This window comes from Talpa occidentalis, unplaced genomic scaffold (assembly GCF_014898055.3).
Source record: "Talpa occidentalis isolate TD23 unplaced genomic scaffold, MPIMG_talOcc4v2.1 talOcc4.12, whole genome shotgun sequence".
In the NCBI taxonomy this organism is placed as follows: Eukaryota; Metazoa; Chordata; class Mammalia; order Eulipotyphla; family Talpidae; genus Talpa; species Talpa occidentalis.
Genome location: NW_023601212.1, coordinates 10,532,227 through 10,820,584, shown reverse-complemented (window position 1 = coordinate 10,820,584; position 288,358 = coordinate 10,532,227). Strand labels below are relative to the sequence as shown.

General features: G+C 40.0%; 1 protein-coding gene and 1 long non-coding RNA gene across 3 annotated transcripts; one reads left to right on the top strand and one right to left on the bottom strand.

Annotated features, from left to right (window-relative positions):
• Window positions 1-53,597: 53,597 nt before the first annotated feature.
• DDX10 (DEAD-box helicase 10) lies at window positions 53,598-272,858 on the bottom strand. Its single transcript, XM_037505225.2, has 18 exons — window positions 272,549-272,858; window positions 264,487-264,547; window positions 263,323-263,453; window positions 262,811-262,969; window positions 261,741-261,861; window positions 260,971-261,160; window positions 253,759-253,885; window positions 249,681-249,843; window positions 247,808-247,892; window positions 237,541-237,642; window positions 235,535-235,622; window positions 232,318-232,406; window positions 229,802-230,258; window positions 152,759-152,878; window positions 150,162-150,323; window positions 139,259-139,315; window positions 78,348-78,484; window positions 53,598-58,937 (listed from the first exon to the last, which is right to left on the bottom strand). Exons 1-18 carry the CDS (start codon window positions 272,732-272,734, stop codon window positions 58,760-58,762), a joined length of 2,613 nt encoding a protein of 870 aa, XP_037361122.1. The 5' UTR covers window positions 272,735-272,858; the 3' UTR covers window positions 53,598-58,759.
• LOC119240647 (uncharacterized) lies at window positions 167,045-205,218 on the top strand. 2 transcript variants are annotated; one of them, XR_008551013.1, is made up of 4 exons: window positions 167,045-167,171; window positions 193,360-193,417; window positions 202,422-202,542; window positions 204,451-205,218. It is a non-coding gene; the product is annotated as an uncharacterized LOC119240647 (long non-coding RNA). The 2 variants fall into 2 exon arrangements; XR_005124153.2 differs by lacking the exon at window positions 202,422-202,542.
• Window positions 272,859-288,358: the final 15,500 nt, after the last annotated feature.

Genomic DNA, 288,358 nt, shown 5'->3' with positions numbered 1-288,358 from the left:
GGTATGACTGAATAAATTAAGGTTCAGAGAGGCTATATAATGTACTGTTTATCTAGAAAGTGGCAGATTAAACAACAACAACAAAAAAAAACGTAAATTCACACCAGTCCTGAGTCTGACTCAAATGTCCACTCAGGCATGTGGTTGACCATTTTCTTTGGTAAAACAGTTTTCTTCTTTCCTGCCCATGGCATATTTAATATTGACTCTTCCACTAAAATAATAGTTCTGTTAGCTAGTTCAAGTTATTCCAGGAGTATAGAGTGCCCAGAACCAGCCAGCAGGTATGGGGAAATTCTCCTCCCCCTAAAGGTGCTGTGGTTTCCACTGAGAATCCAGAGGGGTCCCTGTACCCCCAATAGCCCCAAACACACCCGGCACTGTCCATTCCGCTGCCTCCCCTCTCCTCAGATCCCCGCTAGCTACTTCCCTCTGGATCCATCAGGGTGCAGAACAAATCCTGCCTCTTCTTAGAACTTCAGCTCTCACTGTTGACTCTGGACAACCTGTTCACAGTCACTCCTCTGACTCCCCAAACTAGAGAGCAAGCCTGCCTCACTGGACGTGGTGCCAACACAGAGAAAATGCACCATATGTCTAAAGTGGCTGGTTAAAGCTTTATTGAGCTTTATTAAGCTGTATAAAAGAATATATATAAATATCTTTCTTCTTGATGTAAGGCTTTCTGTTTATAACTTTATAGGTTGCCATTTCTCCCTTTTCCCTGAAAACTTTATGGCCACTGTGGTGTGGGAAGCAGTACAAAAGGAGTAGTCAGGCATTTGCCTAAGAATCCCAGGATCAAGTCCTTGGTCTTGGCTTTTGTTTTCATTCATTCACTTATCCATTTGTTCATTTGTTCCATATTATTGAGCATGTACTATGTGCCGAACCTTGAAGTGGACACCAGAGACATAGAGATGAACAAGATGGTCCTATTCTAGTGGAGAAGACACGAGAAAACAATCACATCACAAGCGAGGAGAGCGCTGGGAGCAGACTGAGCCCAGAGGAGACACACCAAACCCAAGCCAGGGCAAACAGACTATTTCCATGTGCCTCGCTTCTCTTCCACAGCAAAACAGAAACTGTTTACCCTCACCGGCCTTTGTGCAATCAAATGAAGCAAAGGCTTGGAGTTGCGAGCTATCTTTCTGGAAATGCTTGGTTTTGTTCTTCCACTGGTCTTGACAACCGTCATCAATCTTTGTAGTGCTTACCCTTGTTTGCCCAAAAACAGGGACTCAGAGCTACAGAACAATCAGAGATAAAATTAATGAGAATCCACATTTCTTAACTCTTCTTTTTCAGCAATTGCTCACTGTTTAACTGGAAAGATCACTTTAAGTAGGGATAAATGGAAGTGGAAACACTGGAAAAAGACTAAAAGCAGAGATGTAGGAAAGACCCCCACCATTTGAGACATTCGTCTGGGATAACAGCTCTCACACCGGGGGGGAATGCCCGCTGTAGGGTGACCTCACCACTGTTCGGATTTCTTACGGAGCTGAGGTCACGGTGGCCAGAGAGCCGAGAGAGCTGTGGTGCAGAAGGGTGAAGGATGACACCTTTGCTTTTCTCACCACCACAAGAGTGTAAGTGTAAGACTCTGGAGAGTTTTTTAGCAAAAACTGATTGATAGTCAGTGTTTCCTTTGCACTTATTAAGTGCCTCACAGTATTCTAAATGCTTTGCACATATTTTTATTTATTTTTTAAAGATTTATTTATTTATGCATACAAGAGCTGGGGTGCAGGCCAGAGGTGTGGGGGGTGAAAAGATTCAATAGAGACAGAGTCAGGAGCAGAACAGGCAGACTGGCTGAAATACACTGCTGAGGGGAGCAGCGGGCGAGTCAGGAGAGGTCTGCTGCACCATGTGAGTTGCTGGGGATCAAACTCATGCTGCAGAGGCCGTGGACCACTTCATTGTGCAGTGCTGAACCCCTTGCACGACCAGGGAGGCCCCCCATTCCCCTTTTTTTAAATCCTTTGTATAAATACTCCCACACTATGCCAAAGAAGCAGGACTGGGGTCTTTCAGACATAAGTCTGCTGCCGTCCTCAGTTTGTTGACAAATTAAACTACTTTCCTTCTCAAACTCAAACTCTGTTGAGGGAAACTGAGGCTGGTGTTCTGTATCCTGTCCACTGATCTTCTCCAAATGCAGAATAAGAAGGAAATGCAAAGGGCGATCTTGGCACCACCGGGAGCAAACATCCCTGGGGATGGAGGACCGAGTGAGACAGCAGATTTGACAGCCAAGCAGCAGCGCACACCCCAGAGAGACACCCCTGCCTCCTGCCATTCACCACTGACTCATGAAAAAAAAAAGCAAATGCAGAGCTGGAGGGTACCAATTATGTATTGTTGCGAACTGGAAACTAACAATGACATTCACTCAAAAATCCAAAGGGACTGTGAGTCAGTTCTGTGAGCATGACAAGTCCTGGCGAAGCACTTCAAGAAACTTTTTAATTTAAAAAAAATTATTATTTAAATCAAACCTGAGTATGGCTAATTGTTCTACAGTTCACTCAAAGAGTGCATTGAGCAAATTTTATTTTATTTTCCCCTTCAATAAACTAAGAATCTTGAGTGGAGCTTGTCACAGATAGAAGCATGATGGGGATGGAAAAAAATGAATAATGGAATAGTCAGAAGGGAGATGCCTTTGTCCTAAGCCTCCCTTCAGGGAGGAAAAGCCAAGAATTCAACAAAGCCATCAAGCTAATGGTCTGACCTGCTCTTTGCATATAAAAACAAGATGCAAAGCATTCCCCACAGGTACCTTTGAGGGCTATCAATTACTATTGGGGGGAGAGGAGGTAATAGCCAACTCCCCCACCTCCTGTTTGGACTGGACAGGTCACTGTGCATGGAGCCCTGCCCTCCCAAGAGATGCCAAGCCCCCTGCACAGTATGTACAAGGATGCAGCGGTCCCTCAGGGCCTCAAGCCTTGGAGGAGACAAAGGCATCTGGGCCTATTTCCTGGAAGAGAGGAGAAATTCTTTCAATCAACTGACGTTCCAGAACCCACACTTTGGACCAATTACTTTGAACTCAAAGACCATCTCTTTCCTCCAGGAATGTATGGGTTACTGAGACAGAATGAAGGAAATGAAACTATAATGAAATGTGATTACCACCATAGAGGCAGGCACGTGGAGCCAAAGGGTAACAAAGAAAGGGGGGACACCAACCAAGTTATGAGAATCAGGGACAGGGAATGAGCCAAGAAGACTTTTGTAACTAATGTGAATATTTGAACTGGGTTGTAAAGGATAAGCAGGAGTTTTCCTATATTCACAATCTCTACTCATCTATAAAATCTCTTAGGTAGGGGATGAGTGTTGTTCCCAGCTGTATTTCTAGCAACTGGCATTTTGCCTGAGATATTTACTGAGTTTAAGCAGAAAGGAGGGAGGAAAGGAGAGAGGGAGGGAGGTATTCTATTTCACAGGCATGAAGCAAGGATATAGCAGACATCCTTCTGTTAAAGGTGGTCCCCAGTAAAAGGGGGAGTTCCAGGTTCCCTTCCCCACCCAAAGGAGGGTGGAGCTAAAGAGAGAAAAGAAGGAGCTGGAGAAAGGACAGAGGATGAAAGGAAGCAGGATGGAGAGCCAGAAGGAGACCTGGAGGAGGCACATGGAGCAGAGAGACATGTGAAGAAACTGCACTTGTCTTTTGGTCGTGGACTGGTTGAAACAGACGTGGATAAGAGACCAGTGGGGTGACAATAATGGCAGCTTTTATATTGGTTTGATTTTGCTCTTTTCCTCCCAGACCTGTCTGGTTGTTTCTGATCCTTCTCTGTGAGTCCCCACTGAAAGGTGCTTTAGACCTGTGGCAGGTTTTCAGGCCTTGCTCTGGGCCAATCCCATTTGGGTGGACTTTTACCCATGAGGGGATGCGTAACTTTGGGTGCTTGATTTAGAAACTATAATCTTTGACTTTCCTATATTGTTTACTAATTATATTAAAGTTCCTTTTCATGAAAGTCTCATATGTTTTGTGTTGATGTAGCAGATGGCAAAACCTATTTAGAGCAGGCAGGTTTGCAGGGAATGGGGTGCCCCTCTCCCTGTCCTGTAACACTTCAACTTGCCCATACCTATTCGCTGGAATCTTCCCATTCTCCTCATAGACATGATATTGACAATATATTACAATGTACTGCTTGATCCTGGCCCCTAGACAGAGATGAGTGGACCATTGATACAAATGGGCCAATCAGAGTGTGTTCCTTGGAATTTGGGGTTGGGGCCCAGAAAGAAACTGAGTAACTGAGTCTATAGGTCATAAACTAGGGAGTTAGGGGAGGTCCTGTCTTCCAACATGTGAATAGGGAACGAAAGAAGCCAGTACACAAAGAACAAAGAATAAAGTGGGCATGCAAAGAAAAGCAGAGACGAGAAAAAGAGAAATATGAGACAGGAAACACCATCTGAATTTCTACTGCCTCCCAGGTCCTGGTCCCTGAGGCCCCACAGCGTTATTTCCTGTCAGTAAGTCCCACTATTCGTCTTCCTAGTAAATTTTCACATTTTTATTTCAGCCAGTTTTACTTGGTTTCTGATGTTTGGAACCAAAAGCATTTTATCCAATCACAGTGAGAGTTGGGTTGGGAGGATTCCAGACACAGGCTCAGCATGAACTAAAACACTAATGTCTGAAAGATTTAGTTATTTGAAGGAACTGATCCTCCATTAGTTGAGACTTGGGATGTTAGAAAATCCCAAAAGAAAAGGGACCAGGAATTTCCTCTGGAAGTTCCTACATTTGGAATGTGTCTAGCAATCATGGTCAAATGAGACAGGAGTTCATGTTACATCTAGGAAAAGAATAGCTCCCAGGGGCTTGGAATGCACAGGCTTTGGGGCCTAAGTAAGTCTGAAAATTTGGAAAGGGGACATCAACACAGAGAGTGGATAGCAGCACTGATATCAGTGGATAGCAGTGACTGATCAGCACCAAACTAAGACAACTTTTTGTTCATTTACAATAAAATTGGGTATTTGCACAAGACATTACTATCTGACTATAGTATCACAATGTTTGTATGCATACTGATTAGAATTTACTGATAGTCACCCCTCCCTGCACTAGAACTTCTAGAACTTCTAGAAGCTCTTCTAGAACTTCTCAACCACACTGAAAGTCATTAAAGTTGCACCTGATATTTTTTTTTAGTATTTTTTAAAAGATTTATTTATTTATGCAAATAAGAGTTGGGGTACAGGCCAGAGGTGCGGGGGAAGATTCACCAGAGACAGAATGGGGAACTGTTAGAACAGGCAGACTGACTGAAATACACTGCTGAGGGGAGCAGAAGGCAAGACAGGAGAGATCTGCTGTGCCATGTGGGTAGCTCGCTGGCCAGCTGGGGATCGAACTCGTGCTGCAGAGGCTGTGTGTTGCTTCACAGAGCTGTGCTTAACCCCTTGCACCACCAGGAAGGCCTGCTCCTGATACATTTTCAGCCCTTCTTCTACCATTAGGAAGAAAATCAAAGTGCACGCTATAGGAAGACAAATGTCCCAGTACCCTCCTACTTATTCATACTATGGGAGTACATCGTGCCCACATCTAGAAATGCCAGCTCAGTATTTCACACACTTAATATATATGTAAGGTAGAGTTTCTTAGCATTTCAAAATGGACGCTCCCTTTGCAAAGGATGGGCTGGAAGTTTCCTTCAACCAGCCTTCTTGTCCAGTGCAATGAAAACATGATGGGATTTTTCCCAAGTAACACTTATACCTACCCTCCCAGGAATGCAATTATTGTATGTCTTGGGCTTGACCTATATTGAACTTAAGATCTTTGATGAAAGCAATTCCAAATCACAGATCTAGGAAGATTTTCAAGGAAGTCAAAAGAATTGAGGTTGCTTTATTTTGCAGCATCAAACACAGGAAGAGATGTGGATCATGCAAACCTCTCTTGGTTTTAATAATTCACTGTACGGTGTTATCTATGCTCACATGCCCAAAAGCCTGGGTATTGAGCATATACTCAACAACATCCCAGGCACATAAATAAACCATCTTCTGCTCTCATCCTGGGAGGCAGTTATTGATCTGGGCTGTGATCTTTTCCTATCTGACTTTCTGAGAATTTCTAAAATAGCTCACCTTAAGGGAATTAGTCTCAAGTACTTTCTTTTGTCTTTTGGCCAATAAGAAAAATCATCAACACCTTGCAGAAAATGAATTCAGGAAGAAGAAACAACACATTGGTTGTGACATCTTTACAAGCAATCTAAGAGATGAGGAAAAGTTGAGAGTCTTTTTGTCACCAAGGCAACTTTGCTCCCTCAAGAATCAGACTCCAAATTACAGGTCTGTGGTCTTGATCAGCTAAAATCCATGTCTCTGTGGATCAGCTGGGAAAATGCCCTGGGACAGAAGTTCTTCCCCTCCACACATACAGTAAGTAATCCATTTTGGATAACTGACTGGAAATGTAGACTTTAGTCCTAGCTCCTATTGGCACTGTCTCCTCAGAGACAGTTCCTCAGGACCTCAGTATCTCCACTGGTCAATTCCAGACATTCCTAACCTCCTTCTTCCTGCTAGCCTCCAACTACAGAAGTTATCAATGCTGAACATGAACTCTGCTAGCCTTCCTTGCTGTCAGGGTTCTATGAAATATATGGGGAAGCCAGCTGGGAAATTCTGGTTAAGAGCTTCATCCTTGAAAAACCAAAAAAATCTGATACAGAAGTGTTATTCAAATATTCAAAGATCCCTTACAACTCAACCATAAGAAAACAATCTGATTAGAAAAACGGCCAAAAAACCTGAGCAGACTCCCAACAAAGAAGATACGGCAGATGCCAATGAACATGTGAAAAGATGAGCCACATCGTAGATCCCCAGGGAAATACAAATTAAACCAAGATATCACTCCACACCTTTAAGAATGGCCAAAGCTCCGGAATACTAACAATGCCAAATGCTGGCAAAGATGTGGAGCAACAGGAACTCTGATTCCTTGCTGGGGGGATGCAATACACTCCGCCACTTTGGAAGACTACTGGTGGTTTTGATGCAGTTACAAATGACCAGTCTCTTAGACAGGCATTAACAAGTTTGTCTTTTCCCCATTTCTTGCAATTTCTCCTTATTTAGCATAAACGAGATTAAGTTTGTCTTTCCCCCATTTGTTGCACCACCTTTCCCCCATTTGTCTTTCCACCTTGTTTGATAGGTTTATCTTCATGACCTGGTTTCCCAGATTGAAGAAAAACAAGCTGGCCTCCCGTGCGGACCCCTTCCCCTTCCCTTACGAAGAAAAACAAGCTGGCGCCCACCTGTCTCCACGCTGACCTCTTTCTACTCCCCTTCGCAGACGCCTGTCCATCTCCCTCTTGTATAAATACCCCTGCCCTCTGCCAAAGAGCAGGACGGCTGTCTTTCAGACCTGAGTCTGCTGTCCTCCTCATTTGTCCACAAATTAAACCACTTTCCTTTTCCTCAAACTCTGTTTCCTTTTATTGGCTGAGGGAAACTGAGGCCAGTGTTCGGTAACAGTTTCCAACAAAATTAAAAATACTCTTACCATATGACCCAGCAATCATTTTTCTTTTGTTTTGTTTTTTTTAAAATGTATTTGTTTATGGAAACAAGAACTGGAGTACAGGCCAGAGGTACGGGGGGTGGGGGCTGGTGAGAGGACTCACCAGAGACAGAGTGGGGAGCAGAACAGGCAGATCTACTGAAATACACTGCTGAGGGGAGCAGCAGGAGGGACAGGAGAGGTCTGCTGTGCCATGTGGGTAGCTCCCTGGCCAGCCGGGGATCGAACTCATGCTGCAGAGGCTGTGGCTAGCTTCACAGTGCTGCGCTTAACCCTTTGCGCCACCAGGGAGGCCCCCAAACAGGTCTATTTAGATGCCAGTGTTTTCTTTGTAAAGACCCCCTAGAGGGGCGAAGAGTTGGAGCTTACCCTTGCTTTGGACACACAATGACTTGTCTCATCTACTCTGCGCCACCCCTTCTGAAAGGAAATTTTCTACTGTCTGCACTAAAGACAAGGCCCCTGCTTACTGCTGAATCGACTTTGGTTTCCACAGATCCTACTAAGTTCTTCATGCCACCAGCTTGCGCTAGGTGTCTCCAGGTGCTGGTGATGGAAGACAAGAACAGAAAAATAACTAAAAAAGGAGGTGCCACAAGACCAGAAACCTGGCTCACACAAGGAGGTGGGGGCAGAAGAGATTAGTATAACCATCGACACAGTTGCAGAAACTAGTATCCCTAGGGAGGACACTAGTATCCTGAGGCGCAGGCTAAAGATTTGGAGATTGAGCCCAACAGAACCCCAGAAGTCTCTGCACAGGCTCAGGGCAGCACTCCCATTGCCTACCTGTGACTAGGCAGGTGCCTCTTTTTACCAACTCTCTCCCTCTGCAGGGCAGCAGCTTCCTGCCTGCCCGTGACCTGTCATGGCCACCTGCCTGCAACCACGCAGGCCTCTCTTAGCAAACCTGTCCCTTCTGGGGCAGCTCTACCTGCCCGCTTGTGTCTTTGCAAGTGTCTTTAACTGTTTTATCCCTTCCTTAATAAACCTGCCCTTTAAATATAACTAATGTCTCTGTCTCATGGAGAAACTCGCCGGGAAACACACCGCGTGTGGCTGAAACGGGAGCTCTGGTGAAACCTTTACCCAGAGTGAACCCAAGGGCCCAAGGGCCCTACATTTCAAACCCACAGACTCCAAAAACAACAACACTCACAATGCACAGGGTGTTGGGGGAGTGACCCAACATCACCCCCCAATTCTCTGAGTCCAAGAGACACACAATAGGGCAAAGGTTGCTCTAGTTCTGAAACAAGGAATCCTCGGACTAGGCCAAGACGAGGGCGAGACACCGAGGGTGCCAATTTAAGGAGGGGTCACTCTCGGATTCTCCGATGTGGCCTTGACAGCAGGGCCTCTTTCATTTTGAACCCTAGGCCGAGTTGGCCTGCCCCCTGCAGGCACCCTGCCTGTTGGAAGTCTCCCCACCCTCCTGCTATGTGGAGCTTTTCTGTAACCTAGCTCTAGAATCTTGTTTCTAATTCATTCACTCGACATAAATCTCCAGGCCTTTTCATGCCACCCGTGTTTGGTGTATTTTGACACAGTTTGCACCTGAGAATAGTTCTTAAAGTTTTGTTTAACCATCCATTTCTCAACCTCTCCATGTTTTAGTGAGAAAAAAACACTGAAATATTTATTTTTCAACTCAGAAAAGAGCAAACAAATCTAAACGCGAGGACTGTGTCTTACGCAGAGGTGTAGACAGGTTTCAACAAAGGGAGATGCCTGTGTTTGTGTGAACTTAAAGATGCTGAGGAAAAGCTCTCCCGAAAATAACCTGCCGGAGGCAGGATGAGCCGCGGTGAGCACTACAGGGCGAAGGCCTGCTCTGGGTTTCAGGTTCTGGTATTTGCTGCTTGACTTGAAAAATGAATAAGACACAATCCCCGCCATCAGGGCCAGACAGCTAATAGGGCCTTCCAGCCTTAGGGGCGCAGGGGTGGGGCTGGAGGGGAGGAAGGGCCTGGGAGACAGAAGGGAGGAGAGGCACTTGAGAGGAGTTTCCAGAGAAAAGCAGGAGGTCGCTGGCCGTAGGAAGAGGGAGAAGAGCAACCTAAGCAGGGGGTACCGCAGACCTGCTCCCGGGGCTCCTGAACCGCTGCAGGACTGCGACGGCCTCCGTTAATGGGAAATTAATAGAAAAATATGCAGGAAACATCTCTAGGGCGAGACAGCCTGACCTCGCTTGGAACATTCAAGGGTCAACCCACTTCTCAGCGCGCCTTTATCCTGCCTCGTCTTAGAAGGGGCGGCTCTGTCCTTTTCCTGATGCCCCACCACACGCCCCCTCCGCCGTCCCTTCCTGTTCCGCCTCCCTCCTCCTCCTCACACGGATAGTTAAAACACTTTTTCCTCAACGTCCCTTCCTTCTTCCTCTCTCCCCACCCCCATCTCCTGCCACTGCTCTTCCTTAGCCTCCTTCCCTCTGGTTTCTGTGTATTCTCTGCTCACTGCCGAGCTCTGCGCACCACCCTCTTGAGGATGCCCTCGCTCCCTGCTGCTGCACTGACTTCTGTCCCATGATCTCCAGCACCCAGAGGAGGCTGTCCAGCAGAGTTCTGACCCAGGCCGGCCTGAGGCCATGCGTCCTGTGGTGTCTGAGCGTCAGGGCCTGTCCTGCTCCTCGTACCCACATGCAGGGTGCCGGGGCCCCCAGCCCAAGGGCATACACCCACAGCAACAGCTGGGTTCAGAAGCTACTTCTCAGTGCCCGGAGCAAAGGCACTGAGGAAGAACAGCAGTTCTGCTTGGAATTGCCACCTGCTGGGCCACATTTTGGCAAGTGAAGCTGGAAGAAGGGAGTTTAAGGATGAGACTAGCCCCAGCCCTAGAGGGTTTGGGGTTCAGATTTAAGCTAGGGAGAGGACGACAGATCTCCATCTACAAACTCAGGCATGAATATCACATTTCTGCCTCCTCTTTGAGTCAACTCAAATCCAATGCTGAGGCCCCTTCAAAATGGTGGCATAAAACTCCATCTCAACTGAGGGGCTGTCCTTGGGGTGCACAAACAGCCCAAGGTCTTCTGTGGGACCAGTGCATCAAGGCTTTCCTCTTGGATCTGGTCATTCATTCACACAGGGAGCACCACAAGCACCCAGTGTTGGCCACAGCAAACCTCTACCTTTTCTTTTTTTCTTTTTTTTTTTTTACAAGAACTGGGGTGTAGGCCAGAAGTGCTGAGGGTGAGAGCATTCACCAGAGAAAGCACGGAGCACAGCAGGCAAATCTACTGAAATACACTGCTGAAGGGAGCAGCGTGCAAGACAGGAGAGGGCTGCTGCGCCATATGTGGGTCACCTACCTGGCCAGGTATCAAACTCAGGCTGTGGTGGTGATAGCACTGAGACTTAACCCCTAGGCAACCTGGGAGGCCTCCAAACCTCTACCTTCAGAGCTGAAGGCAGGCCTGATCCCTCATCAGCTAGTGACAGTGTCCAGCAAGGAGCCCAGCTCCCAAGCCCATGCCATTGGCCTACCGCTGCTCCCTCTCACACAGGCAGGCTCTGGACTTGCACAGTCACCTCTCCTCCTGGGGGCTGGCTCAGCGCCGCCCTGCCCACCTGTCACAGGGGACCTGTCTGTCCCGTTGGGGAGCTCCTTTATGAAACAGCCTGGCTAAATGTGATGAATCACGGGGTAATACATCTGAACGTGGTGGGCGGGTGGGGGCAAGAGCTGGTGCTGGGTGGTGGGGAGGTGATTTGAGCAAAGACAGAGCAAAGACATCAGTTTCCAAGGATGGCTACTGCCCTGGCTGAGAGCATCCATCACTGACAGGAGGTACAGAGCAGGGAGGGCCACTGGCAGGGGAGGCGTGAGGAGATGGGACGAGGCAGGAGTGTGTCTTTCAGGATTGATATGGCAGAAAAAGAAACAGCAATATTTCCACTTGAACTTTACACAGACAATCAGCTTTCGGGCTGGAATAGATGCAGGGAGAGCTGTGTGCTCAGAAGGCCTTCTTCCCTTAAGGAAGAGAGGATCATGCAGGGCCTCAGAGAAGAGCCTTGTGAAGCAGGACAGCCTCCTACAGCGCCAGGGGGATTAAAGCAATGAAGCTACTCTGCAGGATACCACAGTGGGGGTGCAGTCATTAGACATTTGTCCAGCCCCACAGGATGAGCAGCAACAAGAGTAAACCCCAACTGACCTGTGAAGCCTGGTGACAGTGACAGTGTAGGTGGACTGATTGAGTGAGACATATGTCAGCAGAGGCTGATACCAGGGAAGGGTGTGCATGAGCGGGGCGGCAGGGATCCGAGGAATCTCTGTGGCTTCCTCTCAATTTTGCTATGAACCTACAACTACCTAAGAATGGTATAAATGAATGAATGAATGTTCTTTGAAAAGGAGGCCAATGCTGGTGTCCCACACTCACTAGCAAGGCGCTCACTCTAGTGGATGCACTCACGTCTGACATGGCCCCATGTTCCTGACACCCCCATTCCAACACCGCACAGCACCTAACAGGCTAGGAGGCCTTCACACACCCCATCTTGCTGCCCAGGTTGGCTGGCTTCCTTGGCTGGTTCAGGGGGAAGGAGCAGGCGTCAGTCAGTCCCAGGACCTCCAGACCCAGACCCTGCTCCTTCCATGGTGCCAGGATTGCAGATGGCTCTGGAGTAGCTAACACCCACCCCAGCCTGGCATCCGCCACTGTGTCCCCCTTCCAGAGCACTGGGGTGTCCTGGTCCCCCCCCCTTTGGCTAAAGTTTCTCTGTCTCATCTCCCAAGCCCTGTGACTGGAAACTGCCACAGAGACCACACCTATCTCCCTCCTGGCCCCCCTCTCTGTGCTCACAGATTCACCAGTGGCTAATACCATTTTTCAAACATATTATTTCCTTTAGAAATCCTTATATACAAAGATTCTTCAATAGAGATGCTTAAACATTACTTATAATTGGGAATGGAAAAGTAGCTAATGGTACATCTTTATAAAGGAGCACAATGCAGCTACTCAGAATAATGCCATCGTATTAAAACCATTGATCCTATGTTGCAAAGGTGGAAAAGGTAGATCACCAGCAGGAAATACCAATTTTTAAAGAAAACCGAGCTAGAAGGGACTAGTTAAGTAGCCAAAAAGCAGGTAGATGGCCAGGTAGGTCATTATATATAGCTAGATATTTAGCTCCATAATTACTTAGACAGCTACATCTATATTTTTATTGACATTAAGAAAATGTTTAAAGTGGTTGCTTTTATATAATAACATTTCAGAGAATTTTTCCTTCTTTATACTTTTTTGTATATTTCCAATTTTCTGGGTTATTTCAGTTGTAATAAAAAAAAGTATGAATTTCTATAGATGGCTTTACAAAATAAACTAAAGAAGGTGTCTCAGGTGCTTATAAAAGTAATATTTCCACCTAAAGTTCACAGAACAAGGGCAGGGATGATAGTGGTAGAGCAGACAGAAGCCAAGATGAATGATTTGTACTTTCCATAGGCCAGTCACAGGAAAGATGAGTCCTTCCTCACAAACCCAGAGAGAAAATTCTCTACATTCTGTATCTCTTCTCACCAGGGTTATCTAGATTATTCTCTTTTGCCCTAAAATACTGAGTTTTCATTTGATGGCAAACCCTCATAGGCCCTCAACTCCAGTCCCCAAAGACCTCCTTGCCTGATGAGTGATTTGTCTTAGAATTCTTCATTTGTTGGTGACAGAAATCAAATGGAGACATGTAAGAAAAACACATTCACTAAAGAGACGAAAGGTGATTCTCACAAATGCAACAGCAAGAAGGGCTGCCAGCTTCTACTCAGGCCCCTGCTCCATTTTCCTGTGTCTCCACTGCCCAGCTCCCTGCATCTCTGCTCTCACCCACAGGAGACAGTGGCACCAGATGCCCAGCTCAGGATCAGTCCCACAGACTAGCTGGAGAAAAGCTAGTTGGCTCAGCTGGGCTCAGACATCCATCCTGGTCACAGTGGAGCCAACAGATGGGTTCCTGGGAGCACCTGTGGATGGAGGGGGTGCATCCCAGGATGGGGGAGCTGCCAAGAGCAGAGGGTCTACCCAGCCCACCGGGTTGCTGGCTGCCCAGCCTCTCACATGCAGTTAGGGACTCACAGGTGCACAGCCACGTCCTACATCTCAGGTCTGTGGGTGCCGTCAGCCAAACTCAGCTGCGAGCACAGGACCAGCCCCACCTCTTGCGGCTCTCCTAGCGCCCCCAATGCAGCACGTGGGAGGTTTTGCATCCTCATTGTCCGACTGCTTGACAGGATGCCAGCCATCATTAGCACTAGCTAATAATGTGGTGGATACACCCTAAAACTAGCTCTCAAGTGATGAAGCCAAATAATTCCGCTTTAGAATCAGAAACCAGGAGGAAAGATGGGTTTAAACTCTCTGTAGTTTAAGGAGCTATTTAAATGGAAGACAATTTAACTAAGGGGTGGAAAGGGCGTTTTCTCCTCTTTGGCCAGAGCGAAGAGAGGAGAGACAGGGAATCACCTCCATTTTAACAGCACGCAGTTTTCCATGCTGGAGGCCTATTAAAAAGATATTTCAGTCCGTGAAATAAAGCAGTGATGTTTGCCTAAGAATGCGAACAGAATAGAATTTAGATCCCATCTCCTCAGGCCTACCTCATACCATGCTCACACACATTAAGAGAATGCCATTTGGGATCTTGTTTAATTAGATTTTTCTAATCTTCCATATATTTTAATGAGCTCGGGGAAGAAAAATCTCCAGTATTTAGGATACAGCCTCTATCAAGATGATCCAAGAGCTTTCTTTCCATCAGGTTGCTCTGTTTTGAGGAACAAGGGTAAGGAGGCATTTAATGGGATTTCTGACAGGCTGTAGGGATTTCCCAGCCTTCTAGAGGTGCCTGTCCAAGGCCTAGTTTCAGCCTCAGGGGCCACGTGTTATGGAAGAAAGATGCAAAGCCCTTCAGCAACACTTCTGCCAGTAAGCCCATGCCATTTTGCCTGTTGAACGTGACTACGAACCAAAGATTGAAGAAGAATCTACAAATCCAACGTCAACCAGAGTCAGCAGGCTGCAGATTGAAGGGCAGAGGGTTCTGCTGACCGGGAGTCACTCAGCAAAGGACACATCACCCCAGGAGTCTCCCACCCTCTGCCCAGACAGAAGAACAGGGACACCAGCTCCTCAGCAACATGGCTAGAAAGCAAAGGTGGGCCAGGCCCATCACCTCCAACCACCTGTGTCAGCTTGCTGGGCCCCCACAGGAAACACCACACTGGGTGCTCAAATGACAAACATTTATTTTCTCCTAGTTCTTGATGTTCAAAACCAAGGCATCAGTGAGACTGGTTTCCTCAGAGGGCTCTCTCGCTGGCGAGTAGACAGATTTTCCCGCCCTCACATGGTCATCTCTCTGTACGTGCATCCAGGTGTCCCCACCTGACCTGGACATCAGTCACACTGGTTGAGGACCCCCACTAATGGCCTCATTTTAACTTAATTACATGCTTGAAGAACCTGTCTCCAAATGTGGTCACATTCTGAGGCACTACAGGCTAGGAGGCTAACCTATGAATTTCAGGGGACACAATCCAGCCCAAACACCTTCCAAGGAGCAACCTGAGAGTGTCTCTACTTCCTCCAACACCCTCTGATTCCATTTTGTTGTCAAAGCAGCACTGTTCTCACAGGCACAAACTCCAGACAGACGCCTGCTCCAGATGCAAGCAGGGAGACCTCAGGTAAGTTACTGGTGCTCTCTGGGCCAGTGTCTCACATACAAATTGAGGATGATTATCCTTTACCTGAGTCCTAAGTCTTTTTTTTTTAAGATTTATTTATTTAAATAAATAAATAAACAAATTTACCAGAGACAGAGTTGGGAGCAGAACAGGCAGATCGACTGAAAGACACTGCTGAGCGGAGCAGCAGGAGAGGTGGGCTGCGCCACGTGGGTAGCTCCCTGGCTGGGTATCAAACTCATGCTGCAGAGGCTGCAGACAGCTTCATAGTGCTGTAACTCCTTGCACCACCAGGGAGAACCCTTGAGTCCTAAGTCTTATACATAAGATTGCCAGGACAAATCAGTGGGTCCACATATGTAAAGGTCTCAGAACAACACCTGATGTTAATGTTAATGATGATTACTATTAGTTGAGTTCCTAGGCACCCTAGCTAATTGCTGGTCCAGACTGGAGGTGGGAGAGGATCCAACAGATCCTTGAAAGCATCCTTGAAGGTGCCCTCCCCACCAAACCCAAACACTAATGGAGGATATTTTTGACCTCATAGTGAGTGTGACTACAACGGTCAACCACAAATTTGGAAACAGGTACCCATCCACCGTCCAGAAGCCTCAGTCAGTTCACTCCTTTAACTTAGTCCCCTAAGTACTTAAGGCTTCTTTCTGAATTGAGAATTTGCATCCACTTATAAGTCCCTTTGTACAGGTTGAATTGACAGGCAATAAATTTTTTCCTTTTGTTTTTCTTGTTCTTGCCAAACAGTACAAAGAAAAGCTTAAACTAATCCCTGGAAGATAAAAAGTCTTCAAGTGACTCTTCTTTCCCAAGTCTATTTGGTCTTGCCTACGGCTAATCAGTTTGCTTGTCAAAGCTGCCCCTAGACCTGCTGGAAATACACAGCAAGGAGGCACAGGTGACGACAGAGCAACGCTTGCTGTGATATGCTGGTTGGGCTGGAGGGAGGCCCTCAGAGGGTGAGTAGACAGATAGCAAGTGGGATTAGGACCTCCACAGCAGAGTAGACAGGGTTAGTAAAAGGGTCAGGGGCATGAGGAGCTAGAGGTCATATTACTGGCAGCAGTGGAGGGAGCGGTGAGAGAAGAGATGGAATGAAACCCATCAATACCAGCTCTTTGGAATTCCTTCACTTGCAGAGACGGGCCTCTTGGAGCACGCCCATGGGGACCCACCTCGCTGCCCTTCCTTATTGAATACCGGTCCTGTCACCATTCCCATTTACTGCTTATTTCCCTAGTCTCTGCCCATAAGCGGGCTGTGGAACGCCTCCTAGAACATCTCAGTGACCGCAAGAAGTTCCACTGGACAGCACAGTCTTTTGAACTAGCTTCTGGACTGGTTTGGAACTAAGATACACCATAACCAGTGTTAAAGGAAATTAGAAATCTGAAATGAATTATTTGCTGTAAGGTCATTTTTGCCTTTGCCACCAAAGCACCAGAACATGCTGAGGGAGGACCTGACTTAGACCATGTTGTCAACATCTTCAGTCTCAAATATTTCTTCTGGGTTTCATGCAATTCTTGGTAACTATTATTTAGAGCTTAGCCCTCTCCATGTTGTTGATGTTTTGGTGCCCTCCTATAAGTACACCAGCCCATAAATATACGTTCGTTCCATCACTCACAAAGATTTTCAGTTCCTTGAATGCAGGGGTTGGGTCTTTTAACTTTTTTAAAAAAGATTTATTTTTTATTTATGCACATAAGAGCTGGGGTACAGGCCAGAGGTGGTGGGGGCGGGGTTGAAAGGATTCACCAGGGACAAAGCGGGAAGCAGAACAGGCAGATCTCCTGAAATATACTGCTGAGGGGAGCAGCGGGAGAGACAGGAGAGGTCTGCTGCACTGTGTGAGTCAGCTCTCTGGCCAGCTGGGGATTGAACTCGTGCTGCAGTGGCTGGCGATAGCTTCACAGTGCTGAGATTTAACCCTGTGCCACCAGGGTGGCCCTCCTGTGGGTTTTGCCGCCAGTCAGGGAGCGGAGCCACCTGGGCAGCCAGGGACACGACCTCCCCACCAGCTCCTGTCCGACTGCTTCCCACACCCTAGTCCTGCTGCAACTACATGTTAGCATGACTGAATTTTCATGTGTTTTTGGTATGATTTGGTAGGTTACTTTAGGGTCTGGGAACATTCATATTTTTTCCATATAGATTAATGGTAAGTACTTCCCTCCCTGTCACTTTGGCTTCCAGAAGTTTTCACAGGCGCCCTCTACTCTCAGATAGGGAAACCAGCATTTTTAATGCTCTAGTTTTACATCGGGTGGTGAATTCATGTTTTCAATTTAATCACATTTTTTAACATTCAAGTGTGACCTAAATTATGTGCCAAATATTGCAGAATATAATTAAAAATTCTGCAGAGGTTTTGGTCTTTCATGACAAGTTCATTTTAACTGTTTCATATTTTACTGCTGAATACATTTTACCTTTTCCTGCATTTCATAAACACTTCAACAACCACTCTTATTCTTTCAAGAAGAACACAGCGTAGGGCCTGGAAACATTATGGCGACATGCCTAGTCCTTTCCCACGGGTGAGAAAATGGGTGTCACACCCTTGCAGCATCCTGATGAGATTGCTTTTCCACTGCAGCAAAGATGGTCATGGTGACATGAGTACATAACACCAGTGCAAGCCCCAGGCCTGAAGGCACATATCCTAGTAGGTTGACAAGCTTGCAGAGGAACATGCTCCTTCCATGCTCTCCCCATGCTCCCTATTCTCTCCCCACTTCCCTCCCAGGCAGCAGTGCAAGCAGCCGGGGTGTACCCCGGAAATGGACTTTGAGGCTCCCTGACTTGATGACATCAATTTGGCGGCTCCTATGTGCCCAGGATTGTGATGGGAACTCTGGACGCAGTGAAACACTAGAAGACACCACAGATGGGCCTCCCTGGTAGTTCAAGGAGTTGAGTCTCAGCATTATGAAGCTGTCAGTAGCCACTACAGTATGAGTTCGATCCCCAGGCAGGGAGCTGACACATATGGTGCAGCAGACCTCTCCTATCTCTCCCACTGCTCCCCTCAGCAATGTATTTCAGTAGAATTGCCTATTCTACCCCCCCACTCTGTTTCTGGTGAATCCTTTCACCCTTACCCCTGCACCTTGGTCTACATCCCAGATCTTGTATGCATAAATAAATAAAATAAAATCTTAAAAAAAAAACAAAAAAACACCACAGCAGCTATCCAGGAGCTCACCTTCTCATGGGAGAGGCAGAGTCAAGGAATGGGCAACAATGTCAAAAAAAACACCACTAACTCAGATGTGGGAGAGTGAACTTTAATTGTGGAAGGACTGGAAGGAGCTCCTAAAGGTGGGGAGACAGCTATGAATCTGGTAGTACTGAATGGCATACTCAGTACATGCTTATAATTTCTGAACTGACCCCAAATTCCATTAAAACACAAGGGAATATATATTTATGTAATAAGGATAAAGGTATGTAGATATAGGGGTTATAGATACCCTATCTAGATAGATATGGAGACAAAGAGGTAGAGATAGATGATAGACAGACAGACAGACAGACAGACAGACCCATAACAGCATGGGACAGGAAGAGCACTGTCAATACGCCAGGAATTTTAAGAAGTGTGTGAATGCATCCACCCACCTTCACTGTGGGTGCCATACCCTTAGATCCAGGGATACACAGGCTATATAAAACATGATAAATTTTGCTCTGCAACATTTAATATATTTGACTTTGAGCAATACTAAATTAACTTTTTATCTTCTGAGCATTCTTCAAACTGAAGGGGGAAAAATCCTGACTCACAATCACCTGAGAGAAAAAGCAAACCACTCTGAAGATGGAAATCTTTTCAACCAAGGGATAACAAAAATCCAGGTCATCGGACACTCTGTGGGATTTCATGGTTAGCTTCCTCCACGGAAAGAGGTGGTTCTACAAGCACCTTCTGGGGCCTGCTTGTCCAGGCCTCATCCACAAACAGGATCAGTCCCCATTTCCATTAATCTCTTCAAAGAACTAGAGAGCTGTTCCTGCCAGGTAGAGGCACATGGTATTCCCTAGCAAGCTTGTCAGAGCAAGGCTTCTTGAATTACTCAAGGCAAGGAATGGGTGAGAGCTGCTGGTCTGAGTTCCCAGCCTGTCTAACAGCAGACAGTCAACTGCCAACACTTGGTTCCTCTCTCCAGGGTCTGATTCTTCTCTGGTTTCTTTTGATTCTCTACCATTTCCAACCCGGGAAGTAAGCGCTGCTGGCCGGGATGGTAATTAGGTGTGATTTAAATGCTGCATGATTTGTACAATGCTATAAACCAATGCAAAATCAAGGGCAGTTTGGTCAAGAGGAAAATTTATTTGGGAAAAGAAGAGGAGTGGGGAGAGGTGGCCCAAGGCCATCTGCTTCAGAGGGATCATTAGGATTCTGGTTTCCCTGGGAACATTTTTAGAAAAAGCATTTGGAAGGGTGACTGAAAAATAGCAGCAATTCTGAGAAAGAAGCAGGAAGAGAGTAAAGGCTGAGCAGGTCAAGCGCTCCAGATTAAACCAGTGCTAAGTCAACCCAGCAAATGAAAACTCTGCAAAAGATTCAACCGTCAGGAAATCCTGCAAGTAAAAAGTAGCCATCAAAGCAACAAGGATGACCCTGGCTCTAATAGAATGTCTCCTCTCCACTGATATTGCACAAAGCCTTTCATCAGCAGGGAGTAAATGACATTAGAGCAGTTGGAGAACAAGATGTTTGGGAAATGTGAAGATTTTTCTTAATCTCTGACCTCTGACTATATGGTCATTTCTTAGTGCCTCTATACCTGTAAAAATGAAGGGTTTGGGCATATAACTCCTTGGGTGTAAATATCCAGGGAGAAAGAGACAAGCTCTTAAAGGTCTCAAGGAAAGAAGAAAGTGTTACAGGGTAACCCTGATATAAAATGTGTTGCCTGACTGTGGGTTCTCACCTGCATGCTTAAAGGGGACTTAAACTGCAGGCACACACGAAAGGCTAATCAAAGGTTCATTTGCAAAGAAAGGGGAAATGAGGAAATGAACAACTCAGGGAGAGAAAGAGATAAATTCTTAAATGCGCCCTACCTGTTCCACTGACCTGGAATCCCAAAAGACCCACCAAGAACAAGCACTACATGGCCAAGAGAGGGAGACAAGCGAGTGAGTCCCACTCACATGGCTGGTTACAAACACAAGCAGAGAAAATGGCTGCTTAACTCCGCCCTTAGGTCCTCTCGACCTCCCGTTGGGGATCATGGGATTTGTAGTTCCCAGTGTCTTGATGGAGTGGGGGTGGAGTCCACAGAGCCTGTATGGAGTTTGCGCAGGACAGCCTTTCCCCTTAACAATTGGAGCAGGGGGAGGGAATAAGAAAGGAAGGAAGAAACAGAGGAAGAAAGGGAGGGGAGTGAAGGGGGGAGTGGAGGGGAGGGAAAGAAAGGGAAGAGAAAGGAAGAAACAAAGAAAGAAGGGCGGGAGGTAGGAAGGGAGGTGGAGAGAAGGTGACAGATTGAAAGAATATTTTAAAAAGTACAAAGAAGAGAATGTGGTTGGGCTCTGCTTTTCAGGTGGTATTGATTTGTGAACAAACATCATGAATGTGGGTCAATAAAGATAGGAGATGGTTTCTATAAAATTATCCATTCAAAGGTATTTGCGCCATGTGATTTTTAATAAATATGGCACATTTAAGATGTATACTTCAGCTTTAATAGCTTCTGTAATGCCAACTAAATTGGTCCATGCAGCCTCATCTTTACCACCATCTATTATAATCGCTGCAATCACCCTCCTCTGTTGGTTAAAGGACAATCTCTACTTCATGTCATTATCCTTACACTGAAAGAGCACAATGCAAATTGTGATTAGGAGTCACATATAGGCAATTCCAAGTTTCCTGCCAGAATTTGGGGTTCTCATTAAAAACTTCACTGACTGACCCCAAGTTTGGTTAGAAGAGTTTAAATTTAGTTCCTAATCTGGCACACAATGAAATGTAATGGATAAGATTAAGTAGACAAAAACACCATGAATTCACCCTCATTATTGTGGCTTTGCCATACCTATCTTTCTTACATCCATAAAAACATAGTTTGCTAACAAATGGTTATTATAAACTCAGTTATATCCAGAAGCAGCATCCTGACACTACTCCTTAAGTAAGGACGTAAGGACATAAAAATTTTGTATATGCTACTGTGGATTACACTCTGTCGCAAGTGTTCTGTTTGCCCTTTCCTGGAACTGAAAATCATTTTAGATCTACTCCCATCCAACAGAGCTGGAAGAAAAGGGCATACTAAAAGCTAAACACTTTTCCCTTCCCCTAGCTTGAAAATATTTTTCCTAAGAGGATATAGAGAAAGGGTTCATTCAATGAAAAAAGTATAGTGGTATCTTTGTATACGTAATAAAAATATCATCTGCTTTTTTACATATCAAGACATTTTATTTTTAACTTTCAAGACAGAGTCTTGCCAAATGTCAATATTTCTATAGCAGCCTTTAGCATGTATTGCCTTTTGGGAAAGGAATATATGCAAACATCCTTCTTTTTCCCCAACCTGGGATTCCCCAACATGTGTTGTTGGTGAGCTTGAAATCTACTTCTATCAAGGGCCTGATACACTGGTCTCTAGAAAATTGCTGAAATGTTTTTTTTAAATCCCCTGGAACTTGAAGCAGAAATGCCTCTGGTTTCTTCCCAATGCCACCTTCCCACGCCTCCCGGAGGAGTCTGCTAGATCTTCTTTCTGCCCTTTATGCACGAGAGCAATCAGTGTTTGCATTTCACCCCAGCACATCAGCACAAAATGTACAGAACCCTCCTGCAATCACCCTGGCTTATGCAACTGTAAATAACTCCAAGTTATCAAAATCTTAGCATCTGAAAGGATATCATCCAATTCAAAATTCTCATTTGATAACTGAGAGTAATGAGTCCTAGGGAAGTGAAAGGACTTGTCTAATATCATCTACCTTATTGATAATGTTGAAAAATGCAGAAATTGGGCCTCCCCTGGTTGAGCGTTGGGCTGCGAAGCTGCCCGCAGCCTCTGCAGCACCAGTTCGATCCCCGGCCGCCGGCGAGGGTCCCACATGGCATGACAGACCTCTTCTGCTGCGCCCGCTGCTTCCCTCAGCAGTGTTTTCAGTCCATCTGCCTGTTCTGCTCCCAGCTCTGGTTCTGGTGAATTCTCTCACCCTTCCGCGCTTTTGACTGTACCCAGTGCTTGTATAAATAAATAAATAAATCTTTAAAAAAAGAAAAATGCAGAAATTCACTAAGCAAAGTCATGGCCATTAGCCTCCTAGTTCTTGTCATATTAGAAAATAATAAAATCACATTATTTTATTCTAGTTTTGGCTTCACATTAATTCATGCGAACTTTCTCCTGAATTAATCTGTGAACCCATGAGTCTTTATTCTGTGAATGGTAACATTTTGCTAAGAAGGGAAATTCTGGATTATTTCTCCACATTTTGGCATGGCCACAGAGAAAAGATTTTGTGCTCATACTCTGGTCTTCTTTCCACCGATTCCTTAGCTTCTCCACAAGATTTCTGATTGCCCAGAGCCCAGTGTTCATTCCACCATGTTTTTGCAGAGGGTTGTGCTGTGCTTCAAACAGGAAGGACACTTTGCTTCCATCCCCCTCCTTTCTCACCCTGCGCTCACTTCCCTTCCTTTTCCTCACCTTCCCCTCCTTCCCTTCTTTTCCCTCCCTCCTCCCTCCTCCCTCCTCTCCCCTCCCTCAACATGAGCTGTAGGCTCAGTTCACTAAACTTTTCCGCTACTTAATGTCCATCAGTTAGAAAACGATGGCTTTATTTGCCCATCCATCCCCTCTCCCCTCCATTTCACCATCTGACTTGGGCACCAACCTGGCCCTAACCCAACAGCGTAAACCTACTAAGGGCTGCACCCTGGCAGCAAGCATACCCTAGCTAAATGTCTAGCTCTTTTTATGTATGTACCTGGCATCAGTCTGTCCTTGAAATAGAATTCAAAAATGCCCTCTTTATATTATGGGTGAGAGGTGAGAATCAGTAGAGATTCAGAGGGAAGGAAACAAAAGATGAATTTCAGCCTAAGTTGAAGCCATGTGATCACCCGACCCAGTTCTCCCAGAGAACCCTGCATGGGGGACAAGGTGGAGGGAGAAACACAGTGGCTAGTCATTGGCTTTTGCCCAAGTCCTGTTACTACCACTGATGTTACTAATGTGTTCCTCTTATGGTCCTTGCTCTTTGTATATGCAGATTTTCTGGAAGGAATATTAAAGGAAGAGAAGTGAGTGGTTGGATGGCTAAAGAACCAACTCCTACTCCAAACCCACCAAACTAGCTCACTCCATATCATCACAGAAGAAGCAAGATGCAGATCCTCTTAAGTGAGAAACCTAACCCAGCTCCTGAAGGAAGACATATGCAAGATGTCCCTGTTCCATGATCTCTGCTCATTGTTTCCTGAAGCCATCTAAGAAAGCATGGAGACAATCTCCCCATTTGGTTCATTTCTGGTCTTTGCTCCAATAGAAATACTCAAGTGGTTTGGACTCACTGGCCAATTGATTAGAAGAAATTTCCACTCACTCCTACCTTAGGCAAGACTGCCCTCACCCCACTCCAATGGAAAAGACGAACCATTTTCCTTGGGGTGAGACTTCTTTAGAAGGTGACCTAGATGATCCCTCAGGTCCTGCCAAGAGTAATCAGTCTTCTAGTTCTAGTTCTGTCTGTGCTGGTTTAACTGAAATTGATATATATATAAGTAATGAAATTGTTCTGGACAGAAAAACGTAAATGAAAGTGATACTTGCTATGTTTAAAATATGGTGTCCTTGGAAGATTGTACCACTAGGGCAAGGCACCCAAAACCATGGTCTTTAAGGTAAGAACTAGGATTGGCCAATGTGCTCTTCAGTGTAGTAAGGTGAAGTGGAAAAAGCAGCCCAGTCAGAACCCAGGCTAGTCCTGCTGACCTTTAACTCTGAGACCTGAGGCCAGTACAACCTCTCTGGATATTTTATATGTGCCTCCTCCTTATAATGAAAGAGATGAATAACATATCTCCTGGGGCCCTTTTAACTCTAGGACTCCATAATGTTAATGAGATGAGAGGATAGTGCTTATTTTTTCAACCTTGAGATATACACATAAAAGAGGCACAATTTATTGCCAGTTTTTGAAGGATCCACACTCAATAAAAAGTTTGTCAGATAATATTGAAATTCAATCCATTAAAATAATTGCTTCCCATATGCCAAATTCACACTAGAATGTCCCAGTCCATTATGAGTGATGTCGAAAAATCTTACATTAACAATGTAATGTTGGACCTTTTCCTGAAAAATCCTGGTGCCTCTCATTTCTGTTCCATAAGAGCAATTAACATTCCTCTCAGTGAAAACATGAACAACGACTCGGGGTCATAAGTAACCAAGAAGTCTATTTTCATTTCCAAGGATAGGAGAGACAGAAACCCAGGGGTTTGGGCAGAAGCTGGAAAATAACAGAGATGTTGATTGTGTTTTTAAAATTCCAATTTCATTTTCAAGCACAGACTGTGCCCAGAAGCAAGACTCAACAGCAATCGACAGCAAGTGTCCTTAATTACTTCTTTCCCAGGCTTCTCAAACATTAGCAGCCTGGAGAGTTGGTCCATAAAACTGGCCGGAAATCACTCTGAATCCTTTTCTAATCATTTACTTGAAAAGTAGGCATAGTTTCACTGAGATGTGATTCCCCTAAATAATTATTCAACAGAGTGAGGCTCCCATCTCTAAAATCCTCCCAGACCAGTGGGATCTCAGAGGCAGAAATGAAACTAAATTTTGTTTCCCTTGAGCTCTCAATGCTATGGTTCTCTCGGCTTCCCTTGCTCTATATGCCAAGATGGAGCACTTAATCCCTTGGAAGTTCTGGAACAGTCTAAACATAAAACAGTTTGTCTTATTGCCTCTACTACTAGAAACACATTGTCCCAATTCGTAAACTGAAAAGATGGTGTAGGGTAAGGAAAAATGCCAGGACTTTCTGCCCTCCCGCCATCAGGATAGAGGATGGATCCTTGCGGTCCCGAATGCATGCCTGATGGTAGGCACCTGGAGTAGGGTGTGGGCAGAGGTAGATGGGATTCACCTGGGCTGAGACTGGGCTTTTAAGGGCGGCGTCACGGGGATGCCAGCAGAAGCCAAAAGAGAAGCTGAGAGAGAAGGCCGGAGAGCCCAAAGTGAAGACCGGCTGGGAGCCCTGCCAGCCTCCCAGCCCCCCTGCCTGCCGTGTACCTGGTAATCCCAATAAAAACCTGCAAAAGCCACTGAGGACTCTGCCTCCTTTACCCGGTCTGCATGGGATCCTAGAAAACCTGCTCAGTGCCCATTCCTGACCCTACAGATGGATATCCTGAGGATTGGACGTGTCATAATCTGTCCTCTGTGGCTTCCTGTTGCCTTTTCTTGCTCTCACCCATTTTGTCTAGGCTAGTACCAACCCAGTAGTGTTGCTGTTTCTTCAAATATATTTACAATGCTCAATGTTGTCATTTGATTTTGGTCAAAGCATTCCTTCAATAGTAATCAGTAACACTTGAAAATATAGGAATTAATTTTGTCTCCAGGAATCAGTCCAAAAGGTCTATTACTGGCATAGACACTTTGATACTAAGTGGGTAGAGACTTGAATAAATGTCCTGACTAGCAATGTCAGATACTGTGGGGTAAGAGAAGAGGGAAGCTGGGGCCCAGGGTTGCGAGATGAAAGAGAGACAAAGAGAGAACAGAGTGATGAAATTTATTTGGACAGAAGGAATATTTTAAAGCCTGTTAAGCTGTCATAAGACATCATTTTAGGAAAACCACCTGTGGGGTAGGACACCCGAGCACGGTCTGTGCTCACATTGGACTTGGCAGAAGTCAAGCCAGAAATTCACCTTGAGGAGACCAAGTGTTCTCGGGCAGATAGGGCATGGCAAACACCTGCAGGAAGATGCCTGAGGGATGTCCGTACAGACAACTTCCTGCCACTACCTCCTCTGCATAGGACAAAGGGGCAATTCTGCAGCTGCAACATTCTCACCCCAAATCCATGCAAATAGTCCATTGCCCTCGAGAAGGCTGGGTCAGCCAGATGTGGCAGAAGCCACTTGACCTGGCTGCAAATCTGCAAATCTTCCCTCCTTCCCAGGAGTCCCCACCAACCAGCCCGTCCAGGTTATTTTGAGCTGTAATACAGAGTCCTCGAGGCTGCCAGGCTCTTTGCAAGATCAACCTCTTGCCAAATGTCACAGGATTCTGTGAGTTGTCCCCAAATTCTTGCCAAGCCTCTGTCTGGTTCTGACATCAAATTCCTACCAGAACAGCCCCCACCTATGAACCCACAACTCACTGCCTCCAGCTGCCACTGAGTGCTGGAGATGCAGATAAGATGGAGCTGGGAGAATTCTATTTCATCTGGAGGTGATGAAATTAACCTACTCACAGGTGAAAAGACTAGATCCTGAAAAATGTTCCTATTTCTCTCCCATGAGTGCCTGCTACACTAACCTGTTAGAAAAAAAGGGGCGATCTAATATCAGAAATAGTTAAAATGATATTTTTCTTCATTTCGGCAAGGGCTGCCTGGTTCTGCGGAGGCCTACAGCATGTGGGCCAAAGCGTACGTTCGCACGCTGCTCCAGCTGGAATGAAGGAGAACCTGCTGCATCTATTGCACCTTTGTGGCTTTGGGGTCCCAGGAACCTGGGCTGAGAAGGTAGATCTGAAGGGGCTGAGATGCTCCCTCTCCCCTCCCTTCCAGATCTCACTGCTCTTCGTTTCATTCCGCTCCCATGGCAAGAAAACGAAACATCACTGAGCAATAATCCCTGTGTGAGCACTAGGTTAGGAAATGAAGAAAAATATCACTGACTCAGGCCCTAATAAAGCCGAGCTATTGAGGAGGCTGGGAATTTATGGCAAATTCCCCTCCATGGAGCCTAATGACCATCCAGCTTCTCTGCTCCCTTTTAACCAATGATTGAAGTACGTGTTTGCAGCCTGAGGCTGCTCCGATCCCAAGCTCACTCACTTCCAGTCAAGCACAGGGGGGATCACAGGCTCCCAGGGTGAGAAGCATGGGTGGGCTGCAGCAACAGCGTGACATGCCAGTCCAGCTGGGCCCATGGGGAGGCAGGACAGGAGGAGAAAGCTCTTGGCTTGGGGCTGCCCAGGCCTCTGGAGGCATGGAGAGGCCTGAAGGCCAACCACAGGGCTCTGGAAAGGTAAAGACAAACTCCTCATAAAGAGCCATGCAAAGGCGCAGTGACAGAGCAGGGCCATTACCATAACTACCCCATGCGCATTTATGGACTTGGCTTTCCAGGTCCGTGCCTCCATTCTACCGAAATTCAGCAAATTCCAGAAAGCACAACTTCTCACACCTCCATCTATTTTTTATAATACACATTAGCAACAAGAAGCATTGGAGTGATTAAGCCAGTGTTACTATTAACAGTCTCTGAATGATTTATGACAACCCTAACAGAAGCTGCAGCTTATGGGCATGGCTAACTGGATACATTAAGCGTGCAATAAATGATATAATTTATAAGTATGGCATTTCGATGAATCCTGACTAAAAAAAAAAAAAAAAAAAAAAGACAAGACAAAAAGACCTTAACTGGTTCAAATATTTAAGAAAGCATCATTTTTTAAAAAAGATTCTTATTTATTTATGCATACAAGAGCTGGGGTACAGGCCAGAGGTGGGGGGTGTGTGTGAGAGGATTCACCAGAGACAGAGTGGGGAGCAGAACAGGCAGACTGCAATACACTGCTGAGGGGAGTAGCAGAGGAGACAGGAGAGGTCTGCTGTGCCATGTAGGTCAGCTCCCTGGTAGGGGATTGAACTCGGTTAGCCTCATAGTGCTGAAACTTAACCCCTTGTGCCACCAGGGAGGCCTAAAAGCATCATTTTTTTGTTTATTTTAATATCCTTTATAAGTTGGCAAACTAGGGTGGTGGTTTTGAGCTAGGTGTCCTTCCAAAGTCAGAGATGCTTGGCCTCCAAACTCAGTCCATGTGGTCACTTGAACTAGTTACCAAAATAATTTCTTCAACCTCTTTTTCCTTCAGTTGCCTCAACTTTAGAACAAGAGGATGCACTGTAAGTCATCAATGGGAACTGCATTAAGTAAAACCATTCTTGAAAAGTCCCTATTCCCGCAGACGGCAACAGCCAAGCACTCCATGATTTTAGTCTTTGCTAATAAAACACCTTTTGTTTTTATATTAAATACCTGCCTTTTCTTCAAAGAAAATAAAACGCTGTGGTAACCAGGGCCGAGCTCACATGGCAGCTGTGGCTCAGATGGTGATTTCCACACCTGGTTGCACATCAGAATTCTCTAATGGACCCACAAAGCAGATTTCTCTGTCAGAGAGGATCAGAAACTTCTGGAGGAGGGGTCATGGCCAGAAGCCATATCTATGAAAAGCTTCCCAGGTGATCTGGAGAGCAATTGTGGGGGGAGCCACTAGGTTAGACAACTAGGGCCCAAGAAAAGAGTCCCAGCAAATGCTAAAATACATTCATCTCAATTTTATCTCACGTTGTTATCTCCAAGTCCCTTAAAAAAAAACAAAAACAAGAACTATTTTAGAGAATGCCTTGGATATGTGTGTAAATGCAGTAAGATAAATACAAATATGCAAAGAAACAACAGTCACAGAAGGAAGACACCCCTGGCAGCCAGCGAAGTTATGCATCGCTATGAACAGGCTGCAGAAAACAGACATGTTGTGTGATGCAAGAGGAACCACGTCGTCCTTAGCTTTATGTTCTCTTTGGTTAAAATTCAGTGAAGGGGGGCCTCCCTGGTGGCGCAAGGGGTCAAGCACCGCACTATGAAGCAACCCGCAGCCACTGCAGCATGAGTTTGATCATCAGCCAGCCAGGGAGCAACCCACATAGCGCAGCAGACCTCTCCTGACATGCCCGCTGCTCTCCTCAGCAGTGTACTTTGGTCAATCTGCCTGTTCTGTTCCCCACTCTGTCTCTGGTGAATCCTCTCACCCTCCGCTTCTCTGGCCTGTACCCCAGGTCTTGTATGCATAAATAAATAAATCTTTAAAAAAATTCAGTGAAGGGCCCTGAGGGCAGCTGCATACTGTCTCCATCTTATGTGTCCCAGAAGCCTCTAGAAGTTGTGTAACATCTCAAAAAAGGGGGTGTATGTGGGAGATGCATATGGATCCGAGCTTCCTCCACAATTATCCCTTAATTCTGGTCCCTTTGTGCATACTCTGCCTGCCTCATCAGTGTGTGAGATGGAGGTGCCGTAAGGCAGGAACTGCGTGTGGTTTGGCGCTTTCTGCCTGGCACAGAGAGGAGAGCAGCAGCAGAGAATGAAGGAGACTGTGGCCATCCATGGGCAGACCTTGAAGGACCTGGTACGTTTATGTGGATTTGCTCCTGCAGGATATGGACATACAAAGCAGGGATGAGACTGTCTTTATTTAGCAGGTGAGCCTAGTCTGAATTTTCCTTTTTGAAAGATGACCATGACTACAATATGGAGAACAGACCAGAAGGGATAAAACAGGTGACCAGGAATAAGTTAGGAGGTGGTCCAGCAGGAATAGAAAAACAACACAAGATACCATCCGGCTCATCTACACAGCCAAGCCAGCATGAGGACACCCTTCCTGCAGCACGTCCACACAGTAAAACCTGAAATGAACGGTGCTCGGGCAGATGAAGCTGCTGCTGTAACAATGGCAACATCTCCGTGGCAGGGACCAACATCAGCCGCCTCTCCCTTACGTCATTTTGTGAGACAGGAACCTTGCAGGGACCCGACTCCTTCCATATGGTCCTCTCCAGTCACTGTGAACAGGGGAAGAAGGCCCACGGCAGGGCTAGAAGGGGTCCACGTGTGTCCACTCACACTCCATTGCCTTAAAGTCAATTACATGCCCCTCGCCAGCCCAGCCCTCACCCGAGAGCCACAGACGCTGGGAAATCAAGTCCCGTCAGGAAGACGAGAACACAAATCTAGGAGAGCTCATTAGTCTCTGGGGTCTTCCTAAATCAAATAACAAAATCAGGGAATTTACTCGCATTTTTCTAAAGACTCGGAAGCCTGTTAGGTTTTGTTTTTTCTCCTTTACTGATTTCAGGAGCCTTTGGCCAATCAAGTGTGCAAGTTAAGATCCAGGAAGCTCCTGGTCCCTCCTGCCCTGCCCTGAGTCCAGCTGCCTGTCAGAAGCCTCCCAGACCCATCAGGTGGGGCACAAGAGAACCAGGTCAAGACACTGAGTGAGCAGGTGCCCAGGCAGGGCCTGAGTCCAAAAGTTAGAGGTCTGAGGACAAAGAGGCAGAAATCTGTTGAAGGGTCCCAAGGGACAACCAAGCAGAGGTCTTTGCACTCCCCCAGAGAGCACCAGGGTCCCTCTGCCCCCGGCACATCTCCCAGCACACATCTCCTGGAAGAGCTCCTCAGGCCTGCAGGAAACAGCTCTGTCTTGCTCTTAGCTGATCACCAAGGCTGTGAGAACTCCCGATGTCATAGGTAAGAATAAAGATCACCGGGCCTCCCGGGTGGCGCAGCGGTTAAAATCTCAGCTCTCTCAAGCCACTGCAACACAAGTTCGATCCCCGGCCAGGGAGCTACCCGTATGGAGCAGCAGTCCTCTCCTGACTTGCCCACTGCTCTCCTCTGCAGTGCATTTCAGTAGATCTGCCTGTTCTGCTCCCCACTCTGTCTCTGGTGAGTCCTCTCACCCCCGCAGCTCTGGCTTACACCCCAGTTCTTGTATGCATAAATAATATATCATTTTTTAAAAAAAGAATAAAGATCACTGATTATTACCCTCTGATTTTGTTCTCAGGTCCTGGTTTCTTATGTGATTCTCGCAATAACCTTCTGAGGTACCTTCTACCCTGACTCCCCTTTTACAGATGAGGGAAGCGAGGCTAGTGGTTCAGTCCTCTGAGCAAACCCTCCCAGCCAATGAGGACCAGACTGGGGGTCAGTTAGGCCTGTGTCCTGAGAACAAAGCCCTGAAACCCCCTCACAAGTCCTCCGACAGGGCTTCTGGTCCTGCAGTTAGCAGTGGGGGGTCGACCTGAAGGACTACTCAAGGAGGATACAGTGGCTCCCCGTTTCCTGGGTGCTCACCCAGCAGAGGACGGGGTCAGACCAGTGCTGTCCCCGGATGCTGCGTCTGCCACCCGCTCACCGCAACCTCCTGATGCCTCCTGGCAGGTCCACAAAGGTCTCTTCCGTGGACATTCAGGTGATTCTTGCTCCCCAGCCCATGAACATCGAGGGGGTAAAGTAAGACCAGGTGGCTGTTCAAAACCCAGGGCCTGTGGTGGCCTGTGTGGTGGGGAGGCTTGTGCCTGCAGATCATCCACACTTGGGAAAGCAGGGCGGGCAGGGGCCCTGAGATCCTGCCTGTCCCACCGCAACACCCACGGGAGGCCTGTGCAGATATCCCACGATTCTAGAGTGAGCAGGACAGACGAGAGGACGCACAGCCAGCCAGGTCTTCACAAGTCCTAGAGCAGATGGCCCCAGAGACGCCCTGAGGACAGAGAGGGTGTGCGCGTGGAGGAGGTTGGGGACACAAGACCATCGCGGGGGGCGTGAGGTCGAGCAGCCTGTGAGCACAGGCCCAGCCCGCCAAGCAGACGCAGGGTCTGATGAGCGCTTTGGGGTCAGAAAGCACACATTTCTATTCCCCTTTTTCTTAACGAGTGGCTCCCGGAGGCAGGTCACAGTGTCCCCATCCACCCGGTCTGGACAGAGCCAAGCTCGTTAGAATCCCGATGGAACATGCTCCGTACACTTAGTACCTAATGCAGCGCTCAGCGCAGACAGATGCTCTGAAATTACTTTTAAATGAGCACTTTGCAGATGACCTCTCCTCCTTCCCTGCACGCCCAAGCTGAAATAAAGAAGCCAGCGGTGAGCGGAACACGCAGTAACCTTGTTACAGCACCATTTGATTTCCTGAAGCTCCGTCCGCATCCTGTCCAAAGGGACCTGCTAATGACAACACCTCACAGACGCATTATAAGGTTTAAGATGGGTTCGCCCAAAAGATACATCAGTGAAAAACAACAGCTAAATGTCCTGCTGTCCCTCTAACCCTCGAGGGCTAGGAAGGGGAGGCAGCAGGGTGGGCAGAGAAGGCCTCAGAGGTCAGGCTTTGTAGCCTCCCCCATTGACTTCACTGTGTAGGGAGGGACAGGAGAGAGCTGATTTCCCTCCCCTTCACTTAAGAGCTACCAGCACTACCTCAAGTCTCCAAACACCCAAAGGCAGTGGAGCTGTTGGGACTGGAAGCACATCCTCACACCCCTATATTCCTGCTGCATGAATTAATTGCTTTCAGGTACCAGGCCCCCTGCTACGCGACAGGGAGGAAACAAAGATTCCGCAGGAATCTTCCCTGTGGAGCTCCGGATCCAGGGGGTGGCAGACAAGCAGGAGTCACAGCAGCACCTGGGCAGGGGATCAGAGAAACTTGTGCCCCCACCTGGTCAGACGCAGAGGTCCCCCGCTTCTCTGTGGGGTGTGTGCCAAGAGTCCCAGTGGATGCTTGACACCACCGCACCGAACTCTATATACTGCTTTTCTCCTACACAGTTATACGTAGGATGAAGTTTATCAATTAGGCGCAGAAAGAGACTAACAACAACAACAATAAAACAGAACAACTTGGACAATATACTGTCATAAAAGTGATGAGAATGTCACAGCTCTCAAAATATCGTATCGTACATGATGTTTTTGAACCTCAGTTGACCAGGTTGCCAAACCACAGAAAGTGGATGGGGGGTGACTGTATGGCTTCATCTCATCCCATATGCTCTGAACCCAACTTTGACCCCCCCCAGCTTCCCACAGCTCAGCCCTGACAGCTGCTTGACCAGGCGCTCACTGTCCGTTCAGAGACCGTGGCTGTGTAGGGAGGGACAGGGGAGCCACTGTCTGGGGAAGAACAGAGTTTACGCTCCATGGGGTACAAACAACGGAGCTCAGGAGCCAGTGCTTCTCCCTTTGGCCCCCCAGGAAGACACCTGAGGTCGACTCTGCAGGGAGCTGGGGTGGAATTGTGTCCTCCAGAAAGATGTTGAAGCCCTAACCCGTCGCACCTATGAATGTGACCTGATTTGGAAACAAGGTCCTTGCAGGTGCCCACATCAAGATGATGGCATTAGGGTAGGTGCTAACCTTAGGCACCCACTGGTGTCCTTACAGAGCAGGGACATTCAGACACAGAGACAGACAAGGACACCCAGGGGCAACACCCAGGGACCGCGTGGGCAGAGCCCCGGGGATGCGTCCACAACCAAGGACACCTGCTAACGCCTAGGAACTGGGGAGAGGCCTGGACCAGACACCCCTCCCAGCCCTCAGAAGGAGCCAGCCCGGCAGACACTGTGATCCCAGACTCCCAGCCGAGAAGTGTGATGCCGAGTGTCTGTCTCTGCTGCCCCGTCTGCGGCGCTTTGCTCCAGCAGCCCCAGGAGAGACAGAGCTCCTCGAATGTGCCAGGGAGACGGCAGTTCCATTCTCACGGCGAGGACCAGCTGGGCAGCCACCCGAGCGCTGGCTGCACTTGGATCCCCGTTTCAGCTTCCCCTGCCACTTCTCTTAATCCCTTGGGTCCCCAAATTAAGTCCCCACATAAGGCACCCCACCAAGTCCTTGAGCGGGGCTCTGCTTTCTAACAGGAAAACCAGACTAAGACATCCGCCCTGCGGTCAGCCTCCAAGCTGGGTCCCTGACTGACCGACTGGGTGGAGGGCGGTGATCCTGGACTCTTCCATGAGTGAGAAATAAACTGGGCATTATAGCCACTTAGCGTCCCTGAGCCACACAGGGCAAGCCTCCTGGGGGGCTGAGGCTGCTCCACTCACCTCACCGATAAGTCAGGTCCCCTCAGCATAGAGGTGCCATCAAGTAGGAATGCCACGAGACTGGAGCAGAATTTCTCTGGTCACTCCCCACAGCGCTCACTTCCTCACAGACATTCCTCATCGCCATTACTTGACAGTAATCGGAGGAAATGTTCTTTCAGGCTCCCTTTCTTGCCTGCTAGGAAATCCAACCACCTGTACCTCATTTTCTTATCCTATCTGCCTGCCCCATCCATTCCTCCAAGAACAAGGGGCGATTGGATTAGTAGGGTACATTTGCATAACTGTTCCAGCTATTTTCCTCAGTTATTGTAGCATAACTAAGAGTTATTCTAGAAGAAATAAGAAAAACTCCTATATATGCTCAAAGCCTGCTAGCGCATAATATTATGCTATCATAATGTCTATGTTTACATCTTAAATCCTCGACTAGACAATAAACTCCTCCTTGTGAGGTGGCTCCAGTAGTCTGTGGCTAGCCAAGCCTTTCTTGCTTTGTTCAAAGCAGGAAGTGAATAAATATTTAAGAACTTATCCTTCTTGCATTTACCAAATCCTCTTTGCTTTCAAGTACTATCCCAAATACGGCACTGTTTCCTAAGATAATTGCTCCGCACACGCTCAAGTGTTGCTTGTAATGCTGCTGTGGGAGCCTGTGGCGGATGTGGGGGGCGTGGGGAGACCCTCAGCCTTGGCCTTGTCTCTCCGTGGGCGCAAGTGGAGTTCTGCGCTCCCCTCCCGGCCCACCCTGCGCACACATTCCAATAAAACAGCGCCCATCCATCTGGCACTCGAGGACTTGGGAAGGGAGACGGAAGAAAGGAAGACAATCTCTCTCCCACCTGCAGAAGAGCTGTGATAACAATCCTATTTTTAGCCTGGAATAGAATCACATCAGGTGCTAGGTATGCTGGGAAAGGGAAGCGGGGAGGGGGGCTGGAATGGACCAAAAGTTCTGTGCACACGCTCTCTCCACCTGGCTGTTGCAGGGACCCTCCCAAGCATGCTTGCTCGCTGGATGTACTTAAAATCTTGAAGTGGGTGAGAAGCTGGCAGCATAGAATTCTAAAACCTGCCAACAATTTAATTCGCTGGGTCAGTATTTATTCAGCATTGTGTGCCTGCAAATATTTGGGCAAGGTTTGAGTGGCATCGGCGTGGAGGGCTGGAGAAAGGCAAAGGTGACCAGGCTTACATTTCACTGCTGGGGCCCAGTGAGTGCTGTCAGCACTGTTTAGACATCGGCCACCGGGGGAACAGGTCTGCCCTAGTTTCTAACATCCTAGAAAGCTCTATGTCTCCCCAATGACACCAGGAAAGCAAACCAGGCAGATAAAGTGGTGATTCAGTGGCTGCTCTAACCCTGGGCAGCTCCCTCTGCATAGGAAGGGGGCCCAGAGTCCACTTGGCTGTAAGCAACTACAATAAACCAACCGTAGGTGTCACTGCTGACCCCTGTGTTTGCTGGTTTCCCCCTTCCAGTGCGGATCATGTGGAGAATGCTGGTCAGGGCTGCCTCCTCTGGATCCAGAGGCCAGAGGGTTTCAATTTAAAACACTTTTGGTAAATAGTTTCTGCTCTGAAGCTCTTGACAATTAAAAAAAAAAAATAGTTATCCCCCAAAGCGATCCAGTGGCTATTGTGAAATTTTAGACGGTATCACTTCGGTTGTAACATGCTAGCCACTGAAGGATGCTCTCAGCAAATCAGCACAGTAACATTGATCTGATGGCACTATGTGATCTGATCAATTTATTTCCCTGACAAACAGCTCAATACAGTGAATCTTATCGGCTCGCTAAGACTCTATACATTTAGTAAGAGGGTTTTCTCTCTCAGAACTGCCATGGCGATACTTTCTTTCTCTGCAGGTTTGACATTTTAACTCTCAGGCCTACTTGTGGCACGCAGTTGGAGGACCCTGGTAGGAAGCAACCCCGGTCCCAGCCATGAGGCACAAGATGCAAAGGCCCTTATTCTTCCAGGACTATGAAGATCTTGGGGGCACAGCTATAAAGGTGCTGGGACCAGAGGCAGAATGCATCCATCTGGACTCAGAGACAAAGCATGTGGTTGCCCACCTTCCCTGGCACTTTGGTCTCCTGGGGTCTCCCACTGTAAGGCCCTCTGAGTTGAGTAGGGCTGAGCTATGGGAGCCTCTGGGGGGCAGCGGTGGGGACACAGAGAACAGAGCACCTACCTGGGAGCCAGAGGCCCTGCCAGGCCAGGGAAAAGATTGTACCAGGGCCCTTCCACGAGCGCACTTGCTTAGAGGAAAAATAGGTAGGTGAAGAGGTCTGAGACAGCCTTAATAAAACAATGAACCCACAGATCCTGCAGCCCTGAATCAGCCCTATGGAAACAGCTCGGAGGGGAATGTTGAGCCTGTCACAGATGCCAGCGGGGGAGGAACCTGCTTCGTGTCAGGGTGTCAGGCAGCACTCACTCTGGATGCCACAGCCGACTCCAGGGACCAGGAGGCTTTGCATTGGTGCTGGTAAGAAAAGGCAACTCAAGGGGCCTCCCCTGGTGGCACAGCGGTTGAGTGCTGGGCTGCGAGGCTGCCCGTAGTCTCTGCAGCACCAGTTCATTCCCCGGCCACCGGCGAGGGTCCCACCAAAAAAAAAGAAGAGGCAACTCAAGGAAAGCCTATACAATCAGAGTATGGGACGGCACAGGACCCTTTGGGTGTCTACATTACTCTCCCCAAAGGGCCAATTTTGCCAGTGGAGAAGCACACAGGGCCTTCGTGGTGTGTGTGAGATATACACCTCATGCTTGCAGGGTGTGGGAATGATTTCCTGTCCTGCACTCAGGCCAGGGTATAAACAGGGACTCTACACAGGGGCGGCAGGGGGATGGTGGCAATAGCTGGCAGTCACCTAGTCTTGTCCTGAAATTTAACAACTCATCTTCCTTCTAGGCCCCACAGTCCACCAAAGGGCCTCGCCAGGTTGCTCAGATCCTGACACACAACCAGTGACACTGCTCCTCCATGCGCTGACCAGACAGCTGTGCAGGGACTTGCACCGCAGTCTACCCATACGCCGTTACCAGCTCTACGTGTCTAGTAGGTACAGAGCATGAGTGACCACTAGCAGTGACAGCCACAGTCCTCTACCTTAAATGTCCTATAGCCAATTGCTTCCTACAGCACACATTTGTTGACTTTCGCTAGTCTTCTAACTGATTGAGGAACTATTTGAGGCCCATCACCCCAAAATGGACAACATTCAGGCAAGGGAAAAGACAGGCAGAAATTTCAGGGTCACAGGAACTGGTGGGCCAAAAGCCATTTTGAAAATGGTCCTCGAAAGTGGCTCCCATCTCGGCAGCACTGCCCCTGCACATGTCTGTAAAACACGCACACACCCACATGCCCCCACACATACACACGTGTGTACACACATAAGCACACATGCCTGCTGTTCAGAACAGCCTCTCTTTTCTGTTCTCAAAGCTGCAAATTCCTAAACCATGATGTTGAACAGTGGAGTTGCGTTGTGACCCAGCACCTCCACTCCTAGGTACATCCTCGAAAGAAATGGAAACGCTTGTCTGCACAAAGAACATGTGGATGAATGTTGATAGTAGCCAAAAAGTGGAAACAATCCAAGGTGAATAGATAATAAAGCTTATTTGCAGAATAAACAAAATGTGGCCTATTCATAGAGTGGACTACTATTTTTTTTAAAAAAATTGATTTATGTATACAAGAAGTGGGGTATAGGCCAGAGGTGTGTGTGTGTGTGGGGGGGAAGAGGATTCACCAGAGACAGAGTGGGGAGCAGAACAGGTGGATCTACTGAAATACACTGCTGAAGGGAGCAGCAGGTGAGACAGGAGAGGTCTGCTGCACCATGTGGGTCAGCTCCCTGGTCGGGGATCGAACTCGTGTGGCAGAGGCTGCAGATAGTTTCATAGTACTGTGTCTTAACCCCTTGTGCCCTCAAGGAGGCCCCGAGTGCACCACTATTTGATAACGTAAGAATGCAGTACTGATGGAAGCCTGCTGGGAAACACCATGCCAAGTGGAAGAAGCCAGACACAAGGACCACACAATAAGCAGAACAGGCAAATGTAGAGATCTCTCCAGCAGGGAAGCTGGCTCTGAGGACTCTAGGAGGTAGGGTCCAAAAGGCCAGAAAAACAACAGATGGCAGCCAGCACATGCGCTACTATCAAAGACCCACCCAGATGTGAGACCGGTGACCCTATTCTCCAGAGGGAGGAAGGCAATCGACCTGGGTCTGGCTTATCTAACACACGGGCAGATCTGATGTTGAGGTGGGGAAGGGTCAAATGCCCCGTTTGACCTCAATCCACCTAGTCTTCTGGGGAGCCACTCCTTTGAGAGATAAACATGGCATGTAGACTGCTGCTTGCTCAGCTTTTTGGGTCTCTATTCTGTAAGCCAGAAGTCCGGAGAGCAGGAGGGATGACCGGTGCCACACACAAGGCAGGATTTAGGAGGAGCTAAGAGTCTTAGGAAACCAGAGCAGCCCACTAGGGTGGGAACCCCAGAGAGTACTTCATCTTCTTCCCAGCGCTACCCGCTGCCAGCATGGACTCGGAGCTGACGTGCTGAGCCGCAGCTCTCCTGTGACCTGCGGGAAGGCCTGGGTCTGGGAAAGACAAGATGATGCTTCTGGCCCTCTTCCCAGGCCCTCGCATTTGATATGGGCCTCGCAGGACCTGGAGGTGAGACGCCTGGGATCCAGCAGCTGTGGCTTCTCTGCATTGCTTGGCAACTTGCATCACATTTTCTGAAGAAACCACCACGTGGAGGCGGTGGCATCCAAACCACAGATGGCTCTCAGAAGCAGAACCTTATTCTGGCACATCTGGACCCAATCTGAGCCACACGTGAGGATGTTATCAGCTGCATCTTACTGGTAAGAATCTGAAATCGGAGGATCCTGGCAACAGAATAACTTGCTAAGGTCACTCAGTGAGTCAGTGTTAAAGAGGGACTCGAAACCTAGATGCACACCTTGAAGGGCTGTCAGCCTGGCGAGACTCGAGAGTGTGGCTGGTGCAGGAGTGTGGCTTCTGGTTTCTCCGGCTCTCTCTAGCTTCCCTAGGTCTGCTGTGACAATTGCCACACAGTGGTGGGTTTCCAAAATGTATCCTCTCACTGTTCTGGAGGCTGGAAGTCCAAAGTCAGGGTGCCAGCAGGTGGCCACGCTCCTTCTGCAGGCTGTGGGGTTGGAGGCCTCTTGCCTCTTTCAGTTTCTAGTGATCTCGGTCATCCTCAACATTCCTGGGCTGGTGGCTACATCAGTCCACCCTCCGTCCCCACCATGGCATGACCCAAGCCCTGTGTGGCTCCATGCCCGGTGCATGGGCCTGTGTCTTCTTTCCTTCTCTGACATGGCTACCGCTCATGCCGCAGCGGAGCCCCGTGACGCCAGAATGACCTCACCTGAACAAGTGACATCTGTGAGACATTATTTCCAAACACAGTCACACTCGAGCACTGGTTTTCAGGGGACACAAATGAGTGCATTTGGAAATAAAAATGAATCATTCTACTGCAAAGAGGCAAAGAAACATCTTGATTTGGACACCTCAACTCTGCTTTCTTTCCAGCAGACATGGCTCTGTCCCCTTCCACCAGGTTGCCTCTGCTGTAAACTCCATAAAGCTTTTTGTGTGATCCTCAGGCTCCCGAGTGTATGGAATGGCCGATGCTAAGCTGCAGAGTAAATGACCATGACTCAAAAGCCCAGCTCCACGGCTTCCCAGCTTTGCTCACTGGCCACGTGGACATGCACTGCCCGGCCCAGGAGTGCTGAGTGAATGTTGGCTGTCAACATTCCTCGCTGCTTCCAGTCTGGGTTCCTGAGGCACCTACTTTCTCACCATTGCCCAGATGCCCTGGGATTGTTTAAGCTCATGTCGGTCCCTTTTCTGGAGACCCCTTCCCCCTGTTTTGGCTGGAAAAAAATCCCATATTTTTTGAGGTCCTGCTCAAATTCACTCTCTCAGCGTCACCCTCCCCAATGGGGGGGGGTGTCTTCCTCCTCGGTGCATTCACAGACCTGGGGCTTTCAATCTAGGGCATCCTTACCCCATGCCCCTCCCATGGCCAGTGTCTGGACCAGCCGGGCAGATCAATGCGGTACCCGGGAGAGGAAGCAGGGGCTTGGTATAGGACAGGGGTACGCAAGGAGTGGAGACAAAGCCAGGATCATTGCCAGTCTCATCTATTCAGGAATGTGTACAATGTTATATAGGGTTCAGAGGAGGAGGTCTCTCGTTACCTCGAACAAGGAGAGACCACCAATACAAACAAGCCACAAGGAGCAAGCAGGGGGCAGGGTTCAGTCATCACAATAGGAAACTTGAAACCTTCCCTGGAGCTAACATTCAGTACCTGCTTCAGGCACGAACTGGGATGTTCAGGTCTGGGCCCCAGAAGTGGCTGAGCACAGTGCCCCGCACCAGCAGCGAGTCATCAGAAATGGACACAATCCTGAGCGACGGTGCTCCAACTCATTCCTTCCCTTCTCTCTGGCTCCCACAGACTCGCCATTGCCCTTCAGTCCCCTGACCTGCCCAGCGGCGCCCCTTCCTCCTTCTCCCCCACTAATTTATAAATAGGAAATGACAGCTGCACACAAATATATCCCAGAGGCCAGGGATGCTCTGAAGATAAGGTCAGACACATTTATTTTTTGCACCTTCTGACATATCTGAACCCTATTTCAGCTTCTTCAAGATGTAAAACTCTGGCTTCTTCCTCAAGGTCAGTGAAGGCTTTGCTCACCTTTTACTATTCTTTGTGGAAAGTTTCTCTTTAGGCTGACAGCCCTTCCCCAGAGAATGCACACCTAGCTGAAAAGCGCTTCATTTGAAACAATTGCACCATTCCAAAGAGGCCAAAGGCTTCCCGATTCATCCATATAATGCCAGGTCTGACAAGACACATATTTGGATCTTGTCCACAGAGGTCTCCATTGCCAAGTGAGGAAAACATCATTACATACGTGTGTTTATGGGTGTCGTGAGAGTGCGGGGCCAGGCGGGGGTGGCTAACTGGTTTGGGGAGGCAGACATGACCGTGTGAGGAAGTAATGTTCACTCAAAGATCTTGAAGGATGAGGAGGAGCTGTCCAGGAGAAGAGCATGAAGGACGGCTTGTGCAAAGGCCCTGCAGTAGGAGGGAAAGGTTATTGAGGCTCTGAGCCAATATAACTGGTGTGGCTGGAGAAGGCAAAGTGAAGGGCTGCTGATGGGCACATCCGCAGCACACCTGGGGCCATCTTCAGAGCACCTAGCAAATCAAGGGGAAGGTTTTAAATCTTATCCTGAGAACAGTGAAAAGCCTCCGAAGAGCTGTAAGTACAGAAAGTAGGTGCTTGTACGTGATTTCAGAAGGTCCTTCTGACTGTGGAGTGGATACTTGCTCTGGTGGTGGGGCACACAGAGGCTGCTGCAGGCACCCAGGCCGGAGCCCACGGAGGCGGCCTCCTCATCACGGCACAGTAAGTTGAGTTGAAAAACTCTTCCCCAAGCAGGACAGAAGGGAGTGGAGGTGGCGCATCAGGAATGACAAACAGCAGTACTTAGTGCACCTTATCTATACACTGAGAACCATCATGGGACCTTTCAACAGGAAACACTGGTTGAAAGATCCCAGCAGAGGTGATGCTTTCTATTCCCTCCACTTTCTCTCTCTGCTCTCCTTTCTTGCCTCACTGCTCACTGTGACCACCTCAGCTCCTAGACCACCAGCTTGGCAGCTTGTGGCTGGTCCCCCAAAATCCACTCTGCCGCTCTTCCACAGGAGCAAGAATGGAAGCCAGGAATGTGTCTGGGCACGAGGCTGTCCAGGCATACTACACTTGCCAGCATCTCTGACAGTGATGCGAGCTAACGGATGATGCCCTGATGCTCATCATGGGGTTGGTGACACAGCTACTTTCGGTGTGCAGCCTTCACGTTGTGGTGGCTGCTCCATCCTCTTGCCAGAGGTGACTGCGATTCAGCCTCACCCCTGCACGCAATGAACTGGTAGGTGCTGGAGAATGGCAGAGCCAGGGATGGATGGCACTGCCCACTGCCCTAAAATGCTCATCATGGACAGAAACAACCAATGCATTCATGTCCTTTATGTCACTGACTTGGGAGTCTTTTTGTAACAGCAGCTTAGGTTATGATCCTGCCTTTCTATGCCACTTTTCTAACTGAAAGGCCCTCATTTCTCCTTCTTCCTCTGCATGCATCCCACAGTCCCTACACACACACACACACACACACACACACACACACACACACACACACACACACACACACACACACACACCCCAAGAAGTATCACAGAGATTTTTGCTTTTTACAAGAATCAATAGGCAGTTTGGTTTCCTTTTCTTTCCTTTTTTAAAGGAAAACATTCCAAATGCCAGAGAAAATCATAAAATGCAGATAGGCAACGAGGAAAATGATGCATAATCTCACCAAAATATGCAATCACTTAGTGGCTCATTCTGTATTAGTCTGTTTGTGACCTTTCTAGGCAATGTGATGAATATCTTTTCATATCAAAGAATAAGTGTTACAACATGATTTTTTAACAGATGCATAGTATTTTATTGACTCTGCCCTAATTTACTCATTCACTCTTCAATTATTGGAAATGAATATTGTTTCCAGGTTGTTTTTTTTAAAATAATAAACTAGGCTGAAATGAAGAAAGTTCCACATCTTATATTACTTACTTGTCATAAATCTCTGAATACAGATTTTCTGGCAAAAGGGAACACAAAATTTACAGTTTTTATCTATATTATCAGCCTGTCTTCAAGAAATGGTTAAAAACAGGGGCGACGGGCTGATTTTATAATTACTGCTATACTCTCATGTACTGTGTCTTTAAAAAGATCCCCGCCCCCAGACCTCCTACCCTGGAGACCCCCGCTGCACTGGAGGCCCCAACATCTCTTGGCAGGCACCAGTCCTGCTTCATCCTGGGGCCTGGGTGTTAGCTTTGCTAATGCAGCTGGCTGTCCCCGGTACAGAATAAAGACTAGCATGGCAGGAAAATCCCACCATTCCTGTTATTTTTCACAGGCAACGTCTTGAGACTCTCTGAACAGGGCTATTTTCCATTTTCTGAGAACTCAATAACCCTCTCCCACATCGAGAAAAAAATCAGAATACAAACTTCTTTTTTTTTTAATATTTATTTATTGATTGATTGATACATACATACAAGCACTGGGTACAGTCAGAAGCGCAGGAGGGTAAGAGAATTCACCAGAGCCAGAGCGGGGAGCAGAGCAGGCAGAAGGACCGAAGTACACTGCTGAGGGGAGCAGCGGGCGCCAGGAGAGGTCTGTGCGCCATGCGGGACCCTCCTCAGGTGGCCGGGGAGCAGCCGGGGATCGAACCAGTGCTGCAGAGGCTGTGGGCAGCCTCGCAACCCAGCACTCAACCGCTGCGCCACCGGGGAGGCCCAGAATACAAACTTCTTAAGGGCTTCCTCTCAGATCTCTGCCAAGATGTAATGGCCAAGCACAAGCAAGGTCTGAAATGGTTCCTAGCAGGTGCTGACCAACCCAGCCGTGCCTCTCCCCCGCGGGGAGCAGCAAAGCGACTGTCCATCCAGGTAGACACAGGAGCACTCCAGGAGACCTGGTGCTGGCTGACTTATCTTTCCACAAAGCTGTCCACAAAGTTGGATAAAAAGGACTCTCTCCAATATGTGAATGGGTCTCCTGATGGAAGATGTCTTAGTGGGCGATTTTCTGTGTTTGCCCTTGCTCTTCAAACAGCCCAGGCACAATCATTCTGAAGCCTGGAGATCAGCTTTGAGTGTGAAGTTTTCTCTTGGAATCTTCTCATTCTTCCTTTTCTCAGCCCTCATTTAATGTTGGGCCACAGGTCCCAGTACTTCCTCCAAGTGCCTGTCTTCCCCAGAGCCATCCTCAAGTCTGCTGGTGGCTGTTGTCGGGAAGCTGTTCCAAGAGGGCCCATATACGCTGAAGGCATGGGACATACTCACCTCCTTGGCCTCACCTGTAAACTGCCCCCCCCGCACCCAACCCCAGGTATCACAGATGCCAGCACTGCAGCGGGTCTCCAGCATCTCTCCAAAGTTGCCTCAGTAGCCTAGAAATGCTCACTTTATTCACCTGGGGCAGATCTACAGAAGAGACGGATGGCAGCTAAGACCCGCGGATCGGCTAGGGCCTCAGGGGAACATGGATGCTCCTTTGGGGGGTAGCAATTCAAATATTTTTAGATGAGAAGGAAAAAACTGAAAGGGAAGTTTGATTGCTATAGTGTGGGCCTTCAGGAAAGATGCAACACCGTAGGGGTGAAACGTTCTCCGCTGTCTCTCCTCTCGATCTGCTGCTGGGCGCACTGTGGCTGCCCCAGGCCCGGCCTCTGTGCAGCCCGCTCAGGTCTCCGTGCCACACACTTGTGGCTGCAGCGGTCACTCCCAGCTCCGCCACGTTTCCAAGGTTCCTGATGTAAACTCCCTTGCAAAAGACTCTCACTGACCCAGGTAATTCTGTCCTCTCATGTCCGCAAAGTCAGACCCCACTTGGCTGAGGGTGGGCCTGCCCCTGTATGGTCAGCTGGGGCCATGCGGTCAGAGGGAGCAGAGATCTTTATCAGGCCAAGCCCTACCTGGGTCTCTATGTAGACATTTCTGTGAGGATGGTGTCTGTGTTGCCAGATATGTGAATCCTACATAAGGATTCACATTCTCACTGGGAGGAGAGGAAAGGAAATTTGAATAACCCAGAGAGCCCATGCTGAAGGCTGAGCCGCCCTAACACATTCTGCCTGTCAGGTGTAGGAGGCATAGAAAGCAGGAGGAGAAAAAGGATTTCAGGGAAACAAGAGCCGTTTCTTGGTAAGAAATTCTGACCTGAGATCTTTGAAATCTTCAAAGTGCCAGGAAGTGAGTTATCTATTGAATTATCCATTCAGGAAGTGAGTGCAGGTTCTCCCCTGGGAGCTTCCAGACACAAAGGGGAGCCTCCGCTCTCCTGTCTCCTGCGTTGTCTTCCAGGACATCTGGAGGTGTGTGCCTGGGAGGAGGGTGGAGCTGAGCATGACTCACCTGAGGAGCTGGTTGGCGAGGCTCCTGTGCAGGCGGCCAGCATCGGGGCTTTTGTCCTTGCAGGAGGACTCACCTGGAGGAGGCAAACTGAACACGGCTCCCCCTCCTCCTCGCCCTTGCCCCTCCCGTGCCTTCTGCGCAGAGGGGCAGCTTCCCCCGCCCTCCAGTGGTTGGGCTGGACCAGCCTGCCCTTGTCCATCCCAGGACTTGTGAGAGAAAAAGCTGACTGCAAAGCTAAGGCGAGTCAGAAGTCCTCGCTCAGAGTCCCTCCTGAGTAGCCAGGCCGACAGCTACATGTCCAGCACACTGTGAGAAAGGCCGGGCTGCAGACAGTTCTGAGGTTCAAGGACAGGGCCAGCTGGCTGTCCTTCAGGCCGTCCTCCTACCAAACCGGGGATGGTCTGTGTCCTCCTCCCAGGACCAGGGGCATTGACTCTCCACCATGACTATCTCAAAAATGAATTTCAGGGCCTCCCTGGTGGCGCACCGGTTGAGTGCTGGGTTGCAAAGCTGCCCGCAGCCTCTGCAGCGCCAGTTCGATGCCCGGCTGCTCCCTGGCCACTGGAGGAGGGTCCCACATGGTGCACAGACCTCTACTGCCGCCCGCTGCTCCCCTCAGCAGTGTACCTCGGTCCTTCTGCCTGCTCTGCTCCCCGCTCTGGCTCTGGTGAATTCTCTCACCACCCCCCCACCCCCGCGCTTCTGACTGTACCCAGTGCTTGTATAAATAAATAAATAAATAAATATTTTTAAAAAAATGAATTTCAGACCCCAATGCAGCCCACAGCTCGGCACCCAGTGTGGCAACTTTTCTACTCCTGATGTGGCTACACGGCTGAGCCCCATCCCCCACCAATATTCAGCTGAGGCCGTGCAGGGCAGGGGAAGAGGCCCAGCTTTGGAATTCGATGGACTGGTTCAAATTCTGCGTCTGTGTGATGTGGAAGTGAGTCACTTAATCTTTTAGTCTGTTTCCTTATCTGTCAAATGGGAAAAATAATCCTCTCCTCTCAAAACTGTTGCCTTGATTCAAAAAAGTACTGGCTGAAAGTGGCCGAGCCTGGTGCCAGACACAGAGTTCTGCCGAGCGAGCAACCCTCATTCATCACTCATCCTTCCAACACACACTCCTACCGCAGGCAAGTGAGAGGAGACAGGCACTGGGTTAGATGCTAAGATATTGGGAAGTCAGGCAGGGAGACCGTCGCGTCTACTATGGCACAGATAGCCACCGGTGTGAAAACAGAGAAGACTTGTAACTCAGGTCAGGAGAGGAAATCAAGGAAAGCTCCCCAGAGGAGGTGGCAGCAGTGAGCCAGGAAAAGATAAATAAGTTCTGATGGGGAAAAGGGTGCTCTTGGCCCAGAGGGAGCCGGTTAGTCAAAAGCCTTAGGTTGGGAGAGTCTGCTGTGTGGGACCCATGAGGCTGTGAGCTAAGAAACATCCTGCAGCCAGCTGCTTCACCCGCAAAGCAGAAGGCATCCATGTATCTGTGCTATGATGCAGGTATGAACACACATGAAAAGCTATGAGGGCACATGCTTCTTAGCTGCTGCCTCAGTATATGCTGACAGTGAAATCTGTGGCCTGGAGGAAGCCAGTGCCAGTGAATAGGAGGCGATCTCAAATTTAACAACATTTTTACTTACAAGTGGATGGATTTCTGGTAAGTCCAGGGGGTCTTTGAAGCCAGGCTGATTTATATAGAGCAGAGACATGCAGGCTTGTTTTCACTAGGAGCAGGAGATAATAAATAGCTGAGGATGAAAATTCTAATTGACAAAAGTGGTTCGACTAGAGGAGAAAATAAAAAACCCGGATGAATTACCAAGCTCAGTGGGCTCTTGGGCAATGTGTCCAGTGTCCAGGTGGAACACGCAGCCGATCGCTCAGGGTAACTGACAGGCTGGGGTTTCAATGACTCCTCTGTGCAAAGACAGGGTCAAGACTAGGGGTTAAGAGAATTCCGTAATTTAATAAACCCTCCGCAAGAAAAGCAAGGTTGTCAGTTTCTTGTCTTTGGCCTCCCTATACAAATACTTCTCCATTAAGGCCCAGCACATCTCTAATTAAATCTAAATTGCATTCTAGACATAGACATCCAAAGAATTCTGTTCCGCAAAGACCCAGACTGTTGAATTGTGAGTTAATATTTGAAAGCCCTTTAACTCTTCCTTCCCTGATGTCCCATCTTCCTGGTTCACCTGGGCGCCAGGAGCCCTGCAGAGAATATAACGAGCCTCATTTCTCCTCCTGGCAGAGAGAACAAATCACACTTCATAAAAAATGGTCAGAAATCTTCAAATGACTCATCCCATCAGCAGCATGACAAAAACTAGCGATGCACCGGATTTGGGGACACGGCTTTTCCGTGGCAGAGGACGGGGACATGGCGCCAGAGAGCAGGTCGCCAATTAAGGCACACACAGACTGCGAACTGCAGGGCTCCACCGTCCCCCAGGAAGCTCTCATCCTGGATGCCCATTAAAATCGCCTACAAAAGACGTAAGGACACTAAGGAGACAGAGCAAATAAAATGATCCAGAATGGCAACTGGTGAAATGTGAATGCGGTGTGTAGAGGAGGGACTGGCACTGGCTCAGTGTGACTCTCTGGGCGTTGGTAATTACGGTGTTATGTAAGATGGTAACATTTGGGGATGCTTGGGCAAAGGGGGGAGGATTTAAGGGACTATTTTGCATCATTTTGGTAAATCTGAAGTACTTTAAAAGGAAAAGTAAAAAAAAAGAAGAAAAAGAAAGGAGTCAAAGGGAAAGTCTCCCAGAAAACCTTTAAATACCAATGTTGGGGTCCCACCTCAGCTCCATTAAATCAAGCCTCTGGGTATGGAATATGTGTGTCAGTATTTTTAAAAGGCTCTCGGTGATTTTAATGTGCAGCTAGAGTGAGACCCACTGCTCAGGTGAGGTGAGGGTAGGTGAAATGAGGCTGATCCCTGTTTTACCACAGGCTCTGTGGCAGGTCGTTCTCTGCAAAATGGAGCTACTTGTCTCTACCTCAGGATACTGTCTCTACCTCAGGATACCCCTAGTGTGAAGGTGAAAGAGAATGTGGAGAGGAAAGCTTTATAGTTTCAGGAATTATGGAAGCTCAAGGTGCCTGAGCCATGGCTTCCTGAGGAGAAGCTTCAACACTTAGTGCTCTGGTGACCGCAGAGCACAATGACATACTGACAAGCCAGTAAGGGGCAGCTTCAAAACCGGAGCAGTGCCATTATAAGTAGGGTTCCTGTCTGACAGTCACCTCACCCCGACCTCCACCAGCACCTGCATCCATGGGCCGCACACATTTGGACCCCCATAGTCATTTCCTATCCTGATTTATGACGTAAGGGATACATGGTCTCTCCACTTATTAAAAGGAACTACCTTCCATTAGCCCTTGACCCCTCACCTACAACAAGGTGCTCAATCTGTGCATGAGAATCACTGGAAGGGCTTGTGAAAACACATTTTGCACTGGGACACTCACAGCAGCCCTAGTCACAACAGCCAAAAGGTGGAGATGACCTAAATGTCCAACAACTCAGGACCAGATATACAACACATGGTCTAGTCTAATATTAGTCAGCCATAAGGAGGACTAAGTACGGAAACATACTATAATACAGATGAAACATGATGCTGAGTAAAAGAAGCCCGACACAAAGGGACAGCTATTGTATGTTTTCATTTATCTGGACAGGTCTGTAGAGACAGGAAGGAGATTAGTGACTGCACAGACCTGAGGGACAGAAGTGAAAACTAAAGGGTGTAGGGTTTTCTTTGTGAGGTAGAAAAATGTCTTAAAATTGATTGTGGTGAGGGCTGCTATACCAAACACTACTGAACTGTATACTTTAAATGGGTGAATTGCATCTCAATTGTTTCAAATAATTTAAAATGTACAGACATCTGAAAAACAAAACACTCCAAGAATCCCATATATTGCTGATTCAGAGTTTCTGATTCAGTAGATCTTGTGGGGAGTGGGGGCTGAGTATTTGCATTTCTAACAAGTTTTGAGGTGATGCTGCCGGTTCTGGGGATCACACTTTGAGAACAAGTGATCGCTAATATTCTTGTTAGTCTGGTTGCTGATAAAATCCAAGAAGTTTCTATTCATGTCTTCTGGATCTCTAGAAAACTACATTTCTTTTTCTGCTTTAAACTTTTCATATGGGGCTGGTCAAACTTAGCTTGAGAAAATGAAGTCTTTTGACTGAGGTTGATACCTTAACAAGTTCATTTATTTGTTGTACAGGGTTCAGACCCCTAGTGCTAGACACAGCCTGGAACAACTAAGATGGACTCAGCTGCGCCTGGAACAACTAAGATGGCTTCTTTCATATGCCTGCTGCCTCAAATAGGATGGTTGGAATGGCCTGCAAGTGGCTGAGCTTCTCTCTCCATGATTCACTAGTTTAGCTGGATCTCAAGAGCAGTCTTTGATTTTACTAGTGATAACTTTTTCTTGTGCACTATGCCCCACGTATATTCAAATGAATCTTTGGATGATTTATTTAATCATCAAAAGGACTGTTGGAGGTGGCTATTAGTATTAGACTTTATAGTAGACTAGTATGAAGCTCAGAAAGGAAAATGTCATGTCCAAGTTCACCAGCTAAGTAACTGGCAGGAACCAGTTAACTAACCAGCAGAAGAGGGCGACTGGCAGTCCAGTGTAGACCTCTTCTGCTCCTAGGCCATTTAGGTCAGTGGCCTAGGGTAGCCCCGATTTGATTTACAAGGCAGGAGAGTGGCTTTTAGATCAAGTTGACAGGCAAGTATGTATCTTCACGCCCAGTACCCTCACGCCCAGGACCCAGTATATTCCCTAGACTAATTTCTTGCTCTATGGCTGTGTAAAGCACAGTAGGTGGGGCCATTCTCTGATCAGCTGAGGACTCTATCTCCAAACTCAATTTTTTTCTCCCAATGTAAATTCCCAACCTAGTTTGGTAGTGGGCAATGGGCTGTTAAGGGTGCGGTGTAGTGTAAATGTGACATCATTCTCAGTCCTGCCAGGTGCATAAGCCTTTCAAAACAAACCTCATTGACCTAAGTGAATTTTTAATTAGTAGGATGTTTCCATTCAATCACCAAGTGTTTGCTGAGTGTCTATGTGTCATTCACTGGTCTAGGAGCTGGGACTCAGCAACCAACAAAGAAGTCACTCTCCAGCCTCAAGGAACTTGCTTTGGTACTGGAGGAGGAGGAAGGGAACATAAAATGCACAAAACACGTATCAGGTGGTGGTAAATGCAAGGAAGGAAAGTAAAAGAAGAATGATTAGGTGATGAAAGGGTGCTATTTTCCACTGTGTAGTCAGAGAAAGCCTCTCAGAAGGTGATTCTTGAGACATGCAAGTACCCAAGAATCAAGAACTCTAGGCCAAAAGAACAGCAGGGCATCCAATTAAATGAAATGGAGGGAGTGAAGGGAAAGTTGTATACGAGGTCGACATAGAACTGAAAGGAGAGCCTGGAGGCCATGGAAAAGACACTAGGTTTTATCTGAAGTGAGAGGGGAAGCCATTAGAGTTCTGTGTGGTCACATGATCTGCTTTATGATTTTTAAAGGACTGTCTTGGCTGTTGTATGAGGAAAAGGGTAGAAGCAAGGAGACTGATTAATAAGTTATTGCAGTAATCCTGGGGATGATGGCTTGGAATAGAATGGAAACTGCAGTGGGAATGGTGATGAGAAGTTTGCTTTGGATGTATTTCACGAGAACTGACTGAATTTGCCAATGGATTGGATGTGGATGTGAGAGAGACAAGGCAAGAATGCCTCCAAGGTTTTTGGCATGAGAAGTCAGAACAACAGATATTTACTGAGGTAGAAAAGAAAAAGGAGAGGAAAATTTTGGGGAAAATTGATAGTTCATCTTGGGACGTATTAAGCTTGAGATGCTTATTAAACATTCAAGCAGGATGTTGAATACAGCTGGATGTGAGTCTGGAATACAAAGAAGTTGGGCTAGAGACATACATTGGAGAGTCATCAGTGTATAGATGGTATTTTTATACACAAAAATGGATGAGATCATTCAGGAAATGAATGTAGATTAGAAAAGTCCAAAGTTGAGAGCCCTCAAGGTCTCTACTACCCAGAAGTCAAGAGCATAAGTAACACTCAGAAAATGAGACTGAAAAGAAGTAAATTTTTTACTAAATGATATTGGATCAGTCGGACATCCATATGCAAAAAATGTTCTTCAAGCCGTATCTTGCATCATATAAAGGGTTAACTCAAAACGGAACATAAATCTGAATGGAAAGCCTAAAACCATAAAGCTTTCAGAGGAAAAAAAAATGATACAAATCTTTGTGACCTTAGAATGGACATTCTTAAATAGGATACCAATTACACAATCATTAAAGAAAAAATAAGTATCATCCAAATTAAAGCTCTCTTCTTCCAAAAACTATCAGGAGACAGTTTAAGGAAAAGACAAGCCACAAATTTTGCAAATCATGTATCTGGTAAAGGAACTGCATCCAGAATGTCAGAACAATTAGTAAATTTCAGTTAAGACAACAACCAATCTAGTGAAAAATGGGCAAAATATTTGAATATGCATTTTACCAAAGAAGATATATGGATTGCAAACAGGCACAAGAAAAGATGCTCAACATCTTTAATCACTGAGAAAATGCAAATTAAAATCAAAAGAAAGCACCACACACTCATTAAAGACGGCTACAATTTAAAAAATAGTTCAATGCATGACTATCATGTGAGGTGGTCATTCCAGTCCTAGGTATTTCTCCAAGAGGTCTAAAAACATGACCACACAAAGATTTGTATACAAAAACTCATGCTGGGCCTCTCTGGTGGTGCAAGGGGTTAAGACGCAACCTATGAAGCAATCTGCAGCCTCTGCAACACAAGTTCGATCCCTGGCCATGGAGCTACCCCTATGGTGCAGCAGACCTCTCTGTCTCGCCCGCTGCTCCCCTCAGCAGTGTGTTTCAGTCAGTGTATTTCAGTGTATTTCAGTCAGTCTCCTTGCTGTTCCCCGCTCTGTCTCTGTGAATCCTCACCCCACAAACCTCCGGCCTGTACCCCAGTTCTTGTATGCATAAATAAATAAATCTTTAAAAAAAACAAAACTCATGCCAACTTTATTTATAATTACCAAAACTTGGAAGTTTTTTTACCTATCCATGAATGGATAAACAAATTGTGGTATAAGCCATACAATGGATTAGTTTTCAACAATAAAAAGGAATGAACTACGATTGATACATACCACATGGGTGAACATCAAGATGATGCTGAGTGAAAGGAATCAAAAAATGAATACATCCTGTGTGATCCCATTTAGGTAACACTCTAGGAAATGTAAATTAATCTATAGAGACAGAAAACAAAATAGATCAGTGTTTGGGAAAGGTGGGAGGGACGGGCTGGCAGGGGGACTGGGAAACTGCATGAAATAGAAACATGAGGAAACTCTTAAGGGACATGGCTGTGTTCAACGTCTACTGTAGTGATGGTTTTAAGGACAGATGCACATTGTCAGCATTTACCAAGTTGCCTATTTTAAACCTATGCAGTTTATTTGCTATTAATTTTTTTAAAGATTTATTTATTTATGCATACAAGAGCTGGGGCACAGGCCAGAGGTGTGGGGGGGTGAGAGGATTCACCAGAGACAGAGTGGGGAGCATAACAGGCAGATTGATCAAAGTACACTGCTGAGGAGAGCAGCAGACGAGTCAGGAGAGGTCTGCTGCACCATGTGGGTAGCTCCCTGGCCGGCCAGGGATCGAACTTGTGCTGCAGAAGCCATGGATTGCTTCATAGTGTGGTGCTTAACCCCTTGCACCACCAGGGAGACCCTTCACAGGTTGCATCTTAACTGTTTGCGCTACCAGGGAGGCCTTATTCGATATCAAATATACCTCAATAAACAAAGGAAAAGACCGGGAAGGGAGAAAAGCATAGACAGGGAATACAGACAAGCTTTCTTTTTTTTTTTTTTTTTTTAGAGGCATGTTTTTTTTTTATTTATTTATTATATTTGTTTGTTTGTTTTGTTTATACATGCACTGGGTACAGTCAGAAGCGCGGGAGGGTGAGAGAATTCACCAGAGCCAGAGCGGGGAGCAGAGCAGGCAGAAGGACCGAAGTACACTGCTGAGGGGAGCAGCGGGCGGCAGGAGAGGTCTGCGCGCCATGTGGGATCCTCCTCCGGTGGCCGGGGAGCAGCCGGGGATCGAACCAGCGCCGCAGAGGCCGCGGGCAGCTTCGCAACCCAGCACTCAACCGCTGCGCCACCGGGGAGGCCCACAGACAAGCTTTCTTGAGGAGTTAGGCTGTAATGAGAAAAGGTGAAAGGGAACTGGGGCTGGAAAGGGATAGGAGGGGCAACTTATCTTCGCAAGATGGAAGACACTACCTCATGTTTGGTTACTGTGGGAATAACCAGTAGGGAGGGGATTTGATAATGTGGGACAGAGAGAGGTCCAGTGCAGACGTGAGGTCTTTGAGAGGATCAGAGGAGCTGGGATCCAGCATGTCCTTGAGCCAGAGTGGCAGGTACCTGGAGAGCATGTGCACGAGATGTAGGTGGAGGCTGGGGAAGGACTCTCTTAACTATGTCTTTTTTCCCAGTAAAATCAAAAGGAAGGTCATCAGCCAAGAGTGGAGAAGGGGAAGAGGTTTTGGAGGTTTAGGATTAGAGGGAAATTGTGAAAGAGTTGTCTTGGAGAGCAGGAGAGAGTAAAAGTAGGAAGCAGCACCCAAGTACCACTAGAGGCCGAGGTCATGACTTCTCTAGTGAGGTTCATCGCTAGGTTGGATGTTTTTCTTCCTGCACATCCTGCCGCTAAGGTGCTGCTAACCTGCCTGAAGAGTAGGCCCTGTTGTCAGACTTGGGGCCCTCCAGATGTCTTACTGGCCTTCATCAAAATCCTGTTTTTCTCCCCCTAACTCTCTCTCCTTGGTGCTTTTCCTTAACATTAATCCCTATGGAGGGGACTGCGGTGCTTGCTGTCTCTCTGCAGTATGTCTAGAACTTAGAGCAGAGCTGATACTGCAGGGGTTGCAGGGACAAAGTCCGCGAGGACCTCTCTTCACCTACCACATAACAGAACTGCACCTATCTACAACCTACATATCTGTGCCAGTTTCTTCTTTGCCCCCCTCCCCAGTGTCACAAGCAACATATGACACCTATGGGCACTTCACTCTCTGGCACTGGGTTTGGAGCCAGTGGGGACCACCAGGAGGGGTCCAGAGAGGTGGAGAGTGAGGTGGCAGAATTTATTATCCTGGCTGGTTGCATGTGTCAAATGAAGGTCAGAAACCTGCTGCATCCCCTTCCCTCCTCCCTTCAGGGTGAGGAGTAGGAACGCGTCCATTACCAAGCTCAGGCAAACCATCCCCTTGTGGTTTCCTTACACCCTATCCTGGCTATGCAGATCCCCCTCTCATTAAATCCCCCTAGATTATCCTCATTTGTGTGCACCATCTGTTTCCTGCTGGGATGCTGACAGAATCCCTCTCTGTGAATAATGGTTTTAATAACTCTCTGAATTCCATTAGAGCCTTGCTCCTCAAATGTGGCCAGGGGCCAGCACCTGGGAGTTGTCAGAGATGCAGAATCTCAGGTCTTACCCTAGACCGCTGAATCGCAACTGGCATGTCTAAAACATACTTAGTGCGACCCAGGCACACTGAAGTGTACGAAGCACTACGCTTGACTGTTCTGGAGTCTTACTGAAGTTCTTTAAGGTACCGAAAACCCCAAAGACAGACAGGCCCAGGCAATGGAGTCTCAAACTCAGGCAGTAAAGGAGACAGACTGCAGGAGAAATTTAAGAGGAGGATTTATGGGGAGAGGAAGTCTCAGGGAGAGGACCTAGAGGGTCAGGGAGCTCAACAGCCGGAGCCTGCAGGTCTTGGCCGCCCCAACTTGGCCAAGCTCCATGGATTTGTTTCACATTCCACGAGCAAGTGGGCCCTTCACCATTTACTCTTAACCTCTGCCCACAGTACTTGCTTCCTGGTCTGGCTCATAATCTTAGTTTGCTGATTACCTACAGTTTCCGAGCATGTTATTTGCCTGATTTGTCCCTGTTTGAGCAGAGCTTTCTGCACCAGCCTTTCTCTCAAAGACTAATGGCCAGGCTTTGTGTAGCGGCCAATTCCTGATTCAGCAGGCACAGGCACAGGGTTATATGGTATAAAACATGTCTGCCCTGGGCTGCCTGCTCAGCAGGGGCTGGGAAAGAAAATCACACTATGATTAGACGTCTAATTAAAATGATCTGGGAAGATAGGAAACTGTTTTCAAACCATGGTTACAAGTTCCTTTCCTTTTACCTCCACTAGCACTTCCCCAGGCTGCTTCCTCCCCATACTTCCCAGAACATCTGCATCCTCTGGCAGGCTCTGCCAGGCATGGAGATGACTTTCCATGCCCAGGGTAGTTCCAATGTTGTGTAACAAAATTAATTACATTTAATTAAACGTATCCATTTTTTATAGCCCCAAACAAATCTAAAATGCCATGTTAAGCTTATGAGATGGCAGTCCTCCAGCAGATCCTGCTGCTGTGTGACTCTGCTCTCAGAGACCTACGCAATTTTAGGGATCACTTTACACCAGTGAGTCTGACGAATGGCTTCTCGGCCATGGAGAAGCATCATGAAGAATGAGTCTTTGGGTCCAAGGCCAGCAACGCCCTATGTCCTGCCTCCTATCTGCTCGCCTGCAATAGCCTCTGCACTCAAGATGATAATCTTCCCCTTCTCATCTTTTTTCAAATTAACAATTTGCTTCTCTTTCCCTGACAATGGGGGCTACAGGGGAGGGAATTATTTGTATTTCTCACAAGTACCGAGCCCGGCATACGTAATTGCTGAATTTATCATTTATTGAATGAACAAACATTCTCGCTCATGGTTATGAGTTTCTCTCTTGTGTAGTCATCAGGAGACAACGGAGGTGGGGAGCTACAGAAATGGCTGCTAGAGGCCCCAGATCCACATCCCTGCTTCCTTCAGTCCCTGCGAGTAAAGAATTTCTTTCATCTTCTGTATATCACTCTGAGGAAAAAAGGTCTCACTGTCCCTTCCAGAGAATTAGGCCCACCATTAGGCGAATCTCTGTGTTTGTGGCTACTTTCACTGGCCCGAGTTGTTGTCCAGCCCTGATGTGAGAGGTGAAAGATCTAGGAAACATGGTCCCACACGCCACGGCAAAACACAATGGGTAGCCAAACCAGTAACTGATTTGGTCCATTTAAATATATATATTAGTTACTTGAGTTTTCTATCAACATTATTCTGATGTATTAGTTTTCAAAATAAACTAAAATTGTCAACAATATATACATTTGTCAAGAGCCACTCAGTTCCAGAGACAGAATACAGTTCAAACTAGCTTATGACCCAAAGGCATATTATTCAATGTTTACATATACAGGGTAATTCAACTGATGTAATTCCTTTCTTTGGTTAGGAAAAAACATCCGCAGCGGCCTAAGAACATTCAATGGTAAATCTTCTCACAGACGCCTATATCTTTCTGGCCTTTGAATACAAGGTCCAGAGACCCTTTACCAGAAACTTCCAAAATCTTCCCAGGTTGTAATGCTCTGAATTCCTTTCTTATTTTCCCTATTAGAGGCATTCTTCCCTTTACAGCCATTTCTTCTAGTTCTCAATTCCTTCACTTTATGTCCTTTCTACCAGAGATGATGTGACATATTGATAATATGAGGGACCTTTAAAAACTGTCTTGGTTTATTACTGTCCATTTACTCATTTAGTAAGTATTTACTTTTTTTTTTTTTTAATGCAAGAGCTGGGGTATAGGCCAGAGGCATGGGAGGGCGAGAGGACTCATAAGAGACAGAGCAGGGAACAGAACAGGCAGACTGACTGAAATACACAGCTGAGGGGAGCAGCGGGCGCGACAGGAGAGGTCTGCCATGTCATGTGGGTATCTCCCTGGCCGGCTTACTGGGAACCTATCACAGCACAAGTGCTATGTCTGGCTATGCGGATGCCCAAGATAGAAAACACAAGTCAGTTTGCTCCCAAGAAACGAGTCACATGTAAAGGGCTCATAAACAAGTGTTACATCTGCATGGTAAGCACTATAACAGGAATCACACAGGTCAGCCATGAAGACAATTCTAGAGAATTCCAGAGAAACGTGAACTGGAAGCACAGTGACGGTTAGATCACTGCAATAGTTACAGCAGGTGACGAGGGAGATCTGAATTCCACGACAACGGAAGAAACAATGGCTGAGGGAATCATCACAGAAGAGAAATCCAGAGGAGCAGTGAGTGAAGGGAGGGAAAGAGAAGGGCAGGGTTGCCACATTCTGGCTTTCATGACTGGTGGTGTCAGTGCTGCTCATAAGAAAATGGATGTAAAAGGAGAAACTTTCCAAAAAGGGGCTTGGGGCTGAGGTAGAAGTGTCTGTGAGAGGGGCGAGGCTAACCACCCCTTTCTTGGGTTCATGAGTGATCTGTACCTTTACTGAAAATGATTGTTTGTGCCTAGAGTGGGAAGTGGGAAAGGGAGAGAGTAGCGAGAGGGTGACAAATCCATGATAAAGTCAGTTATTTCACACCAAGGCCCAGCTTTTTTTCTTTATAAAGAACCTGACGTGTATTTGTAACCAAAGAGGTTTCTTTGTATTTGGCTTTTTGCTCGAGGAGCCTGTTCTGGGTGCCTGCTGATCAAGGCACTTGCAGAAGATCTACAGTCAGTGAGGGGCTTGCCAAGAGACTGGGTTTTAGGTCACAAAGTCTTCAGATTCAGGACTTCTATAGGTTTTATTCAAGGTTAGCAAAGCTGTTTAAGTTAGATGCTAACTGAAGAACTGGAAAAATTCACTTCTTAGGAATGGGCCAACTGTTTTAATGTTAAGAATCTTTCCTTAAGCGTGCTCTCATATCACTAGACACAATGAAACCATTAATATTTTATTTTATAGGAACTATGTTTATTAATGATCATCTCAATGAAAAAATACTCATTCTTCCTCAGGGTTGGTCCATCACCATCTGTCTCTTTAGAGATGTTAAACACATCCCAAGTGTGAGCAGTCTGGTTTAACAGCATATAGAAACCTCTGTATGGTACGCAAGACAGGAATTTCTAACAATGAAACAAGATCTTCAGAACTTCTCAGTAAAACAGAGGAAGCATTTCTGAAAATAAGATGTAGGAACTTGTGTATAAGATCTAACAGAGAACATGCCAGAAAATGGGGCTGGGAAATGTCAGAATCCACCCTCACCCTGAGTTCTCTCTGGGAAGGCACACGCATGTCCTGCAAGGGCTTCGAGAACCATTGCTTCTTTGGGGAGCGTGCGTTTAGGCCACGGGACTCAGGTTACCTGAGTGACCCAAAGCTACTGTTTCTTCACTTTTTTGTCCATATAATTTTCAATTTCTTATCCACGAGCAGAAGTTTCAAGGAGAAGAGCAGAAAGTATTTAACTTTGACTTTTGAGCAGATGTAACACCAGCTCTTCATCCTCAGCTAAAGACAGGCCCGTATCCAGAGGCTCTAGGTTTTCCCACTTGGTCTTCTTTCTATTACGGCTTGTGTGTCCCACGTCTTCCACGTCACTGTTGTGCCTTTTTCTCATTGCCTGCTTCTTCATGGTATCACTGGTGGGAACAAATCCAATGATTTACTTTATAAATAAATTGTTATGAAATCAAACACTTAAAATAAGACAAAAATACCAATAACAAATAGCTGGTAATGTTTTTATTCAAGGAAAGAAACTGCAACAAACATCAGGATGTCTGGGTCGCAAGCAAGCACCTTCCCATTAAAGAGGAGACACGGTTTGTTATGCACCATGCGCTGTGCACACACTGTCTCATCCAATCCGCACTCTCATTCCAGGAGGCTAGAGCCACATTATCTACCACTTAAAGGCACTGAGAAGCCTACAGTCCAGCTCCAGAGTGTCTCTAACCTCTGCCTGTCTTACCACTTCAAACCACCTCCATTTTAAAGCTGGTCTCTAGTAAGTAGCAGTCTGTGAACCAGCTGATACCAGGATGCCAGGAACTGATCCTACTATCTGTTGTACTGAGTTGTGATATAGAGATTACAAGTAAAACAGAACTTGAACAGTTCAATTACAAATTTTTTAAGATGTCAAATTATTCTCACTTAAAATCCGTATGTACGAAACATACAAAATATTAGTAAACTAAACATTATTGCAGGATTCTGCACACACCTGAGGCACAGACCATAAAAATAAAGTTTATTTCTGAAGGTGGCTTTTCTGAAGAAAAAGCCAAACATCCTCAAAGCCTTTTAAGATAGCATTATGTTCAAACATGACCCAATGACTGGGTCAAGACGCCAGATTCAAATGAAACCCGCCCAACAGCAATGCCACTGCAGCCATTTCCATGAGCTCCATCAGGGTCTGGCAGTGTCCTCAGGCTTCACACCAGGGACGTCAGTTATCTTGGTGAAAGCCCTGGATGTTAGGAGCATTAGCCTCATCTACCGTCAGGTTGAGAGAAGTCAAATGATTGGACCCAGATCACACACATGGGATTGGAATGATTCAGTTCCCAGTCAGGTCAGTGAAAGCAATCTTAGTTGACACACTTCAGTCAACAATTGGATGACAGTAACAAAAAGAGTCAGCTTCGAAAGAGCATTGACTTCAAGACAGTCAGACTTTGGCTGAGGAACATTTCTAAGCTTCAGTATCCTTCTCTGTAAAGATGGGATCTATGTCATTTATTTATTTAACAGAACAGCTCTAAGAATGAAATTATATAAATTTAGTTTCTTGTCTATAAATAATCCCCTTTAAAATAAATTCTTACATTGATATATAATAAGCAGCAAAAAAAAAAAAATCACAGAAATATTGCATTATATTCCAAACACATCATATCTTCCAAAGGACAATAAACTGGTCAAGTTCCAGCAGATCCTATTCCTCTGTGCACGAGAGCCTGGGTCACTAGGGCTGTGCCTGATCAGCACTTAGGATCTGCCTGAAGCAGCCTGTTAACAATTCTCTATCATGCTCCAGAAATGCCAGAGCTTGGCTTGGTACTAATTCTCTCTCATCACTGAAGGAAAGACAAACCAGACAATACTACGACATTAGTTAGCTACACAAATAACTGCATTTTAAGAGTGCCTGGAGAGAGAAACGTGAAAATTCCTGTGGAAAAGAGTCTTGAAAAAAGTAATGAGTCCTAACCTGTTCATGAATACGGTTGGTCTTGGTGTCAATTCTGCCGGGCTACAGTGAGTGCCATGATTTACTCAGTACAAGGTAACAGTGATTTCTGTCCCGCTGATACTTCAAGAGCACCTCAGAGCAGCTCATCAGAAAACATACTAATTAGTGGGCTTGACTAACATGTCCATTAACATGCTCCTGCACATTATTTTGCCTCCAGGAAATAACTTCTTCAGATAACAAGAGAGACGAGAAATTTATGTAGCCCCGAAAGTTTCTCACTAGCAGCCTGGCTTCTTTGTGGACAAGTTCAAATTCTAGAAAGGTATTTTACTCTATTTTTCCATAGTAAATAGTGGTAGTTCTATTTACTAGTGGTAATAAACTATTAAAAAATAGTATATACAGCCTATAGGTAGATCACCCAAAAGAGGAATAATGTAATGAATTTATAAAATAATTAGTAAGTAGAATATAAAATAGTCACAATTTGATCTCTTCAGAAAAGGCCTCATCTAAGTGGGTGGCATCAGACAGCAACATCTGCAATCTGGCTGAATGAGATGTCCCTCATCTTCTTAATGACACGTGGCTTCCACCCCATGGACAAAAGTGCCTTTGTGGGAGCTGTGATAACTAGCACCACATGCCAAACGACCAGGGTGGAGTCTCTTTCAACCAGGCATTGGGTAATGTAATTGGCACGAAGACCTCAGACCCAGTTTGAGTTCCCCTTGCCTGTGGGAGAATAATGTCTTACACAATCACCCACAAACGAGAGCAATTCCAGAAGTCCAGGTTTCCAGTGGTGAAGTTCCAGCATGCTGATAGAGCAGAAAAAAGCAAGTGCAAAAAAAAGGCATGGCGAAAGTCATACAAACACTTTTGACTTTGCTCACCTCTGCTGTCCCCCAAGGTGGCATAGCTCAGGGCCAAGAAAAAAGTTAGAGGTTGTGAGGACGTGTACAACTTGCCCAGCTGTGTGTAACATGACCAAGGAGGCCCATTTCTGTCTCATCCCATCCAGAGTGCGAAATTGTGAGCTGCATGCTGCATGACCAGGAGACAAGAAGAGACTGGGACAGTGGTAGATAGGGCTCTCAGAGGGCATTAAAAGGACCAAGTCTATTTACTGCATCATGGATTCCATCAAGATGCTTCCCTATAATGCACTGGGGATGCCTCATATGGCTGTCTCCAAATAGTCTACTGGGGCTCCTGGGCTGATTCTGTGGTCAGCTCCCTGTGTTTGTTCTGGATAGCAGTGGTGAGACTGTGTTTTGGCAGGTGGCTAGAGCACAAACTGAATCTGTGGTTCAGCAAAGACCCAAAACTTCACCTTTAGTGCCACCCTTGGGAAAGCAAAAGGGAGGTGGTCAGCATTCAAGGCATATAAACTTTCTGCCCTAAGAGACAGCAAGAAGCATGGAAAAGATGTATCCATAAATCCGCGAAAGCCTCAGAATGCCTAGCAGGGCTGACAGAAGGTATTTCACTCCCAAATAACATTAGCAAAAGCTGGAGGAAGTGACTGCTACTACAATGTGCTGACAGCAACACAAAACTTCAAGGAAGATGAAAATATCAAGCAAATAAGAGGCCAACAAAGGATCACAATAATCTTTTAGTAGCCAATCTCAGAGACATGAAGATCTTCAATTTAACATATTAAGAATCCAAAATAGTTATTTCAAGGTTCATAAAATACAAGAAAGCAAAGCAAAGGCAACAAAATCAGGAAAGCAATGTGTGAATAAAACAAGAAATTTAACCAAGAGAAATAATAAGAATCTAAAAATTCTGGAGATAATACAAAGAATGAGATGAAACACACAAGACAGGATAAAGAACAAAATGGAATGAGCTGAAGAAAGTACCTGTAAGTTAGAAAACAGGAATTCTGAATTTATCCACTAAAAGGAGAGCAAAGGAAAAAGAATGAAAAAGGATGAGAAAGTCTACCTGAACTATGACATCTATGAAAATGAAGGAACTTGCAAATTATTGGAATCACAGAAGAGAGGAAGGAGGAGGCAGAAAGCTTATCTACAGAAATCATATCTGAGACCTTCCCAAATCTGGGGACAGATTTATACATCCAAGTTCATGAAGCTTACAGGTCCCCAAACAAACTCAACTCTGTCAAAAATCAAAGACACAGACAAACAAAGAATGGAATGATATACCCAGGGAGGTGGGGGGGTGGGAACCTTGTTAACCAAGAATATTCTATACAGCAAAGTTATCCTTCAGAAATGGAGAGATAAAGGCTATTCCAGACAAAAGCTGAGTCAATCACTATCACACTAGCATTACAAAGAATCCAAGAAAGAATTCAAGTTGAAATGAAAGGCTGCAAATTAGTACAGGAAAATAACCAATACACTGGTATAGATAAGTACATAGTTGAATTCAGAATTTGCTAAATGTGTAACATGGTGGAGCGCTCACCACTTAACTTTATTAATGTTCATGGGGAGCTTACTGGATCCAATTAAGAACTGGGACTGCAATAATTCAGAGCTGCCAATCTTTTAATAATCCAAATAATGAAAGAGGTTTCTGGTGTTTTAAAGAATAAGTCATACAACAAAACACCAAGGAAAAATATCAGACTGTAATATGTAATCTGGACCAACAATAAGAGGAAAATCCTACTTGGTGACTTAAGTTTTGGTGAAAATGGCTCCATAAAAACTATGAAATATTTGATCCGATTTATTCATAGCCAATAATTAAAGAAAAAAGATCTAACATTGGAAGGTGAATTCAATTTTTACATCTTAATCGCTGAGATTTTTAAATGGAATGTAACTTTCCTACTTTATCAATTTTCTGAACCCACACCTCAAATTCTTCAGAAATTAGGCTGATTTTTTTTCTGATAGGTTTGATTTCCTGCTTTCAACGTTTTAATTTCTTCAGGTGCTTGTTACCTAGCCACCCAGAGTAAGAAAGTAGTCTGTTAGCTTAGGAGACACAGAAGCAGAGGAAGACCTGGTGTTCACACTCAAGGGTCAGCCTTCCTCTTGGCACTCCTTACATGTAGCCCGGCTCTGAGATCACACACACGGCCATGTGTTCGCATCTGGTTCCTCTGTGAATGTAGCACTTCTCCTGCCTTAAGACCCAGTTTCAATTCCTCCTCTTCCATGAACGGTACCCAAAAGGAAAGTGATCTCCCCACTCCCCCCAGTCCCTACAGCTCAAATTGTTTTTTAGTGATTTTTGCACCTAGCACTGCTACTTTCTAGTAACGAAGTAATTTTTCCCCCCACCTATAATATATGTTAGCCATGAGAATGTAAAGTCCTGGGTATGGGAAGGTAAATTACTACAATCACTGAGCATGATTTGAAAGCACTTCTCAAAAATCTTTCAAGTATGCATGCCCAGCAAATTCTCTTCTGGGAATTTAGCCCAAGGAAATTAGGGATATTTCAAGGATATTCAAGGCAGAGCTATTTGTACTTTCAAAACTTGGAAACTCAGACACCCAGTCATAAGGGATTAATTTGTTAAACAGTTTATAAAATTAGAAATGAGACACTATGCAGGTACTAAAACAACATTTCAGGAATTCACTGACACTGCAAACAGTTATAAAACTGATACAGAATCAGAGTCCATCTTGGCTTTAAAAAGGCTGCATGTATGTTCACACAGAAAAAGAGCTGGAAGATTTTTTTTAATGTTCTTTTTGTGATGTGTGTGTGTGTGTGTGTGTGTGTGTATCTTCTGATTTTTCTGCAGCAACCTTATAAAAAAAGAAATAAATTTAAAGGGAAAAGTAGTTCTAGGCAGCTAGCTATATCCATTATTCTTCATAATTCCACAGAGTTCAGAAGCATAGAGTTGGTGTGCTCACAGGCTTCCACCCAGGTGCTTGGATCCATGGAATGTGGGGAAATGAGAGACTTCTGAGGTCAGGACAAATGGGTCATGGGTTATGGTTAGTATTTAAAAATTATTGCAACTGTGTATCACAAACTACATTTTGTTATTTCTTGGCTTCTGACTAGAATAATATTAACTGAACTTTATAAACACTTGACACTTCAGAAGCTTGGTTTGACAAGAAATTATGTCTTTGTTAGGACTGAAGCAAAAGTTCTCTGCGATGCTGAAAAGGTCAAGACTCAAGAACTATACTCCATGGAGTCCATGCAGAAATTTTTGCAGTAGATTCAAGTAGTTCTACTTTTCAGTTCTAAATATTAAGCTTCTAAGGAAGTCATGCCCACTATCCTTCAGGAAAAAAAAATGAAAAAAGCTAAAAACCAGTCTTCTGAAATCAAGGTTCTTGCTGAAATATCACATATTAAATTTTAATGTAGCCCATATAACATTCCTCCCATTTCTGCCAACCCTATAATATGCTTAAAGGGGGATTTTTTTTTTTGGTAAAGTACACCTTGGCTCTTATAATTTTTCATAAAGATTTCAGGGACTGCCTTCTAGTACTACTTAGTATTATCTTTAAGGATGCTCACGAAGGCACAGGCCTGCCTCTGTAACCTATATGCCCCTTGTTCTCTGAGACTACTTTTTATTCTCTGAACATGCAGTAGGTTCTCAATTTCTTCTGCCTCCGTTTGGAATTTCCCCTCCCCCCCCCTTTTTTATAACAATTCTCACTCCTTACCCTCATCCAAAACCAGATCAAATGTCACCACCTCCTCAAAGATTCCACCCTGACTCCATTTTATGCCTAGTTTATGCCTTTCCCTCGGTGCTTATCCTGAATGATATTAAGTAGGGCTCTCTTCCTTGTGTCTATCAAGTTGTTAGCTTTTTGATGTCCAGAGCTTTTTGTCTTCATCTTTGAAGAAAACCTAAATAAATGTCCACTCATCTGAATGGTAAAAATCATGACCTTGGTGGGGCTGTTTGAAGTCCCGTGACTGTTGGGAACTATCACAAAGGAGGCAATGTTTCAGTGGATGCTGCTTCTAATTTGACTTCCAATAGAGTTGCAGCAAAAGGCATTACTCATGGAGTAATTATTCATGGAGTACCCCCAGAGGACTTGGGCCAGTCTGTGAGTACACAGGCTCCAGTCTGCTGACTGTCCTCTGGTTTTAATTACTCAAGTACCCGATGCTCTAAAATTTGGCTTTGCATTTGTTTTAATGGTATTATGGCTAAACTCAGCAACTCTTTTCAAAACTCCTGCCTTCTGCTGAGTGAATAATACTCTGTGGAAAGTTGAAATGTTACCATTCCTATACCTCTGCATGAGATGCAAAGGGCAATCATTCTAATTTTAAGTACTTAAAAGTTGACTACAATCTCCCCACTTGATCTCAGTTTTCTCTCCTTTTGTCCAATATTTAAATGTTGATGTTTGCAGCTTCCATCCGTGGCCCTCCTACTATTTCAATTTTACATAATTTTGAGTATTCTCAAGCAGTTCAACATTTCAACAATCTTCCACATAATGCTTGTGACTTTAAAACATTCAACTTTAGCCCAGAGTTCTTTCCTGACCAGATCAGCATATTCAGTCGGCTTCTGGGCATCTCTAGCTACATTTTTAAAGAAGGCACCTCAACCCCAACACATCCCTAACTATTATGTGTTTTCCCCAAACTTGTTCTTTCATCTATTATTTCCTTCTGAGTGAACTTCCTGCCTGCACTAAAAGGCAGGATGCCATCCTTGAGCAACATTCTTCTTCACAGAGACTGATCATTTCCTTACCAGTATCTTTCAAATTCATCTGAGTTATCCCAGTGCCTCTGCAGTATCTTACTTTAGGCCTTGTCATTAGTTCTCCTCTTTTACCTGATTCAGCTCTGAGAAACCTTTCTGGGCCATCCCATTCTGGACTGCGCCCTCCCAGGCGACCCCAGCACTATGCACATCTACATTACACCATGTGAAGCATCTGCTGGGACTATGTATTTACCCGTTCCCCTATATTTGCAACCACAATGCTGCGGTACTCAAGGGCTCAATAAACATTTAAGTGGTTAGTAAATCCACTGGACTGAGCTTTTATTTAAATGAAGTCGGCCATCACTGGTCTTATCTCAGAAGAGAAACCTCGCCCTTGAGAGGTTGGGAAGACAATTCCTCAAAGGGCAGCTCCACTCATAAAGACGAGCTCTGCTAATTCATGTTTGGTGGGACAGGATTTCACCCAGTATAAAACTAAAATGAAAAAATAAACCATTTTATTGTGTCTTCTCTGTTTTAAAAATTAAAAACACCTTTATATTATAAATATTCTTATAGAATAACTAAAATCTAAAACACTGAAAACACAAAATAATGGCAAGGATGTGGAGTAACAGGTACTCTCATTCACTGATGGGGAGAATGCAGAACGCAACAGCCACTTTGAAAGGCAGTTCAACAGTTTCTTTAAAACTAAACACATTCTTACCATGCCACTTACTATCATGCTTCTTAGTATTTACCAAAAGAAGTTGAAAACTCACATTCACCTGCACATAAATGTTTCTAACAGCTTTATTTGGAACAAACCAAGATGTCTCATTAGATGAATGGATCGACAAACTGCAACACCTCTAATACGATGGAGTATTATTTTTTCATATTTTATTTTTTACATCATTGTTCATTTTTAACAATATTTGCTTCCCCCCACCTCCTCAGGTGTAGTCCCTCACCAAAGTACCTGTGCACCATCACCACAGTTCCCTATGCTCCTCCCTCACCCCTCTGATTGCTCTCCCTCCTCCTTCCCTGCAGGATGTCTCTGATTTATAATTGTATGTTTTTGCTTTGTTGTGTTTTGTTCTGTTATTTTTTTTTTAACATTGATGCCTTATTTGGTTTCCCTATATTTCTGCTATAAGTGAAACCATTCACTATTTTTCTTTTTCCTTCTGGCTTATTTCATTGAGCATAATTCCTTCCACATTGCTGCAAATGGCATGAGTTTATCTTTTTTGATTGCTGAATAATATTCCATTGTGTATATATACACTACATCTTCCTGATCCAGTCATCTGTTTTTGGGCATTTGGGTTGTTTCCAGGTTTTGCCTATTGTAAATAGTGCTGCAATAAACATAGGGGTGGTCTTTTGGATCAATGTTTTTGTGTCCTTTGGGTAGATCCCTAGGAGTGGAATTGCTGGGTATACGGTAGCTCCATTTTTAGTAGACTGTGAAACCTCCAGACAGCTTTCCACTGGTCCAAACTGGTTGGACCAGTTTGCACTCCCACCAGCAATGTAGGAGAGTTCCTTTTTCACCACATCCTCGCCAACATTTGCTGTTGCTAGTTTGCCATGGTATCTATGTGTGGTTTTGATTTGCATTTCCCTGATTATAAGGGATGTTGAACATACAATAGTGTATTCAGTGATTAAAAAATGAATTATGAGAGCATGCAGAGAACAAGGAGAAACTTTGACAGCATATTGTTAAATGAAAAAAGCTAATTGGAAAAGGTTGCAAATTATATGATTTCAACTATATGACATTCTAGAGGAAGCAAAACTATGGCTCCATGGTACAAAGACCACTGCTTACCAGGTTGGCAGTGGAGAGGTGAGAGTGGGGAGGGAGAAGAGGGAAAAGGGAGAGAGGAGAGACAAAAGTAGAGCACAGGGGATTTTCAGAGCAGTGAAATTATTCCATGATACTATAATGGTTGACACATGACATCAAATATTTGTCAAAATCCAAAGAATGCACAACATAAAGAATGAACCTTACTGTAAATTACAGACTCTGGGTGGTAACAAATGTCAGTGTAGCTTCATCCATGGTAACAATTCTGTGGGCGGATGTCGACAATAGGAAAGACTATCTGTATGGGGATTTAGAGGGGCATGAGGGAAGTATATGGGGACCCCACTTTTCATTCAATTTTTTACTATAAAAACTAAAATTGCTAAACAAGTTTATTAATAAAAATTCACACAGTTCAAAAAAGTTGATACACCACCAACACATTATAACTAAAAAACAGAAAACACTTTAGTGTTTTCTCCACTATCCCTAAGAATGATAGGCTGCTGCTTTTAATTCATAACCTGAATTATGTCAGACCATCTCCACGTCACCTTCCTGTTCTCATGAGCCTCATGCTCCCACACTCCTTTCTGAGGAGTTACCACTTTGGGAGCTGGAATAACAGCTGTTTCTTAGCCTCATCACCTTCCATGAGGCCAAACAACATCTCAGGATGATACAGGGCTGAAGGATGATGGGATGAAAAGAAGCCAGAGAATCACCTCTGGCAGGAATATACATAATTGAATAGTCATGATTATGCTACTGAGGTAAATGTTTAAATTTTAATAAAGTGTCCAAGAGACTCATGGTTAGAAGCTTGGACTGAATTATTTTTACTTAAAGAGAAAGCTTTTAATAGCTGTTGAGGTCTCAGCTCACAGATTTATCTAAAATACCTCATCTATGGTGAAATGTCCCAATTCTTCTGTCACCATCCTGTAGTTACCAATTTTTTTGTTTACTTCCTCACAGTTTGTTTCCCTCACTGGAGCATAAGCTTTAAGAGGGCTGGGATCAGTCTCTTCTTTCCTGCTCTTATGCCAGCCACATAAAAAACTTTGTTCACTGAGTGTCTTAATACCGGAATGTTCCAGAAAGACAACAGACAGGAAAGGGGATTTCCCATGCTCATATTTGGTAATACAGACTCTCAATCTATATGTTGAATAGAATTTACTACAGGGCATTATTTTCACTAACTCACTCATCATTTCAACCTAATCCATACAAGATTCTTCAGACTGCTTTCTTTATAGGGGCTGCCACATTATATATCTGAGGCTTTACAAATTATTTTGATGAGGGTGAAAATGGAAAACATATCCCAGAGGATGTTAAACTCTATTCTTGTAAATATATATACATATATATGCACATTTTAAAAATTCCGTGGTTTTGCTTTTAGTAATTAAAGTGATTACTATATACTAATGACCGCATTATGTATCATACTCTATTTTTTTTAAATCTGCATTAGATTTTCATAATAACTGCACAGAGTAGGAATTATTTTCATTTGACTGATGAATAAAACTGAGGGTGAGAGAGATTGACTTACAAAGTCCACAACTTGTAAAAGAAAGATTTAAATTTGAATCGGTCTGACTCCAAAACCCAGTTTCCCCAGAGAACCAAGTACCTGCCTTTGTTCTAACATAGATTTAATTTCATAAAACTCCTACTTCTCCCCATGTTGCAGAGTTTATGGCAATAAAGCACACAGATCAACATTTCCAAAGTGCATGCAGTGGTGCATGTGGGCAAGATATTCAGTGTCTGTTCATCGAACTTGATGTGATTCATGCCTGCTACAGTATAAATCATACATTTCCACTTGCTAGAGTAACTGTCTTTGTAATACAGATGCTTCTCAAACCATCCTGCCTGTGGGTGACAGAGAAAGGCTGAAGGACAGAGACTGATTCACTAATACAATATTTTTCCTTATAGAGGAAACTAATAGGTCTTATTCCACTTGATATTTTTATTCCCTCTCTGGCGCTTAGGAAGCTTTAGCCAACAGACTTACAGAGGAGAGAAGGGGTAGAACCAAGGTCACATCTCAACAAGGAGGAGGCAATCGTTAGTACGTGCTGGGAATAGGAGGATCAGTCATGGTTATGCAGCATATTTTAAACAAATGACATGGGAATTAACTCCAATAAAAAAAAAACCGGAAACCTGGAAACTGCATCCCCTGTACCGCAAGGAGGCTGCAGTCAGCACTGCAATTCCAAGCCTCAAGAAAGCCCCACAATCCTGTCTCCTAGGACTGTGGTGAAGGCACCATAGAAGAGAAAGGTCAGAGGGGGGACCTGTCATCTTCTCTCCTGGTGTGTGCTCCACAGAAACAGCAAAGTGGAGTGAGCGATAAACTGCCAAGGACACTAGGACAAACAATTCCAATAATTAAGTTATAAAATTGAGAGAGAAATCATCAGGGATTCTGAAGCCTGACAAGGAAAAATAGACCCTGCAGCCAGAAAGTGTCAGGATGCTCATGTGCATGCGCCTGACTTCTGCAGCAGCTGCATGTACCCACATGCAATCTGGTGTGTCCTGGTGTGTGCCACACCAAGAAACAGAGGCTCTGCATCAGTGTACAAGAGGTTGCTTGGAGGTAGCACACCCCTTCATATTTAGGGTGTCGGTGTAGCTTTTCTGCCTCCCTGCTCTCTCTCTCCAAGGAAAGAAATGAGGTCGAACTGTGAACAGAACTAGCTACAAGCAAGCTGAGGACTGAGGTGAGAACAAGAATATTCCCTCACACAGAAACCCTCGGTGTCCTCTTGTCATGTGCTACAGGGAGTTCAGCCCCTGAGCACCCAGTGTGTGCCCCTTGATTGACAAAACTCTCCTTCTTGCATTCACATCAATATGTGTTGCTTGAACTTCTTCCTAAAGAATTTTCAACTATTAATAAGTGAAGTTGGGATCAGTAAGAAAATTCTCAGAAATCTTCATATCTATCCTTAAATACTGGCATCATGGCATCTGAATATATTGTGCCAGAGACTCTTCCCCTTCTCATAAATTTTCATTTACAAGGCTGAAGCAACAGTACTAGTGAAGATTAATTACCGCAGTGCCTTCCATAAAGTCTGCCCTGCTTCCTCTGGTGGTGAAAGCTACTGTGCAGACACAGGAGTGAAAATGTTCCACATCCTTAATGTCACTCTTCTAGCTGCCTGGTGCTAAAAAAAAAAACCCAGATTTGTGAAAACAATTTAGTCAAAAAAGATTGACTGGCTCAGAGTTCATTACAAATATAACTACAAGAGCAGGAGAAGCAATGTCCTCTTAGAATTCTAATAACCAGAAGGTCTGGGGCGATGAGCAAGAAGTGGGAAGCAAGAGACAACACATCACACGCCGATCCATGTGCATATGTCCTCCTAAAGACACACGTGTCATCTGGCACTGGGAAAAAGCTTTGGCTCCCCCATCGCTGTTTTTCTGGCTCAAAAACCCAACTTAAGAATAGGATGAGATACCATGATCCCCTCTTCACGATAAATGCATGACTGAGTCTATACTGCCCATGTGCCCACACCCTCGCCGTGTGGACATCCATCTCAGGATAAACAAGATGCCCCCCAAGCCCATTCAGAGCATACAGTTAATCCTTGCACTGCAGCAATTTAAGATATACACAATTATTTCTTATCTCCCAGATTTAAAAAAAAAAGTAGACACCCATAAAAGTTGGACTTCTTTGTTGCTATTACCCATTTTTCTTGATACTAATCAGTATGTAGAACATTGCGTGCTCCCCAGAAGCACATCAGCCTCTCTCCTCAAACTACTTTCACTGATTAGTTTTCAATATTCAAAGATCATCACCTCACTCAAGCATGTCTACAAGTTCCTGCTATCTGGCAAAATTAAGTTTTACAATTTAGTTTTACTCTTCATTAGTCCTGCCAATGATTTCAAGAAAGAAAATCCAATCTCCAACAAACTTGCCCATTAAAGAATCACTTAAGATGATAAAAATAAAAGGAAACAGAAGAACAAGAACCAAAAATTCTGAAAGGCACGTGGGATAAAGAAATTAATGTGCAAGTAAGTGATAGTGTGTTATCCATCATTCGGCATGAATGCATTCTAGATGACACGTCGATTGCAATGGAGGAAAGGGTGGGCCTAAGGCAGTGTCCTCAACTGCTGAAGTGACAGAAGAGTAGGAAGCACAGAGTGAGGACAGAGACGGCGAAGGTCAAGCAGGAGGCTCCCTAAACAAATTTCTCAACACATCTTTCCCACCCAGTCCTTACTCCAAAAATAATACTTTCCTTTCTCAATGGGTAGCAATCTTTTCCCTCCAAGTCCCAAGACAAATAACATTACCTTTCTCCCCCTCAGCCTCGCTATCCATTGCACAGAATACTGTTATTTTTTTGAGAGCAATGGCAGAATGGGGAAAACAAAAGCAACACATTTTTAAGAAAGTCAAATAAATTAATTCCTTGTGTCACCTACAATTCATGTTAAGTTCTGGGCAAAGCTCTATGAATTTTGATAGTTCATAGAACTATCAAACTGAGATTTTCTCTTGAAAGATGCTAGGCATACTGGAATTGGGGATTAATCTCTTGAAGATGGAGAAAAGAATGGCAGGCTCACAGTTAGGTCAATATATCATTAAGCTGAGCTGCTTCCTTTCTACTACTCTCACTCACAACTCCCTTCACCTACGAAAAGGAGCTCAAGCAAGTGGAAACTGTAGTCAACAGTATTTTTCTTTTAATGATCACCATACCATTAATACAGTCAGCACTAGTAAGTCCACTAAGACGTACATAAAGCATATAATGTGCCATATGCAGTCCCAACCAAAAGTATTTAAGGAGGAAATAAAAATGTTTCCTGGGAATTTTGTTTCTCCAGAAATTCATCTTTGACTCACACACTTTTCTTTTCCTACTGAAAAGCCTTCCACACAACACAAAGCTGACCATTAAGTCATGGAAGGGTAGTCCCTGGACAAAATTACCTGAAGAGATGTTAGGAACAATACCAGAAGAAACTAGAGATAACATAGTTAATTTTCTTCATACAAAAGGTAACTTCTGTATGCATGAAAAGGCAGTTCGCTCAAAAATAGCAAAATTAATATGGAACATATTTTTAAACATAACTCCAAACAAACAAAAATTTCCCAAAAAATAAACACACAAAAAAATTCTTGATCAGTCTTAATTCAGAGCTGTGCAAGATGAGGTAAAAAGAACATGTAATTCAATTAGATACAAAACAGTTTGCTCTGTAGAGGGTATCCATTCACATAGAAGGCACTGTGTCTGTAAGAATTACTGGTGTAATTGGTCTTATGCTACCTAGAATAATCTACCAAATATCCCACCACACAATTCTTTTATAAAGTAACCTGCCTTAGACACTGCATTCTGTGAAGAAAAGATTGATATGAGGCAATAACCACAACCTTTTCTGTTTTTGGTTTTTTTTTTGTTTGTTTGAAAAAGGCTAAGACTATAAATATTAAAAACTTAATTTGACTGGATAATGAATATCTGGAATATCCAGCTGCTTCTTTTTCATCGTATTTAATGCTTTGCAAATTTTCACATCATTAGCAATTCACATGAAAATGGCCATAAACCAAACATGATGAATGCTACCAGATACACAAAAATTAATCTCTTATTACATGCTCAGAATCAAATCTCTAAGCTTGTGAGGCATGGCTAAAAGGAACAACTTTATTGAAAGAAGCTCTTAATTGGAATATGGTTAAAAACACTCTTGTTTCACTTCAAAACCCACATTCTCTAGAAGCGCAAGTTACTCAAGTCCCTACTCAGTTAAGACTTCGGAATTAGCCTAGACACCGTTCCCTTCAGGAAGATCTGCCTGACTCATCAGGCCCTGGTTAGTTCATCACCAACATGCACTCCATGGTCACCCTCTACTCCCCTCCACTGCACCTCCCTCAGGGCACAAATCACCCCATGTGTCCATCACATTCTCTTGCAACTGTTTCTTAGCTATTCGTGAAGTCCACTGAATTAAAGCTTTGTGAAAACAGGAAGGAGGTACCAGCACTTACTAAACTAGGCACATGACAGGCACAAAACATTCTTCGTTGAAAGAATGGATAAAAGAAATATGACAACAAGCCAGAAATGAACAAGATCAAGTGGAGAGTTTTAACTCTTAAATAAATAAGTAAAATATAATTTAAATGATGCAGAAGGTTCTTATTCCACTTCTTGGCACTGCATACAGAAGCTTGTTGAAACATTTTATTGTGAAAGTGGTATAACTACCTTATATGAACTATTTGGAGATAAAGAAAAATCACTTATGAGCACACAGACAACTGTAGTTATTTGAGGTATTTTTCACCCTTAAAATGTATAAAAAGCTACCTCAAGTACTCACTGGAGACAAGAACACATGATTCCCAGGTAACCCATAAATTCTATATGTCACAGAGTCTACTACAAGGCTTCCTACCAAATCGTTCCACTTTAATAACAATAACTATGCTAATCCTGCAGATTCAAAGGAGGAATCACAACTGAAAGTCAGAGTAAAGCCCAGCTGGACCAACTGGTAAATGGATGAAGGTGCGAAAAGAAATCAGAAAGCATCAAAGCAAGCTCTCCTTGCTACACCTGTTTTCAAAAACAGTACACAAAAGCTTGAAGATTTCAGACATCTCCCCACACTGACCAAGTAGCTGACATCCTTCTGTTCTGCGGGTAGATGGCCCACTCCCCAATTTCACAGTTCTGACTCTGAAGATAAATGGAGCCATCCAAGCAGTATTCTTAAAAGCTTTTAAAAGGAACTCAAGGTCACATTATTTCTCATTGTCCCTGGAACGATGCAATAAACAAGACATCTCTTTCTGTGATGCTCCCTTAAAGGAGTTGGATGATGCACATCACAATCTCTTTGGAATGTCAGTGTTAGAGATGGCAATTCTGATATCCCACAGAGGGCTGAAAGCAGTTTAAATTCCACTGCAGCTGAGCTGAGGAGGCAGCGAAGTACAAACTGTTTAAAAGCCTAACAGACCTCCCTGAGGAGGAATTACTGACCTCAGATTCGGTCGTTGTCCACTACACCTGCCCCTCCTTGCCCCATTCATACTAACTAGCTTTCCCTGTGAAGAAACAGAAGTGTTACTCATGCTCAATATTTGTGGGTGTCACCTAAGTGAAGGAAAAAGAAGACCCAGAAGAAACTTTCAAAGAAAATTGCTTGTGGAGTTAGGTTGGAAGAGCCATTTTCTAACTGGTGTATCTGACTGGCATACCTGAAGATGCAAAGTTAATATCCAGAGAATAACCAACTGTCAGAGTACAGATGGCCAAGAGGCTGGAACACTGGGTGGGCCTACAATTATTAAGTCGAGGCTAGAAAAAGTGCAGCAAATAAAGCCCATGATTGTGCCAGCAGGACCCGCTGAACTGACCTCACAACATCTTACCAACTAGTCATGTTTACGTGAGGCAAAGAAAAAAAGATGCAGCCAAACTGGTGCTATTATTATGAAAAGAAATTACTACTCTCAAATTCTAGTGTATATGGATTTACTAGTGAATGCTTTTCCTTATCCAAAAGAATTTTGGTTTTTGTTTACATATATCTTTATTCACTGCCACTGCAGTAATTTTAAGAGAAGCAAAAAGGAAAAAAAACAGGAGGGAAAAAAAGAAACTGAGATTGCAACTAGAAATTTCACAGACAGACTTCCTATATAACTTATATCTATATCCTGCCTCCTAGTCTAAGAGTGGCAGACAAAGCCCAACCTGGATGAGAAGCAGGGGAAATTAAGCACCAGTAATATACACCTCCCAATCCTGGTTTCAGTCCAGGGGTTCTCAATTGTGGGACATTTGACACCTGGCAATTTCTGAAGATATTTCTGGTTGTCCCAGATGGGAAAGGGCTAGTGATTGAGGCTAAGGATGATAAAGAATAGTCTACAACCACCTCCAGATTCCTTAAACAATTATCTGGGCCACGTTGTCAGTAATGCTGAGGTTGGGAAACCATGGCCTCATCAAGTCTCTCCTATGTTTAGACTGTGGACCAAGATTTCAGGGGAATGACATTAAATGTGATTTCCCAGCAGTGTCCCTGAGCTACCTCTCCTAATGCTACAGTAATTCTACATAATTTGATTGCAGTATTAGGACTACAGAATCTGTCCCTGACTTGTACTGTGACCATAGACAATTTATTTTACCCTTTTGCCTCTTCAACTATAAGAAGAAGGAGGCTAGACTAGATAATCACTGTGTTGACAAACGAAAGACAAAACTGTCAGGAAAACCCTAAAATGTGCTGAAAGAATAAAGCCCTGTGGGTAGTCTCTTCCACAAAAGACATTTTTTTTCTTCAATATAAGATAAATTTACCAATTCATTTCAATCTCTGATAATTCAGAATTAACTAGTTGTACCTGAAAGTAAAGTATTTTAGTTTCCTTTAATGCTTAAATATTTTTCATCTGAACCTTTAAGATGTTTTGGCATCTCAAGGTACACCTACCTTCTTGTCTACCTCCGCTACAGTACCTGAGCTTGGCTTCTTCCAATTCTCCAACCATTATTTCAGAACCTTACTAATACCAATTACATTACCATATATAGACATATATGAGTTATATGAAATAATTTTATATATAAAATCAGTTTATAGTTCCACTTATTTTTTACTCTATAAACCTCTTTAATGAATCAATTCAATATTTCAAGGCCTTCTCTGCGTCTGTGACATTAATGTTGGGGGCAGGAGCAGGGATTAGAGCTTAAAGTGTTGTTATAAAGACAGTTTTTGGCTATCAAACAATTACAGGCTAATTAAGAGGATGAAATACGTGACACCGTGAGAGGACAAGTCATATAACTAAGTAGTTGCAGAAAATGTCACTGTGAAGGTTAGAAATGCCAGGAGAATGACATAGATTAACAATGACCCAGAAACTATCATTAAAAATGTTAGGAAAATATCTTTATGAATCAGATACAGAAGGAATGCTGACATCTTGCCCATGCTTTCAAAAGTTACTCTTTGTTATAAAGGTAATATTAGAAAGATGTGCAAAATATGACTGCCTAACAAACTGTGAGACCCGATTAATGCTCCCACCATAGAGTAAAATTACACAGAAACATTTGTTAGTTAATGGTATAAAGACTTCCATGTTAATTAGACCACAAATTCCAGGCCCCAACAGGTGCACCAAGGCATCTTCTGAAGCAAAGTATGCACCTTTACTCTTACAGGTCAATTTCTAGAGATTAGGAATATGCCCAGAACCTAAATTATGGAACCTCACTGCATACATACATTTGTGTGTTTTTCCAAATTCTTATCAAGTTATTTTCTTCTGCAGCGTCTTCTGTGGTGGTAAAACTACTGTCCACTCCCTAGTTGATCAAAGGCAAGCACCTCAAGTTTCTAAAGTCTTTTGGGAAGATGGTACCTTGGTTAAGTTAAATGCTATTCTATATATATATTACAAAATAATTCTCTATTTAAATGAGCACAAGATTAAATGAAGGGTAACTCGGAAATGGAAATGATCTCTACAGCATTCCCTCCTGCAGGGATAATCTTCTTAAGATCTTTTCATATTGTTGTTCTTACTTAAAATGGCAACACAGCTCTCAGAGGCCATTTCTCCAGTTTTACCCTCCCTGGGCTAGCAATGGAGGGGTTCAATCAAAGCCTTCTTCCCCTCTACCCTATGAACTTCATTTGCCATTAATAAGTCCCTTTCCCCTCATAAATTTAGACTAAGCTCATCTGTTTAGAATGTCCATAAAGTTCAATGTCCTGAACTTTTAAATTAATAGAGTCTCAGTGTAATCTAACACACAGCCCTGTGAAAACGAACGCTGACAAGTCACACTATTATTCATCATATTTCATTGTTTCTGGCATGGTAGCAAATAAGTCCACATTACAAATGAGCAGATTTTAAACAGAGAATGTGTCAAGTCCTGTTTATGTGTAAGTTTTCCATTACTCTGTGTGTGTGTGTGTATGCTACTGAATTTTATATCAAAGGATGTGAAGCTATAAACTGCCCTTATTTAAAATTCAGAGGATTTTTACCACCACTCTCAGAGTCCTGACAGAGAATCAAAATAATCCTGCCTCTGTTTGCATTAAATATACCCCAGTGCATGAAATACTTAATCATAATGGATTCAGAAAGAGACAAGAATAAGACCATAAAAAGAAAAAGCAACTCTCTGTTCATTCATACATCTGAGAAGAACATAACTCTTGTGACTCTAGACATCTTCTGAACTTTTTAAAAGGAGATGACCCGTGTACTTAATAACAATGATAAAAATGTACCTAATTTTATCTTCCATATCTTCACTATCTGATTCTTCAGAGCTTCTGTGCTTATCTGGATCCGGAAGTGTGCTTGGGTCAAATCCATCACCATCATCGTCACTCCAATCCAGAAAGGCTTCTTCTTCATCTTTGGTCTAAAAAAAACCACACACAAACAAGGAAAACTGATTTAAGAACACAGTTGAGAAATCATCAGGCCTTATTTCTGTAGCTAAATAAATATCCCTCTAGCTGAGAACCTCAAAGTAGAGCCCTCATACTCTGGTGAAAGCCTCTACGACTTTCATTTGCAAAGAGACATAATCATTTGCAAAGAGAAGGAAAATCCGTGTCATTTCAGAAAGTAAATCACTATTAAGTCCATTAAAGCCAATAAGAGGAAAAACTGTCAGATGTATTACTTCCATGTAACTCAGCTATCAGAGAAATAAAGTGCCACACACGTAAGTCTCAAAACTATTAGCTGAAAATATAAAAGTCTAGAAAAGAGTAGAGAAATATCTCTCTGATTATTGTACAACACTATCCTCAGTCTCAAAAATTACAATCAGATCTACAATAGTTCGTTAATAGTGAAAGGCCTTCAAAATTCAAGAATCAGTACCAAGTGCAACGAACAAAGTAAAAAGGGAAACTATGCAGTTTCATGCAAGTAGGTGGGAAAGTGGGTCTTTTTTCTTTTGCTATATGATGGTTTATTTTAACTAAAGAAAAAGTAATGCCAATAAACTAGATATTTATATGATAAACACCCCTTCTAACAAATTTATTTCCAGCAGAACAGTTTTGTCACCTAGTTGATAAGCAAGCACGGCCACATGCATGTAACAGGTTATAAGTAGGACTAAAAAAAAATAAAATCTGAATGACTTTGTTTGTTACCATCTTTTTTAATTCTTCACATCATCTGGGAAAAACTTCAGTGATCCTCTGATTTCAAATATTGTATGCTTTTTTCCTAAAAATTTAGTAACAACTTAGGATAACAAAGCAGGCCACTGTAGAAGATCCTAACACTCTGAACAGCTCTCTGGATAATGTCTAACCGTAACAAAAGGAAAAAAGAAGTAAAGAAAATAAGGACTAATCACTGAGGCACAAATCTCATCAATTCCCTGGTAAAGTTTCCTGCTTAAAAAAAAGCAATGTATGGAAACAAGTAACAAATGGGGAGAAAAAAAGGCTGCCATTCAAAATAGGAAGCAGCCTGCCTGACAGCATACACACAGTCTACTTGAAAATAATCAAGGGTATCAACCAAAACCAAATGTCATCATATACTCAAGAACACTAATCTCCTGGGCTACATTAGAGTTCTAATTTTCCATGCACTTAAAGGAATTTGCTGTCTATATGTGTCGAGCAGAGTCAAAACAATTCTCAAGTTTCTTGGTGTCAGGGCATCTTTACAATTAAAAAGTATGAAGGACCCCAGAGAGCCTCTGTTAATGTGGAGTCTATCTGCTGATATTTACTGTATTAGAAATTAAAAATAAGAATTTTAAAAATTAATTTAAAAGAAATAGTTATAGTCACTATATATCAAGAGCAGATTTTTATGAAAAAAATCTTTAAGTTCAAAACCAGAAGGATATTTTTGCAAGTTTATTTCATGTCTGGCTTTAAAAGATAGAGCCTCGAGGGGGCGGAGCAACATGGCGGCGAGGAGACGCTGCGAGTAAGATCTCCCATTAAAAAAAGTGAATAGGGAGGAAAAGCGGGAGGTCCCAGTGAGAACTGGGACACGGAAGATAAACAGGTGATGCCAGCGAACTGCCCGAAGAAGAACTGGCCATAAAAGAGGACTAGAAGGGAGGGAAGCGCAGAACCCTGCTCCCCTCCCCCGCCCACAGAAGGGGCACTCTCCGACCGGCAGAGAGGAGGAAACAACAAACCAAAACGGCCCACAAGAACAAACGACGCAGCAAGCAGGACTGTGAGTGGAAAGGAACTATTGCAGCCACCACACCCCGTGAACGGGAGCTGAGGCGAACCCTGCAGGATCCACCGCAGCGGTGAGCAAACGGCTCCGGGCGCCATTAGAGAAGAACAAAGACCCCGGGAGACTCGCACACAGCCCGGGCTGCCAGTAAGCCTGCGCAGAAACGCGGCGCGCTCGGCTCGCTTGAAAAGCAAGTGCAGACCAGGATCGCAGCTGCCCAGGTCCCCGCGCCTGCGACCTAGGCTTGCGGGGAGACGCGCGGAGGTCCTCACTGAGGTGAAGGTCCCTCCCTGAGCGAGCAGGAACAAGGCGCCCAGGCAGGGGAGCTGTGCAAAAGGCGCCATTCCCGCGCCACTGAACTGGGCTACAGCCCGCGTCCTGGAACTGAGGGCTTTGAACTGAGACCCGGGGCACGAAAATCGGGGCGTGGTTTCTCCACGACGGTGGGGCACAAGGCAGACACAGCACCCCAAAGCTGTTGAGGTGTACCCTACCATTCCCGCTCTGTTCTCTGTACCACGGGGTGGGGGGAGGCGAAAAACAGCCCCCCAAGGACAATAGGAGAGATCTCTGGCGCCACCTAGCGACCAGGAAAAAAAAAAGTCACTAATACCCTATAAAACAGGACATTTCTTAAGACTGCTTGAAAAGGGCAGAAGGTTTCTGGAGGACCCAGTGGCCAGCCGGGAAGTTATTCCACGCCAGGCCCTTCCGACCAGCAGTCTGAGCCCACAGAGGGAGCAGGCACCCACGTCCGGGGCAGACCGGGTGCGCAGAAGAGTGTGCCTGAAACCGGAGGCGCAGGAACTGCATCCCGCTTTGCCATTTGAGAACAGGGACATTTCTTCAGTAAAAACTGCCTAAAACCAGCAGAAAGCTCCCCCAGAAGACAGAGATGGCTCCTGGAAGAGCCAGAGGGGAGCGGAGAAGTTCACCCAAGATGTCAGTCAGTCCGAGCAACACAGTGTCCCAACGCATACGACAAATTAGAAAACAGACAGTAGGGAGTAGAAGAACCACACGCAACCTAAAAACTCCTCAGGAAAGAAGCACACCACAAAAAGAAAACCACTCCCCAGATTGCAACGACAGCAACTTGGAAGAACTTCTGAGCCTTCCAGAAAGAGAATTTAAAATTGCCATGATTAAAAAAGTGATAGATCAGAAGAAGGAAATTGAGTCCCTAAAGAGGGAAGTAAGAGAAATGCAGGAGATCAAAGAATTAATGGAGGAACTAAAGAACTCTGGGAAAAGCAATGAAAGCAGAATAGATGAAATGGAAGAACGAATAAGTAATCTTGAAGACACAGAAATAAAAAGAACCAAAACAGAAAAGGAAAGAGAAGTACGAAGGAAAAAGAATGAAGAAAGACTTCGGGAACTATCTGACTCCATGAGGAAAGGAAATATAAGAGTTATAGGAATCCCAGAAGGAGAGGAGAGAGATGTAGGAACAGAGAAAATATTCATGGATATAATGAAGAGAACTTCCCAAATGAGAAGAAGGAGCTGAAAATTGATATACAAGAAGCAAGAAGAACACCAAACTTCCACGACGAAAGGAAAAACACAGCAAGACACATAATAGTAAAGCTCCCAAGAATCCAGGACAAGGAAAAAATAATGAAGCTGACAAGAGGGAAGAAACAGATAACATTCAAAGGAAAGCCAATCAGGCTGACATCAGACTTCTCCGAAGAAACACTACGGGCAAGGAGAGAGTGGAGGGACATAGTCAACAGACTCCAAGAAAACAGATGCCAACCAAGAATACTCTATCCCGCAAAGCTCTCTTTCCTCCATGAAGAAAGAATATGGACCTTCCCAGACAAAGAGAAACTCCGGAATTTCATTGCGACTAAACCCCCACTCCAAAAAATACTACAAGGAATCCTAAAGCCAGAACCTCAGAGGGACGAATAACAACGAAAGAAGACCAAAAAAAAAAAAAAAAGTTATTAAAAGAATAAAAGAATAAATAAATAATAAATAAATAAAAGAATAAATAAATAAAATCAAAGGAAAGACAAACATAATGGCAAATACAGATGCTAACATATCAATATTAACTCTAAATGTAAATGGACTAAACTCTTCAATAAAAAGACACAGAGTTGCAGCCTGGATTAAGAAACAAAACCCAACCTTTTGCTGTCTCCAGGAAACACATTTAGCTACAAAAGATAAAATAGGCTCAAAGTCAAAGGATGGAAAACAATCCTACAAGCAAATGGGCCAAAAAAGAAAGCAGGAACAGCTATACTTATATCAGATAAAACAGACTTCAAACTCAAAAAAATAAAAAGAGACCCCAATGGTCACTACATTATGATTAGGGGACAATACTTCAAGAAGAAATAACACTCATTAACATATACTCACCAAACGAAAGAGCACCAAAATATATCAGACAACTGTTGTCCTCTCTGAAAACAGACATCAGAGAAAACACATATGTAGTGGGAGACTTCAACACACCACTATCAACAATGGATAGATCAACAAGACAAAAAATAAGTAAAGAAACTAAAGCTCTAAATAAGGACCGAGAGCATTTGGGCTTAACAGACATCTATAGAACACTAAACCCCAAAAAAACGGAGTACACATTTTTCTCAAGCTCACACGGATCATTCTCCAGGATCGATCACATACTGGGGCACAAGACAAACATCAACAGATACACCAAGATTGAAATCATACCAACCATCTTTTCTGACCACGAAGGCATCAAACTAGAAATAAATCATAAAAAGAAGGCAAGGAACTATCCTACCTCATGGAGATTAAAAGCCACACTACTGGAAGACCACTGGACTAACGAGGAGATCAAAGAAGAAATTAAAAAATTCTTTGAATTGAATGACAAGGAGGACACCAATATCCTAAATGTATGGGATGCAGCAAAAGCAGTAATAAGAGGAAAATATATAGCAATAGAAGCTCACATCAAAAAACAAGAAAGAACTCAAAGAAACAACCTAATCTCCAAGCTCAAAGATCTAGAAAAAGAACAAAAAAAAACCCCAGAACCAGTAGAAGAAAAGAAATAATAAAACCAAAGCAGAAATAAATGAAATTGAAACTAAAAAAACAATCCAAAAGATCAATGAAACCAAGAGCTGGTTCTTTGAAAAAATAAATAAAATAGACAAACCCCTAGCCAGGCTCACAAAGGAAAAAAGGGAGAGCACAAATACACAGAATCATAAATGAAAGAGGAAATCACAACGGACACAGCAGAAATCAAAAGAATAATCAGTAACTACTATGAACAGTTATATGGAAACAAGTTCAACAATCTAGAGGAGATGGACAAATTCCTACAACTCTACAATCACCCAAAGCTAGATAAAGAAGAAAGAGAACACCTAAACAGACCAATTACAAGCAGCGAAATTGAAATGGTAATTAAAAACCTCCCCAAAAACAAAAGCCCAGGACCTGATGGATTTACAAATGAATTCTACCAAACATTCAAAGATGAATTAGTGCCTATCCTTCACAAACTCTTCCAAAAAATTGAGAAGGAAGGGACAATACCAAACACGTTCTATGAAGCCAATATTACACTAATACCAAAACCGAATAAGGAACACACAAAAAGGAAAACTATAGGCCAATCTCCCTAATGAACACTGATGCAAAAATCCTCAATAAAATTTTAGCTATCAGAATCCAACAATGTATCCATAAGATAATTCACCACGACCAAGTTGGATTCATTCCAGGGGCACAAGGATGGTTTAACATCCGAAAATCAATCAACGTTATCCAACACATCAACAAAAAGAAATATAAAAACCATATGATAATATCAATAGATGCTGAGAAAGCTTTCGACAAAGTGCAACACCCATTCATGATAAAAGCCCTTGAAATTCTTGGGATACAAGGAACATACCTCAATATCATAAAGGCCATCTATGACAAGCCAACAGCCAGTATCATTCTCAATGGTGAAAAGCTGAAAGCAATTCCATTAAGATCTGGAACAAGACAAGGATGTCCACTCTCACCACTGCTTTTCAATATAATACTGGAAGTCCTAGCCAGAGCAATAAGACAAGAGAAAGACATCCAAGGAATCCAAATAGGAAAAGAAGAAGTCAAACTATCACTATTTGCAGATGATATGATAATATACATAGAGAACCCCAAAATCTCCACAGAAAAACTAATTCAACTCATCAATCAATTCAGTAAAGTGGCAGGATACAAAATCAACACGCAAAAGTCAGTAGCCTTCCTATACACAAACAATAAATCTGAAGAAGAAGAAATCAAAAAAACCACCCCTTTTATTATCGAAACAAAAAAAATCAAATATTTGGGAATAAATCTAACAAAAGAGGTAAAGGACCTATACAAAGAAAACTATAAAACACTGTTAAAAGAAATAGAAGAAGACACAAAGAAATGGAAAGACATCCCCTGCTCATGGATTGGAAGAATAAACATTATTAAAATGGCCATCCTACCAAAAGCAATATACAGATTCAATGCTATTCCAATCAAAATCTCAATGGCATTCTTCAAAGAAATAGAACAATTATTGATGAAATTCATATGGAATCACCAAAAACCCGAATAGCCAAAGCTCTACTGAAAAAAAAAAAGAAGGAAATGGAGGCATCACACTCCCAGACTTCAAACTATACTACAAAGCCATAATCATCAAAACTGCATGGTATTGGAACAAGAACAGACATACAGACCAATGGAATCGAATAGAAAATCCAGAAATAAACCCACAGATTTATGGTCAACTAATCTTTGACAAAGGAGCAAAGACTATGCATTGGAGCAAAGAAAGTTTGTTCAATAAATGGTGCTGGGAAAACTGGGTCGCTACATGCAAAAGAATGAAGCTTGACCACTACCTCACACCATACACAAAAATCAACTCAAAATGGATTAAAGAACTAGACATAAGACCTGAAACCATAAAATACATAGAAGGAAATATAGGCGAAACACTACGGGATTTGCACATCAAAGACATCTTTACAGACACATCACCCAAAGCAGTGATAGTGAAGACAAAGATAAACAGCTGGGACTACATCAAATTAAAGAGCTTCTGCACAGCAAAAGAGACAATAACAAAAACAAATAGAAACCCCACCAACTGGGAGAACATTTTTGCACCCAACACTAATGATAAAGGACTGATCACAAAAATCTGCAAAGAGCTGATGAGACTCAGCAACAACAAAGAAAATAATCCAGTCAAAAAATGGGCAGAAGAGCTAAAAAGAAACTTCTCTGAAGAGGAAATGCAAATGGCCAACAGACATATGAAAAAATGTTCAACATCACTTGTCATCAGGGAAATGCAAATCAAAACTACCATGAGATACCATCTCACACCAGTGAGAATGGCACATATTAAAAAAACTAGCAACAACAAATGTTGGCGAGGATGTGGAGAAAAAGGAACTCTTGTGCACTGTTGGTGGGAGTGCAAACTGGTCCAACCACTATGGAGAGCTGTGTGGAGATTTCTGGACCTACTAAACATAGAGCTTCCATATGATCCAGCAATTCCACTCCTAGGTATTTACCCAAAGGACACAGAAACATCAATTCCAAAGAGCACCTGCACTCCTATGTTTATAGCAGCACTGTTTACAATAGCTAAGCTTTGGAAACAACCCAAATGCCCAAAAATAGATGACTGGATCAAGAAGATGTGGTACATATATACCATGGAATATTACTCAGCATTCAAAAAAGATAAACACATGCAATTTGCAGCAACATGGATGGCACTGGAAGGGATCATGCTCAGCGAAATAAGCCAAAAAGAAAAATACCGGATGGTCTCACTCATAGCAGGAATCTAGAAAACTTAAATAAGGGACCAGGAAAATGAATATAAGAAAGTAAAGTGAAAATCAAAATCAACAAAAAACTATGAACCAGAGATACTTTTTGGGGGTGGGGGGCGGGAGGGGAAGGATTGGGGTCAGAATGGGGCGTCTGCAATTGTATGGGGGAATATAAAAATAAAATTTAATATTTAAAAAAAAAAAAAAAGATAGAGCCTCAAATCTGCTTCTGCTGTTGTTCTGAAGTATATGAAGAAAATCTAGTCTCTCACAGAGGGTAGTTACCAAAGAGGGGAGTAATTTAGTAGTCTTTTCAGATCACTGCAGTTACTTATCTTCAGTGTCACAAGAAACCTGGATGAGTGGTAGTTCCTTAAACTGCAGTTGCAATGTGGAATATGAAGTCTACCAGTGAACTCTATTATATAAGAATCCATTATCTACTTTGTGCTCTGAATGGGTATTTTACCAGTGAATAACTTCATAACATCACACATTGGCCATTTGAAAAATAATGATTCCAGAATTATGCAGATCTTCCTTATGTAGATCTTTAAACACAGACATACTTCATTATACAATATTTTTAAAAGCCACATTTTTTAATGTTCCCATCAATATCAGATGAAAAGCCTTTTAAAACATGGGACGCTATTGGTGGATACAAGTTTTCCCAAGTGACACATTAAGAAAGTATTGCTGAATATAAGCTTTCCAAAATTCTAATTCTTTCTAAGCTCATATTTTATCACCATAACAAATATTTTTCAGTTTTTTTCCCTTGAAGTATAAGCAAAAGGCGTTATATTCCTCTGGCTGCTTTCAAATTGTTCTCTATCATATTGCAATCTCCATCACACAGCACTTCTAGGAATGCTTTTCTTTGTGATCATCCTTCTCAAGGGTCTGCAAGCTTCTTGGATCTATCAATGTTTTTCATTAACTCTGAGAAGTTTTAGCCCATTATTTCTTCAAATATCTTTGAACTTCTCATCTCACTTTCTGTGGTTGTAAATACAGTGTATACCAGACTACTTTACAACACGAAGTAGTTAACACCTAAGTTCAGTAACAGCCAACTTCTCCTGGGGTACATTCATTTTTCTCCCTGGGTAGGGTCATTTCTACTGGGTGTTCAAACTTGTTATTTCTTTTCCCTGGTATTTCCAAACTGCTTTTGCGCTTATATAGCATTTTTTTTCTTTTTTAAGTAATTGTAGTCTTCAGCACAAAGACTTCCAGGTTTGTTTATGTTGTTTTGTTCTTAACATAGCTATTATTGCTCTGCTGAGATTACCTGTTTATTCATTTAAACCATATTTTCCTTTAATTCCTTGAACATACTTTCTTCTAATACTTTGTATTCAAAAGAGCTGCTCTGAAGTTTTTTCTAAATTAAAATCTGGGCTAAGAGTTTCTATTGACTGTGGCTTTTTTTGGGTGTGGGTCATAGTGTCCTGCTTAACTGTACACCTCGTAGTTTTGTTTTGTTTTTTTTTAAATAAGACTAGATAGCATAGACAACATAGTTTATAGAAACGCTGATTTCTCACTCAGATTTCACTAAGGATTATTGTATTTATATTCTAATAGGCAGCCTCCTTGCTTGGATTCAAGCTGCAAGCTCTCTCTTAACCCATGGTACTCAGCAGCTTATGTCTGTTTTATTCTTGTAACTCCCAACCGCTATTTTTTAGCATGTTTCCTATGGGTCTCCTTGAGCCTGTGAAATGTGACATTTAGTCAAAGATTTAGGAAGAATTGGGTTCACTCACCATGATTTCCTTGCTTCTAGGGATTTCTCTAATTTCCAGTTGCTGTGCTGGCTTTGAGATCTGTAACTCTAACACTTCAAGTGGAATAGTTTAACTGATTTTAAAACCAAATATTATTAAGTCCCTTTAACATTTATTTTAGAGCAAGTGACCTTCATAAGGTAACTAGAATAAGAGAAATAAATTATAAAGTGATACTTAGTCTAAATACCTTACTCAGCATTCTAGTGCACATGTTTATTTGAAGGAAAATATAATTCAGAATGATGAAAAGTTACCTGTCTTTTTGTCTGTGCGACATTACACACCTTAATTCATAACAAATGAATTTCAGTGGCCAATCATTTTTCAGAAACTTGATTTCAAGCTATTAAAAGTGTAGGGATGTTGGGAAAAAGACATTTTATGTTGATCATTTCATCTTATGATTCATTTTCTGAATGGTTAGAAACAGTGTAAAATGTAACATAACCATATTATGAAAAGTATGTAACTCATACCTTTAACTTAGTAAAAAGTAAACAAACTACTATTATCTACAACAAAACCGAAGCATAAATAAAAGTCATTAAGTGAAGAGGGCTTTACCATAATGAAAACATTCTGGAGAATGTTTGTCTTTCTGATAAGCTCTGTTTAGAAGTAAGCTCTTCCCAGCCAGCTACACAAGGTGGTAAAGAAAATGAATATCCTAGCTGTCCTCTCTCTGCCCTTGTGATTTCAGGAATCATTTAAAAGATAAGAAGGGTGGTACTATATTTATAAATTATCTTCTTCTGGACTCATTTTTATAAGAGACAGCACAAAAACTCTGATTTACCTTTCACCTCCCAACTGATTGTGACATATCAGGACACATAAACTGGAAAGTTACTGATGTAAGTAAAAGGGAACTTAGGGCAGTATTTTATTCAATTATCTCAAGCATCTTAGCAGGAAAGTGCTTACATTTGTAGCTTACATCTCACTGCATTGTGACAGCAATGGGAAGTGTGTGCACAATCTGAAGGCAGGTAACAATTTAATCCAGACGAGTGAAGGGAGTCAATGAAAGAGGTGGGCAGTGGAGATGGAGGTAGGAGACAGGTATGGGACATGTCAGAAAGGGACAACTAGACTCTGTGGACAAGGGTACATTACATATTTAAGAAACTCAGTATGCAGAGAAGCATAGTTTTATGTGGTAAATATGGTGGGATAAAACCAGCTTAGTAAATACTGTGAAGGTAACCTACAAAAACACCTTCACTCAATGGATCATTATTAAGGAGCTACTATAGGCACTAGACACACTACTAGGTTATGGGGGGCGGGGGTGCAGGGTAAGGGGTGTAATAGCAAACAAGTCAAAGGCCCTGGAAAAAAATGAACTGTTCTAGGATAGTGAGTTACCCATACAAGCGCTTAAATGAAAATCAGGTTCTGCTATTTCTGGGGGTGGCCTATCAAGGGTGAATGGGCCCCACTTGGCCCTGCATAACAGCTGGCAATACAGTCTTCAACTTATAGATCTCCCAAAGGTTTTAATTATGGATCCCAGCTGTCAACATGCTTCTTTTTCTTGTGCCACTGCCAGGTCAGAAGCTGCCAGCACTCCTCCTTCACTGACCAATCACTCCCCCGTCTTCCCAGCCTGCTTGAAACAAAGCAAGAACCTCAATGCCATACATACCCACATGCCTCTCTTAAGGCACAGAGAAAGAAAGTAGTTTACACACATAACAAAGAGACCAGAGTCACCTTTGTGAACTGGCTATTCCTGAAATATAGTTTTAGAACCTCTGAGGAAACAAGGTCACCTAAAATAGGTATGAATTCCTAAAATAGTTGCTTGGAACAGTCAATTATAAGTAGGGCAGATGAAAATATTCAAAAAAGAAATGTTACCCAGCCAGTTTTTGGGTTCGATTTTAATAATGGCAAGAAATGCAATATAAAGCGGTATTCTTCCACAATCAATTTGCAAAGTAGTCTAACTTGTATCTTGAAGATAATCTTAATTAATCTTCAAACCCTATGAAGCAGTAAGAAAAAGAATCATTCCCATTTTTAAAGTTAAGAAATGGTAATTCACAAGACTACCCTAACCAAGTTACAGAAACCTGGACATATTCTTGGTCTTCTCCTACATCACCTCGAATCTCAACTTCACCATTAAAGCTCTGGACTTGCTGTTGGTACAATATTTCTTCAGAATCAAGCATATTTTGAATGCCTCAGAGAACTGTCAGGGTGCTTTCTATGTCACTGTGTTTCTCCATCTCCACTTTCACTACCCTTGTCTCTTGTGCCTTTTTTTTTCTTTTGGTGAAATATTGCACAAGTTTTCTAATAAGTCTCCTTGCAACCACCCTCCCTCTCCTCTGATTACTCCCATCCTCAGGGTTGTAATTAGATTTTTTAATGTTTCAAATCCGATCATGTTTATCACCTGCTTATAATCTTTAAATGATATTTGCTTTCAGGTCCTGGAATAAGTCAAGTCACCTTTCTAACTCTAGAGTTTTCACACCTGTTATTTCTGTCCTGGAATGCTCTTCTATGCCTCTTGCTGCTGTGTGCTATTTCCTTACAACAAACATGGTCTGTTTTTGACATTAATTCTCCAACACCAAGTAACTGTCAGCCACAAATGGGATTCTTTAGCTACCTGTTTTTCTGCCTGGGCCACTGCAAATTCAGGGGTTCTCACAACCTTCTCAGGTTTGAGAATTCTCTAGACTGACACACAGAATTCAAAAGGTGTATTCTTTCTAATAAACTGCTGATCCTAAGTGAACAATTCAGAAACAGTGAAATAGAAAAGATGTCAGGGCAAGGTATGGGGTGGGAGTGAGTTCCATGGAGCGAGGCCTCACAGCCCTCACTCACAGCTAAAGTCAATTAAGCACAGAAGGAGTAAATTCTCTATAAATATTTGCTAAATGAATCAAATATTTTTAATTTTTCTGAATTCAAATACATTTAAGGTGAAAATATTAAAGTACTTATTATTAAATAATGAGTATATCAGTCATTACTGATAAAGGTTTATTTAACATTAAAGGTTTTAAGTTAAACCTGTAAGTTAAAAATCTCACCAATTTAGATCTTACTGTCAACCACTTAATTGTTTCAGATTTCTCAATTATAAAATGGAAATAGTTTATAGTATTTAGGCTTAAGGAAGTTGTAAAGATTTTAATTAATTGCAGATGCTGGAATATATGCAATCAATATCTTACTGGGAAAAATAAGTTGTCAGAAAAGAAAAATGTGTGATTATGCCTATAAAATAAATAACAAACAGTAAGTTCCATTTAAAATTCCCTCTAAACAGGCAAGAAAACTTTATGTGAGAGTCTATGCACATAGTAAAGCTAATAGACACTCAAAGAATTTAGTTATGTCTACACAAATGGACTTATGAATGATCGAATTCCTCTAGATAACTCTCAAGCCTTAAGCACTCCCTTCAGCTTGAATTTATAATCATTTCTTGAGTGGTTAGAATATTTAGTACATAATGGGTATGCAAAAATGAATGACTATGGGTTTTTATGAGAAATTTAAAGTTTTATAATAGGATACTGTATAAAATTCCTTTGGCAGAGCGAAAACAAAGAGCCATAACCTATCTAATTTTTAAATATACTTCTATGAGAGCATTTGCAATCATAGCAAAAGAAAAAACAAAACTGAAATCCTAATATTAAAATTGAGAGCATAAAGTGTCTCAATAAGAAATGTAATATTTTTGAAGCTTTTTAATAGAAAAAAGTTATATAATTGCAGAACACTGCAATTATATACATTGCAACATTGGAACATTTTTGAGAAATGAAGAGTTGATATGGGGGTACAGACAACTGATGATTTCCTTGTACTGTACAGAAAGTAAGGCATCATTAATTATCAGTTATAAATTTGATTAGGTCAAAGAGCTTAAATGTTTATAAAAGGGAATTTCAATCACTGCACTAATGAATGATAAAGGAGTGATAGGCAAGATTGCTGGTGAGTGAGAAGGAAGTCAACTCAAAGTCAAAACGAAGCCTTTGTTACTGTATTTCTGCATTCTATACCTCATTTATAAAAATAAAAGTAAGCTTTATGAATTGTATTTAAACGCTATTTAATTCCATTTAGCATTTTAAAAAAGATGTCAACTAATATGGTATAAATTAACAGCAGAATGTCAATACTGACATTTCAAAATTTCATGAGGAAAGGGAATTCCAAAGTTTATATAAACTGTTTCTGATCCTGATGTGAACAATTTAAAGAAAAGCTTAAAAATGAGGTATTCATAACACATTCTGTTCTCACTGATCAAACTTCAGAATGACTTTCTAAGAAAGTATTAAGATAATATTTCAGTTCGAATTTTCAAATAAAAATTCTGATTGCTGGAGACAGCCAATTGTCCTCAGCATTTAGAGAAATGGATTTTTTTGAAATTTACTGAAGGTATAAATCCCAGGTACAAAGTTATTTAGAGAAGAAATTATTGAAAAGTTTTGTTTCTGATTTATGAGTACAAAATGGTTAAAGATATTATTAAACGTGCCCATTGAGTGAGAGCATCTATTTACTAAGGCAAATATGCAAAAAATAAATACAGGAGCAGCTGCCAGGGCTGAGAAATTATTGTTCCTGCACTATAAAGTCAAATTTTAATACCCTGGCTCCTTTATTTTTTAATAATAATGACTTTTTTTTAAGATTTATTTTTATTTTGCATACAAGAACTGGGGTATAGGCCAGAGATATTGGTTGGGGGAGCAGATTCACCAGAGACAGAGTGGGGAGCAGAACAGGCAGATCTACTGAAATACACTGCAGAGGGGAGCAGCAGGCGAGACAGGAGCGGTCTGCTGTGCCATGTGGGTCAGCTCCCTGGCCAGGGATTAAACTTTCATGCTACAGTGGCTGCTGACAGCTTGATAGTGCTGACTTCAAACCCTGTACCACCCAATAATAATGGGAGGCCCAATAATAATGCCTAAATACCAATTAAAATACTTTCTAATATTTTCAGTTTATTTCTGTCTCTTGGAAATTTATCCCATAATGGTGGTATTCAGCTTCAGCCTAATAAGACTTATATTCTTGGTTCACTGGTATCTGACTTGTATTCATTGGTTCATTGGTTTATTTTGCAAACCTTTAATATACACCGGCTGAACTACACCTGCAAACACCAACTGTGATCAATGGCTCTGGACTCTTTTTATTAGGCTCCTGCACAGAAACATCTGTCCCTGCAACAGCCTACACTTAGCAAATAAGTATAGCCAATGTGAGGAAAGCTCTGGCCATCAAAAATCAAATCTGAGAAGACAGAGAGGGATGCTGGGGCTGATAAAAGCAATATCCAGGGGAACCAGAATTTGGGCAAAAGCCATCACTTATACACTCCCCGCACCACCCCTCTTTCTCTCATTGAGACAACACTGGTTTATAACACTGCAGGATTCAGAGGTATAGGACCACGCCTCTTCAGATGTAAGTCACCACACAACACCCACCACCAAGGCACCCATCCATAATCCTTTCACCACGACCAATGGGCCCCCTCCACACTTTTCTCTTAAATCAAGCAGTTTACCTGATTATATTCAGTACCTTCTTTATTATTTCCCAAGCATTAAGAAACAATAGGAATATGAGTGGAAGACTATGAAGGGGTGATATAAATAATACATGAAGTAGGCATACTTAAAGATGGCAGGCAAAGAGTTGGCACATAGATATTCAAAGCCTCAAAGAGCAAATACCAAATTGGGAAGGAGTTTCAGAATTTGGAATATTCATTCAGCAGCTGTTTAGTGCACACTAATTTTGTCTGCTATAAAATGATATAATCTGGCACACAGCATGCCAGAAGATATGAGTCAGCATTTAAACCTTAATAAGACTTTCAGCAATATGAAATTTCTTCTTAAACTGCCTTGCACAAAATTCATTATTCTTGCTAAAATGCTTACTCACTTGCATACTTAATAAATGAATATCTCAGAGTCCTAAGGGAAACTAACAATGCTACAATTTCATAGTACCCTAAGTAACAGTGCATCTGTTATGAATTATCTTTGTTTCTCATTTTCTTCTTTCCAGAGGAAAAAAATGCATTAAGATATTAAATATAGTACAAATTACAAGTCCAGTTTGCCATTCTTCTCACAATAATGGGTCACAAGACCCCAATGTGACCAGTGACTAGCTATGTCCCCTGAGGCAATTTATGAACTTAGGCAGTTTCTGTTTCCTTATCTGTATACTCCAAGCATGACCTCTATGATCAAGGTCACTGTGAGTATTCAAGGAAAAGCATGTGAGGTTTATAGAAACAATTATTATCATGATTAACAGAAATGTATAAAGTAGAAAAAGACAATCCAGTGGCCTGGTGGTCTGATCCTTCATAATACTTTTCTGCTTTCTCTGAACATAATTCCAACATGGGCAGAAATGTGAGCTAGACTTAAATCCTTAGGATGCCATGTATTCATATCATGAAAATACAAAAGGATTATAAACAAAAGAATATAATTGAAGCTATAAGGACGCTTAGTGTTCTGATGGGTAAAAGTATCCACTGAGGGAAGACAGTTTAAGCTTAAATAGAAGGACTGAATTGTAATCCAAGTAGTAAATATTTTGATAAATGGAATCTAACAATAAGCAAAAGAGTACAGACCCAACAGACTACACACTCAAATGACTGAATTTACAAAAAATTCTAGAAGAGAAAAAACATATACAAACAGAAAACAGACCAGTGATTGCCAGGAGCTGAAGCTGGGGAGAGCAGCAAGGAGGATATTTTGTGTAATATGGAATTATTCTGTATCTTCAATTGCGGCAAATGCATTACTCTCTGTACTTAACGAAACCCACGGAAGTGAATATGACTAATGGTAAATTAGTATATAAGAAATAAAGGACCCCAAAAAAGAATATTTTGATGATATTGAGAAGACTATTCACAATGCATTAGTACAGTTAAAAAAAGCCCCACTAATAAAAAAAATTATGTAGAGAGGAAACTTTGGCTGGTGGTACTGGATTGCAGGACACTGCCCCCCTTTATTGACCTAAAGAGTTTTACAATACTGTTCTTGAAAATCAAAAAGTTGTATTATTGTTTTTAGTAGATCCTAAAAGAAGTTGTATGGACTCTCTAATACAATAACAGGGAGGGCTTTAGATTAGAAGTTCTGAACACCTGGGGTTCCTGAAAGACCTAAAAAACTGAAACAGGGGGCCTCCCCGGTGGCGCAGCGGTTGAGCACTGGGTTGCGAAGCTGCCCACAGCCTCTGCAGCGTTGGTTCGATCCCCAGCTGCTCCCTGGCCACCGGAGGAGGGTCCCACATGGTGCGCAGACCTCTCCTGCCACCCACTGCTCCCCTCAGCAGTGTGCTTGTCTTTCTGCCTGCTCTGCTCCCCGCTCTGGCTCTGGTGAATTCGCTCACCCTCCCGCACTTCTGACTGTACCCAGTGCATGTATAAATAAATAAATAAATCTTAAAAAAAAAAAAAACAAAAAACTGAAACAATATGAAAAATATCCTTACTAGTTACATTCACGCATTCTGGAAGGGAGGAGAGCTATAACTTTCAATAATGCAAGAGCCACCACCCTACCTGTGCCTGGATCAAGAACTACTGCTTCTAAAGCTGCCTGCAGCCTCTGCAGCGCCGGTTTGATCCCCGGCCGCCGGCAAGGATCCCACATGGCACACAGACCTCTCCTGCCATTCCCGTTGCTCCCCTCAGCAGTGTATTTCTTCATCAGTCTGCCTGTTCTGCTCCCCGCTCTGGTGAATTCTCTCACCCTCCCATGCTTTAACTGTACCCAGTGCTTGTATAAATAAATAAATCTTTAAAAACAAACAAACAAAAAACAAAAAACAAAAAATGCTCTATCCATACAACAGAATAATACTCAGCCTTGAAAAGGAAGGGATTCTGAGACATGTTACAAATGGATGAACCTTGAGGACATTATGCTAAGTGTAATAAGGCAGTCTCAGAAAGAAAATGCTGTAAGGTCTAGTATCCAAGAAGCTGAAGGTCTAGTATCCAGGAGCTGAAGGAGTTTGCTGTTCATTGGAGACACTGTGTTTCAATTTTGGCAGATGAAAAAGTTTTAGGGAGCTGTTGCACAACAATATGCATATAGTTACCATTACTGCCTTGTGCCTTTAAAAATGGTTATGATGGTAACTTTTGTGATAAGGGTATTTTAACACAATTTATAGAAGAACTATTTGATGCTATCACTTTTTAGATTACAAGCAAACACAAGCATTGGCACCCATGAAGACATGTGAAATTTTTTAAATTTCCTAAGATTAAAAATTTTTAAATTTTCAAAAAGAAAAATTTCCTAAGATCATAGAACAAGTTGGTGACCAGAAGTAAGCCTAGATCTTTACTTTTTTAGTCCTTCAGTCAAGGCCAGACAATTGCCACTCCCTCTTGAGGGTTACAAAAAGTAGTATCTTTCCTTCCCACCACAAAGGCAGGACAGACTTATGACACTAAACTGAACTCGGGTATCAGCTGTAGAATTGGAGTGACTTCAAAATAGAATTGCATGAGAGCTGTGATAACGACTGGGTACAATAGTGCTTTAACAATGACTTGGTACCCATCAGGCAGCTTGCAACTCTAAAACAAGTACTGGTTAGCAGTTTAGGATAAAGGAGACGGGAGAGTAGACAGACCCTGATCCATGCTTTATCATCACGGTGACACACCGCAGGGAATGAGCCTAAAGTTTCCTAAATGGTGCTAACAGAAAGCAGGGTTAAATCATCACTGACAGGAAGAAAACATGGAAAGCATACTGCTCTCTAAATCACTATATCTAAAAACCATTAAGGCTGTGTGGCTATTTTTAATTCTGTTTGTTGATATCTTTTGCCTTTGCAATGAACAGGTGTGCAATTCAGAATGCATAAACAACTAGAAAGAGCTGCTCTACGACAGTTCTTAGCAGCTATTTTATTATGCCACGGTCTAAAATGGATAATATAATCACAACCAAATGGATCTTCTTTTCAATTAACCAGTTTCTTGAAGTTCTGGCTCACTTCTTCTGAATGATTAGATTTGGGTGGCAAGACGTATACAAACATTCCAGGATTGCTCAGTAAATGGAGAACTGCTCTGAAGAGGAAGTGGATATAACTTTCCCTTTGGCACAAATGGATTATTACACACCGCAAAGGAGGAAAACAACTTGGTATTCTGGGCAGAGGGCTGATAACTTCTGGTTTATCTGAAAACACTTTATTGAATTTTCGGAAAGCAAGACAGCTGGAATACAAGCATTGTGCAAGTTTCATATCTGAGTATTATTCTATTAAAATGGGACTTTGAGCTTTCCTTGACCTTATATTCAGAACTGTTGAGCTTTGGGTGAAAATTCTGATTTCTTGAAATATATTTGTTGATTATTATTAATGCCTAGTGCTATAACAATGTTATTCAGTAAACCTATATCAGTAGTAGTAGCAGAACCACTTACATCTTACCGATCTCAGTAAGGACAGTATTACAATTTTATAAAATGTGTGTTAAAAATCAAAACTGACTTATTGAAAGATAGAAATAGAATTCCTACAGAAAAGCTAAATTTAGGACCAACTGCTACATAACATGTAATAAAAAATAGTGAAACCTTTATATCCACTGCTAAGAAATAATATTCAGATAATGGGAAAAGATCACTTAACAAGAGACTAATAAAAAGTTTTCAGACCTCACTGAGTTTATATTCCAATAACATACAAGACTTGAATAGAATACAACACAACAGGACTACAACACAAGTCATGCCTTGTGCACCAAGCAAAAAATAAATTCTTTACTTCATGATGCAACACTTAACCATGTGGGAAAGTTTCCTGAAAAGACTATTACATAGACTTAAACGAGAAAATGGCTCTTTTAAAAAATCAGAGTAATATTTCAAACCTTGCTAAACTTTAATTACAAATTACCTAACATTTCATCTTTTATTTCAAAATTTCCTAGAATAATCATGCTCTGGGGAAAAAAAAAAAAAAAAGCCAGAGCATAAATGCCAACTACAAACTCAATATTCTAAAAATTTCTACACACACAGGGTGAAATATTTTCACTATTTTTTTAATAAAAGGAAGAAAGCAATTACTCAATACCCATACATAGCAGTAAATGGAGTCATTTCCTCATAAATGGAAATTATAAATTGATGAGTTCCTTTAAAATTTCACATTAACTATTTAATTACCAGGTCTCAGTTACATTTTCCTGTAAGTGTAACCAAATCCCCACCATGGCCAGAAGTCATAGGGTGAGGCAGCTTTGTTGCAGCTGAAAAACATGCCAGCCTCAGTCACTATCTATTTCCTACATCTTTTATATATATATATATATATATATATATATATAAATGTTAATTTTCTACATCTTTACCATGTTCACCTTAAAAATTAAGGTACTTCCAGTTCACTCACTACTTCCAAATTCTTACTCTTCCTGTTATCTCTAACACTTCTCAGCACCAACCAGGCACATCATGTTAAAACATGACAAGTACAATATAAGTGTATTATGGTATGCTCTCATAAGCTTTCCCTCTGTACCTCCAAATCAATTAGCTATAATTTTAATCCAAATTTGGTTTTCATGAAGTTCACTTGTGTGGTGAAAACATTCAAGGGCTAAATTTTCTCTCTCTACAGTTTGCAACATATTCATTTTATTAATGGGTTTGAATAGAGGTACAATTAAAATAATCAAGTTTCCATTCAGCAAGAAAAAGGTAAACAAAATGCTTTGTCTACACAGAGAAACATACTTTCTGGAGATGAATACCTGGAAATCATAGATAACTCATCCACTGCATACATTTGCATAAAATTTCTAATCGTATTACTTTCTCTAGTTACAAAAAAAAAAAAAAATAGCACATTCTGCATTTCAAAATTCTATTTAACAGCCAACACTTCTCTGGTAGGATCTGACAAAAAGCAATTTCTATAATATTATTCAGGTACTGGGCTGAGATTAAATCACTCATCCATACATAATTCTTTAGAGATAAAGAACTCAGACTACAATATCTAGAGATCATATATTTGAAAATAGTTTATTTTGTGTAGTTTTCCAAAAGAATACGGTTGGTAAATACACTACTAACAGGAAAATTATAAAATATTTTGGTGTATTTTTAAAAGGTTTAGGCAATATAAGTAGAAAGACCAAAATAATTATTTAATGGCTAAAAGTTTAAGATAAAAATGTCTAGAAAATAAATATTTGCTTAATGAATGAAAGCATGAAAGTATAATAGAATTTCACATAATTGAAATTTCATATATTTGGAGAATTTAAATAAAGTTAGTGGTAAAGCTAGAACACAATCTTTTATACAAATTAAGACAAAATTTTTTCCACAAAAGATAATTTAATCAATTTCTCACTTTCATCCATAATCTATACTACCAACTCAGTGATGTTAGTAATAACCTTCTTCAAGTCAATATAAATTCTTAACAGTCACTATGCCAAGAATCTACTATACAAATTTATGAACTTGCACATGTCTATTCCTTTCTCCTTTCTTCAGCATTTACTGACCATCCACATGCCAGTTTATTGGGTAACAGATTTCAGTAGAGAAAAGCACCTGGAAATAGTTAACTATATTAGTGTGAGCACACGAGCACACCCAAAGAAATCTAAGAGGACAATGAAGATATTCAAAGAAGAGAGCTGAACAATCTTAAAGATGAAATGGACCCTACAAGCTGAGGAAGATAACCTGGAAACATAAGATCCCGAGCTGTTAAAAAAAAGTATTATCTATAAGAATGTTGGTGTGTATGTTCAATACAGTTTACAAAGCAAGTATGGAGCACACATCTTAATTCTTAAACAAATCTGAGAGGCCTTTAGTTCTATTTTATAGACAAGGAGACTAAGACTGAGAGATCTACAGCAATGTTGGTAAAAGGCAGGGTCTATACTGGAATCAGGTCTTCTAGCTACAAATCCTATGTTCTTATGACTAAACCACAATATCTTGAGTTGCAGAAAGCTAGACTTCCAACTATAGTGATAACCCTCAAGAAAATCTACTAGTCAGGCTTCAGGTGTGGGGAGGTGTAGGTGGGGGTGAACAGATAAATCTTGTCAGAGATATCAAAATCTAAATCCCATTCCTACTCTACTACCATTTCAGTACATCCAACTTCCCTAGTAAAATGTTTTGGATAAGCGTCAAATTCCAAATTAAGAATAAAGGCACAGCTGTACAGTCTTTCAGTAATCTATGTACGCAAACCACAGCTTTGCAGAGTATTTACAGAAAAGTTCAAAACATGGTAATTTTTTTTTAGTTTTTTTTTTTAGATTTATTTATTTTTATACAAGAACCGGGGGTACAGGCTAGATACACGGGAGGGTGAGAGGATTCACCAGAGACAGAGCCGGGAACAGAACAGGCAGACTGACTGAAATAGACTGCTAAGAGGAACAGCAGGCAAGACAGGAGAGGTCTGTCGTGCCATGTGGGACCCTCGCCAGCCAGCTGGGATCGAACCCGCACTACAGAGGCTGCGGACAGCTTTACAGTGCGGCGCTCAACCGCCTGTGCCACCAGGGAGGCCCAAAACATGGTAATTTACAACCATGTTCAAATACAGGAAGTGAAATGGTGCACAAATTTTACAACTTAGAAAAACAGTATATTTTACTCACTTACACAATCACTGGGTATTGGGATGGTGACCTGTCTGGCAATACAACTTACACAGCTAAGAGAACAGAGACATAACAATTAATGTGTGTAAATATTTTAAGATAACCAAGGCCGTGAATGGGGTTTGCCACCACTATCAATATTCATGCTAGAATTTCAGAGTATTACTGTCAACCCTTAAAAATTTCATTTGAGGCTGACAAGGGGAAGAACAGGTAATCTATAAAGGAATCCCAATTAGACTATCATCAGACTTTTCTGAAGAAACTCTTACCAGCAAGAAGAGAATGGAGTGATGGATTCAAAATATTACAAGATAAAAACTGCCAGCCAAGAATACTCTATCCTGCAAACTCTCCTTCAAAGATAAGAGATAAATAAAGGCCTTCTCAAAGAGAAACTTAAGGAATTTGCCACCATGATTCTCCCCTCCTTAAGAAATATTAAAAGTAGTTTTAGTATCTAAACCAAAGAGAAAGAAGAACACAAAGAAGTTACAAGGAAAAAAACACAACCACAAATTTGTGAACAAAGTAACAGACTTTCAAATATCAATGATCACTCTACATTTCAATGGACTGAACTCACCAATGAAAAGACAGAGTATCTAGTTGGATTAGGAAACAGAATCCAACTTTCTGTTGGCTCCAGAAAATGTACCAAAGTTCCAAGGGAACTTAGACTAGAAATAAGGGGTTGGCAGATAATTCTACAAGTGAGTGGGACCTAAAGGAAGGCAGGGACAGATATCAGATAAGAGAGATTTCCAGCTAAAAGAAGTAATGAGGACAGGAAGGGACACTATACAGTGATTAAGTGAGCAATACACTGGAAAGACATAGGCCTCATTTCAGCAAAATATCTTAGGCAATTAACATGAACTCTGAAAACAGACATCAGAGAAAGTACTTAAATGGTTAGAGACGTCCAACACTCCCACTCTCACCAATGAACAGATCAAACAGACAGAGAATAATTAGGGACACAATTTTAAACAAAGAATTAGACCAATGAGTCTAATAGATATTTATAGGATAGTGTATCCCAAAATAGCTGAATACACTTTTTTTTTCGTGCACTTGGGTCATTCCCCAGGGTTGGTCACATACTGGGACATGAAAACTGAAATCATACTATACTTTGTGGTTATCTTCTCTGACCATAAAGGTATTTAACTGGAAATCAACTACAAAAAAAAAAGGCAAGGAAATCTGCTGACAGATGGAGACTGAACAACACACTGCTGAAAGACCACTGAATCAATGAGGAAATTAAAAAAGATATTGAAAAAAAACTTTGTATCAAATGATACTGGGACACAATCTTTCAGAACTTATGGGACACAGCAAAAGCAGGACTAAGAAGGAACTATATAGCAATACAGGCCTATATCAAAAAACAACCCAATAAAAAGCTTAGTTTCTCATCTCCTGGAACTAGAAAAAGAAAAAGAACCCCCAAAGCTAGTAGAAGGAAGAAAATAATAAAATTTAGAGTGAGGATAAATTAAACAGAAACAAAAGACTGTCTAAGAGAGCAATGAAACCAAAAGCTGGTTCTTTGGAAAAAAAGAAAAAGAAAAACAGACAAATTTCTAACTAGGCTTACAAAGGAAAAAAGGGACAAAACTTAAAGTAATTTACCACATCAATAAAAAGATAAAAACCATATAATCATATCACTAGATTCCCAGAAAGCATTTGGTAAAATCCAACATCCATTTATGATAAAAAGCCTTTGAAAAACTGGAGGTAGATGGACCATATCCATAATAAAACATAATAAAAGTCATACATAAACCCACAGCTAGCATGTTCCCAGTGGAGAGACACTGAAAGCCTTTCCATTAAGAGCCAGTGTAAGACAAGAGACAAGGATGTCCACTCTCACCACTACTATTCAACACAGTATTGAAAGTCCTAGCTAGAGCAATGACACCAGAGAAAGCAATAAAGGAATCCAAATTGGGAAGAAGATGGGCTTTCATTATTTGCAGATCATATGTTAATATATAGAGGAGCTTTTTAAAAAGTCCATAGGGGGAAAATATTGAAGCAATAAACCAGTTCAATAGAGTGGCAGGTTACAAAATCAATACACAAAAATTAGTTGCCTTCCTAGAGGAAAAAATTAAGAGAAGTTACAATCAAATCAAGAAAAATTAAATACTTAGAAGTAAACCTAACAGGGACCTCCCCTGGTGGCTCAGGCAGTTGAGCACCATGCTGTGAAACTGTCCGCAGCCTCTGCAATGCTGGTTCGATCCCAGCTGGCCAGCTGTTCCCCACTCTGTCTCTGGTGAATCCTCTCACCCTCCCGCGCATCTGGCCTGTACTCCAGTTCTTGTATAAATAATCTTTTTTTTTTTTTTAAAGAAGTAAACCTAACAAAGGAGGTGAAGGACTTACATAAGGAAAACTGTGAGACATATTAAAAGAATAGAAGATACCAAAAAAAGTAAAGATATTCCCTGTTTGTGGATTGGAAGAATCAACATTGTCAAAATGGCCATCCTACCCAAAGTAATTTATAGATTTAAAGCAATTCCAATAAAAAATGTCAATGGCATTCTTCAAAGAAATGGATGAAACATTACTAAAGTTCACATGGGACCACAAAAAACCACTAAGAGCTAAAGCACTCCTGATGGAAAGGGGGAAAATGGTGGCATTACACTTCCAAAATTCTAGCTATATTATAAAGACATAATTAAAATAGCATGTTACTGAAACAAAAACAGATACACAGAACAGTGGAATAGAATTGAGAACTCATAAATAAACCTACATATATGTGGTTGGCTAACTTACAACAAAGGAGCAAAGACTATACACTGGAACAAGGAAAATCTCTTTGATAAACAGCGTTGGGAAGACTGAACTGGCATATGCAGGAAATAAAAAAAAAAAAAAAAAAGAGGGCTCCCTGGTGGTGCAAGGGGTTAAGAACGCAGCACTATGAAGCAATTGGCAGCCACTGCAGCAGGAGTTTGATCCCTGGCTAGGAAGCTGACCCACATGGAGCAGCAGACCTCTCCTGTCTCACCCGCTGCTCCTCTCAGCAGTGTATTTCAGCAGAGCTGCTTGTTCTGCTCCCCACTCTGTCTCTGGTGAATCTGCTCACCCCCTGCACCTCTGGCCTACACCCCAATTCTTTTCTGCATAAATATTTTTTTAAATAAACTAACTCAACTATCTCACACCATATATAAAAATCAATTCAAAATGGATAAAATATTGGATAGAAGACCCAGAACTAAAAATACATAGAAGAAAACATGAAACACTGCATGACATAAGCTTCAGCAATCTTTGTGGATTTGCCCCCATTGGCAAGGAAAACAAGAGAGAATATAAATTATTGGGTCCACATCAAATTAAAAAGCTTCCACACAGTGAAAGAGACTGCAACTATAGAGACACCCATATGAATGAAAGAAAATATTTGCAGATCATACATCTGACAATCGACTAATACCAAAGATCTACAAAGAACTCCCACCACTCAATGAAAAGAAAACCAATGACCCAATCAAAACATGGGCAGAAGAGCCAAACAGACACTTCTCCAAAGACGACATACAGATGGCCCACGGGCACATGAAGAAATGTTCACTATCGGGCCTCCCTGGTGGCGCAAGGGGTTAAGACGCAACCTATAAGGCTGTCCGCAGTCACTGCAGCACCGGTTCGATTCCCAACCAGGGAGCTACCCACATGGTGCAGCAGACCTCTCCTGGCTCGGCCGCTGCTCCCCTCAGCAGTGTATTTCAGTCAATCTGCCGGTTCTGTTCCCTGCTCTGTCTCTGGTGAATCTTCTCACCCTCCATACCTCTTGCCTGTACCCCAGCTCTTGTATGCATAAATAAATAAATCTTTAAAAAGAAAAATAAATGTTCATTATCACTTATTACCATGAGACACCATTTCACACTTCTGAGAATGGCCCATATCAAAAAGGCCAGAAGCAACAAATGCTGGTGAGAATGTGGAGAAAAAAAGAATCCTCTTACTTCACTGGAAGGAATGTAGGTTGGGCTGACCCCTATGGAGAGCAGTATGGAGGTATCTCAAAAGATTAAAAATGGATCTGCTATATGAACTAGTAATTCCACCCCTAGGTATTTACCCACAAATATAAAAACACTAACTCAAAAGGAAACCTGCACTCATATGTTTATAGCAGCACTATTGATAATTGCGAAGATATGGAAACAACGTAAATGCCCAAAAACAGATGAATGTGTCAAGAAAACGCAGTACAAATACATAATGGAATATTATTCAGTTGTTTAAAAAGATAAACTCATGTCATTTGCAGCAACATAGATGGAGCTGAAAGGGATTATGCTCAGTGTAATAAGAGAAGTGCAAATACAGGACACTGTCATCCTGTGTTAAAGGTAGAATATAGAAACACAGAATACAGAAGAACCAAACAAAATGGTCAGACAAAAACAAACTTTAAAACCAATCCTTGAAAACACATCATAGATCTTTCAGAGAGGGAGTAAGGGAAGCCACAGTGGACTCTGGAGAAGGACTATGGGTTCTTTGGTAATGGGAGTGCTACAGTGACTACACCTGAGGGGAGAATCCTATACTGTCAAGACACTGGCGAGGATGTGGAACAATGGCACTTCAATAACAATAAATAAACAACAAAAACAAAAAAGAACCCAGGCTTATGGGTACAGGGCTTCATTTGATATTCCTTACAGACAGATGACCTTTACAGTCGAGGATCTATACTATTAATCGTTTCATATCTTTATTTTCATTCTAATCTTTATCCTTCTGTTGAGATTTGTTTGCGAAGTGACTGGCAGGGTTATTAAAATCCATGAGTCATCTAATCTTAAAAATAAGGTGTGGAAGTATTAATAGCACTATCTCAAACTAAGCAATATCCATTTCCTCTGATCAAAGAAGTTATAAAAAAACAATAGTAGCTTAGTAAATAAAAAGGAGAGAAAATTTGAATATATTCTAACCAGTGACTTTAGCAGCCTATGATTTTCAGGTTATTTCAAGTGTCAGTCTACATTCTGTATGGAGAGAACTCATGTCATCTGCTCAGGCTAACAAATTTGTTATCCCACAAACAGTATTTCTTAGGAATAATTCACTGACAAAACTGTAACAAAAATAAGACCCCTCCTTTCCCAACTAACAAATATGCTACATGGAGAGAAATATAAATAAAGGCAAAGACTTTAAGATTTTAAAAAATTCTTTGACATTTTCCTGTTTTGGAAATAATGTTACTTCATTCCGGAGAGTAATAAATTCTTGGGTGATTCATAGCCTTGACTTTTGTATTTAGAAAAGCAACATACTACATGATACCTGCATGGTCTGTAGACAGCAGTAAAGTATTCCTATTCAAAAGCTTTAAAATTATAGAAAAGAATGTAACTTCCCATTTATGAAAATTAAAAAACTGCTTATGGAAGTAACTAGTTCATTATTCCATTTTTAATGTTTCCATGTGTCATTTTCCAAGAGTTACCTATTCAATGGCAGAAGGAAGGGGGAAGGAGGGTAGCCCAGAAAACAAATTTGGAAATGTAGTAATGAAACAATAACCATCAAATGTCCAGTATATTTTTATCTATTGAAATGAGTTTTTTTGTGCTAATAATGTTTTCTGGTAAACAGTAACAATAACAACAAAAAATAAAATTCAGAGAATTATCTGCTAAATAACCTGGGAGTTAAACAACTGCAAAAAGGTTTAATCTGCTTGCGGAAACCTCTCTCTTAACTCTGCTCATGTGTTTTCTCTTTCATTCCAAATAAATAAAAGCTACTTTATTTCTGGTGACTGATAGCCTGATGTCACTGATATTTTTAGATATCAAAGGAGGCAAAGCAGTTCTATAAATAACATTCAAATAAGGATGGATTTTCATGGCAAAATTCTAGTCCTTTCAGAACAGCTCAGAGTTTAAGGGAGCTGAGGCTTTTTATTTCCTATCCACTCAAAACTTGGTAATAAAGAATGAAATTGTTTTCAAATTTTTCAAATACAATCTTACAGAGGCTTGAATCTCTGTAACTAAAAAACAGTTTTACAGAGGGCTCATCACGGTAACAGGAAAAAGAGAGAAGGGGGTGGGAACAGAGATGAAGAGGGCGGGGGAGAGAGAGAAAAGAGAAAGTGAGGGGTAAGAAAGGAAGAACTGTAAGTGGATTTGGGGAAAGAAGCATTCTCAGAAGAGGACCATCAAGGGTAACGGTGCAGAGGTACCAAAGAACTTGAGGTGTTCAAGTTTTGGCCTGGTAAACTTAGTGAGTGATGACAAGAAGACCTGGAGAGGTATTAACTTAGTAGAAATGGGCACAGACATCTATAAATGTAGAATTTGCTTAGCCATAATAAATCTGAAATGCCTAACAGTTACCTAAGGGAAAATATGACATAGGCAGTTAAATATATGAGTCAGGAGCTCAGGAGAGAGGTCCAGATTAAAGACAGAAATTTAGACTCATCAGTATTAGAATGGTAAGAGTGGAGAGAGAGAAGTGGTCCAAAGGCTGAGCTCAGATGCAACCCAACAACTAGAAGTCCAGGAGTGGGGGAGATTTTAGGAAGAGAGATGTTTCCAGGAAGAGAGGTTTCCGGGGCAAATTTGAGAATCTGGCATCCCAAATGTTTAGTGAACAATTGGGTTGAATGTTGAGAGGTTCAGGAAGATGAAGATTGGAAAGTGACCACTTGATAAGATGGAAATTATGGATATTTGTGAAAGAGTTTGGTAAAGTGTAAATATAACATCCTGAGTAAGAGGCCTAAAGAGATGAGGGATGAGGAAGTGCTAACAGAAGCACAGAAAATTCTGTGGAGTTTTATTATAAAGGGAAATGGATAAATATGATAAAACTAAGGTCAATAGAGGTTTTTCCCCCTTATGATGAGAGATACAATGTTTGTGCTAGTAAGAATGGTCACATAAAATGGAAGAAACAGATGCTACAGCAGAAACACGGCAGAATTCAAGAGCAAAGTTCCAAAGCATAAGGGAGGGAATGGGACCTAGAGGCAAAGTAGAAGACGGCCTTGGTGAAGTGGCGCTTGGGATCATTTACAGGCGGCAACAAATGGAAAAGCACTCACGCAGGAAGGACTGTGATACACAATAAGCTCCTGGACTAGCACTATTTTTTTTTTTGGTGGGACCCTCTCTGGTGGCCAGGGATCGAACCAGCGCTGCAGAGGCTGCGGGCAGCCTCTCAGCCCAGCGCTCAACTGCTGCGCCACCAGGGGAGGCCCTGGACTAGTACTATTTCTCAGCAGGAATCTGACAGATTCTTCCAGCAAACATTTTTTCCCACATTTTTAAAGCCAATCATTTTAGATATATGCACACTAAAAATGAGAACCTTCATGAAGTGGCTTCTAAGTCTACTTCTGTCAGTTCATCATCTAAACAACACAAATCTACTTTGTCTTCGGCTTTATAAAACCTCAGCTGCCTAATTTACTTAATAGAGTGCTATGAGTACTAGTACAAACTATTTTAAAATTATTTAGAAATAGCAGTAAGTATCACACAAATGCACAGCAATACAGCATGGACTGTAGAAAATTTACACAGGAATACTTAGCAACTGATACAAACAGTATCTCTTGAATTTCTGAATGCTTAAGGTAGCTATTTCTGTATTAGAAATTCATAGAATCATGGACTATTTAAGTTAAATGGCAGCGTCCCAATTTGAGAGGCAGAGGGGTGGGAGTAGGTAGGTATAGGTTGAGTACCAGTTCTCTCACACACTGGAAAGCTAATTATTTAATCCCCACTAGACCCCAGTTTCTTTATCTTTATATGGGGTGACGTCACAGCAGAACCTGCCTCATCAGGTTGCACATTTGCATAAGTGTTCAATAAATATCTGCCACTGTGATTGCTACTGTAGATAATTTAGTTTGACCTCCTCCTACTACAAAGGAGGTCACAAATTGGGAAGGCTGGGGGTCCCCTGCCGCGGACCAGCCTGCTACTCTCAAGTTGAGCAACATCCTAGGCTCATTTATTTTTTTCAGTGCTGTTACCATTTATAGTAAACAAGCTGCAATAAGGTTTGATTTGCATATATTACTACAGAGATTAAAAAACTACAAAATTATTTAAATCACATCACCTTCCAAATTTATGTTATCTCCTGAAAGTAAATAAGAAAATATCATATGGAATTTCATTCCATTATAGGTTGATCTAAAGGTAAAAAAATTTCCAATGAATCTCATAATTACTAATATCATATAGAAAATAAAGACTTGAACTATGATCATTGCTGTTATGAGTCATATAGGGAGTATGTAGGAGGGAAGGTATCTTCATTTTTCTTTGGTTTTCCAACCTAACTTAGCAACCTGCTGAGGTACAATGCAAGTTTTAATGGAAACCAGTACAAAGTATCCTTAAACAAAAGGCATGTCAGGAAGAAAAACAATATATTTTACTTGTACTCTTTTAAAATCAGTGTTGAAGGATTTTGATAATAATCATCATTTAAAAATGGTAGAAACAACAAAGGGGAATAAATGCAGAGGATGGCAATATTGAATGACATAACCTTAGATGTGAAAGCAACATTTCGAAAATAAATGAAGAAATGTTAAAGATCCAGAGATTTTAAATGATTTGATCAATCATTTGATCAATCATTTAAATGATTTTGATCTGACTTCCCGTCTATCAATGAAAACAACAAAATTTACCCTCTAACTGTATCGTGCTTTGAGAGCACGCTTCAAATTATCTTATTATCTACACACTTGAGGATTAACCGCTTGCATTATAGATGTCAGCATGCAATTACGGTGATATTTTAAAATGAGTTTCTTCACAATGCAGAGTCAAACACAAGTCCTCTTTTGGCAAATAGGTTGCTTTGCTCCCTATTCCACCCCCATGCCCACTGACCCTCGGTGTTTCTTTTTACTAACCACTATCTCCATTTTGGGGTGAGATTCAGAGTTAGAACATGAACAGAATACCCAGAAATCATGATGTTTGAGAACGGCCTTTTAGAATTAGCACAAAAATGAGTATGCTTCTGCCCGTTCCCAGACTTTTTAAAAAAGATGGGGCCGATTTTGACCAAACACTGCTTCCTGAAGGATTAATATAAAAGAGCAATGAAATGACTTCTGGGAATTTTTGAAAAATTGGACTATTTCATATAGTTTAGGGAGGCTGGGATGCTTTTAGTTTTCTTTCTCCTGCACAATTCATAATTACTTCATGGTTAAGCAACCTGCAAAATGCTCAGTCCTCCACCAGCAAGTAAACAGTTATATAAATCACTTAGTTTACATTTAAAAATTTGACTACTTGGTAGTCAACTCCTAGGGGTTTACTCTTGATATTCTACTCCAGGATAAAACAACATCTGGGAACACTGCAAAGATTTTATTTAGGATAGATATCCTTTAGTATCATAAAAGCACTAACATACATACATATACATAGATATAGATATATCACAGAATTTAAAGGGTTAGGATTATTCAAACTATAATTCTGTTGTGAGACAGAGGGAGGAAAGAAATGTTCCCATAGCTTAAATGAGAACAGAGAATGTTACCCAAGAGGGAAGAAGCCAGCCAGGAAGATGTTTATTTGGGAACTGCCCTACACCACATTTTGTCATATTCTAAAAAAATGTTACCAAAAATCTAACCTGACCCAATGCTAGATATTAATTAAAATAGTGAGGGCTAACTGATAAAGAGTTCTAGAATTAGGCAAACCCAAATTCAAATGCCAGCTATCAGATTTGTGTAACTTCAATTAAGTGGTTTTATCTCTCTGAAATTACTTCCTCTCCTGACACCTACGGTCACACATTTAGGTGAGAAGATTAAATGAGAACCTGGCCCACTGGCTCAAACAGCACGTACACAATAGATGTTAGCTTCTTTTCTCACTCCCTCCACTAACTATATTTTAAAAATGGGGAAGAGTATTTGTAAAGTCAAGTCTATATAGACCAGGCAGGTCTTTGGAAATGGAATACAGGATGTAAAATATTAAGAAACATGAGCAGCTCTCGTATTAAGAGGTAGAGGAAGGGAAACCACAAAACAAAGTGAAAATAATACATGAAGGATCTGGCTGGATTTCTAAACAGAAGTTTAGCTAGTAAGCAAAAGTGAAATGTGAAGTCTTAAACAACAGACTGACACAGTGACAGCAGCACTGGTCGGATTAATTTTACAAAACTATGCAAGACTGTGAAGGGGTGTCAGAAGGTTGCTAGGAGCTGCATTAATGCAAAAGACATCATTCACAATCTATAATGTGTGGACTGTGCTCCCAGAAAAACAATTCAAGGCATTCTGAGCCACTTAGAAAGCTTTTTTAGTAGTACTGTTGGATGCATCAGAAATCTCAAACTGTAGTAGACGGCAGTGAGCAAACGGAAGGGAAAGAAAACATTCAATGTACTTAAGGAAGCAAGTACTGGATTTTGACTAACTTCTTAAGATTAAACCTAATGATGTTGTGAGTGAAAAATTAATTTAAGTAATTCATAGCATCTCCCTGTTGAACAGGCAGGTGTTTAAAAAAAAAAATTCTGCTGGCCTGTTAGAAGAACAGTTCTAACCTGTTGTAATTAATGGTAAGAGAGACAACATTTAAGATAATCTTTGAAAAATGTCCCACCTAACAAAGAGAAATGAAAAGTTGACGCAAAGAACTAATTATTTATAGTTCTGCTCTCTAGCCAACAAAAATAATCCTCCCTCCTTTCCATCAAACACAGAAAGTTTTATTTAGAATATAAACTCTGTATCGGTTCTCAGCCTTTTGGGTAAGATCAAGTGTAGAATATAAACTTTGATTCTGCAATATCCACAGTATTTCTAAATATCACATAAGCATCGAATGTAAATGCTCTTAAGAAAGCATCTATTCAGGGCCTCCCGCATGGCACAAGGGGTTAAGCACAGCAAGGGGTTAAGCTATTCCGCAGCATCTGAGCTACCCATATGGCACAGCAGACCTCTACTGCCTCACCCACTGCTCCCCTCAGCAGTGTATTTCAGTCAGTCTGCCTGTTCTGTTCCCTACTCCGTCTCTGGTGAATCCTCTCACCCCACAACCCCGCACCTCTGGCCTGTACCCCAGTTCTTGTATGCATAAATAAATCTTACCAAAAAAAGGAAGGCGGTGGCATCTATTCAACCCTTTCCAAGAAGAGATGGTGGCTGTCTGCCTTCCCTTAAAATTTCCAGAGTCCACAGCTCTTGAGGAAACCATTTCAAGGTGTAGGACCTAATACTTCTTTCAGGCAACAGTTTAAAACCACTTAATTTTTGTCTTGTACTAAGGAAAATGGAATTTTATCATGATCCTATAAAAATATATTTAATATCTCTGTTTTATTTAAGTCTTTTCTCCTCTAAGCTAGGCACTGGTCAATCCTTCATCCTGGTTTTATGAGGTCTGTTTTCCCAGGTTCGTGCACCTCTCTTATCAGGCTCACCATTACAATCACACTGTGCTTATCTTGAATTCACATCTAAGGTCTCCACATCACAAGGCCACAAGTCAATCCTCCTGGGAAGCAGCTGTGCCACCCAACAGCGTCCCAACTATCAGAAGCGGGAGGAATTACCACAAAGCTGTCAGTTTGACTATCCAAAGACCTTTCCATGGAATAAAAATGGTGAGCTTTTTTAGTGCTGTAAGATTCTTGTGCTCACAATGCATGTGGTACACCGAGAAAGTGAGAGTTTAAAGAGCACTTCAAAAATGATTAAGAGGAAATTTAAAACACTCAATACATATGGCTTCCTTCAGCGAAAGCATAAAGGTGCATAAGTCTATAAATATATTGCTAGCGATAAAAATAAATTTTTTCAGGTCAAAGAAAACAATGTAAAAATGCTTTTAACTATATAAGGAAAATTTGGGGACAATATCAGAAAAGACTCCAAAACAGCAAAATGGAAGAAACCTATTTCCGGAGAGGTAGTTGTAAGTATCACATGGGAATAGCTTAGATTGAGGCTTGAAAATTTAGTGAGTTCCACATCTTTCTGGAGTCTGGTCAAAATCAGATATGTCACTTTCCTGGTTTAAACTCCTTGGGGTCCCCTATTAATTATGGCTCAATCCGAGAGCACAATGTTATTTTCATCACCCAGAAAGTCTACATTTTCCTTGTTTGGAGCAAAGCCTACCATTTTTTCATCATTCAGCTGAAGTGATACTCTCATTTGAGTGTAACTGTGATCATACAGTAAAGCTGTTTGTATTTTGGCTTTGGCACCACAGAGTGAGCCCTTTAAGATGAGTATGATGCCCAATTCCTTTTTCTGTCTCCTATTTCTAAGACAGTGTTGTTATGGACTAAATTGTGCCCCCATCATGTCTTAGAAGTCCTAACCCTTCATATTTGGAGAAAGAGCTTTGAAATGAGGCATTCATATTAAATGAGGTAGTAAGGGTGGGGCCCTAATCAAAAAAGGATTAATGTCTTTCTATGAGGTGAAAGGCACACCAAGCAGCTCTTCCCTTCCCCACCTGCCAAGCACATGTGCTGAAGACAGGCCATGTGAGGACATAGCATAAAGGCAGCAAGCTGTCTGTTTGCCTGAAAGAGGCTTCACCAGAACCCATCCTGATAGCACCTTGACTCTGGGCTTCAGTCTCTAGATTGAGAAAGTAAATTTCTGATGTTTAAGCAACCCTCTCTGTGGAGTTTCGTTATGGTAGACAAAGCTGACTAATGAAAATGCCAAGAAAGTATTCTGTGAAAGAGTTTCTCAAAGTGAGCCTTAAAAGATACACAAATTAGGGAATTCCCTTCCCTACCAGCACATATTTTTTAAACAACAAGTCTTAAAGTTGGAAAAGTATGCAATTATACCCATAAAATCTGGTCTTGAAATCGGGGTTGCAACTGTATGGGGAATATTAAAAAAAAAAAAAAATCTGGTCTTGATAAGTGTAAGAAGCTGCAAAATATTTTGACATGGTCACCTTGAAAAGGGATATCGTGACAAGGCTAACTGGATGAAGCCATATCAGATGACCCCCAATAGAAGGCAAAGTCATTTTTTTTTAAAATTAATGAGTATTATGTAAAAAGATAGAGCTCTTAATCTAGTTCTGGCTGTTACCTATCCAGAGCTGGTAAGAGTGGCCAGGCTGGGGGCAGGGATACCTATTTTATTGCCATAACTCAATAATACTACCAATGAAAGGATTTGTGTCTTTTTTTGTACTTCAGCATGTTTCTGTATCAAGTTAGCCCAGCCAAATGTTATGTAATGGTGTGTTACTGCTTCTAAAGCCTGCTGCAATTCTTATTCCAAGATCTTCCATCAGAGGAGCTGTGCAGGAGTTATTATTTCAGGAAGATTATATTACTATTTATGAATATGGTTCCTTCGCAGAAGTTTGACAAGGAATCTAAGCTAGAGTAAAAGCTAAATGTTCATATATATAGGACACTATCCCTTTATCTTGGGAAGAATATAGCAAATCAATTCAATGCAATGTTTATAAGATTTAGAAAATTCAAATAGGAAAACATTGCCCTAACCCTTATTCCAGTTAGTGCCAAAAATGGAGCTCTCTGGAAGCTGTACGAAAAGCAAAAGAGAGGCTCTCCTTACTTTGTTGCTCAATAAACTGAGATTTAAATAAGGTAAATAATCTGTCCAAGTTTACTGGCTTAGCAAGTGCCTGAACTAGACTGGGAAAAAGAAAAAAATAAAAAGGCAAATGAGTCTGTCAGCAATGCCCAAATTCTCTGGACTAAAACATGGTTTTGGAAATCAACTCATAAAGCAACTATCTACCCATAGTAGTTCATCCTGGGATAAACCCCAAAAGCCCTCAAGATAGAGAATTCCAACATAACAATATGTCAAATAAAGATCTTCCGAAAGAAGTCAAGTAAAATACCTCATAAAACTTGATGGGCTACTGTGGAAAAAAGGGAGAATGAGTTTCAAGTAATCATAATTTCATTCCAAAAGGGAATCTGGAATGTCACATTAGGGGAAGAAAGCAAGAAAAGAGAAACAGGTTTAAGACCATACTTCAGGGGAAAAACTGGAGCTTTCTTTCCCTAGCTAAGAGAAATGGGTAAAAAAAGAGATGAAAACTTTCTGCAGCAGTAATTTATACAGAACTTCTGACATGCAATCTAAAGTTCACTGAGACAACTTGTTCTTTAAAGAGAATGTTTCAGGGCATCTCAGCCTACTTGGCTGGCTTTTCTTCCAAGGAAAAACCAACAACAGTAACACACACACACACACACACACACACACACACAATTTCTATCCAATCCATTTCTTTTAAACTCTTCCACATTTGAGGATGAAGATGGATGTCATTATGCTACCCATATACAAATTCAAAATGCCTGGTTTTGAATAATGTGGGAGCTTTAAGACAGTTAAATCTGATATTTTATCTTGGGAATTATTTTCAAATTGTAAGTAGGGGGAAATAGCTTTCCTTTAAACACCTTCCTTCTTCTGAAATAAAGGAAGGGAGGAGAGGAAGGGTGGGTTGGAGGAAGATGTGAAAATGAAATCACCAAGACACAAACAGAAGCAAGAAAAGGACAAAGAAACAATAGCTAGCATCATCTGGCTGTGCCTTAATAAGCTTGCTGGATGTGAAATTTCTTTTCCCTGGGCTAGATTGTTTCACTTCAAAGGATCAGATGAGTTCTGCCAAATGTGGATAGCTACCACAAATGGCATATCAAATGCATTTTTCCACTTTTCAGTTATCAGGACAAAATTCTCTAGGCCAGGGAGTTGTGCAAGGGTCCAGAGGGCCCCTATGGTGAAGGCCATGTCTGCCCAGGGCCAAGTGTCTACATTCTCAAATGAACACTTTTCACAACAATGTGGACAATATAAATTTACCTTTAGAAGGCAGCCCCTCTTATCTGAAGTAAAAAATATGGTATAAACTACTTTCTGGATAAGATGTCAAATATTAACAGGTGCTTCACAAATGTTACTTTACTTATTCCTCTCTTGAACTTTAGGACTAGGAAACAATGACAGATATTGGACAGATGAAAAAAAATATTATAGACTCAGAGAATTTAAGAAACTTGCCTAAGTTGACACAGCTAGCGCATGAGGAGAAGGGTTTTCACCCAGGTCTTTAAGACTCAAAAAACAATGCTGTTTTCCATCACTTAGTATTTTTCTGTCAAGTGAAATATCTACAGTGCCCCTAAAACCGTTCCTCTGATCTCATGGCTCTACAGTCGCCTGGCCATTTTGTCCATGAATAGGGCATAGAGGGAAAAGAGATTTGAAGGATGAGGATTCCCCCAATATATAACCTGCACAACTTCAGACATCACTTAACCTCCTTTGATGAAAGAAAAACCCAGCTGTCAGGTAAAACTTGGTGACAACAGGGAGGTATCTCCCCACAAAAAACTAAAAATGAATGAAAACAAGGGTCTTCTAAGAATCAAAAGAAAATTCAATATAAAATCAGAACAGAGACACACAAATACATCATTTAACATCATTGCATACATTATTAGTTTAAGTCATGTGAAACTATTTCCGTCATAAAAAACCACCAGTATCAGTCATTTTAAAAGAGCCAACCTATACTTAACATCCCCACAGCTCATGTCCACACACATAACTGGACAGCAGCAGTGCTTGCAGCAAAGGTTTGTGGAGAACACTGTATGATCAAGGGCAGACACAGCTGGCACTTCAAGTCAGGTTCCCTGAATCTATGGGTCAGCTATATGAAAATAAACAGTGAAACTCATACATGCCTCTTGGAAATCAGTCATTTGCTTCTCCAAGCTCACTGTTAAGCTCCAGTTCTTACTAATACAACAGTAATCCCGATGTAGCTTACTGCGTAGGAGGTGTGCCACAGGGAACAGCTCCAGTCTGGTAAGCCAGGACAGACATGGACTCTTGGGGCATCGGAGACAGCTGGGAGGGCATTACCTAGGCCTCTGAGAAGACGTGGAGACCCTTTCTGTCTCTGAATGCTCTCCTGGACCCCTGTCCTATATTCTGTGCAAACACTGCAATATTACAGGCACTATTCTGCATCTGTGCACTCAGCACAGCAGCAGCTGCCACAGACTCTCTGATGTGAGCTTAAAAACTAGAACACCAAATCTCTGGCTGAGAGATCCTTCTGGGTTTACAAGTCCTGAAACTGCTCCTCTATAATGACAGAAAAAGAGGCCTAGGGAGTTCTGAAAGTGCGATCAGAAGCACCTGCAATTTTTTTAAAGCTTGTGACCCATCACTTCTCTGGTTTCCACTGGGACCTGCACTTTCAAGCCCTGACTCATTCGCTCTCAGCAGAGACAAAAGCCTTAAGATACAAGAAGTCTAGTTTGACAAAAACATACACTGAAACATTAGGCAAGATCTGTGTGTCAACAGACAACTAGCATAGATTGACTAAAACCAGCTAGTCTCTTCCTTTTAAATAGAATTAAAATGTTGTTCATAGTAACAAAGATTTCACAGATACTTTATGTCCCTTCCTGGGTGTTAGTCCTTGAAATACACCACACCATTTGCCCTAAAACTGCTTCCTGGCATAACCACCGCCCTTTAATGACTGTTTTACTTTAGTTGTGTTAACTTTATAAGCGTTACTTCATTTAAGCCCCCAAGCAGGACTGTCAAATAGGTACAATTTTAATCTTCATTTCAGAAATGGGGAAACTCTTCTAAGGGTTTTGATAAGTAGCCAAAGAATCCAACCGCAGACATCCTGATTCCAGCGCCGGCTCTCTACCAGCATACAGAAAGGAAGTAAACTGAAGTGCTATAACGTTTTATTAATCTGGGCCCCACCACTCTGATGTGAAGTTAAAAAACAAAAAAGGAGTCCCCTTGAAATTAAATGGTGAGGCATCAAGTGAGACCAAGTGTGTTAGGATGCTGGAAAGGTTTGTACCACCGAACAGAGGGAACTATCTTTAGATACCTTGAGGTATCTTGAGCTACTACCCAAGGCAACCAGCACGCCTGTGAAAGCTCTCAGCTGCAGAACACGTGCACCTTCTCTGAGACTCTCAATGACCAGAGCTGTGGCTTCTGAGTGTCCTGCTGGGCCTCAGAAACTGTCTCATCAGTCCGAGGGGAGGGCAGTGGCTCCTAGCCGCAGTGAAATGATGTCTGAAAGTACAACCCACACCGCTCTGGCCCTCATGAAAAGAGTCACTCCACCTCTCAACACTTCTAGTGGGTAGAAGTTCACCCACAAGGAAACTTTTTCTTCATCAAATATAGTGAGTTTTTGTTTTGTTTGTTTCTTTTTCAAATGCCATGCCATCTGGGGTTAATCATCTATTTTATTGTACTTCCCGTGGCTGTAAAACACTGGAATTTTTCCTGCTGCTGTGAAAGCATAACAGTTTAGGGGACTAAAGCAATGCTCAGCAATCCTACAGATTAAAAAGAATGTGTCCTTCTTCAGGGGATCGGGCAAGCACACCTACCGCAGATAGCTAAAACATCAAACAAAAATAGAACACTGAGCATTCTTTGAATGAAACCAAGCTCTAGCACTGTTTGATCCAACTTTGTCCAATACCTAGAAGATTATCAAATAAAGTAACTTATGTGGGATTGGTATTGGATAAACTGTTTTGATAAAACCATAATTGTATTTATGCTTTCTTATGAGGCAGGTTGTATCAGGGACAAAATATTTAACCAAGTCCTGGGTCAAAAAAAAACAAAAACAAAAACACACGGGCAGTGCAGACATCAGCAGGCATTCATTCTGAGTTCTCCTTTTTGGCCAGCCAATCATTTAACCTCTCTAGAAAAAGATAAGGAGTTCAAGGAGTTCAAGATTTTTATAAAGGAAAAAGAAAAGCAGACTCAGATCACAATAGAGTTTGTCCTGAAAAGGTGTTATCAGGTAAATTAAAGTGTTGTTGGTTGTAAGACAGAGAACATGTTGTAAGTAGAGGCAACCAGAAACCCGGAGAAAGAATAGTCCCATAATGGTTTACTCCTAGATAAAAGATATGCTCGATCAGACAGGAAGTTAAAGTTAAAGTTATCTCCCCCAACTGGAGCGCCAATACTGACAGTGAAGAGGAGGAAGGGAAAGAGACTAAGACTTCATGATGGGGAGCGAGATAAAGTGCCAAGTGCGCATACACGCAGACACACACTCCTGATATATATGGTGTTCACGGACAGACCATTAAGACATCCTCCAGACAGTTAACTTGACCTTCAGATATTTACAACATCCTTGTCTACCTACTTAGAAGGACAATAAGACACCAGGGCTCAATTTTCCAGCTGGGGGGGGGGGAAGAGCCACTTATTCAAACTTAAACACCCTAATAATTAGACTAACCCAAGATGACAATGTAAAATCTCATGGTGACCTTCCCCTGATTCCTAAGACAGTAACAAAGAGCGGTATAAACACTCAGGGTGATTCATCTGTAAATTATGCCCATGTTGTTTCCTCTACAAATATGTATCCATGGAATTCACTCCAGACCTCCTATCTCAAATTCAGCATAGGTTGTCTTCAATAAAGACAACTCCTAGTTTTAAGAAGCTTTATGGCATGGGGGCAAAAAGGATGAGAGGATGAGAAACTACATAGGAAGGAGTATGAAAGAGAAATCGAATTAAGAAAAGTAGGTGAGTGGGAGCGTTGATAGAAAAATTAGCATCTATACTTTTGAAATAACAACACAATTTGCACCTGAATATTGCAAGTATTTCCATTTTCAGACTTAAAAACACAAAGACACACAGACACACACACCAGACAGCACAGTATACAATGAATGTATAAATTTTTCTTAAAGAAACAAAATGGTAATAGTGCCAGAAATAATGGAAGTCAGCTGAGAAGCAAGCACACAAAACCAAAATGGACTCATGTTTTTGCTGTCAGAGTAAGTTTGTTTTACAAACCAAACCTGCCCAAATCTGGGGAGAATAGTAACTCAAAGGAACCCTGGTATTATGCAACTCAAATACTTTTTATTGGCTACACCCTTATTCTTCTATGCCTACACTAACTTATAGAATGTTAATGTTAAAGGAATGAAAAATGTTTTAGTATCCTATGCTTACACCAATTTGCTTTTCTATGAAAGAGCTGAACACAGTGAAGAAATTGCTTGTTTTACAGACACTAAAATATAACACAATGATCTTAAAGGATATTAAGTGCAAATAACCATTTAATGGAAAATCAATTATGTAAAATTAGTTGACTTTGATTGCAATTAGTCATCAATCTCTTTTATATACTTGTGGTTTATCTTGTTTATATAACATTATACCAGTGTTTGGTATTCACAGCAACATTTGACAAGATGAGTTTTCAAGAACATATTGTACAAAAGTAAGAATAAAGATAACTGCAAAATAGTTAACTCAGAGGGCAAATTCAGAATGTTGCAATGGATGTCATTTTAGTTAATCACTATTCTCAGAGCAATCATTTAACTTTTTAAATTTCTTAGTACCTCACTGAAACTTCTTTATACATAAACAAGAGGAAACTATTATGTATCACTGAAGCTCAACTTTTTGTTCTTAATTCTTGGTACTGGTAAGGAGTAAAGATGTGGGCTAGTGGCTGGATAGGGGAAGGAAAACTGAAACTTACTGTAAGCTCTAAAACAGTAGAGAGCAAAGATTTGTCCCCTCCCCCTTAGTGCTAGGGTGATTAGCAGAGCACGCTGGAAAGGAAAGGGGGTAGATGAGGAGTTACATTGCATCTCATATTCCTACCAGGAGAGTTTATTTCCAGGTTATTTCTCAGGGTACTGCCCGAATGTATTTAATGAGGGTAATGAGGGTGCCCGAATGGCCTAAATTTGTCCAAAACCAATTGTTCTGGTGACAACATTCATTGCACCCACCCATTTCAACGTGATATGGCCACCCTAAGTAACAATGGAAATCAAACACAATAAATAATAACTTTTCTATGGGAAAAAACATGCTCCAGCTTGTAACTGAACCTAGAGACATAACACGTATCATTAGAGACAGCCTGTATTTAATAATTCCCATGTAGGCCTGTGAACACTGCTTCCTAAAATCCCTCCCCTTTGTTTTGTTTCACTTTATTGTTCTTCCCCTGGAAGGATCCTGAAGTATCCTTAATATTAATGTGCCTTCCAATTAACAGCATTTTAAATTCTGCTGTATGACTGATTTGTAGGTGTCAGAGTAAAAACAGGTAAATGCATTAAAGAGTTACTACTTTATTCACTCACTCAAATACATAGTACTTACTACATGCTGGGTACTAGTCCAGGCTCCCCCTATGGAGCTCTCTTTCTAGTGGGGATAAGATAAGCAACAACAAATGGGCATATAATATATGTTGTCTAGTGAGGTATGTATTATGGAGAGAAGAGTGCAAGGTGGGAATATTGAAGGGAGTAAGGAAGCAAATCAGATAGCTGTCGAGAGGGCAAAAGAGTGGGCAGAATCAACTCAGTGTATCTGAGGACTTCTCAGGAAGGACTGATGTGAAGTGAGTTAATGGCAGTGGAGTGGGAGATAAGATCAGAGAGGGAGTTGGAAGCCAGATCACTGATACAGCCCTTTGTGGCTTTGTAAGATGGGGAAAATTTGAGGGCTAGGTTCTGGGCAGAGGAGTGATATAATATGACTGACTTTTAAAAGCTTGTTCTGGCTACTACATTAAGAATAAGCTGGCATGGAAAGAACAGGCAGGAAGGGAGACAAGTAAACTAGTTCAAAGGCTGTAACAATCAATTATCAAAGCTAGAGATGATTTTAACTTGGATCCAAGTGAATGAGAAGTGAAGGGTTTCTCTAAGATTTCACCTGAATAAATGGAAGGATGAAGCTATTTCCTGGGATTTGGGAGCCAAAACTTGGAAGTGGTAAGGAGAGTGTGACTGTGTTAAGTTTGAGATTCCTACTAAAAATCCAATTGGAGTTCTCCAACGGGCAGTTGGTTGTTATGAGCACAGATTTCAAAAAAGTGGTCTGAATGTATACTCTAGTTCAGGATTCTAAAAATTAGAACAGCAAGAATGTGAAGCTTAATTGCATATGAGTCTGGCAGAATCTAAAAATAACGCCCAGGTTTCCAGACAAGAGAAAACAGGTAAATGATGATAGAGATGTTTTTCAGCTTCAGTCTTCTCCTAATTAACATCCACATTTTACCCTAAATTTTCTAGAGTGAAGTTAAAATTTCAACAATCAAAATTTTAGTAATAACCCTTTAACACATTTTATAGAAATATATCTTTATAAAAAAACAACAACAGGATAGTTAGCAAACATATCAAACTTAACCTGGTAAAAGAAACAAAAATTCTTCTGGAAAAATTATAAGTGACCATAAAAGCACAAAACTGAGATTTTTAAAGTTGATTTGTACACAAATATGTTTAAACACTCGTTTCTTCACTTTAACATTTCAGACTAACACTGACCTATAGTCTGTTCAAAGTAAAATTTGGAGAAAGACTTACTATGCTTTTAAGACTTTCAGAAGGGTAAGAAATATATGTTAATGAAAGCTTATCAATGAACACACTGCATCATCATCATAACAGAGAGGAAGAACTCAGGCAGATCAGTAACAATTCACACTTGACAAAAGACCCGCTAACATGTCTTATTCTGAGTGATGTCTCTGAAGCTTAAATATCAGTATTTTCAAATCTGAGCGCTAAACAATGAAAAATACATTCTCAATTCAGTTCCTTCCAAAAGGAAAATGAGTGATGAAAGCTATCAAAGGTTATGACAGAGCATAATAGCAATTTTATATCCTGGCCTTGCTGGGTAAATGGACTGGAATTTTACAACACAACCAAAAAAGGTATCTTAGAGAGAATCCAACTTTACCGTGTATACAGCTTTCACATGAAAGTAAACTCCTGAAGCAATTATTTGGGTTTTCCTTTAATTCTCTGTCTGGTCTCTCCCTTCCATTTCCATCACTATCATTACCTCTTGCCCAGATTTCTGAAAAGGCCAGTTAACAAAACTCTTCCTCTATCACTCATGTAGCAGTTAGAAAAACTGAGCTTAATTCCTAACTGTGGGTTTAAGTCTGGGACAGGGATGCTGCCTCTTTAAACCTCAGTTTCTTATCTGGGTAAAAGCAGTAAATAGTTCCTCTTATCAACCCTTGGGCAACATGTTAACTAATGTAGGTGAAAGTTATTTACAAAATGCAAGGAGCTCTGTGAGGGTATTATTTACCATATTCCCAGGACAAAAATATCATGTTATCATGATAAATTCTTCAAGGACACTTCACTGTCTGTTAGAGCCAAGTTCCTGGGCCTACTGCTCGAGAGGGATCCAGAATATAACCACAACACACTCCTCTGGCTTTACCTCCCTATAAAATAACTCACCTTCAAGTCACATTTATACCAGTGTTTCAGACTGCACGTCTTCACTCATTAGTGAATCAGAAATCAGTGAAGTTAAAATTTCTACTTTCATAGTCATTTTTTTTAAAGAAAGAAAAGAGAATGGGGCCTCCCTGGTGGCACAAGGGGTTAAGCACTGCACTATGAAGCAATCCGCAGCCTCTGCAGCACGAGTTCAATCCCAGCTGGCCAGGGAGCAAGCCACATGGCGCAGCAGACCTCTCCTGTCTCGCTCGCTGCTCCCCTCAGCAGTGTATTTCAGTAGATCTGCCTGTTCTGTTCCCCATTCTTGTCTCTGGTGAATCCTTTCACTCCCCGCATCTCTGGCCTGTGCCCCAGCTCTTGTATGCATAAATAAATAAAATCTTTAAAAAAAAAAAAAAGAGAGAATGGAGCATTCTGAATATGTACACACACATATGAGAAACATTAATACGGACAGACTTTGTTTTGTGAAGTTTATCTTTCAGTGTTGTGTGTACATGTGACTGGAAAGAGATTTAAATTCTGCTTCCTACTCTAGGCCCAGATAAAGAGGGTGAGGAGCCCTAAACTGAACTACTGACGGCCTTCCTTCTATAAAATACCTTCAAAAACTTAGCTCCTTCCCCATACTAGTACTGCCCTTGCACCTAGACAGCCCTTCTCCCTTCATTTTCTAAGTTTCCTTTCCTTACCATAAACATGGAAGCATCACAGTCATCTCACAGAGCAGCTATGAAGAGTTCTACGTCCTGAAGTATTAAATGAGATAAGTGATTTTTCTCTCTGCTCTTTCTTCTTTCCTAACTACAAGCCCTTGATATATTAGGAAGGTCAGTAGGCTTAAGTCCAGAAAGAAAAATAAAGCCAGTAGAGAAAACAAGCTTTATTACCTATAAAATTAGAAGTTTCCAATTACGTTGGCTACTGAGCTACTACTATTCATATGAAAGAGGCATTTAAGTCAAACCAAGTAAGAGGGTTGCCTAAAGATATGATTTAACTTACTATTTCCTGATGCAGGAGGGCAAACATCACAACCATCAGTCCTATAGCAAAGTGGGCCCTCAGGGTCTGCTGAGATTGCCAGGCACAATCATGAAGTGCCTTTTCAATCATGAAGTCTGCTTCATTAATAGTTTCTCTATAGATTCTCCTTGTTGTTCCTTACATCTCACTCCTGATGGGGAGCTGGACTTTAACAAACTTCCTGTGTTATTTGTCAGGACTATGACTAAAATGCAAACCCATGTGTGCCTGATGCAGGCCTGAAGCACCAAGAACAGAGGTGTTCAGTGCCAAGGGTGGTGACCCTTACAATGACCACTCAGAGGGTTTTGGTTCATTTTCTGGTTCTTGACTACAATATTGAATTTTCAATTTTTAAAAACTAGTTATTTGCTTAAGTTAACTACCACTCAATGCTCCAACTTTCTAAAACATGAGCTGGATATATAACACACATCACTGCTTCCACTTCCCACTCTGCATGGCTCTCTACTGCCCACTAGATACAGCTCATTCTACTTAAAATATAAAAGGCTTCTATTCCAGCCTCAACTAGCACTGTTCTACTCTGAGAATCTCAATTCCCTAGGAAAAATTCTGTGGGTGATAATTTAATGCTCCTTTGCTTCTGTTTGACACTAACTTGATACAGTGAACCCCACTTATCATCAACATATCTATGGTCCACTACAATGTGAGAATTTTCAGGAACACTCATACTTCAAGGTCTGATTCAAATGGCTCCCCTTCGTGGAATGTTTTCTTTTTAGAATCCTACAAGTCAAAAAACTAACCTCTCCAACTTTCAAATTGTTTATACCTAGTATAGCACATGGGTAGTACTGCTGCTATAATTTTGTCAATTATTTTATCTCTTTTATTACCTCTGTCATTAGACAAGCCAAACCAAAGCTGGAAAAGGCTTTGCACCTCATGGTTGTAAACAAGTACAAAAGGGTATACTGGATTCAGGCCACTGGCTCTTCATGAAATGGTGCTAGTACCTTAATTGTACACATAAAGGCATATAAATAGGCCCCCCTCTTAGGGATTCTGAAGGGGGTGAGGATGGAGAGAAGTAGAGATACACATTCTGAGACATTCTGTAGTCAACACATTCCAGCCTTGACTGAACCACTACAAACCAGGTATTTCAGAACATGTCTACCTGAGAGAGCAGCACACAATGATGCTGATTACAAAGGTTCACGTTTTTAATAGTGATTCACAGCTCAATAGGCACTTCCACAATTATTCTCTTCACAAAAGCCCTGGAGGGGCCTCTCCTGGTGGCGCGGCGGTTAGGCACTAGGCTGCAAAGCTGCCCGCAGCCTCTGCAGTGCCGGTTCGATACCCAGCCACCTGCCACCGGTGAGGGTCCCACATGACACGCAGACCTCTCCTGCCACCCGCTGCTCCCCTCAGCAGTGTACTTCATCATTCTGCCTGCTCTGCTCTCCCCTCTGGCTCTGGTGAATTCTCTCACCCTCCCGCGCTTCTGACTATACCCAGTGCTTGTATAAATAAATAATCTTAAAAAAACAAAAAACAACAAAAGCCCTAGAAGATGCAACACAGGCAGTATCACAGAAGAGGAAACTGAGGCTCAAGGGAAAGACAACTGTGCTAGATCCCACAGCTTACCAGAAAGAATGAAACCTGAGTCTTACACTTCAAAACTCACGTTCTTTTGGGAGTGCTGGAACAACCTGCCGTCAGTGATTAAAAACTGACCTTAAACCCAAAATCTATGACGTAACATTACTCTTGAATTCACAATAGGGACTGTAATATCTGTCAATCTTAATTTTCTTTTATTTAAGAAGATTTAATATTTTTTCTTCTTTCTGTTGTCCTCAAAAAATGTCATGTTCTAGTTGTACTGAGAAGGGCAAAAACTTTAAGGCTGAATGGATGCCAAAAGGCGGCAATCAATAGTAGTCAGGTTTAGAATTTAGATGAGACTTATGTTAAAAACAGTTCAATAAGGCTAAAGCTCTATGACAATATACTTTCTAGTTACTAAAGAAAACTGCGTTAATACAAATAAATGGACATGCTTGAGAGTGTATATCATTCCCAACTGAAGGAAATGATATGACTTTACGAAGTAAAAATCAGATATGTCGGCAGTAAGTGGGAAAACTGATGTACAAGATGGGTAAAATAATACAATTGATCTTAATTCGAGTAGTGATCATCATGCAGTCTAAAGACATACAAGCAATATCATTCTTTATAAAGAAACTCTTGGATCATGTATACACTATTTCTTCAGCATTTTCTATGTTTAACAGTTGGTCTGGAAATGCGAAAGAGATTTACTTTTTTTTTTTTTAATTTTTTTTTAGATTTATTTATTTATTTATACAAGCACTGGGTACAGTCAGAAGCACAGGAGGGTGAGAGAATTCACCAGAGCCAGAGGGGAGAGCAGAGCAGGCAGACTGACGAAGTACACTGCTGAGGGGAGCAGCAGGCGGCAGGAGAGGTCTGCGCGCCATGTGGAACCCTTGCTGGTGGCCGGGAATCGAACCAGCACTGCAGAGGCTGCGGGCAGATTCGCAACCCAGTGCTCAACCACTGTGCCACTGGGGAGGCCCGAAAGATATTTACTCTTTCAAAGTAAAGGAAGCTACATTAACAACAACAAAAAAAGCCTATTTCCTCCTAAATAAGGCTATATACTCTACTGACTAACGTACTGGGTACATAACAGATGTACCCAGTCCATCAGTAGGTATCATGGAATTTTTCTGTATTTAGTAAAATAAGGGCCATAAACATATCACACAAAATATTCATGGAAAATAAGGATAACCAGAGCCTATGACAAGATTAACATAAGTAGATTGAAAGAAACCTACTTGTAGGAAGATAATCATATCTTTGTTCAGATGATGCTTCCAATAGAAATTATGGCCGGTTACTATGCATATATTTCAATACAGGAAGTTAAAATATGTAAAAGCCATGATATAAACATCCCTTCCATCACCCTCAAGCTCCCTTGCTCTAAACAAAGTTCAACTCAACAATTCTTAGTGTCCTCTAGAATCAAAAGAACATTCATTCTCCCATTTGGGAGAAAATTTTTTTAAGTTTTAGGAGGTAAAATATCATACGTCTTTAAAAAGAAATGTGTATTTGAACCAAATGAATTACTTTTTTCATAGTTTTCAAAAAACATGGATAACTCCAAACACTTCTAGAATTATCCATAATACCTTATATTATTCCTAGATCCACATATTAAAACACCTATGCTGGAAACACAGATATCCAGACTAACAATACCTTTTTAAAACAATCTTTTTAATTGAAATATGAAGTATATACTCAGGAACGTGCCCAAATCACAAGCATGTAGAGTTTAATGAATTTTCAGAGAGAACACCAAGTACCTACCATCCAAAATAAGAAATCAGAACACTCCCAGCACCCTAGAAGACCCTCCCAAACTCTCAGTACCAATCCTTTCTTTTCCCCAAAGGTAAGCCGCCAGCGTGACTAATCCCAAACATTAACTTTGCTTTTTTTTTAATGCATACAAGAACTGGGATACAGGCCAGAGGTGCAGCGGGTGAGAGGATTCACCAGAGATAGAATGGGGAACAGAACAGGCAGCTTGACTGAAATATACTGCTGAGGGGAGCAGCGGGCAACACAGGAGAGGTCTGCTGCGCCATGTGGGTTGCTCCCTGGCCAACTGGGGATGGAACTCGTGCTGCAGAGGCTGCGATTGCTTCATGGTGAGGTGCTTAACCCTTTGCACCACCAGGGAGGCCCAATATCTACAATTTATTTATACAATTTATCTACCCTACAATTTGGGTTATTTCCAATATGTGATCATTATAAACAGTGCTGCAATACGAAGATCTTCCAGTGAACATGTGCACATTTCTCTTGAGTATACACCTGGACAAGAGCGTGGTATTGTTCACCTGAGCAGATATTGCCACACATTTCCCCAAATAGTGGTACTGTTACAAGGAAAAGTGAAGCTTAGGGAATTAGTGATTTGGCACCTAAACATACAGTGATTTTGGAAAAGATCCAAAAATAAGTTCAAGATCTTATAATTTTTTTTTTAGTATTTTATTTTATATAATTCTTACATCATTTTTCATCTTTGCACAATGTATGCATTTTCATTTTGGTTATATTCCCCATACAACTACACCCCACCTTATTTTGACTCTAGTCCTTCCTCTTCCCACCACTCCCACCCCCACGTGTAGTGTGTCTCTGGTTTATAGCTGCTTGTTGATTTTGATTTTTACTTTGTATTGATTAGTCTTTTTCCTGGTCTCTTATTTAGGTTTTCTAAATTTCTGCGATGAGTGAGACCATCCGGTATTTTTCTCTTGGACTTATTTCGCTGAGCATGATCCCTTCTAGCTCCATCCATGTTCCTGCAAACTGCATGTCTTTATCTTTTTTGATTGCTGTGCATGCCTATGTTTATAGCAGCACTATTTACAATAGCTAAGCTATGGAAACAATCCAAATGCCCCAAAATAGATGACTGGATCAAGAAGATGTGGTACATATACACAATGGTCTTATAATTTAAAGCAACTTCCTACTGCGCATTCCAGATAATGCTCAACACAAATAGGGTGGAAAGAGTTACTAACCTAAAATCTGCAGGACAGACAACAGAACAACTCCTCCATACTGCCAGGAAACCTCTGCATATTGGGTCCTGAGACAAAAAACCCGCGGGATTTGTTCATCAACTAATTAGGTACATGACCTTAACCAAGTATTTTAACCAGCTTCTCTATAGGAAATCCTTTTCAAATGTCAGATGACTATAATGTGCTATTACAGGAAAATCTAAACCAACACAGCCTACAAATCTTGGAGCTCTCAAGTAAAGAAATAGTTGAAACTTGTAATACACCAATAATAAAGACTTAATAGGCAAAGGAAAAAAACATTCCCACATAAAACATTATGGATACCTGGCTACATCTTTCCTCAAAGTGAGAAAAAACAACAAACAGGAATCATTGATGTTGTTGACCACAATAACTGTAATAATAACAGCAATAAGATTAGCTAAATAAAGCGTTATAATTGCAAAATATTCCATAAGCAATTCCTTAGCTTTTTTTTAATGTGAGAAAAGTGAGTTCTTCTTAATGATATTTTTGATTGTTTTCAGCAACAAATTCTTCCAGCCACTAGCTTTTCTCTTTAAAACACTGGCTTAGGGTGCTCTCCAACAGAAATCTTTATGGTTCAAAGTCTGAACACTCTGTAGTCTATACACAACACAGCAAATCAAAGTTTACCCCTCCAAAAGATAAACTTAACAAAAAAAAAATCCTTATCTTAAAAATATATTTCACAAAGAAGTGATGCCATAAATAGTACATCAACTAGTATTGAAAAATATCAATCAACTTTATTCTACCTCCCGTCTCCAAAGCCAGGAATGGAATGACGGAATGGCCTTTAGGACTCAGAATAAAACATTCAGTCTCTTCTTTTCCATGTCTGTTTAGTTTCTGTTCTTTCCCTTTCCTATTGATTTCTTCTTTCTTTACAAGATTGAAGGGGGCCTCCCCGGTGGCACAGCGGATGAGCGCTGGGTTGCGAAGCTGCCCGCAGCCTCTGCAGCGCCAGTTCGATCCCCAGCCGCCGAGCGAGGGTCCCACATGGCGCGCAGACCTCTCCTGCCGCCCGCTGCTCCCCTCAGCAATGTACTTCGGTCCTTCTGCCTGCTCTGCTCCCTGCTCTGGCTCTGGTGAATTAATTCTCTCACCCTCCCGCGCTTCTGACTGTACCCAGCGCTTGCATAAATAAATAAATAAACAAATCTTTATAAATAAATAAAGATTGAAGATGTTTAAAAAAATGGCATGGGGACTATAACCAAGATGAAAATGCATGCATTGTGCAAAAATGAAATGATGCAAAAAATATATAAAATTTTAAAAATAATAAATTATATATATATATATAAAGTGGCAGCATACTCTTCCTCCCTGTTACTGTCTTGGACTTGACTAAGTATTAACAACTATGGCTGATTTCTGTTTACACACCATATGGCAGTCTCTTCTGGTAAAAGTAGACATTTAACACCAATCTATTTATAAGATGGCAATTCCACATTTAGTACATGTCATTTAAGAAAACAAATGACAAAAAGGTATCAAGATTTAAGCAATATAAACAAATTGGTATTTTCATCATCTTCATTGTATATATATTTTTTAAATTGATAATATATATGATGTAGTTTATTCTCTGTATAGATTGTGGGTGCTTATGAAAATTAATCTCTAATCATCATTTAGCAGATCCACAGAGATTCTTGTACCACACACTGAAAAATCATTATAATCAAGTTTTATGGTAATTCTATAGGCCTGTCTATTTCTTAGAATGAATGAAAGAAGCAAATTTGTGAAGCAAATCTGAAAGAGAAAAGAACCAACATGAACTTTTTCTCACTGTATTTGGGGTTTTTGTATACTGTGTTAGAAATTACAATAGCATAATAACCCATCAATCAGTAAAGTTTTAACAGCCAAAATTATCTCATCATGCAGACCACAAATGAAAGGTAATATATATATATATATATATATATATATATATATATATATATATATATGGGCCAATGATACTAGGACTCAGTCTCCATAATCATAGTGATCATACAGAGCACACAAGCTCACATACATGATTTCTACCACTCAGAGTATGGTTAGCCATCAGAATACACATACTCAACCAGACAATTATCAATAATCATGACTCAAAGTAAATTTGTTCTGTTAAAGATCTGCCTAAAAATTCATAATTCAAGCATACAAACGTCCACCCCCCTATAACTTGAGATACAGAATAAACCAAGACTGAGTGTAACAGGCATCGGAGGGACTGATTTATTCTGTCTTAGTCTAACCTGAAGTCAGTCTGAATGTACTCGAAATGGATTTAACTGCCCACCTAACTAAGCAAAGTTCACCAAACCAATTAATAAAACAACTACCATCTATAAAATATGAAGAGATAATACATATACAACAGTGTCAGAGCAAGAGCTTATACAAAAGCACCTTATTTTGGTACCTTACTCAAATGTGTTTTCAATCTATTTTCCCCTAATTTTATCTGGCTAGAACATTTTACACGTTTTAGAAAAGAAACAACATTCTTTAAGAAGTATTAGAGAAACATCTCCTGAAATAGTCATTAAAATTCCATCACAAATTACTCTGATAATGCATTTCAAGCTTAAAAACAACAAGTCTGACTTGTTTTTCTCAGAAGTTTTTTCTAATTCTAAGGATAAAAGATTTGCCCAGAACAGGTTTAGGATCACCCTTAATCTTCATATTGCACAGCCCTCGCTGGTGATGAGTCAGGAGGTAGAGAGAAACCTGGATCTCAGTGCTGACTCTCTCATGGTTGACTACATTTGAATAAACTTGCAATTATTCAGGCACCTTTAACAGCATCAAAGAGAATATTCACGAGGTTGCCAACAAAGAACTTTTAGTAGTATCCACTGTTTTGGTCAATCAACAAATGTTTATGAACAAGGTACCAGATGACATAGTGAAGTCACAAATTCATGGGGGTTAGGGTCCAAAAATCAAAAGGCCAAATGAAAATCAACAAGATCACATTATACTTTTATCACCGATAAAGTATGGGTATCACTCATAAAGTTATGATGCATAGTTTTTATATTTAGCTACACTAAAGCTTAAAGGCTTCGTATTAGGTAAAAGGAGAAAAGAAAAGGAAAACCAATATGCACATATTAGGACAGCTCAACCTTTAAATTCTTAGCAAATAGGGTATGGGTCATTCTAAAAGGATCCTGATTGCCTACAGAGTTTACCATATTAGAGATCTACAACCTTATATAAGTTGGATTAGTTGAAATGTGATGATTAAACAAGATGGGAGAGGAGAAGAGGAAGGACTTGGAGACCACTGGTGTGTTTACTACATGCAGAGTCTGGCAGATGTTTTAATGCATATGGGCAATTCCACTGTGTTCTGTGAGCTCCGTTGCTGGTTTTCAAAGATCCTGTAATTGAAATAGCACTAACAAATGTTGAATTAAGAATAAATATACCTACATTTTATTGATGCATTCAGTAAACATTTAAAAAACATTTGTTATGTGCCAGCTATGAAAAACGCTCAGATGCCTCTCTCAAGGACTTTATAGTCTAGTGATCGGAGAAACAATCACCAAATATCATGGCAGAATAATGTATAAAAGTATAGTGGACCCAGCCAAGCCATGCCTAGATTTATGGCCCATGGAAACTGTGAGATAATAAATGTGCAGTGTTAAGAAGAAAAAAAAGAAAGAAAAATGTGTATAGTGGAAATAAAAGGAAGAAATGTGTAAATCTGCCTGAAGAAAACAGGAAAGCCTTCACAAAGGAAATAGCACTAGTTGGAAGCAGCAATGAAGGAAGAACATCCTAGGCAGAGGAAAGCTTGTGTGGGAATAATGAAGCATAGGAGAACATGGCAGGCTAAACTGGTCTCTGTGGGCTGAAAATAATGGTAAACTGTTTCACATCTCACTCATAAGAAAAAAAAAATGACTATTTGAATTACAGGGAAGTTTTTTAGAAAGTAATAAAAAATTAACAATACTCTACCAATGATTATGCAACTAGCTATTTTCTATTTCTTAATATACTCACTATAAAAGGGAACTAATTGTGGTTAAGGAAAGTATTTCCTGGACAAAAAAAATGTTTAATTGCAATTTGCTTCAGATTTTAAGACTCAAATGTGAATATTTTCTACTGTCTTAGAAATGGGGCAACAAGATAGCCTAATGCGTAAGTGTCAGGGCTTTGGAGAATTGTAAAGTAGACGCAGGTCTCTGCCATATTCAAGCCACGTGATCTAAGCAAAGTTGCACAAACTTCCTAAGCTTCACTGTCCTCGCAGTAACCTCACAGTACTGTTTGTGAGGAATAAAGCAATAAAGCACATAAAGCCTTTAATCACAGTAATTGTAAGCTAGTATGCAGTCAGCGAATGACAGCTGCTACTAATCACTATTGGACTTCACATGGGTCTTGGAAGTTATCCTCCAAACTAACCTTGTGATTACAGCTGCTATTATTCCAGGCAGAAAAAGACCAAGACTCTTCACAAAATCTGTTGGTAAATTTCACATTGCTGATACCGAAACTTTAAATATTACTTAGGGTACAGTATTCAGTGAGTGATAAGGCTGTGACCAAAAGTAACTGCTTTATGTTATATTTTTATATGTGACACCTCAAATAAAGTTAATTAATCTCTAAGCTGTCTCAGTGTTCTTTGGTGTTTCCAACAACAAACAAAACCCCACAATACTAATCTGTAAACAAACCTAACCAATACTAGAATCACATTGCTAACTTAGGTAGAAATTAAAGCGGGGGAAAAAAATCAAGCCATCGCAAACTCAACGTTGTTTACTAGGAATAATGCTACCAAAGCACTGAAACAAGGTAGCCTTTGAGCAGTAACTGAGAGGACGCAGATGACTCACTCTGCATAAGGTTACCTAAGTGACTACGCCAGGCTAGGGCAGCTTTGGTGTGCCCTGCAGGAACTCTGTCCCTTCAGAGGAGGAATAATTCAGGGAGCATCTCTGTGCTCCCTAAGTAGGCACTAGAAAGAAATGAGGCTTCCATTAGCTAGTAGGCTTAAAATAAACTGATCCTCTAGATGCCCTGTACCATGGTAAGGACAAAGAGCGAGCCCAGCAAAATTTCAAAATTATAAAATGCCAAAAAGGAGGAGGAAAAAAAAGATGGGATTTGCTAAGGTTATATGAAACACATGGAATGAGAAATTTTTCCTCGAAATGAAAAAAATCGTAATTTCATGTTAGCCAAGCATTGTTAAAAAGGAAAAATGCAAAGGTTTAAGACTTTTAACGGTTGGGAATGGTCATTACCAACATTTATTAATGTCTGTGGTAGATCTCTAAGGAGAGCTAACCCTTTATTACAAGAAGGCCACAGTAGAATGTGGGGGAAATGGTAGTTACGTGTCCACAAACACTAAGGCACGGAGGACCTGTAACCACGAATTGTGTTGAGTACAGGTCAAGGCTCATTGTTATATATTTGCCTCAGGTCAAGAGTACACGGAGCCACAAACATGTAAACATGGTAAAAGTCACTCTGCTGTACCCGCCTTCATTTATACGTGGTGAGAAGAGGTTGAGGAAGGCAAGGGATACTGAGACGCAGTCTGCTTTTTAATCTCAGTCCTGAGTTCTCTCCTTACTCAAGGAATTTGTTATTAGTAATTTTCTATGAACAGCTGCTAGCCCATGCACCACAGGGCGGGTTTGTGTTAGGGGACAAAAACATAAAACGAAGGTAAAAAGTAACGTGCAGAAACAACATGGAACCACATGAAGAGAAGGAGGACTCAGGGGGCTGGGGCAATACCAGTTTTGCCACCAGTCATTGAAGATGGATAAGCTATTTACTAGCTTTTAGCCTTAGTATCTGGGTTCTTTCAAAAGAGTAGAAGTGTGTGCATGTGCGTGTATTTATTTAAAGTAGAAACACTATTTCAAACAAAAGTTTCCCTGGAAGCTCAGTACATACAGAAAAAAAATGGGACTTTTCTGATCAAAGCTTAGAGCTGCCCAGGGGACCCTCGCTTCTCCTGGGGGATGCAAAGTACCTCCACAGACTGTCAGGCTACTCAATGCACTATTCAAAGCTGCTGAAGGACAGCAGTAGAGATTATACCTTTAAATTTCAAGCACCAGAAAAAGTTCAGAAACTGTTTTGAAGGTCTGACACGGGGTTTCTACTTTCTCTAGTATAGGTGACATTTCAAATCACCATTAATATTACTTAAATGGAAAAACATTCAAGCACCTAAAGAAATACGTAATATCAAAAATCAATAAATTCAGCTTTGTTTTATGAAACTACTAGAAGCAAACTAGGGTTCCATTTGCTTCTTTTAAATCTATCAAAAGCTATTAGGTTTAGGGCCTCCCTGGTGGCTCAGGGGTTAAAGTCTCAGCGCTACCAAGCTATCGCCAGCCACTGCGGCATGAGTTTGATCCCCAGACAGGGAGCTGACCCACATGGCAAAGCAGACCTTGCCAGTGGCTCCCCTCAGCAGTGTATTTCAGTAGATACGTCTGTTCTGCTCCCCCATTCTGTCTCTGGTGAACCCTCTCACCCCACACCTCTGGCCTATACCCCAGTTCTTGTATGCACAAATAAATAAAAACTTTTTTTTAAAAAAAAAAGCTATTAGGTTTAAAATAAACTGATCCTCTAGTGCCCTTGACCAGAAAAAAAAGACATTCTAGACCAGTAGATTATGAAGCCATTCCAAACCAAATCTCATGTATGTTCATGTTCTAAAATCATACAGCTTTTAGTCCTTTGAATCTCCCATCCTGGAAGAACTAACTGAAACCACATTATATCTCAAAAAATCAACTTCCTAATACTACTATTTGTTAAGTACACAAATAACATGTCCCAAGGTCACTAAAGTAAAAGAGCAATAAAACCCAAAAAGAGATAAACAAGGTAAAGTTTACAATGACTATAGAACTTCAAACTCAATATGTATGACCTCATTTTAATTATTTTCATATTATTTTCCCCAAGCCTATAAAATACCTACTGTAATTATCACCTGTAACATATTCAAAGCAAGGTATAACTTTGCAGTGTTTACATCGCTCTGAGCTGTTTGTTCCTCTATACAAAGAGTTCAGTTTTATCAACCTTGTACTTTTGCCTAAAAAATTTTCTTTTCTTTTCAAAAGCAGAATAGCACAGATATTTCTGGAGATCTGTTTCCTCAAGTTTCAGCACTGCTGTATCTTCTCTTGGTAGCTCTGCAAAATCCTTCTAGTCACCAAAGATTGGTGTATTCACCTGTGCCTTGAGTACAGGAGGAAATGGAGTTGGATAATGAGGTGAAGCTGTATTTCCAGTATATGTAACCTCCCGGAGCCCAAAAAGCAATGTGGTGGATTGATCATTACTATGATTATTTTTTCAGATCTTGCTTAAAATTTCGAAGCAATGAGAACATGGAATATCCTGTTAGCTAAAGTAAAAGTAAGTCCACCGTGCAGTTCAAATATTCCTCTGCTAAAGGAAGTTTTCAGACCCAAAGACCTCTATCTCCCAAATCACTAAGCATCGGGTACCCAAAACATCTTTTAAGAGTTTCAACTTTATGTTTCTCTCCTGACACTAGACTTAACATATTCTAGGCAAATCTTAGATCTATCTGCCTTGTAATAAAAAGTTGCACCAGATTCCAAAAAAGGCTATCCAACTTTATCTTACCCAATTCATACTTTATTTTTTATATAAATTTAAAGAACAGGTTTATTAGGGAAAGGGACAAAAGAATAAAGGACACTTGTATAGACACAAGCGGACAGGAAGAGCTGCCCCGAAGGAACAGGTTTGCTAAGAGAGGTCTGCATGGTTGCAGGCGGGCGGCCTTGAGGAGAGTGGCCTCCACTGAGGGAGATCAGTGAAGAGAAGTCCTGGCATGGTACAGGTCACAGGCAGCAGAAAGCTGCTGCCCTGCAGAGGGAGAGAGCTGGTAAAAAGAAGCACCTGCATAGGCACAGGTGGGCAGATGGACTGCTGCCCCAATTCTTACTTTAAAACAATTTTTCTTAGGAATACTTTCATTATGTCAGGGAACAGATAACCACCAACCATCATTTAGACAATTGAAAACTCCATTACATGAAGTCTTCTCTTTTCTGGGAAATAAAAATAATTCCATTAGCTATATTCAAATAGCTTTTCCAATTCTTAAAAATATTTTGTATCCTCTACACTGCTCCTCATATAATAACAACTTTGCTGAGAAGCAGAAAACAAGGTCAGAAGAAAGTTATGTGAGTCTCCCCTTCTCACATTTTCAGTTCCTATGCACTAATTTCTTAAAATAGATATAGAGGGGATAAGACAATATGATATAGTAAGTCAGCAAATACCTTTTTCTTTCCCCACTAACAATCCTGTGGGGATCCTGCAGATTCAGTGACTGAAGGGATGATCTCAACTGAAGTTGACTAACGGGCCTTGGAAGGGAACCGCAATAATTAAGTAGTAAAGAGGGAACAAAGTTGACTCTACAACTGGCCACAGCCATTACTAGCAGCACAGACAATAAGGAAACCTGACTATTCACATGAGGGAACACAGAACTTTGAAGGACTCAGAACCTTCCTGAGTCCCTCCAGCCATCATTGTATAGGTCTGTTTACAATGCAGCACCTGAGAAGCCACAAGGGTCTTTATCTCTGTCACTTTCATTTGAAAGGTGACAAGGTGCAGAAAGGTTGGTCCAAACCAATTCCTTGGGCTCTGTCAATCAGCCTGACTCTGTCACGGATGTCAGTCCTTTGTGTCTTGAGGAATGTTTGCACTCTGGATACAAACCATCCACTCATTCCTCTGCTACCATCACTCGTACAAGAGGGCTGTCATCCTGCACCTGCAAAGAATGCCATGAAACGGGGGCAGCACAGCTCTTCAGGAGACTAGAATACAGCCTCTAGTATTGGCTGAGCAGCAAAGCCATACTGGCCTCTCTTCGACTTGTTCCCTGTACAGTCCCTCCACATTTACACAGAAATGAGGCCTCCTCTTGATAGGCAAGTTCCCTTCCTCTCCTGGGAGCCAAAAAACAGTGAACAGGGTAAACATGGGTAGCCATAGGGGCGGAGGCCTTAGCTAGAGGAGTTACCTTTAAGAGAACTACCACAAGGGAAAATCTAATTCTGCTGGCGTTCAGAGTTTATTGTTTATTTATTCCCCACCTGGCAAAGTATTAAAACCAAATACATACACCAACTTAGAAATAAAAGAAAAGGCAGGCTCAAGAGTGAGAGCTATTCCTTACCACTCAAACCACAAGGAAAGACATGCATAAAGTATTAACAGGTATAAAAATAAACAAATTGAGCAACATATACAAATATGCATGAAGACACACAAAGGAAATAGTAACAAGGCTTTTTCTCCACTCCAGACTGTATTTTTCATTTTTCCAATTTCATATGCAGAAATGAGCACTTCTTGGTCAAATAAAAATAGGTTTGTTTCTATCCTGAACATGTAGTAATATTCATAAATATTAAATGCAGTCATTAAATTTAAGATTTTCTCGTAAAATTTACATTTTTCCCAGTACAGACCTTAAGCTCTCATTTCTATGCCATGATAGTTCATGTCTGCACTCTGAAAACACATACAAAATGCACTCCGACTTAGCAGTCAGGCCGCACAAACAGTAGCCCTCGTTTTCAGGCACCTTTGAAGACATAGTGAGATTTAATACTGGATATAAGCAGTCTTTTCATCTTTAACTGCAGAGTAATTGCTCCCCACTTGAGAACTATGGCATGAGTTATCATCTCTGACTTGCTCTCTAAGTGCTATAGCCAGCATGGAAAAAATGACAAGGAACATTATGGACTTACTCAAGGGAGTCGGATCTTTGCTAACTGCCAGGAAAAAAATCATGGCTAGTCAGGCAGAGCACAATGAGATACAGCATGAGAAATGAGGGATGCTACTGGGCCCTGGCTCTAGAAAATCATTTCCACTAAATGTCCTCAGAGTAAAGAACATACTATACAGTGTCATACACGCAAGATAAAAATTATAGCTTCGTATGGATGATGTTTACAATTGTACATACATATGTGGGAGAAACTGTACATATGTATTTGCTGAAATTTTTTTCCTTATAGAATGTATTGAAGGTCAGAGAGTCCTTTCCCCTAAATTCTAGGGTTTGAACTGAAGCAACCAATGCTTTCAGAATTACCTATTATCAAGGTGGGTTCACACAGTTTTCTACCTAAAAGTTTGTAGCTTAAAATCTGATTAGACCTGGCCCACAGTCAGCCATATCCTATATTTAAGAAATTGTATATACAGAAACATAGTGGAAAGAGGTGATGGAGATACTAAAACAAAGGCCAATAAGCAAATTATTTTATGTTTTTTTCATCCTGTATCACAGAGGAAACAAATGAATATAGGAAAGTAAATGATAGGCAAGGATTTACAACTGAATGCTATGATGAATAAATAAACAGCATATGGAAAAGTACAGCACTTAAATTACATTTAAAGTTACTCTTGTCTCATTAAAATATAAATCCTTACCTTTGCTGATCTCTTGTTGGCTTCTCTCCTGGCTTCCCTTTCTTTCAATCTTTTCTCCTAGAGAAAAAGGGTTAAAATTAGCACCCATATAAATTTTTACTAGGTGTAAATCAGAATGCACATTCATAAATTTTCCTTTAAGTCAACTGATACGTGACATTCATTTTTTAATACATATTTACTGAGGGCCCATTATCAGAATGGCATAAGTATTCTCATCAAGTATTCCTCAAACAGATATGGAATCAAACCCGAGTACTACTTACTAGCACTGTAATTTTGGACTAGTTATTTATATTCACTCTCATTTTCTCATCTAAACTTGGTGAAAGTAAGACACATATATATAAAGTTGGTATAAGACCTATAGTTTGAAAATACATAATTGCTTAACACAATGTCTGATATGACTAGTGCATAATCCATATTGGTAATTAAAGAAAAAAATGCAATAATGACTATTTCCCTTTTCTTCTGTCTAAACGCAGAATTTAAAAAGTATATGAAATCCTGACCCCATGGGTCCATAGGAAAGTGACAATATTTTATCAACAAAAATAATGCAAGTTTATAGTTTATTTTTACAAAACAAGTTATTGTAGTAAATTGTTCTTTAATCTTGCTTCCCATTTTCCAAAGATGATAAAAATAGGTAGAAAATGTGAGGTCAAAACAGGGAAGAGAAGGGCCTGAGGCACAGTGGAGATGGATCACGGGTGTGATAGTGGCAGGAGAACCACTGGGACTACACCGGAGGGGAGAAATCAAATAGTATCCAAAATTAACAAAGATGTAGGGGGGAAATGTAGAAATTCAACAGCAAATTTGTCAAAATAATTGTATGTATAATACTGAAATTCTAAAGAACAAAATGACCCAGCTCACATTAGATTTTGTTTTATAAAACTCTTTTCTTTTTCAAAAACAAATTGTTAAAATAAAGATGCTTTCTCAATCCAAAATTCATAGCTAATAATTTATATTTTAAAAATGTAATAACGTACTAAGTCAATGGAAAAAATAAATGAAGAGTAAATCATTTTCTTTTCATGAAGTACTATGAAACGGCAACCATGATTTGCTACTATATTAAACAACCATTAACATGGGAATTAACAAGTTTTCCAAGTCTGGGTATTCTATCATAGCCCTTCTGTTCTCTTTATACATGGCTTTCTCAAAATTGAAAATCCAACTATAACAAATACTCTGGAGACAAACTTAACTGCTTACAGCATTCAGAAGGGTATACAGCTGCTCATCTAAATTTATAGGCCTTTGTATGATAAAGTGAAGCTCAAATGTTAACAGTCTTAAAGAGGGGAGTAATACTAAGTAATACTAAGTAATACAAAAGAGATTGGGGGGAGTCTAAAGGGCTCATACTGTTCTATTTCTATGGCTTTATACTGACCAAATAGTAATTTAAACTCAAAGTGAAACAAACAAAAAACCAAGTTCAAAGCGCAATTGCGAATTTGTCACATCCCTAAATAATGCATGAATGTTAAATTATTCTTTTTTGTCATTGTTACTCTTTTTCTACCACAGTTTTGGAGAACATGGATATTATTTTAACTTACAAACAAAACATATAACTAAGAGGATAGGTAAAATATAAGTAACGTGAAATCATTATACAGAGGAACATTTTAAAATTACTTGGAAGTTTCAGGACCAAGGTCAGAGGAAAAGGACCAATGCAGAAACAAAAACTTCACCTAGCTCTTTATCAAAAAGCTTAGTGACAGACAGAGACTGATCTCAAACTTGTGTCTTCATGAGCCACATCTACTGCTTTCCTCCAATACAATCAAAAATTAAAGTGTCAGGTTTGAGACTTTGCTAACGTGACTTTTAACAACGAAAAACACCTAGTACTATTTTAACAAGCAGTCAATTGATGAAATAATCATTATCAAACTGTTTCTCTAGTGAGCTTCTAAGAATGATTCTGTCATTAAAAACAAATAAAGTTTTCTCAAGTTGTGGGAGGGACAAAATGTTAATGGTGGTAGTTTCTGAACATTTGCATTGAGGTCTTCATAGAAGTCGGTAACAATTACTGATTACCTAAAAGCATTAGTAAATTGTAACGTAAAATCAGAGTAAGGAAATAGTAAACAAAAAATTTTTACAAAACCATCATTATTACGCTTAGTTTCATTTGGGTACTGGTTTTGGTTTGTGGAATCATGTATTTCTTATTTTGTCTCTTCTCTCATATACACACAATTTAGTTCTATTTTCTACAAAAAAGAAAACCTTCATGTACTGGAAAGTAAAATCAGCATTTTATATTATTCTACAAAGATCATTATGTATTCAAGTGCTCCTTAAACTAATTTAAAACTACAGCTATATAAAACATCAAATAACTACAGAGAGCAATAAAATTGTGCTTTTCTAAACAGTATCTGTCTATTAGCACACAGTAATAGCATTCTCATTACTATTATTATTGTCTTAGTAAAAGAAATAACTGAATTATTAAGTATAGCATATAATGTCTACACAGTTTTAAAGCTATATACAAAAAAATTATGAAATATCATTTTCCCCATTTTATAAATGAAAAAACTGAAGAGCAACATGACTTAGTCCGATCTAATGTCATACAAGCAGTAAGTGACAGACTTGTGAATAAAATTGGGTCTGTGGAGCTGGTACACCCCTCCATACCTCCCTGCACACACTCCACAGCCCTCTCTCCTGCATTAGAACATTTTCTCACTTTGCAGATTTATACATGGTTTTATCTAATCAATATGCTGTAGACCAATATTAATTTCCTTATAACAGTGGTCTGTTACTGTATGGGCCTTTCATCCCAATGAGTTTTTGTTTTGTCTTATGGCATTTTGTGGACACTAATTCATCAATTTTTGCCAGTTTCCTGTGCAAGATACAAACAGATAATTAGCCACATTTAACAGTCACAAATGTTTGCTGTAATTATTCAGTAACTGGCCTTCTCCCAACACATTAGAGTATCTGAAAATGGCACTTCAAAGTTACAAAGAATAACCTTGATATGCTCACTTCAGAAAAGCCCTTAATCCGCAAGTAAACAATCTCTATTCTCGGTTTTTTCAGTTAGCCATTTTAATTACAGCAAATATGTGTATGTGTTACAATTTTACACCATTACTGAATTCTAGAATTAATTCATTATACTCAAGGAAGGCTATTTTACATTTCAGGCTTAAGAATTCACATGTGCATGCAAATGGATAATTTTTCCTTTGAAGATTTCTTCCACAAGTCTCAGGTGGATGAGGGATAGCTAAATCCTTTAAAATATGAAGTAAACATGACTAGGACAAGAAACAAAGTGCAACAAAAAGAATTAACTTTTAATACTGGGTGGAACAAAAGGAAAATTGGAAAACTTCTTTCTTAAAAAGCTATTTTAGTATCTATCTGAAAAAAGGTGGCAGTAAGCAGATGAGAACAAGAAGTAGGAATAAGTTAATCAAAAAAATTGGGGAAATGGACATGGGAAGAAGAGTATTAATTATAGATACTACAAATGACAAAATAATGATACAAGATTGGAGTGCAATGACTTTAGGGGGAAAAAAAGTAACTGAATTTTATTAGATTCAGTGCCCCACTCTTTATGTGGTTTAAATGTCTTAAATCTTTTTATTTTCCTGCTATATTTTTGAGGATTGATAACAAAAGCTATTCTGTGTTACACAAAAAGACAAAATTTTATCTTTAGTTCTGCTATGCTACAAATGATTAAGTATGAAATTCAATAATAAAAATCAAATTCACAAGGGATAGGAAAACAGAAAAATCACATTACAAGGCAAAAAATACTCCCTTCATAGACTCAACAGTATTATATTTCTTTTGCTTCGCACATATGATTGGTCCTTAGCTCTAGAAAAAAAAATGCCATGAAATATGAATTTCACCAGCAGTCAGGACTACATATCCAAACCATTTCCATTCTATGTGATCTTGAAATTTACAGAGTTGGAAATGCAACTCATGTTTTATGAGATGTTAGAAGCATAACATCTGAAGAATCGGGTTTCCAGCCATCACACAGAGAAGACAGCTACCTCTTTTTCAAAACAGAAAACTGACTCAAAAAAAGTGAATAAAAGAATAGTTGCCTGGATTTTTAAATCTCAAGACAGCCCCCTTATTCTCCAAGAACAAATCCCAGTAAATCTCAGAGCACAGCAAGGTTCTTTATTACTTATTCTGCAGAGTTTCACCTAGATGACATATGAAAATCATCTCTCATATATAAATCTGTAACAAGCACAGCAAGGATATGAGGGCAGGGAAGAAAACTCCATGGAAACTAATTCCTAACTTCTTCAAATATTTACTAAGCTACTATGTATGGGCTCCATGGGGGGCTGCAGGTTACAGAGGAGCAGGGAAGGCAGGTGCAGTCAGGCCTCCTACTGTCTCTGTAGTCTAGGACACAACACTGTCAACCCCTAAGCTCTAACTCTGCCCCTGCTTCTCAACCCCAGTCAGCTGCTATTCACCATAGCTCTAACAAAACAAAGAACTCAACAAAACCAGAGATACTCTTTGGGGGGGGGGGAGGAGAAGGTGGGGAGGGATTAGGGTCAAAGTCGGGGTTGCAATTGTATGAGGAATATAAAATCTTAAAAAAAAGAATGTAAAATCTTAAAAAAAAAAAACAGAGATAGTAAACAGCTCAGAAACTTTCCATGCAGCTGATAAAATCTATGCCATTTTGAATATTTGTCTCATGTTAGGTGTTGGAAATGAAGAATGCAAGTAGCAAGATTTTGAACCCAGCATTATAAGATACTATGGACTCATGAGAATAAGAACAGAAATCTCCCAGGCAGACATTTCCAAACTATAGATAAAGGTTCACACCAACAAGCTGGTTCTTTTTTATAATAAACCTGCTTGTGATGGTGATAGGAAAGACTGAAACTGGCAGGGGACAGGATTGCATGGGAAGAGCATTGTTTTTCCTCTCATGTAAATAAGCTTTCTTCATAAAGTCCGTTTTAGAATTAAGTACCAGATGCTCTGTTCCTTGTCCTCACTTTGACATTAGCACAGTTTCTTAAGACCTCATGAGCCAGATCAGTCTCTGACACTGCCTTTGATTCTTCAGTGTTCACCATTACTGAAAACTGGGTTTTGGTACAACTGCACAGCTAGACAGTGAACATCTGGGGAAAGATTATATCTTAATTTGAGGTCCAAAATTATACTACTAACCACGGTGTTTATGTTATTAAATTTATTTGAGATGAATTACCATGGTCTTAAAAAATCTCCATTACCTGTCATTTTCCTTCGAAATCATCCATTCCTGTACCCTTTTGACTCACTGCTTCAGAATTCCCTGCTGTACAAGAATGCCTGATGGTTTGAGGCAGCAACACAGCTGAACTGTTAGAAATAAAGTGTGCAGAGAAATAAAGACCTTGGTGAAAGTCCCATGGTTGCTTCTGTAAGCTGTGGGTCCTTAACAAGTTATTTCACTCATCTAAGTCTCACTTTCATCATTTGGTAAGTGAGGCTAGCTCACTTACTTCAAAAGTTAATTGTTAACATACAGTATAGTAATCTGGAAAAATCACTTAGTGCAGAGTTAACTAAGTGCTGCTTGTTATTAACATTATTAGTATTCCTAAACGCCTGGGTATGGCTTCCCTTCTTGACTATGATGAAATTTTAAGTTTAAGATACCAACTCAATTCTGTGTAAACAGCAACAAAACAGAGTTTCTAAAATGTCCCTTTAATTCTTTCCTAACTTCTAATGTTCATGCTAGTAGTATGTGGAACCCAGAGCAATGCCGTGTTATTTGACGAGCAGTGCAGAGCCACATCTCCACACAGCCATGCTGTCTACTAACACAATGCAAAGTGGATGAAGCAATCCCAGCATATTTCAAAGGAATGAAAGAGAACTTCATAATGAATTGCTTCCCTCCACACTCAGCTGTTATAGCAGATATTATCACCCTAAATACAAGTAATCTTTCAGTGTTAAGAATGATGACATACCACATAGCAAATTTTCACTCCATTAAAGTAAAAACTGTTCAACGATGTGATCCATGGCCCATCTGTCATAGTTCAGATTGAATTATGGGAAAATACATTGTTTCCATTTGAATTAGTGCTTTTGGCTTTACAATTTACTAATGGTTTTATATGCAAAAATTATAGCTTTAGCTGTAATTTTACTTCTGATGAATGACTCAAGAGGTTCAGCAAACAGTAACAGGCCTACTTAAGTACCATTACTTATAAATTGCCAGGGAAGGCTGGAAGCCAGAATGACATCAGAAGAAAATGATGCCTACCAGTGAAGATCTACGAAAAGAAATCTGCTGAGTGACCCAAAACAGTTACACAAGGGCCCCCAAAGTCCACAGAGTGAGCTGATGAGTTCCAGCAAGTGGGCAGCTAAATTCTACTCCCACTGATGGCATCAACGGCACAGCCTTCCCATCCCCCTATAAACTAGTTAAAATACTTATAGTTTGGTTTTTAAATCTTTAGGACGAAGATATTTACTTGAGTCACAGGACACGACACAACGTTCAAAATTTGATAGATGACAATTATGTGTTAGGGACAGGTGGGGGGAAAATGACTACATGAGTCCCCAACGTCAGACTGGGACATATTCGAAACTGTGGTATGAGGTCACTCATTTTATTTTTTTAAAGATTTATTTTTTTTATTTATACAAGAGCCGGGGTACAGGCCAGATGTGCGGGAGGGTGAGAGGATTCACCAGAGCAGGGAACAGAACAGGCAGACGGACGAAATACACTGCTGAGGGGAGAAGCGGGCAAGACAGGAGACGTCTGCTCGCCATGTGGGTTGCTCCAAGGCCGGCGGGGATCAAACCGGCACGCAGAGGCTGCAGACAGCTGCACAGCTCTGCGCTCAACTGCCTGCGCCACCAGGGAGAACCCGAGGTCACTCATTTTAACAGCTGGAGCAAATAATACCTTCAAAGCTGTATTTACTGATCCTTTTTTATCCTGTATTTTTTACGTATCCTTTTAAACTATAATCATGAATAATGTTGAACATGCTAAAAGGACATTTCTATGCCTATGAAAGCTTCTAAAATATGACTCATTATTAAAAATATAAAAGATGTCAAAACCAGAATGTTTTAGATTTTATGAAGTTTTCTTTTTACATGAAAAGTCCTTTCAGGCACATCCCTCATTCATAAAACTGTATTAAAAGTTTCTTCAGTTTTTTCTATCTTCATCAACTAAAGCTTATTTCTAGACTCCAAAGTTAGTATTTCAAGTATTCTTAAAGGCCATACAATTCTCAGCATACTTTCACAGAAGTTACACAATTATAAGTGACAGTTTCAAGAGGAGACATAATTACATTTGCCCAAGGTGAAACGTTATGCTAAAAGAACTAAGAATTGTCATTTTCATAAGTAATATACTCAATCAAGAAAAAATACAATTTAAAAACCAATAGCGTATTCAGGTAAAGCAATTAAGACAAAATCTGTGCAGGATTAATAAAGTAAAATTTTAGTAGCACTGGAAAGTAACTGAACAAGAACAAAGTCTTAACATCAAGTAACAAATTCGATCTGTCATCAGGGAAAAGTGACAAATTCTATTTTTTGAAACAGGAAAGGATCAGTCTGTTCCCATGTCTGACCTACACAGAATCAGAGGGCATCTCCCATCACCTGGTAACTCCAGTTCCCATTCCTCATTTTTCAGACTAGCAAGCATAATCCAATTTGTTGACTATTGGTAAATCCCAATGAGATTAAGTACTGCCAGGTTTAGGATGCAAATTCAAATGTCCCACTATACAGCACAACACTCTTTCCTTCAAACATTATGCCAGAAATTAAAACTTGCCATTTAAGAAAATATTCCATATGTTTTATAGACAGAAATCCAGTCCATGGCAGCTTGGTAGATAACTGATGAGTGCACACACATAGTAACTCTAAGTGCTCACATACCTGAAATTGTCTCTAACATACAAATACTTGTATGCATGCAAATAATTTTGCTGATGAAAATACCAAGAAACTAATCACTGAAGTGCCAGGTGACAGTGATATTTAAGTTGAATAGAAAGTTATTTTCTTATACTCTTTATAGGGTATACAATATCTTCAACTTCGACACAGAAGACATGCCATGGGCCACCCTGTGCAGAAAACACCATTTTACACAGAGTAACAAATTTTGATTTGTTTTTAAAAAGACTTAATATCTATTTTATAAGTACTGACTTTAAAACCCGTATTATATAAAGTTGTTATGATTTTTTTTTTTTAAGATTTATTTATTTATTTATACAAGCACTGGGTACAGTCAGAAGCACAGGAGGGTGAGAGAATTCACCAGAGCCAGATCAGGGAACAGAACAGACAGATGGACGAAATACACTGCTAAGGGGAGCAGCGGGCACTGCAGGAGAGGTCTGTGCACCATGTGGGACCCTCACCAGTGGCCGGGGATCGAACCAGCGCTGCAGAGGCTGCGGGCAGCTCCTCAGTCCAGCGCTCAAGCGCTGCGCCACCAGGGGAGGCCCTAAAGTTGTTATGATTTTTCTCACTACTGTGTCAACCCCAAATTGTTTTGTTTAACTCTGCTGCAAGACAATTACAGTGATAGTTTAAAAACTATAAGCTGCATTTTAACAATGGGGCAAAGAAAGAAAATGAATTATTTAAAAGATCAAAAATAGCAAAAATGGAAAACTGTAGAACTACCTACATATAGTATACCAATTTTTATGTAAAAAAGTAAGAATAGGGGCCTCCCTGGTGGCGCAAGGGGTTAAGTGGCAACCTATGAAGCTATCTGCACATACTGCAGCATGAGTTTGATCCCTGGCCAGGGAGTAACTCACAAGGCGCAGCAGACCTCTCCTGTTTCACCCGCTGCTCCCTTCAGCAGTGTATTTCAATCAGTCTGCCTGGTCTGTTCCCCACTCTGTCTCTGGTGAATCCTCTCACCCCCCACACCTCTGGCCTGTACCCCAGTTCTTGTACGCATAAATAAAGCTTAAATAAATAAAAACTGAGGGATAGGATAGTTACCTTTAAGAGAAGGAGATTTAAGAAAGAATGAAAGGTTTTGGCAGAAGCAAGAGTTCTCAAGATTTAATCAACTTGATTTTGGACAGTGTGAATATATTATTCATTTCTAGTGTTTCTTTTTTTATTTTTTGTGGGACACTCGCCGGCGGCCGGGGAACGAACCGGCGCTGCAGAGGCTGTGGGCAGCCTCGCAGCCCAGCACTCAACTGCTGCGCCACCAGGGGAGGCCCATTTTTAGTGTTTTAATGTGAAAAAAAAAAAAAAGTTAAAAAAAATTTTTGTGCAGTTAACCAAATCCATAGCTAACTGATTTAATTTTAATTTTCCTGAGGACAGAAGAATCCATGTATTTTAAATATACTTGCTTTACAGCCTATGACAGAGATTAGCACACAGTGTATAATAAACTTCAAATTAGTAATTTGAAGTTAAGTGTCTACAGATTTCAGAAACAATATTCTACAACTGGGATAAAGTAGCAACTTCTACACATAAGGGGAAGGGAACAAATGGAAATGCAAAGTTTTCATAGTTCTGTAAATTCTTCATATTTCTGTCACTGCTGGCTACAATTTAAAATGAAATAATAAAATGCTCTTAGGCTCAATCTTTCCCTGGGTGAATATTCTAATTGGACTATTAATGAACTATGATAAGCTGCTGACATGTTTAATGATATTAAAGATTTTTAGTAAGAAATTATTGATGCCAAATTTTAATTTAAAGTACTGTACTAACAGAAACAACAGAGCAGGAAATTTTTAGTTCTCTTGATAACATAAATGCTCAACAACTGCAACCAGAACATTTAGGGTTCAGTGGTTCTCTCTATTTCTGTAATATTTTTCACAATATTCATTTTCAACCCTGAAGTGTCCGCAACATCTACTTTTTATCTTCCATCAAATGCTACTGAGAACCTGCATCTAATGTTAAAGAAATGACAACTGATGCTCTATTAAAATTATTGGTCCGTTAAATAGTGACAAGGTCAAATGGGTCAAAAATATGAGAATCCTCAGTGCAATTAATAATGTCCTCATTCAAGGCTTAAAGATATTATAATACAAAATTTACTGTAACAGTGATATAGAATTGAGTATTGGTGATATTGCATTAACCTGAAATTACTCACTGTCTCAAGGGCATGCTGTGGAAACTCCTTTAAAGGTGCAATTTTGTCTTTTTAATTAACTCTTATCTAGTGAAATGTCCTCTTTTGTGGAAATTAAGTATTCTGAAAGCACAGTAGTGTCATCAGTGACCAGAATGGAGTACTCCATTTCAATGGGTTCAGTGACTATTAATGTCACTCAAATAATTGAAAGATGAAAAAAAATAAATTGTGATTGTATCCAAATCATGAATTACTACACAGTAATAGGAAAACGCATATAAATACTGCAACTTAGATGAATCTACACAGAAGTATAACAAATACCAAAACACTACGTTGTTTCATTGATATAAAACATTCTAAAAATGGAATATACGGGCTCCCTATCTATTTTCTACATGTACAACTACAATTATCTCAAAATAAAAACTTTAATTTGGGGTGGGACTCTTTAATTTAAAAAGCTCACGAATATCATTTGGGTCATCTCCACTAAAAGCAGATTAGAAACCAGAGAGTATACAACAGATTCCACCAGCAGAAGAAAAGAACAAGTAGGTAACATAAAAATAACCAGTCACAGAAAATGTGTTGAGAAAACAATGTAGAAAATAACATGTTATTAATGAATATCTAATGTACATTCAGATATATTTAGGAACATATTAAATTTCACACAGTGTTAATTCAAGATGGAAAGCTTACCCGATGCTTTGCCTTAATTTTCTTCCTATATTCTTCTTTGTCAAATTTGTCCTCTTCTTGAAGCCTTTCTTTTGCTTTATCTAAGTTGATACCACCAGCGCTGTCCTCTTCCTCAGGATCGTTGGAGACGGATTTCTGCATTTGTGGCCACTGCTGAACTAACTGCAGACAGAAAAAGGTAAATGTAGGGCAGGAGGCAAGAAGCACCAGAAAACCATTTTTCTTTGTATAATGATTTTGAAATGGTGCACAGATTCACTTTTGGCCTCACAATCCATATTTCTTAAACTTTCTAACAAATGTTACAATTTTAGTGAACAAGCCACAGAAAAGACTGGAGTAATGCTGTCATAACCCAACAAGATCAGGACTGGAGAAGGCAGTAGCTTCAACATCTGTCTCCAACAGTGTTCCTAGTTGCTAGAGTCTGCAAACTCAGTTCCCATAAGGCACAGTCCGCCACAGACATGGCAGCTAGCGTGAGACCTCCAACCCCTGTGTTTTACTTTGCTGTTTCTCTAATTAAACATAATCTCCTTGAGGGTCGTTGTACATCTTGCCCATGTAGCCTCAGAACCCAACACAGTATCTGGCATATATTAGGTGCTCAAAATTGACGAAACACGCATTAGCTAATACTACACATGAGGACAGAAATAAGTATAAAAGATTTTCCAGGTCTGCTCAGTCTACTCATTTTTATACATAGTTTGTGGTTGGGAACAAGGCGACACAGAAGACAAGACACTTATACAGGAGTCAGGGTGTCCTGCCTTCTTCACAGTCTAATCCTGAATAAATTACTTACTCTCCAGGGTACCTGCATCCTTTCCCCAAAAATAAAAAGATGTGACTCAATAATCTTCCTGCCTAATGCTATAAAACTCTAGACAATTTAGACAAAAAGGACTCTCTTATTTTACCTAATAACTGGTTGCCAAGAGGAGAGAAGTAGCTGCCACTGTTTTTGAAAGACCACTAATGAAGCTGCAGACAATGGAGGATGTGGGCACACACATCACAGGCATCAACACTCCTCTCACCCTTGTCTCCGCCACAGCCATTTTTCAAGATGCGATTCCTACAAAGTCTTCACTTTTGAAAATGAATGAATGGAGTCACAAACACTGCTGTATGAGCAGCTGGGGCAACAGTGAAAGGGATCAACTATGACAGTAAGCACGCCATCCTGGGCTCTGACACTAAGGCCTGAGTAGCAGCATTTCTCTGTGTTCCCACAGTATGGCTCACGGCCGCACAGAGCTCCTATCAGCAGTAAGTGCACACTGAAACATTTTATATTAAGGATTTATACTCGTCTTGAAGCTAATTGGTATAATCTGCGCAGTTAAACTTAGTAGCACAGTAAGGAACCTCATTATGCTAACAGCACTAATCTTATTTGACAGTGAGCAACTGATGTAATACAACTCTATTACAATTCTGCCTGCTTCTGAGGTGCGGATCTCTTTTAGTAATTGCACAAAGATTCATTATTTATCAATTACATAGGCTTACACTGCAAGTTCCAACAACAGCTTTGAACTGCACTCTACTTTGTTAGTTTTCATAATTTATATACCATTTTAAGCCATTTATTAGTTCAAATCTGGGCTTCAGAAGCCAAGACTCCTTCCACAAAGTACCAACCAAATCTCTGTTAACTTTAAAATTAAAAAAGAACATACTCCACTGGCTATAGACTGGTTAGGGAGCATTTGTATTGATGGTGAAATATCTGATGTGACATAATACAGTTGGTATAAGAAATGATTATTTTTATTGCTATAGCAGACGGTTGGTAAAACTATTACTGTTTTGGTATAGCAATACTCTTCTAAGTGCTAGAGACAAAGGAGTGAGTAAAGGCAGGAAATATATAAAATCCTCCCTGATAGAGCTACCGTCATTTCACTGGAGTAGAAGAAATAGACAATAACCAAATAAATCTATACTACTAAGTTAGGTAATAAATGCCATGAAGAGAAGAAAGAAGACAGGGAAGGGGATGAGGTTATGGGGGGTGTGCAGGGCTGGGTGCTGCTTGAGGGCGAACAGGGACACTGAGACGCAGTATTTGGGAGACACTCCTATGATTGCTAAGTAGCCATTGCTCTTTAGGGTAAGTACTTGGCATTCTAGAGCCTTTTCCTCTTTAAAAATGGAGACAATACTATGTAAAAGAGTGATCTTTCATAAAAATCCATGAGTGATAACTTGTTCCCTACTCAATGGCTACATATTTACACAAAGACCAAGTTATGAGGAGATGAAAACCAAGTTCTTGTTCTATAGAACACACTGATGGAAAACATGGAACAAGAAAATCTTATCTGTAAGAACCAAATTTGAAAGGTTCAAAATCAACTTCGTGTTGTCATCACCAACTAGGATCTCAGCTTACTGTCAGTCAGTGAAGTTTTCTTTCTTAGCATGTACAGTGGGTGAAATGCCTACAGTAGTGGTGAAAGGAATTACCTAGAGTGCTTCAGAGAAACAATTTTTTCTTATCAATGAATGATTAAGTCAGAAGGAAAATCAAATTGTTTATGACACTTAGACTGTATCTCAGAAATGAAATAAGTACAGAATCTTACCTCCCCTTCGTCAGTAAATGTTATTTTCTTGTTCACTTTAAAGTTTCTCTTCATTACTTTTTTTGCTTCCGCGACCTTGGTCACCTTTTTCTTGAGACTGGACTTAGAAGTTTCTTTCTTCTGTGTGAGAATGTACAAAAGACATTATATTATGTACATGTTTACTTTGTTACATACTAATTTTACATAAATATTACCTATATATTATAAATGTGATATTGATGACATATTGACATATATATAACATCTATAATAGCATCTATTAATTTAACTATAGCAATACACTTTCCAAAACTTAGTGCATTGACTGAGAAACACCAGAAATACTGTCCAGAAATGAAATTACTAGGCTTATTAACCAATGATTCCCTACCACCACCCTCAGTGCTAAAAGATCATAAGTAGTGAATAATAATAAAATTTTCTCCTATGGCTAAAACCATGCTATCCTGATAATGCTGAAGCAGAAAGTACATGATGTGAATAATGAACATGTAAAGTAATATAGCCATCTTGCAGCTGAAAAATATAGCACATTTTTAAAAATTACTTTTGAATTGCAAACCTAAATTTCTAGACAATGAAAATGATAACTTAGAAAGAAAAAATGAGTACAAAACATTGTGAACAACTCAACATTTGTCTTCAAATTACAGAAATTTACTGTATGGATACTGTAAAACAATCTATGACAAGCTTTGTCCAAAGGTGAGATGAAGTAAGAGTACATCAAAGAATATACCAATCAGAACCCTGAGAAAGTCCTAAAACCATTATCCCAAGATAATAAAATCTCAAAGCCACTGTTACATGTGCTCAGTTACATGATGCGAGCTGCACAGGACATACCACTGGCTGCTTTGATGAATTTTAAAAATGTAACTTGCCTTTGAGAAGGATTTGAATCAATTTCCTCAAATTAGAGTGACTACTATCATTTGTGGAGCCCTGTCAACTAATCTAAGCCAGCTTCCATTAGATGAGCAGACAATGAGTGTAAGTCTTTAGTAGTTAACATGGATTCGAATTCAAGCTTTACCATGATAAACTATATATAACGACAATTTATTCAAGCTGTGCTTCAATTGTTAAATGAAGATAATATCTACCTCATAGGGGTGTTGGGAGGTTTTAATAATAAATGTAAAATACACATAATGTAAGTGTTCAAAAAAATCTATAAAAACACTACACATATCAATGTCATGTTACCTAAAGAGATTATGTCAACTGCACAGAAGCTTACTTTGCAAAATCCCAGACTTTGAGCATCCTGGTTGATATTTAACCCCATTCCACTCTATTCCACAAGGAGACACACAAGAAAAGCCAGAAAGGAGGGACTGATTAGGAAAGAGAAACTATTAAAAGTTTCAGGAAGATGTACATTAGTCACAACTGTTCTAGTAAGCATGTATAAAAAAGAATGATCCTTGAAAAAGTCAATATTTTTTACAATGATGAATACATAAGTGCTTAAGAACAACACTAAAATAGATATGAATCTATGTGCAGATAATGATTAAGGTTATCAAGCAAGTTAGCAAGTGCACCTGCAATAGTGTGAATTAGCTACCATGAGGCTGTTTTGATACTGATGGTTCTGCTAAGTGGGAATTACCAACAATCCTGCTGTTGAACTTCAGGTTCTCAGCACATAAAAGGTATAGCATCATACTTAAGAAGCTACCAGGATTTTCAATGTGTAAAATACTTAAGAAAGGATTAATCTCCTGTGAGTTTACTAACTTCCACTGCATCAGGCAGAGTCATCAATATGCTGTAATCAGTATACATATACTGCACAAGATGTCTATGAAGAGAGGTAGATTTCTTTAGATTTCTGCTTCCCATGAGACCCCCATCTCCTGCACCCTCTAAGGGGTCTGTGACGACATGAATGTCCCCATCTGGCATAACTCCAAAGTGCTGTGCCTGTCTCTCATAAGACTCCACCTCCTTCCAGGACCTCCTTCTCCTCCACCACCACCATCACCACCACTGTGTATGGAAGAAACATTACTACTGTTCTCCCTGGGTTAACATTACAATCCTTGTTTCCTTATCTTCCAAGAATAGTTAAGTAACTAAGCTGTGTCCTGGTAAAAATCCTCAATTGAGAGGGTTGCAGGCTAAGGGCAACCTAAATCCAAGTAAACTTACATAAGACACCTTGTGAGCAAGGGCATGCACAAGATCATCACTTTCTTACAGCATTACTCCTCTATCTCCTGTTCCCAAAAGCACTTATCAGAACACAACCACTAAGGTTGGCCAGATTCTAAGTCTTCTTAGTTTGATGCCCAGTTCATCTATTAAGGAGGCTGTGTTGGCTGATATTCTATTATGAGATCTCCTCTAATGATAAAACTGTGGTCCAACAGGATAAAGGAGATGATGTAAACAGAACAAGTCAAAAGAGTAATAATCACTTAAATAGAAAACACACTGGGAAGCGACAGGGAGCAAAGTTTCTAGGGGTGATGGTAATGTTCTAGATCTTGACTAACTTGCACAGGCTTACACATTTGACAAAACTCATTGAATGTTATACTTAAGATTTGGGCATTTCATTCTATATGAATTTCTACCTCAAAAGGGAGTCCTATAAACAAATACTGAACTCTAATTAATGCCATTAATTTCTTTGCTTCAGCCATGCCAGCTGTAGTAAATGGGGAAATGTGTAATGATGTTGGTAAATGACCTTGAAAAGCATTAAATAAAACAAGACGGAGAGGCGCAAAGTTATGTGATAAAGGAAATACAGTATGGTAAAAGGTTAACTGTGGAATGTGAGTAGTGAGTATTTCTGTCCAGGAGGATCCTTTTCTGAAATTTTCTTTATGATTGTATGTTTTCACAATCAAATATGAAGCCCAGTTGCAGGAAGAGGAGAAAAAGTCATAGAGAAAAACAAGAAAAAAAGATTAGATTAAAGGTCAGTTAGAAGAACAATGCTGCTGGGGCAGAGCCTTTTGAAGTGAGGAGGGTACACTGGAAGAACTTCAGGAAATCCATGAAAGCACTGAAATCATGTGACAAACCTTGAGGGTATTTACATCTTTGTATTTTTAAGGTTTTTACTGGTTAAAAGGCATTTATGACACACATGCCCTCACAAATAATAATGGATGAATTTCTGGTTTGTCTTAGGGAAGCCAGTGAAAGAAGGAACAGGAAATACACCATGGGTAAGAAGAATCATGTTTGTCATCTTTTCTTACTATGCTCTGAATGTTTACAACATATAAGGCATCCCAGTACACACTTGGGGACACTGTAGTGAAAGAGATAGGGAACTACCACCCCTTCCCTCCCCACCCTGGCCCTCCTGGGCCTAACTCTATCCCCTGAGGGGGAAAAAAAAACATTAAGCAACTAGTGGAAAATAGCATTATTTAATCATAAATACAGCAAGTGCTCAGAAAAAAATATGAATGAATGACTATGTAATAGGGTGCCCGTCCTCACTAGCGTAAAGTGAAGAGGGCAGGTCAAGGGAAACTTCATTGAGAGAGAAAAGTCTGAAGTGATCAGTACACCCCACTAATGTCCTACGAGGGCACACAAATATTCCCTGTTCACTGGTGGTGTGTTTCACCCATAACTTACAGGAATAATAGATTAATGATATTCTGGTGGTTATCCATTTTAGCAGGTCATCCATACATTCAGTTAAAAAGTTGCTTTTCATGCCTTCTTCAGTGACTTCCTAAGAGGTAAGCAGTATTCCTAGCTGCTTCTGTTCCCTCTCCGCAGATATCACCCACATTCAAGTGGACATATAAAGAATATCTGTTACTTAAAAGAGCTACCTGCGATGAACAGCCTTGAATACACAGCGTCCTTTCCTAGAACACTCATTTATGCGCCTACAATACATTTCTAAACATTACAGCTCTAGGCCAGAATAGTGCATTTTCATTTCCAAAGACATTTTCAAATACACTTCCAAAGAATTTATACAAATGTACAGTCCCACCAAATAATGTGAGAGCAAATGAGTCCCCATTTCTCATCAAAGTATATTATTAGTTTATATATTTGCTAGCCAAATAGGTGAAAAATAATATACTGGTGAGTCTTAATTTGCATTTGTATTATAAAGCATTACAGAACTTCTTTGCAAAGGTTTACTTCTGTGCACTGTACATATTCTTTCCCATTGTTTAATGAATTCCTGGCATTTTTATTAGTTAATTTGAAGAATCTCGTCATTTGTTAAAGATGCTTCAATATTTTACCCCCACTTTGTTTATGTTTAGACAAATGTCATGTAAAGTAATATTTTGTTGTTTTGCTTTGCTTTGGGATTTCTACCTAGCAGACAATTTTAATGGACTCAATTTTTTATCTTTTTATTTTTTTTTTAATTATTTTATTTATTTTTTTTTAATTTTCTAGAGGCATGTCTTATTTATTTATTTATTTATTATTTGTTTGTTTGTTTGATACATGCACTGGGTACAGTCAGAAGCGCGGGAGGGTGAGAGAATTCACCAGAGCCAGAGCGGGGAGCAGAGCAGGCAGAAGGACCGAAGTACACTGCTGAGGGGAGCAGCGGGCGGCAGGAGAGGTCTGCTCACCATGTGGGACCCTCCTCTGGTGGCCGGGGAGCAGCCGGGGATCGAACCGGCTGCAGAGGCTGCAGGCAGCTTCGCAACCCAGCGCTCAACCGCTGTGCCACCGGGGAGGCCCAATTTTTTATCTTTTTAAATAATGAAGCTTTGCTGGGTTTGGGCCATACTTAAAAATACTTTTCCAGGACACAGTGCACCATCAGAGGCCTCGCAAAGCCCAAAGATGCTGTCATGGCTTCCAGTGGGGCTGGCACAAATGCTGCTTGTGAGCAAAGGAAGCACCCAAAATTCTGGACCGTGTGGGAGAGGGGCTCTTCAAGTATAGGAATGACTTCTGAAAGAACCTGATTTTCAATCTGGTACTTTTTTGCTGTGGGGGTTTGACTGGTCTGGAATTTGAGTGGCACTGGCCTAGTGGAACCTCAGTCTGGACTGCAGTCAAATAGCCACATGGCTCTCCTGTGCTATATTCAAGCCTTTCAAAAATTAGTGACCATGACAAGCCCGCTTGGTGGCAAGTGAAGTCTGAGTCAGACGAGTACAGTCCCTGCCCTGCCCAATTTCCTCTCCTTTGCTGAGTGGGCCTGAAACTCCACTCTCTAGGCAGAGTCATGCTTCAGCTACTGTTGCCCTGTGTGCTGCAAAGTTCTGAGCTGTGTTCCTAAGTTTCTTTAGGGGGCACTCTTTTTTCTTGTTCAGAGGAATACTCCTAATGTTACTTAACAGATACTTGAAATAAAGATTGCGTGTACATATACACATACTCTAATATTCTTCCAACTGTAAGACTTTTAAAAAATATACTTGACTTCATAAAATATGGATTTTACTTAGAAATTCTGACATTGGCTCTTGAACAAGGGGATGAACTCTTCAAATTTCTATAAAGTAACAAAAAAAAAAAAAGTACACCTATTGCTAGGAAAGGGTTCTATTTTGACTATTAAACTATTGGTTCAGAAGGAAAGCAGTAGCCAGGAGGTATCATGAAGGATTTGCTGACAAGATGTAAAACATCAAAATGCAATTTTCATTTCTATTTGCACTTCTTCCACAATATGTGTGCTAGACTTTAAAATGAAATGCTAAAAGGAAAATAGCATAAAGAATCAAGTCATTCTCAAGAGTCCTGTAACAGCTGTAAGAGGTTGCTACAAATAACCTGGGAGATACAAGAACCATAAGAACCATATTGTTCACAAAAACAATAAAGATTCCTTATCAGAAGGATGTATGAGTTAACACTGGTTACAGGAACATTCAAAACATAATCAACAGAAAAAGAAAACAACTATCCTCAACAGAAATACTAGATATCCTAGAGGGTAACACAAAAATATTGTAAAAAATTGAAAAATAAAACCATAGGGAGATGAAAGTTAGAAGTAAGGCTACTCCAAGAATTGAATTTTTTTTTTTGTTTCCTTAAAGTTGCTCCAAGTGTCAATGAATAATTGATAGTTTATAAGAGAAACTGTATTTATAAATGAAGGAAACCAACAAAATAAATAACTATCACCACTGCTGGACATTTTACAGACTAAACCCTCAGGTTAAAGACAAGGGCATTTACAGCATTTATAAATATTGTTGCCCTAATGTCCAAATGTATTTAACTTTAGATATTTTCATTGCTGTAATAATCATTATCTTACAAGAACTTGCTTATAATTTAAAGAAAAAAATCTTCCTATGCAAGCTTACTATGCCTTAGTCATTCTAAATTTACCAAAGTATAGTAATTCACATATTATAATTTTATATAGTATACATTAAGGAATCACTAGTTGATTTGTAAAGTGTTCTATAAAATCTTTACTTAAGAAATAAACTTCCCTGATGACAGAGTACCTTCTCATGAACCTATTCATTGTTTTCATGTCTTTGGGGAAAAAAGTCTATAGATCTTTGGCCTATTTTTCATCAAATAATCTGTCAGTATGTTTGCTTTGTTTCTGTATAAATTCCTTATTTCAGATATTAATTTTATAATTAATATTATCTGATAATTATTATCAGACATAAGGGTTTTCAATGATTTTCTTCCATTTGTCCATTTTTAATTTATTTCCTTTGCTGTAAGAACCTATTTCGTCTGATGTAATCTCCCTGTTATCTCAGCTTTGGCTGCCTGTGCTTCTGGCATCTCATCCCAAAGATCACTGCATTGTACACTTCAAGTATATCCAGTTATATCTGTCAATAAAATTAGACATACACGATTATATTCCTCAATAAAACTGGAGTGGGGGAGAAAGAGAAAAGAAAACTTACTATCACCAATAAGCAGGAATGGTTTGTTTGTGAAGTCTCTCTCAAAACCATAGCTTCAAAATTAAGAGTCACCAAAAAAGTAAAGAGGTATCACTATGGAAGGTGAGGAGGGGCTGGAGACTGCCTGTGCCACAGTGTGAATGAAGCTAAATGTTGCACTTTGAAGAGGTTCAAGATGTAAAGTTATGTGTATTTCACCACAATTAAAAGTAAAATTAAGAGCTTCCCAGGATATACTGGACTTCAGTTGAAAATGTTGTTACAAAAACATAGTCTTTTTCAGAATTTCTACACAAATGTAAATCTAAGGCAAACTTTCATTCTCCAGCACACAGTTTCAGAAATGCACACGAATTGGAGCACGGGGACCAAGGTGGGCAAAGAAAGGGGGTGGTGACAGGCTTAAATGAGACGAAACAAGGGTACTTACAAATTATAAATTAAGGAAATAATCTTATAATTGAATACATTTTACAGTATTTTTCCTTTTAAAAATGCCCGTTTTTTAATGTCATTTTTAAAAATTTAACAGAAGGCAAACAATGACAAATCTTGGGAATATGCATAAATTTGGCCATATTCATAAAAATGGGCATAAAATAATCCAAGAGAACAACATAAGCCAAGTCTCAGTTACCAGTGAATCTGGCGTGGACTGATAAATACTGTTTGCCTCCAGATGGGAATCTGCATTTACTCTTGTCCTCATGAAGGTAAATCCTGGTAAGCAACTGTTTTCCTAATGGATTGTAATCACCATGAGGGTTAAGAATAACTGTATTATACTTGTATCCCCAGAACATCAAGAAAGGCTGGCATGTCAGAGTATGCAATGAGTAGTTCTAGAAAGAATTAGTGAATAACTATACAGGTGTTACTTCATTTACCTAACCACCATGGGTCAAATCTTGAGTACAGTAATTTTTTTAATTAGAAAATCAAAGCTTAAATAAATTCAGCAATATGTTCAAGTTCACCTAAATTAAATGAAAGGGCACAATTTTGCTTTGCACATTTACAATGATTTCTGAGCAAACTGTCTTAGGTTATGGCATCATAATTTGGCTCAGTGTTTGCCATTTAAATTTCTAGCAACTTTGAAAGAATTTTTGAAATGCTATTTTGAGAAACATAGATATTTTCAACTTTTTAATTCATGAAGCATTTTAAGGCTTTATCAGATTCCACTCTGATGCAATATTTGCATTCACTTTTTAAATCACTGTTTTTACATCCAAATATAAATTTGAAATACTGAGCATGTTGTTCCAAATTACCCTTTATTCTATCTCTCATTTTTCAGATTAAAGTCCTGACACCAAATCCTCAAAGAAACATCGATTTTTCCCTCAAAGTGTTTGCTTCCTTTCCCTTGTCAATTTCTTGTCAGGATTAATGTAAATTTACCCTTCATCCAAAAATCCCTTTTATAGCATATCAGTGTACATTTTTTTTTACATCTCTTTTATTGTCTCCAATTAGTCCAGTTAAGATTTATATTTCTTTTCATCACCCCAAACCATATTTTAGTTTGTTTACTTCCTTACTTGAAGTCTCAGCCCCAACTGAGTTTCATGGCTAGCCAAATCCAACATTGTCTTTGCCTCATTTATTATCATTCTACCTTTTCAAACACTTATGTTACTGGAACACATAAGGGCTAGTTTCATAGGCCTCTATTCACTACTTTAGGAATTTTCTTTCATTCACTGAAATCGTCTAGGCTGTTGACTGTTTTGCTAGTCAAGAAAAAAATTTTTGCTACACACCATGCCCCTCAAAAACAAACCAACAAACAAACAAAGCCAATACAGATGGGTAAAACCTCAGATACTTCCTGTTTTTTAACAAAATTATGGAACCAGTCATATTTTGCCTTAGGAATCCAATTTTTAACCTGCCATTTTTAATAAATATTTCTATATCAGGAACCAGGCAGCTGGAAGCAATTTAGAGAAATGGACCTTGATACATACTTTTTTGCAATTCTTTCTATAAAACTTAAAAAAAAAAATGACTGTATGGATTTCATTTCTAACATGTATCCAAATTGATTGTATCAATTCCTGTTGTCTCTTACAGCTTTTGGAAGCCCGCTAGAATTCAGAATTATTTTAAGTTAAATACCCTAAAACAATAACATGAAATGAAAAGGTGGTATGTGTCATGTGGCCATTTATTTAACTGGGCTAAAGGAGACTACATAAGGGAGTCCATGCCGTTGGTAATGAACTAAGTTAAAGGACAAATGGCAATATTCACCAAACTATCAAACAATGTGACACTGAAGTATGCTATTCTAGGGGGAGCACTTGAGCCATCTACACCCCTGCCACCTGTCCAAGCTATACCAGAGACTCAGCAATAATGCAGCAGTAGCTAATTTAATCAGAACTTGAACAAAATGAGATAACATCAAAATAATATTCAATGACATTTAATTATGATTTAGCTGCAAATTCCAAAACTTGCTACAGTACCTACCACAAAAACAAATTACCTGGCAGTCTGGTCTGTGTGATCTAAAGCAGAGTTCTTCAAAATTCATTCATCATGAAAGTCTAACAAACGACACTTAACACTTGTTACTCAGTGAACTGCCAATGTAAAAAAATTACACAAATGCACACATGCACATGCATCTACACTCTGAATTCTAGCAACAGAATCTCGAGACGATTACAGCTTCACAAAGCACTGTGATAACAACTAACATATGTACTAAACTCAAACTGGGCTTGCTACCTGGTTAGTCATTTTTGACAAGCTACTTTAAGACATTTAAAAGATACTGATGCCAACTTCCCAGGCTGCCAAGTCAAGGTCATTACTGCTACTGATTATCCATGATTCTGGTGTCTGGCAGTTGTCTAAGCTGACTGACATTAGTAAATCACAAGACATGCAATGCAGGGCAGTGTCTTCCAGGACGCATTCATAGCTACATGGATGGTATGGACAGTAGTTTCCCAGCTTTGCCCTCTATCATATACAAATATTAGCTAAAGAAAAAGTACCATATGAAAAGTCAAAGGCAAGCCAACTGTACCATGTTGGTACACCACTTAGGGACTCCCCTGGTGGCGCGGCGGTTGAGCACTGGGCTGCGAAGCTGCCCGCACCCTTTGCAGCACCGGTTCGATCCCCAGCCGCCAGCGAGAGTCCCACATGGCACAACAGACCTCTCCTGTCTCGCCCGCTGCTCCCCTCAGCAGTGTACTTCAGTCCTTCTGCCTGTTCTGCTCCCCGCTCTGGTGAATCCTCTCCCCCTCCCGCGCTTCTGACTGTACCCAGTGCTTGTATAAATAAATCTTAAAAAAAAAAAAAAACAAAAAAAAAAACTACCAGTTATAAAGTGGCTGGGAAAAGTTGGCATTATTAACTACAGAACAGGGGAGGAGAAAGGATTATGCAAGACTGCCTGGAGAAATACCACCTGGCATATCCAGAAGTTAAACGAACTTCAGCATCAGACAGCCCATGTGTTCCAGTGAGGCCTAGCACTCTAAATCGACCAAAGATATAGATATTACTCTAAATCTGACCTTTTATTTATTATCTCCAAAAAGAGAGCATCTATTAAGAATATTCTGTTCCTCAGTGCTCTACTGCTTTGTCCATTTTCTCCCTGATGAACTGCATGCTGAACATGCAGTGATTAATAAATACAATTTCCATCTGGCCCCCTTAGCTCATAAACATTTTTAAAAAGTTTGACAGCCTTTGAAATTTGTTGACAAAATCTTGCTGGTTTATTTTTTCCCACCTTAGGCTGAGTCCTTGCTATTTTATCAGTAAATTTATAATACTAAAATGTAATGTTTTAAGGAACTGCAATTCACTAAAAACTACTGTAAAGCCCGATTCCCAAACAAATAAAATATTTTTGCTAGTGTCCAAATTCCATGAGTCATACCCAAATGAAAAAAAAAAAAAAAAAAGACAATTCACTCTCCTTCCTCCTGTCTCCTGTCAATCTACAGACTAGAAAATATAGATGATATCATTATACTTAAAATTCTTCCCCAAAGGCTGCTTTGAGTGAAGTTGATTAAGATTCAACACTGGCTATCTTTTGAGACCTTTTCTCACTTTCAATCTTCAACCTTCCAGTGACATTTCTCATAGTATTTATTATACTCTACTTCTATTTTCAAGAGATTCTTTTACTTCTATTTTACCCACCTTAGACACTAAACTCCCTTGTGATACAGACTTTATCTTACTCACCTTTTAATTTCTAGAATAAAGCCTACACCATGCCCAAACAAAGCAATAATTATTTGTAAAATGGAGCTGAACCTGGGCCAGTGATGATCAATTTTCATTCAGAACAACATCCATTCAAAGATGCTGATATATATTGCTTTGTTACCTATTCTGGTATCTGCTTGCTTAAAAGCATAAAAATAATCTAACATACGTCTCACTTAACCTAACACTTATTTGTTGAGAAAACAGATTCACTGACCCTGGCAATAAAGTGTGATGTGAGAAAACAGAACTGTGTGAAGATGATGTCAAGAGCCACTCAGGGTACTTGGTGAGCTGCAATCTCCCACATCCTCCACCCAGCAGGAGAGGCTGTACTGTGCTCAGCGTAGGACAGGACTGTGGCTTCTTGTCTCAGCAAGACAGACCCAACTTCCCAGGGGCCCCAATCATCATATGCTAAACAGTGAATTTCCCAAATGACCACAGATATCCACAACTATGCTGTCTGGTGCCCTGTGGTTCATCTGCCTGTTCACTGAGAAGGCTGATATATCTCTTATTCTCTATTAAGGGAGAATAATAGGGGACAGGATATCTTCACTGGGATGAAAAATCTATGCTTCCTATTGAGCTAACTGCCCAAACACTGGCTTCCCTGAGTGGAAACAGGGGTAGACGCATGCCTTCCCACTTCCTGTAGATCCTGACTTCTGCTCACAAATGTCCCCTTTCCCCATTAAAACCTGTTTCTTCATTCGCACCTTGATATTGTAGAATCTGTCCTACACTCTGGTACATGACAAGTGCCACTCCTGATAAATTCACCTGCAAATCAAGAAGTTTCTAAACTTTTCTTCAGGAAGTTTTCTTTGCAGGAAGCATGCTAGATGTTTTACATTTCATGTTCTCACATGTGTCCCTCTGAGGTACTGCCTGCATCTTACAGATGAAACAAATAAGAAAGGTAGGGTCCAAACAGAGGTCCATCAAACTTCAAATTCTGTACCTCAAACTGTAAGGCCTGTCTTCTCAGGTGTCCACAAGGTCACCGATTACAATAAACTCTATTTGCCATTTACAGCAAAATGGAAGAAGTGTGATGGAATTATGTGTAATAAAGCCAGTCAGAATGACAAATACTGCACTTACTTGGTATATGAGTCAGCAAAGCAAAACACTTATTAAAAACCAACAGAACAAAACAAAGTGAGGTTTCTGAGGCTAAGAAGGGTGCAGAATGGAGACAGGGTCAAAGGGAAGGGTGTAAGGGATAGTGGGGAAATTTTATTTTTAATTTTTAAAAACTAAAGAAATAAAGAAGTGATCATGTTGTCCACTTAAAATCCTTCTGTAGCCTATTTAAATCCTCATGAAAAGGAGTCACTAGAAAGTATGATTATAGCAATTTTGGAAATACAGGGAATAACCTATAAATAAATAAAAAAACAACTCTAAAAGCATTCAATGTAAAGAAGTTTAGTCAAATCTCCAAATGCTGGAGTTCCTAAATTCCCTCAGAGATAGGCACACAGTTCGTATTTGACCAAATACTTTGACAGAAAATTCACTAAGAAAAAATGTTCCACTAGGGTACCTACTGCTCTTTCCATGTATGTTTCTTTTTTAATTACATCACATCAACAGTAAAAAATACATATAATTTCCAAATGAAGTATCAAATTAGGATTTGCCAAAATCCCAATCTAAATGCTTTTGTAAAGATCTCATGTTACCCTTTAAAAGTCTATGCTGGTACTAAAAAAACAGAGATAAATTGTAGTTTTCTTTTTTTCAAACTGATAAAATGTTGGCTGACAAAACAGTATAGCACTGTAGGAATACAAGGTCACACCTCTTCAAATGAATGTTGCCACTCCACACCCACCACCTAAAGACCAATAGGCCTCCACTCCATGTCCACTCGACCCTCCTCCCCCAATCCCACTCTCATTGCTAACCTCAGTTCTGCAGTCAGATTCTGAAACTGTTTTTGTTGGGTTGACAAATTGTATTTTCTTATGTCACTCTAGGAGAAAGACGATAGTAATTACAGACAGAGTTGAAGTAAAGTTGGGGGAAAGTTAGAAAGGTAATAAGACTTCTGTGACAAGCTTCAGCAAGGCTTCAGGACAAAAGAGACAGCATGTATAGAACAAAATAGACAGGGGAAAGGACAGCCCTATTGAGTAAGACAGTTACAGTAATAAAAGGAGACAATGTGAAAAACAAAATCACAAGGAAGGGACAGGGAGAGGGAAAGCTCTATGAACACAAATACATCTCACAAATAGGGATGTGTTGCAAAAACATTGCACCATACTGCAAAATTATTTTTTAACCTAATAGACACTCAACAAAGCTATCAACTCTCAATTGAAAAAAATAAAATGATTAAACCAACGGGAAACTTTGAGTTTCTTATACAGCTACTGACAAGATGTTTAATTGCCATCCATCCATCCATCCATCTCCCAAATATTTTCTCCATTATACTAAAAGAATGTCTGAGATATAAGACTAGAGGTGGTGAGTCCAAAAGAAAAGAGCATTATTGGTAAATGAAATGAGTCTTCGGGACTTGATGCTTTCATTTCCAAGTTAGTATGCTAGCAGTGACCAATACTATTTACAACATATTCTACGCTTTTCTTCTCCAAATACTTCAATTGTTTAAACTATATGGTAATTTGAAGGATTCAGTTGTATCATTAATAAAGTGATAACTTAAAGGTGGTCCTAATAAAAGATTTACCTTATCCTCAAACTAATCTTAAATACATTCAATTTTAATCTAATCTAATTTAATCTAATCAAGCAAACAGGTTGAACTGAGAGAATTTTTTTCTATTAAAGTGCAATTAATTCTCTAGTTGTATATTAAGATTTCTGGGGTTATATTTTATAAAATGCACCAATAACTTGCCTCATTAATTCTCAATGTAAGCTGCTAGATATGAAAAGTTCTTAATAGAGACCACAGACTATATCATACAGTAACTTGATCAAAACAGTACTATTCTCAACAATCTATTTGGACACTAATCAGAAGTCTTGTTCAACTAAAGTGGTACTGGTACTGTATGGCTAATTTTCAATTTGCTTTACAATGAGCTACCTGTTTCAGGAATGATAAGTAAATGCTTTCTCATTATTTTGTCATAAAAGAGCTATACCTTCACAATGAAGTAAAATAAGCTCTTACCTTACTCAGAGAAGTGTGCATGCATGGGGGGAGTGGATAGGGAGGAAATACTGATGTAAGTAAGCATCTTATCAGTGAGTTTCTAGAACTGCTTTCCATGAACTTCATCCCAGCATCACCTCCCCAGTTTACTTCAAGGGTAAGTATCAAAATTGGCCACACAAAATTACTTTGCTTTACAGGATAGTGGTTGTTTTGGTAGTCAAGAAGTCAGGACCAAATTGCTGATCCATTTTTAAGAACCATGAAAAATCTTGCATAACCTGAATATTCAACTTCCCATCAGTCATTCTTATTCTATCTGTATCTTACATGAATGATATTTTCTGTTAATTTAAAAGTATGTTTTAAGTTACTTCAAATTCCTTGTGGGATTAAGAAACATAAAATATTAAAAATAGGGGAGTCTGTCATTATTCAACACACACATACTGGACATCTACCACACCAGTACTGCCAGAGGTACCTAGGATACAGTGGAGGGGACAGAGGGCCTGAAGAGGTCTGACTCAGTGAAGAATACGGTAGAGTTAGAATATATTGCGAAGAAAAGAAAGACAAGAGTAAAAGGAAGGTGTGAGTGGTAAGAAGGGATTTAGGGATAACTCCTAAGTTCTTGGACTGAGTAACTGGGGTTAAACAACCAAGAGATATTAAATAGCCAGTTAAAAGGTAAGTAGAAGAGGTTCAAGACATATGTTTGGATTAATTTACAAATTCAATGTCACTTTGCCTGGGGAACATAAATAGACAGAAAAAGATGGAACCAGTTAGCCAAGAAAACCAAGAGGTAGGTAGGAGTCATGATAAGAGTAAAACCAGGAAACAAAAATGGAGAAGGTAATTCCAAAAAGAAATGCATCCAAACAGAAACCGTTGCTGATATTTTGATTGAGTCCTGCTTCTTAAATTTGTTAAATCACTACCCACCATAGCTAGAGAAGTTTCAATAGTATTCTAGGGACACAACTCTGACCAAAATAGGTTGAAGAGGAAATGTGAGATAAGGGAGTGACAAAAGATAACTGTCCATTTGCTCCTTTGAGGAATTCTCTTTCTCATTCCAACCCTTAAACAGGGAAGGTACAGAATTTAGTTTTTTTTGAACTAGAGTTCAACTACATAACAGCTTACTTTGTTAATGTGCTAGATTGAAATACCTAGTCATCAATTTTACATATTCCACAGAATTAAGGATAATAAATGAAGATTTTTCATGACATCGAAGTGTTTATTGGGAAGAAAATAAAATCACAAGAATCTACAAGCATTATAACAAGAGTCACACAGCTAATGTGTTTTATACCCTATTAAACAATGAGACATAATACAGCTATTAAATGATGCAACTACAAGGGTATATTTACTAACATGAAAATTCTCCCAATAATGTTGATTTTTTAAAAAAGGTTTAAAAATCAAGGCATAATGCCACCTCTGCTCTGCAATGCAAAACGTGTTAGGGAACAAAGAGTATGTCTATGTGCCTAAGAAAGAGAAAAAAAGCCCACAAATACACAAAAGGGTAGGCAACTGGCTATATCAAAACACTTGATGGGGGCCTCCCTGGTGGTTCAAGACACAGCACTATGAAGCTATCCCCAGCCAGCGAGCAACCCACATAGCGCGCAGACCTCTCCTGTCTCGCCCGCTGCTCACCTCAGCAGTGTATTTCAGTCAGTCTGCTTGTTCTGTTCCCCACTGTCTCTGGTGAATCCTCTCACCTCCCACACCTCTGGCCTGTACCCCAGCTCTTGTATGCATAAATAAATAAATCTTAAAAAAAAAAATACATGACAGGACTCTGGTTTTTTCATTATTTTCTTATTTACCGAATTTTCAGCAGAAGAGCAAATGATGAGCAAAAACTACAACATAATAAAGTTCATTTGCTGAGAAAATTGTTCAAATAATGATGAACAAAAGTGCCACTTCTCCTAGATGAGCTTTAATATCAATTACTGAAGGAAGTCTTTGATTCCCCTTTTCTTTCTCTTCCCTGCAGGCTGACTGAGGTGCCTGCACCACTCAACGTATCCAGCAACTATAACTGCCAGTTTGTCTGAATTTATATTCATCAGATTATTCAGATATAGTCAAACCAGTATATTGTGGGCATTCAGCAAACATCACTTGTTTTCATTTATTCAAATATCAAATTCATTGTTGTACTTCATTTTTCCTAATGATGAACTTACTTCTCTATTAACTTACTATGAAAATCATTCTTTAAATTGATGTTCTTTTAAATAGATGTTCTAAAGTAATTCAAAAATTTATGAGTTTTTTGTACTTTAGAATCTGGAGTTCAAGATTGTATAAATCAAAAACTCTCTGATGCTATATTAGTACTGTGCAAAGAATTTAACCTTTTGATTGTATTCAGTGTCCTACAGTAATATATGACGCACGCTGAGAAAGCACAGGCCACAGTGTGGTAATTTATCATCCTAAATTGCAGGAGATCCCTATAGCTGGGGCTAATTAAGTAGTAGGGATATAACAGTGACATTTTATTTAGAATCTTAAAAAAAACCAAACCAACATTTCATAAATGTGATTCATTAAAAGTGAACAAATGACCTACTTACAAATAGGGACTGATACTCAAAGTAAGGAAAATTGTGCCTTCAATATTTGCATTCAAAAAGCATATCTATAGGGCCTCCCCGGTGGCGCAGCGGTTGAGCGCTGGGTTGCGAAGCTGCCCGCAGCCTCTGCAGCGCCAGTTCGATCCCCAGCTGCCGGCGAGGGTCCCACATGGCGCGCAGACCCCTCCTGCCGCCCGCTGCTCCCCTCAGCAGTGTACTTCGGTCCTTCTGCCTGTTCTGCTCCCTGCTCTGGCTCTGGTGAATTCTCTCACCCTCCCGCGCTTCTGACTGTACCCAGTGCTTGTATAAATAAATAAATAAATCTTAAAAAAAAAAAAAAGTCTTCAAAAAGCATATCTATATAAAAAAAATTAAAAATTGGAAAAGGCCATGTTTCAATTACAACACAAAGTCCCCATTTCTTATTATATGTGTAACTCCCCTAAGTAGCTAGTATATATTTTCTGGTAATATGTTATTCTATAGTTCCTGACAAACCTTTTAGGAGAAGTTTTTATTAAATTTGTGTAAAATGATATAAAGACCAGAGGTAAATCATACCATTAAAGAACAGATCCCTAATTAACATGCTTTCAAAAGTAGAAATGTATTAAAAAGTTTTTTTAAGGCAAGTACTAAATTCTAAAATCTGCATTGTTGATGCATATTGCTATTTCATTTTTAACCCAGTCCATCTCTATGCAAATAAAACTCAATTTTTGAATTTTTAAGTAAAATATAACAAGCCTACTCCTTTTGACCTCACCTTCTTACTGTGATAGAGGGACTGACAAACCAGTTTACTATCATGTCTTCAAGTTAATAAAGGAAAGAAACAAATCTCATTATTTAAAAAGTCAAATTTGATTGATGATCCAATTTTACAACCATGAAAGCAATTAAGCCCATTTTACAGAAGGACATCAAGAAGTTTTGAACATCTTAAACATTAAATGTTCATTTCCAGGGAAGCTATTGGATCATTAATAGCATTCATTGATTTTTTTAATACATATTTTTTAATTTATTTTTTCATGCATACAAGAACTAGGGTAGAGGTCAGAGGTGGGGGGAGGGAGAGAGGATTCACCAGAGACAGAGTAGGGAGCAGAATAGGCAGACTGACTGAAATACACTGCTGAGGGGAGCAGCAGGCCAGACAGGAGAGGTCTGCCTCGCCATGTGGGTATCTCCCCAGCCAGCCCGGGAGTCAAACCTGCGCTGCAGACAGCCTCACAGTGCTGTGCTCAACTGCCTGCACCTCCAGAGAGGTCCAGCATTCACTGATTTTAAAAGATTTAACACATCCCAAAATGGTTAAGTTTTCATCCTGCTTACTTTTTGGCTATTTTAAGCTACCTCCCAGAATCATGCTAAGGGAAACACAGCTAAATCTATCTAATAATTAATCACAGAACTTCCTGATGTCCTAAATCGAAGAGGTTTGGCAGAGCATGGAAAGGTAACAATATAAGAATTCTGTTATTCAAGAGGCTAAACTGCTAGTTTTTTAAATTGCTATTAACATTGATATACTAAAAGTTAACGGGGAACATAATGCACACCTGAAGCCTATACAATGTTACAAACCCACTGTTATTTCAAAAAACAAAATCACTAACATAAAAAAAAAATCTCCAGCTAGATGAAGAAAACATTGGGCTACTAAGAGTATCTAATCAGGTACGGTTTGTTCATTTTTGATCAGTCCTCAGTATGGACAAGGGGTAAGACAGTAATAACTCCAGAAGACCTCTACCAAGACTTAATTATAAAAAGATATTGTGGAGCCCACCCAGACCCAGCCACTCAGCATTTGCATGAGTGTATGAACCATAGCAAATTTGCACTCAGTTAAGGCTAAGAAATTAACAAAAAGATGAAATTATTGAAAAAGGCTTCATGAGGTAGTATAAAAGAAATTCAGCATACAAGTTTTTGAACTACTTATTACCATCTCCAAATTCCAGCTCTGCCATGTAGTAGCTCAGTATTTGTTAACCTCCCAACGTTCAATTTTATCACCTTTAAAGCAGGAAAGATAGGAAAGATAATATATCTTCAACAGAGCTATCTGAAGAATTAGAAAATATGAAAGTCAGATAACACAAAACCAGTAACAAAACCTAGAAATCCGACTGTAAAGCTGAGGTTACCAGAGAAAGAGAGTAGAGAGGGAAGAGAGGAACTGGGTCAAGGGGGTATGGTGGAGGACTGTGGTGTGTTGGCAGCAGGTCTGATGCGTAGACATATACCTGAAGAGGTAGGATTCTATATTTCTGATTACACACAGTATTCTAAACCAATGCTACCTTAATAAAAATAAAGAAAATAAAAGGAATTACTTAGCAAACTGCTTATCACAATAAATGTTCTATCTTGTCACTACCAAGGCAATGAACAAAGCAGAATGTACTAGAGGTGTAAGAGATGAATGCCCAGGTCAGAGACCAGCAGAGAAAGGGAGTGGACCACAGGTGTTCTGTGTTTTCTCACTTATCTAACTTGAATGTCATCAACCTGTCCTGGTCCAGATATACCCTTTTACTTGGTCCTCCTCCCCCTTCTATAGCCTACTTCAAACTACATCCAGCATCATCTGACCACTGACCTCTCACTCCTCCTACCTCTACTTCACTTTGATGTGCTGCCACCTCTCACTCTTTCCCTCTCCCATACACTATTGGAATCTCGCCCCTCTGGCCCCAAATAAAATAGCTACCAGCTTAGGAAATAAACTTCGAATGACATTCATAACTAGTATTTAAGGAAACAAAATAATTTAGGACAAGTATTAACTGAGATAAACTGACAAGCATGTAGCCGTAGTTTTAACATTGGCTTGATCAGGATTTGTAGCCAAAAGATGAATAATAATATCAAAAGATCAGCTAAAAAATTGTTTAACCTTTCTACCCATTTTCTAATTGAGGCATTAAAGAAAATTATTAATCACTATTCATACACTACCAAGAAAGGAAAAAGAGTTTGAAATATTTGGAGACTTCAACTCTGGCAACATGATGGAAACTCTCCCACCACATGTATCTAGAAACACTGATAAAATATAATCAAAAAGCTTTACAGTAATTAAATATATTGCTAATTTTGCAAAAAAGAACCCGCTCCTACCCTGCCCAGAGTCAAGAAAGAAAAAGGAAATTGGGAAGGCCTAAGGGTTTTTTTCCCCCACACATAAACATACTATAACACTATTTGATTATTATTCTCACACCGACACAGAAGAGATGCAAGAAATTAGAACTATTAATCCTCTATGAAACACTTAAAAGGCTGTGCCCTCCATGAAAGGACCAGGAAAAAATATGCCTAGCAGTCCCAAAGCACACAAAACATTAGCTCAATTTGTGCTCTGAGCTTTGGATTAAAGAAAGAATATAAGCAGAGGGGATGAATTTTTAAAATACCAGAATAAAATAAAATAAAAACCCCAAGGTGGGGTGTCCAAACTTACACCACCAGCAATCTCCATATTAAAAAATAAACAAAAAGTTAAATGTTTATGTTGGGAATTTTGAAAAATTCTAAAGTGATAACTTACTCTATGAAATATTTTAACATAAAGAATCTATTTATTATATCTATATTTTATCAATGGAATGGATTGAATATCCAAAAAACAGACCCAACTTTGATCCATATTTCACACCTCACAAGGGAATAAACTCCAAGTGGATCACAATATATGCACAATATTAGACCAATAAAATACTAAAATAAACCCTGGGAAGACTAGTCACAAAAGACAAAATTGGCAAACTCAACTGAGGGGAGGTTCCAGGTTCCCTGACCCACCCAAGAGAGAGTAAAGCTGAGCAGGGAAGAGAATAAGCTGGAGAGGAGACTGGAGAGGAAGGAAGAAAGATGGAGAGAGCAAGAAGGAGGGAGACCTGGAGGCACATGGAGCAGAGAGACATGTGAAAAAGCTGCACTGGCTTCTTGGTCCTGGACAGGTTGAAACAGATGGGAGTGAGAGACCCGTGGGGAGGTTAACAATGACAGCTTTTATCTCTATTTAGATTTTGCTCTTTTCCTCCCAGAGTTGTCTGTTTCTGACTCTTTTCTGGGCCCCCACCAGAAGCTGCCTTAGACTTGTGGCAGGCTTTTGGGTCTTGCTTTGGGCCAATCCTGTTTGGCTGGACATTTATCCATGAGGGGATGGGAAACTTCGAGTGCCAGATTTACAAACTATATTCTTTGTCTTATCTGTACTGCACACTAACTTTCCATTAAAAGTCTTAGATGTTTTGTCATGATGCAGCTGATGACAGAACCTATTTAGAGCAGGTAGGTTTGGGGGTTGTGGGGTGTCCCCTCCCTGCCCTGTAACACAACTACTTAAAAATCTTAAAAATATGGCCCAAAGTCCGTTAAAAAAAAAAAAAAAAAAAGACATGGTGAAAACAAAATCAAACCAAGACCAAAGTAAGCAAACTAGTTATAATTCATCAAATAGGAAGCAAAGGTCAATATTTCCCAATATAAAGAGTTAAGAAAAAAGATCAAAAGCCCAACAGGGCAAAAGATATGGCTAGGCACCAGAATGGGCAATACAAATGGGTAACTCAAATATGAGAATGTGAATGAAAACTTCCTGTCTAACTGGAAGAGATACAATATTTGAAAAGATGCAAAAGATGCTGTGTTGGGAGAAAAAGTCATGCCATGAATTATTAATGAAATGTGAAAGAGCACAACTCACAATACCTATCATACTTCAAAATTTACATGCCCTGTGGGTCAGTGATTTCACTTCCAGAGTTTCTTTCATAGTTATTTCTTTTTCAATGATGAGAAATTCACATTCAAATAATTTCAAAATCAAAAGAAAATACATATGGCTTTGGCTGGTAGTCTGTTTTCAAAACCATGTATTATGAATTATATTATATCAATTTAAGTACAACTTGGGAAATTTGTTCATAAACAGAGTCAATATTTTTTCATGGCATTTTATGTCACTGCCTTTTTATTATTACAATTTCAGAACTCATTCATTGTATCTTAGTACATACATGCTACAATTCATTTAGTCAACATCAGTCACTGAAAAACATACAAACAGAAAGGTTGATAAAACCTAAGAATTAAAAAGTAATGCAACTCACTGTTGACTACTATAACAAATGTACTTATAAATCAATGTAACTAATGAGATGTCTGTTTCATTTGAAAAGATCCACCAAGTAGTAACATCCTCCTTGCTCAAATGCAGCTTTTGAGAAAAATAGCACTTCAGAAATGAGACAGTTTACCTTTGAAAGACAAATGTGAACTGAAAACAAAGGGGCTAATATGATGACAAACACAGCAAGACCTAATGATGACATTTAGCACAATATTTCAAAAGCACAGTATCAGAATATTAAAAGTTTACTTAACAAGTCCTAAAAGGTGACTGAATTTGTTTAAAGTGTTATCTATTCACTGTGTTGTCCATTCTACAAGCTGTGAGCATGTATTAGGCAAAGCCTCCTGCCACAGGGAAATTAATGAGCAGACTGGCGGTAAGCTAATAATGAGAATAGAGCAATACTTTTCCTAGATGATAAACAGAATCATAGTAATGTATTTACATCTAACTAGTATCACTATCAATTGTTAAGTCAATGTTGACAAAAAACACGAAAACCTTACAATATCACAAATATAGAAAAAATAAAGCAAAAATTCTGAGTCCAGTTATTCAGCTTTCCATACTTACAGCCAATTACTCTTCCTTATATGTTCCTTTTTAGAATTGCCTTTTACTCTATTTGTCCTAACCAACTAAAATTCAATAGATCATATCACTTCTAAGGCATAAAGGCACTGGGAAACTGGTGGACAGGTAGTAAAAATGTAACCGGGCACTAAATAGAGAAATACTGTTATCCAAAAGACAAGAAACAACAAATGTTGGAAAGGATGTGAAAAGAAGGGAAGCTTAACAATGCTGGTGGGCATATTAAATGGTACAGTCATTATGGAAAGCAGCACAGAGGTTCTCAAAAAATTTAAAAAATAGAGAGTCCATTCAATTCAGTTATCCCATTTACCAAAAAATAACAAAACAATAATTTGAAGAGATACATGCACCACCATGCTTACTGCAGCATTATTTACAACAGCCAAGAGCTGGAACTAACTGAGCACCATTCAACTGACAAATGAACAAAGAAGATGCTGTGCATATATACAATGGGATACTATACAACTACAAAAAAGATGAAATATTGCCATTTGCAGCAACATGAATAAGGGGTATTATGCTTAGTGAATAAGCCAGACAGAGAAAGACTAACACTTTTTGAGTTCTCTCATAGGTGGGACATATAGAAAACAAATGAAAATACAGCAAAAATAAACTTATGGATATGGCACCACATGGCGGTTACTACAAAAGAAGGGGGGATGGGTAGGTCACGTAAATCAGGACAAAGGGTCAATAGTTGGGAGAAGGAAAGAACTGGATGCTTAAGCAGTGGACTTTACCACAGTACATTATGTTGTAATGCAATGCTATTTCAATTTTTAAAAATTCACATTTTCAAATAGTTAATGAGACAGTAAAATCTTCAGAATATAGTTATCTATAACGATATGGGAAATATTTTTACAATGTAAAAATATATATCCATCTATTGAACTAAGACATACTGAGCACATAGTATGTACCAGGCAATGCACCAAACTCCTGGAATCTGTTTGAACCACACAGAAAAAGTATCCTCCTACTGGACCATCTCCTCCTAATGGATCACATAATCCAGGAAAGAATACAAAAGAACCTGTTCACAATAATGTAATAAAGCTCAATCCATGAAATGAAAATAAACAGAGCTATACTCACTTTTGAGAGTTCTTTTCTATTCAATGAAAGAGAAAATATATCGTCTGCCTGCATTCTAACAAGTATCACTAAGGTAATATGTACATTATGCCCCAGATGTTCTTTATTTTGAGGAAAAAATACACATATAGATACATTACAAAATAACTTTTTGATTAGCTGTCATATATGCCAGATGATAGAAGATGATGAATAACCTTTTAGCTTTGTTTCCTTTTTAAAAATAAGTCTTGAGAGAAGTTCAGAGAAGGTTCAGGAGGTAACATGAGGGCTCCTCTCCTCCTCCTCCTCCTCCTCCCCCACTCCGCCCCTTCAAAGTCCAGTTCAAGTTCCACCTATCCCCTGAAGCTGCTCTTTTTCAATCCAACATGCTGACCTTGGATCAACTCCTACCAAATAATTTAGCACTTAACTTTATACAATCTTACATCATTGCCTGATTTTTATAAATTCTATCTATCTCCATAATATCTATCTCCATAATATCTCTATCTATCTCCATAATGTTAAAGATGTGAGAGGTTGAAAGTGAAAAACCAACACCGCCACCACTATCAAGAACAGACACTGTAGTTAGGCACAGCACTTTGTACAGCTGAGTACAAACAGAATGACTGATATACACAAAGTGTGCATCAGCTTGCCAACTACTGATTAGCTGATTCAACAAAATCTAGTGATTTGCTGTAGGTGAACAAAACAGACAAAAATATCTTGAAGATTGCTTGTTCCCCTTTTTCTAGAAGGCAAATAAAAAAAACCACATTTTTCCTTAGATATCCAATGGCTCTCCATTCTGTTGCAGAGATGGAACAATGATTAGAGGGTTTAAGTGTGATGGGGGAAATATACAGTCATCTATAAATATAATTGGGTACAGCACTTCCCATCTGTTCTCCACACACGTTGTCGCCACTGCTCTCATGAAATATACTGTAAAATAAAATACCCAATTTTTTAAACCTGTGAGTTCAAAAGGAAAACTGAAAAGCAATCATCTCTATGATCCCTCTTTAGCCCAGACTTCAAGCTAGTGAGATTTGCAAACAGAAGAATTACAAGTAGAACAGATGTTTATCAACTAAGGAGGAAAACCATCTGTGTCATGATTAGCCATGCCATTCCCTGTGCCGATGATCACTTTGCTCAGACCCTATTTTAATGCTTGATATATTGTCCTATCTAGTTAAGATATCCATCTATTCAGAGAGACCTTGATCTTACTCAAACTCTTCTTCCCAGACATGTGCTCAGTGCAGGGAGAAAAGTCAATAAGCATTTATGAACGACTTAATGGGACAACACATTCAGGCTGCAAACACTTCTTAAACAGTAACCATTCTTATAAAAAAAAAAGAAAGGCTACCAATAGTATTGGTGATTTTAAATCTTTATTACTACCTTTCAAAAGTTCCATCATTTCATATTGTATGAACTAATTTTTCAGGTATTTGCTATGCCTAAGAGACAAGGCAATAGGGCCTCCCCTGGTGGCGCAGCGATTGAGTGCTGGACTGCAAAGCTGCCCACAGCCTCTGCAGTGCCGGTTCGATCCCCGGCCACCGGGTGAGGGTCCCACATGGTGTGCAGACCTCTCCTGCCGCCCGCTGCTCCCCTCAGCAGTGTACTTCGGTCCTTCTGCCTGTTCTGCTCCCCGCTCTGGCTCTGGTGAATTCTCTCACCTTCCTACGCTTCTAACTGTACCCAGTGCTTGTATAAATAAATAAATGAATCTTAAAAAAAAAAGAGAGAAAGAGAGAGAGACAAGGCAATATAACCCTGGAGATCAATTACCAAAAGAGTAGTATAAATGCAAAAGGAATTCATTACTTCATTTTTGAAGTGCCTAGTATGTCTGCCAAGCACCATGCCAGACTTTGCCACTCCATTAGCTACCATTACTATTAGCTCTGGCTAATAATGGGGAGTGTGAGCTCCAGGAGGCCAGGGAACAGAATGCATCTCTGTCTCTAGCCTTTACCGATCACCCTGGACACACAGATACTTCAATATTTATTAAATGAATCCAGCAAGCTGACAGACAGCTCCTCCATGTGCCTCCCATTCTTCATCCTGCTCCCACTTTTAATGGCATTCATCTCCTAGCCTTTCATTTTCTTCCTCTGGTTTGATTTTATGTTTGTTTCTCTGATGTACTTGAACTAACAATATACGATGCCCTCAATAAATGCTTATTGAATTATCTTAACTATAAGAGCCTTATCTTTCTGGCCCACGTATACTTCAATCCTAAGAAAACAAAACAGACCCCCCGCCAAAAATGTAAGAGTTGGAAATTGCCATGGAAAGCGTCCCATCAGCAGTGTGTAACTTTAAAAAGAGAAGTGACAGTACCTGGGAGTGAGAAAACATCAAAGGAATGTTTCACGTGGTTCTCACAGGTCAGCAAAAGGAAAACACAGTCCCGACACAAAGACCAAAAACTCATGGCCGGCACATGGGTATCTGCTTTACTTCTCATCTTCCCTCACCTAGAGATTTACTCTATAAACAACAAGTTATTAAACCCCAAAAATTTTCTGCTGAAATTAATAATCTGATGTTACTTTTTTAAAAACATGAAGAATGGGAATACAAAACTACATGTTAAGTATATTTTATATGAACTCAAAGGTAACTTCCATTTACATTACATGCCTCAGAAACAGAATAAGGAAAGTGAATGATAAAAAATAAGTTCTAAAATACTACTCCTAGGTAATATTAATTATCTGAGTGGAAAAGACCCTGAGTAACAAGGCAGGAAAACTTTCAACATTGAACCAAGGTGGACATACTGAAAGACAGCTGTGGGCAAAGAATCATTGTCTGACAGGGGGAAAAAAATGGAAATCAAGGAAATGGAAATAAGCAGTCAAGAAAAAGAAAAAGTTGCTAGAGATAACGTGTCTGTGCAGCGGTGAATTGGGTCTAGAGAATACATTCAAATCTGATTATAAATGCACAGTTCTCTGAACTATGTTTTGTCCTATTAACTACGTTGCATTTACAGAAATAAGTATAGACATTAACTTGATAGGTTGCCTCTGCTGGTAGAACTCAGTTGCATCTATATCTAAGTCTCAAGGATTGATAAAAATTTCAAGTCTCCAAAGATAAGTTCATGAGACAAATATTATTCACGTTAACATGAAAGGCAGGGAAGGATTTCTACTAACATGCACTTACCACAAGAAGTACATGTATGTATATTTCCATACAAATGTAAGTGATTCACAGTAGAAATCTTAATTTAAAAAGTAAAACAGAATAAAGTTTCAGAAAATAACAAAAGAAAAGCAGCTTATTTGAAGCATAACAGAGCCAGAGTGGAGAGAATGCTATATCCCCCGAAGGGAAATAATATGCTATCTTGCAACCATAAATTTTTTTTAAAAGATTTATTTATTTATTTATTTATTGATTTGCTTGTTTGTTTTTTATTTTATACAAGCACTGGGTACAGTCAGAAGCGCGGGAGGGTGAGAGAACTCACCAGAGCCAGAGCAGGGAGCAGAGCAGGCAGAAGGACCAAAGCACACCGAAGCACACTGCTGAGGGGAGCAGCGGGCGGCAGAAGAGCTCTGCCCGCCATGTGGGACCCTCTTCCTGTGGCCGGGGAGCAGCAGGGGATCGAACCGGCGCTGCAGAGGCTGCGGGCAGCCTCGCAAACCAGCGCCCAACCGCTGCACCACCGGGGAGGCCCGCAACCATAAATTTTGTAAAGAAATCAGATGTTTCATTTTTCTTATACATAATAGAGGACTAATTGAAATTTAAAAGACTGCCTTAAAGAAGGAACGAAAAGCAACTGGCACCTTATTACTGGGTTTATAAGTATACTTTAAATCACATAAGTACACTATTCTTTGCATGTCTCAGACCTAGGCACACACACACACATTTCTGAACTTGCTGAACAGGCTGTGATAAGCTCCACTTGGTCAGTCATAGTAAGCCACCCTGTACTTAACATACACTGATTTTCATTTCCAGGCTTCCCAAACTCCCCTTTAATTAATAAATTGGAATGACAAAATTCTTATAATTACCATTCTACTGTTATTAAATGCTAGCATCTAGATTGGATAATGGCACAGGGCAGGAGAAAAAAGGACTGGATCTGAATTCTAATTTTACTACTTACTAGTTGTACGCTTTTGTTTACCAGTGTGTGGAAAGAGTGTCTAGCACATAAAATAATACTCAGTTCTTTTTGTATGTGGAGAAGCAACTGCTGCTTTTAGGGACTGGTTGCTCTAAAAAGGGTAAGAAGAGCATAGGGAATATATTCAAGTAAAAGAAAATAGTAGCTGATTAATAACTAAGTCAATCAAACACAGAAGTTAATGCCACGTTACCATACAGCTATAAATATTTCTATTTGTGCCTGTATTTGATTTTCACAACAGGGTACAAGAGAAAACTAAGGCTGTAAGAGGTTAAAAAATGTGCCCAGGAACAGAAAACAGGACATAGTCAGGATTCTCAAGTTCTGACATCTAGTCCAGTTTTTCTATACTCACCAAGATACTTCTAATCCTGAAACTGTTCAACATTTCACAAGTTCAGACACTTTGAAAACATGTTTCTAAACACATTCAAAAAGCATAGTCATCTTAAGCTTTAAAGAAAAGAGAAAGACAAGGCAGCAGCACAGAGACCTACAGATGATCCTGTAGCAGTTCACAAAACAGTCTTATCTGTCCCTTTCCCTTCATATATTAGGCAGCAAAGGAGAGTCAGAAATAAATATTTATTTTCATACTGTTAGAACATTGTGGTCTAGCTAAATATTTTATTAACAAAATTAGAACAATCACACTCTGCATTCAAAGTACCCATTCTGACATTCCACAGCACTTAATCTAACAACTGCGGGGTCTTTTCTATGAAGAGCAGATGCACCATCAGCATCTTCCAGGCTCTGAGAAAGAAGAAATTACTACTTCAGTCAGGTCTGCAATTCTGAAAATGAAAGGATTAACTCTTTATGAACATAAGCCAATATTTGACAAAATGTCAAAAAACAACCAGGAATCATTTTCACCTCCACATAATAGATTGGCAGGCATGCAAAAAGAATGGGAAAATTCCATTCTCACCCTTGAGCAATCAACTTACAGAGTAAACTCTCAAAGAAGTATAAAATGTATGGTGAAAATGATCAACTGAGAAAATGGGAATAGGTCGCACACAAACTATAAATATTACAAAAGGAACATTCTTCAAATAAATGGTTCAATCACATATTGCTAAATAAAATTAGGCAAAAGCATCATTTGATAGCATTTCCCATATGACTGTCAAATTAATTTCTTTTTTTTTTTTTTTAATTTTCTAGAGGCATGTCTTATTTATTTATTTATTTATTTATTGTTTGTTTGTTTTGTTTTGATACATGCACTGGGTACAGTCAGAAGCGTGGGAGGGTGAGAGAATTCACCAGAGCCAGAGCGGGGAGCAGAGCAGGCAGAAGGACCGAAGTACACTGCTGAGGGGAGCAGCGGGCGGCAGGAGAGGTCTGCGCGCCATGTGGGACCCTCCTCTGGTGGCCGGGGAGCAGCCGGGGATCGAACCGGCTGCAGAGGCTGCAGGCAGCTTCGCAACCCAGCGCTCAACCGCTGCGCCACCGGGGAGGCCCAAGAAATTAATTTCTTATAAATTCAACTCTAGCAGTTGCAAAAATCCATACCAATAGATTCTCATTAGAAGCATTTAGCTCTATTCAGACAGACATAGTGTCCACGAGGAACAGGAAAACTGCTGATCTGTGGTAGATAGACAACTGGAGAATAGGGCAGTAAATATGAAAGTACTCATTTATAAAAAAAAAAAATGCAAAAATAAGTTAGAAAAGAGACTCAACAATGTGGACTAGAGCCATGCTAGAAAAAAACTGAAGGTGAACTGCTTTTAGGAGGTCAGTGTAATTCTCTTAGTGTCCATACCCATGTCCACCCCATCGACATTCTACTGCTGCTCACTGAATGTCAACTCTGCACCAGGCATGGTGCCAATCCTGGGGTATGAGAACAAAGTAAGACCACAACCTCCTGTTCTGTAGATGCCTAGACAAACGGAGAAGCTGAATTTAAAAACCAATTAATTGCAACATAACAAATGCCCCAGAAAGTGTGAAGTCTGTGCAAGGGCAACAGAAAGGAAACCAACTCAGACAGGCCCTTTCTTAATGAGGGGAGTGGGGAAGCCCCTGAAAGAGAAAAGTGATTCCTAAGGCCCTAAAGGATCCATTAAAGGTAGTTTCATACACATCTAAAATGGTAATATCCATGTACCATCTTGGGAAAAATGGAGAAACAGTCATTCAAATTATTGAGTTCTGAGTTCAGATAAGGAACCCTGGCAAAGGCTTTAACAAATAGTGAGATTTTTGTCAGATACAAAGAAACAAGATTAAGGTATCTCAGGCAGCGATGATCCTATTTGTGAAGCCAAGGAAAGGGATATGCCACTTGATGAATTCCCAGTAATTTGGTGGAGATGGAGGCAGGGTGGAAAGTGAATGGGAAAAGAATTAGAAGAGAGATGACGAGGACTGAGTTTTGCATCAAATACAAAGCACTTAGTATGACATGCTAAGGACTTTGGGAATCACAAACAGAAAAGGTCTGGGTCTACTCTACAGCTGTAAAAATTATCAGATTTGTACCAAAGAGCTTCTTAGGATGGTTCTGGTTCATGGAAGCCAATAACTAATCCTTTTAGGATACTATCATACTTGCCACACAGTCAACAGAAAACAAAGTTCTTGTCCAAATTGGAACCTAAATTTTCTACACTGAAAAAATACTCCATTATACAACAGAAAAGTAAGATTTGTCATTTACAGCCTTATTGATAATTTATTTCCGAAGAACTAACTTGTTTTCCAGGTCACCTAGGCTATCCTGAGTTCAAAACAATGTTTACATTATAGTTTCAACAGCTCTTTAACATACAAATTCATATATGGCAAAGCCTGGAAAGAAAGGGGAAGCCCTAAAATAGCAGATATATTTCTTGAATCAGCATGAAACAAATGGAGTCTAAGCAGGCAATTTGCATTAATAAGAAAAAAATTACAAAATTTTTTGATTAAAAAAAAAAAAAAAGCAAAACAGGGACTATGTAGTGGCAACTCAGCAAATGGGAATCCAGTATAGGGGAGGTGAAACTTCTTCCACCTTCCTAGTGTCTCCAGCTGGGCCTAAGAGTTAAACTAACAAGAGACAGATTCGTATCATAAGAACATACAAATTTTATTAATTTTTTATGTACATGGATACCATCATGAGGAAAATGACCCGAAGAAGCAGTTAGGTATGAAAGCTTGTACATTAGGCTGGACAAAGACTAGTCAATTGCGTGTAAGACATAATGTGATAAGACAAAGGGGGAATGGCTAGAACAACTGATAAAATGAGCAGGAAGAGAAAGGCTCATCAAACAAGGCTGGTTTGTACCGATTTTCCTCAGCCTCTCCTCACTCCTGGAGTAGGGAAGGTGCCTTTCACAAAGCTTTATTTCCTGCTTTCAGCAAGAAAAAGTAAACTCAGAATAGCCTTCTTGCATCTGCAGGTTTTTTAAATATGCTTTAACTCAAAATAATCCTCATGCCAGAGGAGCATATTTTGGGGTAGTATATTCTGCTACCCTGTACAACCAAAGTCAAATAAAGTCCCACAAGCTGGGGTGGTTTTCTTTTTCCATCCTACCTATAATCCACAGTAATTCCTCTCAGGTATCTAATATTCTAACATCCTTAATTTTCTTCTCATAAATAAATGCTATTCAATAAATGATATTCAGACTTTAAAAAAGATAATTGTGACAGTTCATAACAGAGATTAACCTTGAGGGCACTATGCTAAGTGAACAAAGTCAGTCTTAAAAATAGAAATACTTTATGGTTCCATTTGAGGTACCTAGAATACCCAATTTCATAGAAACAAAGCAGAAAGCAAGTTGCCAAGGATTGGAGGGAGGGAAAAACAGAGAATTATTTTTAGCAAGTACAGCGTTTCAGTTTTGCAAAATGCAAACTTTTTGCAGATTGGCTGCACAACAGTGTGAATACACTAAACTATTGATTGCAAACTTAAAAAGATGGGAAATTTTATGCTGTTTTTAAAGATCTATTAAAGTCACTGAGACCACAATGGTGAATAATTTAGGCTGAGTCCCTGTCCCAAAGAGACAAAAAGTTAAGAAATAAGAGATTCTGTGTGTGCGTGTGTGTGCATGCATGTGTGTGTGTGTATGAAGTGTATCCATATTCTATACCCACTGAATATTGGGAGGGCGAGCTAATGACATAATTGAAGTATTTTTAAACAAGATTAAATTAACATCCATATATAAGAATATAATCAATGAGAGCTGGAGGTATTGAAACAGCATTAGAAAAACAAAGAAAGAAAAGAATTCAAGGGATCCATTCGAAGACGAAGTTATTAAGGTTTCTAGCATGAGTTCTGCCCCTCTGTTTCTAGCATGAGTTCTGATCCCCTCGGGATCATTATTAAGGAGTGGCTGAGCAAGCAGATACAGGGCAGCAAAGTGCACATGATACAGAATAAGGTCCTTTCTATTGCTCCTCAAGCCTCCAGGCCATTTATCAAGAATCAAAGAATTGCTTTATTATTTATACCTTTCCCCATCTGAAAAGATCTAAAAAGGTCAGCAAATATCCACTGTCCTGTTACTAGCTGTTGGTCAAACACAAGGGGAGCATTTATACTCTGCAGAATTTGAGCTGCTGTGATAATGCCACAGTTCTCCTAACAAATCACATAATAGATGCAAATCTGAAAGATTTTATAAATGAGTTTGTGATAACTCCAGTCATATGTTAAATGTACTAGGCAAGCCCTTATTTACTCAACAGAGCACTATCTCCTAGAGTGGATCTCCTTGTAATAGAAATCATTTATCTATTTTGTTATATCCTAGTGTGGAATCCTTTGCATACATCCCTACTGCAGCAGGGGGAAAAGGCTTGGATTGAAGTTAAAAGAAAGACAAATTAGATAAAGTACTAAAAGAGATCTCCTGGGCCTCCCTGGTGGCACAGAGGTTGAGCGCTGGGCTGCAAAGCTGCTGGTTCGATCCCCGGCCGCCGGGCAAGGGTCCCATATGGCGCGTACAGACCTCTCCTGCCATACTCGCTGCTCCCCTCAGCACTGTACTTCGTCAGTCTGCCTGTTCTGTTCCCTGCTCTGGCTCTGGTGAATTCTCTCACCCTTCCGCACTTCTGACTGTATCCAGTGCTTGTATTAAAAACAAAAAAAAAATTATTTCTAGGGCCTCCCCGGTGGCGCAGCGGTTGAGCGCTGGGTTGTGAAGCTGCCCGCAGCCTCTGCCTGCAGCGCTGGTTCGATCCCCGGCTGTTCCCCGGCCACCGGAGGAGGGTCCCACATGGTGAGCAGACCTCTCCTGCCGCCTGCTGCTCCCCTCAGCAGTGTACTTCATCAGTCTGCCTGCTCTGCTCCCCGCTCTGGCTCTGGTGAATTCTCTCACCCTCTCACGCTTCTGACTGTACCCAGTGCTTGTATAAATTAATTAATTAATTAATTAATTAATTAATTTAAAAGAAAAGAGTATTTCTAAAAAAAAATAAAAGAGATCTCCTTCTAAATACCAAAAGAAATTGAGACTAGAATCATCTAAAGCATATTACAAGAATGGAAATAATAAGATTGAAATATTATAGAGTTTTTGATAAAAAATAGTTAATTATGCTATCTCAGGTTAGACCCCACTCTATGCCTTTACACTTTAACTTAGTATGAATACTACTGCATTCTATGAAACAGTTACCACAGTTACCAAAAGAACAAACTAACCTATGCCAATCTCCAAGACCCTTATCCATTACTGAGTCCAATTTGATTCAAGACTCCATGGTAAAGAGAAAGATGAATAACAATCAAGATCCCAAAAAGCAGACTGTCCAATGGGAGATGAAAGAGTGAAACACAAATATACATTCAATAAGAACACAAGAGACTTGACTACAAAGGTCAAGAGGAACAACGGAGTTCTGCCTTGCAGAACAAAACCATAAAAATGTTTTTTTAAAAAAAAGATTTATGTATTTATGCATACAAGAGCTGAGGTGTAGGCCAGAGGTAGGGGGCGGGGGGGACTAGGGGATGAGAGGATTCATCAGAGACAATGGGGAGCAGAACAGGCAGACTAACTGAAATACAATGCTGAGGGGAGCAGTGGGCGAGACAGGAGAGGTCTGCTGTGCCATGTGGGTCAGCTCCCTGGCCAGGGATCGAACTCATGCTGCAGTTGCTGTGGATAGCTTCATAGTGCTGAGACTTAACCCCTTGCACCACCAGAGAGGCCCTAAAAAATGTTATTATTGAAAAATAAATGATCCCAAACCTGGCTCTTTGAAAAGTCAGTAAAATTGGTAAGTCTCTTTTTCCCAAATACCAGGGAAAAAAGAGAGTAAACACAATTCACATATCAGGATGATTCTCAAATAAGAGAGATCATCACTAACAGTTCATACAGACATTAAAAGGCTAATAAAAGAATACCACTAACAACTTTATGTAAAAAAATCTAGTAACTTAAAAGGCACAGACAGATTTCTTGAAAGGTACAAACTACTGAAGTTCATTCAAGGAAAAAAAAGAGATAAGCTTGACTAACCCTATTTTATTAGAGAATAAGAATTTGTAGTTTAAAACCCTTTACACAAGAAAATTCCCATGGCTTCCTTTAGTTGTACCAAACATTTGAGAAAGAAAGAGTAATGTGATAATAACTCAAGCAAAATATTTAAGAGGAAACATTCTCCCAATCATTCTGAGTCAAGCATTATCCTGAGACCCAAATACATAAGCAAAAATCGTTAACAGTGTATTTGCAAACTGAACCAAATGATATATAAAAAGAACCATGGTCAAGAGAGATCTATTCCCAGAATGCAAAGCTAGTTTAACATTCAAAAATCAATATAGTTTAACATATTAACAGACTACTTTTCCCCCCAAAAGAAACCAAGTGATGTTTTAATGAAAACAGACAAAATCCAATACTCATGATAAAACCAGAAATAAAAGGAAAAGGAATTTCCTCAACTTAATGAAGCACATCCCTAAAAATCCTAATGGCAACATCCTACATAATGTGGAGACAGTGAATGTTTTATTTTTTAGAAAGGTTGTCTCCACATTGTCAACATTGTTCTAGAGTTCCTAGCATGATAAGGCAAGAGAAAATAATAAAAGACATACAGATAGTAAGACTAAAGAAAAACTATCCTTATTCAAAGACTGCATGATGGTCAATGTGAAAACATCTAAGAAATCTACCTGAAAAGCTACTAAAACTAGTGAGTTAGCAAAGTCACAGTATAAAATCTGGATAAACCTGAACCTTCTCGAAAATGGTGATGCCATTAAACAAGACAAAGTTTAGCAGGGGCAGTAAATTCTGTTTTTGCAGGTGTCAGTGAAAATAGAATGCATTTGAATATTAAAAAGGAGGAAGGGGAAGAAAGTCACAACAAAGAGCATAATTTATATTCATGAAAAAGACTAAATTATGATTCATCAAGAATTGGTTATAATCCTGAGACAAGGTATCACAGACTATATATATATATATATATATATATATATATATATATATATGCACTGTGTACAGTCAGAAGTGTGGGAGGTGAGAGAATTCACCAGAGCCAGAGGGGAGAGCGGAGCAAGCAGACTGATGAAGTACACTGCTGAAGGGAGCAGCGGGCGGCAGGAGAGGTCTGCGCGCCATGTGGGACCCTCCCCCAGCAGCCAGGGATCGAATCAGTGCTGCAGAGGCTACAGGCAGCTTCCCAAGCCAGCACTCAACTGCTGCGCCACCAGGGAGGCCCAAGGCATCATAGACTATATTTACCTAGAAGACAGATACTGGTTTGCACATAAGATGACTAAAAAGCGTGTTTTAATACCCCTGGCTTCCTTCCTAGCCAAAACATTCTCTTCATAGTTTCTTGGGTTAATAAAACTACGTATCTGGGCTAAGGTAAGGGGGAAGAACAATGTATGTAGCTCCTTCTAACTTGATCATTGTGCTCATGCAAGAATTCCAAGAATTTCCTTTCAATCATCTACAGCAGGGCAGACTCCATTGGTTGAATTTCTCTCCTGTATTCTTTACTAAAAGAATTCCAGCTTCTTCAATTACCAAATGGCCACATGCTTCAGGGGAGCTGAGTTTATAAATCCCAGGGTGAGTTTTACTTTGTGGAACTCAAGTGTTCTGAATGCTAGAGAGCCACACAACAGAATCATATGACAGCTTTTAAAGGACCAGTGTCTGGACTTCCCACTCCTATTCGACTTAACTGGTCCAGAGTTGGAGTGTCTTTTAATCACTAGGGGATAAATCTAAGGACAAAAGTCCACTCAGTAGGAACTAAGGTTGTCAGAGCAGAAAGATGGATAGCACTTTGATCTTCATGACATTGAATTAATCAGCACTAGAACTGTCTTTCATCCATGTTTCTCATTACATAAAAGTAATAAATTTCACTCATCTTTTAGCTACTTCTGATGGTTTTCTGTTACTGGCAGTAAAAGAAGTTTTCCAGGTGGCATCCCTAAAACAAAAGGTTTTGAAGATTATGCCTGTGATAAAGCTGACCCCTGTTGGCCTGTGGACCAGGTTACAACAAACATGTCGGTGTGGCTGGTATGTGCCCCCAAGGAGGTAACCACTACCATCCGGGGGGCATTACCCTTGCAAACTTCCCACAGATTCCATGTAACAAATCTACTGGGCAAAGAAGATCCCACACCATCGCTGGCAAGGTGACCAGTCACCATGGCTGTGTGCATTCCTGCCTCCAGGGGCACTGGTATCGCCCTCAGCCCCTCTGCCCAAGAAAGCTACTGCTGCCCGCCAGCTATATCAACAGCTATACGCCTTGGCCAGGGCAGCATCACCCGGGGAAATTTTGCTAAAACCAACTGTGATATCATCTTCAAGAACTTCAGCTTTTTCACCCCAGCCTCTGGAAAGAGACCAGTTTCACCCAATCTTCCTATCAGGAATTCACTGATCATCTCATAAACGCCCACACCAGAGTCTCCATGAAGTAGACCTGGTTCTAGCTGTGGCCACCACATAGTTTTCATAGTAGAAAAATTAAGTGAATAAAACCCATTAAAAACAATGAATTCAGGGCCTCCCCTGGTGGCGCAGGCAGTTGAGCGCTGTGCTGTGAAGCTGTCCGCAGCCTCTGCAGCACTGGTTTGATCCTGGCCAGCAACTGGCGCGGGTCCCCCATGGCGCGGCAGACCTCTCCTGTTGCGCCCGCTGCTCCCCTCAGCAGTGTATTTCATCAGTCTGCCTGTTCTGCTCCCCGCTCTTTCTCTGGTGGATCCTCTTACCCTCCCGCACACCTGGCCTGTACCCCAGTTCTTATATAAATAAATAATAAAATAAAAATGAATTCAGACTTCAGACCTTTCTGCTTTTTGAACTCAAAGGAATGTAGACGACTTGTCACTTTCAAGGCTCACCTCTCCCCAGTTCCTTGAACTTGATCCCTCCCCCTCTTGAACCTGCTCCTCTTCACTGTCCTCACTCTCTTCAAGGAGGTTCAGAGGCTCCTTCCCTTAGGCTTTTAATCATGTTCACATCTCCCAGCTCTCCTAGTGTAAGATTCTGTACCACACACTCCTGTCCTGCCAGCTGCAGCCTCCTCTCCCATCCCCTGACTTTTACCACTGATCAACCTCTTGAGGTGTGGCCCACTCATCCTTTCTCCTCACTCAGCAATTCGCTTCAATAGGGCTCCAGCTCCCAGCACTTGATCAAAGTCACTCTAGGAAAGGTCACCAATTATTGACTCATTGCTAATAGTAATGTTCTCTTTTCAGCTTTTTTTTCCCCCTTGATTACTTTTTAAGCTTCCATTAAAGCCAAACTGAGTACTAGGTGTCCTAAAATGATTAAAACAGTCCCTATTTGTAAAAGCTCACAGCCGAATGGAAGAAATAGTCACAGACACCATTCTATACTATGTAAGTTCACTGACAGAGGTCTACACATGCAAGGAAAATCACAGGGAATAGGAGACAGGTAGGGTTTCAAAGACACAATGAATAATGTCCAATTTAAACGGTGAGCAGGAATTTATAATGTTATAGACACTGGAAAAGAATAATCCAGACAGAGCATATGCATGTGAAGACTAACGACCTAAACTCAGACCAGAGCAGTGAGTAGAGAGGAGAAGATGGATTAGGGAGAATTGAATTAATTAACTTCTCAGGCAGAACTGGACCCCACTGACTATTTTTCCTTTCTTGGTACTCTCTCTGGCCGTCCTTCTATCTCTATCCCTTTCTTTCTGTTAGATTCTTTTTCTTTTTCCAGTAGCCGGTCCCATCCTCCTCACACTCCAAATCCTCTGAGGAAGACTTGACCCGATCTACTGTCACTGGCTGGTCGACATGCAAACTAGGTCACTGTAACAAAAAGTTTTCATTTATAATTTTAATGCTGGCACTAATAAGCAAAAGAATAGTCAGTTTTTTCTATAGGAGTAGCCAAAGTAACTGTTTTCATAAAAGTAATGTATAAACTAACATTAAAAAAATAGCAGTTATGAAGATAACATGGTACATGAAAAGTGGCCTAAGGTGTACTCCAACAGATTAATGAAATGTATTGGACAGAAATAAGCAGAAAGTGATCCTGAGGACATAAAACTGCAGAATCTAAACTGCTTAAGAAATAGTGTAACTAGAGGCCTCCCTGATGGCACAAGGGGTTAAGCCCTGGCCTGCCAGGGAGCAACCCACATGGCGCAGGAGACCTCTCCGGACTCGCCCGCTGCTCCCCTCAGCAGTGTACTTAGGTCAGTCTGCTGTTCTGCTCCCCACTCTGTCTCTGGTGAATCTTCTCACCCCCCCATCTCTGGCCTGTACCCCAGCTCTCGTATGCATAAATAAATAAATCTTTTTAAAAAATAGTTTAACTAGAATATATTTGAAAATGAGAAAAACTGATCAAATTAAATTTAAACATATCCAAAAGGTATTAAAAAATGATTGCAGAATGAATTGATGGGAGAAGAATTTTAGACTTAGACTTTCTCTGAAAAATGTGGAGTCCTCTACACCCAAATTCAAATCTGAAAATCTGCTGAATTACCTGTAGGAACCACAATTCTTAAGCAGAAATCTAAGAAAAAATGATGGTTTCTAAGGTAACCAAGGCTTATAACCAGACCACACATAACCTGATGTATCAAAGCAACACCTGAGTTGTCAGGAGATAATTGGAAGAGCTGATGTTTTATATCTGTGCCTTAAGGCTGCAAGTCTTTAAACAAATGAACTCCATGTTCTACATGAGCTGAATCTGCTGGATCTTTCTCAAGGAGAAAATGCACCTTTGTGGAGTCCAAAGAATACCTGAGAATAATCTCTTCTGATGTCTGTGTTCGTAATTCCCAATGGCCAATAAACTAAAAGTATAAAAAGTACTTCTAGACCAATTCAGACGTTCTCTATTCATACTCTTACTAATTGTATTGATATTTCTACCAGGAAAAAGAAGTCAGCAAATTGTTCATCCAAGAAAGGAAGCAAACAGTGGGGAAGGGGAGAATGAGTCTTTGACAACTTGAGTGGCACTTTTAGTACCTCTGATCTGCAACTCGGACTCTGTACTACCCTTTTAAAGGAAAGTCATTTCAAGTATAACTTAATAGAACCACTTTGGGAAAGCAAAACAAAACCTCTCCTTTCTCCTTTTACCCTCTGGAGTAAGGAGTAAGAAGTTGATAGGAATAGTGCTTATCTCTTCACACAGCTCAGTATTATGAAAACCATTTTGCATAGATCACAAACTATGCTATGAAACAAAGGTTTTTTCAATCCAATCAACTAAATGAGCTCATTTGTTAGTGGATCAACTGTCACCACATGGCAAACTATATTTAAAATTATTTCCCTTCCTCTTGAGAATTCCATTTAATAGGCTTATGTAAATTAAGTATCTTTATTTATTGCCCTATCTAAATAAAAAGTCAATAGCAGAAGCATGTTGCAACAATATAACCCCAGCATCTACATTAATAAAGTGTTTGAGTAGAATACTAAGACTGTATTATTTCAGTGTATTGTAATAAAATAGCATCCCCTGGGACCCAAAGACAACACAAATATATTTATGGAGGATGTGGTAAACTAGGAACTACAAATCCAATTAGCACTTGATAAAGACATCCAATTCAAAGCTTTTTACGTCTCTTGATGATTCTAATGGCAGCTCTATAGGAAACAAAACATGTAATATAGTTTGTTGCCTAAACAGATCAGAGCTAAACCCAAAAACAGGAAAAAGAATCCAGAAACACCCTTACTTCATTTCAAAAGAATTTCCTTTTGATGCACAAAGTCAGGAGAAAAGACCAATTATATCTTTTTGGAGACATGATTCAACATTAAATATATATACACAGTAGTATTTATTACAAAGTCTGTTCTGGGATCTTTTAATTTCAGCTACTCTGTTCTATGCTATGCTACTTTGTTTCATTAGCTACAAAAACCACCCATTAATAGAAAACATTCTAACTGTAAATAGGCATTTTTCTTCTTTCCCCCCCCCCCAAAGTGTCAATCCTTTTATTTTATATATTTTTATATCATTTTTCATTTTTGTACAATGTATGCATTTTCATCCTGGTTATAGTCCCCGTAAAGATGCCAAAAAACGAATCAATCGCTATGGTCATAATCTTCATCTGCTCACCAGCCATTAAGTGCCCATGCTTTTCCAATGTTTTCTATAAAACCATGTAATTTAACCATCAAACAACCATGAAGCATATTTTCTTCCCTTCTCAGATAAGCTGAAAGTGAGAGTCAACCGGGTGCGAACTTGCCACAATCTCACAGCTAGCTGGTAAGCAGCATATCAGCATGTAAACTGACATGACATCTCTCTCCAAAGGTTTTGCAATTTCCTCTACTCCTTTTAGGCCAGGAATTCTACTCCAAATTTATCGTAAGTAAATAAACCAAAGAAATCTATAGATAGACTCAAAGATATCTCTGCAGCTTTTTATAGCAAAAAAATCAGAAACAAACCAAATAGCTGCATTGGGAGAATGCTACATCAGCCCAATGAAACAGGGCAATTAACATAAAGACCATATAAATAAATTTTAAGTGAAAAGGAAATTGACAACTGATGAGAGAGTGAGTTGTAGCTCCAATAAGGGCAGAAGAGTTTCCACCAGACTAGCACCCCCACAACATATAATTATCCACCCCATGCAAAATACGTAAGACAACTCTCTGAAGACACTAGAGAGTAGCCACACTTAGGCTGACACAGATGGGATTTCTCATGAAGTAGGGAAGCACTCTGGGTAAAATTCCCATTGTAAGCATTCCAAAAATGTAAACTAAAATTTTTGCATTTCACTAAAACCAGTATGCATAATTACATTGACAAAATGACAAAAGAGCAAATAATTTTAAAATCATGTCAAATTTTTTGATGTCATAATCATGTACATAAGTTCAAAATAAAATCACAAAAATAGTAGTTGGGGAGGGAAGTATGACAAATCCAGCTGTTCTTGGGTCAGCCTGTTATGTGAGCAAATCATGCCCTGGGCTTTGGGATGTTGGACCTAACTGAGAGATGTTGTACAACACAGTCCAGATACCAAGGCTTCCCATACATTCCTCCTTTATAATCTTTCCAGTTAGCTAATCACCAGTTTCTGAACTAAACAGATGCTAGCTCCTCACTTATTTATTTGTTGATACATTCACTCAATTGTCAAATGAAATATGTGCTTCCTTCTGAGGATCAAACTCTCCACAGCATCCATCTGCCAGCATAACCTGACACACTTAAAAATGGGTGAGCAGAGCACAAGCAATTTAAGATTATTAACATTTTTCATTTCCATTTAATTTCCCATGACACTCACTTTCATATTCACCACGTTTCCTCTGTTTCACTAATGAGCTAGAAAGACAGCTTTCGCATTTCTTTCACTTCTTTCAGAACTGAACTTGTTTGGTGATACCAACCATCAAAATGAAACAAGTCCAATTCTGAATAGGTTGTGAAAATGTTTGTGCTCTCTGTCACTGGGCCTCCCCGGTGGTGCAGCAGTTGAGCGCTGGGTTGCGAAGCTGCCCGCAGCCTCTGTAGCACTGGTTCGATCCCCCTGCTGCCGGACGAGGGTCCCATATGGTGCGCAGACCTCTCCTGCCGCCCGCTGCTTGCTGCTCCCCACAGCAGTGTACTTCGTCAGTCTGCCTGATCTGTTCTCCGCTCTGGCTCTGGTGAATTCTCTCACCCTCCCGCGCTTCTGACTGTACCCACTGCTTGTATAAATAAATAAATAAATCTTTAGGGGGGGAAGAAAAAGCTACTGGCACTGAGTTCTTTCAGTAAGAGCAAACATGTAAGAAAAGTTAAGATGAATTACCAAAGGTCACTAGCTGTCAGCCATCCAGCCATATAAATTGATGTGTCTTCTGGCTCTAGTGAGCTAGATCACGAGAAGCGGGAGGAATCACCCCATAGTGAGCTGTGGGTGATTTTCACTGGAGAGGAGAGAGCTCTGATGCCCAAATCCCTCCTCAAAACATACCAGGAACAGTATGAAACAGCATATTTAATGTGCCTATATTTTTCTGTAATACAAACTATAAAAAGCTAAGCTCAAAAATCTTCCTGACTAGGGAAACAGAATGTAGTGTAAGAAAAAACACAGGGGAGAAAAAAAGAATGTAAAACAGTATTTTCTAATGTAATGATGTCCAGGTTTCAGGAACTGAAGTCCGAGTTAATGTCTGAGGTATAATTCAGGACTTGGTGGTCAAGGCAGAGATTTCCAGTTAAAGACCATGCTCCCTCCAGAAAGGAGTAAATTTAAAAACATCCAGTAAGTAAAAGCCACCAAACCTACAGGAACGGGAAAGCAACAGCAGAGACTAACAAAATTTTATAATATGTTATGTGGATAAAAGATAGCATAATAACCAGCAGGATGAAGAATAATGCAACCTAAGTGGCTGCACAGGGCAATGCCCACCATACCCCCGCCTGGTCAGAGAGAGGGGGCTCAGCTCCAGGCAAGAAAACCAAGGTGGGGGCCACTCCCATGCTACATACTAAATCATAACATCAGTTTAAATATGCCACATTTCCTACTAAACACAAAGATGACAACACCCTGACTTCTGTCTGGCTGTCTACTAGACCTAAGCCAATTAAAAAAACCAAAAGCCAATTTTGACTACGGGTCAGACTTTCCTCAGCTGCCTGGACAGTAGCAGCTTGTTTTCGTCGTGGTGGTTTTGTTCGCGAACACCTCTCCCCCATTCCTGCGCTGAGTTAGTTCACTTGTGCGGCCTCTGAAGCCTGCCCCAGCACAGTCTTCCCTTTGTCTCTGGGAGTCAACACTCTTGTCTACTCTAAGCAGACGGTCTTCTTTCATGTTTCTCAGGGCCGAATACTCATGCTCCCTCTCACAGTCCAGGTCTGGGGTTCCCTCCTTGGCACTATGACACATTCCAAAACAACTTAATAAGAATCTAGTTTTTATTTTTTTTTATTTTTTTTTTTTAATTTTTTTTTATTTTTTTTATTTTATTTTATTTTTTTATTATTTTATAGAGGCATGTTTATTTGTTTATTTGTTTGTTTGTTTGTTTGTTTTGTTTACACATGCACTGGGTACAGCCAGAAGCACGGGAGGGTGAGAGAATTCACCAGAGCCAGAGCGGGGAGCAGAGCAGGCAGAAGGACCGAAGTACACTGCTGAGGGGAGCAGCGGGCGGCAGGAGAGGTCTGCGCGCCATGTGGGACCCTCCTCCGGTGGCCGGGGAGCAGCCGGGGATCGAACTGGCGCTGCAGAGGCCGCGGGCAGGTTCGCAACCCAGCGCTCAACCGCTGCGCCACCGGGGAGGCCCAGAATCTAGTTTTTAAACATTAGTAAGCTTAAATGTATTTTTTATAGGCAACTCTAAGATATAAATGAATGACTCACTGTACTTTGTCCTTGGTTTGACTGTAAATAAATTGATGTCAAACCTTTACTACCTATAATAACCAGTATTTTTTAATTCTTCAATAACAGAACCATTTTCCAGGAAAAAGCTGAGGAAAATAAAAATGAGAAAACTCAATGAAAGGTGCATCTGAGTGTGTGTATGTGAGCACTCAGGTGCACACAGGTGAGGAAACAAAGGAAAGAGAAAAGGCTCAGATCCTCAAGAGTTTGGCAGAAGAACAGAGCTACAAACATATGTTTATATACCATAGTTTTCTCTTTTTGAACCATAAATAATGCAGGGAGTTGGAAGACCTCATCAAAAGATACCTATAGTAGTTGCCACCACCTTGCCAGTTAACTTCTGAGAGGAATAGTCAATTCTCTCGAGTGGGCAGAAGACAAAGTTCGGTTTACTTATGTAACTTAAGGTTTGCAACAGTAAACAAGCTGTAACTCAAGAGAACTATTATGTGTTAATACTCTATGCTACCCTTTATGTCTGAGTTAGCCCTGAAAGGGAATACAGTGACCACAATAACCTGTACCCCACAAAGAGAGTTTCAAAGAAGAAAGTTCTTTATATTCTGTGTTCTGTGACTGAGTCAGGTTTCCTTAACTCACTGGTTCCAGATGTTGTCCATAACCACCACCCCATACCCTTTCAGGAAGTCTACAAAATCAAACTTTTCATAATTAATACTAAGCTGTTTCACCAGACTGACATTTTCAGTTGATAAAAGCAACTGTGGATTAAACCGCTGATACACCCATCAGGGCTTTGGCAACAAACTGTACCAGCAGTCAATTACAGCTTCCACCTCCACACACTCCCTGTAATAGAAGATGTGAGTTTCACTTACAAATGCCCTCCATAAACCAGCAAACATTATTGATTTCATTAAATCTCAAACCTTAAGTACAAGTGTATTCATTCCCTGAGACTGCTATAACAAACAACCACAAACTCAGTGGCTTCAAAAAGATATTTATTCTCCCAGAGTTATGGAGACCAGATGTCCAGAAACAAGGTATCAGCAGGGACACAACCCCTCCAAAGACTCTAGGGGAAAATTCATTCCTTGCCTCTTCCAGTTTCTTCTGGCTCCCAGTATTCCTTGGCTTGTGGCCACTTCAGTCCAATCTCTGCCTTCATGATACATCACTTCCTCCTTCCTGTGTTTTCTATTCTGTATCTCTTCCCCACATGGACACTTGTCCTTGCATTGAGCACCCACTTAGATAACCTAAAATGATCTCATCTTGATAGTTAATTACATCCACAAAGACCCTAATTCCAATTAAGATAACCTCCACAGGTTACAGGACTTAGGGTGTGGACATATCTTCTGAGGGGCAATTATTCAAACCATGCAAGTGTTTTTAATATTCCCTGAGGCCAAATGAAGCATGTAGAAAGCACTGCTGCACAATGAAACAGAATGGTGATCTCAAGGAAAAGCACTGTGAGACTGTTTGAGCTGCAAATAGAAAAGATACTTTCTGTATGCACATAATTTGAAAAAAAATTGAAAAATTATCAGCAGTATTATCAGCTATGCCTTGCTGTTCCCATTATGCACTCTGACCCTGATGGATGAAGACAAAGCACAAACAAAAACATGAACACCATGCAAACCACATGATGAACAAACATCCACATTTCCTGCTAATAATAAGACTATCTTCCTGATAGTCAATCTTTTGTATCTGATTTCTCCCTCCTTAAATATGAAGTTTAAGGTACCCATTCATAAAATCATCACATTTCCCCCCACAGCATTAAACCCAAAGCAAATCCCCCCTTTTTAACCCTCTTTCAAATTATCTAACAAAAGTTCAAGTCCTTTAATAAATCCTTCCTGACAAACTGACTGAGCTGCCTCCTGGCTCTCTAGCTATCATCCTCCCTTGCCACCACCAATAATAAACTCGACTTCTTCAGCTACAGGTGAGTTCCTGGTCCTCTTTGGTTAGTGATCACTGACAATTTTTGAGCTTTTCCTCAAAAATGAACAAAGTGAGCCTGTATTTCAAGGAAAACAATTGACAGTACTAGATAAATGATACAATGGTAACAATTAAGTTTCCAAGAGAAAACTAGATTTTTTGGAAATTTTTAGGAAACTTCTATCTATAGTACATACTGGGTAGCTTCCAATACCCAAACACTTCTCTAATGAGAACAGAGCAGATATTAACAAATGGGGGGTTGGAGGGGAACAGGTTGAGAGTTTAAAATGAAATGGATTAACATTTGGAAGATCTGCATATCAGAGCAAATATTTTCCAAATAATCAAAGCATGTAACTAAAAAATAATGCACAAGTGGAAGGTATTTCAGAGTACAAAACAGACCAATGCATTTTATTATAACAAACAACAAAAGATTCACTTATCTGGTTTTATCATCTATATTACAATTAATCAAGGGTTGAATTCTAGTGTAGTATCCAGGAGGGCTATTACAACACTCCTCACTCTTCCATGTACTAATACCTGGATCAGATTTTCTTTATATACTTCAATGGAATATGCAAATAAATTAAACTTAGAAGCTGTTACTAGGATTCAGTTGTCTTTAATTCTATTCAGCCAAACTTTATAGAGATTAGCAAAAAAACAGTGCCACTTTCTCACTCTTTATTTTGAAAAGCAGCTGACTTTATGTAGAAGACTTACGTTAACATGTAAGTCTGTTATTATTTTAAATTAATAAAAAATTCTCAGTGGTAATTTTGAATACAGACATAAAAGGATGGAAAATATAAAAATGAAACTACAAGACAAAGAGAACAAAATGAAAACCTGTATTACATTTTCATCTCAAAGGAAAACCAAAGAGAATTTTCCAGTACCAGCAAAACAGACAAATCCTCAGATACAGGAAGTATGAATTCCATCGAAGTCACAAAGAAAAGACAAATTACTACAGAAGACTGACAATGGCACAATCTGTAGGACAGTGGATGATATCCTGACACTAACAAAAATGACCCTCATATTCAACCAAGCTAATATTTAAGTGAAATATTTTCAGACAAAAATAAAGTATTTGGTAATAACATATCCTCATGGAAAGAATGCTAAAAAGGGTATTTTGAAAAGAAAACGGATTAAAAAAAAAAAACAGCAGAAGGCAAGAAAGATTGAGTCAATAATAAGCAGGTACATTTTTTAAATAATAAGCATAGCTGCCCACCCAACTATTATTGCAGGCATAAAAACATGAAACTAAGATACTGAACATAATATCTAAGTGGAAAAGTCGTGTTTTGAAGATTTCATATTGTACAACAGGAGGGCAGAAAAATGGCTGACTTTTAAATCAAGCATGTCTTTATAACACCAATGGTCACCAAGATAACCCGGCACACAAAACATATACTATGGTGAGCTGAAAGCAAATAAACAGAGGTGGATGCTAACATAAGCCCTTCTGTGTCCCACAAATTCCCACTCTTCCAGAACAGTTCTCATACTGTCTGTAGAATGTGTCCATCCGAACTTAAGAGACAATGAGTATAGCACTGTCAACCCATGCAATATTAGAACGGCTGTTTTTGTTCTCTCAAGATAAATATATTAACAAATCTAATGTTCTCTTCTCGCATTCCAATGGATCATCCTGCTCTTCACTTTGCAAAGACAGAAAGAAACATGTCCAGGATCCTATACTAGGGGCAGCTTCCCCAGATAATATACTCCTTGACATAACTCTGAGTCACTAGGCAGAGAAAGAGAAGTGTTCTAAAGAGACTTAGGGCATGAAATGTGAAAGGTGTACAACAGCAAGGTCTGTGTAGGAAAACTAGCATCTTGAAATCTGTAGCTCTGAACTGCTAGGATACAAAGCTCAACTCCCTTGCTTTCACTCCTAACAACCAGGGGGTACTGCTGCTGGTCGAGCCCAATCTACTCTTTTCTACATTCCTCTCCACATTGTAATCAATGTTCCACACTCACCAAATGTTATCAAGTCTCAGATGTCTAAATTGGAAAATAAGACAGGGTTTTATTGTTTGGCCCCAGAGGAACATGAAATCTGAGTTCGGCTTTATTGGATAAAATGAATTTCCATTGCACAGATGCACTTTTACACTGCCTTTTCTCAGAATGCATCTCAGTATAAAACAAGCAATCACGATACTGACTTCCAATAACTAGACAATTCCACACATGAATTATTTATTGGCTGCTGAAAGCATATAGAGATGCCAAAGGCTACCAATGATGTAAGACCAGGGCCATACCACTTAGTGCCTGACATTGCTTTCTCCTTCACTCTCCAGTATGAGAGCTCAAACAGCTGGCACCAGTAAAGTGGAAATTCCCTTGTCCCATAACTTGGTGTCTAACAAGTAATCAGCATCCCTTAGTTATTAACCAGTGCTGAACTGTAATTAAGTTTTCCATGCCCTTGAAGTCAAACTGAAACCTTTAATCAACAAGCAAATCCAAATGATTACACACCAGCTTAACTAGTAAACTACTCTCTATCAATATTAACTGTATCAGTTGGTTTTTCATGTATTCATTCACAAATGTTCACTACTCATTTATTCTTGCATGCATTCAAGTGCTGAGAGTTAGCTATGTACCAGGTACTTGGTATCTTGTAATGAAAACAGACATTCCTGCCCAACATCACATTGCGCTTCCTCAGCCTACTAAGTTTAATCTTAACTTTCATTAAACTCAAATTTCCTTCAGATTGTTTTGCCTAAAATTCTTAGTAATAAATGAGAATCATATATAAGTTTGCTCCAAATCTAAACAACTGGGATGAGATAACACACAAACATCTTATACAGCAGATGCTTAATAAATATCTTTGAATAGCAATTACAATTTAAAAAAAAACAATCTAACCAACATAAAAATTAGCTTGCAATGATTTTAGCAAGAGTGCTCAAAGTCTCGTGTGGCCAAAAGCTACTTTTTAGATAATATATGTGACTGAAGTAAAAAAGTTTAAACCTGTATTACCTTTGTTTCTATTTTAACAGTCATCATGAAAATAAATTACAGATCAGACATTACAAAGAAAGAATTAAGAAATATGTTGAAGTAGATAAATGGCACAAAAATCAACTGTATAGCACAAAGTAGATAAATGGCACAAAAATCAACTGTATAGCACAAAGTAGATAAATGGCACAAAAATCAACTGTATATATTAATTTGCTTCTTTCTAAGGAGCTGTGCTGGGATCTATGAGGGATAAAAAGGGCAAACCCAGCAATTCTATATTCCCATGTTCATAATCTTGGAGGAAAAAGAGGGCAGAAGAGTAACAAAGGAAAATACAAACATAACTGTAAATGCAAAGGCCTGGGGATTATTATATTGAGGAAAAGATCCAATTCAAAATCATTTTTAAAAGTAATGTATCATCAATTTAAATTTAAATGAGGTTTTGTAGAAGTTACAACTATCACTGTGGTCAATACTGATCACTAATTTTGTAAACACCCGTGATTCAATGCTAATTTTTTAAAGAGACACTATTCAAATCTACTGAAAACATGGCCAAATCCTAGTTTAAGTGTCTGCACAGCACCACCTAACTCATTCTTCCACTCATTCCATACCTTCTCAGTGCACTAAATAACATGAAAAGCACACAATGGGCAATTCAACGGTGTTTAATTGCAGGGTTGACTTAACAGAAAATCTCATATTTAGATGTAGATCAAAAATCATTTTGTGATGCTCAGGTGAAAAATAAAATGCATGAACAAATGTCAAGCATCATGGTTAGTAATATATTTTGCCATGTAGAAGTAAACTGGCATGTATTAAATACAGAGAAACTCCTGAGTGTAATATGAGGTTGTCAAATATCTCAAACTGCAATCAAAATATTTTATTTCCTCTCGGCAGCTGAAGTGAGACTGTGGCTACAAATATTTTTCTGAGCCAAATTTAAAGACAGAGCACCTAATTTGCTTAAAAATTAATAGCACCTTGTCAACCAAGCCTAAGAAACATTTCTGAAAAAGCTGTAAGTAATTTTCTAAGACAACTACATACAAAACTCAAATGTTAGTATTTTTTCTGATCCTTATGCAAATACTGTAATTTTATAGGTTTAAGAATTCAATGAAGGGACACTATAAAGACAGCATACAATCCTGAAGGAGTCTACTTTTAAAATTCAGTCCACTACCGCTTTTTTGACACGTCTATTGATTTTAAGCAAGTAATAGATTGCTATTCATTGCCTCAGAGCCAAAATACAAACCCACTTTGGGGAAATGGCAGAGTATGATTAACTGTGGATTTCTCTAGTCTGGATTTCTCAGACTTATGTAGAAATTTTACCTTCTGAAGTATATTTATTATTTAATTTGAAGGTCAATTAAAATCTTGCATGAAAGTTAATATCTTAGTAAAAACAAAGAAATGAAAACAAATTTTAAATTGAAATCCATGTAGATTTACTTTCATTTGCTTTTTTTGTCTGCTATATGGACATGCTTTTTAAAGAACATGCTTTTTATTCCAAAGCTATTTGAATATAAAGTCTTAGTTGTGTGTTATAATTTATACTAGAATCACCACAACTATGACACTTCCAAAGTCATTTTACCCAGTTACTCGCTGTTTATGCTCAGTTTTCAAATCACTGTGGATTTTTAGACAACAAAGTCAAAGAAACTAACAAAGAGTGCATTCTGTGCCCCATCTCGTACTATCTCAAATGAGGCTTTTTATTATATTATATATTTTTATTATATTATTATATAATATCAAGTTAGCAATTTTTGGCTCTTAAACTTTAATTTTGTTGTTTTGATCTTTGAATGTCCTCCTAATTTATGATGTCTATGTACAAAGAGTGATATTGATCTGTGTTGTGGCAAAAAGACACCTTCAGGATGCTATTTCTCACTTCTGTCCTGTACCAAAATTAATTAACAACACCTGTAAACATCTCTCTCACTCTTCATCTTGTGTTCTACTTGGCTAACCCAAAAATGCCCTGCAAGGGATGATATTCCTTTGATACTGCATGTGATTATTTCAAAATTGTAAAAGGCAAACTTCATTTTGCTTCTTCTAACACAACATATATTGCCCTGCAAAAGCAGTTCTCAAAAACACATCTGGGCTTATAAAGATGCACTAAAATACAAAGGTCTTTCATTCAAAGCTACCAAAGATTTTAAATGATTTTTACCTTCAAAACAAAAGTGGTCCATTTCCACAATTCTCATAATTTCACTTTTCGCTTTTCATTTGACCAATGAAATAAAAGCTTCACATTTAGAATGGTTAACATTAATAAATTCTATTTTCTGCAAATTTAAAATCTACTAAAACACAGCATGTTTTCTTTAAATTATCAGCTGTTCTTTTACAAAATTTGTACCTCAACAGTTTAATGCAATATTATCAGGTAAAGAATATCTATTGGGAATAGAAAACCTTTGCTTCTTATCACACATTTTCAGTAAAATCAAATACTTTCTCTCCTCCTTATTCCTTTATTCCCAACATTAAAAGAGAACGTACTATCCAACAACTCAATTCAAAATCTCCATTTTCAAAAAATGTCCACATTTCTTTCACTAAATGACTCTGGACATATGAAAGCACAACTATGAAGCATTTCAAAAATAAAAACCTTTCTAACCCATTTAGAAAAGGGCTCCCAATAAACTCAAACCTGGGGAAAAAAAGGTGCCCATTGATCAAGAAAATCCTTAACAGTAGAAGCATCCAATTTACCACCCACATCTCAAAGATCTCTCACATGGTGATTTATATTAGTCTTACTTTTTACTAAAATATTGCTTCTGATAATACATATTCACTAAAATATTGCTTCTGGTAATACATAATAATCCATAATTGCTTTATGGATACCTTATTTTTGTATGTTTATGCTGTTATATATTCTCTTTAGACCAAGAGGAACGAGACTAAGTAAAAACAAGCCTAAGCAAGAGTGACCTATAGGAAGATCTATGAAATCAGACATCAGCGCCATCGTCTGCAGTTTACAGGCTAACAGCTTCACTCAGTGCCACTGCTACGGGACAATCTGGTCTGGAACTGAAACCAGAGAAAGACAGCTACACACCCTTCTCTGAATCTAATGACTAAGCACCCACTCAGCTTGGCATGGTGATTTATGCCAAGGCCACACAGCTCCCCCTCATCATCAAGGAATGCACTGTGGTGGAAGCCCAATAACAATGAGAACAGAAGCAAGACAGGAGAGAAAAGGATCTGTATATGCTGCAGTTGCACTATGACTAGAATTTATGTCTATAAAGCAAGATACAGAAATCTAAGGAATCAAATTATTTATATATAAGGAAGTCATCGGAGCCTATTTTCAACATTTTAAGGAATAACATTGTTCTAAAAGGGAGAAATGGAAAGGAACATTCATTGTTGGCCTGATAGTTTTCTTGTGTAGGGACGCAGAACAAAAATAATTAATATACGAAATGAGGGTAGAAATACACATAATTTTTATACATATACTAAAAAAAAAATCTGAGACCACTGATCTAGACATTACCTATCTTTCCTCTAACTTTAACCAGGATTGCTTACTTACCTCCAACAAAATCTGCTTCACCCACACAATAAAACCAGTATAAAGGTATCTTGAAAATCCATCTCATATGATCTTAGAAGAAAACCGCTAATTGACCAGTAGATTATATACTGCTTTCAGAAACTCCTTACTTTTTAATCTATGTTGCACATTTTTTAATACTGAGTTCCTCATCTACACTGATAATGCCCAATTTCCACCGTGACAGTGATGCTGGCAATGGAAAAGGCTGTATTTATTATACTATAATGCTTGGTTTATTTGTGTGCTTTCCAGTTTTCACATACACAATATAAATCAAGCACAGTTTGCCAAATAACACAACCCTGCTAAATGGGAAAGTTACTCCGGGAGGAATTCTGTTCTACCTATTCTGCTGAGCTTTGTTACCTTAATAGAGTCTGCTGAAAAATTTCTACCTCATTAGAACCTATCTGCTTTACATATTTGAGCATTTCATTCTGTAACAAAGGAACCAAACAGCCATTAGGAGTAAGAATGCCCCCAAGCCATCAGAAACTTAGTGTGAAGAAAGGGAGTTAAGAAGTTGTCTAATTCTACTTTCTCACATCTGCTATGAGAAAAACCAAAGAGTCAAGTTTAGAAAACTAAAGCGTAATTTATCAAGGTAAATAACAGTTTTTGGACTGAAACTGTTATAGAGATCATACTTCGTGTAGTTCTGCTTGAAATAAAATAGACACATCTTTGGAGATTCCTTGTTTCTTCATGGTGCTACCAAAAATGCTCTGAGAGTATCTGAAAAACAGAACACACTATACTCCTAAAAAAACTGCCTGTACTTATCAATCTAGCAATCCTGTTCAGAAAATGAAATAAGCTAGATTTAAAGTGAAAAATCCACACTGACTTTCAGGGTTCATTCCTTTCTATTCCCTGTGTTGCTCACGTTTATTTAGTACATTCTAGAGTTTTCAGCAAAGAACAAGGCTAGCATTGATCTTTGCCAATTTCCACGGTCAGAAACAACCTCAATTTTAACAAACAAAAATCTAATTGGTATATTCCATTCTTCCAACTTCTAGCATTTCTTTATAAATTTTGAAGGATTATTCAGTGCTCTATGAAGGATTTACAATTCTCTTTAAAAATGTCTAGGTCAGGGGCCTCCCCGGTAGTGCAGCGGGTTAAGTCCAGCACTGTCAAGCTGTCTGCAGCCTCTGCAGCGCAGGTTCGATTCCCGGCCAGCCAGGGAGATTTCCACATAGTGCGGCAGACCTCTCTTGTCTCACCCACTGCTCCCTTCAGCAGTGTACTTCAGTCAATCTGCCTGTTCTGTTCCCCGCTCTGTCTCGGGTGAGTCCTCTCACCCTCCCGCACCTCTGGCCCACACCTCTCACCCTCCCACACCCCAGTGCTTGTATAAATAAATAAATCTTAAAAATAAATGTCTAGGTCATTAAATATGCCTAATACTTAAAAATAAGGTCAAGCTGTTCACTCACTGACAGAGCCTTTACTATGCCCGCTATAAAGCAATGAATCTGATGATGCCAAAGCTATTCATTGTTTATTTTAGAGAACAGTGAAATGGGGGGCGTGCAACAGGGGGTATGCTGGAGATAAAAAGAAATCCATATATGATTTTTATCTAGAAACTAACATCAATGCAAATGCTTGAATATTAACTCTGGTTCAGTTGAAAATGGAGAGCTGGGCCTCCACAGTGGCGCAGCGGATTGAGCACAACACTGTGAAGCTGTCTGCAGCTTCTGCAGCACTGGTTCGATTCCAGCCAGCCAGGAGATTCCCACATGGTGTGGCTGACCTCTCCTGTCACGCCCACTGCTGCCCTCAGCAGTGTATTTCAGTCTGTCTGCCTGTTCTGCTCCCAGCTCTGTCTCTGGTGAGTCCTCTCACCCTCCCGTGCTTCTGGCCTGTACCCCAGCTCTTGTATAAACAAAAACAAATAAATCTTTAAAAAAAATTATGGCAAGCTTACAAACAAAGGGTCACTGTGACATCTGTGCCTTCTCAGTATTAAAGTGACTAGACTCATTGTCCATTGAATATCTTCTTGCAACTATTACTGAAGAATTAAATGCCTCCATACCTCATATCACTAACTGCAAAATGCCCTTTTGATTGCATTTTTAACTTATTAAGGTTTATTTTTATTATGTATTGGGTACAATAAAAGTCAACTGGGAAATATTTTTAAGTCTACAAAAATGTCCCTTTTTGCAACTTTGAATAAATATACTTAATAATTAAAAATAAGGTTAAGTTGTTCACTAACAGAGACTTTACTATGCCCACTGTAAAGTGATTTATGGCAAATCAGAAGTTTAGGACAGGGAGTTAACAAAAGGTTACCTTCGATTCACATCTGGTAGGCTGTAATATTAATGTTCTCAACATAAAGGGATTGGTTAAATGAGTCAGATTTAGTAAACGAGGCTTTACTCATGCACACTATTGGGACACCCAAAAGCACTGCCGGCTATAACTTGCTCGTAATTCACTTAAATATATGCAGACCTTTTAAAAAAATAATTACAGAAAATTAGTAACAGCAGGTTCAATCCAAAGGAAGGATTATTGTTCTAATTCAACTGCAAGAACAGAGCCTGAGCAGTACCGGTGAACAATAAGCATCGATCATCTCATTCTTAATGAGAGCAGTAAGTCAAACTTAGATTTTTCAAATTTCATTACTGTAGAAGATATTACATATATTTACTTAATGATTTATTACAAATTCTACCTTATGTTTCCATGTTAGTAAACCCACTATAGCGGTAATATATTGTGCTTCCATAAAATATATATTCAAATTTCCTGCAATATACAATTCTCCATGCTGTAAGTTTCACTTCTTACTACAAGATATTTCCTCTAATTTATGGTCCTGTCTTATTCTGTCCCCAAATAGAACAAGGTCAAAAGATAATGCAAGTTAAAGCAGAAGCATCACCACCACAGCTGCTGAAATGTTTTACAAAGAGAAAGATCTGGATTTATTACTTGACCCCTCCTCTACTCTCATCCCCCAGTACAGCAGTCCACACATGTTTTTTAACTCCACAATTAACAAAGAAATTATCACTGGTGATCTCTTGGTCACTGAGCACAGCACAGTGATACAGAATATAGACAGTGGTACTCGCTTATCCAAAGATGGATACCTTCCAAGACTTCCAGAGACAGTAATGAAATCTGTGAAGACTATGTTTTTTTCCCCATACACACATACCTATGATATAGCTGAATTTATAAATTAGGCACAGTAAGAGATTAACAGTAGCTAGTTTATTAGCTAGTAGCTAATAAAATTGATATGAATATATCTCTTTCTCTCTAAAAATATATTTTCAAATGCTGGTAAAAGCAGGGTAACTAAACTTTGAAGAAAAAAGAAACAAAAACCATGAATACATGGATAAAAGGGACTACTGTAGCAAGGTCACCAAGCTATAAGTAAAATCATTCTAAATCAAGGATATGTTCTACTAGTGGGGACTGGAAGTCCAAAATGTCTTCAAAAGTTAATGTGAAGAGTCACTGAGAAGGCCAGAATCAAGGAGAATCTTAAATATAACTTTTTTTTTAAAAGATTTATTTTATTTACACAAGAACTGGGATACAGGCCAGATGTGCAGGAGGGTGAGAGGATTCACGACAGACAGAGGAGGGAACAGAACAGGCAGATGAACCAAAGACACTGCTGAGGGGAGCAGCAGGTGAGACAGGAGAGAGCTGCCACGCCATGTTGGTTTCTCCCCAACCAGCCGGGAATCGAACCGGTGCTACAGAGGCTGCGGACAGCTTCACAGCATGGCATTCAACCTGCTGTGCCACTGGGGAGGCCCCATTATTGGTTTTAGATATGCCACACCGCGGGCAGAACTTCCTACGGCACCCAACGTAAAGTCTACAGAAAATGATTCACAACTAGATAATTATCTGCAGCCCTAACAGCACAACCATAAAGATGTTTCCCAAACAAAGCTACTAATTCAGCAGGAAACCAGAGACCATGTAAAGTCTACAATATCTTTAATCAACAGACAAATCCAACCACATGCAGCAAACTGAAAGCTAAATATAAATAGATGGTTCATTAAAGTGAGCAAATTAACCTGCATGAAAATACAGGGTCAATTTCAATTATTGCTGATCTATCCAGTGGCCTTATTCTCAATACAAGTATAAATTTGAACTTTATTATGCTTGCTGTCTGGGTAAAGCAAATGAAGTTTGACATTCCAGTGCAGGAAGTCTCACAGCACAGGTAAAGTCTTCAATGAAAACAATCACCCAGTCCCATGAACAATGGGTAATAGCCTTAGGTTGAATTTCACTAAATCAATGTTTGAAAAGTAAACGTAGGGCCTCCCCGGTGGCGCAGTGGTTGAGCGCTGGGTTGAGAAGCTGCCCGAAGCCTCTGCAGCGCTGGTTCAATCCCGGGCTGCTTCCCAGCCACCGGAGGAGGGTCCCGCATGGCGCGCAGACTTCTGCCACCTGCCACCCGCTGCTCCCCTCAGCAGTGTACTTCAGTCCTTCTGCCTGCTCTGCTCCCCGCTCTGGCTCTGGTGAATTCTCTCTCTCACCCTCCCGCGCTTCTGACTGTACCCAGTGCTTGTATAAATAAATAAATATTTTTTTTAAAAAGTAAATGTGAATAAACCTACAAAAATGGAATTCAATTAAGTTTACTGCAATCTAACCTTTCTGTGTTTGAACAATCATCTTTAAAGAAGAAACCATAGTAGCATTAGTGAAATCAGCACAGCTAGACGGTTGTGAGGGTGAGCATGAGGAAGGTGCAAACTTCCCACAGGATGCAAGATCTTGAAGTAGTTCCTCTTACATTTTCCTTTACTTCAAATTTCAAAGACAAAAAAAAAAATCAAGTGTAAACAGCTAACATTTATTTATTAAGCACCTGTCATACACTAGACGCTTCACTAATATTTAATATTAAAACCAAAGACAGCATGAAAAAAGAAAACTACAGGCCAATCTCCCTACTGAACACTGATGCAAAAATCCTCAACAAAATCCTTGCCAACAGAATTCAGCAATGCATCAAAGGGATAATACACCACGATCAAGTGGGATTCATCCCAGGGGCACAAGGATGGTTCAACATACGAAAACTGATCAGTGTAATCCAACACATCCACAAAAAGAAAAAGAAAAATCATATGATCATATCAATAGCTGCTGAGAAAGCATTCCACAAAGTCCAACATCCGTTTATGATGAAAACCCTTGAAATTCTCGGAATAGAAGGAACATACCTTAACATGATAAAAAGCCATATACGACAAACCCACTGCCAACATTATTGTCAATGGCGAAAAGCTGAAGGCCTTTCCTTTAAGATCAAGAACAAGATGATGTCCTCTCTCACCACTGCTCTTCAATATAATACTGGAGGTCCTAGCCATGGCAATAAGACAAGAGAAAGACATACAAGGAATCCAGATAGGGAAAGAAGTAAAACTATCATTATTTGCAGACGATATGATAATATAGAGAACCCTAAAAGCTCCACAGAAAAACTACTCAAAATAATCAACCAGGTCAGTAAAGTAGCAGGAAACAAAATCAACACACAAAAATCAGTAGCCTTCCTATACACAAACAATAAATCAAGAAAACCATCCCTTTTATAATTGAAACAATTAAAAAAAATCAAATACTTGGGAATAAACCTAACAAAAGAGGTGAAAGACCTATACAAAGAAAATTATGAAATACTGTTAAAAGAAATAGAAGATACAAAGAAATGGAAAGATATCCCCTGCTCATGGATTGGAAGAATTAACATTATTAAAATGTCTATTCTACCAAAAGCAATATACAGATTCAACACTATTCCAATAAAAATCTCAATGACGTTCTTCAAAGAAATAGAACAAATACTGATGAAATTCATATGGGCCACAAAAAAAAAAACATGAATAGCTAAAGCCTTACTGATGAAAACAATGGCAAAAGGCGGTATCACACTCTCAAACTTTAAGCTATACTACAAAACCTTAATAATTAAAACAGTTTGGTATTGGAACAAAAACAGACACACAGACCAATGGAACCGAATAGAGAGCCCAGAAATAAAACCACACTTATATGGACAACTGATCTTTGACAAAGGAGCAAAGAATATGCAATGGAACACGGACAGTTTGTTCAATAAATGATGCTGAGAAAACTGGACTTCCACATGCAAAAACTGAAACTAGACCACTACCCTTCACCATGCACAAAAATAAACTCAAAATGGGCCTCCCCAGTGGGGCAGCGGTTGAGCGCTGGGTTGCGAATCTGCCCGCAAGCCTCTGCAGTGCCGGTTTCGATCCCTGGCCGACGGGCGAGGGTCCCACATGGCTTGCAGACCCCCGCTGCTGCCCGCTGCTCCCCTCAGTAGTGTACTTCGTTGGTCTGGCTGTTCTGCTCTCCGCTCTGGCTCTGCTGGATTCTCTCACCCTCCCGCACCTCTGACTGTACCCAGTGCTTGTATAAATAAATGAATAAATCTTTAAAAAAAAAAATGGGTAAAAGAACTGGACATAAGACCTGAAACCATAAAATATATAGAAGAAAATATAGGTAAAACACTATAAGACATACACTGCAATAACATCTTTAAAGACTCATCACCCAAAGCTAAGTAAGTCAAGGAAAAGATAAACACCTGGGATTACATCAAACTGAAAAGCTTCTGCACAGCAAGAGACATTAACCAAAACAGACAGACACCCCACTGATTGGGAAAAAATCTTTGCACCCAGTCAACTGATAAGGGACTGATCACAAAGACATACAAAGAACTCATAAGGCTCAACAAAAACAAAACAAGCAATCCAGTCAAGAAATCCAAAACAAGCAATCCAGGCAGAAGAACTTAAAAGACATTTCTCCAAAGTGGAAATGCAAATGGCCAACAGGCATATGAAAAAATGTTCAACATCCCTTATAATCAGGGAAATGCAAATCAAAACCACAGTGAGATACCACCTTACACCAGTGAAAATGGCACATATCAAAAAAACAAGCAACAACAAATGCTGGCGAGGATGTGGTGAAAATGGAACTCTCCTACATTGCTGGTGGGAGTGCAAACTGGTCCAACCACTATGGAAAGCTGTCTGGAGGTTCCTCAGTCTACTAAAAATGGAGCTACCATACAACCCGGCAATTCCACTACTAGGGATCTACCCAAAGGACACAAAAACATTGATTCAAAAGAACCTGTACACCTATGTTTATTCCAGCACTATTTACAATAGGTAAATCCTGGAAACAACCCATTGCCCAAAAATAGATGACTGGATCAAGAAGATGTGGCATATATACACAATGGAATATTATTCAGCAATCAAAAAAGATAAACTCATGCCATTCGCAGCAATGTGGATGGAACTAGAAGGAATTATGCTCAGTGAAATATGCCAGAAGGAAAAAGAAAAATATCGGATGGTTTCACTTACAGCAGGAATATAGGGGAACCAAGTAAGACATCAGTGTAAAAAAAAAAAAAAAGTACAAAACACCACAAAGCAAAAACGGACAATTATAAGTCAGAGACATCCTGCAGGGGAGGAGGAGGGAGAGGGATCAGAGGGAGGGAGGGAGGAGCACAGGGGACTGAGGTGATGGTGCACAGGTGCATTGGTGAAGGAAACTCTATGGGGACTATACCTGAGGGGGTGGGGGGAAGCAAATATTGTTTAAAAATAAACAATGATGTAAAAATAAATAAATAAATAAATAAAACAGAATAAATAAATAAATAAATAAATAAAACAGAACAGGCAGACTGACCAAAGTACACTGCTGAGGGGAGCAGCGAGTCAGGAGAGGTCTCCTGCGCCATGTGGGTTGTTCTCTGGCCAGCCGGGGATCGAACTTGTGCTGCAGTGGCTGCAGACAGCTTCATAGGTTGCGTCTTAACCCCTTGCGCCACCAGGGAGGCCCGAAAGCAAACTTTTTCTATCAGGGAATTGATAATATAGATTTTACACTTCATGGGCACATGGGCTCTGTCACAGTTACCCTCTCTGCAGCTGTAGTCAGAGAGCAACTATGGTTGAATGACCATGGTTGTGTTCCAATAAAACTTTTAAGACTTTATTTACAACAGTAATAGACCAGGAGTATCCATAGGCCATTTTTTGCCAATCCTAGGGCTAGCTCATAAGGAGGAGATTTTAAGATTCAGTAACCAATAAAACTCACGACTCCTATATGAATCAATTAAAGAAAAATCTACACACAAGCAATTAGTAATGCAAATCTCAAAAAATAAAAATCCTCTCACCTCCTGCACCTCTGGCCTGTACCCCAGCTCTTGTATGCTTGTATGCATAAATAAATCTTTATTTTTTTAATGGTTTTCGGATTTTTATTATTTTTTTATTTTTTCTCAAGGGCAAATGCTTTTATTTGTAGAAAGATGTTTAAACTTTAAAATGCATTGTTTTAGTGTTGATAAAGAGCAGTTTTTTCTCTTTGCAGCCTCTCAGGGACATCTCTGGTTTTTCTAAATCCTCAGTGAAGGCACCACCTCCTGCTAAGAACAGGTTTTTCAAAACTACAGTGGTGTGCATCAAGGCTGCTGCAACAATAAAGTGATCGTTTTAATATATTTGTGAGAGTGATTCTACCTACATATATTAAAACACCTAGTTGAAACTCTGTACTTTTAAAATCATCAAACACTTAGTTTTTAGTGTGACTTCTTTTATGATAACTCAATTAGCAAAATTTACACAATGACTGTGATTTAGTTTATGTCTTCTATGTGCTGACATTCACAAGAAAAAATAACAGTAGTGATGCCTCCAAGACGCATGAAGGTAGAAAACCTAAGCATTGAAAGCATGGCATGTAGTAAAAAGACTCTATGGTTTCTCTCTTTCAAGTATAACAAGCTAATCAAGCAAAGTAAAAGTGAATCAGTTCTTTGATCTTTAAGCATCAAAAGGACTTGTAATTGTGACCTGATAAAAACTGCAGACTGTCAGAAAGTTAAACTTGAATAGTGAAATAAATACAGCAATAACCTCCAGTTTCTTGAGTAAGATTCTCATCAATAACTACATATACACCAATCTGGAAGAATTATTGTGCCCTGTAACAAATCTTTATTTCATAAATTGTGTACATGATGCATTCTATTTCCATCACCACTCTGACCTTCAAAAATACCTACACATGGTATCTCAATACAGCTCCAAAAATCCAGACGTGAACTTCAAGTGTTCCTATGCAACCCACTGCATTCCTCTATTTCTACTCCACGACAGAAAATTACTATTCATATCAACACTAGAGATGAGAAGCCTAAAGCAGGTAATCAACAAGGGCAGTCGCTCACTATCTTCTGGCCTTAATCTGATTTTGTTTCCCGGATTCGGACCTTACTAGATATCTTAGTGATTTCTGTTTGTTTCAATTCAGTAGTCATCAAAGTAGGTACTCTAAGAATTTAATCACATTTAAATATATTGAAACTTATTTATGGGTGAGCCTATGACACAATATGATTCTCTGGTTGTTGGAGGTGTTATTCTAAAGGTATTAATTAGGCCAAAGGGATTGATAGCATTTCCAGAGAGATCCTCAATGTACTCATACACCTATTGATCTTTTCCCACTCTAGTTGGCCTATCATTTCCTGATAAAGGAGAGTTAAATTCCCTTAAAACAATCCTGCTCTCCTTCTCCAGCTCTGTTCCAGGTCAGCCCTCACTCTGAGCTTTGACTGCCTTAGCGCTATCCCCTGTTCCCTGCCCAGAAAAGACTGTCTTTTCTATGAATTTTTCCCCCATTCATAACTATTGCCCATCCTTAGGAAAAACCTGCCTCAACAGTGCCAGTCCTCTCTTGCACATTTTGACTTCCTTCAAATTTGGTAGTTGTGTACACTCCCTAAAGTCCTTAAATTTTACATTTTGTCCAGAACTTATGATTCCTACTGCAGGAGGGTCCGTCTATCAGGCTACTACACCTACACCACAGAAGCCCTACGCAGACCTTTTCTCAATGTCATCAGGTCTATGTGTGTGTGTGTGTTTCTGCCTGAAGCCTAATTATGAACACAGTATACCCAACGGTTTCAGAAAGGCCAGTTTCTATGAAAAGTTTGGTAAACATGGTATTAACCAGAACAAATTCCATGACTCAATACTGGGGTTATATAATATGTTCAGCAAGAAGATTGTTAATAGCACTTTATTAGATGTGCATTTAATTAAGATAATTCTGATGGTTATGTTAGAAGATGGCTGTGAGGTAAGAGATCAGGGGGCCTAAATAACAAGATTAGGAGGAGGTAATAGTTTCAAAGGGGACTGGGCCTGACAAATGGGAAGTAAACAGCTAAGTAAATTCCTCAGATATCAAGTCACATCAGAAGAAAAATCGCACACTTTGCTCCTATGATCTGTAGCCTGAAAATATTAGATTAACTCTTCTCTTTCCCTCTTTCTCCATCTATGAAATTCAGCACCATCTTCAAGAGTAACCAAGCCTGACCTACTTCACAAAGCTCTCCAGGACTCTAACCCAAAGTTCAGAGTTCTAGCCTAAACTCAAAAGTATTTTATTACTCCAGGTAAATATTTTACATGGCCTCTCTTATACTTCTATCTTATGTAATTTCACTTAATGTTCCCACATAAATGTCTTATGTAATTTCATCTGATGCTTCCACATAAATATCCTCAACTGTGTAACCTTCCTGATAGCTGACAAGTCTAATGGATCATATTTGGAACAGTAAGTATCCATATTGAACGAGCAAAAGAAACATTTGACCAGCTACAGTGAGGAACATTTGGCAGAGGATATTTAAGTTTAACTAACACCCCAAATGCTCAGGCTAAACCACTTTGCCTAAAGTCTCAGTATTTTTCATTCTTTCAGATCAAAAAGTCTGGTCACTATGAATTGTTTCAGTGAAAGCAGTAATAAATGAGTCCTTGAAGTGTCTGTGAGTTTTTTCCGAGATCAACAGAATGAGAAAGAAGTTCATATTTTAAGCAGTCCAGCAGGGTCTTTCAACCTGAGAGGCCCAGAGATAAAATAGCCTCATTAAATAATCATCTGGACATCTGCCAAGGCTTAGCAATTCATACAATGTGTGCGACTCAATACTCAATGTTTTTGGAAAAATACTCAACTATAATGAAACTACTCTTTCCAACTTCCCACCTGAGAAATTCCTAGAAAACTACATAAAGCCATTCAAATTACGGTATTAACGAGAACACAATGTAAATCAGTTTTAGGTATGAATTCAATAAATCTTATGAATCATTTTTCTATGTGACACTACTAACTACACTTTTGGCAAGAATATATAAAACCCAACACAGATATGAACACAGACCTGCCAAAACAACTGTACTTTCAATTCTGGTTTATAGTAATTCGATAATTGTGACTGCCATGCTTATTCAATTGTTTCAAAAGAAATACGACAAGTATTGCCCAATAGTGTTTGGACAGCTCCTCAAATGTGGGGAACAATGGGACTCAAGTGGCTCAGCAAGTGGAGCAGCATGGGCACCTGCACTGAGAGAGAGGAGACTGCTTCCATTTGCCGAGGCTAAATCCAGTTCAAGTAGCAAAGGCAGGAGAGAGTGTCTCACAGTTTTCTGGCAACAGTGATTTATACATGTACCCTTTGTCCTAACTTTAAGCCATCGATGGGGTAGCATTAGTATCCACTGGCCTCTATAAATGAATGTACTATAAACCATAGTGACTGCTGTGGTAAGTTAGTTTTTCTAAAGAATTTTCTCAACATCCATAGAAGGTGGGTAGCCAAAACTATTTGCTTAAATTTTCATTTTTCTAGAGGACATTACAAAAACAGGGTTGCAGAGATCAAAGCAATCAGAATGAAAAGGATGGATGGTATAATTCAGGTTCAGGAACAATGTCACACAAAATATTCTTTATCTGATCCAGTTCTTCAAAACCAATACAAAGGTCCCCCCAAAACTGGATCCATTCAATCCATAAGTATAATCTGACCTTTTATGTTCCAGGTTCATTTTTCTATCAAATGGTAATGTCAACCTGGGGTAAGGAATATGAATAAACATAGATAAAAGATCAGCCAGATTTGAACTAAAGGTTCCACTCAATTATTTATTCATTCACTCATTTCATTCAACAAACAGCTACTGAGGACCCTACTATAAAGATGGGCAGCACTCTGCTCACTTCAGCAGCACATATACTAAAGATGGGCAACACTGACAGATATAAAAACACAAAAAGGAGTGTCTGTTCCCTGCCTCCATAAAGGTCCATGGTATAGTCAGGAAAGTAAGGATCTCACAGAGCAGTGCTGAGTGTGATGATAGTAACAGCAGAGGCTGCTCAGGAAACTCACTTTGGAACACTGACTTGTTCCTGGCAAAGCTACACACTATGCCAGGGCCTTATCAAACAAAAGCATCATTTTCACAGGGAAGACTGTGTCTGGAATTCATGTTGATAGTTTTTTGACCTTCCAATTCAGAAGAGGACCACAAACACAAAGGCAAATGGCAACAGTTTTGACTTTTTGCTGCTACTAAGCACTGGGAAGCACATAGGCCTCTGGTGTTTCTCCTTAACTTCTGTAAGTGCCCTTCCAGATTATCATTTCAAGGTGGTCTACACAGCGTACAGCATAAGAACACAAAGGACCTTCCTTGGGGGCAGAGAATAAGAGTTGATGCTGATGAGGTTTATAAAGATATTGTCTCCCTCTGGTGTGAAGGCTGGAAAGGCTCACCACCAGCCTCTTAGACTATAGTTTCTCATTTGGGGTACAAACCTCCTCTGCATGATCTACCCCAGGCACACCTCTGCATGGCCCCTGTGACTTTTAAGGCAGTAGAGTCAATACAAACTTGAAGTCCATCCAGCCCACTGTGCCACAAGTTGCCTGGCAATGTATATCCAAATGCGGCAGGCTAATCTCGCTAATCTGGAACCAGGGTAGAATCTCAGACACTTCATAGTCCTTTAATCTAGAAATAACATGCTTTTCTCTCTTCAGTAAGTAAGAAAAGCCAATGAATCTGCAACTTTCACCACAAAACACTAGAGTTGATGGGGGTCAGGAAAGGAACAGAAGAGTGACCCAGGGCACTGTGTCTAATTCTATAGTTACAACCATATGAAGTCTGATTAGCTAAGCTGGTATTACAGTCACACTGCAAATCAGACAGGCAGGCTCCAGGAATACAGCTAGTAGCATATTCTAGGGCAATAAAATACCTTCTCAGTTTTGTAGAGGGGACAGTTAAGAGTATTATATCTTAAAAAATAAAAAAAAAGCATTATATCTAAAAACACCCATTAAAAATCAATACTTTGCTCTGACTCAATAGCTATTAAAACACATATTACTAAATGTGCTTGAAATAGAATCAACCTAAAAATCCATAATAGAAACAGTAAAGACAAAGTAAGACAACCTAAAACCCATAATAGAAAATAGTAAAGAGGAAGTGAGATTTACTAAAAGCCAGCTTTTCAAATTCCTACAGGGAAAAAAAAGGATTCAGTCCCTGAAGATTTGGGTAGAGGGCAGAAATAGATTTTGTGATGACGGATACAGACAATCTAATAGAAATCTACCTAGCCTTTGTAAAGTTCTAATTTATGGAAATGACAGCAGGTAGGAACACATTCCAGGTAGATCAAAAGATGCAAAGAAAACCACACAATTAGGAACCAAACCACAGGAGGGGATATTATTTAGCAAACTCTCACTAAGTGTTTTTGGAATATACAACCATTTCCTACATCAAACATTCTGAAATCAGTGGACCTTCCAAAATTAGATACCAAAGCAAGGAGGTAAAGCACTCCCTCTGTTCTGCTTCCCATGACAAAAACCAGCAGATATGAAAATGTGTGCAGGTGGAAGAAGAATTAGTCTAATCATGATTATCCAAGATATGTAATAAGAAATAAGCCATTTTAATTTAGAAAACAAACCCAGATAAGCACTATTATTAGCAGGCATGCTCCATCATGATCACCACTGGAGAAACTGGCTGGTTGGTTTATTCCACCAATGTGAGGCATGGGAAGTACAGGCCAACAGAAAGGAAAATGGTACCAAGACAGATTATCCCTGAAAGTGAGCTTCATCCTTTATGTGCTCTCAGAAAAGATATAGTAAGTGACTTCTATCTCGTGCATACCTAATACTTAGGATTTTCTTCTTATATTCCAGGGACATATACACCATGCCCAGTATAATAAGGTACTTGTTTCTGGAGCTTAAAATTAATGTACTGTAACCACCACCACCACTGTGTTGGCTCCATGAGAACTCTAACAAAATATCACTCTGTTTTTAATCATTTATTATGCCAAATAAAAACCAGCAGACTTTCTGCCCAACAGTATATCAGGACCGTCTGTCACCTCCATTCTAACAGCCAGCAGGCAAGCTAAAAGAAGAAAGGAAAACAAACCAAAAACAGCAACAAGCTTCTGGTGGAAAATGTCCAGAGATTGATGATCTGCTACCTGCTTAATAAAGAGAAGCTTTTTCTCCTATGGCAAACACACCTAACTTGAAAAATAAATTTTGAAAAAAGTTCAGTTCATTAAAACTTCATCATAGATGTTTCTAACCATGACTAGTTTAAGAAGAGCTACATTTTATTGTTTTCTTTGACACTAGGGATAGAAAAGCTCTCGATGAATGCCACAGGAGAGGTTCATTTATAGAAAATGAGTTTCCACTACAAACAAGCATTAAGTGTCTACCTCGTGAAAGATGCCACAGGGAAGGCAAGAAACGTGACCTCAAGTTCATCTAACTATAAAGTTTCTTCATAAAGTTAGTGTGCCTACCAGACGCCTACTGACCAATCTTTCCTCTTCACCTGCCTCCCTTCCTTTGTTGCAGGGTCAGTGGTAACTTAAACAAGTACCCCTCATATCCCACTGTGGTGTAAGTCCTCCAAATGGATCCACTGAAAATAACCCCAAAGGCATGAAAAGGTTAATGAAAAATTGCACAATTTTCTAATTGATAAACAACATGCTCCAATCATTAAACATGACTGATTACACACACACACTCCACAATCCTGTATTCTATGCTGGACTTAGAAACAGAAGGAACAGGGAGAAAAGGATGCCAGTGGAAATTTTGCAATCACAAAGAAAAACAATCCAACCCAGGAGGACAAAGGTGGCAAGGGAAAAAAAAAAAAAAAAAAAAGGTAGAGAAAGAAAGAGACTTAGGGAAACAAAGTTGTTCATCTCACTTCAGTAATTTACCTTTAGTATGTTCTTACTACATTCTGTGAAGGATTGGAAATCAAAATATTAGCCCTTCATCAAAGGTAACTTGAGAAGCCTGCCCTGAAGACTTCAACGTTAAACAGTTGGTATGTTCACCGTATATTTATTTTACAAGTATAAGGTTTATACTTAGACTTTACTTTTATTGAGAGAAAAACAGGCCTTTAATATACAGGCACCGCTTTCCCACCAAACTGCATTCAAGTGCCACTCCTCAGACCAATTACCTTGCACACAGAGCAGTACCGCTGTGTTCCTTTGTACATTCCCCATACAGGGCCTAGCAACTGTGAGCAATTATAGCCAACCAGCATATCACATGCATGCTGAGGACACCAGCAAAGCGGAAGTGCTTTAAGAGAAAATGCTTTTAAAATAACTTTTTTTTTTTTTTTTGAGGTAACACTAGTTTGAGGAAATAATCCAACCAAATCAATGAAGCAGTCATCAAGGAAAAAAACATGAACCTGATAGTTTTCACTATTTTAATTTGTCTCAAATTACATATGGGTGAAGGAAGCACCATAATCTCAGTGCGGAGAGTTGTTAAAGGTCTTAACCCAGCCATGGCGCAAGAGTGCCTCACACACTCCCCTCTGGAAACTGCAGCCCTCATCCCTGCAATCTGGCTTGCTCTCGCCCTGCTCCATGTTCCCATAGCACAAGTATCTGTTTTTTGCCCATCTTTTCCCCTACACCTTAAACTCCATGAGGACAGGAAATACTGATATTCTCAATGCCTGGCACAGAGAGGTGTTCAGAGTATATTTGCTAAATGAGTAAATGTTTCTAAAAAAATCTCATGAAGCCTTCATTTAAATAAGCCTCTATTTCACAAAAAATGCAAACTTTCATGATAAGAACAAATCTTTACATCAAAGCAAAAATAATTCTAAGACTCTAAAAAATATACTGATTACCACAAGGGGTTGGGGGAGAAGCGGCATCCAGGGGAGGGAAGGGTCTAGAGCGTAGGCACTGGAGTTTCGGTGGACGGAGACTGAAGCGTGGGCACCTGAGATGTGTAGTCCTAAATCCACAGTTACACAAACAATTAGCGAGTCAATAAAATTTGAGGGGAAAAAATAAAAATAAAACTTTACTGAATACTGTTTAAAAAAAATGTGCTTTTACTGTCACCAACAGATGGCACTGCCTTCACCTGCTGCCTGGGACTTGGGTTCAGCATGTAGCTCTGAAGCTGTGTTTCAAAATATACGAAGAAGAGAACAAAGTCAAAACATAAATACATTTGGACAGATGTATTTGGAAAAGAATACATGGAAAGAAACATGCAGTATTAAATCCAGTGCCACCACAAAAACAGTCCTCATGTTAAAAGCTTTAGGTAAATACAGGTGTACTTACCGCTGAGACTTAAGAACAAAGGGTCTTATGAACAATATGTGCTAACTAAGCTGTTCATAAGCAGAGGATGAGCCACATCAGCCTACTTTCTCTAGTTATGTTTGTGCTCTCCACACACATACACCCCTACCTCTTGCCGACTATTTTGGAAATCCTATTTCTGATTATCCAAAGAGTCAAGTTCAAGGGCAACTTATGACACAAGAAAATGTCCTATTTCACATTTCTTTCATTACCTGCACTTTACCTTAAAATGAAAAAAAAAAAAAAAAACCCTGAGAAACATCATTGATGAAACTAAACTACAGAAGGTGATTAGAAAATTTAGTTGTTGGGGCCTCCCTGGTGGCGCAAGGGGTTAAGACACAACCTATGAAGCAATCTGCAGCCACTGCAGCACGAGTTTGATCCCCAGCCAGGGAGGTGACCCAAATGGCACAGCAGACCTCTCCTGTCTCACCCGCTGCTTGCCTCAGGAGTGTGTTTCAGTCAATCTGCCGGTTCTGTTCCCAGCTCTGTGTCAGGTGAATCCTCTCACCCCCCACCCCCACCAACATCTCTGGCCTGTGCCCCAGCTCTTGTATGCATAAATAAATAAATCTCTTAAAAAAACAAAAAAAGAAAATTTAGTTGTTAGCAGGAACTTAAGTATTGAATACTGCATAAAAGTAATAATGAAGAGAAACAAGTCAAAATATGTTTTATACAATAAAGATCCATCACATGAAAGAAAAAATATCAAGCCAAAACCTTTCAGCTTTACTATTGTGGATTTACACCCTTGGGAAATCATTTGCATACAAAACCCAAACAGGGAAGGAAATATATATATTCATATAGCAACTCAGTATATACATCTAAGTTTTAAGTCAAACAGTAGCTATTCCACTTGAATTGGAATGAAGCTTAAATTACAACTCAAGAATGACGCACAGGATGCAATAGAAAAGGTCCTTGTAAGAATGCCAAAGCACATTATACCAACCTCACTTGAATTACTCAACATTTAAGAGCATCCCACAATTGTCCCACTCCATCGTACCCAAAACTGATGGGACAGTAATCTGACTCCTAGGTTTTATTTTAAAGAGTTTTCTTTTATGTTTAATTCAACTGAGCATTATATAGAAAGCCTTGCACACAAATGTCATGATAATCTCAGCAATCACCAAGTACAAAAGAAACAGAAATTAAAACATTCATGTAGGTACATAATGACATGCCAACAACAAAAAATGCTAGCGAAACACAACTGGAATCCAGAGGACAGTGGGATGAAGCAAAGGCTGCATACAGACAAAACAAGGACTGACTCTTACAGAATCAATGCAAAGTGCTAGAGTGGTGGGAATCCCACAGGAAGACTCCCCTTCAGCTTTAAGTGGAAACTCACAGTGGGGGTAATGGGGAGGTAATGAGACAGGGGACAGGGGAGGAGCTAACTTACAAGGCCAAATTAAGTGGATGAACAAAATGAAGCACAGAAGGTCACATAAAAAAAAAATACTAATTTGACAGAGGTTCACAGGAAGATGACTAAAATGAACAGTGGGGCCCAACTATGAGGTAGATTATCCCATAAGCCAATTCTGAAGGTGACAAGGGTTTGGGACAGAACAGCAGCAGCACTGGTGGGAAGTGATAAAAGAACACTAATGAAACTGCTAAATGTAGAAGTGACAGCAATCAAAAAAGGGCACTACCCTATGGAGGTTCAAGTCAAAAAGGTCAAATTCCATTTCTGCCACTTCACTAACTGTGGAACATTAACAAGCAAACGAGCCTTTCAAAGCCTGTTTCCAAACCCACCAAATAGGGGGTAATACTACACAGGGTGCAGGGAAAGTTTAAGTAAATGAGATGTGATATTTAAGTTGCATGGCAGATTATAGCAAACCAATAAATGTTCATCACTTTCTGAAACTTCTACAAAAACACTGTTGTCGGCAAGAAATTTTTGGAAATTAGCTAGCAAGGTTTAATTCTCATTTTTAAATCAAGCAATTATGGGGAATTAAACAAACAGCTAAATAAACCAATACTCTTCTAGCAATTCATCAGCCGACTCATCATTCCACAAACAAGGGCATTACTTTTTCCATTGTCCATTTAAACCAAAAGTCTTACAAATATAAACTATCCATAACCTAACAGCTTCTGTGTAATATCTCTGAGAAACAGACGGCATAATATGAAAACAAACAAAAACATCACCAGTTACCTACACAGAGATCTCCACCCAGAAAGATCACTTTAACACTGACTCCCATCTAAAGACTCCACGTGAAATAAGTATCTATTGTTAATAGCACTTTTAGTTATATTTGTAAACAACCAATTCATTTCTACTTGGCACTATACCATCAAATTATTGATTCTATCTTGACATCAGTGCAGGACCCAGAATAAGAAAGTGCTCTATCAACGATGCCATATCATATCTTAATATAAACTTGTTTCCTGAGTGCGACCTTACCTGAAATTAATGAAACACCTCAATTTTTCTTTCTAAATGGGTCCAGATTCAGAAAAAGGTTTCATTTTTAGTAACTACCTGACAGTGCCTGGTCATGGCAAAGCTTTAACCTGACCTTCCTCTTATGTTTCACCAAGTGGAAACAGTAACAGTTAAGTAACACACACAAAAAAAGTTGTGCTCCCTCTTTTCTACTTCTACTAACCACAATAACTGTCAGTAGACATTGCTACTGGCCCTCTTTTTAGAGGTGGACACGAAGGCTCAGGCTACCTATTGATCAGAATAGAAACAGCTCCCACACTAAAAACATCCCTTTCTGTGGCCATGGTTTTGCTCCTTCTGTGCTCTCTGTGTAAAGTCCTCTGTTTTCCCTTGTTATTAACTCATCCATCCTTTATGGCACAGCTTCCCAGAAACATCTTCTCTGTGATGGTGCTAATATTAGAGCTTTAAAACATTTGGCTGTGTGAACAAGTAAATGAACAGAAAGCCAGGATTCTGTGCTGAAATAAGCTCAAGTATAAGCCTCCGAAACTCACTCAGTAGCACATTCCCTCACACCCCACAGGGACTCAATAATTCCTTCCACTCAAAAAAAAAAAAAAAAAGAGAGAGAAAGGGGCAGAGAAGGAAAAGGGTAAGAGAGAGGAGGTACGGAAATCCCATTTCCCGTGTATATGAATATTGATTTGGAACTCAGAAATTTTTATGATACTTATATTGAAATTACCTCACCTATGCTTTACCACCGATGGTAATTTCTTGCAACACTACGAATTTTTGTTAAAAAATGTAAGACTCAAGATAATCAATTCTAAGGTACAAAGAACAATCTGAGTATCATTCCAATACAGATTAAAACTGAGCTATGTTTACTGTTAAAAAAGTTTTTAAAAGGATACTTGGTAAACTAAAATTAAACCCACCTTTCAATTTCATTTCTAAACAGGGAAAGACAAAAGTATATACTTAAATTTCTCCTATTTAAGAAAATGTTTTTAGTGTTTGCTTCGGCAGCACATATACTAAAGAAAATGTTTTTAAATTCTTTTCAATATAATCATTTCAATTATATTCAGGCTCTTTGCTAACACTATTTCCCTAGAGGCCAAACTTCCTAGACACCCAAAAGCCAACAGAGGGCCCAAACAAAAATCTCTTCCCTGTGCCCAATCACTCCAGCCATGCTCTCTCTCACCCGTCTCTTTCTGCTCCATCCCTCAGGATTTCCATCCCAGTGCTAAGGAAGTCTATTTTTGGCAATGTCTGGATCCTGTCAAATAGAAAAGAACTGTGACAAGGCAGACTTCCAGATGACATTGCTTGCACCTAGCACAAACTACCTTTCTTCTCCATTCATACCCAGGTCTAAAAAAGAATACAAAATTGGTTAAGTTTTCCAAGTGTCTGAACACAATGGGTAGAACACAATGACTTACAGTGTTGTCAATGACACTGATATTACCTATTTACAGACAGTAAATCGCACAGAAATGCTGTTAGACAGCCCAAAAAAAAAAAAGCATAAAGAAGGTGATTTGGCATCAGAGGTAAGTACTAAGTACAGAGGTTTGAGTACTAAGTCCAATCCTGAGACCCTAGACAAGTCATTTAAAAGCCTCTACACATTTTTTTAAAAAACATCATCTGTCTTCCCTGAGGTAAGGATAAAATGCAACTTACAAGGAAAGCATTTGTTATATGGTAACACACCAAATGTCTTATCAATGTTAATGATTACTGAACAAATCTCATGTAATCGACATTCCAATGTGCTCCCACTAGCTTCAAGTCTCAACTGAGTTCTACAAATCTTTTCCAAGGGGGCAAGAAAGGAAGAAAAAGATAATCAAGCCAGAACAGTCTATGATGTAAGTAAAGAAACCTGCGCCTTGTGTATCTAATATGTTGTCCCTAAAGACCATTCTAAAACAGGAGCACCGAAAATATTTGCACAAAAGCAGCAGTGCCTGAAAAAGCACATAGTCTCCCAAGGGGAAGATGTTCACTGATATGTGTAAGAATAGTATTACTTCCTATTTGGAATGCGGTTTGTTTGGTTTTCTTTATCAGGTCTGTCCTTAAAAACAGATGATAAAGGAAAACAGCAGCCTCCAGTGATGGCTGCAATACAGTACTAAAATATAAACTGCAAGAACAAAGGCTAAAATAGGAAGTCGATGGAGACTGTGGATACAAAAAGCACACTCAAAACCAAATGCTTTGAAAACATGAAGAATCTATAATTTGAGTGTAAATAAGTACCGATTTTTAGATAATTCAAAGGGAGATGACTGGTAATGTTGGCAAGACTAGATAAAGCAAAAAAGTAAGTCAGTAATAAGCCTTTCTATTTCAGCTAAAGGAAGATTAAATGTAACTCTCTTTACAATACTAGGGAACACAAACACAGAAAAAAACAAAAACATTTTTATTAGTACCTCCAAATCCTACAAACTGCCCCAAATGCTCCTCACATGACACATGCTAGAATAGTTCCAACTCATTATAGGAAAAAAATATCATGTATGTACTTTAAAGACAAAAGTTTTAATAGTATACTATGCAAATGTATTCTTAGTTAACAGATTTTTACATCATTACTTAGATACTTTCATTTGCTATCTAAGCTATAAAGCTTGGCCTGCACAGGTTTATCATTTAGAGTCAAGTAAGTTCTTTGTGCTCATACTTACAGAAAGTTCAACAATACCTTTTAAGTCAATCAGGTAAATCTTACATAGCTTCAAAATACAGCTTTTTAGGAGTAAACCCTATATATATACCCTGTATGATTCAGAGCAAACAAAACCCTTAAAGTGAAAGGCTATATAAGAAATTCTGTAATTCACTCACTCTTAAAATATTTGTGAATTCTGCATTAGGAGCTAGACACTGAACAAAGACTGGTAGACAATTTCAAGAAATTCAGAATCTACTAGGGAAGGCAGACAATTTTGTATAACCAGGGCTATAAAAAACACATTACAGGCCAAGACAGTAACAAAATTATAAATTAACAGGGAAGAAATCAAAATCTTCACAAGAAAAAGAAGAAGAGGGGTGGGGGTGCAGGCGGGCACTGTGGAAGGTGATGGAGGACTGTGGACACTTTGGTGGCAGGAAAACTATGGTGACCATACCTTAGGGAGAAAATCCTATATAGTGAAAAAAAAAAATAGACAAGAATGTTTAAAAAAAAATAAACACCTCTGACCCTTACTTCACACCATAGACAATGAAAGTTACATTGAAATGAATATGACCCCTAAATGTTAAAACTATAAAACCTGTAGAAGAAAACATAACAGAAAATCTTTGTGACTTCAGATTTATCAAAGATTTAACACAAAACATATATTAATTATAAAAGAAAAAGTGAAATTTAAAATTCAGAATTTAAAATCTTTGCTTTCTGGAATATTTTTAAGAACATAAAATCATAAGCTGCAGATTCACAGGAAATAATTACAAATCTGTAGCTGATAAAGGATGTGTATACAGACAGAATATATAAAAAATTCTTACAACTCTGTACGATGGCAAGTAACACAATTAAGGGGGCACAGAATGGAGGCTAGTGGCAAATGATGTGAACAGACATTTCACCAAAAAAGTCATATGGATAGCAAATCAGCATGTAAAGAAATGCTTATCACCACTACCACTAGGGAAATAAATATTAAAACTAAAGTGAGATACCTCTATCTATCCACTAGAATGGCTAAAATTTAAAAGACTGACAATAACAAGTGCAGCAAGAAACAAATGAACTCCGATGTACTGCCTAAAGAAACAAAAAATGAAACTTACAATTTGGAAAACTGGGTAGTTTCTTGTAAACTTAAATACACACTTACCAGCAACCCCAATCTTAGATAATCACTCCAGAGAAACAGAAAAAGTATGCACACAAAATCCCATATGTGAATGTTTATAATGGCTTTTGTCATAACTACGGAAAAAAGGAAATAACCCAAAGCCTATTTTTAAGCTCTATGGTGTATGTATATAATGAAATACTTCTCAGTAATGAAAAGAAACAAACTACTGCTACATCCAATAACATTATGCTAAGTAAAAGAACCAAACTAAAGGCTACATATTTATGTCTCCATCTGTTATCCTGAAAAATGCAAAACTATCAGGATGTGAGAAATCAGATAGCCTATTGCCAGGAGAAATAATTGACTGCAAAAGGGCACAAGAGACTGTTACGGGGTGATGGAACCCTTCACTCTCGACTGTGATGGTGATTACACAACATACATTTGTCAAAACTCAAGTTGAATGTTTCCAAAATGTTAATTTTACTGTACATCAGTATATCTCAACCTGACTTTAGCAAGCTTAAAAAAAAAAGCTTTACTACATATTTTCATATGCAACCTGAGCCATTAACACAAGACATAAGCCCTATTTTTGTGAACAAATCATGAGCTATTACAAAATTATAAAATCATTCCTTTATAATCTTAACTCTAATTACATTTACATGTTCAAAAAAAAGGGTACACAAGATAATTTCTTTCTAATGAACTAATCATTTCTTGTCCTTATTTCACTTGATAAAAATTGAGACTTAAATGCAGACTGAAAATAGCTCAATCTGAAGCACAATGGGAGAATACAGGATTCTTGGTCAAGAACATGAATACTAATATCAAGATGTCAAGATTCAAATTCCAACCTTGCCAGTAATTGCTATGCACAGAGTTATTGAAGAACTGAATGAGATAATATTTTATAAAATGTCTAATACATATTAAGTATGTCTGCTATCTTTTTAACACTTCTTATTGGTTTACTTAAAGAAACACCTTTCCAAGTTTCATCTTTCAATATTTCCTACCGTGAGTCTTAGAATTTTATTTTGCATTTTATAAAAAGGGCTCAACTTCATTTTTTCATTCAAGTCTCTGTCACAATCATCGAGAATATAGGCATACAAAATAGAAAGGGGAATATAGGGGAAGGAAAACTATTTAGTGTGCACCTTCAAATACCCCAGCCAACAGGTGCTTTATCTGCATTGTCTTTTGTTCCTCCTACGGGGAACATACAGAGAAACAAAAGACCTACATGAAACTTTCCACAGGTGGCCTTCTTTTTAGGATACTGGATTGGTGCCCAAAAGCAAATGTCTCATTAAAATAAAATTCATGTTTAGAGAGATGAAACTGTTGTAAGGAACATTTGTAACAAGTCAGAAAGTAGTATGTTAAGAATCACAATAAAGGATCCTCACACCAGAAAACTTGGAAATCTCCCCATCTTCCTTTAGGTTAAAATCATGACTTTGGTTACTTCTAAAACCATCAAAAAAACAGTAAATGACAAGATCACAGTGGGGTTAGAATTCTTGGGCACCTACTCCATGTTTAACTACGGGGAAGAGGGAAGAGTTCATGGCAAAGAGAGCTATTCTACAAATTTCTTATAGTTCCTAATTCCTCACAGATCCTCCAAGGCAACACGCAGTCAAAGAAGTGGTGAGAAGTAACAAGAGAACTGCATCAGGAGTAAACTTACCTGCATCGCTTTATTCTCTTTAAGGTCCAACCCAAACACATTGTGTCGCTTCACCTTAAAGAAATCGGCATCAAGTCCATCTTCCTCCTCTTCATCTCTGTCCAAGAATTGCACAGGAACTTCCTTGAGCTTCTGTGCTTCCTTAGTGTTAGGAACAGGCTGAGGTTGCACGCCTAGTTTCTCTTTCATTTTTCCTTCTACATCTTCATCCTCTTCTTCCTCTTCATCACTGACATCACTAGTTGGTCTGTACTCAGGCCCTTCTGGTCGTTTGCCACCTTTCTGAAAGATAGACATCTTCTCATTGAAGTAGGCTCTAAATTCTTCCACTTCGTCACTGGTGAGGGAGGGAGCCCTTGGCTCAGTTACTTCATTATGTTGGTTAACTACCTTGATGGGTTGTTTTTGCATTTTCTGAAGAAACCTTACCCGTGGTGCCACAGCAAGACCAAGAGACCTTAAAATGGGAAAATGGAAATAATTATCACAATACTCTGATTGTTTATGGGCATCATGAAACAGTTACTCAAGAGCTGAGATCTATTCCTGGAGCTATTCTGTAAAGAAAATGTTCCTCAGAGATACAACTCAATCTTGATAGGCTGGATGATCCAAAAGGCAATCCAAAAAACACTGAACACCTTTTTCTGCCTTCCCAGAACTTCACAAATAAAAAGCAAAGGTCTTGAACAGTAAACAAGTAAGACTGAAATTTTTGGCAACAAAATGCCCCTACCGATGATGATAACCTGTGCCTCTCCTGTATGGTAATACAGGATAGAACTTCACGTGGAACACAAAAATCAGTGAAGAACCTCAATCTTGAATTGTATTCAGAAGTGGAAACATTAGAGACTGTAACATAAACAGACAAGCACCGAAAATGTATTATCCAAGGTATGTGGTTTTCTATCTATTATCTCAACAGACGGTGGTCTTACTCTTTCATCTAACAATTTAAAGAGTTCTAAATGTTACAACTGATAAACCACCTGTAATACTAAACTCACAAATCAACACAAAGAATAGAAAACAGCAGCTCACCCAGATACATGTTATTACACTCAATTGAAATAAAGATAAAAGTGCTCAAATTCCTGGAGAGCAAACCAAAGACCTTGCTTTGAAAACACATATTTCATCACAGATTAGGAAATTTCATGCCAACACTTTAAGTATGATTAACATCAAGAATGCTTTTATAGGATTTTGTCAATACTTGTCCAACAGGTAGGACCCAGAGATACTCCTCCAATGGTATATCAAAAAGACAAGAAACACGGTGTTGGCAGAGAGTGTGGAAAAAAGGAAAGCCTTGTACATTGCTGGGGAGGATGTAGCCTGCCATAGTCACTACTGAAAACAGTATGCAGCATCCTCAAGATGAAAATGCAGTATAACCAACGATCCTATTTCTGGGTATATACCTAAGGAATACAAAAACATTAATTCAAAGAGGTATATGTACCTTTATATTCAATAAAGCACTATTTTCAATAGTCAAGATATGAAAACAACCTTAGTGCCCAATGACAGATGAGCAGATAAAGATGTGAAATAAGCCAAAAGGAAAAAAATATATAGGATGGTTTCACTTATAAGGAGGAATGTAGGGGAACCAAATAAGGGACCAGGAAAAAAAATAATTATAATAAATTATAATCAAAATTAACACTTAACTATTAATGAGAGATACTTTGCAGGGGAGGGGTAAGGAGAGGGATCAAAACAGGGGAGGGAATGTGTTCTTACACAAGGAACTATGGTGATGGTGCATGGGAGAAGTGATGGTGGGAATTTTACAGGTACTATATCTAAGTGAGAGGACAAAGCATGCATTGTACAAAAAGGAAGAACGATGTAAAATACATATAAAATAAAAAGATTATTTAAAAAATTTTAAATGAAAATTTAAAGAAAAAAATTTAATGGGCACTCCTACTTTATAGCTGAAAAGGTTATAAAAAAAAAATCCTAAAATTACTAAGTTAACACAAGAGCAAGAGTTCCATTTTCATGTAATAGTAACCTAGTTACCAAACAGGGACATTTTGCCATGGAAAATGTGAGTACCTGCAAAAAAACACCAAGAAGACACAAAGAACAACAGGCAGTAAGCAGTATGGGAACCAATCTAAAATAAGGGAAGAACTGACAAAAGAAACTAGCATTCAAAGCATAAAAAGACTTGTCTGTGGTAACTGGCCAACATTTCAGAGAGCAAGAGGAATACAGACTATTTAAAAGATTTCAAAGAATGCTTATCAACTCTTCTCCATTTCCTTTAAAGCCAAATTACTGCCAGTGAAACTTTAAGGAATGTGTGTAAGAAACTTCTTCCTGACAACAAAAACTAAACACACTCAACTAGTTCTTTATACTTTATAAAATCATTTTATCTGCAGGCCTTTAAAGACAGAATGGCTTAAAGTAGGGCTCTCAGACCCAGATTTGAGATAAATTCCCTCTTGAAGATTCACAAATTACACAAATCCAACCACAATATCAATACTTACTGAGCATATTCAGGCATAGATAACTTGCTCACATTAAATACTTCTTTATCCTTCATCAGATACACAGAACGTATGTAGGAAACAAAGCACTGTAAAAATAAAAGGTTTAAATATATGACATAGGTAGTCAGAAATGGAAAGTGAATTTAAACATACATAAAAGAAAATTAATCAAAATGGATTCAGCAGTAGTGAAAAACCTCAAGATAGCTGAGCAAATCTCTTCCACAAAAAGAAAAAAAAGAGCCTACATTTTTACAATTATAATATCAGAAACTTTAAATTTGGTTTCCAATTCATCACAGAATATCACCTTCTTAAAATAGCTATTCTAGAAGTTAATACCATTTAGTTGTAACACAGTACAATGGGAAAACATGGGGTTTAGAATAATGCAGATGATAATGTGAGTACGTATTTTACTAGCTGAGCAAGTTACTTGCTTCTCTATTGAACGGAGATAGTAACAATTTCTACTAAGTGTTATGAGAATTAAATGATATAATGCATGTAGAATACCTGGCATATCTTCTGGAATACAGTAAATTCCAATAAAAACTAGACATTAAAAATTATCATTTTAGTAGTCAAATGATAAGTTTTCTAATAATATAAAGTCTTACTGTATTTAATTAAACGAACCTTAAAATCACATCAAGAAAAGTTTACACTTAAAGCTTTTCCTTTTCTATTATAATCTGAAGTAATTCATCATTATAATTTCAACTAAATGTCATCAACTTTTTTTTTTTTTTTTTTTTTTTTTTTTTTTTTATAGAGGCATGTTTTATTTTTATTTGTTTGTTTGTTTGTTTGTTTATTTATACATGCACTGGGTACAGTCAGAAGCGCGGGAGGGTGAGAGAATTCACCAGAGCCAGAGCGGGGAGAGAACAGGCAGAAGGACCGAAGTACACTGCTGAGGGGAGCAGCGGGCGGCAGGAGAGGTCTGCGCGCCATGTGGGACCCTCCTCCAGTGGCCGGGGAGCAGCCGGGGATCGAACCAGCGCAGCAGAGGCGGCGGGCAGCTTCGCAACCCAGCGCTCAACCGCTGCGCCACCGGGGAGGCCCAATGTCATCAACTTTTAATATATTTGTTCTGTTTGTATTTAAAAAAAAAAAAAAAAAAAACCTACCTTTATGCCAAGAATGATACGAACCAAAATTGAAACATGGTCCTAATTCTTGGTCAGTTTATAAAATAATATCAGACAACAAAAATGATGAAGCACATAGAAGCAAATGTTTAATTATACTTTGTAGTGTATATTTAGTTCTTATTTCCCATATTTCCTAAACTTCACACACGTTCTCTAATTTTAACTAATACTTTCTTCACTCCTTTCCCCATCTCCAGAGGTATCAAAAACAATGCATGGCTCCATCTCAAAAGTAATTTTTTCCCCTTCAAAGGTCCACAAGAAATCACCTCAGTTGCTTATCATTTTGTTCTATCCAGATTATAATCAAAAACTAGAAAATCACTTTTATGAAACTAGATAGCTTGCTGCTGCTGGCAACACAGCTAGCTAGCCATTCTGCTAAACCATGCGTGACACCCAATAAATCACATCATTTATTTCAATGTGCTGTCCTATAATCTTTGTTCCGGGAGACTCATTTGATGTATTCAAAGGGCCAGCATAACAACATTCTTTCAATATTTCATCTTTCCTGATTAATGATTGCATGACCTCCCAGCTATACAGTAAGTCACAACATATCAGAATTCAAGTCGATTTTTAAAGGTACATACTATTTCCAAAGCTTCTAAGAGATTCAACTCCTAACTTGAAGTGTATCTGCTAGACACAACATACATGCAAATGTTTGCATGCCCAAATACATGCTGAAAAAATTCTAAAAGAAAAAAAAAATTATCAATTTGTTTAAAGTTCCTTTTCTTTAGATTTCAGGTGAAGTGAACTTATACAAGTCCAATTTTGTAATTTTGCATAGTTCACTAATTAGTCATCTTCTATTTTGAATTTAATTTCTATTGATCTAACATGACAGTTCTGAAAAATCAGACCTGGATATGAATCTCAAGTCTGCTGCTTAATGGTCATGCGACCCGGACAACTGTAAACTTTCTTAAGCTACTACATACTCATCTATAATATAAAGTAATGATCACCTACCTCATGGGTTGAAGAAGATTAAATAACATGACTCATATCAAACTGTCATGGACTAAAGGCACATCATGGGCTAAATGCCAAGTACGAATAGTAAGCACTCAAATTTTCGTTTTCATTCTTAATGTTATTTTAAGCACAGAAATGATAATTTGATATAACTGAAGTTTTATTTAAATAAACCTTTGCTGAGGATATCCACTTCAAAATCACAACATAAATGCATAAGTACTGACTCTTTCTGCTCTGGCGCCTCTGTCTATTCAGGAAGCCCTCTCTCTAGCTCCTCTCTGTTCTTCTTCCTAGTCCTTCCATCTAGTGAAATGCAATCTATTCTCTAAGCCACCCCCCCCAAGTCACTGCTGATGCACTATGGGAGACACAATGTAGACAGATGTGTTTTGTTGAACTTGTAACCACAATATAAATAAAAGACTGATGAAAATAAAGCGCTTCATGACATGCATGCAAATATTTCTCAAGTCAAAAATTGGATAGTTCTAAACACAATCCAAAAAAATTCCACATCTTCCTTCTCAAAAGAACCTACCAAGAACTGAAATGGTAAGTTTACCCAAAAGTAACATGTCTTCGTGTATTTGCTAATCAAGAGAGTTTCCAAGTCCAGGAAAGTAATTGGGAAATATTAAGTCATATTTATAGATCAAAATTTCATCCCTAAAGACAATTTACAAAAGGTTCTATGCTTTCTAGAAATTTAACCTAAAAGAAGATCTAAGAGTAAAATAAAGTGGAGTTACAGACTTTATTGAAGCAATCAAAAGTTAATAACTTTATCAAGTATAGTAGAAAACAGATCACTGTGCACTTAATATTTGAAAGGACTTTTCCATATGTCTGACACTATGGACAACAGATATCTTTTCAATGTTTCCAATTATATATGTCATAATGCTATGTAACTTTTTTAAATGTATGTAAAATAAACTTATCTGAAAATTATACTATTTGAATATTTGAAGCATAACCATGGCATTGAGAAGTAACAGACAATGATAAAATTTAAGTTTATTACATGCTGCATTCCAATAAAGGCATCCAATTGAAAAATGACTTACCCTTTGAGCTCGTTCTTTTAAATCTTGATCTTGAGCTAAAAATGATTCCAATTTTTTCTGGACGTCTATAAGTTTTTCTGGATTGATTCTTTATAACAAGAAGATAAAGGTTAAAACTAAGACATCTCAGTTTTAGACACTGAAAATAGTATACAGCATTCTATTTTCTCAGTATTATTTTTAAATCTATTACATCATTTATCATCTATGAGCCAAATTAGACTGAAATCACACAAGACATAAATTTGACTCTCTTGCGTATGAATAATGCAGGGAAAGAAATGAAAGATCAGACATTTTCTCTAAACACTGCATGCTGAGTGAGTGAAAGATATTTAGGTTAACATGACAATTAGCATTGGTTTCTGCCCAAGTCTAAAAACGTAGAAAGTAGCCCTCCTGGGAGATGGATCATAATGAAACTTAATGTCATTTTTAAAGGAATTTTCATTTGCAGTTAAATATCATAAAACCATTTCAAATAATAGACAAATAGCCAAGGGACATATATATTACTTTCTTTATCTAAAAAATAAGCATAACAGAATTACTACTTAACTCTGCCCAGGTAGGCTGTAAGCAAGAATGAAATTCTTACAAGGCCCTAGGTTTCACAAAAGAAATCCCATTTGTTCCCCTGCTTTCAGACTCAACCTTCTGTTCCTGCAAAGCTAGAGTAGTGATAGGTGGTGGTGGGTGGGATATTTATTTTTGTTTTTCAGCTACAGAAAACTTCAAAAGATACTAACGTATCTTTTTGTAGCCTCACCTACAGTCAATTAATGGCCAAACTTTTTTCATTTAAACCCTTACCCACTCTTCCCAATTATCTTCAGGAAAATCAAGTCGGGGTATTTCAAGGGTTCCAATACAAGAGAGACCCTCATCAATTCTGCTAACACTCAACCTTAATATTCTCAATGGCAGGAGAGCTTAATTCTCAAATGGACAGGCAACCCTAAAAATAGTTTCATTCAAGAGGCTTAATCTTTTCACCCATCAATGCTTCCTGAAGCTAACAAGCTCTCGTTTTCATCTTACTTTCTCTGCTAGAAGTCTTCTGGTAAAGTTAGGAAAGTTTAAAAAAATAAGTCACAAACCACACAGCTGAACAGATCAGAGGAAGTAGGGATTTAGAGGTACATAAACAAGCATAATGTCATGGTTTGAACAATTCATATACCTTAAAAAAATAACAACCTAATTTAAAAATGGGCAGAGAATGTAAATAGAGATTTCATAATTCAAAAGAGACTTAGGCAGAAAACTCAGTATATAGACAGAATATCTAGACATACAGATGGCCAACAGACACAAGATGTTCACCATCACTTACCATCCGGGAAATGCAAATCAAAACAATGAGGTATCACCTTACACCTGTGAGAATGGCTATTTTCTAAAAGACTACAAAAAACAAGTATTGGTGAGATGTGGTGCCTCCTTGTACACTGTTGGTGGGAATGTAAATTGTTGCAACCACTATGGAAAACAGGTCATTTCTCAAAAAATGTAGAAATACCACATGATCCAGCTATTCCACTTCTGGGATTTAGCTAGAGAATATAATAACACTCATTTGAAAATATCTGCCTGACAATATGAATGGAATTTGAGAGATTAAGCTAATGAACTAAGTCAAGTAGAGAAAGTCAAATACTGTTTGACTTTTGTCATCTGTGGACAAAAACAAAAGGTAAATTTTTAAAAATGCGTAAATTTAAAAAAAAGCTTAGACTCTAACAATAATCAGTGATAACTAAAGCAGCAGGGGGAACAGAGAGTGGGCGAAAGGGGTAACAATCTTCAACTACATGGCAGCGGACAGAAACTAGATTGTAGCGGTGATCACACTGCAACACATACAAATGTCAAAGAGCTGTGCACCTGAGCCTGAAACAATATGCAACTGTGATTGGAAAAAAATAAAAAACAGAAAATTATATATTTTTAATGATGTCATGCCCTCTTTTTCCTAACAAAAACCAATACCAAGTAGTTCTTACTTGATTTCCTTCACAGGTACTTTCTTCTGGAGAAGCTGCTGCACCATCCCTTTTTCTTCTGAAGGAAGCAAAATTAATAAAGCTTCACCACCCTCTTTATACCTAAATAAAACAAAACAAAAAATATCAAGACCTCAGCAACCCAATATGCAGTTTACATTTTCACAGAAACAAGCTCACCGATTAAGTAAATATTAAGAATAGCTTTTTGTTTCTGTGACAAAAGAAAACTAGGGTTCTGAACACCATATATCAAATTTTTATCACTAATATTAATTCCTAGTAACTTGTAGGCTAAACCACAGTAGAAAACCTAGAGCCTAAGACACAAGCCAATTAAAAGTAATTTCTTAAACAGCTCTATACCTTCAGCAGAAACAGTTTTCCATTCAAGCCACTGAGGCATTGTAATAAAATCAGTCATTTAATAAACATGGCACCCAATACAATAAGGAAATCAAGTCATTCAGTTATAGGAAATGAATCTCCACTCTGGTTAAAAGCTTGCCTCCAATCCATGTACTTCTGTCTCCTTTCCTCATCTAGTAAAATCTTATTTCACACTACCCCATTAGAAGTTGGTACCTAAGAGAACCGCCACACACCCACAATTACTCAGACTTCTTGTGCTACCTGGCACAGACTTCCCTGACACCTCAAGGTCAGCTATTATAGGCAAAGAGTAAGAGAAACCAGAACTGGCTACTTGTGGAAATTTTTTTAAGGAATACAGAGAAAAGTGTTCTAAAAAAGCACTCACTTCAGTGCTATAAAACACGAGGGGCAAAATTTTGATGGGTAACCAAATAAACTACTTACTAAGAAATTCTGTCCACACACTGGGAAGACTACAAGGAAGTACAAGATGCATGCCCCGTCCTCAGTGACCTAACAATCCAGCTGACTAGAGAAGACAAACACACCCAAGAACAAGCAATTCAAGAGAACAGCCCCAAAATGGTAGGTTAGTACATGTCAAAGGCCAACAACCACAGCAATTAATGCCATAGACCAAGAGGTGAGAGACAGCTGAGGGTCAGCCAGAGAGAAACAAATATAAATATGTGATAGCAGATGGAATTTGAGATGGGCCTTGAAAATGGTTAGAAAGGAAAAGCTAAGTGCTCCCAAGGGGGAGAGACTGCAGGAATAAAGGAATGGAAACCAGAAAATATAAGGTAAACTTGAGAGAGCACACGAAAGAGAGGAGTAACTCCAAGGAAGTCAGCACACGAGAGGAAACATCAGGAAAGATTACTGGACAGGTCTGCCAGGAGGATCTAGGATGCCTATGTGTAGAGATTCAATACCACTTCTGCAGGCAGAATTAAATCACTAAACATTGGAAGGAAAGACTGCCTTTGCTGACTTACTGTACTAAACCATGAAGACAGAAGGACAATTTCTAACCACTTGTTAATGTCAAACCCCCATCCCTACACATCATGTGACCTTCTAATGTAATGCCTTTACACAAGTGTTTATGTGTACACAGACCCACAGCAAAGTATGAAATAAAATATCCAAAGTGTTAAAAGATCTCTTTAAATAAATTTAAGAAAATGTGAGAGGTTGCCAGATGCCAGACACTAAAACAGAGTGATAAAACATACGTGCTTCTGGCTGTCACAGAGCTGACTCACTCTTAGGTCAGATGTTGAAACCAGCACTACCCAAGTGATAATGTAGACATATTGTTATAGGGCAGCCCCGATATTGAAAGGGTTGCCTGGCTGTGGGTCCTCACCCGCGCGCTTAAAAGGGACTTATCAATACTCCACTACAGGCATACACAGAAGGTTAATAAAAGGTTTATTTACAAGGGAAAAGGAAATAAGGAAAATGTACAACTCAGGGAGAAAATAGGGAAATAAAGTCTTTAATGCATCCTACCCGATCCGCCGACCTGGAAACCCAAAAAGCACTCTCAGAGCTGGCCAGACGCTGCGAGCTGGCAGAGAGCCAAAATGGGGGACCCCCTCCAAAGCCCACGTGTCTGGCTTTATACCAACCTGGCTGCTTAACCCCACCCTCAGGTCCCAGCCATCTTCCCTTTGGTGGTGATGGGATTTGGAGTTCCCAGTGTCTTTGGCTTTGGCCTAGGGTGGGGGTGGAGTCCACAAAGCCTGTATAAAATTAGCTTTAAGACATCCTTTTCCCCCTAACAATATAAGGAGCTAAAAGAACATACAGGGCACACTGCTAAATGTAGTTCAAGAATCAAAAAGCTACCCAAGAAAATGACATTTAGGAGCTAAGACCTAAAGAATAAAAAGGAATGAGTTCAACACAAAGGGAAAAAACCAAGTTTCCCAGGATAAGAGGCACCAATTGAGAGTGTTCAGGGTAATGCTGTCTTCACATGTTTACTCTCTCTTTCTAGGTTTTTTAAAGGCAGAGGTGTTAGACAACAGAAAAAAGTAAAGCTGAACACACATTTGCTATTAAGTATCTGTTGCGTAACTAAATGACAATACCAAGTACCTTTCTCGCTGCATTTTAACAGAGTAACAAAACTCCAAAAGGTTCATCTTCATTTATCAAGAAGAAATAATTTAAAGTATTCCCCCTAAAGCGGTGTTGGGCTAAACCATCTGTAAAAACAGAAATTATCAGTATATGAAATCTTGAGGTGACACCTTGAGCAAACACCACAACTGCGAGACATCACACCTTCTGAAGCTCTGCGATCATACCAAACACAGGTTAAGGGTAAAGAGACAGAGACCAGTTAGTACTGACCACGAGGCAGTGCACCTATCAAAGAGCACCCAAAGCAGCCAGATTTAAAGTCAGTTATCTTCAGAAGTAAAAAGGCTTATTTCAAGTGATCCAAAAAGGAACAATGAGGAAGAAGAAATTGGTAGATGAAAGATAACTAATGTTTTTAAGATTCTATTTCCAAATTCAAAGCTGGAGAGATTAAATAAACAGGGTCCCAATTGTGACAAAGGGGTCAGAACACTCCTGAGGATATTTTAAAGAGCATCCTCTGAAGGACCTGAGTTTCAGACAGACGTGTGGACAGCAGTGTAGCTACCTATATCTACCTATATCTGGGTGCCATTCATGCACCCAGAGAGAACTGGGGCAAAAAGGTGATGACGAAAGTCATACAGGGTCATACTGAAACCTTAAAAAAAGAAAACCTATAGCTAACAGAATGTAAATGTAAGGCTACACAAGGTTATGACAGAATGCAACAGTGGAATTTAGAAGCAATTCCCAGAGGAAAATAGAAAAAAAGGTCCAAAGTCAAATCCCTTAAGGGCAGCATCTATTAAAAAGCCATTCTACCTATTTCACGTCACACACATCTTTTTCCCAGAAATAACGTAAAGCACAAATTATCTCCCACATACCAACCCTCAAAAATTTCCAGTAAGCTTTTCTTCTAAAAAGAAGACATGCACATTTTACTTCTTTTTAATGCTTACAAGAATAGTCTATTTATCCATGCATTAGTTTTTAGATTTCAAAAGCAATATTCAAGGTCCAAGGCTAAGTATATGTATGAAGAGAAATAAATGTTCTTCATAAAAACTAAATTTTAAAGCTCCATATATTTAGACAGATTATTTTAAGAGACATTCTAGGCACCATATAAAAAGCCCTGCAATTGAAACACAACAAAAATCTCATTTTCACCATCAGTATAAATACCACATTACATTATGTAACTCTTCAAAATTCATAAAGAGCTTCATTTTACATTAATTAGCCAACTGTAAAAGCAAGGAAGCAAATAAAAAGTAAAGTTTCTGAAAGGCCAAGATGTTGGCCTTAAAAAAAAAAAGTTAATTGCTACGTATCAGACTTTAAACTTCCAATTCATTATTGTTATTTTTTCAACACCAGGGTTCCCTCCAAAAAGAGGATCTGAGCTCAAACTGATCATGACTATCTCATGCCATGTGGACCCTCGCCTCTATATCCTCTAGCTCATTAGTATTCCTCAGTGAAACAGGAGTGCCACATATTGGCTTTTGGATCCCACAGGTAATTCTCCCATTAAAATATCCTTGAAACAAAACATGGTTGAGAGGAAGAGAAAAAAATGTCCAGTCATTCTGGCAATTTGCCATCCACTCAAGAGCCATTAATCCTCAACCATTCAAATTCAGATTCCCTAACTCAAGTCCCTTTCTACTTAAGTCTTTAGTCCCTTGACTTTTGCTCACTCATCCCCAAGGACTGCTAGAGCCTGATCTGGAAGTGTTTACAGCTATCTGCCTTCCCTAGTTCTCCCAGTCTGGTTTTCCAGGTTAAGTCATGTTATAAAAGAATAGAATAGAATAATTCCATTTAGAATTACTCTTTTTTTTTTTTGCATTTAAAAAAATTACACATATAAATAGGCATAAGAAATGTTTCTAGGTGATGGGATTTGGGTAGTTTGTTTTGTCACTTTTTTAGAATATTGAAACCTTAAAAAAAAAACCTATAGCTAAAAGTAATGAATAAGCATTACTTTTGTAATAAAAACAAGTGATAAAAAGAGCAAAAAAATCTGCTTTCTGAATCTAAATCTTTTGAGTCACTTATTTAACAACATCTTAGTGCTACCAATGTTCGTGTACCTCCTTGACTACCACATTTGAGGACATTGTGAATTTACCTTTGATAACACACAAAATTTCTACCTAAGCATTTGGTGAGTGAATGAACCACTGGAAGTTGTATAACCAATAAAACACTGGATCTGGAGTCAAAAGAAAGGATCTCACATTCCCACTGTACCATTCACTAGGTTTATAACCTCAAATAAAGAGCAACTTTATTACTACATACTGCATTCTTATCAATTAGACAATCTAAGTGAAAAAAAAATCTACCTATTGGGGTTGCCCTGTAACACTATGATTCTAACAGTTTTTCACAATCCAAGTATAGTCAAGAGGTGGAGAGATGGAGAAATTGTGGGCCACACTCTTGCTATCCTACAGTGCTACTGTCTTTTTCCCCTCCCCTCTGTGTCTCCTCCTATTCTCCCTGGCTTACCTGTGGGAGCCAGCCCCAACAGTCCCTGCCACTGTGGAGAACAGCAGTCAGCTATGCAGGGGCAGCCAGAGAGCCACAGGAACAAGAGTCCACCTGTTTGGCTGCTCTTGCACAACACGAAACAAATGAGAGTGTATTCCAGAAAAAAGGGCATCTTTAGACCCATAGCAATGTGAGATAGATGGTTCATTTAAATGCTTTAAGCCACTAGGTTAAATAGTAACTCGTTGCACAGCAATAGATGTAGGATTTCTGATTTACGAGTCTAAGTGAGGATCTGTGAGATCGCAAATGTCCATCCCGTACCAGCCCTGGTCTGAGCACTTGGTGTATCAATTAGGTAGGCAAAGTTCCTTGCCTTTACAGAGCTTTCATTTCAGTGAACAGAATAAGAACCGTTATTACATAAGTAAGGCTCTGGGGCCTCCCCTGGTGGCGCAGGCGGTTGAGCACCACGATGTGAAGCTGTCCGCAGAATCTGCAGTGCCGGTTCGATCCCGGCCGGCCGGCGAGGGTCCCACATGGTGCAGCAGACCTCTCCTGTCTCACCTGCTGCTACCTTCAGCAGTGTACCTTCAGACACAAAGTCAGTCTGCCTGTTGTGTTCTCCACTCTGTCTCTGGTAAACCCTCTCACCCTCCCGCACATCTGGCCTGTACCCCGGTTCTTGTATAAATAAAATGAAAAAAAATAAATAAATAAGGCTCTGATGTATTTTTTTTTAAAAGATTTATTTATTTATTTATTTTAAATTTATTTATTTATACAAGCACTAGCTACAGTCAGAAGCACGGGAGGGTGAGAGAATTCACCAGAGACTCTGATGTATTTAAAGGTGTTAAGCACTATGGAAAAAAAGAAAATGGGAGCAAGGTAAAGAGGAGTGGTTGGGGGAGGTTAAGAAAAATAACCACGTGGATACTTGAGGAAAAAGCATGCCAGCAGAAGAAACAGGTAATTTGAAGACCCTAAGGCAAAAACACACCAGGCACATAGGAGAAACAGTAGACCATGTAGAGCACAAGGAACAAGGTGGCATAATATGAAACAGGGTTGTGGCAGGGGGTGCTGAGTAGTACAGGCCCAACAGGTCATTGGTTTTCACTCTGTGAAGTGGGAAGCCATCAGAGGAATAACAGGACCTGACTTGTGTTTTAAAAGGATCTTTCTGCCTGCTGTGCTGAGAACAGACAGCAGGAGAGCTAGGGATAAATGCCTGAGAAATATGTCAGAAATATCAGCTCCCTGTCTACCTCTCGTCCATACTAACCAGACTCTGCCCAAGCTCCTTGGTGTTTCTTGATGCAAAACAATGTATTAATTCTGCTTTTATTAAAGCTTTAAGTTCTGTATACCAACAAAGGCAAAGGGCCTCTGTAAGGAAGGCCATATAAGGTAGCACCAGCCTCGATCTAGCTAAAGACAGAATTATCTTAGCTCTAAGCTAAAGAAATGACAATTTTCACTAGCAAATATCGTTCATATCATATATCTAAGGTATACACAGTAAGCTTCAATAAATTAATGTTCATGGAAATTGTCTATTTCAATTTACAACCAAATTAAAGACACAATTAAAATATCCTCTTCATTATCTATTGCATAAAGCAACAATATTTTCCACAAACCAACCATGAACTCTTCACAAGTTATCACATTAGAAATTTTAACTACTTTCCATTTTCATATTTGTTGTTGATCTCAATTGCTGCCAATGAATCTGCAGGATAAAGGACTGGCCTATGGTGCCCCCTCGTGGCATCACACTCTGCTACCTAAATTTTCCCAAAGAAAATACAAGGGCCACAAAATAGAATAAAGCAAATAAGGCTCAGTTGAAATACGGTTGAAATTATTTACCAGCACTCTGTAGAAAACTACACAAATACATTCCCATCATATGTTATTCCCATCTTTTATATATCTTTATATATACATACAAACATGAATAAACAGTAGGAAAATATGTACGTATATGAGATGGAAATGAAGTTATAAACTCTCATCTCCCACCTGAAGACTCTCACTCCCCAAATAAAAGCACTTAAAAATTAAGAGTATCTCTTGTATACCTATTTTCCATTACCAAGTCATATATAAGAAGTGGGCATTAAAAGAGTTTGGTTTTGAGTACCAAAAACTGCAAGCCCTAAAGACAATCATTTTAAGTGGTATCATTATCACAGGATAAAGCCACATTCACATCCCTTGCCTCCTGTGTACCTAAAGGAGATCATTTTGTTAAAAGGGGTATGGATGGTTCAAGGAAATTATTCTCAATTGTTGAGGATCAAAAGAATTTTACACGAGTAAGTACCTCGAGCCAACAAGTACCTGAATCACCCCTTTCTTGTCATTTAGTTAAAACACAGAATGGGGGGAAAAAACAGATTCCCCAAATTGTAGTTATTTTGCCACAAAGCACTAAATTCATTTCTCCAAATTCATACATTATACTTCAGTTCTAAAAGCAAATATTATCTGGCAACCTGATTTTAATTACAGCATACACACAGGATTTTAATTAGTTTCAAATTTTAATTTAGCTTTTATTCAATTCAATTATCTATCCCATGGCCCACAAAACTTTGTAATTATCCCTAAGCCCATTAATGACAACTTTTAAAGTGCAATTTGGTCATTTTTTATTGAACTGCTGAAGAAAAATTAGCACTACATATCCTAAACCTTTTCACTGACTATACTTCTAAAATAGCAATTCAAAATATTTTTAATTGGTTATGGAGGGTCAAACACGATTGTACTTTTAAAATTAATGACCACATTAGAAACTGAATTACAAGTGTTTTTAAAATTAGTATTCTCTCTTCAAACACAATCGTGATGTTGTTCTACCTCCTCTTCATCTCCACAGTCATTAAGACCAATTTAATATACATCATGATGTGTTCAACTACATAACTTTTTTAACAACTTGTCCAGGAACCAAGAACCCTGAAATATTTTCCATTCATGGACCTTTTCCTGATGTGCTGATGTCTAATAATTATCATATAGGAGACATTAATTTTAAAATACTATTAAATGTATTCTACAAAGGAATCAGGTTGCACTTACCATGCCAACACCATTCACACCATTGGCACATCTGATAAATCTATTAACCCCTGTATCCTACCTTACACATCCAGGGGCCACAGGTTTACAAAATACAAATGTTTGCATGGCTACAGGTACAAATTCATACGTACTACACATTTAGTGAGGAGAACTACAGAGTGGAGAAAATTATATCAACCACTACTAATAGTTGCTATGAATATCTCACAATAAAAGCAATCTAAACATCTACCCAAAACAAAGACCACTGACATACTACACACTGCATCTCTTATGAACTGGAAAATGAGGCTGCTGTTCTTTCCATGTCCCTTGTACTTAGATACCATCAGAAATCAAAAGGTACCAACCATTCTCATTTGTCTGAGTGCATAATGATGCCGTGCACAAAACCCAACTCTAACTCTACTGCTTGTTCAAATCAGGTAATTAATTGCCACACTTACTTTTGATTTTTCTGGGACATATACCCTATTTTTAAAAGTCTTACCTCAATGATTATGCTATTCTCTCTCTTCCTTCATGTTGATCAAACAAATGTATTTAATTTAAGTTGGTACCTCTCATTATAGCCCATATTTAATGGCCTGCAGGATAAATGGGTCAACTGAAAAATGATGAAACATTCAAACATTTTATCAAATAGGGAGAAAGCGCTCCACTTGTTAGGCTGTAGAAGGACATGAAAAACCTTCATTTTGGCTGAAACAACAATTCACCACATGAACACAAACATTTTTCTTTAAAACCATCTGAGAACTATAACTAGAGAAAAATTTAAAAGAACTAAATTCCCAAGGGACTTCCTAAATAAGCCAGGAATTGAGGACACTTTCATATTCAGGGCAATTAGCAGAAAGGGATGCAGAGGCAAGTGAAAGACCAAACCTTTGCTTGAATGAGGGTGTAATGAGGCTGCCATCCCTGGAAAGTCATTCAACAAAAGGTGATGGCAAAAAATCATCAGTAATTGTTGGTCCAATTAGACCAACAGCTGGCATCTCTTCCATCATTAAAGTGTCTCTTCATCATTAATGGGAGACATCCATATTATACTCACTCACTATCCAGTTTTGATGAGAAAGAATGTAAATGCAAGAAATAATCCACCTGTGGCTAACCATCATTAATCATAACCCTACTGTGATCATTTTACATGCTGCCTCAAATTCTTTTTTTTTTTTAAAGATTTATTTATTTATGCATACAAAGAGCAGGGATTCAGGCCAAAGGTGTGGGGGGTGAGAGGATTCACTAGAGACAGAGTGGGGAACAGAACAGGCAGATCGACTGAAATACACCGCTGAGGGGAGCAGCAGGCTAGTCAGGAGAGGTCTGCTGCACCATGTGGATTGCTCCCTGGCCGGCTGGGGGATAGAACTCATGCTACAGTGGCTGCGGATAGCATCATAGGTTGCATCTTAACCTCTTGTGCCACCAGGGAGGCCCACGTTGCCTCAAATTCTTAACCATTACAAATATCAGTAAAACAAGTCTCTTTACTGAAACTTTATCTAACTCTTACTTTTTAACATCAATTTCTGCATATGGAATCACTGAGGTGAAAGGATAAAACTCCAGAAAAATGCTAATTTAACCTTTTACAATTCTATGTGCAGCATCTCCCAACTTCCCTGCAATCTCCACATCAATGACAGCAGTGATCCTTTTCATTATCTTTCCAAGTCATTTATTCCTAAAGGCTAATCACTTTGCTATATTCTTTTCCAAATAATTCTTACACAGCTCATTAGCAAATATAAGGCACAAATAAGGTGCCTCTTACTAGTTCCTCAGAAGGAGAAGGTACAGAGCTGGACCAGAGGACTGAGACTATGGGGTTCAAATGCCAGTTCTGTGGATCTCTGAGCAAATGTGTAACTGCCCGGAGACTGTTTCCTCATCTAAAAATTGGACTGAAAGACAGCCCTATGCCTTACTGAGGAGGTCAGTAAGATTCAGTGAGAGAAGGTTTAATGAGCAATTTTGGTGAAAAGTTTAGAAAGGGAAGAAAGTTAGACCAATAAAAGTGAAGTACGATTTTAATCAATTTTTCTCAGCATGATGATCAAGTCTTGGCCATAATGATTTACAACATCTGACCAGCTGTTATCAACCTACACTGCAAAACTGCTTTCATATTAAGATTGCACTAAAAGGCAAATAAATGAGCCAGCACACCTACCTGGCAGTTCTACCTGCTCTGTGAATGTATGTGTTGGCATCCTCTGGACAATCAAACTGAAGAACCCAATTCACAGCCGGGAAATCTATACAGAAAGCAAGTCAAGTTAGGAAATCAATTTTGAGATCTGCCCTGCCACACCACTTTCATTTTACAAAATTACTACCCACAACTTTCTATCACAAAATGATATCATCTCTGAACTCTATTAAAAATAAAGTTAACTGTGTGAACCAAGAGATAACAAGCATGTCTCTTCTTTCACAAAGTGAACTAAAATTAGTGATGAAGAGACAGATTTATGTCAGACAAATAATGAAATACCCCGAAATTTAGTAACCCTGAAAGACACAATTCTCATGGGCTCCCAGGAACTGCAAAACTGGTTTTTAGGTTTAAATAGAGGTCTACTTTTCCTTCCACTCCCATCTACCTTTGAGTTAATGATGTCTTTCTAAATCCCTCTTCCTATTTCCCAGCAATAATTACTCCTCCCTGTCTGTATTTCTGGCTATTGAAGTTTCCACTAACTTCTTCACTAGTCTTCGTTCCAGTCATTAGATAACAAGCACCAATCATGCACAAATCTCTTCATATAAGCTTTTGGTGCCTCATTGTTAAATATAAAAGACCATCCAATTGAAGTCCACAGGGAAAAGCCTCAAAAATGAAAGACAATCCCGAAGAGTAAAGATGAAACTCCAGAGAAACAAACTGTGGAGAGAACTTTTAAAAATTTAATGTCTTCAGAGAGATAAGACACTGCATCCATTAACCAAGAACGAGGCTATTTTAAAAAGGCACTCTTAGCTTCATTATAATTTTAACAATGAAGTTGAATATAAAGCCAAGAAATCTTCTGTGAAGAACAAGAAAAGACAATGAAATGGACAGTAAAAGCAGCAGAAACATTAGGAAATCAAAAAAGTCAAATATCCTTCCAGAAAGAGAAAATAGGGGCAGTAGAAAAAGAAAATGTCATTTAAAAGACATGAAGAAGAAAACCATGTAAATACACAAATTGCCTCAGCAGCAAAAATTACAACATCAAAAGAATGTAAATACTGAGATTTATTTACTCAAACACCAAGTAATAATTCAAAGGTAAGTTTGCTGAAATTCAAATATATCAGACTCTATTCCATACTGCTCAACACCATAGCTATTTCTCTTGAAATTGAAAGTATATTAATAGAAAATAAATAAAATTAAGTAAGATTAAAAACCCACTCCTTCTTCATTTGCACTGGCCAGATTTCAAGTGACCATGATCATCCAAAGATCATTACTAAAGCTGGGCCATGAATGTAGGAGGGTAGGCAAGACCTATTCTTTTTGTGTATGTTTAAAGTTTCCCATAATCAAAAAAATTCAATGAATTCACATCACCACTTATGTATTCTCAGCCTTTGCTCTTACCTCTTAACTAATTTTCCTCACATCACAAACCCATTTGTTTAGTATCATCACAGTGGCTTCTTGAAAATATGAACACATTAAATATTAATTATTTTAAATAAAAATTAGCTGGAGAAAGAATGGATTTCATTGTCGTTATTAGTGATATCTATCAAGGTTCCAATTTCGAACGAAACATTCTATCTTTAAACCTTTAACCCTCCTGATTTTGTATGCTGCTCAGGATTCAGTGATGTAATTATCATGACGCAACAAAACACAGAAGATGAAAACCTGGGAATTTTGACTATGTAGCTGAGATAATTAACATTAATAGGCTATCGATTACTTATTTTTCTTACAGGACCAATTCAATTCTCCCAGTCAAACTAGTTGAAGTCCCGAAACATACCCATATATAAGAAATTTGTATTCCCATGATCACAAATTATCTCCTTTTAAAACACATTCTTACCCAGACCCCTGGCTGCAATATCAGTAGCAAAAAGCACTGCAGCTCTCTTGCGGACAAATTCATTATAGACTTCCATCCTTCTCATCTGCTGCTGTCGACCGTGCAGGGCCAGGATAGAAACACCAGGTCGGAGCCTGCAGAACACTCGGTACAGATATTGAACCTAGATGGCAACAGAAAAGGGAGTCTGGGACTTCTGGATAGCAGGATTAAGTAAGCCTCCAACATGAACACCATCAACGCTAAAGATGCCTTAAGGAAGTTAAGATTCCACGGTTGGGAAAATAGAGCACAGAAGGGAAAATGGAGCCTGGAACTGTGGTCTTAAATACTTTTTGTTCACATTGTTTTTTAGAAGAATTTTGGGGGAAAATGTGGTCCTTTTACATTTTTCACTTGATATCTGACATTTTTCAAAATGTAAGCAATTGCAAAGAAAGTAATTTCTGGAAAAATGTCAACATTGATGTTTTAAAATGCTTACTGTATCTTAGAAATGTATCTAGTAGATTCTAAATAGCAGAGCAATTTGATACCCACTGCCAACTGCTTAAGAATATGAAGAAATAACGAGAGGCTACTTACGCATGTGGGATGGGAACCCTCAATTGTGAAGAATTTTGTTAGGGGAGGCCCCTAACAAAATGTGAAGAAATTCTCCTTTGAGAAGAAATCTTACATCATTTCTTTCCCTCCTTAAACTCATTTCCTCACCCCAAAGAATTCTGTCTTCATAGCTTCATGCTTTGGGCCTCCCTGGTGGTGCAAGGGGTTAGGATGCAACCTATGAAGCTATCCACAGCCGCGGCAGCACAAGGTCGATCCCCGGCCAGGGAGCTAGCCACATGGCGCAGCAAACCTCTCCTGACTCGCCCGCTGCTCCCCTCAGCAGTGTGTTTCAGTCGATCTGCCTGCTCTGTTACCTACTATCTCTGGTGAATCCTCTCACCCTCGCACACCTCTGGCCTATACCCCAGTTCTTGTATGCAAAAATAAATAAATCTTTAAAAAAAAATAGTTTCATGCTTTATAGCCTCTTATGGATCATTTTATCACAAATCATGATTTTCTACAACAAACTATATGAACATCAATTTTTAACTTCTTTTAAATTTTCTGTGCTCTAAGGTTGCATTAAAAGGTCTCTTCTCAGACTGAGCTATTATGATTATTAGTATAGAACTGACCAAAACAAGATTAGAATTTGATAGAACATTAGACATAAAAAACCAACTTTATTTTAAATATATCTCGATATGAGACTAGATAGAACAAATATTTTTATTTCTCTTTAGTTTATGCATTTAGAAATGAATAATACTGACTAGCAGACCTAGGTAGACTACAGAAGCATTTATCCCTATTTTCTCTTAAAAGTTGAAAAAATTTCTTCATGAAAATAGAATATGGACTAGAAGGAATCTTAACTCTTTGAGCCCCTGTAAACTATATCAAAACCACGGATGAACAGATTATTCCAAGTAATTTTATCAGCTAAAAACGCCATTAAATCTGTTCAAATTTCACTGAAAAAAAAAAATAGGAAAACCACTTGAATTGCAAAATGTCTTGCTACCCAATCATTAATCACTCACTTGCTCAACAGCAGTATTGCTGCTAGGAAAGTTTCCTGACCCCCAAGACTATGCACCAAGATGATCAGTGATAAATGGACGCAAGTCTTCTTTTGCCAAGTTTTTAAAAGGGCCACCAAGACAGGGGAGATGGGAAAGGAGAACCTGCAGACCTAAGATTCCTCTCAAGCAAACCAAACTCAGAAAAGCACATATGGGAAGACATGTAAAGTGAGCCCATGAAAACTTTCTGCAATGTGCATTTTTGGAATCAGCGCTGAACTTTAATTCCTGGCACCTGAACAAACCAGCTGAGTTAGAGAACTATACAGAAAAATTCATGTCAATTCTAAGTAAGGAGTTTAATTCTAACGTACAGAAACAAAAGTCACTGCAGGAATTAAGCTGCAACAATTGCAGTTTCCACTTTCCAAAGATCACTCTGGCTACATGGAAGAATAGTAAGAAAGGAAGTGACGGAATGGAAAGGCCAACCAGCAGGTTAAGCAGAGTTAATAAGCATTTTCTGTATTTTCACACTGCTCTGTAGTATGGGAGGTGGTAAGAAATGGTAGCACCGATGAGAATTGTCACTGAATATAGGACGCAGACAAGAATTAAGGATTCAATCCTTTACTAAAATGGGGAGCATAGGAGGAAGTATACCTTAGGGATAGGAATCTTAAATTGTTTCTTACATTAAATTTGAAATGCCCAGAATAATTTGAGATGACACACAACTGGAAATATTCAGTACTCCAACAGATATTCATGTCTGGAGCGCAGAAAGAGGTCAGAGCTTAAGATGTGGATTTGGCAGTTGCCAGAATTAGCTGGAAATGAAAGCTACAGAACTGAAGAGGTCACCAAGAAAGAGAATTGCTATGAAGGTTTGAGGCACTCCAAACTGTAGGCAGCGGAGAACCCAGCAAAACAGACTAACAGAGCAATCAGAAAGCAAAGGGAGATAATGGATTAGTGAGTGAAGTCACAGAAATCTAAAGAAGCCTTTCAAGAGGGAGGGCATAGTCTCTGTGTTCATGCTTCTGAACAGTCAAGAAAGATGAGGGCTAGTAAGTGACCACTGACTCTGGCAAGATGTATCTAGTAAGGTCTGACTCAGAAAAGGGCTAAAGACATGAGGCAGTGATGAAGCTAACAGAGCCAAGTCTTTAAAAGGATCTGAAAAACAGAAAAGAGGCAGGAAATGAGACATTTGTTTTTTATTCTTGAGAGAAACAACATCAAAAAATGATGGAAGGAAATGAAGAGAAAGGGTATCTGCATCAACAGTGACCTGGCACAGGTGAGAGGATGGTGTCTGGAGTACATGTAGAGGGCAGGTTCTAGGCAGATGCAAGGACACTTCATTCACCACAAGAGGGAAGGCAGAGCATTAGGGAATAGAAATTTCAAACAAAAAAATTCTAAAATTTCCTTATATGCAGATACCAGAACAACTCTGCTTTAAAAGATGTCAAGTTCTAGAACTCTAAAACATATACTTCAGAAAGTAAAATCTGAAGTCATTCTTTACAAAGTAAAAGAACGAAATAATGAGTTCTGCACTTCCCCAACGAGATACCACCACTTATCTTCCCCATAGCTGAAGGGAAACTCACCTACATATTTATCATGCTAAACTACTTCAGAAGCAATAAATCTAGAATCAACCTTCTACACGCCAACTGCATGTCATCAGAGACTACAAAATATAGTAGAGGAAAAGTGATATACACATCAAGCACAGTCCCTTCTCTTTGAGATAACAGATCATTTTGTTTGTTTGGGGGGTGGGGGAGACTGTTCTCAATCACCAGTAACCATTCCTCAGATAAAACTCATTGGCTATGATACTGCCACTACCCAATTTGCCGAGTTTTCTTATACATCCCTGGACCCTTTCTTCATAACACATGGCTAGCATTGAAAAATATTTGGAAGCTGAATGAACATATAAATACTAACAAAGATGAGGAGGAAATGGTTGAGAGTAACAAGGGGATTCAAGAGTGTCAAAATGACCTCTAAGTGTAATATTTGAGCTTGGATTCAAAAGACGTTAAAGTATCCCCCAGCATTAGGGTGAAGGCATGGATACAGGGAGACCAATCCAGAGATCAGTAAGAATAAAGACATGGAAGCTTGGAGACACATACTTAGTTCAGTACTCATAGAGGGCTGGTGTGTATCAGATGGTAAAGTCTCTAGTGAGCCCAGCCATTCAACTGTTCTAGCAATATTTAGTGAGGGCTACTATATTCTAAGGGTTGTGCTAGGTGCTAACAATCTTAAAATTAAAGGCACTTTTTGCCCTTATTGATTTTGATGTCTCATCCACTTATTCCTTTAAAACTAAGATAAAAGCTTCTCATTATCTAACAGATCCCTCAGTAGATCCAGCACTATATAACAGAATAGGAAAGAGAAAGTGTTACTTGTTGACTGAAATTTTAGAAGGGATGATTTGACATGAGTAACATTAGAAAATAAACCCAATATACCTCTTTACAACTGGAGAAAAATACAATACTTTTCTTCTTCAGGTGGCTTCTCAAAAAGGAATATAGCACACTTATTTTTTGCTGCAGCTCACAAACGATGTAGTTCTGTTCCAGAGTGGCAGGGGTGCTTATGGGAAAAAAAAGAGGGAAAACATTAAAAACAGGCCATGATGGATAACCATGAATATCAAATCAAAAAAAAAAGGAAAAAATAATTTTTACAATGGCATGCCACTCAAATTTCTCACATACACATTTATATATTTATACCCCAGAAGAGAATTTCTCAGTTGTCCCTAAGAAAATGAACTCAACACATGACTAAAATACATTCAAAATCCCTTATCCATATCAATAATACACATGCAAATAGTGGTCACCTCTGAAAGGGTCGGGTCCAGATCATCAGAAGGTAAAATGAACTGCCTAAGCCAATGATAAAGCACACTGTAACAGAGGCGTGGATTTCAGAGATATGCACACTTATCAAAATTCAGCAAATGTACTCTTGATTTGTTCATTTCTTTGTATGTAAATCTTATATCAAGTAAAATCCCTATACCACTGAATTTTACTGAAATGTGTACTGAAGCACCTACAGAAATTGTGCACAGATATCTGCAGTTCACTTTGAAATGCAAAAAAAAAAAAGACGTGTTGATGTACAGCTAGAGGGACGGTTAAATGAATAATTAATGGTACTAAGTGGCACATATAAAGTGTTCTATGTGAAATTCTTTCAGTTGTGCTGCATATTTGGAATGTCTCGTAAGATGTTAAGATAGCTATACACAAGCATTTACTCTTTGAACTAATAAACCTCCTTCTAGGATTCTGTCCTGAAAACTGACAAAAAGATGTTATTCTTGTTTGAATCCTGAGTCAAAAATTATTTTTGAAGACACTTTAGACACAAGCAAACAAAATGTAACAAAACCACTTTTGACATTAAGGGATTAAAAAAAGATGGTACTTATAAAGCAAAATAGATCAAAGTCGACCCATATGTCCATCAGTGGGGAACTATTATCCATCCACACAATCAAGTATCATATAACTGTAAGAAAGGAAAATGGGGGATGTATCCTCATGTCATTGTAAACTCTAGGATGCATGGTTAAGAGAAAGAAGCAAAGAGCAAAAGACTACATAAAATTTGCTAGCCATTTATCAGAATGGAGTATATTTATATACACATACATTCATAAATAGGCATTCCTGTGTATATCTGTTTATATTTTTTAAAAAAAGGGTAGACAACCCAAAAACTAAAAGTTGAATATTCAAAAAAGGGAATATTCAAAAAAGAATGAATTGAATTTTTTAAAAAAGCAAAATGAAACAAATGAGCCTCTCCTGATAGATATCAAGTTAATAGCTTAATGACAAAAAAAGTCTTTCAAAGGAATTTGATTGTTACATCTTACTGGGATATATGAAGGAAAAAAATGCAAAGAAATCTAAAATTCATAAATAATTGCACTGTTTACAATAATACTGGCATTATCCTTAAACTATATGATATACTGATAAATGAAGCAAATACATTAAAGATATTAAGAATGAAGACATTTGGCATTATACATACATACATGTGCATATATATGTCTGTATATACATATGTATAGAGCAATATATGTGTGTGGAAAAGAATCCATATGTATAAATCAAAGAGGCTGAGTAAAAGGCCATTATCTTAAATTTAATTTTTAAGTATCAACGTGAACTTATGTGTTTTTTTTAAAAAAAAAAAAAAAAGTAAAGAAAATAGTTGCCTACTGAGAAACTTGAACAAAGTGCTAACCTACTGGCACCTAGACTATGATGTCTAAATACATTATCTTGCTGAAAAGATTCTACATGAGACAGAAATGTGTAAGTCACAGAAATGTGACTACTTTGCCAGAAAGCAAGGAAGCCAAAGATTGCTGAACTGTGCGTAAAGGATCCAGGTGACAACTTGAACCTCCTACTAGTCAAGATTGGAATGATGAAAGACAATTTGAATATTCATAATACAGTAATAATTTCTATTCACTGAAGGCCAAAAAAGAAGTATGTTTAAATCTGTTGCTTAATATCTTTAAATTCTCAATTTATCATTAAGTATCATGAAGTCTATGAGCTCATCTTAATAAAGAAAAAAAAAAAGCTCACCCTTGGAAAATGCTAGAGAACTCAGTCAAAAAATGGTAAACAAAGGATGCATTCTGGTATCCTGGTTGTGTAAGAACCATACCTTAGATAATCAAGTAGGTGGTATGGTAAAGCTTGTTCATATAAAAGTATTGTAGTCAGCGCCTTCCTGGTGGCACAAGGGGTAAAGACACAACCTATGAAGCTCTCTGCAGCCACAGCAGCACGAGTACGATCCCTGGCCAGGGAGCTACCCACATGGCACAGCAGACCTCTCCTGACTCGCCTACTGCTCCCCTCAGTAGTGTATTTCAGTCGATCTGCCTGTTCTGTTCCCCACTCTGTCTCTGGTGAATTCTCTCACCCCCCACCCCTCTGGCCTGTAGCCCAGTTCTTGTATGCATAAATAAATAAATCTTTAAAAAAAAAGTATTGTAGTCTATGGTTGCTTAATCAGAACATCACAATTTTTCATATTCTATTGAAATAATGAATCTAGACATTCATCATCATTGACTTAAAATTTAAGGTTAAAAAGTTATCATCCCTGCATAAAGGGGCTTGTTTGTATCACATGTTTTGGCTGAGAGCACTATAAAAACTTGATTGATATAAAATAAAACAAAAAAAACCCTGAAGACAATAGACCACAACCAAGACAGCTAGGACTTGAGGTGCTGAAGGAAAAAATGGAAAGAAACAACATGGCAAGTCTCATATTAACCTTCACTTTTCCCTCAAAGCATCAGCTTATTTGCAAGACAGATGAGAGATGAAGTAGCAGCCTGAGGCCTACATATATGAGTCCAAGACCCTAGAGAGAAGAAAACCAAGAGAAACTAAATCTGAAATTCTTCAATTTCCCTGTGAGGAGTATGCCAAGCTAAATACAGCACACACGGGCAAAATGAGTGGAAACAAGCAAAAAGCGTAAGCAGGAAGCTCAGAGCAAAGTAAATCCCAGTAGTGTCTCAGTGCTCTGAAACTCAGAGCGAGTTTTTTTGGTTGAAGGGGCAGAGACCCAACTGTCTTTTAGCCGAGACCCCCAGGGGGACTATACTGTCAATCAGTGCATACCCCAGGACTCAAGGTAAGACAGATATGGAATATCCTAAAGTCTAAAAGGCAGAGAAGCCGAAGTCAAGGTAATCTGTCCTGACACCACTCGTGGTTTTGCTAAAGCCCAAAGATAATAAAATATTTTTTAAGTCCAACATATGTTCTTTTTTTTTGAATTATTGTTATTTTCATCCTTGTTAAGGAAAATCTTTAAAAACATACATTACCTTTAAATAACAAAAGAACGGTCACCGATGCCAACAGAAATAATAGAAACTAGAGTATAAAAGATATCTTTGAAGTGAAGAGGAAAAAAACTATCAAATTTTCATTTCAAAAAAGATAAAATAGAAGCTTTTTAAAATCAAAACAGAACTTTTCACTAGAAATCTGAACTAAAAAGTAAATATTTGAGCCCTAGAAAATTCAAGAAATAAAAACATAAGAAGTATAAGTAAGTCTAAATATTGATGTTTCAAAAATGCATGGAATTAAAATACTTCATGAAGTAGTATTTGGGGGAACAGAGAAGAAACAAAGAGTAAGTTAAATATCAATGACTTAAATGTTCCAGTTAAAAACAATCACCATACCAATAAATAATAGAACCATAAGTGGCTTACAAAGACAAATCTAACATACACAATTGAGAAAGTATAAGAGCGAAAAATTTACTGTGCAAACACAATGACCAAAATAAAGTTGCTACAGATAGACTAATATCAAACTGAATTTTAAAGCAAGAGTATTAAGTACTTATGTATGTATGCATGCATGTATTATGAAATGCATAATTTCATAATGATGATTCAAATTAACAGGAAATAAATTTGTTTGCACCTAATAACAAACTCAGAGACCCAGCAAGCCCATTCTTGGGCCTACATCCAAATAATATGAATTCAATAACACAAAACTCCCTATGTTCTTCAAAGTTCACAGCATCATTATTTACAATAGCTAAGGCACTGTCAGACAAGTGGATCAAGAAAATCTGGTGTGTATGTCCACACTATGAAGTACTACTCAGTCATAAGAAAGGATGAAATGCAGCCATTTTCATCAAAATGGGGTGGAGGGGAAGCGGGGAGCATGAGAGAATTATGTGTTGTAAAGGAAGTCAGAACAATAAAAACAAAATACTGGATATTTACATAGCAGACAATTGAATAACGTAAAACACTTTCAAAAACCTGTGGACATCAATAAATATTATGAGCACTCTGAGGCTAAAAGGGAAGGGGGAGGGAAAATGAAAGATTAAAAAATACATATATGTATATTAATATGCTATCTTTTACATCTTAAATACTGTAATAAAAATTAGTATTTGTGTAAAAATTCTATAACATAAGCTCAGAATATCCATCTTAAATTTGAAATACTTCATAATTCATCAGAATTCAACTTAAATTCAATGTGAAATACAGCAAATCAGTCTGGTCCAAAGGCAACTATTTTCTCTTAAAAAGATATTATCACCCTTCTGCTAATGTAGCAATAAAAAAACACACACTGGCATAGTTTTTCTATGTACTATGATATTCAATTTCAGAAAGATCTAAATTTTATTTTTTGGATCCTTCACAATTTGAGAATAGATATTATACAATGCCTTAAAATATTGACTACTGTCTCTCATGGAGTATTAACCAAATTGATAAGTTGCTAAAGGGGAAAATTCAATAATCACAAAATTCATAGCAGCATCTGCTTTTTATAGTGCTCCAGGTCAATCTGAAATTACAGAGTACTGCAGTCATTATTTTCTAACTACAGTTCTGTAAAGGATGTCACTAAGATCTGCCTTCTTAAATGTTCTCCAAAAGTCTCATTTTCTACAGATGATGGAAATGTATTCTGAAAATCATTTATGAAATAAACAGTCCTTGCATTCATTTTTTTCCAACAAACCATGATCCACAGATAACAACCAACTTATTATCTACAGAGACTGGCAAAAGGAATAATATGTACAATTAACTGATAAGCTATAAAAGGTTTAGAAACTTTCCAATGATTATCAGTATCTGGCCAAAAAAATAAACACTAACGAGTTTTGGAAAAAAAGCAGAAAACAAACAGCATAAAGAACTAAGAAAAAATAATCAACAGATATAGTCTTTAGGTTATCAAATTAGTCGTATCAAGAACTTTAGTAAGCTCTCTCAACACAACTTTACAAAGACCAATGTCTACCCAATATTAAGCTTTAGCTCAAGTAACTCTTGCTATTCCATTCATGAACTCTCAATATTCAGTTACCAGTACTCAGATTCTCCAAACTTTATCCATTAGGATCACCAGGTAGTGGAAAGTCCGGCATCTTATCGCATTTTAAGCCTAAATATCTATTGGTTGAACAGGTCAAAGTGGGCCTGAATGCCCATATTTCCTGTATTTGAAGGCTTTCCAGGAGGATAACCCAATTCATTTTCCCCATCTATTTCTTTTTAGACTAACATTTCATAGCAAGAAATGAAAGCTTTAAGACAAAAATAACAGTAGAGTTGAATCCATACAGATTCAAATTTACAAATTGAATTACTGGAAAACACTTCTGGAAGCAGCGTATTTCCATGTCGGCAACAATGATCATGTGAAACACAGACACACGCTTCCAGTTATATCAGAATACACTTTAAAACCTATTTCCCACCTATGAGAATGGCCCATACCAAAAAAACCACAAACAACACATGTTAGCAAGGATGTGGAAAAAAAGGAACACTCGTACACTGTTGGTGGGAATGTAGACTAATCTAGCTCCTATGGAAAACAGTACCGAGGTTTCTCACAATATTAAAAATAGATCTGCCATGTGATCCAGCAATTCAACTGCAAAGCATCTACCTGAAGAATGCAAAAACACTAATTTGAAAGGTATATGCAATCCTCTGTGCATTGCAGCACTATTTATAATAGCCAAAGTATGAAAAGCAAGCCCAAGGACAGGAATTAATTACAAAAACACAGTATACATACACAGTGGAACACTACTCAGCTATTAAAAAGGATGACCTCTTGCCATGAGGACAGCATGGAGGGGATTAGGCTAAGTAAGATAAGTCAGAAAGAGAAAGCAAGTAATACATGGTTTCACTTACATGTGGAATAAAGAGAAACAAAAGGTCAGATAAAATCAAACCATCAACAAACCCCAGAAATCTGACTGTAGAACTGAGGTTACTGGAAGGAGAAGAGACAAGTGAGGAGCGGGAACAGTGGCCTGTGGTGAAGGACTGCGGGTGCCCTGTTGGACAGTGTGGTGCGCTAACAACACCTGAAGGGTGTGATCCCATACTTCTAAATCATACACAGAGCTATAAACCAATATGACCTTAACACAATTTTTTAAATGAAATTTTCAAAAAACCTAATTCCACCAATACATTTACAGATCACAAACACCCCTACACTTCTATAGCCGCAAACACATGCACCTTATTCTTCCGTTTTTAGTGAGGTCAAAACAGCTGCTTGAACATTTTAAACAGAAAGGTATTTTGCTAGAAATTAATCCATTTGATAAAAATGTGTTCCAGAGCATATTAGTCCTACATAATGAAGACCTAGATCTAAAGAATGATTCTGCAGCGATATGATTCTGATAAGTGAAAGAGGTAATATTCCTCTCCCATGCTTTAGAGAATCACAATGCATATGAAAATATTAAATTTCTCAGAAGTCTTAAAGTGAATTGTTTTACTCAACATTTGTTATTTATCTATCCAGGAATACATTTCCTCCCACACACACCAACTCACTCCCATTTTATGATGGATAGTGAATACCTGTTCACATCTTATGAAAAATTATTTGTTCCCCAGAATACTGCATCAGAGAATTCTCAAAGTTAAAGGTGCAAAAAATTTTAATTTTTACTAATATATTTATTATTCTTTCCGTATCTAATACAAAAGACCTCTCCTAGAAAAGTAGCATTAATTTGAAATATCAAATTCTTACTGAACATTGATTTTGACAGAATTAAATATGGTTTCAAATAGCACATACCTGTATTTTGCTTTTTCATGAACCCAGACATACTCAGGGTTTTTCAAACTCAATCGTGCCAGATCCTTCACAGATTTGGTTTGTGTAGCCGAGAAAAGTAAAGTCTGACGTTTCTTGGGAAGATTTTCAATAATAGCATTCATGGTATCAGCAAAGCCCATGTCCAAGATTCTATCTGCTTCATCAAGGACTAAAAAAGGGAAAAGAACTTTATCAAGTGAAACTACAACATTTAAGCTACATATTAGGCTAAATGTGGTACCTGGATGGGATCCTAGAAAATAAAAAAGATGGAATCTAGAATCTGGAATTTATAGAATGTATCAATATTAATGTCTCACTTTTGACACAGTTATGTAAGATGCCACTCTAGAGGAAACTGGGGGACCAGTACACAGCATCTCTGAGATATCGCTGCAAATTTTCTATAACTCTACAATTATTCCAAAATAAAAAGCTGACTTAAATACACTCTAGGCAATGTCATCAGATATAGATGAATATAAGTTAAAACTCTTAGCAACGTCAAATACTGAAGTGCTTAATTTCACGTAAGAGACATTAAGTATACAAGTATATAAAAAGAATATAATTCTATCTTGATTTTAAAGCAAAAAAGTCTAGTTGCAATCTCTGAATTTAGAACCCATCTGCCAAAAGTTGTTTGTCTTTAATCATAATATTTTTACAATACAATATTTCTAACGTTACAATATATGAGGGTTTCCCTAAATCTGAGATTTTCTTCCTTAGAAATTCATTAGACTCACCTAACATTTGAAGATTGGTAGCATGAAAGCATATTGTTTCATCCATGTGTTGGAGAAGCCGGCCTGGCGTACAAACAAGTATGTTTATGTTATTGATCCTCTCAGCTTCATGTTTCAGATCCTGAAAAACAGTTGTTTCCTTTGATTACACAGACACATCACTGAGCAGCCTGTGTATCCAGACTATAAAAGCCATCTGTATGTGGCATTCATCACAGCAATGTAGCTTCTCTAGACACAAACATAATTTCTCCCTTCTATTTCTGCAGCACATCCAAATTTCTGGGCCAAATAAAAATTCTTAGTGAAAACCTCAAGAGCTCAAAATTCCTTAATCACACCCAGGATTTCAAGGCCAAGGATGCTATCACAGGAATGCCCCCAGTCTTCATTTCTGCTCAGGCCTGCCAACAGTGCCCAAACACTCGTGAGCTGCAGTGATTCCCCTCCCTGAAGTCGGGCCCCGGGGACAATGAACACATACACTGCACCTCCTGAACTGAAAAGCAAGCTGAGCACTCTACTTTCTAGAGGCTCTATCCTGGAAACAGGAACCACAGAATATTCTTTTTAAAGCAGGGGTTGGCTACTTTAAGATGTGAGGATTTGTGATATTATTTGTCTATGTTTACACACAAATTCAAGAATCCAAGTATTTATCTCACAACAGATATGGGCCTTCCAGATACATCCTTAAGGACCTAGATCTAAAATAAGCATCTCTCAAAACTATCTCCTATCTTTCTTTCTTTTGTTGCTGACCCAGGAAAGCTCTGATGCTGTACTATACTGAAATGTCATCTCTCCCAACTTACAGTGGTATGTTTGCAGAGCTATTAGAATATTAGTCTCAGAATCCAAGCCACTCAAATAGTTGACAAAATGGGTTTTCTGACCCTGCAAAGTTGACAGCCAGACTCTAAATGACAGTGAACAAATCAGGGTACTACACCCCACAAGGAACTGTCTAGGGGGCTACCTTGTGTGTCTACATGAGATCTCCACCTCTTCCCTGTCAAATGCCACAAGTTTCCAACAAAAGTGATAGAAGGAAGGACAAAAGGACAAACCTTTCCACCAATGATGAGACCAGCTGAAAAGTCATGATTCTTTCCTACTTTTCGGAGAACCTCAAAGGTCTGATAGGCCAGTTCTCTCGTAGGTGAGATTATCAGAACCCCCAGCCCATCTGTTGAGGTCCACTGCAGACGATATAAGGCTTCCAGCACCTTGATAGAAACAGCAAACATATGTTCAGCAATTCCTTGGAGAGTGGCTTTTTGATCCCAAGTCTCCACCTGGCCCCTGCACATCAGAGACATCTTCTTCTTGTTAAAAATAAGCTAGGGATAACAGCTGAGGGACAATAAGACACAATGCTCCATCTCTGAGTCCAGAGTTACAGGATTTATACTGCCCAACCTGATCAAAAACATGACTTTAGGATTTCCCAAAAGGCTTTAGTGTCTCCAGACATCAAGGAAAAACAAGAAACAACTCTTCTGATCATTATTTCTATCTAGACAGGACATGCTTTAAAATCACAACAGAGGATCCGGTCCAGGATGAATGAACCACTCACGGGGACAAGGAAAGCCAAAGTCTTGCCAGATCCAGTTTTGGCAGCTCCCAGCACGTCTTTGCCTTGCAAGGCCAACCCAATGGTCTGCTTCTGGATCTCGGTTACCAGGCGGTATTGGGCTTCTTGCAAACCTGGCAGCAAGGAGCGAGGAGAGTGACACTTTAGAATATCCCGAAAGAAGAGTTTTATGGGCTAAACTGCATTCCCTCAAACCCATATGCTGAAGTCCCAACCTAGAGACCCTTGGAATATGACTGTTCAGAGAGACCTTGAAAGATGTGGTAAGTTCAAACAAGCCCATGATAGTATAAGGCTCCAATCCAACTAATGTTCTTCTAAGAAGGGCAATTTGGACACCTGGAAGACACCAGGGATGCCATGCACAGAGGGACAATAATGTGATGGCAGCAAGAAAGCTTCTGTAAGCCAAGAAAAGACTGGACAGATTCTTCCAGCATGGCCTCTGAGGAAACCTGTCCTGTCCAGCCCTTCATCTTTCAACTCCCAGCCTCCCTTCTGTAATCTAAGCCACAGTCAGTTGTATCTTCTGATGGGAATCCTGGCAAACTAATACAAAATGTGTCACTTTTATGTTTGTTCTCTTGCTTACTTTAATAAAATTAGGCTTTGTTTTAAATATTCAGAGGCCCCGGCATCTTGTTGGTTTGTATTACTGTTCTTTACCCAGTCTAGAAAGGCTGCGGAGAATGGCACCTTCATAAAACTCAAATGAATTCATAATGTTTCATGTTACAGGTTTTCACGATAGCAAAATTATTGGCCAAAATAAGATTTCAGGTCAAACTCCAGAAACCTGGGCCTCCCTGGTGGCATAGGGGCTAAAGTCTCAGTGCTATCAAGCTGTCACCAGCCACTGCAGCATGGGTTCCATCCCTGGCCAGTGAGTTAACCCCCATGGTACAGCAGACCTCTCCTGTCTGGCCTGCTGCTCCACTCAGTAGTGTCTTTCAGACGATCCACCTGTTCTGCTCCCTACTCTGCCTCTGGTGAATCTTCTCACCCCGCTCACCTCTGGCCTACGTTCCAGTTCTTGTATGTGTAAATAAAAATAAATTTTTTAAATAAACTCCAGAAACTTTTCAACATTTATAAAGCACCCAGTAGATCAAACAAAAGATCCCAAAAAGCACAATACATACCTACCTTTCAATGTTTTTTTGGATAAAGGGAAATCTGAAAATCTTGTAATTTCATTTACATTTATCTGAGGGGGGAAAAAAAAAGAACCAAGTCAGATGAGTTCATTGTGTAATATATGCTTATTTTTTGTAAACATTTTGCTGCCCAGCTCATCCTTGGTACTAGAGTACTGAACTCAATCATCCCTTCTAATTAAAAAGCATCATCTCCTCTGAAAGGAAATATGCCTTTAAGAAGCTATTATGTTATTCCTCAAAAATATAACTCTGTAACCATTTCAACTGATTTTTTTTTTTAAATCCTGATTCATTAAAAACATATTCTCCTTACTACCTTGTACATCCCACATCTCTAAAACTGTTAAACCTCACATTCATTTAAGGAACAAAATTTACTTTCAGTCCATCCTTCAAGGAATCAGTTTAATAAGAGGCAAATTTACTGTAAACCACAGACCACAAAGAGAATGGTTCAATTGATACATTTTGGAGAACAGATTAAAGTTATTTGGAGAAATGTCTCATTAGCACAAACCTTTCAAAGTTTTAACCATAAATCAAAGGCATGGGAAATCTAAGCAGACAACAACCACTCACTTGGGGGGCTACTGAAAGGTAGTTACTTCACAATAACCAGAAGTAATCTCTGTGATGCTCTGATGCCACAATAAGTAATATTTTGCCCTTTAACTTTACATTATCTTAATGTTCATTACCGATGTTATACATTAGCATAAACCCAATTTTCGGAATTTCATTTCAGATGCTCTGGAGAATTATTTTATCACAGATACTGAACACAGGAACTACTTTTCAGATCTCAGAATATGCTGCCAAATTATTCATGATTCACAAAAGGGAAAGTTGTATTTGTAAGGTTCATTTATTTAAATTAGACTCCAGGCTATAAAGGGATGACAACTTGTATTTCATTCTACAGTTGATGCCTCAGCTTTTCCAAGATTCTTATCATAGCCCAGGCAGGGTTACTCTGTGGTCTCAAATGCTGAAAACACAAATATTAAAATGCTGCCTTAATCTCTACAAATCACTTTAGAAAACACTGGAGAGAAGGAATCAGTGTACAAGCATTAGAGGAAGTCAAGTTTATTCAAATAATATCCCATCCCATCAAGGAACCTCAATTAGAAGGTAATCCCTCAAACAGGACATTAAAATTAGGTGGGTCCACCCTGGCACCTGTGGTATTATCAGTTAAAAAGCCATTTTCCCAGCAAATGGAAAGCTTATCGGCATCTCACTCTTCAGTCCCGGTGCCCCCACCAGAGAGGCGCGGAGGAGCAGTGCACTGCTCAGAGGAAATACTGCACATCTTTCTCAAGTCTGTTACGCTCCTAGAAGGGAGCAGAGCGTGAGGCATGAAAACTGTTCTGGCACTCATCGGGCATTACAAGGGAACACCACGTTCCTAGAAGTCACTCAAAGAGAAAAGCAAATTTTTATTCCACTGATGCTGTAGACAGGGGTCAGCAAATGATAGCCCAAAGGCCCAACCCAATGTGCTACCCCTTTTTGTAAATAACGTTTTATTGGAACACAGCTACAACCATCCTTTATACACTGTCTATGCTATGACAGCACGCACGGCCCACAAAGCCAAATGCTGACTAACTGGCCTTTTACAGAAGGAGTCTGCTGAACCTGTTCTAGAAGACTCTCAATTATATTCCAAGGAATATTTACAACCACAGCAGAAAATGTGTGTGATTCCTACAAAAGAAATATAAGGATTCTTTCCCTCATTCCCTGTCTGTTCTTAGAACAATCGCGCCTGCCTTGCAATATTCACACCTCCTCTAACATCCAAGAACAGATGTTTCAGTGACAGTCCTTATTTAAGAATTCCCAACACTGCCAGAAAAGATAAAGGGGCCAAAGAGGAGGACAGGATGGATATCCCTTAGACCCTCCTGTACATCCTACAACACTCATTTCTCACTAAAGCAGGGGAAAAGTATAAAAACTTGCTAGAAGGTTCAACCTAATGCAATCAAAGGAAGAAAAGCAATCTGCCTCAGTTTGCTTAATCAGAACCCAGTTCTGATTAAGAGAAAAAACAAAATTGGGATTAGAATGCAGCTTCTATGTAGTGCAAATGAATAAAAGTCTAAACGAATCCCAGGTGCAGACTTTTGAGTCATTAGCAATGGCAAAAACAGTTGCTGAACCACAACAAATAATGTCTTCTCCATCAGCTTTAATCCCCCACTTTCCATCAGCCCCTCCAACATGCACCCCATGAAACGGAGGTAAGTTTGGGGAAATTGCAGTCTGTGGGTTCTCACCCTTGTGCTCACAATTACAAGACAGCTCAATCTCAGGGTGCAACAACAACAGGGTTTACTTACAAAGAGGTGACTGAGATAAGGAGAGTTTCTAAGGCCACAAATGGCCAACTGTCCTACCCGAGAGTGTCCAGTAGTCAAAACCAAAAGCTGCTGGAGCAAGACAGAGTTGTCCCGCTGATAAGAGCCTGGAATTATTAGCACACTGGTAAGCAGAGGATCCGGACCCAACTAATTTGTGGAAGCCAGGGGCAGTCAGAGATGGCGCTACTGCAGCATCACCATGGCAGCAACCCCAAGACCTGCTTTTCGGTGCCAGATACCAGACTGGACAGCTCTCAGAGGCAGTGCCAGAGGACCACAGCACCAGTGTTTATGGCTCTTCAGAGATGCCATGCATAGGCCAGTGGTACTCCCAATAAATGCAGCTGACGCAAAGGTCTGCAAGGTCTGAAAGGTCTGTGTCTAAGTGAAACTGGAGACTGTGCCAAAGCACTGCTTATAGGCAGTTCAAGTGGCAGTGGGTGGCAGGCATTTTACTGCTACCAATCAATGGCCCCACTGGGGCTCAGGCTGCTGGCAGAAGCCAGCAGTAGTGGTGAACATCAGTGGTTCTCCTATCCTCCCACGCCAGGGTACACAGCCCCTGGAGCCCCATGGGGTTGCTCCAATACGGTGGCTCCCTCCGGCTGCAGACAGAGAGGACCGTGTATTCAGTGCCAGGACCGTGGAATGGACCGATTAGCGCAAGCTATACGAGCTGATTCATAGATGAGCTGATCAGCCACAGTACTGAAACCAGTTCCATCAGACTAGGAGGCGGGGACCTGAAGGGGGATAGAGAGATGGCAGGATCCAGTTTGGGACTTGCTTGAACAGGACTTGCTTGGAACTCTTGCGCTCCCATGCTGGCTGGACTCTCACTTGCTCTGACTCTCGCACACTCGGAGCGGGCTCGCTGCTCCCTAGACTCATAGGCCTGCTCTGCCATGGCACTCCTGCACTGAGACTTGCTCAGATGGGACTCAATTGGACTCACTTGGGATGCTCTGGACTGGACACTTGCTTGCTCAGACAGGATGCTCTCAGACGCATCCAGCAGCTGACCTCCTGTAGGGTAAATGACTATCAGGCTTTTCTGCTCTCCCACCATTAGGACAGATGATAGATCCCTGCAGTCCTGAACACATGCCTGATGGCGGGCACCTGGAGGAAGGTGTGGGCATACGTAGGTGGGTACACCTGGGCTGAGACTGGGCCTGTAAAGGCGGCATCACCGGGACGCCAAGAGAACAAGCAAGAGAGCAGAACAGAGCTATAAGAGCAGAGAACAAGAGTGAAAGAAGACACGAGATGACACCGGAGAGAGCCCAGTAAAGAGTGAAGATTCGCCGGGGGCTGGGAGGCCTGCCAGCCTCCCGCCGCCCTGCACCACTCCCCGTATCCCCTGCCTGCTATGTACCTGGTAAAATCCCAAATAAAGCCTGACAAGCCACCGAGGGCTCCAGGACTCCTCTCCTCACCCGTGAGCTCGGATCATAGAATCTCACTCTATGCCTTCCTGCCACTACACCGTCAAAGGAAGAGGAGAAGCTGGAAAAAGGTCACAGAAAAGCCAGAGCTTTGCAGAGGCCGGAGGCTGCTGCCTGCCTCCAGCCTGTCTCTGACATCCCCTGGAAGAAGCACAAGGCCTTGGCCCTGGTGTCTTATAGGAGCTATTTGTGGTTGATGTGAGCCAACAACTCACAAAGAGCAGTAACGCTAGTGACCGGGTGACCAGCACTACTGGCCAGTGCTACCCAGCCCTGCTGACAGGAAACGGGCACAGTGTCTGGGTCACAGCTATTAATCACCTGGTGGCACCACCTCCCAGTGCTGCTGCCTCCATTGCTGTCTGGTCCAGCGTCCAGTGCTGTCCATTCCAACCTTCAGACTGTGGCTGTGACCGCTGCAGCCTCATCTCAGCGGCCCCACCCGTCAGCACGTTGTAGTGCCAGGAAGGCACAGAGCAGGTTCTCTATGATCGGACAGACAGGTAAAGGAGTCCTGGAGCCCTCGGTGGCTTTTCAGGCTTTTACTGCGCTTTTTACATCATATGTAGTGCGCACCCAGGTACAGAGAGGCAGTGGGGCCAGGAGGCTGGTGGCCTCCCAGCCCCCAACAAATCTTCACTCTTTCTGGGCTCTCCAGCATTCTCGTGGTCTCTGCTTCTCCTTTACCGCTCTGCTGGTTCTGCTATTCGGCTGGCATCCCCGTGACACCACCCTTATAAGCCCAGTCTCTCAGCCCAGGTGTGCCCACTTATGCATGCCCACACCCTACTCCAGGTGTCCACCATCAGGCACGCATGTAGGACAGCAGGGATCCATCATTAATGCTAATGGTGGGAGGGCAGAAAAGCCTGATAATTTTCACTTGCCCTACAATGTCCAGCTGTGTTGAGTTGGATCCTGGCCCATGGCTTGCCGGTGTGCCCCAAGCTCCAGGCCCTTGACAGGATAGCACCATCTTGGAGGAGCGGCCTTTTGTTTAGAACTTTTGGACACCGTGGACACTGAGGTGAGACAGCCAGCCACTCGTGGCCTTGAGAACTCCTTATTTCCCGCTGGTTAAATAAATCCCACTGTTGTTGTTACCTGAGGGGTCTTGCAATTGTCTGCACAGATGAAGAAACCACAGTGACCAGTCCTCTATTGGGCACTGTCCTTTGGAGGCTATAGCCCACCTTAGCCCCATTTCAGATCTTTTTAGGAGAGTCAAGCCGAGTCTCCTCCTGAAGCCAAAGTCTCTCTCCTGAAGCCTCTTTCCTTCCAGATAATGTCTCTGAGCTTGGCCTCTAGGTAAGTTTCCTACTATTTAAAAATCACCACAAACATGGTGGCACAGGGTTTAAATCTCAGCACTATGAAGCTAACAGCAGCCATTGCAGCATCAGTTCGATCCCCAGCCAGGGAGCTACCCACATGGTGCAGCAGACCTCTCCTGACTCACCCGCTGCTCCCCTCAGCAGTGTATTTCAGTCAATTCATCTATTCTGCTCCCCAATCTGTCTCTGGTGAATCCTCCCTCCCTCTCCCATCTCTGGCCTACATTCAAGCTTTTGTATGCATAAATAAATAAAATCTTAGAAAAATAAAAATTACCACAAACAATGGCTTAAACCAACATCACTTAATTTACAGTTCTACCAGTCATAAATCCAAACTGGGTCTCACTTAGCTAAAAGTAAAAATCAAAGTGTAGGTAGAGATGGATCCTTTCTAGTGATTGGAGGAATCCATTTCCTTGCCTCCTCAAACTTCTTGAGGTTACCCACATTCCATAGCCAATACCTCTTCCTCTTCAGAGTCCCAGCAAGGAGAGCACATCTTTCCAGCATGGATTCTTCTGCTTCCCTCCTCCACACTTATGTACCCTGTGTGATGAGCCCATCAAAACATCTATAGCTGACTAGAGACCTTAACTACCCTTTGCCATGTACCTTAATGTAGAGATAGGGTCGTAGAAATATTTAGGAAGCCTTCACAGGTTTCCCCTGCCACCAGAAAATAGGCCATTCCTATTTAGTTTGATCTGGAAGAGTATTCTGGGGGGTCTAAGAAGGCTCAAAAATCACCTTCCAAACCATACCAAATAGGAACATTCTACTTACATACAGTAGGGGGAACTTGTATTCTGACTCCTCCTGCCTCCAAAGTCCCTCAGTCCACCTTCAACACTCTTCTCCAACCTCACCTGAAGCCAATTCAGGGAGATGAGCCACGTTCCAAGGAAGAACACCACGTACCCTCATAGCTTTTTGATTTTTTCTTTCATGTTGCTTCTTTCATGTCACTTCCTCCACCTCCAATGTCCTTGCCAAGCTTCTCTATCTAGAGAACACATCATTCCAGAACAAGCTCCAATAGGCTGGGCAGTTCGTGCACTATACAGAAGCAGCTGTGGGAGTAAAACCCACCCACAGCTAATTCCCAGACCAAGTTTGGCCTATAAGCTCCTGGCCAGGTAGGAGCTACACAGGACAACTCAACCTTTGCTCCCCTAAAGCAGCACCCCCTACCTCTACAGAACTCTAAGTGCTTACCACTATAACATCAGTGAAAATGTATCAACACCTACCCCCCACCTCCATCACAGTTCCTGAGGGACAAAGACATGTATTTTTTTCCATCTATTTTTACTTAGGCCCCAGCAAGTACCTGTCCAACTGTTTCAAAATGTTTGAGTCAAGTCATTTAGTATTTCTCCAGTGAGACTACTGAGCACCACTTGTGTGCTGGGGGCCACAGTAAATTTCTGCACAAGCACTAACATCTAAAGTGCCCTACAGTGTTCCTACAGAGAGGATCTGCACCTTAGTAACCTACAGAACAAATCTGCAAGGATCTAACACTGCTACTCATAACAGCTGATTTCACACTTCATTTATATTTCTTGACAAGAATCTTAAATATTTTTAAGATTATGAAACAATAAGGGGAAAGGGGAGCTGCTCTTTGAACTTAGTGAAAACACTGTTTTTTAAACATTTGTGCAGCAATGCAATAAATGGAAATAGTTTGGCGTTCTGGTGTCAGACCTAAGCTGAATTAAGAACCTCACTTACTAGCTGTTTAACTGTGCTGTGCCTCAAAAGTTTCCTCACTTGTATATCGGCTTCCCCCACATCCCCAGCATCTGTAAATAGTGTTCAGATTTGGTATGATTTGACAGATGATTTTGTGGATCTGGAAATGCTCTAAAATTATTCCATATAAAGTAAAGGTAATGTTGTTTCCGGCCCTCAAAAGTAACCTACCAAGTAGAAACCTACCACGGGGAAACCTGCAATGAGAACAAACCTCACAGTTTATTGTGAGAAGATGGCAAGTCAACCTGTATAATGTTGATCTTAGGATCGCTCTAAAGAAAGCTGAATGACACAGGTACATTCCAGAAACACCCCACATGTTAAATCCCCATTGACGGCACTAGAAGGCGGCAACTCTTCTAAATCCCATGTCAGTTACTGACATTGACATGGAATTTAAGGTAGCGTCAATTTCAAAAAGCATGAAGTGAAAGTGTCAAGGGATGAAAATGATCCCTGGAGGGGAACTCAGCTACAATGTGGGGATAAAACAGACCCAGAGTCCAGATTTTCGATGCCAGTTCTCAGGAGGGGACAAGCATCTAAGTGGAGAAAATAAAACGGGCACAGGAATAGAAGATGGAAATTGTCGAGGGACACAAGTCTGGCCTAAAGGCGAAAAGCAAAGACTGGGGAATCCGAAAAACATAGGTCACGACTCCAATTCCACAGCAGCCACAAAGTGGGAGGCTCAGGACAAGTTTCTTACACTCACGGTGCCTCCATATCCTCATCTATAAACTTACACCCGGGGAAACCATTACCATAAAGCTCGCAGTGAGTGCTTCAAAATACAGAAATCTTTATCCCGTCGGCTGTCCTGGGTTCTGCGAGTATCACCGCCACTTCACACACCGATGCCTCCTAAGCACGCTGCCCTGCGCGAGAGGCGGCCAGCACGGGCAGGAGGCCTGGGTTTAGCCCCGAGAGGACACCTGTGGCGCCTCCACCGGCCCCCAGCGGCCCCTCTCGCCCACGCCCTCCTCCCGCCCCGGGCCCAACGACGTGCTGCCCGGGCAGGGCCCCCGGAGACAGGCCCACCCCTCCCGCCACAGCCCCTGGCCGCAGCCACGCGTGCCCGCGCCCGCCCGCCGGCCCGAGCCCGCTCCCGCTCCCGGCGCGCGCCTCACCGCCTGGTAGTTCTGCATGAGGCGGCTGATGACCTCGCGCTCCACCTGCCACTCGGGCTTCTTGAGCTGCTTCCTCAGCTGCTTCTTCTGGCTCTGCTTATGGCTGTGCTTCTTCTTCCATCGATTGAAGCTCCGCACCGGGTCGGGCCGGCCACCGGGACCCCTGGAGTCGGCAGTTTTGCCCATGGCGACGGGGTGGACAGCCCAGAAGCCCCCCGCGCCGCACCCCCTCACACACACTCAAATACGAGGCGCTACGGGCAGGTGGAGGCAGGGCTCGGAGGGGACGCGGAACCAGCGTGCGCCAGGAGGCCCACGGCGCGTGCGCGAGCCGGGAGCCCGCCCCCGGACTTTTGAAACCGGGGCACGCGCCAATGACGACAAGGAAATAGCGGGCGTTGATTGGTTACTTGGATCCTTCGGGGCGGAGCAGAACAATCCCGGGAAACGAAGGCGGGGCCGTCTGAGGAAGAGGGCGGGGCGGAGTGACTCCCAGAGCTCGCCGGCGCTTTAAATGAGCGCATGCGCGCTGGCTGCCGTTAGTATGATGACGTATATACTAGAGAATTCACGCTTGGGCGCTTTAAGTGGGCGCATGCGCGCTGGCTGCATTTCCTATGATGACGTAATATACTAGAGAATTCAGACTCTGGGGGTGGCCTCACCTAGGCTGAACCTGAGTGAGCGCCGGTGCACGGCCACGCACACGCACTAAATCAATCCTTGATTTACAATTGTGATCGTCATTTTGTATATTTCCAGTCCAGAAACCAGAAAGATTTCCCCCAAATCTGCTGCTCTGATTTCCATCCGCTGTAGTGAACCTCCCTAGAAAACAATTAATAGTCTATGTTCTTTTATTTATATTCCTCTGGGTTTTTCCTTTCCTCTCCTCAGGTCTCTCATACTTTAACTGCAGCTCAAGGAACTGGAGCTGAGCCCAATTCAATTTGCTGAAAGATGCTATTACAAAGACAAGATGATAATAAAAATTTTGTAATGTTATATGCAAATCGGACATTTAGGTGAATTGGATTCTGAGGAATTGGGTCTTGGGCACATTTACCCAGAGGAGCCACACCGGTGTCCCCGGGAGTCAGGTGGGGGAGTTGTGACAATGCAGTGGGTTCCAAGTTCACAATTGTAGTGCCAGGAAGGGCACAGAGCAGGTTTTCTATGTTTGGACCAGACGGGTAAAGGAGGGTCCTGGAGCCCTCGATGGCTTTCTTAGGCTTTTATCGAGCTTTTACATGTAGCGCCGCAGCCAGGTACACAGCAGGCAGGGGTGGCTGGCCTCCAAGTCCCCAGCAAGTCTTCACTCTGGGCTTCTCTGGCATTCTCTCTCTGTCTCCTGCCTCTGCTTCTCTTGGCAAATATCTCAATACTACAGTCATGCCCACAGAAGTGAACAACACAGTTTACAACAATGTAACAACTGCAGATGCCCCATCAGGCAGGGCAATCCTATTGGCAGGAGGGCAGAAAAGCTTGAAAAACGTTTACCCTACAGCAATGCGGAGTGTCTGGCCCCTCAAATCCTCCTGTAATCCCACATAGGTAGATAACGGCCCTACCCCCAACCACATGACCATCTTCCAAAGGGCAGTGGCTGGAGGTGAATTTGAGAATCTCCGCACATCCTGGTCACCATATATGATATACATTAAAATTCAATAAATAGATGTGTGTATACACATATATGTAGTCATAGAAAATTAAAATCAAAACTATTGTACAATACAACAACTCCATTTCTGGGTGTATACCCAAAAGAACTAAGAGAAGTGTCACAAAGAGATGTTCACACACCCATGTTCATACCAGCCCTTGCCACAGTAGTCAAGGGTGGAACCAACCCAAGTGTCAATCCACAAATGATAAAATGTAATAAATGCATACAATGGAATATTATTCAGCTTTAAAAAGGAAGGTAATTGGACAGTGCTGCAATGTGGCTGAACCTTGAGGACATTATGCTAAATGAAGCCAGTCACTAAACAACAAATACCACACTGATACCACTGATGTGAGATGGTTAGAGACCTCACTGAGAGAGAATAGAATGGGGTTACCAGGAGCTGGGGGAATGGGAAAATGTGGATTCCTGGGCCTCCCCAGTGTTGCAGTGGTTGAGCGCTGGGTTGCAAAGCTGCCGGTTCGATCCCCGGCCACCGGGCGAGGGTCCCACATGGCACGCAGACCTCTCCTGCCGCCACTGCTCCCCTCAACAGTGTACTTTGTCAGTCTGCCTGCTCTGCTCTGCTCTCCGCTCTGCCTCTGGCGAATTCTCTCGCCCTCCCTCACTTCTGACTGTACCCAGTGCTTGTATAAATAAATAAAATAAAATCCTTTTTAAAAAAAGTCTGAAAATTATTCCACATTTAAAAAAAATGTGGAGTCCTTGTTTAACGAGTATAAAGTTACATTTTGTAAGATGAAGAGTTCAGATTAGTGGTACAATGATGTGAATGTGCTTAATGCAATGTACTTAACACCACTGAGCAATACACTTAACAATGTTTAAAAAGACAGGTTTTATGTTGTGTGTATTTTTAATATCTTATTTTATATAATTCTTACATCATTTTTCATTTTTGCACGATGTATGCATTTTAATTTTGGTTATAGTCCCCATACAATTGCATCCCCCCTTATTTTGACCCTAATCCTTCCTCTCCCCGCCCCTTCCCCCAATGTTGTGTGTATTTTACCACAATTTTATTTTTTATAATATTCAAAGCATATCTACAGAACAATGAAGGCTTCAGCGCTCTCATTTTTCTCATCAAACTGAAGCTGCCAAGCATGACTCAAGTGTTTGGCAAGATTGAGACCAAGATTCAGACTGACCCAAAAGACAGAGATGGATATGATGACATTTAGGCAGCTGCCCCCCAAAAATGACACCTGCTAACCTCCCCCTGCCTCTTCAGTAAAAGTACAGGTAATAGCCCTTTTGTGCACTTATTTCTAATCAGCCTTACTCAAATGATAGAATAACCAAAAACCTCCAAATATTTGAGGAAATTCTGCAACTTGAATGTTGGAAGTCAAGACTATGAAACCAATGCAGAGAGTAAGAAAAAAAATCTTCCAAAAAAATCATTAGTATTTTTAGAAAACACAGTATTATATACATGAATAAGAATAGAGACTGAAGTAAACTCTTACTAGTAGTCATTTTGTTATATAAATGAAAATGTTCACATAAAATAATAAAAAGTTTAAATTTCAACCATAAGAAAGAACTCGATATCACACTCCAAAGTCATTAGGATTTAATAAATTCTTATAAAGAGTTCACATCTTGGTTGCATAAAATGACAAATTTATTATGGTGTCAAAGTTTATGTGTTCCAATGCCTTGTTTCCTGTGGAAAGAACCCCTAGACAGACATTCAGTTGTGACGTTGATGACATCGAATTGTTTTTCACACATTTTAATGTGAGACTCTAAGTTCTTCACCGCCAGCCAATATTTACAAAGCTCCCAACAGGCTAAAAAAGGATTTGGAAATGTGTCAGGTAGGTACTACTACAAATGCCAGTAAGTTTCAGTTGGGGGGAGAGGTTATACCAAAGTTTAGGGGGGTGGTGTAATATTAACTCCTCACACATCAATGTTCCATTTGATATCATGTAGTTTCTATTGTGGATTGTAGTTATGGTTGTTGTCATCATGTTTCAAATTACATATGTCTCTATAACCTTGAAGAGGCATTTATATTCTTTTAGTACTTTAAAACCTTTTTTAGAACATTGTCTCAAAAAAGCACAGAAGCAAATAGTGATGAGTGCATCTGTTACCCAGACCTCAGTTTGTAAATACCACTCTTCTATCAATAGATAAATGAACCAGGGCTCTTTGGAGAATTAGTGGATTCTGGAGTGGAAAAAATATAGGTTGAGCCTGAAATATCTTGAGATAGAGAAAATAAAGGCTCCAATCATGGAATAAAGGACACAGTTTTATCTTGACTTAGGTGGTAGCCATAAGAATGTTTGCCTAAAAATACTTAGGTTATATACTTACTTTACGTAGTTTCCTATAGATATATTCTTCAATAAAAGTTGTATAAAACATAAAACATCCACACTAAGACATGCCACATTAGTTCTGAGAATAACATTTTAACGTAAGTGTTTTCAAAAGTAAACCTTTTTTTAGCATTTTTTTAAAGATTTTTTTTATTTATTTATGCATACAAGAACTGGGGTACAGGCCAGAGGTGGGGGGGGGTGAGAGGATTCACCAGAGATAGAGTGGGGAGCAGAACAGGCAGACTCACTGAAATATACGGCTGAGGGGTGCAGCGGGAAAAACAGGAGAGGTCTGCTGCACCATGTGGGTAGCTCCCTGGCTGGCCAGGGATCGAACTCGTGCTGCAGTGGCTGCGTATTGCTTCAGAGGTTGTGTCTTAACCCCTTGTACCACCAGGGAGGCCCTTATTTAGCATTCTTACTTTTATCTAGATAATTTTTCTTTAAAAATATTGGTAATTTGTAAGAAGAGTAAATTGCTGTCTCAAAGTATTAGTGACAGGATAGCTTTACCTAGACCTGCACATCAGATTTTTTAAATGATTTCAAATTTAAGTTAATATCTCACTACTTTCATGTTTCAATGAACTAAAAGGTAAATTACAGTTCTTGAATCATATAAACATTTTAATAGTGTCCAAATTTTTTGCTGTTATAATTTTCACCATTAAGTTTTTAAAAAGTACAAGAAGATATACGGAAGGTTCTAGAATAGGTTTTGAGAATTTTCTAATATGCCCTACATTTTCTCAAGAAAAGTATTCCATTATCCATATTCTATTTCATTTCGATATATAGCTATGTCCTATTTTTTGTGTTCTGATTCTATTAATTTCTAAAATTCTTCTTCTGGGCCTCCCCTGGTGGTGCAGCGGTTGAGCACTGGGCTGCGAAGCTGCCTGCAGCCTCTGCAGCGCCGGTTCAATCCCCGGCCACCAGCGACGGTCCCACATGGCATGACAGACCTCTCCTGCCGCCCACTGCTCCCCTCAGCAGTCTACTTCGGTCCTTCTGCCTGCTCTGCTCCCCGCTCTGGCTCTGGTGAATTCTCTCACCCTCCCGTGCTTCTGACTGTACCCAGTGCTTGTATAAATAAATAATCTTAAAAAAAAAATTCTTCTTCTGATGTTTAGTAAGGAATTACATAAAAGTTTGAAGGGTATATTTTTAAAAACCGTTAAATTTCAGTATTCATTAATTTGCCTTAATGACATCATGTAAGAACAAGCAAGAACACTCTTTTATAATTTCATATTGATTACCTAGGAATTGCAAACTTAACTTGATATAATATATACTTTTAGCACCTTATTTGTTTTGACTGGAGAAACAAAGTCATTTTTCCTTATTTTTTAACGCATCTAATAATTTCACTGAGTTATATTTCACGGTTAACTATTGTCAATTTTTTTCCAGACACACAAATTTTTTCCCAGACTCTTCAATGTTAGTTTTTTAAGTTTTGCTGCTCTACACTGTAACTGCCTCAGTTTGTTACTAAAATTAAACATGGCTTAACTTTAAGAGAGTCCCACAAGATGGGTGTAACTTGATGCCACCCTTATAAACCCACTCTCTCAGCCCAGGTGTGCCCACTATGCATGCCCACACCCTACTCCAGGTGCCCGCTATTAGGCATGCATGTAGGACTGCGAGGGTCTATCATTAATGCTAATGGCAGGAAGGTGGAAAAGCCTGATAATTTTTCACTTACCCTACAAGTTGGTTACATATTCTTTTACTCACATCCTCTAAAACTTGGCAGGGCCAACAGGCAGCCACCTTAAGCCAGGGTGTAACTTCCCTGAAATTTTCAAGAATGACAAAAATATATTTACTTAGTTGGCTAGAACATATAATTAGGAGTCAAGAGGTTCTAACTGGCCACAACTGCGGTGTTACTAACTACTACCAGGAATCATGAGTCAATTAGTTTGTAAACAAGCATTTGATCACTCATTTTTCTTTTTTTTGTGGGTGCCTACGGTGTGCAGAATATTGTTAACCCTCAAAAATACAAAGTGAGTAAGAAATAGTCCTTGCCTCAGGGGCTTATACTCTAACAGTGTAATGGTCTCCAAAGTTACATGAGAATCACATACAGTTTTTAAAAGGCAGTACTTCTTCAGTTTCACCCTCAATATATTTTGATTCTTCTAGAAACTGAGCCCAGGCATTTCTGATACAAACAATCAGATCAGCATGCAGATTGCCTTTTAGAAATCTCTGACCCAACAGATTATAATTAATCATAATAATTGAAGCTGATCATAATTAATTACATGCTTTGAATCAGTTCAGTAGTCAGTTTTTACACCATAATAAAACTATAAAAGATTAACAAATGAAAAGAAACAGTAATGCATAAAGTCTCCATATGCTATTGATTCACACTTGAGTGATAATATTAATAGCTCTAACAAAACCATCTCCACTCACCAATGTTATCAATAAAAATCACTGTGGATCTCACACATCAGGAGTCTGAGAAAGCGGTCTACTAGTAAAAATTCTTGTAACCTCATACCCTAATAATTTGTCGGAAATAAACTAAACTTTTCACTTAGCAATGAATTCAAACATTCAGATCAGAGAGGGCGGTGGGGGAGGGGAGGGACAGACGATGAGGTGTTGTTTCACACTAGACCACGAGGTGGCAGTCTAGGATCGCGTCTGACTTTCCCTTGGGGTTACAACTCTGCCTGAGTTTTGTTTTGTTTGGTTTTGTGGCTTTATTTATTTATTTATTTATTTAACGTCATTGTGCATTTTTGTACAATATTTGCTTTCTCCCCTCAGGCGTAAAAACATAGGAGTGCAGGTTTCTTTTGAATTAATGTTTTTGTGTACTTTGGGTAGAGTCTCTGCCTGTTTTTATAGCCACCAAGTAGCTGATTTCCTGGTCATTGTATCTGCCTTATAACACTGAGCTTTTAGGACTTAATTTACAATTAGTATTTTTTGAATTCCTTGGAATAGTTTTGAATTCTTTCTTCTATCACATTTTTTACATTGAAAGTAATTGCTAAAATTGATGGGCCTCCCTGATGGTCTAGGAATTAATTCTCAGTGCTATCACCACTACCACCTGAGGTCAATCCCAGCCAGGGAGCTAAATACACTGCTCCCTTTAGCAGTGTATTTCAGTAAAATCTGCCTGTTCTGCTCCCCTCTCTGTCTCTAGTGAATCCTCTCACCCCCCTCCCCCACCTCTGGCCTATACCCCACTTCTTCTATGAAAAAAAAAAAAAAAAAAGTAATTGCTAGCTAGCATTGAGCATCTAGTAAGTGCTAGGCCTTCCTTGATACATTACATATTATCTCAAAACCCATCCTCCAAATGAGAAAACTGGAACTAAGAAAGATTAAATCACAGGCCTTCAGCCACCCATCTGGTCAATGACACTGGCACTGCAGTCTTGTTTATGGTCTTGCAAAATACTTTAATATCCATCTATTTTATAACTGAATGCCTTCTCTATCCTGGTCTAGGAAGAATTAGAATCTTCATGAGAAGTTTATTTTCAACTGGGACCAATATTATTTCTAAAATGAACTTGAGTTTGGTTATTGGCAATAAACTTAAATCTAATAGTTCACTGTTTAAGTATTGTTTACATATATTTGCAAATCATTTTTTAATTTATTTTATTTATTTATGCATCAAGAGCTGGGGTGTAAGTCAGAGGGGCCGCGGTTGAGAGGATTTACCAGAGACAGAGTAGGGAGTAGAACAGGCAGATTGACTGAAATGCACTGCTGAAGGGAGTAGTGGGCGAGACAGGAGAGGTCTGCTGCACCTATATTTGCAAATCTTGAGTAAATAAGTAGAGTAAATAAAAGATCTGTCCATAAATTGTCAGTTCAGCTCTGACATGCAAAGTGCTTGAATGTTATCACTCTGTCCCTACAATATGCAAAAACTTGATAAAGTAGAAAAGTTGATCAAGTGAAAATTACTTTTCTTGAACCCATCAGAAAACTGAGTTTGTAGAAGCAAACTGCTCTCCTGAAATCTTGAGAAACAGGCAAACCCCAGAAATTCACAGTCAAGATCTACCTATCAGAAGCAGAAGCTGCCACAGCCCTAAACTGGTAGGAACATTTAGATGGTGATTTGAGAACTTGCTGGAGGCTGAGTGTAAGGTAAGGAAAAATGTCAGGCTTTTCTGCCCTCCCGCCATCAGGATAGATGATGGATCCTTGCGGTCCTGAATGCACGCCTGATGGTAGGCACCTGGAGAAGGGTGTTGGCAGATGTAGATAGGATTCACCTGGGATTTGACTGACCTTTTAAGGGCGGCGTCATGAGGACACCACTAGAAGCCAAAAGAGAAGCCAAGACGGGAGCAGAGAAGCCAAGAACAGAAGGAGGGAGAGAGAGGGAGAGAGAGGGAGAGAAGATTTGCTAGGGGCCGGGAGGCCTGCCAGCTTCCTGGCCCCCAAGCACCTCTGCCTGCCATGTGCCTGGTAAATCTAAATAAAAGACCTGCAAAAACCGCTAAGGATGCTGACTCCTTTACCCCAGTCAGCTGGATCAGAAAACCTGCACTGTGTCCTTCCTGTCCTTACACTGAGTATAGACTAGCAGGAGAATGAGAGTCACATTTTGGGGGGTGGGATTGAGTCCAGTCCCGCCAAGTTCTCAACAGAAAGATCTGAAAAAGATGTCCTATGTCTCTGGCCTGGGTGAGGGGAATCGTAAAATTACTGTGAAATATTCCCAAAGCCTTCTCCATAACAAATGCCTATTCTCCAAGGGAAACAACTTCCCCCCAAAGTTCTTGTCCCAGAGTCATGAGGGAGGGGCCCTGCCCTCGCTCAACCTCCTAGTTTTCCTGTCTCATCTCTGGTGAGGAAAAGGCTACACAAGAAGAAATAACTGTGAAGGTCACAGGCTAGAGACATAGGGCCAATAAAAGACTGACATTGAATTGGGAGGTTACAGGCCATGCCTCCTCCCCCATCCCTTACCAGCACTACAGCAAGGCTCCAGTGGGTTATAACTAGCCTCCAGACTCACCCCCCCACCAAAAAAAAAATAACCACTTGATCCACTTAAGGAAACAATTCCAGACCAAGAAACTCCTAGTGTTTGAAACAGCTGTTGACCTTGTACAAGCTTATCTCTTCTCCTGCTATGGTTTTCTGCCAACGTGTCTCAGCCTCCAGAAAAACCACACAGGGTTTCTTGAGATAGTAGTGCCATGTGGCCATTCTTTATCTTAGGGATCATCCTGGCATAAATTCACATGTTATTATTAATTTGTTAATCATGTACCTGGATTACTGATTCTACAGTTTCTTCTACTTCATAACATAGCTCCCTTTCCTCCAAACTCATCCCATATCCTAGCTCATCAAAGTGCTGAAAACACCCTGCTGATGTATATAATATGTTATTGGTGGTTTGAAATGGACTTTATTTTCTCTCTTGTCTGATATTATGTCCTGCTCTATTTTCCTTTCACCCACTAGACTGCTTTAGAGTTTCCTGCTTTTATTGTTTTGTCAGAACCCTGTTCTTTCTCTACTGGCAGACATCCCAGCAGACTTCCCTGTCCTCAGCCTTACCCATAACACAGTTTTAAGGTTGTCAAACTTAAGGTTAGATTCAAATCTAGTCTTGAAATTGCACATGGAAGAAATAATAAACTTCAGGGCCTCCCTGGTGGTGCAAGGGGTTAAGCACCACACTTTAAAGCAATCGGTAGCCTCTGCAGCATGAGTTCGATCCCTGGCCGGCCAGAGAGCAACCCACATGGCGCAGCAGACCTCTCCTGACTCGCCTGCTACTCCCCTCAGCAGTGTACTTCAGTCGATCTGCCTGTTCTGTTCCCCGCTCTGTCTCTGTTCTGTTCCCCTCTCACCCCCACCCCGGATCGCGGACCTGTACCCCAGCTCTTGTATGCATAAATAAATCTTTAAAAAAAAAGAAAAAGAAGAAGAAGAAATAATAAACTTCAAACAATGTACATTGCTCATCAACTGTTCTCTTTCTCACTGCTCAGGTGTCCATGGGAACTTGGCTCTTGCTGATGTTGAACTACGCCAGACTTCACGATCTAGCACAGCACAACTCTTTATAGTGATTTCTCTTTCCAGTGCAGTCTGAAATGGTTATCCGCTCTAATTCGGTTTCTGCATTTGTATGCCAGAGAGGGAGCGCCTGTGAATGGAATGCTGGCAGGCAACCTTTCAAGATTCCATTGACACTTGAAGAAATCAGTCAATGGTTTTTCTGAGATGACTCTCAGAAAGCAAACCACCTTACATTCCTCAAGCAATCCTGCTGTTGCTGTTGTCCAAGTATCACCACATAAAGGGGAAATTGGCTTAATTCAACTTACCTTGAGGGAATGGGGCGTTTCATGGGGGAACTATTTTAGCTATTCTTTTCCTTCTCTCTATTACAAGCTAATTGTATTGAAGTTCTTTTCTATTTAAAGTCTTATGCACTAAGTCTGTTTTGTCTTTATGTAGCTGATGGCAGGACCCATTTAGAGCAAGGAGGTTTGCCCTCTATAATGTGAACAAGGACAGTGATTGTAGAGCAATCTTTCAGAGATAAAATCAGCAGACTTAGAGATGGATTTTTTTTTTGAGATAGATTTTTTTTTTAAAGATTTATTTATTTATTTGTACAAGCACTGGGTATAGTCAGAAGCGCAGGAGGGTGAGAGAATTCACCAGAGCCAGAGCAGGGAGCAGAGCAGGCAGAAGGACCGAAGTACACTGCTGAGGGGAGCAGCGGGCAGCAGGAGAGGTCTGCGCTCCATGTGGGACCCTCCTCCAGTGGCTGGGGAGCAGCCGGGGATCAAACCGGCGCTGCAGAGGCTGCGGGCAGCTTTGCAACCCAGCGCTCAACCTCTGCACCACCGGGGAGGCCCCTTAGAGATGGATTTGAGGAAAAATTAAAGATGACTTTCAGGGCAACCATTTCAGTGAGTGGGGAAAATGGAAATGGCCAGCTAAGTCAGAAACACTGAGATAATGTTTTTTTGGGGGGGAGGGGGGTAATTGTAACAGGGTAATCCCTGGAAAAGGGGAGGTTCCAGGTTCTCTGCCCCACCCAAGGGTAAGTGGAGCTGAGCAGGGATAAGAGAGATGACGGGGAGGAGGAAGGAAGGCGATCAAGAAGGAGACCTGGAGGAGGCACATGGAGCAGAGAGACACGTGAAGAAGCTGCACTTGCTTCTCAACCTTGGACTTGTACCAGGGACTTGGGGAGACATGGAAGGAGGCACTTGAAAGAGAAAGAGAGACCCATGGGATGCCATTGTCAGCCTTTATCCTGACTTAGATTTTGATTTTGCTCTTTTCCTTCCAGACTTGCCTGGCCCCTTCTACCCCTTCCCTATGGCTCCCACCAGAAATTATTATCGCTCTCTATAAAAAAAACTGATCTGAAGGTCAATGATTTCTTGAGCTATCAAGTGACCAAGATTAAAAGTATCAGAAATAAGTCATTCTGATATCAAGTTGAAAGGGAACTGCTAAGAAAAAGATATCTTTCCCTGTTAAAGAGTCATAGACCTGGAAATGTAAAGTAAATAATAAGTTTGCTTCCTTAATAAGCCCATCTAAACAAGGTCTGGCAGCAGGCCATCCTGAAAGATCTGTATCCTTCCCCTTCTCCTGTGTCAAGAATTTGTATGCTAACTAACCAACTTTATCAATGTAAAGTAGTTGTGTATAAAAGAAACTCTGTCTCTAGACCAGTGGTCAGACCTTATGGGACTACCCAGGTCTGAGACCTCATGCGTGAGTAATAAAGCTTCTCCTGACCTCACCATTCCTAAAGTACTGCTTATTCTTCCCCCTGCCTGGGTAAAAGGCTAGAATTTATTTCTGCAACAAAGTAACTTGATGCTATGCATAAGAATACTTCATCTCTGTGGTATTCTTCCCCAAAGCTCATATGCCCACCAAATCAAGGGATGTTCTACAAAAGATTTGATCAGCACTTTTCAAAAATGTCAAAATAATGAAAAAGAAAGATTAAGAAATTGTCACAGATTGAAGCAGACAAGATGATTAAATGTGTGGTGTCCTAGACAGAAAAACACATTCATGGAAAAACTTGGTATCTCTGAATGAAGGCAGTAGTTCAATTGATACTTTAGTTTGAATACATATGACATTATAATATAAAATGTTAACTTTAGAGGAACCTGGGTAAAAAGGTATGCAGATGCTGGTAAGAAAGTAAACTGGTCCAGCCCCTATTGGAAGCTGTGTGCAGGTTGCTCAAAACACTAAAAATGGATCTACCATATGATCCAGAGATTCCACTCCTAGGAATCTACCCAAAGGACACTAAAACACTAATTTGAAAGGAAACCGGCCCTCCTACGGTTATTGCAGCACTATTTACAATAGCCAAGATATGGAAACAACCTAAATGCCCCCAAATGGATGAATAGATCAGGAAGATGTAGGGAGAACACAGATGTAAAAAAAATAAAAATAAATAAATTATAATAAATAAATGCTATAAGTTTGTTCATAAAAAGATAGAAAACTGACTTTAAAAAGAAGTGCTGCACAGTAACGTGATGGGTGTGGTTATTGTTTTTATTGTTACAACTTTACTTCTTATCTAAGTAAATATAGTAGTAAAAGTCAGAGTTCTAAAGGTGTACTCTGAAGATAAGTACCTGTTCTTCCCACATATGTATCCGATATTTTGCATTTCCCAAGAGCAGCCATTTCAAACTCTTATCTGTTTGGGGTTTGTTTTGTTTTGTTTTTTCACATTTATCTATGTATTTCTTTCAAAAAAATGCTTATACAGCTAACTCTTAATTTGCAGTTTTAGACATTATCTTCACTTTCTACTATGGAAGATAAGTATCTAGCTCTTTGAAGAGCTCCCTTTTCAGCATGCGTGTATAGCTTTGTTAGGTTAGTGTCTCGTGTTTGTATTGTTATGACTTGTAAATATAATTCACGGCTAATCCATGAGTATTACCTTCCCTGTATAACTAGCTCTTTTTCCTGGGGTTAATAATTATCTTTTCTATATGTGCTTTCTTACATAGACTTTCAACTAATCTTCTTTTAACCTCATGTATACCCAGATTTTAGGGGTACCCAGGACTTCCATTTCAGCCTTTCTTCACAGTGGATGAAATGTGGAGCAACTTGCTTCTTGGCACCCCCTCCTTCAATTAGTTTTTTTTTTTAACCTTTCTTAGTTCTTCTACATCAACGAACAGAAATCCATTTGTCTTCCAGCTTCCAGAGTTTTCCCCAATTTTCTGTTTTCTTCATCCATGTGGATTTTTTACCATGCTCAATCTTTACTGTCATTTTAATGGAATTAAAATTTTTGGAGAGAGTAAAAATAAAGGGATGTATTTGATCCACTATTTATTTTTTATATATTTTTAAAGATTTTTATTTTATTTATACAAGAACGGGGGTATAGGCCAGAGGCGCGGAAAACAGAGAATTTACCAGATACAGAGCAGGGAGCAGAACAGGCAGACAACTGAAAACACTGCTAAGGGGAGTAGCAGGCGAGGCAGGAGAGATCTGCCGCACCATGTGGGTATCTCCCTGGCCAACAGGGAATTGAACCTGCACTGCAGCGGCTGCAGACAGCTTCACAGCATTGTGCTCAACCTGCTGTGCCATCGGGGAGGCCCCTGATCCACTATTCAATAAAAATTTTATTGCCAGATATTTTAAATAATGAGCTATGTCATTTTTATAAAGAAAACATTTTATAAAAAGGCAAAGCTATTTGGTTAAAAAGAAAAGGGGGGGCCTACCTGGTGGCACAAAGGGTTAAGATGCAGCACTATGAAGCAATCCGTAGTCACTGCAGCACGAGTTTGATCCCAGGCCAGGGAGCTGACCCACATGACACACAGACCTCTCCTGTCTCACCTGCTGCTCCCCTCAGCAGTGTATTTCAGTAGATCTGTTCTGCTCCCCACTCTGCCTCTAGTGAATCCTCTCACCCTCCCATCTCTGACCTGTACCCCAGTTCTTGTATGCATAAATAAATCTTTAAAAATAAATAGATAGATAGATAGATAGATAGATAGATAGATAGATAGATAGATAGATAGATAGATAGATAGAAAAGAGAACGTTAGCCCTTACCAGCTTCTTTATGTCATGTCTCTTTAAAAAACACAGCTCTCCAAGTTAAGGTCAAGTTTCTCAGCATGTCTTAGAAGACTCCTGAATTGGTCTTCTCTCTAACTGATCTCATCTACAGCTTAGGCAGGGCCCCTGGAGAAGAAGGCATGAACTGGGTCTTTCAGATTACCCAGGAGCTAGTCAGGACACTCTGCCCCAGGCTATTGCTGCCTCTAATTTCTCTGTCACTCATTGTTTTCATTTTTTGTAAGACAGGAACCATGGCATAGCTCATTGAATGTGTTTTATCAGATCAGGCCAGGAAAACCAAACTACATTGTGAAAAGCAGTCTTTTAAGAAAAAAAACTTCTATGAGAACACCAAAGTATTGTCCATGGGGTAGCTTGCCTTCTAAGGCTTATCTAGATGAGTGCTGCTTCCAGTTCCCTGTACTGATGTGAGCATTTCATTACTCACCGTGGGATAAGAGGAATTGACAAATCCCCACCCATTGTATCAAAACATAACTGACTTAAAAGGAGAAGACAAAAACCAGGGCACCAACTGTGAAACTACAGAATCTCAAATGTCATTTAAAATTCAATCTGTGTCCTTTCCTGCTCATTATAAGCAGAAATTCAAACATTTCAAATGAATCAAAAGGAACAAGTGCATCGCTCACTTCAAAAGGGTGAAAGTTGCTGTTTAACTATAGAATAACTTTACTACTGTTTGAACATTGGTGTTTATAAGATGGTTGAACAGGAAGGAATGGAAACTGAGCTGTCCCTGAACTTACATGCCAATATAAACGCTGCACCCAGAAAACACACTAGACACACTTGTGCTGGTTCGTGGAGAAGTTTGCCTTTCACAATAATGCCAATTACACCATCGGAGCATCACTAGCACGCAAACCCCACCTCAGCTGAACAATATTTTCCTAAGACCATAAACATGTGATGAATTTATTCATTGGGAGAAGCCTATTACCACAATGAAAATGAGCCTGCTGTTAAGAAAAAATCAGAATGAACCTGAGTTAAGAGGCCAAATGTTATCAAGTATATCTTTCTAATTGATGGCCTTAAGACTTTGTACCATGGGTAGAAAGTTTCAAATCCACCCATGGACTAAACTTGGTGTTTTCAGACTCCAAACAATGCAGAGAATACACTTGGACTTTTGATTTCTTGCGTGAATTTTTTTTTAACCTGAAAACTACGGATTGACAAGTTTTCTTTGAGTTTCCCTGGGACAGTGGGGATTTTGTAGTCCTTTGTTCACAAAGGTACATTCCTTTCATTGTCTCTGCCTAGGTTTAAAAGCCAGGCCATTGAGAAAAATTAATAACAATACAAAACAAAACAAAAACAAACAGACAATTATAAATCAGAGACATCCTTCAGGGGAGGCAGAAGGAGAAGGAACAGAGGGAGGGAGGGAGGAACACAGGGGACTGAGGTAATGGTGCACAGGTGCATTGGTGAAGGAAATTCTGTGGGGGACTACACCTGAGGTGGGGGGGGAGCAAACATTGTTTAAAAATGAACAATGATGTAAAAATATATATAAATAAAAAGGAAAATACAAAAATAATAATAAAACCCAGGCCCTAGAACACTTGAGTTAACGGCTAAGTTTGGAAATTGCCTCTGCTCCAGACTTGCTGC

Bases quoted from the DNA above. Each gene is read 5' to 3' on its own strand.
- DDX10 (XM_037505225.2), bottom strand. From the start codon at position 272,734: ATGGGCAAAACTGCCGACTCCAGGGGTCCCGGTGGCCGGCCCGACCCG. The intron at 263,454-264,486 runs GTAGGTATGTAT...CCTTGCTGCCAG, and splicing joins ATCCAAAAAAACATTGAAAG to GTTTGCAAGAAGCCCAATAC. The intron at 230,259-232,317 runs GTAAGTATTGAT...TCCCATTTTAAG, and splicing joins TCTATGCCTGAATATGCTCA to GTCTCTTGGTCTTGCTGTGG.